A 288,358-nucleotide genomic window follows, 5' to 3' on the forward strand; every position below is an offset into this window, starting at 1 on the left:
GGGTATCTGTATCGTTGAGGCACGCACGCCTCCCCACCAATGGCAAGGTCTATGGTTCATCATGGGGGAAGAGCAGGGGGCGGATATGATTATGCTGAGTAAAATGCTCAGCTTTCCATGTGAAATGTTAAGCGAGCTTAGTTCAAAAAGTCTACGGTACTTGAGTCTGACTACAGGGCCTGAGGGGAGATTGGCCAGCGGGAGTGGCCGAGCGGTTCTAGGCACTGCAGTCTGGAACCGCGCGACTGCTACGGTCGCAGGTTCGAATCCTGCCTTGGGCATGGATGTGTGTGATGTCCTTAGTTAGGTTTAAGTAGTTCTAAGTTCTTGGGGACTGATGACCTCAGATGTTAAGTCCCATAGTGCTCAGAGCCATTTGAACCATTTGAGGGGGTTGGCGCTCCTGTGGCTGCGTGCCGGCAGTGGAGGCAACACCGACTCAAAGGAAGGCCTCGGCGCTTGTTCGTGACGTCACGGCGAACGCCAGGTCTGTTGCAGGCATCCTCATAATGGTGGTGTCTCCCTCCATGACACAGGAAAATATGAAACTATTGGCGGTAGTTGACCAACACACATTGTTCTGAGAGATTTCTGCAATCAATTAATTGTGCAGCTCATTACACTTCTTAACAAATAGTGTACTCCTGAGCTTAAATTTCCACCTGTTTTAAGGATCGACATACAAAAACAACTTCATGGTCCAGCAGCAACAGAATTCGTGCTGCTTTATCTTATTTGTAAATCTGAGGAAGTTACGTTTGTACTGGGTTGCTTTTACGAGAAACTGTGAACATATTGGTGCTCTTCTTTAGGTATCTTGGTTGACTATGGGGTGAGGAGCATTGAATGTTAACGAAATATCTTGCGATTGTACACCTTTGGGGAGAGGGTGGGGGACAGAAGAAGAGGCAAAAGAGAGGTACTTGTTTTATCAAGTAAAATTTTTTTATCTTATAAAGTTTCTCCTTTCAGTTTCAAGAGGGGAGTATTTATCTTTTCTAATGTGCATATTTAAAAAAGTATGTATGAAGCTATTTTGTTTCCTGTTTAGAATTCCTTTCGTTGAAAACGACAGTAATCTGACTGGCAACAGTTGGACTTTTACACATGTAAATTAGTTCACATTTCCAGTGACGATATCAAACGAAAATAAATAAATAAATAAAAGAAACGAGTTCATTGTAAGGGGGTTGGGGTAAGTTTCGATAAGAAAATGGATCAATTAGATATAGTTACTTGAATGTAAAATTTCCGAAGCTTGCAATGGGGCAAAGCATCTTTTCATGTTGATCTACGCTCGTTTCGACAGGATTCAGTAATACAGAACTATGACCTTCATTTGTAGCTTTACGATAGTAACAAAATCTTTCATCTAAATAAAACCGCAGAATCCAAAACAATACCAAACAGTTTGTCCAAAAATAAGAGATTTATAGTGATAAGCACGCCCAGGCATTTCTGCCTGCAACAGACCTGGCGTTCGCCGTGCCTAGCTGACGTGACGTCACGAACAAGCGCCGAGGCCTTCCGTTGAGTCGGTGTTGCCCCGTCCCAGGCCCCTCACATTTAATGGTAAGATGAACGAGTGGATTTTTTTTGGTCATCAGTCAACTGACTGGTTTGATGCGGCCCGCCACGAATTCCTTTCCTGTGCTAACCTCTTCATCTCAGAGTAGCACTTGCAACCTACGTCCTCAATTATTTGCTTGACGTATTCCAATCTCTGTCTTCCTCTAGAGTTTTTGCCCTCTACATCTCCCTCTAGTACCATGGAAGTCATTCCCTCATGTCTTAGCAGATGTCCTATCATCCTGTCCCTTCTCCTTATCAGTGTCTTCCACATATTTCTTTCCTCTCCGATTCTGTGTAGAACCTCCTCAGTCCTTACCTTATCAGTCCACCTAATTTTCAACAACAGAGTGGATATCGCTTCAAAAACAGAATACAGATCGAGAACGAAAACACGAAGAAGGTGTATTGAACGGTGAAAAAAAAATAGGGAAATAAAACAGTGAGCGGGCCAAGTTCAAGATGTACAATAACTAATGTACTTGAATAGCAACGCCATCGTTTTTATGCGGACACGGTATTGGACTGGGAAGGCGGAGGTCTGGGTTCAAACCTCCGTCGTGCGCAACTTTTTTTTCTCCAAAATTACGAACTGTCCGTGCTGTCATTGACGTGTCTGTTCGCTGTACTGAAATACTCAAATGTGTGCGTGTATCGTGGTGTAACTTCCGTCTACAACAGCGAGATGTAAGGAAGGAACCTCCAGATGTACGTATCTCCTATTTGTTCTTCACAAACACCACGCTTGCATTTCGTTTTGGAAGTTTTGACTCACGATTTCCCTCGTTGTAACATAGTTGTGGTGTACAGACGGTAGCAGAGCCAGGATGGGGAAGGTGTAGGCACATTTATTTGGTCCAAGCCTTGTTGATACAAATTTATTATTTAACAATAATTGGTTATACATCCAAGTTAATACAATTAACAGTTTAAAAGGAAATTTTAGCAATAATTTTTTTCAAAAACATTCTCTAGAGGAACATGCAGCCCCACTCTGAAACATTACATGAAAGTACGAGGTGCATTCAAGTTCTAAGGCCTCCGATTTTTTTTTCTCTGGACTGGAAAGAGATAGAAACATGCGCATTGTTTTAAAATGAGGCCGCGTTCATTGTCAATACGTCCCAGAGATGGCAGCACCGTACGGCAGATGGAATTTTACCGCCAGCGGCAAGAATGAGAACTGTTTTAAATACTTAAAATGGAGACGTTTTTCTTACTTGAACAGCGTGCAATCATTCGTTTTCTGAATTTGCGTGGTGTGAAACCAATTGAAATTCATCGACAGTTGAAGGAGAGGTGTGGTGATGGAGTTATGGATGTGTCGAAAGTGCGTTCGTGGGTGTGACAGTTTAATGAAGGCAGAACATCGTGTGACAACAAACCGAAACAACCTCGGGCTCGCACAAGCCGGTCTGACGACACGATCGAGAAAGTGGAGAGAATTGTTTTGGGTGATCGCCGAATGACTGTTGAACAGATCGCCTCCAGAGTTGGCATTTCTGTGGGTTCTGTGCACACAATCCTGCATGACGACCTGAAAATGCGAAAAGTGTCATCCAGGTGGGTGCCACGAATGCTGACGGACGACCAACGGCTGCCCGTGTGGCATGTTGCCAAGCAATGTTGACGTGCAACGACAGCACGAATGGGACTTTCTTTTCGTCGGTTGTGACAATGGATGAGACGTGGATGCAATTTTTCAATCCAGAAACAAAGCGCTAGTCAGCTCAATGGAAGCACACAGATTTACCGCCACCAAAAAAATTGTGGGTAACCGTCAGTGCTGAAAAAATGATTGTGTCCATGTTCTGGGACAGCGAGGGCGTAATCCTTACCCATTGCGTTCCGAAGGGCACTACGGTAACAGGTGCATCCTACGAAAATGTTTCGAAGAACAAATTCCTTCCTGCACTGCAACAAAAACGACCGGGAAGGGCTGCGCGTGTGCTGTTTCACCAAGACAACGCACCCGCACATCGAGCTAACGTTACGCAACAGTTTCTTCGTGATAACAACTTTGAAGTGATTCCTCATGCTCCCTACTCACCTGACCTGGCTCCTAGTGACTTTTGGCTGTTTCCAACAATGAAAGACACTCTCCGTGGCCGCACATTCACCAGCCGTGCTGCTATTGCCTCAGCGATTTTCCAGTGGTCAAAACAGACTCCTAAAGAAGCCTTCGCCGCTGCCTTGGAATCATGGCGTCAGCGTTGTGAAAAATGTGTACGTCTGCAGGGCGATTACGTCGAGAAGTAACGCCAGTTTCATCGATTTCGGGTGGGTAGTTGATTAGAAAAAAAATCGGAGGCCTTAGAACTTGAATGAACCTCGTACTGTTAGTAAAGGGTATTGGTGGAGGTCGCCGCGTCGTGCCTCGAAACCAGCAGGTCCCGGAGTGAGGAAGGGGGCTCGGGCGCTGCCTGCTTAGCCTCGGTGCGGAGACGAGAGAGCGCCGATTTCGGCACGTTCCGCCTCAAACGGCTTGTCCCGCCCGGCACGCGCCGCAGAGACAAAGAGACCTGGCGGGCACGTATCGCGCTGAGCCATGAGGGCACACGGAGGACACCGGGGTCTCGTCAGCTCGGTGCCATTCAGGCGTACACGTTTCTCTGTCGTTTTGGCTCAGCCAAGGCAGACTAGCTGGAACACTTTTGAGGTCTTACCTACCACCAACATCAGCCGTTTCATGTACACTGCTGGAAAAACTCTCGTCTAGGCTTTCACGTTCGTAAGAGCGAGTGTCACTCCAAATGAAATGCACACTACTTTTGTAAAAATACAGTTTCCATCCTGCACGTGTGCAAGTTTTACAGTGTGTAGATACATCCTTCCCGCTTGTTTTCAAACTTAGTTCAACCTGTTCCCGTGAGTGGCGCGTCACAGCATGTCTTTAAGATGGCTGCTACACTTGACGTTCATCAGAAACAACGTGCTGTCATAGAACTCCTGTGCCGTGAAGCGAGACAGTGGGAAACATCCACAGGGGATGGAGATGCTGCTGTCGATCGCAGTACAATTAGTCGGTGGGCAAGCAGGTTACGTAATGAAAGCGGGCACGGCAGTACTGACAAGGGAACCTCCCCATCGCACCCCCCTCAGATTTAGTTATAAATTGGCACAGTGGATAGGCCTTGAAAAACTGAACACAAATCAATCGAGAAAACAGGAAGAAGTTGTGTGGAACTATGAAAAAAATAAGCAAAATATACAAACTGAGTAGTCCATGTGCAACATAGGTAACAACAAGGAAAACGTAAGCGGAGTATCATCGTGGTCCCGTGGTTAGCGTGAACAGCTACGGAGTGAGCGGTCCTTCGTACAAGTCTTCCCTCGAGTAAAAATTTAATATCTTTATTTTCGCGAAGTTATGATCTGTCCGTTCGTTCATTGACGTCACTGTTCACTGTAATAAGTTTAGTGTCTGTGTTTTGCGACGGCACCGCAAAACCGTGCGATCAGTAGGCGAAAGGACGTGCCTCTGCAATGGGAACCGAAAACATTTGATCGCAAGGTCATAGGTCAACCGATTCCTCCACAGAAAAGCACGTCTGATATATTCTATACGACACTGGTGACGGCATGTGCGTCACATGACAGGAATTTGTTGTCGACCCACGTAACTTGTACATTTGGCGAATGAGTAAAAATATTCTTCTACCTTGCCCGATTTAGGTTTTCTTGTGGATGTGATAATCATTCCCAAAAAACTGATGAAAACATAATAGTTTGTCACATATACTGAAAATAAAAAATTAAACTTTTCCCTCGAGGGAAAACTTGTACCAAGGACCTCTCGCTCCGCAGCTGCTCACACTAACCACAGGACCACGACGCTGCGGTGCTTACATTATCCTTGATGTTGCCTATCTCCCGCATGGACTACTCAGTTTATATATTTTGCTCATTTTTTCATAGTTCCACACAACATCTTCCTGTTTTCTCGATTGATGTGTGTTCAGTTTTTCAAGGCCTATCCACTGTGCCAACTTATAACTAAATCTGAGGGGGGTACGATAGGGAGGTTCCCTTGTGAGGATTGTCCTCGCAACGGCAGGCCTCGTACTGCACACACTCCAGACAACGTGCAGAGAGTTAACGAATTGGCGACTGCTGACAGACGCATCACGGTGAACGAATTGTCACGCTACGTTGAGATAGGGGAAGGAAGTGTTTGCAGAATACTGAAAGTGTTGGCTTTAAAAAAGGTGTGTGCCAGGTGCGTTCCCAGGATGTTGACAGTGGCTCACAAAGAACCAAGAAAAACGGTATGCAGCGAACTTTTGGAACAGTACGAGAATGATGGAGATGAATTTCTTGGAAGAACTGTGACAGGTGATGAAACATGGCTCCATCATTTTTCACCAGAGACGAAGAGGCAATCAGTGGAGTGGCAAAATGCAAATTCACCCAAGAAAAAAAAAAAATTCAAAACCACACCTTCTGCTGGCAAAGTTATGGCTACGGTGTTTTTCCATTCCGAGGGACTCTTGCTTGTGGACATAATGCCAAGTGGAACCACCATAAATTCTAATGCATATGTGACGACACTGAAGAAACTTCAAGCTCGACTGAGTCGTGTTCGACCACATCGTCAAAAGCAGGATGTTTTGCTGTTGCATGACAATCCACGGCCACAGGCCAGTCAGAAAACCGTGGTAGCGATCACAAAACTCGAATCGACAACTATGAAAGACCCACCTTACAGTCCTGACCTAGCTCCATGTGACTATCATCTCTATGGGAAACTGAAACACTCTCTTCGTGGAAGAAGGTTTGAAGATGATGGCTTCCTTGTGCACGCTGCCAAACAGTGGCTCCAACAGGTTGGTCCAGAATTTTACCGTGCGGGTATACAGGCGTTGGTTCTAAGATGGCGTAAGGCAGTTGAGAGGGATGGAAATTATGTGGAGAAATGAAAATATTGTTCCTAAAGGATGTATCTACACACTGTAAAACTTTCAAACATGTATAATAAAAGATGGATTTAAAAAAATAGTGTGCGTCTCTTTTGGAGTGACCCTCGTAAATAGAAGTCTTAGGGTACCGTTCATAGTAACGATAAAAGCGGGCGAGTGCGAGTAGGACTTGCGGTCTGAGGCTTCCGAACAAATTTAATCTATGCTCATGTATAAAGACAGTCGTTCTTTGACTTACTTAATGGGGGCCGTTGATGAAACTGACCAAAAATGTCAATTCTCGATTTATTTTTTATTCGTTAGTACAACCATGGACAATAAGTTCCCAAAGTTTCAATGTTGAAATCGCATCCGTACCGCCTCCCTGCCACCCCCACGTTTTGAAGCGGCAATTCAGTACTAGCTCAGTGAACAACAATTCTGTGTATCACTTTCACCCAAACGTGTGCGGCATATATACAGAAGGCCGTGATACATACTCTTTCGTTTTATAGATTTTTTGCTCTGTTCCGTATCTTGTTGTTGTTGTTGTGATCTTCCGTCCAGAGACTGGTTTGATGCAGCTCTCCACGCTACTCTATCCTGTATAAGCTTCTTCATCTCCCAGTACCTACTGCAACCTAAATCCTTTTGAATCTGCTTAGTGTATTCATCTCTTGGTCACCCGCTGCGATTTTTACCCTCCACGCTGCCCTCCAATACTAAATTGGTGATCCCTTGATGCTTCAGAACATGTCCGACCAACCGATCCCTTCTTCTAGTCAAGTTTTGCCACAAACTCCTCTTCTCCCCAATTCTATTCAGTACCTCCTCATTAGTTATGTGATCTACCCATCTGATCTTCAGCATTCTTCTGTAGCACCACATTTCGAAAGATTCAATACTCTTCTTGCCCAAACTATTTACCGTCCACGTTTCACTTCCATACATGGCTACACTCCATAAAAATACTTTCAGAAACGACTTCCTGGCACTTAAATCTATACTCGAGGTTAACAAATTTCTCTTCTTTAGAAACGCTTTCCTTACCATTGCCAGTCCACATTTTATATCCTCTCTAATTCGACCATCATCAGTTATTTTTCTCCCCAAATATCAAAACTCCTTTACTACTTTAAGTGTCTCATTTCCTAATCTACTTCCCTCAGCATCACCCGACTTAATTCCACCACACTCCATTATCCTCGTTTTGCTTTTGTTGGTGTTCATCTTATATCCTCCTTTCAAGACAGAGTCCATTCCGTTCATTTGGTCTTCCAGGTCCTTTGCTGTCTCAGAATTACAATGTCATCTGCAAATCTCAAAGATTTTATTTCTCCTCCATGGATTTTAATTCTCACTCCAAATTTTTCTTTTGTTTCCTTTACTGCTTGCTCAATACACAGATTGAATAACGTCGGGGAGAGGCTACAACCCTGTCTCACTCCCTTCCCAACCACTGCTTCCCTTTCATGGCCCACGACTCTTATAACTGCCATCTGGTTTCTGTACAAATTGTAAATAGCGTTTCGCTCCCTGTATTTTACCCCCGACATCCTCAGAAATTGAAAGAGAGTATTCCAGTCAACATTGTCAAAAGCTTTTTCTAAGACTATAAATGCTAGAAACGTAGGTTTGCCTTTCCTTAATCTATCTTCTAAGATAAGTCGTACGGTGAGTATTGCCTCATGTGTGCCAACATTTCTACGGAAACCAAACTAATCTTCGTCTGTAAAGAATTCGTGTTAGTACTTTGCAGCCGTGGCATATTAAACTGATAGTTCGATAATTTTCACATCTGCCGACACTTGGTTTGTTTGGGACCATGTCTTATAAACAATAACAAAGTAGCTGCATCGTTTATGACGAAGCAATTATTTTTTTGCTTTGTGATACTGACCGAGGTTTATATCAGTGTTTGATTCTTTATTCGTTCAATTACACCGCAATCACAAAGTGTGAATAAATAAGTGGATAAATTGCGTTTGAATAAGTTAGTGAATGGAAGACGTGAGAAACAACGACAAATCAGCAATGAGGCTACGTAGGAAGTAAGAACATCTGCTGAAAAGTCAGTTGAAAACCTGGTGTAACCTCCCCACAGAAATAATTTTAAACATAAAGCCAAAGTGTAACCTTCTCGTGGAAATAAAAGAAAATATTTAATTGAGCATTGGACATCGTGCTAAGTGTAACCTCCCCGTAATTATTTTTAAATGATATGAATTGAATGAAAATGCAAATAGAGCCAAATGTTAGCTTCCCACAGTAATAAAAGTCAATGATAATAAAAATGTGCAAAAATGTTAAGTCCCCACAAAATTAACGTTAAGATCAACCTGATAAATTTTATAAGGGCAGCTGCGCTGACCTTAGGCCCTGTGCAATAATTAACCTGATAAATTGATTCTGGGAGGAAAAGCATGGGAAATATTGTTTCAATTGTAATAATACTTTTCTTAAAAACGATTGCTTTGAAAACAAAATTATTATTGGGACATTTCTTGAACAAATTAATTACAATTAACATACATTACATTATCAGATGTGCGCAATGCTGCTTCATTACCTTTGATAACAATATACCTCGTCCTGAATCGTGACCAGAGATGCAAGGAGAGCACGCCGCCGACCCATGCCGACGTCCGCTCAGTACAACCATCCACTCGCTACAACTACTACCGACAGAGTGCAACTAGCAACTAAACTCTCGCGTGGTCAAGTGCAGACAAGCAACGATAAATAACTCTCTGGTCAGAGATTCTGTCATGCCTCGCCATCTCTGCTACTGAATACATACGTGTTTCATAACCCTCCTCTGGGGGGGGGGGGGGGGGGCAAAAATTTGGCAGCGATGGTGAGTCATTTGGACTTGCCATGAGCAACAAATTTTTTCTTAACTAATTAACTTAACAATCACAGAATATTCAGATGTAGATCATGAAGTAAATTTGGTGCACATGCACCGAGTAAAAATATACATACAATGAGTACAAAACAAATGACATATGTGCACACGCACTGAAAAACTCTTTAGCATTTTCATAACAAATAAACATAATGGCAAAAAATCATGTCGACAAGTGACATAAGTGCACCTGTACTGCAGTTCAGAACATATCAGCAAATCAAAATGTACATACAATGAGTAGTAATCATGTTATAAAATGACAAAAGTGCACACACACTGAAATTCAGAATATATCAGCAAATCACAAAATGTATATACAATAAGTAGTAATCATGTTAGAAAAATGACAAAAGTGCACACGCACTAAAGTTCAGAATATTTCAGCAAATCGAAAAAATGTATAGGCCGTGAATATAAATCATGTTAGCAAAAAAATGATTTTCACTATGTTACAAGAATTAGGATAGGAAAGGGAAGGATTGCATCATGGTTGTAGCACTTTAGGTTGCACGCAGCTGCACTGAAAGTTCATATCTTTCCACAGAAGTACAACACCAAGTGAGACAATCTGAAGTTCTTTTCCCAGGAGTATTAATCAGCGTACCCAAGACACTGAAACGTCGTAGTAATATTCCATGTTATCATTTTGGCAGTACATCAGGTACACCAAACAGTGGGACCATAATAACGTTTCCATCGCTCACGGTGGTGGACAGCATGTCGTGTCAACACCACGCTCTTACAAGGCACACCAACGTAGAATTAGTGCAAAAACCAAATATAGTGCTCCATGATCAAGAGGATATACTGGACAAATGGATATTGCAGTAATTCAGGGTAGTTATGGTAGAAAGTGAAGGACATTAAGTCACATACTAGACTTCATTGGGAATTACATTAGTAGTTTGCGGCATTCATAGCCCAGTTATTGAACATTTCTGTACCATGTATGTAGTATTACAGAAAAAAAGTGTTCATTAATTGATTTACAGTCAACATTGTCATTGGTCATTTCAATACCGTAATCAGTAGCGTTCATCTCCCAGTTACAAAGCATAATCAGTAGCATTCATTTCCTATTTACAAAGCATTATTAGTAGCATTCATTTCCTATTTACAAAGCATTATTAGTAGCATTCATTTCCTAGTTACAAAGCATTATTTATTAATCATTGGTCATTTAAATACAGTAATCATCTCAATACAGTAATCAGTAGCATTCTTTTCCCAGTTACGAAGCATAATCAGTAGCATTCATTTCCTTGTTACAAAGCATAATTAGTAGCATTCATTTCCTAGTTACAAAGCATTATTAATCATTGGTCATGTCAATACCGTAATCAGTAGCATTCATTATTCAAGTGACATATTATTCATAGCTGATCAGCATTACTCAGAACTCTCTTAAACTGGTATCATTATTTGGGACTGGTAATACATTTTTTTGTTACCCATGCATTGCTTAGGGTAATTATAGGGGAAAGCAAGAAAAAAAATTGCTTCTGGGTTGTTGCTGTAAATGAAAATGTGTAACGTCATTCGTCATGAGTCCGCTGTTGCAAGATTATGAAACAAGTAGAGTATATGTAATCACATTCATAAATGATATAGATTTAATGAACAACTGCTTATAGCACATTAATTTCATAAATAATTTCTCCTGCGAAAATATATAAAAAATGGATTATTAAGCTGAAAGAAGAAGTGCATTTTATGGTGAAAAGTAGTGAACTTCGAATTAACAGGGAGTGAAATGTGTATAAAAATGTGTTCCATAGCTGTCCTTTCCAAAACCTTCCGTCATTATTCTATGCAATATAACACCTGCTGTCAAAGCAAACTTCAAGAAATACTTAAATAACTACATAGCATAAATACATAACTTCAACAATATCCTCTTCTGTAAAGAAAAAAGCTTCATTATCCATCACTTCATTATCATAACTCCATTATTATCATCACCTGTAAAGAAAAACTTCATTATCCGTAGTAGCATATTCTTCATCATTATTCATCAGCATTCATTATCATCTGCAAAAAAGATCACTTCATTACTCATTACATAACTATTCCTTATCTCTAGCATATTTCATCACTAAAACTAAGATGTGTAGTTCTGTCTGACAGCTTGCATCAATCGCCTTGTATTCTGAAAGAAAAAATTAGTTAAGACTGCTATTAAATGAAACAACAAGTTCACTGTTACCAGTCACCGTAACAGTGAACTTGTTGTTTCATTTAATGTCAGTAACAGTCACGGTAAAGCCTAACCTAAAAATGTTCGCATTTAAAGTAAGACTGCTATTCTACAATGTGTATAGTATATTCTTGTTAATGCTTGTTAATCCTGATCCATTTACTCTTCATCACGAGGTTTGCATCTTCTTTCGTTCATTCCAAAGATGAAATTCCCATTTCTGTTTAATTTATTTCTTTTACGCATCATTTCTTTCTGAAATTGATGAACAAAGATTAATGTATTGCATTTACATCATATACTCACTAAATAATGACTGGTTTATGATAACATAATTAAGCATACAGCATACCATGACAGAAACCGTAATATGAAAAAAAAGACAGTGTTCAAATGCAAAAATGTACACAGAATATCACAATGTAGCAGCAAAAAATGTAAAACAGTCACGATATTGAGATATCATAGGACAATAATGTCAAAGTCAACTGGTGTGTGTTATATCTTAATTATTTCACAGCGCATATGAAAACAATCGTACATACATTAAAAAAATGACCTTCTTTGAGTTCACCTTGTATGTTGTGCAGTTAGTAGAGGCGAGAATTAAAGACTTTAATGGAGAGAGAATTTAATAAAATTAATATGTGACTAGATAAATTTGCATAATTATTCATAAGATACGTAAGTTTCTCTGAAAAAAAATGTGCACAGTCTGATATGTAACGACAAGAAGAGCGACCTGCTAACCTTACCTTTCCGGGCACTTGCCAAGAAAAAATATGATAATCATCAGTAATTAGTCATGTGAATATAATTGCATAAATGATCATAAAAATTAGTAAATGGCATCATAGCATGTTAAATCATAAAGTGTCTTCATTCAATAAAGGGTTTAATATTGGAGACATGGTGGTTGCCTTTACTATTTCTGGTTCTCAGAGTTTCGACGTGTACTACATTGGGGTGAGGAAAGCTGCGAATCCGATATGGACCTGCGTATAGAAGTTCAAATTTACTGCACTTACCTTTTATTCTGCTGGATAAATAGTGTGTACGCACTAATATCTTCTGTCCAATGTGAAAGTCACGACGTATACAAACTTGTTTTTGCTGTCTTCTCCGGCGCTCTGCGGCACGTTTGATGTTGTTCAGCGCAATGTTAATTATTTCATGGTGTCGTAGTCGACGAGATGTAGGAAAGTTTACTAATTCTGTAATTTTGTTAGGTGGTTCAACATGTTTCAGTATAACAGACGGAGATAGTATAGTGGATTCATTTAGAATGGAATTAATTACATCTTTGAATGAGAATATGTGCGTGTCCCAATCAATATGTCTTTTGTGGCAGTATATTCTACACAGTTTACCAATTTCTTTCATTAATCGTTCACAGGGGTTCGAAGAAGCATGGTACTTGGATATATAGATCGGAGAAATGTTTCTAGCTCGTAACATACGTGTCCATATAGTAGAACGAAATTGTGATCCATTGTCAGAAATTACTTTCAACACATGCCCTACATGAAATAAGAAATGCTTTACAAATGCTTTCGAAACGGTTTTAGCAGTAGCTTTGCGTAACGGAGTGAAGGTAACAAATTTTGAAGTGAGTTCAACAGCGACAAAGATGTAGCAAAAACCTCTATTAGTTCTGGGAATCGGACCAAAAATGTCTACAGCGGCCATGTGTCTCAATTTAATGGTACAATGGGATATAATGGAGGAATATGTGAAGTGGTGTCTTACTTAGCTTTCTGGCAAATTTTACATGACGCTAAAACTCGTCGAATACGTTTCTCCATGTTGGCAAAATAACAGTTCTGTCTCAGTATAAGAAAACATTTTCTAGCTCCGTAATGTGCGTAACTGAAATGAGTATACCAGATTAATTTGTTAACCAGTTCGTCAGGAATGCATAATAACCAATTGTTGCTGTCTGGATGAGAGCGGCGAAACAGAATGTTATTACGTACAGTGTAATGGTTTCTAATGATAACATTATTCCTATCTTGCCAAAGCTGTTTAATTTCTTTCCACACGTTGTCTTTAGTTTGCTCTTGTGCTATGCCCTGTAATGACGACGAAATAAAATTTTCAAATGCCACTTGTTGATGTACATGACGCTGAAATTTGCTTTGCAGAAGTTTGTTGCGACGTCTTGCTGATTGTTACTGAGAGAACGAGATAGTGCGTCTGCTATAACATTTTGTGTTCCGGGAATGTGAACAATTGTAAAATTAAATTCCTGTAAATATAGCTTCCATCTGCTTAATCTGTCGTGAGTGAATTTGGCTGAAAGTAAAAATTGTATCGCTCGGTGTTCTGTGTAGACGGTGGTATGTCTTCCATAAAGAAAGTGCCGAAATCTCGTGAAAGCCCAAACAACACATAATGTTTCCAGTTCTGTGACAGAATAATTACGTTCAGCAGGTGATAAAATGCGACTTGCAAATGCGATGTTTTTAATTATTGTACAACCATCTTCTTCAATCTCCTGAAAAATATGTACGCCTAAAGCGGTGTTAGAACTGTCGGTGGTAATCGAAAAATTTCTGGTAAGGTCTGGGTGCGATAAAAGTGGAGCATTCAACAAGGCTTCTTTCAGGTTCACAAATTCAGAATGTGCTTGCTTATCCCAGGACCAAATAGTGTTTTTACCTGTCAATTGGCATAATCTAGGTGTTTCTAAAGCAGAGTGATGAATAAATTTACGAAAAAAGTTAATTAATCCCAAAAAGCTGCGTAGTTGTTTTTTGTTGTAGGAACAGTAATGTCACGTAGAGCTTGAAGTTTTTCCGGATCAGGCGCAATGCCTTCTGCTGAAATTACGTGTCCAAGAAATTTTATAGAAGTTTTGCCAAAGTGCGATTTACTGAAATTAACTGTGAGTCCTTGCGCATGAAAGGTTTGCAACAGTTGTTCTAAAATCACATTGTGCTCGGACCAGTTAGCTTCTGCAATAAGAATGTCATCTACGTACGTCGTGATTCTGTCTTTAAGTTCTGTCGGAAGAATTGTATTCAAACCGCGAATAAAAGCTGCAGAAGAAATAGTTAAGCCGAATGGTAATTTGCAAAATTGATAACAGTCGCCAAAACAGAGAAAAGCTGTATACTTTCTGCAATTCGGATGAAGCTGAATTTGCCAAAATCCCGATTTCAAATCTAATGTAGAATAAATAGCTGTACCGTGAAATTTCTGTAGTAGTTCTTCTAGTGTCTGTGGTCGATCTGTTTCATTAATAATAATGTCATTAATGTGACGTGAATCAAGTACGAGGCGAAGTGAGCCATCTTTTTTCTTAACAATATGTAGCGGGTTTATGTACGGACTAACTGCCGGTTCCATAATTCCTTGATCAAGCATATCTTGTAATTCTCTTTTAACTTGTTCTCTGTGGACATATGGAATGGGATAATGCTTTGCTTTAAATGTGTCGTGCTGTTTGACTTGAAATTCATACATAAATCCGGACATAGTACCAGGAACATTGTCGAAAACTGGAGCTTGCTGTAAAAGAATTTTGTGTAGTTGCGTGCGTTCGTCGTCTGTATTTGCACTGCTTTGTTTAACTTTATCAGAAATCATCTGCATTACGTCGTAGTCAGCTTCGTCTGGAGTGTTATAGTTATGTACGTACGTATCCGTGAACAATGTGGAATTACAGTCTATGCTACGTGATACGGAAATGACCTCTGTGCGATTAATTGTTCGTTCTTCTGCAGATAATGAGTGCTGAAATTCTAAAGCCAATTGTACATTTTCATCCTTCAACATTAAATAGGAATTTTGAAAATCGATAACTGCGTCGTATTGTACCAGAAAATTCGTACCTAAAATAATGTCTGTCGTCAATAAAGGAATAATCCAAAAATTTGAGTGAAATGTGTGACCTGCAATGCAAAATGATAAATGTGTCTGTAATTTAACGTCTACTCCTTTACTCGATACTGCTCCTGCAGAAGAAATAGTTAAGCCGAATGGAAATGTAGGATAGGTATTCTCTTTGTTACACTCGTTAAAAGTTTCTTCATTTATTACAGACATAGGTGATCCGGAATCGATTACTGCTGAAAATTTCGATGAACCAATTTTAATTTCGATGACAGTGTGAAATGGTTTTCTGAACAACTGATCTTTCCTCTAAAAGAGTGTCTCTGATGTCGTCAAAAGTAATAACATTTTCGTGAACAACATTCTGCGTGTCAAAAGTAGTGCTTGTGTTACTGGAAGATGCGACCTGTACAGCATCTAGTCAAATTCTATCTGACATATTATTATTGTCAGGACGATTCTGTGGCATTTCGACTATATGAACTGTTCTATTATTTCTTCCAGACGTATTACGTTCTAGATGATACCTACTGTCGGGTTCATTCATGAGAATATGTTGTTCCTGATCATTTCGCTGCTCGTAAGACCTACTGTTATTACACGTACGCTGATAATTGTGCTCATTGTTTTTACGTCTGTCATGATAGTCATTCCTATACGGTGCATTGCGATAGGAATTGAAGTACTGTGTTTTCTGCACGTAGTTATTTCCTTGCTGCCGTGCGTTACTATTTGTTGTACCAGGGACTATACGTCCACGCGGCGAAACATTAAAGTTTGGTTGACCTTGCACGCTGCGTTGTTGGTTAGGTATGCTATCCGGCTGCCTTTCATGCTTTTGTGGTGGAAAACGTCTATTGTTACTAAAATGTGGTTCCTGTTGCTGAAAATTTTGGCGATATTGATAATTAGAATTTTTTCTGTTATTAAAGTTCTGTTGGTTGTCATTCCTAAAGCGTCTGTTACCTTTGCTATTTAAATTACGTGGTTGATCGTAATTACTGTAAGTTTGCTGGCCTTGGTTGTTATATGAAAAATTTTTGTTTACGAAGGAATAGTCTGATTGCTGCACTTCTAAAAGCTGCAGCAGATCCCTGAATGCCGAAATATTTTCTTTTTGCTGACCCGTTAGAAGTGACACTCTTAATGATCGTGGCAATTTAGAAATACATAACTGAATGAGTGCAGATTCACTGTACGGTTCACTTAGGTACTGGTTTTGTTGCACCATGTGCTCAAAAAATTGCGTCACATTGGGAAAATTTGAGTTCTCATAATTTGATAAACTAATTAACTGATCTTTAATTCCGCGCTGTGTCGTCTTCGAACAATACGCTGACAGAAAAGCATTCTGAAACTCTTCTACAGAGTAACATTGTCTCGCGATCGGTCTCATACGAGTTGCCGGTTCGCCTTCCAAAAAACTGCAAATAAATTCAAGTTTATGCGTTACGGGCCAAGTCGGTGGAAAAGCAAAGCTAAATTGTTGTATCCAATCTAGTGGGTGAATCTGTGTTCTGTCATTTTTAAACACTTTAAATTTTCTCACTGACAGAAAATGTTTGTAATCAAAATTATCGTCTCTGTATGATGGAACAGGTTCACGATTGTAAGAGAATCTATTTGTCTGTGTCTGTTCGGAATTTAAGTCGCGTACTCTCTGCAGATTACCCAAATTATACGCGCTGTGTGAGTCTGACAAATGTTCGCAAAGTGGCGTCTGCTGTGATGTGTTATTAACTGAAATATTTTTCATCTCTGTTACTTCTTGCTGTAAACTTGACAACTTTCTACGTAAGGTGTTATTACATGAATCGATCTCATTGATTGTCTGTTGTAGATTTTGAAATTCAGGTGTTTGATTAAATGAAACCGGTGAGGTATCATCTGATTTGCTGTCATTATTACTTTCAATAACGTCAATACGACTGGCCAATTCATCATATTTTTCAGTCAGTATTTTTACCTGATCATCGGTTTTAGTGTCACAAGCATTAATTTGTTTTTGAATTTTACGTGTGGTTTCGTTCAGTTTTTTAACGTCAGCTTTGACGACATCGGAATCCTGTGTTAGTTCTAATTGTTCGAATTTGTCTGTCACTGCCTGAATATCTGCTATGTGTGTATCTGTTTTTGATTTAAGATCAGAAATTTCATCACGTAATTCGGCGTTCAACTGTTCGATGGTATTAATTTTGTCCGATACTGTAGCAATATTGTTGTCTACGTATGTTTTTGCCTTCGCAAACATTTTACGTTTATCTTCTTGTCTCTGTGCAGTGATTGTTTCCATGACTTGACGTTTTACTTTGTTTTGATCCTGTATAAATTTGCGGAAACGCGTATCACTGTTTTGTAGGTGAAGATTAAAACGTTCGTCAATCTGAGTGTTCTGTTGGTCGAATTTCGCGTCTATCTTTGCATCCATTGTGCGCGAAAGTTCTGCTGTCATTAGTTTAAACTCGTCGCGTAATTGTGTAGCTTTTTCAGAGCATTGTTTACCGACTGCACTTATTTCGTCTCTAAGTGTTTCTGTTGTGGCTGTTTGTATACCCCTTAATTCCTGAGCAACAGATCTAATTTCTTCGCTACTTTTTCTTGAACAAGCCTCAATTTCCTCGCGTAACTGTTCCTTAGTATCATGACACTGCGCGGCAACGGCTTTAATCTGCTCGCTAAGCTGTCTCGAATTGTTGTCTAATTTTTCATTTAACTCTCTGGAATTGTTGTCTAATTTTTTTATTAAGCTGTTGTTTGAGATTTTCGTTATTTTCATTAAGCTGTTGTTTGAGATCTTCTTTAAGTTGTTTGGAATTGTTGTCTACTTTTTCACTCTGTTGTTTACCCTGTTGTAGCAATATTGCCATAATTTGTTCCAAGGTAACATTACCTACTCTATTCTCTGTACTGTTTGATGGTGTATCTGCAATTGTCGTGTTTTGTGTGACTATTTGGTCATTCTGTAATTTACAAAAAGGTTTGCCAATCGGATGTATATAGTTAGCCACTACACCGGAATTAAACAAATCTGTCGTGCTTTGAGTATCCTGTTCATTTTCATTAGAAAAATTTATCTGTTCGTCACGTAAATTTTCCAAACCGGGTGTGTTAAGCTGGGCAGCGCTCATTACAATAGAGCGCCCCAAGTCATCAATTGTCGTCAAATTAACAGAGGAGACAATTGAGTTCGTTTGTTCATCATTAAGATAAAAATCATCATTAGTGGTTGGAACGCACTGATTGTCAGTGAACGCAGGATTGTCATCATTACACTGCGTGTCACAATTACTATCGGTCAAGTTGTTTAATTCGGTTATTTCACTCATTATACCTCGCGATGTACTATTAATAGTCTTTCGCGGCATTTTTACACAAGTCACACTTATTCACAAATGAAACAAAGACAATACAAAAAGCAACAAACACAAATACAACAAAGAGCAACGAATTTCTGATGATCTGAGGAAAGAAAGTCACAAAATTAGTAAAAGCGTTGCGCCAAATGCTAATTATATTTAAGTAAATAAGAGCAGATATCTGGCTACTTTTCAGAAGATTCTCAAAGAAATACGATCCTGGCAGGGTCGCCAAGTGTAACCTCCGCACAGAAATAGTTTTAAACATTTCATTGTTAATGAGAATAAAGCCAAAGTGTAACCTTCCCGTGAAAATAAAAGAAAATATTTAATTGACCATTGGACATCGTGCTAAGTGTAACCTCCCCGTAATTATTTTTAAATGATATGAATTGAATGAAAATGCAAATAGAGCCAAATGTTAGCTTCCCACAGTAATAAAAGTCAATGATAATAAAAATGTGCAAAAATGTTAAGTCCCCACAAAATTAACGTTAAGATCAACCTGATAAATTTTATAAGGGCAGCTGCGCTGACCTTAGGCCCTGTGCAATAATTAACCTGATAAATTGATTCTGGGAGGAAAAGCATGGGAAATATTGTTTCAATTGTAATAATACTTTTCTTAAAAACGATTGCTTTGAAAACAAAATTATTATTGGGGCATTTCTTGAACAAATTAATTACAATTAACATACATTACATTATCAGATGTGCGCAATGCTGCTTCATTACCTTTGATAACAATATACCTCGTCCTGAATCGTGACCAGAGATGGAAGGAGAGCACGCCGCCGACCCATGTCGACGCCCGCTCAGTACAACCGTCCACTCGCTACAACTACTACCGACAGAGTGCAACTAGCAACTAAACTCTCGCGCGGTCAAGCGCAGACAAGCAACGATAAATAACTCTCTGGTCAGAGATTCTGTCATGCCTCGCCATCGCTGCTACTGAATACATACGTGTTTCACTGGTAAAGGAAAAAAGACAGACAACAAGAAACCAGAAGAGAAGCCTTGAAGGGAAAGACGACCCAGAGTACAAATGCGGTGTCTTCTGAAGAAGTGACGTAAGGAAAAAAGTCAGGTTGAACTTTAATTTGTGTTTCCTGAAAAGATTGTGTTTCAACGATTACGTGCCTTCGAAGAAGTGACGTAAGAAAAAAAGTTAGGTTGAACTTAAAATTGTGTTTCCTGAAAAGTTTGTGTTTCAACGTTTACGTAGCTTTTCCTCAGATTCTATGAATGCTAGAATTATGATATTTTGTACACATATTTCTGTAAACCTAATGAACGTTGTCTCAAGAGCAAATTTTGAAATTCTGATTGCAAGCTGAGATATTGGGCAAAGTGCTTGGAATTTTGCATGAATCTAAAATTGTACTTGTGGAATTATAATTAAAAAATTATGAAAATTCTGCTATTTGACCTATTCCAAAAACCCCATGAGAGAAGCTTACGAAATATAAAGAGATGAAACAGAGAAATGTTTGGCCGGCCGTAGTGGCCGTGCGGTTCTGGGCGCTGCAATCTGGAACCGAGCGGCCGCTGCGGTCGCAGGTTCGAATCCTGCCTCGGGCATGGATATGTGTGATGTCCTTAGGTTAGTTAGGTTTAAGTACTTACAAGTTCTAGGGGACTGCTGACCTCAGAATTTAAGTCCCATAGTGCTCAGAGCTATTTTAGACTATATACACAATTACACAACTATGTGTCGTTCTGATTTCTTGCTCGCTTTTTGGCTTACGATTGGATAACTACTGTCTAATGTTTTTAAATGCCGTTGTGTTCTAATTAAAACTGTCTGTGAAAATGCTGGCGAAATTGCACATCTTCACAACACAGTATTTTCTGAATCATCCGAAACGTTGAAATCCTGCCCGTTGCCATTTGCAACTACGCAGATGCTAATCACTGAACCTACTATCCTCACAGATCCAGCCGTAGAGGGATCTCTCTCGTGCTTCGTATGCCAATGCTACCAACGTTATTCCCATTCACTTTAAGTCCTCTCCCAATCAAAATTTCGTTTGCAATGTTGTTGTTATGGTCTTCAGTCCTGAGACTGGTTTAATGCAGCTCTCCATGCTACTCTATCCTGTGCAAGCTTCTTCATCTCCCACTACCTACTGCAGCCTACATCCTTCTGAATCTGCTTAGTGTATTCATCTCTTGGTCTCCCTCTATGATTTTTACCCTCCACGCTGCCCTCCAATACTAAATTCGTGATCCCTCGATGCTGAAGAACCATGTCCTACCAACCGATCCTTTCTGCTAGTCAAGTTGTGCCACAAACTCCTCTTTTCCCAACCCCTACTCAATACCTGCTCATTAGTTATGTGATCTACCCATCATATCTTCAGCATTCTTCTGTAGTACCACATTTCGATAACTTCTATTCTCTTCTTGTCCAAACTATTTATCGTCCATGTTTCACTTCCATACATGGCTACACTCCATACAAATACTTTCACAAACGACTTCCTGACACTTAAATCTATACTCGATGTTAACAAATTTCTCTTCTTCAGAAACGCTTTCCTTGCCATTGGCAACCTATATATTATATCCTCTCTACTTCGACCATCATCAGTTATTTTGCTCCCCAAATAGCAAAACTCATTTACTACTTTAAGTGTCTCATTTCCTAATCTAATTCTTTCAGCATCAACCGACTTAATTCGACTACATTCCATTATCCTCGTTTTTCTTTTGTTGATGTTCATATTATATCCTCCCTTCAAGACACTGCCCATTTCATTCAATTGCTCTTCCAAGCCCTTTGCTGTCTCTGACAGAATTACAATGTCATCGGCGAACTTTAAAGTTTTTATTTCTTCTCCATGGATTTTAATACCTACGTCGAACTTTTCTTTTGTTTCCTTTACTGCTTGCTCAATATACGGATTGAATAACATCGGGGAGAGGCTACAACCCTGTCTCACTCCCTTCCCAACCACTGCTTCCCTTTCATGTCCCTTGACTCTTATAACTGCCATCGGATTTCTGTACAAATTGTAAATAGTCTTTCGCTCCCTGTATTTTACTCCCGCCACCTTCAGAATTTAAAAGAGAGTATTCCAGTCGTTTGTAATAACCGATTTAATATTGGAGGGCAGCGCGGAGTGTAAAAATCGTAGAGGGAAACCAAGAGATGAATACAGTAAGCACGTTCAGAGGGATGTAGGTTGCAGTAGTTACACAGATACGAAGAAGCTTTGCTCAGGATAGAGCAGCATGGAGAGCTACATCAAACCAGTCGCTGGACTCAAGACCACAACAACAACGAAGAACTCTCATAGTCAGAGGGCGGTTGGTGGACACAGAAGGGGAGGGAGGGGAAGGAGGAGATGGATAGTAGGAGGGATGAGGAACCGACGCACGGAGAGATGAGGAAGAAGAACACTAGGATGTATATCCAACGCCTAGAAAGATTTAGCAACTGCTAGTTATGTATATCCGAGGGCGAACTAAAATGCAATACCACCGAAAAATCGTAAAGTTTTTTTAAAATAAAACAAATGTTATTAACATTCTTCGTCTTTATTCTTCATTTCTATATACAGTAGAGCGTCGATTATCCAAAGTAATAGGGGGACATGGGTGTTCGGAAAACTGGTTTGTTCGGATAATCGAACTGTACATGTTTATTTGCCAAAAAGAAGTACTGTACAGTAAATTTATTCAAAAAACCAGCCATCTCTTTCAGTATTACAAAGTAACATACAAAGGCAACTTCAGTAGGAATATACAGGGTTATTACAAATGATTGAAGCGATTTCACAGCTCTACAATAACTTTATTATTTGAGATATTTTCACAATGCTTTGCACACTAATACAAAAACTCAAAAAGTTTTTTTAGGCATTCACAAATGTTCGATATGTGCCCCTTTAGCGATTCGGCAGACATCAAGCCGATAATCAAGTTCCTCCCACACTCGGCGCAGCATGTCCCCATCAATGAGTTCGAAAGCATCGTTGATGCGAGCTCGCAGTTCTGGCACGTTTCTTGCTAGAGGAGGTTTAAACACTGAATCTTTCACATAACCCCACAGAAAGAAATCTCATGGGGTTAACTCGGGAGAGCATGGAGGCCATGATATGAATTGCTGATCATGATCCCCACCACGACCGATCCGTCGGTTTTCCAATCTCCTGTTTAAGAAATGCCGAACATCATGATGGAAGTGCGGTGGAGCACCATCCTGTTGAAAGATGAAGTCAGCGCTGTCGGTCTCCAGTTTTGACATGAGCCAATTTTCCAGCATGTCCAGATACACGTGCCCTGTAACTTTTTTTTTTTTGCAGAAGAAAAAGGGGTCGTAAACTTTAAACTGTGAGATTGCACAAAACACGTTAACTTTTGGTGAATTGCGAATTTGCTGCACGAATGCGTGGAGGATTCTCTACCGCCCAGATTCGCACATTGTGTCTGTTCACTTCACCATTAAGAAAAAATGTTGCTTCATCACTGAAAACAAGTTTCGCACTGAACGCATCCTCTTCCATGAGCTGTTGAAACCGCGCCGAAAATTCAAAGCGTTTGACTTCGTCATTGGTTGTCAGGGCTTGTAGCAATTGTAAACGGTAAGGCTTCTGCTGTAGCCTTTTCCGTACGATTTTCCAAACCGTCGGCTGTGGTACGTTTAACTCCCTGCTCGCTTTATTCGTCGACTTCCGCGGGCTACGCGTGAAACTTGCCCGCACGCGTTCAACCGTTTCTTCGCTCACTGCAGGCCGACCCGTTGATTTCCCCTTACAGAGGCATCCAGAAGCTTTAAACTGCGCATACCATCGCCGAATGGAGTTAGCAGTTGGTGGATCTTTGTTGAACTTCGTCCTGAAGTGTCGTTGCACTGTTATGACTGACTGCTGTGAGTGCATTTCTAGCACGACATACGCTTTCTCGGCTCCTGTCGCCATTTTGTCTCACTGCGCTCTCGAGCGCTCTGGCGGCAGAAACCTGAAGTGCGGCTTCAGGCGAACAAAACTTTATGAGTTTTTCTACGTATCTGTAGTGTGTCGTGACCATATGTCAATGAATGGAGCTACAGTGAATTTATGAAATCGCTTCAATCATTTGTAATACCCCTGTATAGTATGTGGCACAGTTTATTAAACAAAAATATATACATAGTACATACGCATTCTGCATGAACAATACACATAGTATACAAAATTAACGTTTAAAAAAATCCTTTATTTTGGTCTGTCTAAGCAAGCCTACACGCTTACGAGCAGCAAGTGAACGCCTCAGAAGCTGAAGGTATATTGAGATGCTGGCGACGTCATCTTTATCAGTGACGACGTTTACAATCCTGCTGTCCAGCATGATTTGGTGTCCTGGATCTGCGTCATCGATATTCATCCGTTCATGAACGTCTTCTTCATGACATTCGTGGCAATCTATTTCTTTTAGCATTCCGAGAATTAGGACATATCATTCTGTTCGTCATTTTCAATCATACCTTGTGAATTTTCTTCTGTGTCTAAAATTTTATTCCAGGCCTTCTTCAAATTCTCTTCCTTTACACTATTCCATGCTGTGCTGATCGTGTAGGACGCGTCTTTCAAGTCAATATTCTTATGATTTCTTAACAGACTTTCTTCTCCATCCTCTTCTCTTTCTAACAATAACTTACGCAACAATTCTTTCCTGTGATATCGTTTGAAAGTCTCAATAACGCCTTGATCCATGGGCTGTAATAAGGAGGTAACGTTAGGTGGAAGAAATATTACCTTTATGAACTCGTCTTTTTCGTTTAAAATATCACATGACGGATGAGTTGGTGCAGTGTCAAGGTGAAGTAGTGTTTTCTCCCTCTTCCCATTCTTTAGCTGATGAGCTTTTACAGAGGTTACGAAAACGTCCAGAAACCACTTCATAAAAATCGTACTATCCATCCAGGCACTCTTTTGTGAGGTGTACACAACAGGCAAGGCTGACATATTAACGTGCTTGAAACGACGCGGTTTTTTACTTTTACCAATAACGAACATAGGCAGTCGGTGACTTCCAGGAGCATTAGCCAAGCCAAAGCTGTGATACGGTCCTTGCTTGTTTTGGGACCAGGTGCTGCTAATTCATGACGTGAAACAAGAGTTTTTCTCGGTAAAGCTTTCCAGTTAAGTCCAGTTTCGTCAGCATTGTAAACGTTTTCGAGAGAATAATCTTCTTCCCTTAATACGTCCCTTAGTTTGACTTTGAAAGAATCAGCTGCTGAAGAATCAGCCGACAGTTTTTCTCCGTGTATTGTAAGCTCACGAATGCCGTGTCTTGACTTGAAGCGTTTTGACCAGCCCATGCTCGCTTTAAAGTTCGAAGGCCCTCCAAGTTTTTCGTTGAACTGCATTGCCTTCTCACACACAAAGGGACCTGAGATAGGTTCTCCTTCCGATCTCTTCTGTGTAAACCACTTGTAAACAATATCATCTAGATCTGTGTGAGTGGCGAACTTCATAGTTTTACGGCTTGTTGATCCATCAATAGAATCAAGCATAGCTATAAAATTTGCTATGCTCGTCTTTTGTTTTTTGTTTTTTTTTTTTTGTATCCGTAATTGTCGACCTTTCCACCTTGTACTCATTGGATAAAGTGGTTGCAGATTCACCTTCTTCTAACCTTGTAATAATCTCGTACTTGTCCCTCATAGAAAAAACAACACGTTTAAGTTTAAGCATTTTGTATCGTCAAGTTCACTTCTTCACGCAGCAGCACACAAGTGGTCGTAACAGAGAACAGAAGGTGACTGTTTGCACCGTGAGAAGCTCTTCTTGGGGGCGCGCAATCTTTCAAACTACGCGGAGCGGCACGCCTCAATTTTTTCATATTGCCAAGATACTGATCCTTGTGGAGTCACAAAGTAGTTTGCAAAATAATCCTTTATCTGCATACCAGACGCCTCAGCTCTTATTCCTACAGGCTCACAGCCTTGCAGAAGGCATTCGTACGGCTCGTCCACAGTTCGTACATGCTTTTATGATAATGTCTGAAAAACCAACATCCACGTCCATAGGTCGATGAAATATTCTCCATTTGTTAGCCAAAATCCCCAAAGCACTTTCCACCATTTTACGAGCACGACAATGTCTATAATTAAAAGCACACTGTTTCATTGTCAGGTTTTTCTTCGAGTCCGGCTGCAGAATATGTCTAGACAGTGCAAATGCTTCAGCTCCTACAAAATTAAAAGGTTGAGGCTCTCCTTCCTCGTCGTGTGTTAATTTTTGAGGATTTTGAATGTTTAGCTGATTAGATTTCAGTTTTTGATAGAAGTTGGATTTCTTGAACACATTAGAATTCCCATTGGCTCCGTACGAGACCATGTCTATCACAGTGAAACAATAGTCAGCGCCCACTACGGCCAAAAGTTTGTCGAAAACTAATTCATGTAATTATAAAACTCTGAGCCACTGTCAGTAGGCTTCTTCAGTCTCACATGTTTCCCATCCACAGCACCAATGCAATTTGGAAAGTCAGTTCTGTCTAAAAACTGTTTGGCAATAATCTTCCAATCTTCAGTTTTTTCTGCCATATCAGTAGGCAGTAGACATTGCCACAACAGCTCGCATGTATCCTTCACAATTTTTCTGATTGTAGTGGCTCCCAGTAGATATTCGTAGTGTAATGAGCGAAAGCTATTTCCATTTGCAAGGTATCTGGAAGAAATAATATTCAGTAACAGCATTAATATTTATTCATAGAAGTATTAAGGTAAATACTTACAATAAATTATATACAGTGATAATTTCAATTATGACAGGTAAAGATATTCAAAGGAAGTGGAAAAATCTGAAGGACTGCTTCGCAAGAGAACTGGCATCACAGAAAAAATCTTCGTCTGACGAGGCTGCAAGAAAACGGAGGAAATATCTATACTTCGATGCAATGTTATTTCTGCTCCCTCAAATGGAAGACAGCCCAAAGTAGCACAGGAAACAAGGAAGTAGGTTCTCCCCTCCGTTTGTCTTCACAAACCAACAACGATACTGCACAGAGGACATCCTACGAAAAGAGAAGCCAAGAAGGTTACGTCTTACGAGGAATCTCTATTAAATATATTAAAAGACACACAAAAAGAAGAAGTTAACGAGGATAAGAATTTTGCATTAACGCTTGTCCCCATGCTGGCGAAGTTAAACGAAGAACAGAAACAACGCGAAAATAGAAATACTGAATGTGATGAGGAATGCCAGATATTATCAGCCTTCACTGTTTTTTCCACAGCATCCGAACATGTGTTATAACACAACTCAAGCGACGTATAACGCCACTCAAGCAACTTATTCTCCAGTATCTTCATTCGTTCAACCGTATTCTTCAAATGTCCTAAATGAAACGGAGCCCCCACAAAATTTGTTCGTATGCCCCTCTGCTGACAACCTCAACAAGACCACAGAAACCTCTATGCGCAACATGTTTTTGCAGATTTCTCATGAAACAAGTTCGCCAATTTCGACTTGCAGTAGCGATTTTCTTGATGTATCTGATCAGTAATGTAAAATGGCAACAACAATTGTTGAATGGAATGATTCTCTTGATGTATCTAATCAATAATGTAAAAGGGCAATAAAACTGTTGAATGAAATAATGTGTGCTCACCTCAAAGTCACTGATAAGCGCTCCTCAGGTGGTGTATACTTCCTCCATGTCGTATCTTGTTTTGTTATATTCGGTTCTACTGTCTGAAGCAGTGTATCAAAACTATTCTTACTCATTCGATAGTATTGAAAGATTTTATTTGGGTGATTTTGTAACTCCTCGTGTAATTTGTAAAACTGCCCTTTCACTAATCTTTGACTTACAATCGGATGCACCCAGTAACGACATTTGCGCTGTTTTCTCGCTCTTCTTCGTAGTAGTTGCGATTTTCCTGCCGCTGTGTGCGCACCACAATGTACTTCCGCGACAGCGATTGTTCAGTCGCGCCAACTGAAAAATCGCCTGTGCGCGCCCAGCCTGAGACGGCGCAGCTGTTGCTGTGAACAGCTTTGATACTGCCGCTACTTCTACTGCCAGTGCCGAGCCGACAGAAGTGTGCCGATTGTTGAAACACAGCGACTGGCGGCTTGGCCGGTAAGCAGCGCCTTGTGAAGGCCCCATTAGAAGCAATGTTCTGCCAGCGGTGGCCCAGTGCGGCGACTACAGTGGGAAACTTGGTTTGGGAGCGAGGGGGATGATGGACGGTAGGGTGGGAGAGTAACAGCTGCGGGCGAGTACACAGTTCGGTTAAGCGGTCGTTCGGTTGACCGACGTTCGGATAATCGACGCTCTACTCTCTACTGTATTTATATATCTACATAGTCACCCTAGCGACGAACGCTTTTCTCTAAAAGAGGCACCGGTTTGTTGGTACCGTGTCTTTAGAAATCTTTGACGTTGTTGACAGAGCCTTAGCCTCACATATGCTTGCACTGCGTCTGCCTGCTTAGCTGCGTGGTAACGTGCTTGCCTACCACGCAGCGGCAGGCCCGGGCTCGATTCCCGACCGGGTTGGAGACTCCTTCCGCTCGTGGTATTGTGTGGTCATCATCATCATTTCACGCTCATCGCCGTCACTCAAGTCGCCCAGTGTGGCGTCGACGGAAGTAAGACTTGCACTCGGCTGCAGAACTTCCCGACCGAGAACGCCACACGCTAATTTATGCTTGCACCACTCCTTCACTATCAAAACGAAGTCCTCGAAGGGGTTATTTAAGATTCCGAAAACAGATGAATGGAGGATGTGGCCAAGTAAGCCACAAATATATAGACATGAAGAATAAAGAAGTAGAATTCTGATAACGTTTTTTTAATCTAAAAAACTTTAATGAGTTTGCACACAAAAAATTCGGAGGCTTTACTTTTCAGCAACAATTGTGTAACACTACAAGACACATGGCCATCACCAGGCTTGTCCAGTGCACAATCACTTCGTAAGTAGGCTGTTTAGGTTTTTATGTTGGTAACGTCACGTAGCACTCTGTGTGAAAATCACTGGCTGTGCTGTGTGCCGTCTGTGGCTGGTTGGCATTGTTGGAATTTGCTATTGTAGTGTTGGGCAGTTGGCTGTTAACAGCGTGTAGCGTTGTGCAGTTGGAGGTGAGCCGCCAGCAGTGGTGGATGTGGGGAGAGAGATGGAAGAGTTTTGAGAGCGGATGACCCAGACGTGTGTCCATCAGAGACATATGTTATTTCGATTCTTTTGTAAAGCCCGTATTACTACAAATGTTATCTGTATTTTTATGATCTTTAATGATGTATTTTGTACATTTGTTATTGTATTCTCATGTTCTAAAATTGTAATTGACACCAGTTCATCAAATTAAGTAACTTGTAATCATTCATTTCACTGCACACATTTCTTTTGGTCATAGTGTATGCACAATATGTGGAAGAAATAGGGCTGTTAGTGCTCGCACGTGTTGATAATTCAGCAAGGGACTGGTTACCAGTACTTCCGGTTCTAAGGACATTTAAAAAAAAAATTTTTGTGAGTGCACAAGTGGTGGTTTATGGACTTGCTATACTGTCCACAAGACTCTTCGATGGTGATTGTGCACCTGCACAGTCGCAACAGATGGCTGCTGGCCGTCTTTACAAGGACTAATGTGGGTTTACACCTTTGATGACCCACCAGTACCATTATTTCTACAAGGACTGCAGTGGGTCTGCACATCTGGTGGCCCACCAATACTCTCTACCAGGACTGCAGTGGGTCTGCTCTGTGATGACCTACCTACCAATATTCGTCAAAACTTCGACTCACTCTGCGGTGGGTTTGCTCTGTTGTGGCCCCATTACCTGTCTGCATGTCAAGAGTCAGCACTGTCTTTCTGTTGGAAGGACAACACTACTTCTTCAAGACTGCATGGAAATCCACTACTTCCGTGTGCATTTTCTTTCACCGCTGAGACTTTGAGAAAAAAAAAAACACTGCAATTTTACTGTGATGAATGATCAGGACTGTCTTTATGGACTGTGAGAAAATTTTAGCTTTTGACCAACATTGTATCAATAAGTGTGTGCATTTGATTTCTTTGTTATTGTAATTATGAAAATTGTTTTCAAATCTGTATTGGCCACTGCCCAAAACAATTTGTAAAATTTTTTGTGCGGAGCATGGGGGCTATGTAAGTAGGCTGTTTAGGTTTTTATGTTGGTAACGTCACGTAGCGCTCTGTATGAAACTCACTGGCTGTGCTGTGTGCAATCTGTGGCTGGTTTGCATTGTTGGAATTTGCTATTGTAGTGTTGGGCAGTCGGCCGTTAACAGCGTGTAGCGTTGTGCAGTTGGAGGTGAGCCGCCAGCAGTGGTGGATGTGGGGAGAGAGATGGCAGAGTTTTGAGAGCGGTTGATCTGGATGTGTGTCCATCAGAGACAGTAAATTTTTAAGACTGGATGTCATGAACTGCTATATATATTATGACTTTTGAACACTATTAAGGTAAATACATTGTTTGTTCTCTATCAAAATCTTTCATTTGCTATGTCTATCAGTAGTTAGTGCCTTCAGTAGTTTGAATCTTTTATTTAGCTGGCAGTAGTGGCGCTCGCTGTGTTGCAATAGTTCGAGTAACGAAGATTTTTGTGAGGTAAGTGATTCATGAAAGGTATAGGTTATTGTTAGTCTGGGCGATTCTTTTGTAGGGATTATTGAAAGTCAGATTGCGTTGCGCTAAAAATATTGTGTGTCAGTTTAGTGTTGATCAGAATAAGTAAAGAGAGTAATGTCTGAGTACGTTCAGTTTTGCTCAGCTGTTTGAAAATCAAATAACGTAGAGGTTTATCAGCACAGTAATTCATAAACTTTTCTAAGGGGAGGTTTCAACTTGCCACAAGGCAAAGCAATACATTGCTTATCTTTACGCTTTATGTTGCAGTGTGACTGGGTGTTTGGTGGAGGCAACAGAGATGCCCCTTTAGTTACGAAGGACTTTCTTGGCCCAGGAATTCACACTTAGCAGAGCACCGCAAAGAGTTCATCCTCCCTTCTTAACCTTAACTGCTTCACTGAGTACAACAGATAGGCCGATAAGGATTCGAAGGATGAGGGCACCTCCAGTAGTTCCACGTTTCAGAAAACAACGATATGTAATACGAGTGCCACTCGTCCTAAAGGACAGCTTCCTGTATTTACCTTGAAATAGGATATACTGAAACATTGTTTTCCTTGCCTTCTGACTGGTTTGATGCGGCCTAGCGACCGATTCATCTCAGAGTGGCAACTGCAACCTACGTTTTCAATTATCTGTTGGATATATTCCAATATCTGTCTTCCTGTAGTTTTTACCCTCTACAGTTCCCTCTAGTACCATGGAAGTTAAGCCTTTTTCCTGATGCCTTAACAGAAGTCCTATATTCCTGCCTGTTATTCTTGTCACTGTTTTCCACACGTTCCTTTCTTCATCGATTCTGCGCAGAACCTCCTCATTCCTTACCTTACCAATCTACCAATTTTGAACATTCTTTTGCAGCTCCACATCTCAGAAACTTCGATTCTCTTCTGTTACGATTTTCCCATAGTCCGTGATTAACTATCATACAAAACTGTGCGGGAAATGTAGATTTCAGAAATTTCTTCCTCGAACTAAGGCCTATGTTCGATACTAGTAGACTTCACATGGCCCGGAACGCCATCTTCTCCGCATCGCTGTCTACATAGATACTCCTCAAGCCACCACTACAGGGTTATTACAAATGATTGAAGCGATTTCACAGCTCTACAATAACTTTATTATTTGAGATATTTTCACAATGCTTTGCACACACATACAAAAACTCAAAAGTTTTTTTAGGCATTCACAAATGTTCGATATGTGCCCCTTTAGTGATTCGGCAGACATCAAGCCGATAATCAAGTTCCTCCCACACTCGGCGCAGCATGTCCCCATCAATGAGTTCCAAAGCATCGTTGATGCGAGCTCGCAGTTCTGGCACGTTTCTTGGTAGAGGAGGTTTAAACACTGAATCTTTCACATAACCCCACAGAAAGAAATCGCATGGGGTTAAGTCGGGAGAGCGTGGAGGCCATGACATGAATTGCTGATCATGATCTCCACCACGACCGATCCATCGGTTTTCCAATCTCCTGTTTAAGAAATGCCGAACATCATGATGGAAGTGCGGTGGAGCACCATCCTGTTGAAAGATGAAGTCGGCGCTGTCGGTCTCCAGTTGTGGCATGAGCCAATTTTCCGCGGGCTACGCGTGAACTTGGCCGCACGCGTTCAACTGTTTCTTCGCTCACTGCAGGCCGACCCGTTGATTTCCCCTTACAGAGGCATCCAGAAGCTTTAAACTGCGCATACCATCGCCGAATGGAGTTAGCAGTTGGTGGATCTTTGTTGAACTTCGTACTGAAGTGTCGTTGCACTGTTATGACTGACTGATGTGAGTGCATTTCAAGCACGACGTACGCTTTCTCGGCTCCTGTCGCCATTTTGTCTCACTGCGCTCTCGAGCGCTCTGACAGCAGAAACCTGAAGAGCGGCTTTATGAGTTTTTCTACGTATCTGTAGTGTGTCGTGACCATATGTCAATGAATGGAGCTACAGTGAATTTATGAAATCGCTTCAATCATTTGTAATAGCCCTGTACTAGTCATTTCCTTTCCTGTTCCACTCGCAAATAGGGCGTGAGAAAAACGACTGTCTATACGCCTCCCTATGAACACTAATTTCTCGTATCTTATCCTTGTTGTCCTTACACGCAGTGTATGTTGGTGGCGGTAGAATCGTTTGGCAGCCAACTTCAAATGCCAGTTCTCTAAATTTGCTCAATAGTGTTCCTCGAAAAGAACGTCGCTTCCCTACAAGGATTAACATTGACTTCTCAAAGCATCTCAGTAACACGTGTTGTTCACACCTACATAAACACAGCCAGTACGGTAGCTCTGCGTGTTCGGTCAGAGAGCTGGTTGGCCCCTGTAATAAAAAACTGAGTGGAAGGATCAACAAACAAACTTGAACGGGTGTCTTGTGACGTCCGCAACGACCACACACGATGATCAACAACGAACAAAATGATGAAAAAAAAAGTGATCAGCGTAACGGATTGCAGTCCTACAGGCACGGGTTCGATTCCCGGCTGGGTGTTGTCTTCATCATTTCATCCCCATCCGACGCAGGCCCCCACAACCGCACGAGTGGTCGACTGTGAAGAGAGGACAAATTGAATAGCTGGGCGGCGGCCATTAGAGTGGTAAACTGACGTGCGGAGTTCGAATGTTGATACATCGCTTTTGGTTATAAAATGCCTTCCCTTGAGTTAGGTCACAAACATAATGCCTCATTTAAATACTTTACTACAATATACTTTTTAATTTATGAACAAACAGCAACAAGTCACTGTTTATGAATTTATCTTACGTACTACATGGAATCTGCCGTAGCTAAAAGTTATGTACTGGACCCCTAGCATTTTTCGTAGTTCATTTACGATAGATGTACGCAAAATGCATCAAAATACTCGAAGATTTGCCCACTATATTAACAGATATTTTCTGACTCTACCTTGCTTTAGATTTTATGACGAGAAGTGCGTTTTATATGGCACAGTGCTTTGGCAACTCACGACCAATTTATCAAGTTTCAACCTAATCGAGACCATGGGAACACAACGGATCAGCCAGCTTTCTTCAAAATGATCAGAACATGTAAAATGGTATTCTGTCCGTCGGAAATCTTGCCTCCTGACAGCGTGTAACCATATTTGTAACAGCTGTGGTTTTAAGAAAGGAAACCTGCAAATAGATGCACAGACATTATGCTAATACCGTGTCACAAAAACATTTATTAAGCAAGTGCACTGACATACAAAACAACTTAAAATATTCACATATCTGTGAAATGTAATATTCGTTCCTTTCTCGAATTTATTTGTACAATTAATCGCTGCACAACTCTTCACCATTGTACTTCTTTTGATTGGAACGTACAGACAGTAGAATTACGAGTAACAAATACTGTATGTACGCCCCAACAAATATACAACGTTGTATCTGGGTCTTCATAAACAACAATACTACACAACACATCAGACTACAACCACTATAATGGCGTCCAGCCGAAGGTGCAAATTATCCCGCGACTGCAGCGCCATTAGTGAGTCTAGTTATTTTTTTTTACAAGGTCTTTGATCCGACGCGTATGTCGCCCAATGTGGCGCCGAATGTAGTAAGATCTGCACAAAGGCGTTCGGACCTCTCCCGCCAGGGACTTCTCTGCCAATGACGCCAAACGCTCATTTCCCTTTCCATTAATCCCACCAGCTACGTACCCCAAACACTAGAGCAGTACTCCCGCTTTTCATAACCCCCCTTGCGTCTCCCCTGTGATAGTCTCTGTTCTACAGTATGTGATCAAAAGTATCCAGACACCCTCAAAAACGTACATTCATCATATTACGTCCATTGTGCTGCCACCTACTGCAAGGTACTCCATATCAGCGACCTCAGTAGACATCTTGAGAGAGCAGAATGGGGCGCTCTGCGGAACTCACGGATTTCGAACGTGGTCAGGGTATTGGGTGTCACTTGTGTCATACGTCTGTCTGTACGCGAGATTTCCACACTCCTAAACATCCCTAGGCCCAATGATTCGTGAAGGGACACATACAGCACAAAAGCGTACAGGCCGACCTCGGCCGTTGACTGACAGAGACCACCGACATTTAAAGAGGGTCGTAATGCGTAATAGGCAGACATCTACCGAGACCATCACACAGGGATTCCAAAGTGCATCAGGATCCACTGCACGTACTATTACAGGCGGGAGGTGAGAAAACATGCTCATAAGCCACACATCACCCTGGTAAATGCCAAGCAACGCCTCGCTTGGTGTGTAACCTCCCCACAAAAATGAAAATGAAAATGAGCCAAGTGTAACCTCCCCACAAAAAATATTTTTTTAATGAATTTTAAATATTGTAACCTCTTAACCAAATTGGCTCCCATTTATAGTCTGTGTGCAGAAATGCATTCACATTTAATGTTCCCACAAAATTCTTTTCTCGTTTAATGTCAAGTTCGAAACAGAAATCTTCCTAAATACCAAAATAATAAAAAAAGTTTAGCAACCTGATAAATTTTTTATGAGGACAGCAGCGCTGCCCTTTGGCCCTGTATTCTGAATAAAAAAGCAAAAAATTCTTACCTCAACAAAAACTGCAATTATATCTGCTCTTAATTAGATATTTTTCGAGACAGCTTCGTGCAATGCTGGCGTATATTTTTTTTTTTATTCTTGGAAGGAATGATCATGCATTGGAAATATTCTTTAAACTGAAATGAGTGCTTTTCTTTAAAAGAGTTACTTTATATTATAAAAATTATTATTGGGCCATTTTTTGGAACAAATTAAATTACAATTAACATACATTATTAAATATGCACAAGGCTGCTTCTTTACTTTCTACAACAATACTCATCTTCCAGAGTCCTGACCAGAGTCGCGAGCAGAGCACACAGCCGACACATGGCGACTCCCGCCGACTCACGCAGACTACACCAGACTACTACTGTCGACTCGCGCAGACAAGCGCAGACTATCGACAAGCAACAACTAACGATAAACTACTCTCTGGTCAGAGATTCTGTCATGCCTCGCCCATCGCCGGCAAAGCATACTTCTTACAGGTGTAAGGAGCGTAAACATTGGACGATTGAACAGTGGAATCACGTTGAGCGGAGTGACGAATCACGGAACACAGTGTGGCGTCCGATTGTAGGGGGTGGACATGGTGAACGCCAGGTGAACGTCATATGCCAGCGTGACTAGTGCCAACAATAAAATTTGGAGGCGGTGGTGTTATGGTGTGGAAGTGTTTTTCGAGGAGGGGGCTTGCACCCGTTGTTGTCTTGCCTGTCACTATCACAGCACAGGCCTACATTGATGTTTTAAGCACCTTCTTGCTTCCCACTGTTGAAGAGCAATTCGGGGACGGCGATTGGATCTTTCAACACGGTCGAGCACCCGTTGATAATGCAAGGCCTGTGGCTGAGTGGTTATACGACAATAACATCCCTGTAATGGACTGGCCCGCACAGAGTCCTGACCTGAATCCTGGGATGATTTGGAACGCCGACTTCGTGCCAGGCCTCACCGACCGACATCGACACCTCTCCTCAATGTAGCACTCCGTGAAGAATGGGTTGTCATTCCCCAAGAAACCTTCCAATATCTGATTGATCTTATGCCAGCGAGAGTGGAAGCCGTCATCAAGGCTGAGGGTGGGTCAACACCATATTGAATTCCAGCATTACCGATGGAGGGCGTCACGAACTTGTAAGGCATTTTCAGCCAGGTGTCCGGATACTTTTGATCACATACTGTATGTCCCAATTACGTCATCCGTCATCGGTTATATAGCTTGCAAGGTAGCAGAATTGTTTAACTTTGTCTGCTTCATGATCACGAATTTGGATGTTAAGTTTCTCACTATTTCTATTTCTGCTAATTTTAATTACTTTTCTTTTCACCGGTTTACTGTCGCTCCATATTCTACACTCACTGGACTGTTCATTCCATTCAACAAATCCTGCAATTCTTTTTCACTTTCTCTGAGCGTAGCAATTTCATCAGAGAATCTTGTTACTGATATTAATTTTGGTTGCTGACAGGGCCCGCGAAATGTTGAAGATATTGTTACTGATATCTTATCACTCTGAATTTTAACATTTCTTTTATTTCCGTCACTGCTTTCTCGATAATAGGTTGAACACTAGAGGTGAAAGACTATGTCTCACACGCTTTTTAAACTGAGCACTTCGTTCTTGGTCTTCTAATCTTATTGTTCCCTCTTAGTTCTTCTATGTATTGTATTTTAGCCATCTTTCCTATACCTTACTCGCATTTTTCTCAGAATATCGATGATTTTGCATTATTTTAGACTGTCGATCCTCAGCATCAGAACTGCCTCTCGGTGCCTTTACTTAAAAGCCAAGTTGACCATCATCTAACGGACCCTAAATTTTCTTTTCCAACCTTCCGCATGTTATTCTTGTCAGCTGCGTGGAAGCATTGGATGGTGGGATGTCACCAGCCTCGTAGATTCTGCACACCGACGTGAATAGTCGTTTTACTGCCACTTCTCTCAATGATTTTAGAAATTCCAATGGGATTTTGTCTGTCCCTTCTTCCTTATTTGATGTCTTCCAAAGCTCTGTTAAATTCTGACTAATACTGGATCCCCTAACTCTTCCACTGTTGTTGTTGTTGTTGTGGTCCTGAGACTGGTTTGATGCAGCTCTCCACGCTGCTCTATCCTGTACAAGCTTCTTCATCTCCCAGTACCTAATGGAACCTACATCCTTCTGAATCTGCTTAATGTATTCATTTCTTGGTCTGCCTCTGCGATTTTTACCCTCCACGCTGCCCTCCAATACTAAATTGGTGATCCCTTGATGCCTCAGAACATGTCCTACCAATCGATCCCTTCTTCTAGTCAAGTTGTTCCACAAACTCCTCTTCTCCCCAATTCTATTCAATACCTCCTAATTACTTATGCGATCTACCCATCTAATCGTCAGCATTCTTATGTAGTACCACATTTCGAAAGATTCTATTCTCTTCTTGCCCAAACTATTTACCGTCCATGTTTCACTTCCATAAATGGCTACACTCCATACAAATACTTTGAGAAACGACTTCCTGACACTTAAATCTATACTCGAGGTTAACAAATTTATCTTCTTCAGAAACGCTTTCCTTGCCATTGTCAGTCTACATTTATATCCTCTCTACTTCGACCATCATCAGTTAGTTTGCTCCCCAAACAGCAAAACTCATTTACTACTTTAAGCGTCTCATTTCCTAATCTAATACCCTTAGCATCACCCGATTTAATTCGACTACATTCCATTATCCTTGTTTTGCTTTTGTTGATGTTCATCTTATATCCTCCTCTCGAGACACTGTCCATTCCGTTCAGCTGCTCTTCCGGGTCCTTTGCTGTCTCTGACAGAATCAGAATGTCGTCAGCGAACCTCAATGTTTTTATTTATTCTCCATGGATTTTAATTCCTACCACAAATTTTTCTTTTGTTTCCTTTACTGCTTGCTCAATATACAGATTGAATAACATCAGGGATAGGCTACAATCCTGTCTCACTCCCTTCCCAACCACTGCTTCCCTTTCATGCCCCTCGACTCTTATAACTGCCATCTGGTTTCTGTACAAATTGTAAACAGCCCTTCCCTCCCTGTATTTTACCCCTGCCACCTTCAGAATTTGAAAGAGAGTATTCCAGTCAACATTGTCAAAAGCTTTCTCTAAGTCTACAAATGCTAGAAACGTAGGTTTGCCTATTCTTAATCTAGCTTCTAAGATAAGTCGTAGGGTCAGTATTGCCTCACGTGTTCCAACATTTCTACGGAATCCAAACTGATCTCCCCCGAGGTCTGCTTCTGCCAGTTTTTCCATTCGTCTGTAAAGAATTCGCGTTAGTATTTTGCAGCCGTCACTTATTAAACTGATAGTTAGGAAAATTTTCACATCTGTCGACACCTGCTTTCTTTGGTATTGGAATTATTACATTCTTCTTGAAGTCTGAGGGTATTTCGCCTGTCTCGTACATCTTGCTCACCAGATGGTAGAGTTTTGTCAGGACTGGCTCTCCCAAGGCCGTCAGTAGTTCTAATGGAATGTTGTCTACTGCCGGGGCCCCGTTTCGGCTCAGATCTTTCAGTGCTCTGTCAAACTCTTCACGCAGTATCATATCTCCCATTTCATCTTCATCTACATCCTCTTCCATTTCCATAATATTGTCCTCCCATATCGCCTCGAATTTCTTCTTGTGTCACTTCACCGAACAGATCCTCCCCCTCACAGAATCCTTCTTGTTTCGTTCTTTCTGCTCTCTCCTCTGCGTTCAACAGTCAAATTTCTATTGCACTCTTGCGTTTAATTTCAGCGATGGTTTGTTTGATTTTTCTGTCACACAAGGTAATCATAAATAAGTCGCATAAAAGACAATCGTGTTGCTGTCTATGACTATGTGTTGCTGTCTGAATGCTCAGACGGGTAAAAGATACAGTGCGTTTATTACATAATAATTATGATTTATAAAGCCCAGTCTTATTATGAGAAAGGGCGAATTTCTCGTCCCTGCGCCACCTATCGGCTGCACTCCGAAACATTACGGCGCCCATCAGCAAGGGCTGGATAAGAGTATCGATTACCGATCAGGGCTGAGTGGAATATCGATTATCGTACACAATGCTAAAAATGTAAACGACGGAACAGCCGCGATATTCCGAAATAAAATAAGGGTGTGAACAATGTGATTTAAGTCAATAAATTTATGAATGTCGTTTTCTACGTTTTTCCACCCGAAACTAAACGACTCAAACTAAGCAAGCACCCTAGTTGTGAGACTTGTCGAGAAACATGAGTGATTACTCCGAATCTAATAAAAAATTAGGTTCATGAGTAAGTTAGTTTTTTACTTAATGAGTTCACTCGTTAGTAAGTAGGATGTTTTGTTAGTTAGTTAGCTAGTCAGATGATTTGTTTGATAATTGAAAGTTGTGTGGCCTCATGACCACGAAACAAGCAAAACTTATCCGAATCTGCGGAAAAAATTTATATTTGGGTTGATATTTGTAAAACTCTAATTCCTCTCTCTCAAACCCCGCCCTATGGGGACAGAGGGAGAGTTTTAGTTTATCGAATCAAAATTTTCGAAGTATATAAGTATTTTTTATTTGTCCGTAGCCATTTTCCACGCAATAATGAGAACATGGATTTTCTTGAATGACAGCGCCAACTACCAAGAATCAAAACAAATATTTAAGACAAAATGTACGTAGTTTTTTATGTAGAATCTGATTCTGCAATAAAAAATGGGGGTTCCCATTTGAAATTTTGAAGTTGCCTCCCGCCCCACCCCCAGGGGGCTGGGGTAGCGGGCTAATTTTAGCTCCAGCAGATGTCCCTTGATTCTACACATTTTTTCGTGTGAAGCTTATTTTTCGAGTTATTCTGGTTTGTCAACTTAAAATTTACACCCTGTATAGTTGTCAATAATTCCACTACCCAAACATTACCAGCTACATCCATCCTCGTTTTACAATGCATGTCCTATCAACACTGAGTCTCCACTAAAAAATCGTGTCCAAACCCTTCCCTATCCGCTCACTGACTGCTAGTCCGTCCAACCACGGAATCTCTTGCCGAGGGCGCAGAGCACTGTCAACGATATTAATACAGTCTACAGCGCTGCCAACATACAAACATACAAACAGACTACTTACAAATTAGAACTCTTCCTCCGTTGCAAACGTGTCGCCTCTAGATCATGTGGAACTTGCAGAATGGACGAAATAAGTCTGAAAAGATTCCAGTGAACACTTTACTAGACCAGGAGCTCATCCATTGCAGCGAAGACACAAATCAATTACAAGGAATTAAACAAGTGCGCTGTTATTTATAGTGCACAAGCTCTGTTTTCTACGTACGATAATCCTCTACTGCAACAACTGTTACAGATGAAATAATTGTTTACTATTTACTGATCGAAACCTTTGACAACTGTTGCAAGAAAATAAGAAATGTGTACTTGCTGGACAGCAGTACTGATCTTATTTCTCGATTCAGAGACCTGCTACAAGTAAAATAAACATTTATCCTTACTGTGGTGACGCCATGATATTCTGTTTCCTCTGCTTTTGTGGATAACGAGCTATCTGATATTTCCTGATCAGTTAGGAATATCGTTTCTGGAAGTATAGCTTGGTGCTCCACTACTGTCCTGATTTTTGTCATTTCATTTACTTTTTTGAGCCCTTTGCGGAATATTAGACGAAAGAACTTATTGCGCAATCTATTGAGCGTGCGCCAATGTTTTTAAAGTTCTGCAGTTTTTCTTGAATATAAAGCGTAAACTGTCAACACCGCTATAGAACGGCCAATATTATAGCGCAATACCTAGTATTGCGCAATAAATATTGAGCGTGTGAGTACCTCTTTACACAATATTCTTATTTGATGTACTCCATTTTTGTATCTCTTATTCTTGTTTTGTATTTCTTATTATTTTCGAAGCCTGTTGGGCTGTTAGCAGCAGTTAAGCGATAGTATGTCATATTATTTCCAGCTATTGAAAGAATAAAGGGGCCTCCCACACGGTCAATATATATTGAACAATATTAAGTTCCACAGAGAACGGGAAAAAGGTAAATAACAAAAGATTAGCATGTGTGCTTGAGAATTACTATTAGAACACCATGCGTTACTTCGAAAAATTCAGTTCCTCACTTTTTAGGAATTGCCACATACCTCGTTGTCGACAATAGCGGGGAAAACTGATGATCGTTGTTTCGTAACAGTAGGCAGAAATTGCTACAGAAGAATGCTGAAGATTAGATGGGTAGATCACATAACTAATGAGGAAGTATTGAATAGGATTGCGGAGAAGAGAAGTTTGTGGCACAACTTGACCAGAAGAAGGGATCGGTTGGTAGCACATGTTCTGAGGCATCAAGGGATACCAATTTAGTATTGGAGGGCAGCGTGGAGGGTAAAAATCGTAGGGGGAGACCAAGAGATGAATACACTAAGCAGATTCTGAAGGATGTAGGTTGCAGTAGGTACTGGGAGATGAAGAAGCTTGCACAGGATAGAGTAGCATGGAGAGCTGCATCAAACCAGTCTCAGAGCTGAAGACCACAACAACAACAACAACAGGCAGAAATTATTCTACTTGTAACAAAGAATTGGCAAATAAGAACATGTCAGCTGTCCAGTGAGCAAAGGTCTCCTTTTTTCCTTCTTCTTGCAACACTCGTCAGATCACGAACATATCACGTGCGCTTACAAGAAAGACGAAATTAATGAGAAGTAGCACAAATGAGAGCAGCGAGAACCTGAAGAACAGAATTGGTAATGATGATGTAGATGAAGTTAAAGAGTCCTGATATCTACACTGCAAAAAAGGAAAAAGAAAACATGACGAACGAAGGAAGTAAGACACAAAAAGTAGACTATCACTGGTAAAATGGGGCAAGAGGAGTCTACTAGTATCAAACATAGGCCTTACTTTGAGAAAGAAACTTCTGAAATGTACGTCTGGAGCACACCATTGTATGGTAGTGTAACATTAACTGTAGGAAAACCGGAATCGGCGAGATTCGAAGCATTTGAGATGTGATGCTATGGGCGAATGTTAATCACTAGGTGGACTGATAGGGTAAAGAATGAGAAGGGTCCCCCCAGAACAGCAAAGGGCTGTATGGAAAACTCTGACAAAAAGAAAGGACAGGATTATAGGACATTCGTTAAGACGTCACTAATAACTTCCGTGGTGCTAGGGGAAGCTGTGGAGGGTAAGAATTGTACAGGAAGACAGAGACTGGGAGACATCCAGTAAATAATTGAGATCGTAGGTTGCAAGCCTTCAAATTCTGAAGGTGGAAGAGGTAAAATTAGGGAGCGAAAGGCTATTTACAAATTGTACAGAAACCAGATGGCAGTTATAAGAGTAGACGGATCATGAAAGGGAAGCAGTGGTTGGGAAGGGAGTAAGACAGGGTTGTAGCCTCTCCCCGATGTTATTCAATCTGTATATTGAGCAAGCAGTAAGGGAAACAAAAGAAAAATTCGGAGTAGGTATTAAAATCCATGCAGAAGAAATAAAAACTTTGAGGTTAGCCGATGACATTGTAATTCTGTCAGAGACAGCAAAGGACTTGGAAGAGCAGTTGAATGGAATGGACAGTGTCTTGAGAGGAGGATATAAGATGAACATCAACAAAAGCAAAACAAGGATAATGGAATGTAGTCGAATAAAATCGGGTGATGCTAAGGGTATTAGATTAGGAAAGGACAGTTTTCGTTCAACAACATGGCGGATAACGCAGTGCGCCTGTGTAAAATACGTGATAAAAAGTGTTTGTGTTGTTTCAAAAAAGAAGAAAAGCCAAGAAAAAACAAGGAGAGGAGAATGTAAGTAAAATCAACAACTGATAGTGCGTAACTTCAAACTCGCGAAATTGAAGTAAATGATTGGAATCGTTGCTTTTGCACAGGCCTGCTGCAGCATCCAAACTGCTGTCGAGATTGTGCTACTGTAGGAACTGAAGATCCATGTAATTTGCCAGCTGAAGATGGGTGCAAACCCGAAATGCATATTGGCATAAATAAAACGCATTAAAAAGTGGCTGGTTGCTGTATTTTTACAGTGAAATATCATTAAATATGTAAGTTTTTGAAATAAGATGTTGTACAGCCATGTAACCATTATTTTATAGCCACATGTCGTATTGGCACATTGTTGCGCAATAAATAATGAGAGAAGGCACCTGTAGGACAGGACTTTTACAACTTTGATGGCGACGGGACTAAAAGCCTAGCGCTCCAAGAGGGCAGCTATTTCAGATGAACTGAGCAACCTTGTAGGCTGGTAACCGTAAATACCGAAACAGAATACGACTAGCGTAAGATCAATACAAGCTGTTGTATTGATCGCGGACTGGTGGAGGTAGAAGGGACTTAGTAGGTTTCTGATAAGGAAGCTTTACTCGGAAATGTACTGTTTGGATATTAAATAAATGTGAAGATGTGTTCACTTTCAAATCCTCCGCTCCGCGGTGCGGTAGGCACTGATAGAGTTGAAGAATGCATGCACCGAGAACGCTTTGTCGGCTCGCCTCTGTCCATCACAAAACAGTTTTTGTCTGATTTCTGCGAGAAAGCCGGCCTCTGTGGCCGAGCGGTTCTAGGCGCTTCAGTCCGGAACCGCGCTGCTGCTACAGTCGCAGGTTCTAATCCTGCCTCGGGCATGGATGTGTGTGATGTTCTTAGGTTAGTTCGTTTAAGTAGTTCTAAGTCTAGGGGACTGGTGATCTCAGATGTTAAGTCCTATAGTGCTTAGAGCCATTTTTCTGCGACAGACTTGTAAGCGCTCAACTAGGAGGTTTGCCTGTGGTAGTCCCGGGAAAGAGTTTGTGGGCCGTTGGCTATGAATGCATGCGTCGCGCATACATCTTGTACAACGAACATCTCGCTCACCACGTAGAGCACACAGTTTAGGAATCGTCTGTGTTGGTGTGTACCGTGAAATGGGAGATGTGACAGTCGTCCGATCTCAAAAACGATACAGATCCGCAAATTGGTTCCTTATCAACACTTTATCCACTCTATAACTTCTAGAAGCCTAAAATGGGAATTGTAAAACGCCCTGCATTTGTTTAAATGTTTTTGCGTCGCCATTCTTGACTTTTAGATGATTTATTTATTTATCGTATGATGTGTACACTGATTTACATTTATATACAATATTTTCAGGACTAAAATGTACAATCACAAGTTCGTACAATTTTACAGCTCTATGTCTAGTTCTTCAATCCACTTGACTGCTTCATCCGATGTACGGTGAATGTCCATTAAAGTTCCTCTGAAAGTACGATGAGGGCAGTCAGCAACAATGTGATGAATCGTCTGTGAGGGGGCACCACAGTCACAATTTGCAGAGCCAACCCATCCCCATTTGTGCAGTAGATAGCCACATCTGCCTTGTCCAGTTCGAATGCGGTTAATGATCCTCCACTGACGCCTTGGAAGATCAAATCCTTGCGTCTGCTTGGAAGGGTCCTCGACTAGATGTTTATTGGCTACTGAAGACTGTTCCCACTGGAGTTTCCATGAACTGTTAATGTTGAAAGCAGATCCTTCAAGGTCGAGTGCTGTGCGCCATGGTGGTTTCCTCGATTTCAAGCGTTGGTGTGTTCCTTGTACAATATCTTGATGGATGGGGAGCTGGGGGTTCTGCTGAATGTTTTTCCACGTCTTTAGGAGAGCTTCTGATCTTCTTAGGGCTGGAGGTGGGATATTGCTTAGAACAGGCAGCCACACCGTGTTTGTGCTCCGAATACATCCTGTGATTAATCGCATTGCCTGATTGAGTTGCACGTCTATCTTCTTAGTGTGAACACTGTTGATCCAGGTTGGGCAGCAATATTCAGCAACAGAATATGACAGAGCTAATGCTGTAGATCTCAGGACGTTAGTATTGGCTCCCCATGATGTACCAACAAGCTTCTGAAGAATATTATTTCTAGTTTTAACTTTAGCAGCCACATTTGATAAATGCTGCTTGAAAGACAGAGTTCTATCTAGTGTTAATCCCAGGTACTTTGGTGTACTACAGTATGGCAACACTTGGTCTCTGAATACAACTTGTAAGTTTGCTGTTTATGTTTTTATGTAAGTAGGCTGTTTATGTTTTCTTTATGTAAGTTTGCTGTTTATGTTTTTTTATTGGCAACGTTACGTAGCACTCTCTATATGAAAAGTTTGAATTGTTGTCTGCCATTGTTGTCATGAACTGCTATAGCTGGATGCGAACAGCGCGTAGCGCTGGGCAGTTGGAGGTGAGCCGCCAGCAGTGGTGGATGTGAGGAGAGAGATGGCGGAGTTTTGAAAAATGTCATGAACTGCTGTATATATTATGAATCTTGAGGTAAATACATTGTTTGTTCTCTATTAGAATCTTTCATTTGCTAAGACTATCAGTAGTTAGTGCCTTCCGTAGTTTGTATCTTTTATTTAGCTGGCAGTAGTGGCACTCGCTGTATTGCAGTAGTTCGAGCAGCGAAGATTTTTGTGAGGTAAGTGATTTGTAAAAGGTATAGGTTAAAGTTAGTCAGGGCCATTGTTTTGTAGGGGTTATTGAAAGTCAGATTGCGTTGCGCTAAAAATTATTGTGTGCCAGGTTAAGCACAGTCATGTATAAATTGTTCTAAGTGGACATTTCATATGTACAATTATTCAAAGGGGACGTTTCATATGGCCCAGAGATTATCTTAGAGCAAGACGCATATTTAGCGCTACAGGACACGTATTTGAGTGATTAATTTTGTACTTAAAACATTTATTTTTAGAGATTTTTGAATTACAAAGAAAGTTTTTCGTGACACATTTCATTTCATTGCTGTAAGCTGTAATACCTGAGGATAAAATTACAATAAACCTCAGGGGGGTACACGCCTACTTTGTGTACCATGTGTTTGGCAAGCACAAGGAGCCCTAGCTAATATGGTATTTGCTTATACAATTTAACACATCGGTACCATATTTCTCTAACACATAAATTACACAGCTATCTGATCATTTAACAGAGAAACAAACATCCTTTTACTACGTCAGTGACACATGTTTACGCAATTACAGAGGTGGATTACTTCACACTTAAGAAATTGTACTTTGTCTGTACTTTGTGAACTGTTCATATTTTTTCGGAACCATTGTGATACTATGAGAGCTTTGAATGATGTATTTGGTATGAGATCATGATTTTTAAAGTACGTTTGAGGTAGATGACACTACTGAAATGAGCAGAGAATTTTCTTTAGGTTTTGAAATCATTGCAGAAAGCTACGACGTTTTTGAGATTTGACTGAGGTGTTATGATGTTATTATTACGACGACGATGTGTATTATGCTGCTGAAGTATGTTTATGATCAATAAGCTAATGCTATATGAGTTATTTGACTATGTTACGTATGTTATGATGAAATATTGAACAAGTGTTGACGAATAAGGTAAGGAATAATGAGTAGTGTTTAGGGACTCTTGACTTGTGAAAAAGGATGTTGGAAACCGAGAATCGTACTTTAAGAGTTATGAAATGTGTGTAAATGCATGAATGTATCACAATGCCGGCGAAAATTTTTTGGACGTTATATTCATAGGATTTTGTTTCTACACATTTGCAACGCAAATTCTTGACCTGTGAAATATTTGTATATGAGACTGTCTCTGTAGCGGAAAAATGTCGTAAATATTTCCATAAGAAAGTTAAGTGACCACCTGCACGTGCGTCGTCGGCACACAGCTGTGTCAGACACCTGGAGAACAAGCCATTAGGGTGTGCCTTTCATCGCTAATGCGACACGTTGTTACTTGAAAACATATGATTTTTGTAATGCGTTGTGGACACACAGCTGTGTCAAACACCTGGAGAACAAGCCATTAGGGTGTGTCTTTCATCGCTAATGCGACACCCTCGTTACTTAAAAATTTATGATATTTACTGAAATGCCTAACAAAATGACAAGAAATATTTTTACATCTGCATACCTGATTATGACAAGAGTCTTTGTACGAGAGTTGAGAGCAATTAACTTATGAAATGAAATGTCACATGACTACTGAATGACATTTTTATGCTTTGGTTTGCGTAATTGCTTATTTCATTTGATATCTGGTTTCCAGCTGTGTTGCAGCATTGCTTTTATAAAATGAAATGCATTTGCTAATGTGAACTCTTTCTGTCAACAGATCTATTAAATAATTATTTTATGATCCACATTCTTTAAAAAAGGAGCACTTGGAAAGGAAAGAACAATAAGAAGGAACTAATAACAGTAACACATAATTTTCTTTTCAAGTACATGGTAATATTTTTTTTACAATAAGTTGTTATGGTGCACCACTTTAATTACATAGACATTAAGATGTGAATATGCTTTTCCCTTGTCTGCATTGTTGTTTTTACTGTAATATTTTTTCTGCTTGAGCTATGTCATGTTTAGTTATAAGTTGCTGCTGTTTGCCAGGCATAGTGTTACTGAATTTGACTTTGTGTTACTCTTCTAAGCTAGTTTTTCTTGTTTCCTGCATTGCCTTATATTAGTTGTAATATTGCACTTGCTTTGCTAATTTATGCTGCTTGCTTTGTCATTTCTATTTTTTGTCATTGATGTTTGTGTTAATTATTTTTTTTTGCTGCATTGCCTCGTCCCTTGGTATATATATCTGAGCTCAGTAGATTTAAGTTAGCTTAAGAGGGGGTAGACTATATAAGAAACTGACTATGGAGAATAGGTAAAGAATGCATTGCGAAGAAAGATTTGGGCCCCAATGAGTATTGTACAATCAGAAATAATTATTTTGAAAGAAATATGAATAGAATACAGGAACGAGGTATAGGTAGGATTTTCTTGTAAATAAATGATGGGGTAAGCAATATGTGAACATATAAATACAGAAAGCATGCTTAGATAGGATTTTTTTGGTGGAAGCAAAGGTTGAAATAAGACGAACGATCTATGGAATGAAGGGAGATCTCCAAGCAAAATACTGCAGTAAAACAAACCCTGTCCTTTCCTCTTTGCTGCTTTTTCCCAATATGTAATTGTGTGTTGTCCTTTCCTTTTGGTGTTATCCCACTATGTGTTTGGGTACCCGTGTGTATTTGTGTTTTTCCTGTCTTTATGTGTTTAGCTGATGAGAGCTATGTTGTAGACTTTTTCTAATACTCTGTTATTTTCTTTGTAAAGATGCTTAGACTTTATTTATTCTGCTTTGTTTTAATGCTCATGTGTGAAGTTGACGTTTCAAAAGTTATTCTGATCTTTTATGTATGTACTCATGTCATCATTCCTGTAACACTGATGTATATGTTTATTTCTATTCTTTTGTAAAGCCCCTATTACTACAAATATTATCTGTATTGTTATGTTTTTAATGATGTATTTTGTATCTTTGTAATTGTATTCTTATGTTATATAATTGTAATTGACACCAGTTCATCATATTATTAACTTGTAAGCATTCATTTCACTGCACACATTCTGTTGGTCATAGTATATGGACAATATGTGAGAAGTAGGGACTGTTAGTGTTTGCACGTGTGTTACTAATTCAGCAAGGGACTGGATAACAGCATTGCTGGTTCTAAGGACAATTCCCAAAAACTTTGTGCGTGCACAAGTGGTGGTTTATGGACTTGCTATCTTCTCTGCAAGACTCTTCGATGGTGATTGTGCACCTGCACAGTCGCAGCAGATGGCTGCTGGCCATCTCTACCAGGACTACAGTGGGTCTACACCTTTGCTGACTCACCAGTACCACAGTTTCTACAAGGACTACAGTGGGTCTACACCTTTGCTGACTCACCAGTACCACAGTTTCTACAAGGACTGCAGTGGGTCTGCACCTCTGGTGGCCCACCAATACCATACTCTCTACCAGGACTGCAGTTGGTCTGCTCTGTGATGACCTATCTACCAATATTCGTCAGAACTTCGAATGACTCTGCTGTGGGTTTGCTCCATTGTGGCCCATTACCTGTCAGCATTTCAAGAGTCAGCACTGTCTTTCCGTTGGAAGGACAACACTACTTCTTCAATACTACATGGAAATCCACTACTTCTGTGTGCAATTTCTTTTACTAATGAGAAACTGTAATTACTATTATGATGAACAATCTGGACTGTCTTTATGGACTGTGAGAAAATTTTAGCTGTTGACCAACATTGTATTAATAAGTGTGTGCATTTGATATCTTTGTGATTGTAATTATGAAAAATTTTTTCAAATCTGTATTGGCCAGTGCCCAACACCATTTGTAAAAATTTTTTGTGGGGAGCATGGGGGCTATGTAAGTTTGCTGTTTATGTTTTTATGTAAGTAGGCTGTTTATGTTTTCTTTATGTAAGTTTGCTGTTTATGTTTTTTTATTGGCAACGTTACGTAGCACTCTCTATATGAAAAGTTTGAATTGTTGTCTGCCATTGTTGTCATGAACTGCTATAGCTGGATGCGAACAGCGCGTAGCGCTGGGCAGTTGGAGGTGAGCCGCCAGCAGTGGTGGATGTGAGGAGAGAGATGGCGGAGTTTTGAAAAATGTCATGAACTGCTGTATATATTATGAATCTTGAGGTAAATACATTGTTTGTTCTCTATTAGAATCTTTCATTTGCTAAGACTATCAGTAGTTAGTGCCTTCCGTAGTTTGTATCTTTTATTTAGCTGGCAGTAGTGGCACTCGCTGTATTGCAGTAGTTCGAGCAGCGAAGATTTTTGTGAGGTAAGTGATTTGTAAAAGGTATAGGTTAAAGTTAGTCAGGGCCATTGTTTTGTAGGGGTTATTGAAAGTCAGATTGCGTTGCGCTAAAAATTATTGTGTGCCAGGTTAAGCACAGTCATGTATAAATTGTTCTAAGTGGACATTTCATATGTACAATTATTCAAAGGGGACGTTTCAAACTTCTGGTTTGTAATTTGACTGTCTGTTACGTAGGTGGAATGCAGATATAACTGTTTTCTGAGGATTTAGGTGGAGGCACCATTTCTTGAAATATTTGTCTAAGGCTTCCAGATCAGTGGATAAGATAGTTTCAGCATCAGCAAAATTGGAGCACTGAGTCACCAGACAAATATCATCAGCATATATGAATTTCCTTGAAGATGTTTCTGGTAAGTCGTGTATATACAAATTGAAAAGGAGGGGAGCCAGAACAGACCCTTGAGGTAAGCCGTCATTTAGTTTAAACATTCTGCTCCTATCATTATCTGAGTAGATCTGAAAGTACCTATTGCTTAGCATATTGTTGAGTAAGGCCGTGAGTTTACGACATGGGATAACACTCACAAATTTTAAAAGGAGTCCTTCTCGCCAAACAGTGTCATAGGCAGCAGATAGATCCAAAAAGGCAGCCACACTTACTGATTTCTTCTCATACCCATTTTCAATGTGCGTAGTGAGAGATAGTACCTGATCGTTACAACTTCTCCCAGGTCTAAATCCTGCTTGCTCGATAGGAATATGATGGTTGATTGTTTCACAGATTCTGTTGTAGATCAGACGCTCAAGGAGTTTATAAGTGATACTTAAGAGTGCTATTGGACGATAGTTTTCCACTTTTGTGGGATCTTTATTTGGTTTCAGTATGGCTAATATTTTTGATTTCTTCATCAGATGTGGGATGTTTCCAGTTTGCAGGATGTTTGAAAGGAAGTTGGTCAACCATTTTACTGTAGCTGGTCCACAGTGAGCCAGGAATTCTGGGTATATTCCATCATATCCAGCTGCTTTTCCAAGTTTCATACTTATTTAATACTTATTTAATATTCCAACATGTTTCGAGGTATAGCATCATCTAAAAGTAGGATTCAGGACCCTATTTTTAGATGATGCTATACCTCGAAACATGTTGGAATATTAAATAATTTAAGCACATTAACAAAAAAATTGTGACATAGTGGAATCTAAATAACCTGCCCATAATAATCTTTGTTTTATGACACTTGGCAGATTCATGGCGTATCCTTTTTGTCTATTTTATAAATAAACGCTGGAACTTAAACGAACTTTAAAAGTGCGGTAAAGTGGTAATCTAAAAAAACGTCGACGGAAGAAGAACGGAAACCACATGTATGCTGAAGGTATATTAAGGATATTATGTTTTATTTACTTGCGTTATAAACGGAAGAATTTTAAACATCAATGTCTAAATATTTAGACCCGTTGCACAATGCAGCGCAAACGCATGTTTGGTTTGTGAGGCGTTCCACTGCGCGGTCATCAGCGCCCGTGCAAAGTCCCAAATTTTACACACTCCAATTTTTTTACACAGTCAAACCTAGCCACTGACACGAATGACGACGATGATGATGATGATGATGTAATCACAAGAACAACACAAACACCCAGTTCCGGAGCAGAGAAAATCCCTAACCCGTCCGGAAATCGAACCCGGGACCCTGTCATCGTACATGCATGTGAACAAAGATGCGAACTGAAAATGTAAAGGCACGTTCATCTCAGTGCACCGTGTACACTATGAACGGAATCGCTCATAGCGACCAGTAAGAGAAACAAAATAATCGATCGTCGAAAGCAAAGAAACTGAGAATATTATGGGTCTGGATGTTAATGTGACAAGAAACAATATATATGTTATAAGTTATAAAAACCAATAATTATAATGAATCGTGTCAAATACTTTCTTAAAAGATACCTGAACTCCGATAAATTGATAAATCTATCGTTGCAAGCAGTAACTGTAATGGCTTTAAACACTTACCGAATATACCTAAACAATGAAAATGATTTAAATCGTACAGTTAATTAATTCAAATGGTTCACATTTCCACTTTTTCTATCAAACATCACTTAAATGGATTTGCTCCACTTAATCTAGGAACACTTCATCTGTCCCCTGTGTAGGGTTGCCAGATTTACTTAACAAAATTACCGAACATTTCCTGGCGAAAGGATTTGCTGAGCTGAAGGTGAATACAATAAAACACAAAGCAAACGAAAAAAAATTATTATTGCTACTTACAGATTTCAATAATTTTTTTTTTACCTTAGAGTTTTTGGTGAAAGTCGGTGCATGTTACAAACTTCAAATTAAAAAGAATGCACAATTCTGCTTTCACTGGATCGACACTCAATTTCTTTTTTATCGTCAGACCATAACTGATTCATGTGACTGAAGACTCTCCACATATGCATCGCTGCATAGAACCGCCATTATCCTCCAACAATACTGTTACGTTCTCCGTTTAACAATGTTTTGCAGCAAAACGGGTTTGTGGATGTAGAAGCTTGGCTTTTTAATCGTTCCAAAATTTTATTTAGTATGCAGATCTCTTCGGATAAACTATCTAAATTAGCGATACGAAAGTATGAAATGAGTCCAAAAATTACGAAAGCGTTCATATCTCGGTACCGAACGCCGAACACGAGGCTGAAAGACCGAACAGTCTGGGGGGGTGGGGGGGGGGGGGGGGAACTCGGGAACCTGGCAACCTAGCGCCCGTGTCATAGCAAAAAAATGTGTCTGTGAATTGCTAAGGGACCAAACTGCGAAGGTCATCGGTCCCTAGTCTTCCATACTACTTAAAATAACTTAGACGAACTTACGCTAGGGACAAGACAACACCCATGCCCGAGGGACGGGGGCAGCCGTGTGTCATAGCACCTGCATTGCGTCAGCATGATGGTATGAGTAGACTTGTAGAAGCAACTGGTTAGATTTAAACCGCTGGTATTCGATGCTGTCGATATTATGTACCTCTTACAAAATATTCGTTACTCATTACTTTCGCTAACAATCACGTCTGACCTCTTACATGACTTTGCCCGTTTGCTGTGACTTGCTGATGGGAAATACATGAGAACCACGCCATAGTTGATTACATAATTAACTGTCGTTTTCGTATTGACGTCTGAGTGCAGAAAAAAACAGCTGTTTTGTAAGCGCTGGTGCATTAAGCATCCATCTGAAACGAGTCGTTTGTTACGGTTTGTTGAAATAAAACGTGCTGCAACAGAAGAATGCTGAAGACTCCTAACTAAGGTACGACCATATGGGATTGGTTCCCAAGTATGTGAGTGGCTCGAAGACTTCGTAAGTAATAGAACCCCGTACGTTGTCCTTGATGGTGAGTGTTCATCGGAGGCGCGGGTATCATCTGGAGTGCCCCAGGCAAGTGTGGTGGGTCCACTGTTGTTTTCTATCTACATAAATGATCTTTTGGATAGGGTGGATAGCAATGTGCGGCTGTTGATGCTGTGGTGTACGGGAAGGTGTCGTCGTTGAGTGACTGTAGGAGGATACAAGATGACAGGATTTGTGATTGGTGTAAAGAATAGCAGCTAACTCTAAATACAGATAAATGTAAATTAATGCAGGTGAATAGGAAAAAGAATCCCGTAATGTTTGAATACTCCGTTAGTAGTGCAGCGCTTGACACAGTCACATCGATTAAATATTTGGGCGTAACACTGCAGAACGATATGTAGTGGGACAAGCATCTAAAGGCGGATGGTCGTCTTCGGTTCATTGGTAGAATTTTGGGAAGATGTGGTTCATCTGTAAAGGTGACCGCTTATAGAGCACTAGTACGACCTATTCTTGAGTACTGCTCGAGCGTTTGGGATCCCTATCAGGTCGGATTGAGGGAGGACATAGAAGCAATTCAGAGGCGGGATGCTAGATTTGTTACTGGTAGGTTTGATCATCACGCGAGTGTTACGGAAATGCTTCAGGAACTCGGGTGGGAGTCTTTAGAGGAAAGGAGGCGTTCTTTTCGTGAATCGCTACTGAGGAAATTTAGAGAACGAGCATTTAAGGCTGACTGCAGTACAGTTTTACTGCCGCCAACTTACATTTCGCGGAAAGACCACAAACATAAGATAAGAGAGATTAGGGCTCGTACCGAGGCATATAGGTGGTCGTTTTTCCCTGGTTCTGTTTGGGAGTGGAACAGGGAGAGAAGATGCTAGTTGTGGTACGAGGTACCCTCCGCCACGCACCGTATGGTGGATTGCGGAGTATGTATGTAGATATAGAAGATCATACGAGTGCCTGATTAATGGGAATTATTTTGTAAGCACTCCACCTAAACTAATTAAGGAATAAACTAATAAGCTGGTACCGATTCTAATTAGGAAAATAATAAATTTATGGCACAACTTGACTAAAATGAGGGATCGGCTGATAGGACGTCCTGTGGCGTGACTTAATGCTGCAAAAGAATGGGTGGGGGACGGAGGAATTGTAGGGGAAGACCAAGGGATTAATACAGTAACAAGGTTCAACTGGATGTAGGTTGCAATAGATATTCGAAGATGAAGAGGAGGCTTAAACGGGACAGAGTGGCGTAGAGAGCTGCATCAAACCGGATTGGAGACCACAAGACATGATGCTTGCAATATGAAGTTTTAGGGAGTACTTCGAGTCTCTTAGAATATTCGTTAATCAGTAACGAATACATACGATCTGCAACAAGCCTAGCTGTGAGATCTTTAAAACGTGCTGACTAAGGGGAAAGAAAGGATGAGTGTCAATCGTGACCGTCGCCTTCTTCTTAGTTGCAGAGATAGCGTGTGCAGAAGCCGACGACGTTCGAACGTGCTGTCCTGCCACAGAGCCCACTTCTCGCTACGCCACCTCCGTTCGCCCATCTTCCCAGTCGCCGGAGGAAGTTTGCCGCAGCCGAGCGCAGCGCCCGTGCACCGAGGCGCACGAAAGCAAAACAAGTCAACAGCGACGCACCAACAATGCCCTCCGACAGTCCTTGACTGCCGGGGTCGTGACGTCACGCCGCCGCTCCCTCCCCTGGCGCCCTTGCCCGCGCCGCGCCGCGCCGCGCCGCGCCGACTGGCTCCACCCCCTTTCGAGTGCGGCGCGCGCATGCGCCGTGCGCCGCTCATGACGTCCGGGCGCGCGCTGCCGTGCGGCGTCAGTTGGGCGGTAAGAGAGTCGCCGAGTGCTAGCGTGCGAAGTCCGATCCCGCTCATCCTCGCAAGTGGCGAAGGCAACACAGAAAGTCGCTAGAGGCGCGCCGAGTGAGATTCCAGTGCTGTTCCGTGGCGGACTCCCCCTCACCCTCTCGCAAAAAGTGTCGATACCGGCGTCGTAGCGTGCTGCGTTCCCGCGGTACGCGCCAAGTGTTTATATTTTTTTACCCGGTGCACCGACAGATCCTCCCATAGAACAGGGGTGTTTTTGTTTCCATATTTTATTTTTTTTTTCGTTTCCCACTTCACCCTCCCTCCCCCTATTCCTCAGTTTTGTGAGTGCAGCTGGTTTTTTTTTTTTTTTCTACGATAGTCGTCCGTTCCGAGGGAATTATTTCGCTCCGCAATGTCTGCAGCAGTGATGAATGCCGGAGCAAGCGTCTTCGACTTTGGTGATTTCCATTATAAGGTGAGTACAGAGTTTCACGAACACTTTTCCCCTCCGCAAAGCTTCTTTTAAACCTTTTTTTTTGCCGGTGTTCAATAGTTCCCGCCTTAACGATCCGGTGAGAGACAGCGCGCGTCGTTTTTAGAAAGGTGAAAGTTCGGACGCGCTGTGTGGGTAGCCCCGAGAGACAGAGAGAGCTGAAGTCAGTCTGAGAGAGAGTTTCTTGTCATAGTAACCTCTTCCCTCGCGCCGGCGAAGGATTCGTGGGAAGTGGAGCGAATAAGAGTAAATACTTTCCCACCTCCGTCATTCTGGAAACTTATTGTTCGTTGTCGCGTTTCCAGGTTGTTTTTTTCCGTTTGGCAATGTCTTGTTGCTGGGTTGGTAATATGCTACCTTAGTTTCACATCCTACTCTCATCAGTTTTGTGTTAACGATGTTGCCAGATGCAATTTATAACTTCCAAGTTGTATGTCGTGCTCTCCATCGTTTTCGGCGAAGAATCCTCTCTGTTGGTCCTTAGCTGATAGTTTGTGTTCGGGGAGAAAAAGTTTTGTGAACCGTGTCCATGCTAGGTTCTAGCTCTAAAACTTGGCTGTAAACATGAATGGGCCTGAGAATTTCGCTACGACTCCGTATAAGTGTAAACTGCCGAACTGCTCTTTCCGAAGCAAATACTTTTTTCTATTGCGGATACAGATGAGAGTCCAATGATAGCAGTGTTAGTACTAGCTTGTAACAAATTTTAGGGGTACAAAATAGGAAGATCAGTTGTAAGTAAAACAGATGACTGGCAGAATTCGGTTCATTGGTGGGAAGCAAGGAGAATGCAATCTCCATAAATGAGTGTTTTGTAAACAATTGTGTGAACCATCTTACAATATCAAGTGTGTATGACCCATGCCATATAGATAAACGGGGGATACTAAACGTGTACAAAGGGCAGCAAGTATGTCCACATGTTTGACACGCGTTGAGCGTCACAAAGATGCTGAATAAATTTATTTGGCACACACCTAGAGACGTGACTCCTGTTGTCTCGCGAAGGCGTACGAGCGAAGTTATGCTACTACATACCCGTCGCATCGTCCGGGTAGTTATCGCGAAGACAAAATTAGATTGATTAAAGCGCACGTAGAGATATTAGTCAATCACTCTGCTCACGGATAACAAGAAAAATGGAGTAGGAGCAATCCCAAATAAATGTTACAAGGGGAAGTACCATCACCCATTCACTTCAGTGGTTTTCGGGATATGGAAGTACATAGGAAGATGTTCACGTTGATGTACGAAACTAGCAATAGACAATACGCAACCTGCGGCGGTGCATATGTACATTATGATAGGCTGTTCCCTCGTTTCTCGGTAGAATATTTTATACTTTAAGAGTAAAAACACACGCAGTTTTTACTTTATGGATGAAAACACACACAACCCTAGTGTAATGTTTCCTTTTTGTTTCCTTCCGCAGAGCACAGTTTTGTGTTAAGTTCGTTGTTAGGCTATTCGCTTCTTGCAAGAAACTTGAAAAGGACGTGTTTGCAGCTGCAAGAGTCTCGCCCGTATTTGCTAAGAGCATTGTTGTGGGTGTTCTTTGGAACAATCTTAGCCAAGTAGTAGTTACCCTGGATGAGTTTTGCGTGTTTTTCCTGTTTTATTGTTAGAAATTTCTTATAGCTGACTTACTATTGTAAGCAGTTGTGCCTTAGTTTTCGTCGTATCGTACCAGATGAACGTTACTCATTTGCTGCTGTCATTAAGACATGTTCCAGCTTGTGGGAACATTGGCCACCTATTTCTCTTGCTTTTTAATGGAGTTGAGCCATCGTCTTGTCATGGGCTAGATTAAAAACATTTTTTCCATGGTGTTTTGCGCCAACTGGTTTAGGTAGGGTGATGAAAGTACTGCTTGAAAGATTTGTATGTTAAGTTGTCATTCTATGGATAAGTTTGTTTTCATGAAGGCCTTGCATTGTGGTCCAGTCCATGCTATTGACTTTTACACTTCCAGTAAAGAAGTTGCATGGCAAAATTTATAGCTAATCAAGCGCGACAGAAGCCAGTTTATCAAAATGTTTGCGGAATGGTGCATCTTTTTTGAAGTAAACGTGCTGCAGCATCGAGGTGTAATGCTTATTTAGTGCCGTTTAATGACATATTTAGCATTTTGCGAAAGAAAACCTTGTGCCTAGTAGGCACAGGCTGTGCAGCCTACAGCCTTTTTCGGGCAATAATTACGCTTACAGCTGTAAGGAAGTTAATGAAGCGACTTTATTGTAAAGCATTATTGGCCCTGAGACAGGTGCATTGCTATTTACTTGGCGCCTATCATGCGTTTTGTTTGTCGACGAATATGAGATGAAATCATTAGTCCAACACAAACACCCAGTCTCCAAGCGGAGAAATTGGCCGAGCCATCCAACAATCGAACCCGGGACCTTGCGATGTGGAGCCTGAGACACCGACGACGAGCTGTGGACAACGAAGTTAATGAAAACTTTGATTCTTGCCTATTCAACATATTAATACTAATTTAATGCACCAGAAAGCATAATGCTTAACTAATTTCCTGATAGTAGTGCCGGAGGATTAACCATGTGTAGACCGGACGAAGCTAGTAGCAATAAAAGTTTTTCCTTAAACATCTTGCAGCTTCTGAAAGTTGCTCATTTACTTCGTCGCCACAGACAACAAAACTGTAATCCTGGTGTTGCAACTGCTGTTATTGTTTAGTCTGCAACCTTTCGGCGATGCAACTTCGATAGGCGTAGGAGGGTTCGAACCAAGGTACCGTAGAATTAGTGCCCGTCTGGCTCAGTCATATAGCCCAGCGTATGCCAACGTTGTCGGAAGAGTCTTGCTAGTGGTCCGATAGGAGTTTAAATCGAATAGTCCGCTGCCACACATTTACCAGTTCATAGCAGTTGTCATCAGATTGTTGTTTGTAAATAAGGAAGTGGCAGTCTACTAGGTGTTCTGAGTGCATAGTGGGTAGCGAAAACTGTGGATCGTTTCTTTGGTTCAGGAACTACAGAGATTTCTCAGAATGTTAGAAATTTGTCTTGCTTTTGCCTTGGGCGTACGCCACGGCATCTCTTGGGCAACCTGTTGGGAGTTCGTGATCGCCGGAGATGAAAGTGTCAGAAAAGCTGCCCGGGGTCGTGGCTGAAATTTCGCTCCATCTGATCAACCTTTCGTAAAAGAGCGCAATCTCTGTCGCAGGTTCCTCTCATTTTGTGGTGTTTACCGGCGAAGTCCTTAGATGCAGAGGAGCAGTGGAAAGCAAGGCGCGTAAAGAGGTGAAGGATGAAGTGTACATTTCGTGGTAGTACACTGCCTTCGCCAATGTTTACCCGATTCCAACGCCAGAGGCGCAATCGACTTCGCTCTCTGAGGTTCACGACGCTACGGGAAAGAGAGCCTAGGATTTTTTAAGATGTCAAATCATGAAAACGGCAGAACTTGGGGTATGTAGTAGGGAAGGTTGCACGACTTCAGTTACTCCTATTCTCCAGCGCGGTTTATTTTACAGAAGTGTGTACGGTAGTAACTGCCCATTTGCATAGAAGCCAAGTATGTGTTATTCATTAACTATTAACGTGAGACTATCTACGAGCTCTAATAAGAGTTCGGAGGCGCAAACGTGCTTTATTGTAGTGTTCAGGCTGCGGACCTGCAGCTCGCCCTATTTGCCCAAGAAATTCACAGTGCCGTAGACACTGGCGAGCAGATTGATGCCGTATTCCTGGACTTCAGGAAGGCATTTGATACGGTTCCGCACTTACGTTTAGTGAAAAAAATACGAGCTTACGGAATATCGGACCAGGTTTGTGATTGGATTCAGGATTTCCTAGAAGAAAGAACACAACATGTCATTCTTAACGGTTCAAAATCTGCAGATGTAGAGGTAATTTCGGGAGTACCGCAGGGAAGCGTGATAGGACCTTTATTGTTTACAATATACATAAATGACTTAGTTGACAACATCGGTAGCTCCGTGAGGCTATTTGCAGATGACACGGTTGTCTACAGGAAAGTAGCAACATCAGAAGACTCGTACGTACTCCAGGAAGACCTGCAGAGGATTAATGCATGGTGCGACAGCTGGCAGCTTTCCCTAAACGTAGATAAATGTAATATAATGCGCATACATAGGGGCAGAAATCCATTCCAGTACGATTATGCCATAGGTGGTAAATCATTGGAAGCGGTAACGACCGTAAAATACTTAGGAGTTACTATCCGGAGCGATCTGAAGTGGAATGATCACATAAAACAAATAGTGGGAAAAGCAGGCGCCAGGTTGAGATTCATAGGAAGAATTCTAAGAAAATGTGACTCATCGACGAAAGAAGTAGCTTACAAAACGCTTGTTCGTCCGATTCTTGAGTATTGCTCATCAGTATGGGACTCTTACCAGGTTGGATTAATAGAAGAGATAGACATGATCCAGCGAAAAGCAGCGCGATTCGTCATGGGGACATTTAGTCAGCGCGAGAGCGTTACGGAGATGCTGAACAAGCTCCAGTGGCGGACACTTCAAGAAAGGCGTTACGCAATACGGAGAGGTTTATTATCGAAATTACGAGAGAGCACATTCCGGGAAGAGATGGGCAACATATTACTACCGCCCACATATATCTCGCGTAATGATCACAACGAAAAGATCCGAGAAATTAGAGCAAATACGGAGACTTACAAGCAGTCGTTCTTCCCACACACAATTCGTGAATGGAACAGGGAAGGGGGGATCAGATAGTGGTACAATAAGTACCCTCCGCCACACACCGTAAGGTGGCTCGCGGAGTATAGATGTAGATGTAGATAGCCGGCCGAGCGGTTCTAGGCGCTACAGTCTGGAACCGCGCGACCGCTACGTCGCAGTTTCGAATCCTGTCTCGGGCATGGATGTGTGTGATGTCCTTAGGTTAGTTATGTTTAAGTAGTTCTAAGTTATAGGGGGCTGGTGACCTCAGAAGTTAAGTCCCATAGTGCTCAGAGCCATTTGGACCATTTTTGTAGTAGATACCCGATTTAAAAAGAAAATTCAACCGCATGTCTTTCAGCATTGAATATGCACGTTACTTCTAAAACTTTTTCTGTTTGTGCATTTTTAAGTAGTTCCGGTGAAGACAAATCATCTAATTTTGGTAGCTTCTGAATCTTCGGTATTTTTTCCTTCTAATTCTAAAGTTCTTCGCCATTTTGAACTGCGTTGTTTAAACGTTTGGGGCTCTATATTCGTGTTTGTATTGAGCGTCTGTTTCATTGCCGACGTTGTGCAGCGCATAATATATTCTTCGCGGAAAACAGCGCTACCTTTGGAGCGAAACTTCAGCGGGAAAATTGACAGAAAAATGCTGAGTGGCGATTTTTTACGTAGATAATTTCCGTCCAAAATATTGATATGTAACAACGAGAGAGAGAGAGAGAGTGTGTGTGTGTGTGTGTGTGTGTGTGTGTGTGTGTGTGTGTGTGTGTGTGTTTCTACATATGACCGTTTTTATTTATTTCCTTTAACGTACTTACGTTTATACTCCGAATGCTGTTACAAGGACGCCCATAGCCAGTGGCAGTGGGGGGGGGGGGGGGGGAGGTGCCACTGCCCCCTCCCACTACCACCTCTCAGTGCGGGAAAAGTATAGGTAGGCCTTTTTCTTTCAAGAGAATTATTGTATATTAACTCTATATTCCGCAGATTTTTAACAGGGTCAGAACTGGGACTTTTTTATGGCTTCGTCGCCATTCGTCCTCCAAAATATCACAAGTACTCTACAACCCTAGGTCTGGCACCCCCGCCCCCGACACAAATTATCTTGTGTGCACTTAGGTTTGACCTTTTTTAGCACTGTTCACGTTCAAGACTTGCTACCTTTTTGTGATAGCTTGCAACGTCAGTGAGTTTGGTGTGTCACATTTATGTGATTGGTCTTCGTGTCTGTGCGTTCTTATCGTAAGATATCGACCGAGATCTTACCTAACGTGATTTGGAGCTAGTTCTAAACGAGTTTATATCCATAGTTACTGCTATACGTCAATGGGAATGCTTTGTACGAGATTGTGCACCACCCCACCACGGAAGCCACAGAGCTTGCCTGGAATTATTTCAAAAGTGCTTGTGGTGCTACGTAGTGGATGTAAGGTCGTTTATAAAGCAAATGCTGTGTATCCACGAACATGTCCTAGCTGCCAGGAAACAAGTTCTAGAGTCAGAGGTAATTCATAAAGACCATGACGTTTCTCTGCCCGTGCAACGTGATTTGAAGTTTAGCCTGGCGAATGCGTCCATCACTGCCCGAGCAGCCCAATGGCGTTTCCATAGCCTCGTAACTTGTTTTTGTTCGCAGTCCGCGTCGGACTTAAAATCCGTGTCGTGTAGTGACTATCATTTTTACTGGCATTTAAAGCACCCTTTGTTCCTCTGCCAAATGCCATGCTACCTTGGGTCATATTCGACGCTAAACTCTAGTTCATCCTGTAGGTAACCTGGTGAAGTGACGAACCATTTAGACTGAAACGCCGCGGCATTAAAACCGTCTGTCCGTTTGCGGGATTCGTTTCGTAATTCGCCCAGTGATTATCCCTCATCGATACAGAGCTTAATAGAAATTTGTAGCGTAAATATAGACGTAGAATATACGGGAGATATGTTTTTATGAGCGTAGGACAGGTGGTAGATTGTAGCCTTCGTGACGGGAACCATCCTGGCATTTACTGGAAATGATCGAGGAAAACCAAAATAATGAGATGTTGAGTCCAATAGGAGGGCAAGACATTACTATCGTGCATTATTGATCGACATTTGATCTTGGTACATGATTTTCTTTCTGTGAAAGCATTACGTATCACGCATTGTGATGTGTCATTGTTTCTATTATTAATCCCTAATCTTTCTTCTGTAATTAATATTTGTGTAGTATGCGTTAATTAGTGTGTGTCTTAGTCGCATTTTTAAGTACAGTTCAGTAATTCTTTTTCATCTCCCCAGGATATTGATTATGCAGTTTTATTCCGTGATATAAAATACTGATTCGAGTTTTGTTTATTCCTTCTTGATAAATTAAAGTCGCAACATGCAAAATAAAAATTTAACCCTGTGCGTTTTGTTTCCACCTTACATGCATACTAATCTTATACCTATTGTGGATACAAACACAGGGTAGGCTTCCCAGTGTAACCTCAGTGATCATCTGATGTTGGATTGTTGCCGTATTACGACATTTATAGCCGACAATTCGCTTCCATTCAGTACGGAAGAGGCCATTGTCGTATATTGTAAACAGTAATCTGCATATATGACTAGTGATGGACCAACGAACATGTCTACAGACTGACATACGGATATGTGCGCTCGCGCTATGTAACAGCGTCTCCAATGTATTGATTGGAAGACAACGACATACATATTTATCGGCTCTAGGTTGACATGGCCTAATAGCTACAACATCTTTACTTTATAATCGAAATTGCAATTGTGAAATAAAGTGTTAGTCACAGGCGTAAACATGTCTTCTATGAAATTAGTTGGTTTGCTCATTAGTATTTGTGATATCCAGTACACCTTCCCCTACTCCTACAGGAGTGATATTCTATAATCGTGTTAAATGAGTCCTAATTCATTCGGAGGTAGAGCAGAGAGGTGGTTTCAGTGCCACATGTATGCGGTGATATCACATTCGTCTGTTTACGGAAGACGAGACGCGAACAACTGATAAAGCTCGGCTGTATGGTGAAGCACAACGGGTGGGCAAATGAAATACAGGTACGCGATTCCCCTCATTGTCTTTGTTTCTTGCTATCGTAAGAACATATCTGGCAATCGTTCTTGTTTTTTGATAGTTTAATTATAAGCCAAATGAGAGGTGAGCTTTTGTTTAGAATTCAGTTGTCCGGAGTAGTTAACCTTCTTACAATTCTGTTGAAGGCTTTGATCGCACTTCCTCCATATTGGCGTCGCAATAGCTATTTTTTATTTGCTAGTACGTAGGAGCTGGAACATTTATTCATTGAGCGAAAGACTGGATTACGATCTCGCCATCATTTCACAAATACAGAGAATATAAGAATGTTTTACCGCTATCGTTTCTACAAGTGTTCCGAATTTTTGTGGTTGTATGTTGTCCGAAGGTTTTGGCGTAACTCTTTCCCCCTCCTCCCCCTCCCCCCCCCCCCTCAATCACCATTCCACCGTCTGTCCAGTTAATGTAAGAGAAAAGTTGGTTTAAACGGTACGGTGCTGGACTAGGGTTGGTCGTTCTGGATGTACTTACACACACTTCTGTACAGACTTCAGCCAGAGATATCGGTGGTTCTTCTATTATCTCGCATTCCCAAAAGGGGGGGGGAGGGGTACTGTGTGCCCATCTTTGGAAAATGTTGTAATCTAGTGAATTACTGTATACTTCAAAATTTTGAATATGTACTTACTGTTTTTAATTCATTCCTCCACCAGATTCCAGATGTAATTTAAAATTTTCGCGTAAACTTAACCCAAAAATGTCTCTGCAGCAGACATTCACCTCCCCCAGTGAATGTTGTATGCAGTATTTCCGGGTTCATTGCCTTATTTCGACATCAGTATATCTATAAAAGTATCTTGGCTGTAAACGTGTGTCGATATTCGTGTGTGCTGTTTCTAGAAAAGGTTCTGTACGTTACTTGCATATTGGTATCTATTTATATGTTAACATAATTTAACAACAATTAAGGACTTTCGTTTTAATTGTTTAGGATGGGCATAAAGTAACACATCTTGGTAATGTGCGACACCTCTCTGTGGTTTGCGACCAGTAGCTCTGGACTCGCGGTATGGCACCACATTGATCATGTTGAGTTGCCTTTTTCCGGGTTAAACTTAATGTCCCCGTTACCAATGTGAGAATGTCCGCCCCCTGGTAGTTGAACGGTCAGCGCGACTGAAAGTAAATCCTAGGGGCCCGGGTTGGATTCCCGGCTGGGTCGGAGATTTTCTCCGCTCAGGGACTGGGTGTTGGGTTGTCCTAATCATCATCATTTCATCCCCATCGACGCGCAAGTGGCCGAAGTGGTGTCAGATCGAAAGACTTTCACCCGGCGAACGGTCTACCCGACGGGAGGCGCTTGTCACACGACGTTTATTTTATTAATGTGAGAATGAATTCAACTGTGGCTGAAATATTAGGTATTCGGTTTTGTGTAGGCTCTTGATGTAGTAAGAACGCAACCACATTCGTTTCGTAATACTCGCAAACCTGTAATAAAGTGGGCGCCCCCTCCTCCCACAAAAGAAACTTTTATCCAGCTACACCAGGCAGACGTACCAACACAGTTGGTAGAAAAACATTTTTGAAAAAGAGGAAATTAGCATGAAACACGAATTTAAGTGTTGATGTATTTTCTGGAAGTGCGTTATTTGTATGGAGTGTAGTCATGTACGGTTGTGCGAGAGTTTTGAACTCTAAAGCAGTTCAGGTGAGAAGAAAATAGACAATCGAAATGTAGCGCTACAGATAAAGTGCTCAGGAAGAAGTGAATAGATCAAGTAATTCATTATTTGCTGAATTACATTGGGGAAAACAGAAACTAACAGTAGTTTCCTGCTTTTAGAACGGACTAGTGGATAGGTGAAGCTAAATCTACTAGGAATAGACCTATATGAATCTTAATTCGTATTTGTGTATTGTTTCTTTATTAAGAAAACGAAGCGTGCCACGAATTCAGAGCAGACTATACTAGAATGTTAGGTAGAACTTCTAGATGTTTACTTAGTGTGTATAGGGTGACACAGAAAAACGAACATTTCCACAATCCAATACAATTAGAAGTGATGAAGGAAAGAAATCTCATGCACAGTAATTGAAACCTTATAACTTCGCTATTTATGAAACTTTGATGGCATTTATCATTTATTAAAAATTACGTCCTTTAGATGGCGTTCTCCTGTACGAATACATTCGTGAAATCTGCTGTTGAGATTTCTCATTGACCGCTTCAGTATCTCAGACGGGATACTGTGAACTGCATTCCGAATTCTCAGTTTTAACTCACCCAGGGTTCTTGGTCGAGTCGTGTAGACTTTGCTCGTGAGGTAGCCCCACAGGAAAAAATCACACGTGTGTGTTGTATCAAGACTCGAGGGTAATACAACACACTGTGTAGTGGAGGCACGCAAAACGCTATTTCAGAACGTAATTTTTGGGAGGTTCTTGACCAAAAACAAGATTAAAATAAAATACCATCAGTGGTCACCAGCTTCTTTTTCTGTCGTAATACATGACATATTAACTGTCAAACTTTGTAAGCAAAGATAATACCTAGAAACTTTCAGGTGCAAAGATAAATATAGCAAAAAAAAATGTTCAAATGTGTGAATTCGTAAGGGACCAAATTGCTGAGTTCATCGGTCCCTAGACTTACCCGCTACTTAAACTAACGTAAAGTAACTTACGCTAAGAGCAACACACACGCCCATGCCCGATGGAGGACTCTAACCTCCGCCGGGAGGGGCCTTAGAATCCGTGACATGGCGCCTCAAACAGCGCGGCTGTAACAAAACAGAAACATCTTAAAGTACGAAGGATATACATAGAAAAACAACAGATGATTCGACGAGTTCAGGAATACATCATCGAATAAATAATTCAAGTGTACATCCAAATTCTTCTGTCAAGTTCATGTAGCTAAAATTTCATACTGTTTTATATAATCAGGTGACCTTTTGAAAAGGTTAACTATAATAATCATGTTGCCAATAGCGATAAAATTGTCCATAAATAACAATTTTGGCTAGTATTCAGAGGATGAACGGAGTGTGAGAAAGAGAGCAAAGTTTTGGATATCCTAGAGCTGTGCGTTTGTGAAATAACAAAGAAAGGAGGCTGCGATTGTTGGAGCTATTGTTTATTTTCACATTTAGGTATAAATTCAATTTTTAGTAGTCAACCTCGCCATAACTGTTGTGAACTAGGGTTTTTTTAGACAGTGCCACAGGTTACCCCAGAGTCGTCACACAACACACACTTCACGTACTAACACGTGTAAATCCACCTGGCGGATTACGCGTTCAGGATATAAACAAACAGTGCAAAGCATCCCAGATACGCTCAGTACTGTTCATGTCCGGAGAGTATGGCGGGCAGCGGAAGTGTGCACAATGGACAAGAATGGAGATGAGGTGACCAGACAAGACGCTTACGTACACGTCACCTGTCAGAGTCGTATCTAGACGTGTCAGGGAACCCATATGAGTCCAACTGCGCACGCCCCACGCCATCACAGAGCCTCCTCCACCATGAACAGTTCCCTAATGCTATGCAGGGTCCATGGATTCATGAGGTTCTCTCCATATCCGTACACGTCCATCCGATCGATAAAATTTGAGACGATACTCTTCCGACCACGCAACATGTTACAGTTATCTACGAGGTGCATTCAAGTTCTAAGGCCTCCGATTTTTTTCTAGTTAACTACTCACCCGAATTCGATGAAACTGGCGTTACTTCTCGACGTAATCGCCCTGCAGACGTGCACATTTTTCACAACGCTGACGCCATGATTCCATGGCAGCGGCGAAGGCTTCTTTAGGAGTCTGTTTTGACCACTGGAAAATCGCTGAGGCAATAGCAGCATGGCTGGTGAATGTGCGGCCACGGAGAGTGTCTTTCATTGTTGGAAAAAGCCAAAAGTCACTAGGAGCCAGGTCAGGTGAGTAGGGAGCATGAGGTATCACTTCAAAGTTGTTATCACGAAGAAACTGTTGCGTAACGTTAGCTCGATGTGCGGGTGCGTTGTCTTGGTGAAACAGCACACGCGCAGCCCTTCCCGGACGTTTTTGTTGCAGTGCAGGAAGGAATTTGTTCTTCAAAACTTTTTCGTAGGATGCACCTGTTACCGTAGTGCGCTTTGGAACGCAATGGGTAATGATTACGCCCTCGCTGTCCCAAAACATGGACACCATCATTTTCATTTTTTCAGCACTGGCGGTTACCCGAAATTTTGTTGGTGGCGGTGAATCTGTGCTTCCATTGAGCTGACTGGCGCTTTGTTTCTGGATTGAAAATGTTTCTGGATTGAAAAATGGCATCCACGTCTCGTCCATTGTCACAACCGACGAAAAGAAAGTCCCATTCATGCTGTCGTTGCGCGTAAACATTGTTTGGCAACATACCACACGGGTAGCCCTGTGGTTCGCTGTCAGCATTCGTGGCACCCACCTGGATGACACTTTTCGCATTTTCAGGTCGTCATGCAGGATTGTGTGCACAGAACCCACAGAAATGCCAACTCTGGAGGCGATCTGTTCAACAGTCATTCGGCGATCCCCCAAAACAATTCTCTCCACTTTCTCGATCGTGTCGTCAGACCGGCTTGTGCAAACCAGAGGTTGTTTCGGTTTGTTGTCACACGATGTTCTGCCTTCATTAAACTGTCACACCCACGAACGCACTTTCGACACATCCATAACTCCATCACCACATGTCTCCTTCAACTGTCTATGAATTTCAGTTGGTTTCACACCACGCAAATTCAGAAAACGAATGATTGCACGCTGTTCAAGTATTGAAAACGTCGCCATTTTAAGTATTTAAAACAGTTCTCATTCTCGCCGCTGGCGGTAAAATTCCATCTGTCGTACGGTGCTGCCATCTCTGGGACGCATTGACAATGAACGCGGCCTCATTTTAAAACAATGCGCATGTTTCTATCTCTTTCCAGTCCGGAGAAAAAAAAATCGGAGGCCTTAGAACTTGAATGCACCTCGTACAGTCCAGTGTCGGTGTCGACGGACGCAGGCGAGGGGTAAAGCCTTGCGTCGTGCAGTCATCAAGGGTACACGTGTGGGCCTTTGCTCCGAACATATGGATACTGTTCCGTTGAATGGTTCGCACGCTGATATTTAATGATGGCCAAGAACTGAAATCTGCATCAATTTGTCGAAGTGTTGCGCTTCTGTCACGTCGAGCGATTCTGTGACGCCGTCGTTGATCCCGTCCTTCCAGGATCATTTTCGGCCGCAGCGGTGTCGGAGATTTGATTTTTTACCGGCTTCCTGATATTCAGGGTACACACGTGAAATGGTCGTACGGGAAAGTCCCCATTTCATCGTTACCCCGGAGAAGCTTTGTCCCATCCCTCGTGCGCAGACCATTTAACACGACGTTCAAACTCGCTCGAATCCGGATAACCTGCAATTGTAGCAGCCGTAACCGATTTAACAACTGCGCCAGACAACGTATAGGCCTTGCTGGCCGCAGTGCCGTATCTCTGTATTTGGAATACGCATGTCTGTACCAGTTTCTTTTGCGATTTTTGTATTTGGGAATCCCATATTGATGATACCTGTGCAGAAAGGAGTGCAGTATTCTGCTGTATCCATTTTCAATAAGCTACCACAAGAACTCAAAAATCTTAGCAGTAGCCTAAACACTTAAGTCTAAACTGAAGTTTCCTCATGGCTCACTACTCCTATTATGTCGAGGAGCTCCTGGAAGAGCCGAAAAATTTAGCAAATTCCTGTGTTACATTCTTGATTTTCTTTATTTAAACTTACGAATTGTCGCCTGAATGTTTCTTATATTTCATTTTATCTGTTTCTACTATCGTGTTATAATTTCATATATTGACTCGTTCCATGACCATGAAGACTTCTCCTTAATTTGGTCCCACGGAACAATAAATAAATAAATAAATGGGGAAATGGACATGAATTTGCGCCATATACAGGATGTTCCAAAAGGTACGGCCAAACTTTCAGGAAACATTCCTCACAAAGAAAGAAAATATGTTACGTGGATATGTGTCCGGAAACGCTTACTTTCCATGTTAGAGCTAATTTTATTACTTCTCTTCAAATCACATTAATCATGGAATGGAAACACACAGCAACACAACGTACCAGCATGACTTCAAACACGTTGTTACAGGAAATGTTCAAAATGTCCTCCGTTAGCGAGGATACATGCGTCCACCCACCGTCGCATGGAGTCCCTGATGCGCTGATGCAGCCCTGGAGAATGGCATATTGTATCACAGCCGTCCACAATACGAGCACGAAGAGTCTCTACATTTGGTACCGGAGTTGCGTAGACAAGAGCTTTCAAATGCCCCATAAATGAAAGTCAAGAGGGTTGAGGTCAGGAGAGCGTGGAGGTCATGGAATTGGTCCGCCTCTACCAATCCATCGGTCACCGAATCTGATGTTGAGAGGCGTACGAACACTTCGACTGAAACGTGCAGGAGCTCCATCGTGCATGAAGCACATGTTCTGTCGTACTTGTAAAGGCACATGTTCTAGCAGCACGGGTAGAGTATCCCTTATGAAATCATGGCGGTGCATCGAGGAAGTACAGTACATACTGACGAAACTAAAATGATCTCTAACATGGAAATTTAGCGTTTCCGGACACACGTCCACATAACATCTTTTCTTTATTTGTGTGTGAGGAATGTTTCCTGAAAGTTTGGCCGTACCTTTTTGTAACACCCCGTAGATAGGGAAGTGTAGTTTCAACGTTTACATGTTAATAGTTGCTGTCGCGGAGGCCATGTGAGTGGCTGGGGGAACTATACATGCTGCTGGTGATGAATATTCAGACGGCTTCGTGTTACTAAGGATCGTGTCCAGGCTTTCGCGAAGAATTGGGAGCGTCAAATGGGTGGTTTCTCAGGCGGCATCCCCGTGTGACATTAGCGCCATTGTACGTCGGCGTGCCTGTGAAAGTCAGGACACAATGGGCTGCCTTGTCGGCAATACGATTCTCGTCCTTAAGCCGTGCTGCTCGTCGCCGGCACGAAACACCGCGCAAATCTACGTCGCCGCCGTGTCATCAGTTCGCCCTCCCGCCTTGAACTTTCAGCCGAGTCGCTACAGGACAAAGCACTCTCACTCACTCACTCCGGTGCTTAGGCGACGTTCGTAATGCTGTGCACTCTTCCGAATTAGGCCCGAGCGGCGAAATCGCGCATTTGCTGAAACGCATGTGGTGTTCCCGAAACCGCGCACAGAATACCAAAATACAGTAGTGCGGTTTTATGTACAACCCCGCTCTTTGTCCGATTCGCACGTGTTTCCACCAAAACAATTTGAAGCATTGAACCAGCTGTCGTCGTACGATAGTAAAATAAAACTTTTTAGTTGCAGTAAGTGTTTCACTAACCCATTTAGGACCATTTTTTTCCGTAACAGAACATTCTTCTTCTCCGTGTTCTTGGTCTTTGTTGGTGCAGGGAGTGGCAACTAGTCCTTAACATAGACAAATGTAATGTATTGCGAGTACATAGAAGAAGGATCCTTCATTGTATGATTATATGATAGCGGAACAAACACTGGTAGCAGTTACTTCTGTAAAACATCTGGGAGTATGCATGCGGAACGATTTGAAGTGGAAATGATCATATAAAATTAATTGTTGGTAAGGCGGGTGCCAGGTTGAGATTCATTGGGAGAGTCCTTAGAAAATGTAGTCCATCAACAAAGGAGGTGGCTTACAAAACACTCGTTCCACCTATACTTGAGTATTGCTCATCAGTGTGGGATCCGTACCAGGTCGAGTTGACGGAGGAGGTATACAGGGTGATTCAAAAAGAATACCACAACTTTAAAAATGTGTATTTAATGAAAGAAACATAAAATAACCTTCTGTTATACATCATTACAAAGAGTATTTAAAAAGGTTTTTTTCACTCAAAAACAAGTTCAGAGATGTTCAATATGGCCCCCTCCAGACACTCGAGCAATATCAACCCGATACTCCAACTCGTTCCACACTCTCTGTAGCATATCAGGCGTAACAGTTTGGATAGCTGCTGTTATTTCTCGTTTCAAATCATCAATGGTGGCTGGGAGAGGTGGCCGAAACACCATATCCTTAACATACCCCCATAAGAAAAAATCGCAGGGGGTAAGATCAGGGCTTCTTGGAGGCCAGTGATGAAGTGCTCTGTCACGGGCTGCCTGGCGGCCGATCCATCGCCTCGGGTAGTTGACGTTCAGGTAGTTACGGACAGATAAGTGCCAATGTGGTGGCGCTCCATCCTGCTGAAATATGAATTGTTGTGCTTCTTGTTCGAACTGAGGGAACAGCCAATTCTCTAACATCTCCAGATACTGTAGTCCAGTTACAGTAGCACCTTCGAAGAAAAAGGGACCAAAAACTTTATTGGCTGAAATGGCACAGAAAACGTTCACCTTAGGCGAGTCACGTTCATACTGAGTTGTTTCCCATACGTCGTTCGAAATGCACGCTGAACAACTGTCGTCGATTCACTTCTTCCGTACTCAATAACACAGAAAGCTTTCTGTTGAGCGGTCGCCATCTTAGCATCAACTGACGCTGACGCCTAGTCAACAGCGCCTCAAGCGAACAAATGTACAACTAAATGAAACTTTATAGCTCCCTGAATTCGCCGACAGATAGTGCTTAGCTCTGCCTTTTGTCGATGCAGAGTTTTAAATTCCTAAACTTGTGGTATTCTTTTTGAATCACCCTGTATATTGCTTCGCCCTACTCATACCTCCCGAGGAGATCACGGATGTAAAATTAGAGAGATTCCAGCGCGCACGGAGGCTTTCCGGCAGTCGTTCTTCCCGCGAACCATACGCGACTGGAAAAGGAAAGGGAGGTAATGACAGTGGCACGTAAAGTGCCCTCCGCCACACACCGTTAGGTGGCTTGCGGAGTATAAATGTAGATGTAAAAGCAATATTCTACAGCAGAGTACAAATCCATATTCAATTTAAATTAGGTATTTTTTCTTCCATAGATGGAAAATGTACACAAATCGATTTAAAATTTACTGCAACCATTTAACACTATTAAAATAGTTTCCATGAAAAATTTTAATTGCATGGAGGTGGAAGTGGGCTGGGGGGGGGGGGGGGGGGCGTGGGAGAGGAGAACATTCCACTTCAAACATTTGATAGTTGAAATTTCTTTGCAATGTCCACATCGTGTCGCTTATCGTTTTGTAATGCTAGGTTGTTCCGTGATATGACATCAACGTTCGGGGATGACGAAGGGTGAATGTATTCCTTCTTCTTCTTCTTCTTTTTTTTTTTTTAAGGGATCGTGGTCCGGAAACTGAGTCGAAAGTTACAAACGAAAATCTCTGATACTTCTGACAGGGAATACCTGAACCGGTTTTATCTCTAATGTTGTAGGGTAGAGAACTTTCAGAGGTGATAGTATGGATCAAACCAGGGAAAAGTCTAGTAAATTGATATCTTAAGAGCCATGGGCATCTGTTCATTACTGCGAAACCATCTCTTCTAGTGAACAGGTGCTCAGTAGCTCTTTAGGTATGTATTTCAGTGCCCAACTGCTTTGGTTCATACTACCCCTTATGAAATGGGCGTACCTTACAATCGAGACAACAGTACTGGTTTATGTATTCCACTTTCAGAGGTGTCAGACCCATTTTCGCTTATAAATTTCGAACCAGTCCTTAGCAGGCCAGGGTCAGTTACTTCAAACCATTCTCCGTCATCCCTGAGAGGTTGTGACATTGTCACGTAATCACCCTTTATAGCGTCCCTCGTTATCATACTTCACTTCTTGTGCGATCTTCTCGACAATATTGAAACAATTGCAAGAAAGCTTCCCATAAAACTCTATTGACGATACTCCAGCGAGTATTGTGCGTCATAGTTATGCGTCGTGTGAATGCAAGTTGGTGCGAAGTTCCTTCTGTGCTTTCTGTATTCTTCTGAAACGTTTATCTTTACGGGATCTGGATTTGGGAAATACGGGTATAGAATGGCCGGATGGTCATTCTGTCACCACCCCATGACGGTAGTGTGCCTTTCCTTCCAAAGATGAATATGTAAGTAATATGAGATGTTTCACTCAGTTTGCCAGGGATTAATAAAGTGTCGGTAGAGACAGCTGTTGACAATACCCATACCCAGGGGATAGTATGTCTTGTGTTAGATGTCTCAAGTGCTTGAATATTTTGCCTAGTAATAGTGAACCTGGTATATTTTAATATCTGCGTGCATACAGCTGACTGTCAAGTGAAACTTCCTAGCAGGTTAAAACTGTGTGCCCGAACGAGACTCGAACTCGGTACCTTTGTCTTTCTCGGGCAAATGCTCTACCATCTGAGCTACCGAAGCACGACTCACGCCCGGTCCTCACAGCTTTACTTCCAAACTTTACAGAAGCTCTCCTGCGAAACTTGCAGAACTAGCACTCCTGCTATATCGTAAATTAAAACCAATTAAGACCAACCAATAAATTTAACGATAGTCACCATCTATCATTGTCTTTGATTAAATATTGTAGTGCGCATTATAAATTATTCCATTGCGCCACGTAGTTCTTATTTTTTAACGCGTATTTTAACAAACTCACTGCAGACCATTTGTTACTCTTTCATGTAAAAAAAAAAAAAAAAAAAAAAAAAAAAAAAAAAAAACCCGTCCACCCAGTCATCTTCAACTCCCCTAAATACATGAACGTTGTGGATTTTTAATTTGTACTCGTTTCCTTTTCAGTACGAGACATTATTGTAGACTCTAATCCTAGCAATACCAGGGCGGGAGGATAGAATGTTGAATTTCCGAAGGATATGAAGATGAAAAGTCTTCTCTCATGCTTAAAAGTTTTAGATTCTTCTCCCCCATCTATGCCCGTTAGCATTTGCTGAAACCACATTGTCATAGTATCTCAGCATTACTCACCCTATTAAATATTCAACGTTCTTCTGTTCTTTAAAGAACTATTTCTTATCTGAACTTCTTATCGTCCACATTTCAGTTAGGTAAAAGCGTAAAACTCCATGTAAATCCCATTTATATATATATATATATGTCTCCTTTTTCCTGCATGTATTAGGTATTTTCCTGTAAATTCTCCCTTCGTGTGAGTTTTAGACCCTTCCCTTTATTCCTCGATCATCTATTCTGCGCAGTGGGTTATAAGCCATCATTAAAACTGGTATTCTGCCGTGTTCCATTCTTGTGACACAGCGCTTCCAGTTCTTCGTGTATTCCATCATTGCTCGTTTAAGTTTTTCACTCTGAGTGCTTCTCAGATATCCGCATTCCTCCTCCTACCAGATACTTTTTACAGAGCTAGTCTTCTTATAAATCACATCTTCAACATTTCATCGTTGCTACTGACATCGTCCATAACTTAAGTTTCCTTTCTTACTATTGTTCCGTGAGTTCCAAAGATTGATCAGTCAATGTACCAGGACGTGCTGGAAAATAAGTCTGCAGATTTATGTGAAAAATATTTAAAATTTGCAAATTAAATTAACGTTATTAAGTCAGTCTTTATTCTTCACGTCTACATACTTGGTTCTCATCCACCCCCCACCCCACCCCCCTGGCAATGAACGCCTTTTCCCAAGGACAGACGGTTTGTTGAATGCTTGGCTTTGTTAATGCAGCCACAACCTCACTCCTATCAGCACTACCAAAGTCAAGTCCTCGAAGGTGTTATTTAAGTTTTGGAAATGATGAAAATTGGATGAAGCCAAGCCGGGCTGTATGGAAGAAGCAGCCTGATGCTTGTGAATCCAAGGCGTCGGATTGTTCCAGGTGCCGCAGCGCACCTGTGTGGATGAACTCTTCTAATTAGAAACTATTACAGCGCTTTGTTTCTCACGCACCGATATAGTTAAGTTACACCGCTATGTTACATTGTACAATTCAGAACCCTATAGCTGCAGGTGGCTGCAAATATGTAGACATGAAGGTGTAGAAGTTAATAATGCTTGTTTTATTTTAAAAGCGTTAACGGTTCCCGAATGAGATTTTCGCTCTGCAGCGGAGTGTGCGCTGATACGAAACTTCCTGGCAGATTAAAACTGTGTGCCGGACCGAGACTCGAACTCGGGACCTTTGCCTTTCGCGGGCAAGTGCTCTACCAACTGAGCTACCCAAGGATGACTCACGCCCCGTCCTCACAGCTTTATTTCTGCCAGTACCTCGTCTCCTACCTTCCAAACTTTACAGAAGCTCTCCTGCGAACCTTGCAGAACTAGCACTCCTGAAAGAAAGGATATTGCGGAGACATGGGTTAGCCACAGCCTGGGGGATGTTTCCAGAATGAGATTTTCACTCTGCAGCGGAGTGTGCGCTGATATGAGACGAGGTATTGGCAGAAGTAGCTAAAGCTGTGAGGACGGGGCGTGAGTCGTGGTTGGGTAGCTCAGTTGGTAGAGCACTTGCCCGCGAAAGGCAAAGGTCCCGAGTTCGAGTCTCGGTCCGGCACACAGTTTTAATCTGCCAGGAAGTTTCGTTAACGGTTATAACACAAATCCGAAGGCATGACTTTCCAGCAAGCCCTCGTAATTAAATCTTCTCACTTTCCAGTTTTGTCACAAATGATAAAGTGTTGTCTAAGAAGAGGGAGTGTTTTCTTTCTTTACATTGATGATAGGCAGCCGTTCGAAAGTACAGCGAAATAAATTCTCTGAATGCGAATGACAGGCTTCATTAGTTACAGGTATTCTACCTGTCGGTGATGTGTGAAAATTTCTGCCGGAACGGGACTCGAATGTGGAATTTTAGGTCGATCCCGGAGGCGTGCACGGATAGCCTAACTGTAAGGCGACCACTCACTACAAGTGGAAAATAGGGGTTCGAGTCCCGGTCCAAGACAAGTTTTCGAAAGTCACCAACAGGTGACCTAAGGCAGCCAACGCAGTCATTCGCATTTAGCGAATTATTTCGATCTCAGTAATATTTGCTATATTCTGTAATTTTGAGCTGGCGGGAGTGGTTGTGCGGTTCTAGGCGCTACAGTCTGGAACCGAGCGACCGCTATGGTCGCAGGTTCGAATCCTGCCTCGGGCATGAATGTGTGTGATGTCCTTGGGTTAGTTAAGTTTAATTAGTACTAAGTTCTAGGCGACTGATGACCTCAGAAGTTAAGTCGCATAGTGCGCAGAGCCATTTTGTAATTTTCTTACACGTAGTTATTTGCTATGTTAAAAAATTTCTCCTCTTGAAATGGTTTCGTAGCTATTTCAGCTATATAGCTCCGTTTTATTTCCGATCTACTTCGGTTATCGTCAGTTATTTTGCTGGCCCCACAGCAGAAACTCATCTGTTACTCTGTGTCGTATCCTAATCAGATTCTTCCAGTATCGCATAATGCAACTGGCCAGCATCCCACTATCTTAGTTATCATTTTGTTGATATTCGTCTTACAGCCTAGAATTTTCTTTCATCGATCCCAAAATTGATTCTGATGCATTTGAGCATTGTCATGTAGTGACGGGTATTTTTCTTCTCTCTGGAGGGATTTTTGCACTGTAAACGCCTTTTGTCGTAGAGGTTTTACTTAGCTGGCCTGCGGCAGTTTCGAGCACAAGGCTCACAACCACCACGTATCGTGTTACGCGCCTCGGACGCTCGAGAATCTCGTTCACTGTCCCAGCCAAAACTGGCTGGTAGCCTAGATCCGCCGTGGCAGAATCTCGTGTTTCGCGAAACTGCCGCAGCGACTTCGCCACCTACGCGGGTGACTGGTCCGAAATGGAGGCTACGAGTTCCGTGTCGGCGGCTAGCATATATTAGCAGGATACCGAATCTGATCTATAAACTGCGTGCTAGCAACGAGCGGTACTGTCAGGCTACGAACCCGAAGGTCTCGGGTTCCAAACTTCGTTAGCACGAGGTACATCTGTGGTCCGCAAGCCATCTTAGGGCTTTATTGTAGAGAGAACTTCATACGCTACGTTCACTACCCATCTTTCGCGTTCCAAGCGCGAATAGTGAGTCTTAAGAATAAGTGTTGGAAAGACTTCGTGTGAGCTTTTGAATCTACACAGCCTGGGAAAGGAAAAACAGGAACACCCCGAAGACATTGTCGTACGTCAAGGTAATCTCGTACAGGTACACAACAATGTACATCGAGCCGGCCGGGGTGGCCAAGCGGTTAAAGGCGCTACAGTCTGGAACCGCGTATCCGCTACGGTCGCAGGTTCGAATCCTGCCTCGGGCATGGATGTGTGTGATGTCCTTACGTTAGTTAGGTCTAAGTAGTTCTAAGTTCTAGGGGACTGATGACCTTAGAAGTTAAGTCCCATAGTGCTCAGAGCCATTTGAACCATTTTTGAATGTACATCGAGGCGCCAAAGAAACTGGTGTACGCTTGGGTATTCAAATACAGAGATACGTAAACAGGCAGCATACGGCACTGCTGTCGGCAACACCTGTATGAGGCAAGTGTCTGGCGCAGTTGTTAGATCGCCTGCTGCTGCTATAATGGCAGGTTATCTGAGTTTGAACGTGGTGTTACGGACTGCGCACGAGCAATGGGACACGCAGTCTCCGAGGTAGAGATGAAGTGTGGATTTTCCCGTACGACCATTTCACGAATGTACCGTGAATATCAGGAATCCGGAAAAACATCAGATCTCCCACATCGCTGTGGCCGGGAAATGACCCTGAAAGAACGGCACTAACGGTGACTGAAGAGAAGAGTGCAACCCTTCCGCAAATTGTTGCGGATTTCAATGCTGGGCCACCAACAAGAGAAGCGTACGAACCATCATCGAAATGGGCTTTCGGAGCAGAACGCCCACTCGTGTACCCTCGATGACCACACCAACACAAAGCTCGCCTGGGCCCGTCAACACCGACGTCGGACTGCTGCTGACTAAACATGTTACCTGGTAAGATGAGTCTCGTTTCAAATTGCATCGAGCTGAAGGACGTGAACGGGTATGGAGACAACCTCCTGAATCCATGGACCCTGCCTGTCAGCAAGGGACTGTTCAAGCTGGTGGAGGCTCTATAATAGTGTGAAGCATGTGCAGCTGGAGCGATACGGGACCCCTATACGTCTCGATACGATTCCGACAGGTGACACGTACGTAAGCAGCCTATCTGGTCACCTCATCTTCGTTCACGTCCATTGTGCATTCTGACGGACTTGGGCAATTCCAGCATGGCAGTGCGACACCCCATGTGTCAAGAATTGCTTCAGAGTGGCTTCAAGAACGTTCGTCCGAGTTTACACTTCCGCTGGCCACCATACTGATATGAACATTATTGAGCGTATCCGGGATGCCTTGCAATATGCTGTTCAAAAGAATCCCAACCCCCCTCTACTCTTACGGATTCATGGACAGCCCTGCAGGATTCATGGTGTCAATTCCCTCCAGCACTACTTCAGACATTGGTCGAGTCCATTCTATGTCGTGTTGCGGCACTTGTGCCTCGTCGCGGGGACCCTGCTCGATATTAGGCAGGTGCACCAGTTTACAAGCAAGGACCTCTTCAGTCCAGCCCAATGTTAATATGATGTTCCTACTCTTATTTCGTTCAGTATTTGTTGTTGTAGTCTTCAGTCCAGAGACTAGTTTGATGCAGCTCTCCACGCTACTCTATCCTGTACAAGCTTCATCTCCCAGTTCCTACTGCAACCTACATCCTTCTGAATCTGCTTAGTGTATTCATCTCTTGGTCTCCCTCTACGATTGTTACCCTCCACGCTACCTCCAATACTAAATAGGTGATCGCTCGTTGCCTCAGAACATGTCTTACCAACCGATCCCTTACCGAGCGAGGTGGCGCAGTGGTTAGCACTCTGGATTCGCATTGGAGAGGACGAAGGTTCAATCCCGCGTCCGGCCATCCTGATTTAGGATTTCCTTAAATTGCTCCAGGCAAATGCCGGGATAGTTCCTTTGAAGGGGCACGGCCGACTTTCTTCCCTAATCCGATGAGACCGATAACCTCGCTGTTTGGTCTCTTCCCCCATACAACCCAACCCAACCGATCCCATCCCTTCAAGTTGTGCCACAAACTCCTCCCCAATTCTATTAAATACCTCCTCATTAGTTATGTCATCTACCCATCTAATCTTCAGCATTCTTCTGTAGCACCACATTTGAAAAGCTTCTATTCTCTTCTTGTCCAAACCATTGATCGACCATGTTTTCACTTCCATACACGGCTACACTCCATACAAATACTTTCAGAAAAGACTTCCCGACAAATCTATACTCGAAGTTAACTAATTTCTGTTCTTCAGAAACTCTTTCCTTGCCATGAGTTTTTTTCTCCCCAAATAGCAAAACTTGTCTACGACTGTCTCATTTCCTAATCTAAGTCCCTGTGCATGACCTGACTTAATTCAACTACATTCCATTAGCCTCGTTTTGCTTTTGTTGTTCATCTTATATCCGCCTCTCAAGAGACAGTCCATTCCGTTCAACTGATCTTCCAGGTCCTTAGCTGTCTCTTACATAATTACAATGTGATGGGCAAATCTCAAAAATTTTATTTCTTCTCCATGGATTATAATTCCTACTGCAAATTTTTCTTTAGTTTCCGATACTGCTTGCTCAATGTAGAGATTGAATAACATCGGGGATAGACTATAACTACTGCTTCCCTTTCATGCCCCCTCGACTCTTATAACTGCCATCTGGTTTCTATACAAACTGTAAATATATTTCGCTCCCTGTATTTGACCCCTGCCACCTTCAGAATTTGAAACAGATATTACAGTCAACATTGACAAAAGCTTTCTCCAAGCCTGCAAATGCTAGAAACATAGATTTGCCTTTCCTTAATCTATCCACTAAGATAATTCGCAGCGTCAGTATTGCCTCACGTGTTCCAACATTTCTACGGAAACCAATCTGATATTCCCCAAGGTCAGCTACTAACAGTTCTTCCTTTCGTCTGTAAAGAATTCGTGTTAGTATTTTACGGCCGTGAGTGATAGTTCGGTTATTTACACACCTGTCAACACCTTTCTTAGGGATTGGAATTATATTCTTCTTGAAGTCTGGGGGTATTTCGCCTGTCTCATACATCTTGCTCACCAGATGGTAGTTTTGTCAGGCTGGCTCTCCCAAGGCTATCAGCAGTTCTAATGGAATGTTGTCTACTCCCGGGGCCTTGTTTCGTCTTAGGTTTTTCAGTGCTCTGTCAAATTCTTCACGCAGAATCATATCTCCCATTTCATCTTCATCTGCGTCCTCTTCTATTTCCATAATATTTCACTCAAGTACATCGCCCTGTTCATTATGTAACTGTATCGAAGCCTTCCAGATGCCAAGGAACCAGGCACATCTCTCTCTCTCTCTCTCTCTCTCTCTCTCTCTCTCTCTCTCTCTCTCTCTCTCTCTCTCTCTCTCTGTGTGTGTGTGTGTGTGTGTGTGTGTGTGTGTGTGTGTGTGTGTGCCCTGCAGTACATGCTGATCGGGAACAGTAAAAAAGAAGATCTTTATGGATGAAAACTGGATGAGTAAACGTGTAAAAAATTTCGAAAGTGATAGACAAAATTTTCAGGCTCTTCAAGAGCATCCGCATAAAGCACTTGAAATTTACAAAAAACTTCAATTTTTCTTTTTAAGCACTCGTCATGTCTGAATAATGTCGGGCCGAATGACTAGACATTGAAGTACCTAATTACAAAAAGCTACCGGTTGTAACACTGCGACATCCAGTGTAGCCTCTATGAACTTACAAAGAAATAGGGACTTTTCTGCCGCCAGTTAAAAGTATCAATACATTAAATTTTCTATCACTGCCTGGCTGGAAATTGTCAGTAGTAAAAGGGGAGAAAAAAAGTTTACAGCTTCGAGAAAAGAAAGGCAGACACGGCGTGGACTGCCGGCGCAGCTGTTTTCCAGTGGCGACGGGCTGCACAGGCAAGGTTAACCCGCTGAGAACTTTCTCCGTGACGGGAAAGTGGCGGAGTGTTCCGTTTTGTGGGGCAGTGCTCAGCTCGCACTTTCGAGCCGCCATCGCCCACTGCCGGAGATGCCCGAAGTCTGTCTCGTGGGCAGATCGGCCGTGTCCGCGTGTCTTCGGGCCCTGCTACGAACTGTAGCCGTTGAAGCGTGACAGATGACTTTCGAGCTTCCATTCTTGGCGTTCGTTTCAAGAAAGAAATGACCGATTACACACGCGTGTGCAGTTATTGCTACTGTGGAAATGAGTCAAGACTTGTTTGCGAGCTTTTAATTCATTCCATGACCATTAAGCACCAAATGTTCCAGATTGAACCGGTACATATAATCAAGCTGATGGAACAACGTACCTGGTATTGCTATGGCTGCACAATTTAAGGTAACTTTCTATTTTGTGAGTTTTAGAACATTAATTTCATCTGTAATTTCTTACCGAAAGTCGTTCACCTGTATAAAGCCAAAAATCCCATAACTGAAATTTTCTTTCTATTCTGAAGTGACAGATCAGCAAGAACTACCAACCGTGAAGTGGTGTTTTCTCTCTATCTCTCTCTCTCTCTCTCTCTCTCTCTCTCTCTCTCTCTCTGTAAAATAGAGGGCTTTAGCTTACATTATGGACTAGTTAAACATGCAGAAAGTACCCTGACAACAGCACTCTTATTATTGCTCATTTTAGTTCTGCCAATTTAGAGTTGTTATCAGTATAGCATTTAATTTTAAGGAAGTATCGTTACAAACCGAAATTTTTTTGGCCCTGCTTTGCTTCATTTGGGATATTAATGTGTAATATGCCATTTACTTAACAAAAAGTTTTTTGAGTATCAGGTGATAGTGTCTCCGTTTAGAATAGTAAAACAGTGGTGGTTTTGACGTTGCAAACAGAATTACTCATGAAGAGCTGCAAAGACGGTAATGCTCTTCAGTCCGTCTGATTACTTTTATTCATATTTACTTCTTAAGTTTGATATTTAGCACTACACCTTTCAGCAAAATTAAATATTGACCTTATTTTGATAACCAAAGTATTTCTGAGGATATAGAACATGGTACATTTAATATAAATCCGACTATTTTTAAGCATAAACTAGTCCATATTGCTATTTATATTTTTCTTTTTGCATGTTTTATTAAGGGTTTGAAGTGTTCATGGAAAATAATTCCTTTTCTAACGCAATTTCAGACTAGATGTTTTTCACGATGGATAACTTTACAGTAGTTGCACCATTGGGTATTCCTAACATGAAATTCGTAACTTTTTGTCGTCCTTCGATCCTTCAGGATTCCATGCAGCTCTTATCTTAACAAGAAGCAGTAAAAGCGGGCGGTCTTAATTTTCTATAGCACTCAGCCTGAGCAAATGTAGTTGTTAAGCTCTATTTATTTCTCATCCATACGGACCTCTGTTACTTGAGCATTATTTTACTGGCAAGCAAGAAAATATTAAATCAAAAGAAGGCTAGACTACTGCATCAAACTTCCCCGGACAGACAGTATTCGAATATGCCGTCTCGTTTAATTTGCACAAATGAGCGACCTCATTCCGGCCTATTACGCTGCTAGGAGGAAATTTGGCAGCAGTGGCGACCTTCTGACCCGGAGTAAAGAGCCATTAAAACAGCTATTCATTGCGACTGAAGAAATGTGGCAAGCCAGCGCAAATTCTTTCCGAACAACTGCGCAGCGATAATGCGTGTTATCTCATACCAAAGAATATGAAAAGCAAAGAAGTGCACATGACAGTCAAATACGAAAAAAAAATTGTGTGATAGGAAACTTGGCGGAAAACTTTAACTTAGTATTGTGTTTGCATTAGTCCATTGGTGATAGAATGGCAAGACCACAAATGATGACTTGGCGCGTAACATTTAAGTGGGAGTACGGGAACAGAGGAAATAAGGTATGGTATGGAATTTCTCATCTTAGAGAACAGTCGTATAAATTAGATTACGTGAAATCCTTAGCGGTGTAGCCTATATGCCAAATTATTGGAACAAAGCGTGTTACAAACTGAAATTTTAATGCCTTAAAATTTTCCGTAGATGTTTTCACGTATAGCGGTATTCCTAAATCACGCGTAAAACTTTCTAGGTCCGGTAAGACCGTGGACAGATTTCTAATAAAAACTAGTAATTGATACAGCTGTATAATATGAAAGTAATGGGTGTTGGTGATACATGGCTCTGTGATGGAATTTTACACACCGTTAAGAAAACACAAGTAAAAATTTTCAACATTGTTACGTTTAAAAGGAAGGCCAAGTAAAAGTACTCATGTCAAAAATATTGAAGGTGTTTCCAGCGATAGATGTTCGCCCGCAAGTAAGTTTCGTGGTAAATTCAGTCCTTAATTTTAAAATTTGAAGCTTGTAGGTTTACACCATAAAATACAAATTTTGTGTCATTTAACTGTTTTCAACTATAATATCTAAAATTCAAAGTTCTTAACTACAATGCTGTTGCTCGTATCGCTGTTATGGAATGGTGATGTCATATGCCCTTTTCCTAAATCTGGATAAGAGATATGTGTACTGGCGTATAACTAAGTAATGGCTCTTTTTAATCTTTCCGTAGCTCGCTCTCCATCGTAATGCTACATCTATTTTGTTATTTCAGCAATTTAAGCAAACAGTTAATAACTTCTGTGGATCTGGTTCATACCAACTGGCCAAGCTGTATTCTGCCAGCCTGTAAGGTTGATTGGAATTTGTAAGGTCGCCTTGAAATGAAATTAAAGCCTAATGCGATCAGGATTTCAGTCATTGTAATTACGTTCGCTTCCTAAAGTGGTCACACACGCAACGGTAGACGCGACAATCAGGCATGATCAACACTTCAAGTGCACATCACCGTCTGTAGGATAATTTTGCGGAAGCACATGTCTGAGCATATTCACAATGTGCAGGCTGCTTCGTAGCAGTACTATACCAAGCGAATGAAGCAAAGCAAATTGAAATTGCTGCACGAATTTCTTAGTGTTCACTATATCTAGCCTTGTTTCAGATGTATTGAAATGAAAGCCTATTACGATAACACCACATCTCAATAAGACAACAAAAGATTTTGCACGCATTGTACTTAGAACAAACTACAAAGCAGTTTATTTACCACAGTAATGACATTAATAAATACCTTCAGCTTTCTCCTTTTTAATAATGTGGAGCACGAAGAGATGGTTTATTGATAGCCGTGTTTGTAAATGCAGTATTGCTGTCAGTCTTCCGTGTGTCGTTAATCTATCAAGCATGTATCGTCCACTCTTACGGAACGTTGGGAAACCCGTTTGGAGATTCAAATATGTTTCTGAATTGTTCCTGAAATAGTTAAACGAATCACGTCATATAAATATATCTTCAACACAACGATTAAGTTTTTCATGTTATTCATTCTTCACATTACATTGTTTCCTTCTTGCGTTAAGGCGTTCTCCACGTTCCAGATTAAGTTTCTTTGTTATTTATTCATTTTATTCTAGTATTGCTTCATTGTTTCGGTATGCTTCTTTTCCTTATCTTCAGACGACTTTGTCAGGGCCTGCGTTGGAATCCATTAGGTTTTAAAACCGTTACCTTAAAAAATTTCACCAATACTACCCGATCTCTTTGAAATACTAAATCCTTTATACACCTTGAAGCCAGATAACAGTTAATTGCTTTTCCCTACGGTATTTTCGAAGGTCCGCGTGGTGCGTCTATTGTCGTCCTTTCTGCAAGTATGTGCAAGAAATGTCCTCGTCCTTACTTTTTTAGAGTGCTTTAGGTGTTCTGATAAATTTCATCTTTATTTCATTTTCAAAATTCTGCATTTTACTAGGACCTAATATTTTCCGTATAATATTTCTATTTTATGAGGCTCAGAATTTAACTTTAGGTATTTCCTAGCATACTGGCATTCTATTTTCAGTAATGTGTTTTAGTGCATTAAATTTTTTTAGCACATGTTTTCGTAGGTATCCCGTGGTAGTTACATCGTACACCTTTTGCACATTGTGATGCTATCCTATAGAGCAGCTTTTGCTGTGTAATTTTGAATACTCTCTCCCAAATATTTGAATTGTATTACTTGTCCTATTTGCTCAATATTTTTATTATTTTTAAGGTGTGCCGCGGATCTCGGTGGTAAAGTGTTTACTCTCCACCCAGTCCTAAGAGTTTCGGCGTTTATGTGAAAATTAATTTCGCACGATGTCTGTCTGTGACACAATAGCTTTGAGCAGGAGTATTTGTGCAACCGCCATTCGCACCCGGCGCCCTAAACCATACAGACCAAGATGCAAGTGACGCAAACAACTCGCTTTAGAATTGCCTTTCGCGGAGCTGCTGTCTTTCCTGCTAGCGCGTTGGCGGCTGCAGCGGTAGCTGAATTCGTGGAATAAGCCGTCGTTTGTCCACGAAGCGACCTTCGCGGTTGGGGGGGGGGGGGGTGAATGTGGGTAGAGAGGATGGGTAGGCGTGCTGGCGAAATTTCGCCCCGAGCGGAGCCGTGAAGGCTACTGGGACGGCAGGGGGGGGGGGGGGGGGAAGCGGCTCTAATTAAGCGTGTGATTGCCCTTCCACGAAAGGCCGGCGCGATTCCGCTCTTCCAGGGAACAGTTGACTGCCCGCCCGTTGCACTGTTTTCATTCACAGTTGCAACGCACCGGCTATTCAGCCGGTGCTCCATTGTCGGCAATTTGAATTAGCGTGTTGGGCTTATTCACACTTGTTCGTTCTCTTGTGGGGCTTACGCTCACACTGCCAAGTGCTGATTTTTGTATGGAGTTGTTTCCCACACTTACCTAATAATGGAACGCGGTTTAACCCATTTGTGTGCTAATTTTGTTAATTATTTTTACATTTATAAACCTTAAATGAATCTTCTTCAATGTAAAAAACGAGGTAAAGTGAAAAAACAATTTTTACCTTTCTGGATTGAATATAATGTACCGTACATATGCGAGGACATTTAATAATTTAGAGGCGTATTGGTGACACAGTTTGTAAGAGTTTTCTTTTAGTGACTGGGACGAGCAGACAACAGCTGACGGATAAAAACTTTTTGTCTATTACCTCAGTATTGCATTTAACGATGGTTTGCCTGCTAGAAGTTCCTGCATGCATTGCACAACGTTCTGAGTCTTTCTTTCTTTCTGAAGGTGAAAAACCGACTAAAGTCTTTTGGGCGGCATTGCAGTATGGTAAAAGTCCTGTGAACCGCGGTAATTTTTGTAAATAGTTAGAACAGTTAAAAAACGGTCGAATCTCAATGATTTCCGAGCAACGTTCTGGCCAGCCAGTTAGTGTCAACTCCTTCGCTTGAAACCCATACTGACGACCTTATTTATGATATAAGCGCCCAGTAAAGAGTGCCTACTACTCAGACATGCTGACACAGTAAAGCCGACAAAGAGAGAAAAGCGCTGCGAATCTCGTGGGAGAGGCTTGATACTACCCCCCCTCCCCCGCCCCTTTTCCCTACCGTCCTCCTGCAAGTGGCTCGAGAAACCATTGCAAAAATGGGTTGGGAGTTAAATCAATCATCCTCCATCCATACCAGGTTGACTACATCGTAGTTTCATTTGTTTGGTCCCGTCGTGGAGGCATTACGTGGGGAAAAAAGTCCGGCAACAAATACGTCAAAGAACTAGTGTAAAAGTGGTGAGCCAGGGTCATGCAGTACTTTTCAAAGAAAATAAACTGCCATTTTATTGTTGTATTTTTCTCCAGTACTATGTAGATTTCGGCTCGTAAGATTACAGTGACTAGTCGTCGCAGCTGCTTTGGGCTGATTGTACCAGATGTGACGTGTTCATGGTCTGTGAACTTTCAGCATTGTACTCGATGATGACGTAGAAGTCGAAATGCAGAAGAAACTATAGTAATTCACAAATGGCGGTTTATTCTTTCAAAAAACAAAGTTTACTAGTTTCGTAAGAATTGCTGATGCGGAAGCTGACTTTATTACTTTCGCTATCTGAAGTGCAATAAAAGCTTAGCAATGACAAAAAGGTTTATTCGGGTCGTATTTATAAAAAAAATGCCTAAGACTGAACTAAATAAAGTTATACAGACGAGACAACACTTGAAGCGTGAAAATGGTTTAGCCTCTGAATTGTTTCCTAGTCAAGATGATAAGCCAGATACAGGTAACTACTCATATTTGTTTGACAAAGGAAATGATTCCAGATGGTCATCACAGCCTCCACCACGCAATGTGAGAACACCAGCACATTATTAGGTCAGGAAATTTCCAGGCTCGCGGGGTGGGATGCACAGTGATGCAAATCGAATTTTGATCCTTTCTTTTCTCTGATAGGATGGTGAATGAACTAATGTAATTAAAAAATGGAGGGAAGAGAAATATTTGCAAAGTCGTAACCGTTCTACAGAACAGCGGCAATGCACGTAACGGAGTAGCCATTATCGAAATGAAAGTCGCTTTTTAATGAGAACACAATGATCTAAATTCTCCTTTTTGCTTGTGATTGAACTCTTCGTGATACACACTGTGATCAAAAGTATTCGGACACCGCCATGAACTCTTCGTGGTACACACTATGTGGTCAAAAGTATCCGGACACCGCCAAAAATATAAGTTTTCCGTATTGTGCCGCCACCTGCTGCCAAGTACCCATATCAGCGACCTGAGTAGTCATTAGACATCGCGAGAAAGCAGAATGGGGCACTCCGCGGGATCCACGCCACTGAAACTCCTCTCGGGAATCCTCGCCAAAAGGCAGGCAGAGGAGCTCGAACCCCTTCTACCAGAGGAGCAGTTTGGTTTTAGGAAACGACGATCCACGACACTGGCAGTAGAAAACCTGCTGGAGTAAATAAAACACGCTAGGAAGACCCAAAGTAAACTATGTGATTTTTATCCACTCAAAAGAACCTGGTCAACAGAAAGGTTTTAATAGATAAACTGGAGGAACTAATTGGAACAACGAGTACATCGACCCTGATATCGAATATACTGACATAAAACCACATACAGGTATACGATGGAATAGGAATATCCGACTGGCTGCCACAGACGAACGGCGTCCTCCAAGGCGATCTAATCAGCTGTATCCTGTTTCAACGTCCTCACGCACGATGTCGCGAAAGGAATGGCAGGAACAAGCACATACATATATGCTGATGACATCGCAGCCACAGATACGTTTGTCCGAAAAATACGTATAAAAGTTGAATAATAACTTTATTTTTCAACTATTCAGGTATTACAATATGGTCTCCTTCAAAGTACTCGCCCTGAGACGCGATACACTTCTGCCAACGCCGTTTCCACTGTTGATAACATTGCTGAAAGTCTTCAGTTGTGATGTTGTTCAGTTGCCGTGTCGTTTCCGCCTTGATGGCTTCCACATCTCCCAAGTGCCGCCCCCGAAGCACCATTTTGCATTTCGGAAACATGATATCAGACGGGGCTAAATCGGGTGAATAAGGCGGGTGGTCTGTCACGGTGATTGAGCTTCGGGCCAAAAACTCGCGCACAACGAGCGACGTGTGAGCGGGCGCATTGTCGTAATGAAGGATCCACCTGCCCCAGTTTGCCAACACCGGTCGGGCCACACGAGCTCTGAGACGTGTCAGAACTTCCACGTAAAAATTCCGTTCACTCTCTGGCCGGGAGGGACAAATTCCTTGTGAACAATGCCCCTAGAATTAAAGAAAAGTCAACATTGTCTTCACATTGGACCTTGATTTTCGCGACTTTTTTGTTCTCAGTTCTCCTGGTAGTTTCCATTCCTTGCTTTGAGATTTGAGCTCCACATAGAATTCGTAAAACCAGGACTCGTCTCCAGTGATGACTCGGTTGAGAAAGTCTCCTCGTTCCTCTGCCTCCAACCAATCCTCACAGCACTCAACCCTCTTTGCTTTGTGTTCTGGCGTCAAGAGCTTCGGTACGATTTTCGCACACAATTTCTTCATTTCAAATTTTTGTTTCAGGATTTCGTGAATGATTGTTTTGGGGATTGACAGCTCGTCAGCAATCATTCTGACTGTCGGTCTACGGTCTTTAAGAACACGAGCCCGAATTCGTTCAACATTTGCATCGGAACTCGATGTCGACGGGCGTCCTGGGCGAGGGTCATCGTTCACTTCTCGGCCATCCCGGAACCTTTTCAACCACTTCTTCACGGTTGGTTCCTTCAGAGAACTGTCTCCGTAAACCTGTTTCAAACACTCAAAAATCTTACGGCCATTCTTGCCTAGCTTTGCAAGAAACTTCAGTGCTCTCACTCGAACTGAGCGTTGGTGGGATTGATTACAGCAGTAGTCCCACCTAGCGGTGACTGCAACCTGTAACATAAAGACATTATTCAACTTTTATACGTATTTTCCGGAGAAACCTCGTATAGCCAAAGCACAAGTAGCGCTAAACTCACTAAGCGAATGCGCGGAGCGAAGCGACATCAGTACAAACGAAGAGCAGACGGAGTTAGTTGTGTTTAGGGGAGGCGGACGACTCACTGAAGCAGAGAACCTTAAATGCAATGGAAAAACCACACAAGAGGGTTAACAGTTTCAAATATTCACTACAGTCCAAGCAACGGCAGAAAGTTTGACTACATGTAAGATCTAGAGCACTGGCGATCACTAGAGCTATAAATGAAATCAGAAACATCACACAGCTATCGATCATCAGCACAGATACGGACCTGTTTAGGCTAAAGATATTACCTGTTCTGACGTACGGCCTAGAATCAGTGGAGGAATACCTTACATACAAACAGCTGGAAGAATTGGAGCGAATAAACGCTAGATACCTTTAGGAGTACCGCAGAACTCAAGGTGGAGGCTAGTGTAAGAGCTTTTACATCTACATCCATACTCCGCAAGCCACCTGACGGTGTGTGGCGGAGGGTACCTTGAGTACCTCTATCGGTTCTCCCTTCTGTTCCAGTCTCGTTCGTGGAAAGGAGGATTGTCGGTATGCCTCTGTGTGGGCTCTAATCTCTCTTATTTTATCCTCATGGTCTCTTCACCAGATACTTAGGAGAGAGCAATATACTGCTGGACTCCTCGGTGACGGTATGTTCTCGGAACTTCGACAAAATCCCGTACCGAGCTACTGAGCGTCTCTCCTGTAGAGTCTTCCACTGCAGTGTATCTATCATCTCCGTAACGCTTTCGCGATTACTAAATGATCCTGTAACGAAGCGCGCTGCTCTCCGTTGGATCTTCTCTATCTCTTCTGTCAACCCTATTTGGTACGGATCCCACACTGCTGAGTAGTATTCAAGCAGTGGGTGAACAAGCGTACTGTATCCTCCTTTGTTTTCGGATTGCATTTCCTTAGGATTCTTCCAATGAATCTGTCTGGCATCTGCTTTACCGATGATCAACTTTATTTGATCACTCCATTTTAAATCACTCCTAATGCGTACTCCCAGATAATTTATCGGATTTACTGCTTCCAGTTGCTGACCTGCTATATTGTAACCAAATAAGGGATCTTTCTATGTATTCGCAGCACATTACACTTGTCTACATTGAGATTCAGTTGCCATTCCCTGCACCATGCGTCAATTCGCTGCAGATCCTCCTGCATTTCAGTACAATTTTCCATTGTTCCACCCTCTCGATATACCACAGCATCATCCGCAAAAAGCCTCAGTGAACTTCCGATGTCAGCCACAAGGTCATTTATGTATAATTTGAATAGCAACGGTCCTACGGCACTCCCCTGCGGCACACCTGAAATCACTCTTACTTCGGAAGACTTCTCTCCATTGAGAATGACATGCTGCGTTCTGTTATCTAGGAACTCTTCAATACAACCACACAATTGGTCTGATAGTCCATATGCTCTTACTTTGTTCATTAAACGACTGTGGGGAACTGTATCGAACGCCTTGCGGAAGTCAAGAAACACGGCGTCTACCTGGGAACACGTGACTGTGGCCCTCTGAGTCTCGTGGACGAATAGCGCGAGCCGGGTTTCACACGATCGTCTTTTTCCAAACCCATGCTGATTCCTACAGAGTAGATTTGTAGTCTCCAGAAAAGTCATTATACTCGAACATAATACGTGTCCCAAAATTCTACAACTGATAGACGTTAGAGATATAGGTCTATAGTTCTGCAAATCAGTTCGACGTCCAATCTTGAAAACGGGGATGACCTGTGCCCTTTTCCAATCCTTTGGAACGCTGCGCTCTTCTAGAGACCTACGGTACACCGCTGCAAGAAGGGGGACAAGTTCCTTCGCGTACTCTGTGTAAAATCGAACTGGTATTCCATCAGGTCCAGTGGCCTTTCCTGCCAGTTACACCTTCCTGATACGAGGATCTGAGATGCTAGCTCATACTCCCAGCTAATGCCGACTTCAAACAGCTTCTACAAGATCTGCATGAGAAGAAAAACAACATACCAGAGGACTTCTACGCAACGCCTGCTATGCAAGACAGGACCTGGATGGAAGCCAACCATGAAATGCGACATGTGACGACGAGACTGGCAACCCATGGTTTTCACCACAAGGTGTCTCGCAAGAAATTATTTCACGAACCAAATGCTTGGAATTTTGTAACAGATACCATCTTACCAGATGCAGGCATAGACAGAAATCCATTGTGCGTTATAGCAAAGACAAGTAATGTGAATGTAATCCTTTGCACGGCATGTGTACGTTCCCGATAAATTTAAATTTCCTACTTTTCCGGTGGGTTGCCCGAAAATTTTCGTTCGTACAAACTTTGTCCTGCCAATTACGAACACAACAATAAAGTCAGCACAGTCGGTCGAGCCGTTCTCGAGTGATGAACTTTCATACATGCGTCAGTTGATTTTTATTGGTATGAAGGACGAAATCACTGTCTTAACCGAAACCAAATAATCTTAAATCATCGTGTCTGGAACTGTGATACAGTGGTACATTATGAATTTCGTAACTTGGCAGACCTGAACCATTTACTTCAAATAGTGTATCTGCCGCTGCAGCTCTCTGTGCAAACGCTTGGTTCACGCTCTGTTTCCCAGCACGCCGTGGGTCCCCCCTTCCACGAATACTGTGGACTACGAGCGTGGTTTCCTAACTTCCACCCAGGGTCGACGAACGCACCAACTATTGGGCTCGTAAAGTCTTTTATCTTGCGTTGCCTACCCGGAAATTTTTCAGTTTATAAACACAAAGGCTCTGCTGCTCATTATTAACCCTTTGATATGGTGGTACTGTAGAGTCCCGCTTCCAGATAATGATAGCATAGTATCATCTATTTTTTGAGGCCCCACGACACGCGGTGTCCCTTTAATTCCTAGTTTCGTATGGTGTTAGTACGATGTTAATACACTGCCGAATATTCACGCGAGCGGTTCTAGGCGCTTCGGTCGCAGGTTCGACACATGTGTGTGATGTCCTTAGGTTAGTTAGGTTTCAGTAGTTCTAAGTTCTAGGGGACTGATGACCTCAGATGTTAAGTCCCATAGTGCTCAAAGCCATTTTTGAATATTCACGGATCCGTGGCTGTAAAGCAGTTTCTATCTCGGCGCGAGCAGCTGAACATGATTTGGTTGCTTGCAATTATGAAGTGGACGTTCACTGCGTAATTCCGAACGTTTCTGGTGATAATCAGGTATTCGTATTTCCCGCTCATTTTGTGGTAGGTTTGTTTATGCTAATAATTCGTTATAAGCTGAAAGTTAGGAAGATGTTTTAAATTTTCGTATATGTGGTTGTGCACTAGTTAAGTCCCGTCAGGCCTACAGCTTCATGTTTTTACGTTGACTAGTTATGACAAAGTTGAAAGATTTTTTGGAGTTGCTCCAGGAGAACTTTCTTTAAACAAAGTGAGGAAAACTCAACAGTTCACAAAACAAACAAACCACCACGCCATGTATCAGTCGACAAAATACTTCCACTTGTTCTCCAGAAGCGCAAGAAATTCAGTTTAGAGATAGCAGTGATAGCTACAAACATTCCCAACTCTTTCAGACCAAAGAGGGGAAAGAAGAGATTTTCACCTTTAAATGAAATCTGAAGAGAAAACCATGACCTGATTTTATTGATAGTCGATGTGAGAACGTGAATCATAATATAGAATACCTCGTTTAGTTTTCCTAGTGTCTGGTTCTGTTTATATTAAAACATTTTCGAATCGATTGTGCTGACATTCAAAAGAGGCTACAACCCTGTCTCACTCCCTTCACAACCACTGCTTCCCTTTCATGATCCCTCGACTCTTATAACTGCCATCTGGATTCTGTACAAAATGTAAATAGCCTTTCCCTACCTGTATTTTACCCCTGCCACCTTCAGAATTTGAAAGAGTATTCCAGTCAACAGTCAAAAGCTTTCCCTAAGTCTACAAATGCTAGAAACGTAGTTTTGCCTTTCCTTAATCTTTCTTCTAAGGTAACTCGTAGGGTCAGTATTGCCTCACGTGTTCCAACATTTCTACGGAATCCAAACTTATCTTCCCCGAGGTCGGCTTTACCAGTTTTTCCATTCGTCTGTAGCCTAAAGAATTCGCGTTAGTATGTGAACACCTGCATTCTTTGGGATTGGAATTTTTTATATTCTTCTTGAAGTCTGAGGGTATTTCGCCTTTTTCATCCATCTTGCTCACCAGATGGTAGTTTTGTCAGGACTGGCTCTCCCAAGGCTGTCAGTAGTTCTAATGGTATGATGTATATTTAAAAAAACTGAGTCGTCATTCAATCTCCGTGGGCAGTATGCTACTTTTTAAGAAAAATTGTTGTTGTACAAATATTAAAAGTACTGGAATATTATGGGCGAGTTTCCAAAAACACGCAGTCCATCACTCCTTTCAGCCACTGGCACATAGGGTCTTATCCCTTTCTCTATCTCGTCTATCTTACTGGGTCCCTTTCTCCCCCGTTCGCTTAACACCTCTGTATCGTTCGTCTTCACTTTGATTATCCTATCATGGTTCCTCCCTTACTAACACCCTAAACCTTTCACTTCTTAACCTGTCCATTTTTACCACTCCAGTGCTACTTCCCCTCAGCGGTATCTCGCCACCATGTGGGCACGAATATCTCAAATTAATCGTCATTCTCTTGTTGCGAGAGTCTTCTAGAAACGTACGCTCTCGGAACTTAACAGTAGAACCACACCGTCAGACAGAATGCCTCTCTTGCAGCCTCTGCTAACTGGAGTTGGCTATGCATCTCTGTGATGCTTTTGCGCTTACTAAAGGAATCTCTAACATGATGTGCTGTTCTTCTTTGGATCTTCACTTTCTTCTGTTAGTCCTCTCTGGTATAGAAGACCGACGAGCAGTGTTAAAACATTGGTCGAACGAGTGTTCCTCCTTTCCTTTTCGGGACTAAACTTCTGAGGATTCGTCCAATGAATCTATCAGGCACCTGCCTCATCCGCGACTGATTTTATATTGCCCTTCCACAATCAGAACATTCTGTACGCATACTTCATTCAGGTAATTTACTGTAGTAACTGCTCACATTGATTTTCTGCAATCGTGAAATCCTCCCAGTCTGGGGTCTATGTATTTGTAATACAGTAGGCCTACATTTGTTTATGTTGTAGATCAATCGGTACTACCTGCACGCAAGGGTCGTTGTGACTTCTGTGTACACAAGAAAAGTCACTGTGTACACAAGAAAAGTCACATGGTACTTCCGACATTATTTCACTAGGTTGTAGTGAAAAGTAGTTATCCATTAATGCTTACTTGGAGTACGCCCAAAGTTAGTTTTACGTATGGAGATTCTCTCCGTTGAGAGTGCCGTGCTTGTGCCTTGCTGGTTTTAAGTTTGCTTTAAACTCTTCAATCCAATCATACAGTTGTTCTCATATTCCGTACGCTCGTATGTTGCTGTCCAGCTTTTAACATTCTTCCGGAACGCTTCTGCTTGTAGTTTCCTCCACACTCTCGCAGTAAGCTTCCCACATACTTGAAACTCTCCACGTTTCTCAGTCGTTCCCCATCACTTATTTTAGTTGAGACTCCCCCTTTTTCCTGCTTGTGATCATCATTTTGCACTCAACTTTTGCTGTCATCCCAAATGCTTGTATTATACATTGCCATATGTCCAAACGCAGCTACACATATTTCGCATTCATTCGTCAAATCGTCTGAAAACAGCATTGCTTTTATTTGTTCTTCAGCAGTTCCACTCTGGACATTCTAATCCATCTCCCGTTGTACATCTGCCTTATCCTCCAATATCTCGGGTAACAAACAAAGCCTGTTTTGTTGCTTATGCTCTTACCAATTAAAAATATTTCCTAGAATTATTACATTCAAACGATCGTGACGTTTTTTTATTATCTTCGTATTAAACCGGAACTACAAACAATACTTTCAAGATCAGTTAGTTCGTAATTTGCTTTCTACTACGACATTGGTTGTGCCATTAAAAATAGATATATGTTGCAAATTTCATTGGAGTACGTATTGTTCTAGAACTACCTGGAAGCTACTAGGTAAGTGACTTGACCTATTCTGACACCTTTGCCCCAAGTCACGTACAAAAGGCTTGTTCGACAATGTACGCGAACCAGTCAAGAATTTCGTTCAGTATTACCACTGTTGACGTAATGGAAGCTTTTTAACTACTACTCCCGTTTACGGATATAACTTGATTCATACTTGTGCACCGGGCGCTAATGACCATCGCAGTTTTGCGCCCTAAAACCAAAACAAAAAAAAGAAAAAGAAATCATACTTGTGCCATGGCAACACCGTACCAAGTATTGCGCCTTGGGAGTTGCCAGAGACTTTTGATTCTAACATTATTGGTCTCGGATACTACAGTATTCACGGTTTTAGCATAATATTGAGAGAAAGAGCGTACAAAACCTTTAAAATATTGACGCTCGCTCAGTATATTGCGCAACGTATTGTACCGTGTAAGGGTGGTATTGCGCAATAGACCTGCCTAGACCGAGAGAGATTATGTTCGCTCCGGACGAATTCGCGCAAATAACTGATAAAAGTAAATGACAAAAGATCAGTGTGTGTGCTAGAGGATGTTATATTAACACACCACGTGGTACTTATAGAAATGAAATTCCTGACTGTTGAGCAAAGGCCAAATTCAGTACCTCGTTGTCCACAACAGCAGAGGAAATTGGCCGTTGTTATATCATAACATTAAGCAGAAATACTTACTTTAGTTCTATCAGTTTCCAAAATTGGCAAATAAGATCAGGTCAGCTATCCAGCGAGCATGCGTGCTTGTTTCCTTAAAACAGTTGCCGAGCACGGACATAATATCATGTAAACATTGTCAACAAGGAATTGTAATATTTCGTTTGCAGCAGATGTTCCAGTAGATAAATACGTAGAAAGCCGTACATGTAAACGATAAGTTACACATTTCACTTGTTTACTTTGTAATCTGTTGTTGTTCACTAATATATGCAATAATTAATGGGTATATTGAAATGTTTACTGGGAGCTTTCCAGACGTATTTCATCCGTTCTGCATTCTTTCTGTTTGTATGTTACAAGGCAAGTACGTCAATCGAAGTACGTGAACGTGCAGACATTTTCGTAATGAAGGCACAGTTCTGATGCGATTCGCGAATCATAAATGTTGCGCAATAATATGGTGCCGTTCTTGGCTTCTTCCGCGCAAGATAATGACACGATATTATTGCCTAGTAAATATTTGAGTCTGTGGAGCCCCTTTGGCCTTGAATGGTGCATTTAATATACACCTTCGTTGTCCACGCTAGAAGAGGATTTAGGTTACATTAAAGCCAAAATCGAAATTCAATATCCCTGTGTGTGTATGAATGCAGGTAAACAATATAGTTTCCAGTTCCATACTCTTCGCAAAGAATCGAACGGAAAGCGAAAGTTAACCAGCGAAAGAACAACAGAAAAATTGTCTCAAATAAAGGATTTTTTATCTGCGTGAGGTATGTGTAATGTGAAAGCTTAGTGACGAGAGTCTATCAAATAACCAAATACTGAAACCACTCAAGGCAGTACTTAGTCGCCCAAGAATGTTAGTTTCTGTAAATCAGAATTCGATTAATCGACGTCACAATGGGAGCTGGTATCTGCTACAGTGATGAGCTGATAAATAGCAGCATCCATGAATCAATCCAACTCACACGTGCCTTGAACTGTACTGCATTTCACAAACTCGTACCATTTTCCTAAAACAAGAGATTGTCATATCGCCTCGCCAGAAGTAGCCAGTTCACCTGTGTTCAATTTTTAATTCCGCGCATCTAATTTACTCGACACACGAGTCCGTGAAGCTCGTTTGCCGTTCCTAAAATTTGCTATATAGGTAGCGACGAAATGTGTTTCTCTTCCCAAACTTTTCAGAATCAAGTACGTTCGATTCTATCGCTGTTTCTTTACGGGTTTCTGCGCCTTTATTTCACATGTTTTGTGAGTTGAACATGTAACACGGCCAATGGTTAGATCAATTGAGGCTTTCACATATTTGGTGTGCCTCATTGCCATTCACGCTACAATACAATGGAACAACTGTGATGCTTAAGAAGAGCCTATTTCCTTGGCGTAAGAGCATCACGATGAACAAACAATCGTCAAAGTGCCACTGCGCCTGTTTCCGTCGTTATCAGTTGCGTTCATGCACACTCTTCACAGCGTGTGTGAAATGGAATACAGTTGTTCGCTTGCAGTGTTCTACGAACGTGCCAGTGGGCGACGCACGAACAGTGGTGCGTCGACGCATTGGGCGGCCTTTACTTTTTCTTTCTTTACGTGCCGATCCTTTCACTTTTGTTGGTGCGGCATGCGTTAGCGGTTGGCAGCGCCGCAAGGTCGTTTTCGTGCTCGTTGTGACGTAGGCTGCCGAGAGCGCATGCGCAGAAAGGTCCAGAAGCTATTCAGGGGCTTCCGGCTCTTTATCCTGTTGTCGCCACCTGCGCGCTGTGTTTTTCTTTTCCCACTTTCCCGAATAGGCCCGCTATTATCACAGAATTTTGAAGACAAACAACCGACAAACGTGTAACGTCAAAATGAAATGCAACCACAGTCAGTGTGAATGAGGCAATGAAAAGTCCGCGTGTGTTGCAGCAGTTTCCCTTGGGCAAGATGTTTACGTTTTTGTTGGAGCTTAGGGGACCATGTGTGCGCGCGCAAGAGGGTAACACCAAATCCGTACAAAACTGCTTCTATGCACGCTCCTGTGGTGTTTTGCGACATCCATATTGTAATTTCATTCCTTGTACAAGTAATTTTTCAAGAATTTTTACTGCGTTATTTGGCCTCTAGCTGCTCAACTATTTAGCCAATTACATTTTGTGCTCTCAACGTCAGAGAGAACAGAGTAGGGCATACTTTCTATAGTACCATATACTGTTCTTTAGCACTTCCAGTTATTATTCTTCCAGTTCTGCGGCACCATATGAGCCGAAGCTACCTCGTAGTGGAAATAGTGATTACATAGTACGCAGAAAGCTAGAAAAATTTATTAGCCAAAAAGGGTGTAAAAGCTTCTGAACACACAAAAGATGTACTGTATTACATTCAATAGATATGTTACGATGTAGGAGGTATCAGCGGCTATAAGTACAGCAAATTCAAACATGCTCAAGCACGTGTGTTCTGTATAATTCAACAGAATTCGTGACAGATCACATTTATTGAATTTTTTTCCGAGGAAATCATTTAAGGGTCGGCATTACGTAGGGTTTCAACAGGAGCGGAACTGTAACTTAGGTCGCCATTCGTCCTCCAAAATTCGCTGTAGTTAATACGTCAGTTATTCCATTCCGCATTGACAAGATTTCAAATCGCCCAGTGCAATGTGTCGCGGTGATCAGAGAGAGAGAGAGCGAGCGAGCGTTTAAAATGTGTTCGTGAGAGAGAAGAGTAAGAAGTGTGGTAGAACCATTCCGCAACTTTGCTGGTGGTGTTCGCAGCAGTGAATGGCGTTTGGCGGCCTGGCTGGAAGGACAGCGAAGGTCACGGCATTTACGTGTTTGGGTTACGTGCGCAGCAGGGGCAGTACGGGCGTGACGTAACACGTTAAATTATGACGAGCGATCAACCCCCTGAGGTCACGCCTCATGCGTACTGCGCAGTAGATTTACTGCGCTTGCGCCGCTGTGGCGGAAACACTGGTTTAGCGGTATGTGGGGCAGCAGAATTTTACGTCGCCGTATGTAGTGCATTGAATAGCGCCTAGTTAAGAGTCGTAACGCGCAAATTGTCCCTGGGGCTTGCCGTTTTCTCTGGCTTCGTTTGTTCCCCGTAGGAATTGCATATCTTTTTGCAACAGGTACTGGTATGTAAACAGTTGATTTCTTCCACCAAACGTGGTGTAAACAGTAACTAGCACAAATTTCGCAAATTTCTAAAGCGAACTGAAGAGTATGTTGCACCACATTAGGCAATGGGAATAAAATCAACAGCGTTTTTACCTCGCGAGTGTGCATTTCGAAATAGCAGCTTTATCAGTACCGCAATTGTTAAATTTATGTCGATGTCAACACACTAGAAACACATGTGAGTGTGAGTTACACAGTATTTTTAATTGTAGATTGCGGAATTGTGATGGGAAGCATACAGAATTTGTGGAAGGTGTATTGGCGTTATCCTCGCAGTACCCGGAGGGGGAATAGTAGCGTGTTCTATTTTAAAATTTTGAAATGAAATATTTACTGTTTTTAAAGATTTCTGTAATTCTTTTAAATTTTTCTGTGAAACTTAAGTCAAAAATTTTAAATTCTTAAGAGCGATTGTGAGTTTTCGTAATAACGTAATATTTATATTAGCAGGGTCAGGACCGTTCCTACGCATCTATATATTTTGAAAAAGTGTGCTGTGAATGCAAGTCAACGACAATTAACGAAATTTGTATTTTCATACTTTTTGTTATGTTCATGAGGTACCCGCCCCCTCTGTGTACACATTACGGGAAATGTTCCAGTATTGCTGAGACTCTTGACGAGAGATTTTCACGTACTGGTCACTACTGAAACATCATTATTTGAAAAGTATTTAGTGAATAAAAGTTAACAGGTTACCGAAATTTCATTTCTTGTTAATTTTTGTGTGGTGGACACGCAACAGACCGACCGATGTTTAGTATCAAAGCAGCCGGTCATAGACTCAACCCAGATGAGCAAGAGCGGTGCCCAGGCGTCAAACATTCATTCGAAAAAACGACCGTTCAAATCTGTTGGACCATCTAGCTTATAAAGTTTTTCATGGTTTCCATAAATCGCCGAAGGTTGATGTCGGATGTTTCCTTTGAAGACACTTAACCTCCCCGTCCGCCTTCCTCTCCCTTCTTAGCAAATATATCACAAATGACCTAGTCGTCGACGACACACTCTCCTGTATCTTTGACTCATTTTAATGTGTTACTGTCATGTAGCGCATTTAGGCAAATTTTATCATCTTGAATCTTCTGTGGTTCTGTGTTTGAAGTGCGTATTATTAAATCTACATCTACATGGTTACTCTGCTGCAATTCACACGTAAGTGCCAGGCAGTGTGTTCATCGAACCATTTTCATACTACTGCTTTACCATTCCAGTCTCGAATGGCGCGTGGGAAAAAGGAACACCTAAATCTTTTCGTTCGAGCTCTGGTTTCTCATATTTTGCTATGATGATCATTTCTCCCTACGTAGGTGGGTGTCAACAAAATATTTTCGATTTTCGCATTCGTAAGAGAAAGTTGGCGATTGTAATTTTGTAAATAGATCTCGCCGCAAAGAAAACCGCCTTTGTTTCAGTGACTGCCACCCAACTCGCGTATCATATCAGTGACACTCTCACACCTATTGTGCGATAACACGAAACGGGCTACTCTTCTCTGCAATTTTTCGATGTCCTCCGTCAATCCTACCTGGTAAGGATCCCACATCGCGCAGCAATATTTCAGCAGAGGACGGAGAATTGTAATGTAGGCTGTCTCCTTTGTCGCATATTCTAAGTGTTCCGCCGACAAAGCGCAGTCTTTGTTTCGCCTTCCCCACAATATTATCTATGTGGTCTTTCCAATTTAAGTTGCTCGTAATTGTAATTCCTAGGTATTTAGTCGAATTGACAACCCTTAGATTCGTGTGATTTATCTTATACCCAAAATTTATCGGATTTTAGTACCCATGTGGATGACCTCGCACTTCCCTTTGTTTAGTGCCAATTGCCACTTTTCGCACCATACAGTAATTGTGTCTAGATCATTTTGTAATTGGAATTGATCGTCTGATGATTTTACTAGACGGTAACTTAGTGTCATCTGCAAACAATCCTAGGGGGCTGCTCAGATTATCACCTTGATCATTTATGTAAATCAAGAACAGCAGAGGGCCTATGACACCTTGGAAACGCGAGATATCACTTCTGTTCTACTCTGTTTTACCGTCTATCACTACGAACTGAGACCCCTCTGAGAGGAAATCACGAGTCCAATCACACAACAGAGACGATACTCCATATGCACGCAATTTGATTAATAGTTGCTTGTGAGGAGCGGTATCAAAAGCCGTCTAGAAATCTAGGAATATGGAATCGACCTCAGATCCCTTGTCGACAGCACTGACTAGTTCATGGGAATAAAGAGCTAGCTCTTGCACAAGAACTATATTTTCCGAATCCGTGTTGGTTGTGTATCAGTCAGTCATTTTCTTCAAGGTGGTTCATAATGTTAAGAGTACAGTATATGCTCCAAAACCCTACTGCAAATTGAGGTCAGTGATATGGGTCTGTAAGTCAATGGGTTACTCCTATTTACTTTCTTGAATATTGGTGCGACCTGTGCTACTTTCCAGTCTTAAGGAACAGACGTATCGTCAAGTGAGCGGTTGTGTAGGATTGCTAAGAAAGGCGCTATTGTGTCTGCATACTCTGAAATGAACCTGATTGGTATACCATCATCGGATTTAGGGGTGTTCTTGTAACGAATGATGTTACACCCCAGTCCGTCACGCCTAGCCCTTCCTCATACAAACTCAGTGAGCATGAGCATGCACTGCCACGGAGCAGCAGGGACTGACACCTTCTCTTCAAGTGCATGTCTTTGGTATCTTGTGACTATGATCTGTGCTGTATCATATTTCTAGTAGCTCGCGAGCAGAGCACAGTAGCAACAGTAGTAGTAGTAGTAGTAGTAGTAGTAGTATACTGAATCATCTTCTTACTTTTCCTCCGCAAGTACACTTTTTACGTAAACTTTTTATAGGTTTAAACTTTTATGTTAGTACCGTGATGGACCAGTTTTCTTCCGTACGATACAAGATGACAAAAACCACGTTCGCCATCGTGCCTGCTGCTGCAAGAATTTGTTTCTACTATTCACTGATCTACTTGTGATACATTTTCCACATAAGGATGACACGGCATTGAAAGGCATGATGGGGATTAAAGTAGCGCGGAAAAGAGTATCACGTTAGGTTTATTTTACGATTGAAGTCATCACAATACAGTTTGCTATGAAAGGCATAGATTTCTTTCTGATCTGGGAGAAACTGTTTCCGCATTACTAAAAGTAGAAGTTAGACGAGAACTCGTGCATTGCCGCACCATCCATTGAGCAAGCTGTTTACCACGTTTTGTTGACTGAACGGAACGGGAGAAAGTTTTTCTAGAGGCGCTGTCTCTGTTACGGTGTGGCTACGTCGTGTCCAGTCCAAGTCGGCCATGCAGAAACGCGTGCCCCGTCCTTTTCTAAACTCCACACCATCAGCAGAACATAATAAAGTAATTCTGGTGCAGAGGTCGAACACGCTGATACATTTCGGGGAGCAGAAAATGTTTGGGCGAGGCACCTTCTAGGTCCTCATTTTATTGCTTTCTTCGCATTGCTTTAGCTGGAAATACAGCCCACATAAACACAGTATTCGTTTTAGTTAGACGAGATAAGCTGTCGGTAGCTTTAATATTTTTGTGTTCCTGGTTCCCGTACTGTAGCAGTGAATGTAGAGAGAGAGAGAGAGAGAGAGAGAGAGAGAGAGAGAGAGAAGTCTAATTGGTTTTGCTTGAATGCTTTCTGATTGCTACAAACTTGAGATAGAAGGCAACCCAGCTGTTTAATATCTCGAAAGTGTCAATAAATAAGATTACTTCAAATTCGATTACACATCGCCTTGCCATTGGTCGTCGAATTCTCGTGTAACTTCTGATTTCATAGGCGTAGAGACTGAACTCAGTGTTTTTTGCAAATGAACGTTTGCAGTGACTAGAGAAGAGTTCATACCAGTCGATAACGTGGTTTTTTTCCATTGAATATGCGGCAACCTGCAATAAAGTTGTATCACAAGAAAGAGAATACGAGGGGAGAAGTTGGAAGCTTGAGACCTGAAGTCTCTCGTTCCTATCTTGACGGGTGAGAGCCTAAACCAGCCTGTGGAGAGGAAAAAGACGTGCAGAACATGGATGTGATGGAATCGACGATGGTAGTGGAGAGAAGTACACAAGTATTTGAATTGTACAGTTCTGTATTTTTATAATGTAATTTTGTATTTTTGTTTCTGGCAAATGTTATCATGCCTTGACGATGAAGACGTGAAAATAAGTAGTCTTCCGGGAGTCCATTCGTGATGCCAGGACGATTTCATGATAAAAACAGCCTCTGACAGTAAGAACCGAATTTTACAAACGTTTCCTTTCTGCTAAGGTCGTATGTGTTTGTTGTCGCTTTTCTAGCGCTTTTGAGCGAATTGCGTTCGTGTTTGTGATGTGGCACTAAATTCTGAAATCGCGTTCAGTGGGAAAAGCAAAAAGTTCGAGAAAGAAACCAGAATGTAACAAGAAGGAAGAAGTCGACAGTCAAAGACCTCAAGCCTTAGCTCACGTTTGTGACGAGAAAAGGTGTCAGCACACGGACCGACTAAAAAGGAACTCTACGGGTAGGCGATTTACATCGGCAACTGGTTGCCGACTAGTCGGCGACTCAGCTCCACACACGGGCAACTCAAACGAGAAACTGAAATTACAGTATGCGAGGAAGGAGGGGAGGGAGTATTGAGGCACCGGAACGTCTTTCGGTTACACTCGTAATGTGGAGTACAGATTCAAGGTCAGAGGAAGATGTGCCTCCGTTCTTATTACTCGAGAATAACAAAACGAAGAAAATTCTGAATTCGTCCGTACATACAAAGAAATATTAACTGCAGACTGTATGTAGCAACCAAAGAGCTGTGACAGACAGATTGGGAATTCATAGCATTTTTTTTTTTTGTATACTAAACAGCGTTACAGTGATTTTGGTGTAGTAAATTTCTCCCGGCATAGCACATCGTTATTTTTATTTTGATACCGTAAATATCCTGAGATTTATAATGCACGGAAATTTGGTGATGATTGTCTCTTTAGATCATTTATATAAATGTCAACATCATTTACACGTCATCAGTAAAATCTTCTCGGTGTACAGGCGGTGTCAAGCTTTCGTCAGCTGTCTCCGCCAGCGTCATCAGGCTGCAATTACATCTACATAAGCAGGACACAGTGCCAGCCCCAGCAGTCAGTGATTTGAGCTCCTGATGACGATAGCGGGGACAGCTGTCGATACCTCGAGTGTTTTAGTCGACATGACACGACTTGTAAACAGATCATCTTATTGAACCATGCCACCGCGAAACACACTGAATGGTTCAAATGGCTCTGAGCACTATGGGACTCAACTGCTGTGGTCATAGGTCCCCTAGAACTTAGAACTACTTAAACCTAACTAACCTAAGGACAGCACACAACACCCAGCCATCACGAGGCAGAGAAAATCTCTGACCCCGCCGGGAATCGAACCCGGGAACCCGGGCGTGGGAAGCGAGAACGCTACCGCACGACCACGAGATGCGGGCCAAACACACTGAAGGCACCATTTACACGTATCGGAGATTTGCGGCTTTTCACTGTTTCTTTCCATTTCACAGCTGAATTTTACAAAATAAGCAAGGCTGCTAGTCCCTCAAAAGTATACTATCGTTATGATTTACAACTTGTGTACATTTGTTCAATTGACATACTGGTAATTTCATTTTCTGCAATTTACGTACATTTTATTTCTCTACATTGTTGTTCTTGTGGTCCTCACTCCTGAGACTGGTTGGATGCAGCTTTCCATGCTACTCTATCCTGAGCAAGCTTCTCGATCTCCCAGTACCTACTGCAACACACATTCTTCTGAATCTGCTTAGTGTATTCATCTCTTGTTCTCCCTCTACGATTTTTACCCTCCACGCTGCCCTCCAATGCTAAATTTGTGATCCCTTGACGCCTCAGAACATGTCCTACCAACCGATCCCTTCTTCTTGTCAAGTTGTGCCACAAACTCCTCCGCCATTCGGTTCAATACCTCCTCATTAGTTACGTGATTTACCCATCTAATCTTCACCATTCTTCTGTATCACCACATTTCGAAAGCTTCTATTCTCATCTTGTCCAAACTATTTGTCGTCATGTTTCACTTCCATACATCGCTATACTCCATACCAATACTTTCAGAAACGACTTCCTGACACATCTATACTCGATGTTAACAAATTTCTCTTCTTCAGAAACGCTTTCCTTGTCATTGGCAGTCTACATTTTATATCCTCTCTACTTCGACCATAATCAGTTATTTTGCTCCCCGAATAGCAAAACTCATTTACTACTTTAAGTGTCTCATTTCCTAATCTAATTTCCTCAGCATCACCCGACTTAATTCGACTACATTCCATTATCCTCGTTTTGCTTTTGTTGATTTTCATCTTATACCCTCTTTTCAAGACACCGTCCATTCCGTTCAACTGCTCTTCCAGGTCCTTTGCTGTCTCTGACAGAATTACAATGTCATCGGTGCACCTCAAAGTTTTTAATTCTTCACCATGGTTTTTAACACCTACTCCGAACTTTTCTTTTGTTTCCTTTACTGCTTGCTCAATATACAGATTGAATAACGTCGGGAATAGGTACAACCCTGTCTCACCCCCTTCCCAACCACTGCTTCCCTTTCATACCGCTCGACTCTTTATAACTGCCATCTGCTTTCCGTACAAATTGTAAATAGGCTTTCTCTCCCTGTATTTTACCCCTGCCACCTTCAGAATTTGAAAGAGAGCTTTCTCTTAAGTCTGCAAATGCTAGAAACGTAGGTTTGCCTTTCCTTAATCTGTCTCCTAAGAAAATTCGTCGGGTCAGTATTGCCTCACGTGTTCCAACATTTCTACGGAATAAGAATCTTATTAAATTTTTCAGGGATGAGAACAACGAAAGAAAACGCAATTGAGCAGAGGCAGTACCGAACGACTAGGACTTTCCGCTCTTCAGATAAACGTTTATTTTCTAACAAGAGCTGTTTATCAACTCCTCAGCGTATGATGTATTAGTCTCTAACGGGCGGACGCAATACTGTTTTTTGTCTGTGGCGAGAGAGAGAGAGAGAGAGAGAGAGGACTGGAACGGGAGAACATGTTTATCAGACGGGAGGCGGCCGTTGACGGGCTGGTGGTGGGAGGCGGTGAAAACGGTGCGTAGGAGCAGCACTGGCGGGCGAGCGAGCGTGTGGTTTTTTGCCGCAGCGCCTGCGTGCCGACGCACTGCGCGGGCTTCTGGCAACGTCGCAGCACGCAACGGCGGGCGGTTGGCGTGCCGCTCGCGCCACGCACGTGTGCCTGTATGACGCACCGGAGGAGGGAGGAATATACCCGCGTCCCAGCGTACGAATCGTAGACCACGATGCGAATATTGCATCAATTAGGATGTCAAAACTCGTGTGGAAATACAGGCCGCAGCATTCTTCCATGTACGTACGAGCTTGGCAAACCTCTGAAGCGCGGCTTTGGATGCTGCACACACTGCCACGTAATTATGGTTTCTTCCCGTTCCATTTGCATGTGGAGCGCTGGAAGAAACTGTTGAAATGCCTCCGTGCGCTCTACAGTAATTAATTTAGTTCCCTAAGGGAACCATTCGTACGGGACTGATAGTGCACTATGGGGTGAACGTACAAAGGTGAACACTGCATTGCCACTCTCTTTGGCAAACGGCTTGTCACGTACAATTAGTATCAGTAAGCGTACGATATCTCTCAACCTGTGCCAGAAAATCGATCGTTTCTATATTGCTCTCTACTTCGGTTTTAGGAAAGCAAACGAAATGGCGGGCCGATTGAATTTGGGCGCACAACATCTTTCAACTCTTAGGCAGAATCGTGAGGAAACGTTTCTCATCCACGAGAGAATCGTACAGTACGCTTGTTCGTCCACTGCTGGAATACTGCTGAGCAGCGTGGGATCCGTACCAGATATGGTTGATAGAAGGTATAGAGAAGATCCAACGGAGAGCAGCGCGCTTCGTTACAGGATCATTTAGTAATCGCGAAAGCGTTACGGACATGATAGATAAACTCCAGTGGAAGACTCTGCAGGAGAGACGCTCAGTAGCTCGGTACGGGCTTTTGTTGAAGTTTCGAGAACATACCGTCACCGAGGAGTCCAGAAGTATATTGCTCCCTCCTACGCATATCTCGCGAAGAGACCGAGGATAAAATCAGAGGGATTAGAGCCCACACAGAGGCATACCGACAATCCTTCTTTCCACGAACAATACGAGACTGGAATAGAAGGGAGAACCGATAGAGGTACTCAAGGTACCCTCCGCCACACACCGTCAGGTGGCTTGCGGAGTATGGATGTAGATGTAGAAGTGGCTTGCAAAACCGTTGTGGAGTATTGTTCGTCAATCTAGGGCCGTTATCTGCGAAGAGGGATGGGCGGGGGGGGGGGGGGGGAGGAGAGGGAGAGATTCAACGTAGAACGCTATTTTACGTTACGGGATCGTTTAGCCGGCGCGAGAGCGTTACGAATGAACTCCATTGGCAGAGATCCATTGTGAATCAGAGTGCGTCAAAATGTATAGAGCGCATGTTCTAAAAAGAGCCCGTCAACATATTATTCGTCCCCCATAGAAATCAATAGTGGTCATACGTAGCCGACATTCTCTTCATGTGTCGTTCATGTATGGAATAAAGGAGGGAGAAAGTGGTGTTACCAGAAGTATCCTCCGCTACACACCATAAGGTTCATTGCATGGCGTAGTGTTGTCCCTACTGAGGACAGGGATACAGACCAGCTACAAGTAAAGAGATCCACGTAGGTTTTTTCCCCTTCCTGGAACCATCGCAAGTGCTGGAAAATCACAATTAAGCGACGACTGCAGAAAAACGTGATAATCGCGTGAAAAATCTGTATGAATTTAAGGCACCGGTTTTCACTGCAGCGACTGGGAACGTCCTTCAGTTAACATAAAGTGCTTGCAGAGAGAAGAAGATTAATCGACTGACACAGACCGTAAACAATCATGCCATATCTTTCAATCTATCAACTAGTAAGATCCACAGACGAGGCATACAAATGATGTACAGGAACGTTCAGTGTTCTCCACTGTACCATGGTTTGCTGAATAGCTAGCATGGCGAACATGTTTTCCAGACTTGCAGCGTTTTGTTTAATTTTTCACTCAAGTATGAATGATTCTTCCAGCTGTATTTGAAGGTATTGCTTCATTTGCCACTGATTTCGGCGCTTTCATGCGCCGTTTCTGCGCCCAACAGTAGCCACGGCCATAGCGGACGCACAGCGTCGCAGAATGGAGCAGTGTTACGTAGATGCGCAGCAATGTTCCAGGGTGCTCGCGTACGCGTCAGTAATAGTGGAAAACGGAAATGCCTGCCAGGGTCACGCAGAAGGAACGATTTTCTTTGATGTACCGACACTGTGCGGAACTAATTCGTTGTTGCGCAGAGCAGCACGGTTTGACGTCCACACCGAACGCGGCGAGCAGCACCGAACCTCTTTTATTTGTTTTACGTGCGCGCGACGTATGTGGAAGCAGCTTGTGATAAACATGGTAATCATGCGGATAGCTAGGTATCCGCCGTTGTACATCTCGATAGAGGATACAACCAAATCCGTGTTCGCGTTCTACAAGTACATGACTGCTCTGCAATTGACAATTGTCTGGCTGAGGATTCGTCCACATATCTCACACTAATCCTGCCATTCCACTACCGAACAGGGCGGGAGAAAACTGAACACTTGATCTTTTCTTGGGAGCTCAGATTTCTCTTAATTTTAGTGTCATGATCATTTCTCCCCATCTGGCGCCAACAAAATAATTTCGTTTTCGGGGAGGGGAGGGGCGGGGGGGGGCGGAGCTGGATATTGTAATTTTGTGGACTGATCTCTTTACAACAAAGGTGGCCTTCTTTCTGATGATTGCTACACCACTCGCGTGTCATATCCTTAACACTTTCTCCACTATTTTGCTATGTTGTTTGTTGGCCTTCTTTGAACTTCCACGCTCACCAATCCTACTTATCGACGATGAATTCCTCTCTGCTCGTTGGCGCATCAAGAAGTCTGAAGGTAAATATACGAAGAAGCATTGTAGCATTCGGCTTCAAGGAACGTTCGTCAGGAGTCGAGTTATCTAATACAAAGTAAAAATATTCTACTAGATCGTCAAAAGCTGCCTGGATTGCGGTCGGTATAGAAATAGTTATAACACTTCCTTTGGTGAGTGTTTTCAACATATCTCTTGGCCGAATCTGTAGAGAACCTAATTTGTTATCTTGTTTTCAGCAGACTTCTGTAACACCACATCTAAAGTGATTAGATTTTTTAACAGTTTTCCCATAGTCCATGATCCACTTCTATAGATTACTGTGCTCCGGACTTGCTGTGGACTTCACCGCGAAGAGACTTGATTTAGCGTTTCACAGTACTCTATCTTGTGCAGTCACCATCATCATCGAATAACTACTGCAAAAAAATCTATTGAAACATGCATACCGCATTCGCACAGAACGAGGTTGCGCAGTGATCAGCGCACTGGACTCGCATTCAGTAGGACGAGGGTTCAAATCCGCAGCAGGCAATTCTGATTTAGCGAAGTACGGTATATGAATGTCAAAAATATAAAATTGGTTAAGCTAGTCTTAATAGCACTGTAAATTGCTGTGTCACGTTATTTTTTGTAGACGCTTGAAATGGCTTAATCCCGAAATTGCAATTGTCAAAAAAAAACTCGTAAAATAAGATAACATCATGTTATAAATTTATAGAAACTGTTGACTCATTATCAGAAAGTAATTCATCTAGTGTTTTTAGTGTCTTTTTGCCTCATTTCATGATGAGCGTTCTTAGCAATCTGACCGATTGACCGATCATTTTACCTCCAGGCATGCAACAAAGAGATATGATCGTCGGTTCATTCGTATGGTGGTGAGAACCAGCGATACGTACGGGGAACGCTGTTACTAGAGGAAGTGATAGTTAAAAAAGTGCCTGACTGCGTGAAAGCGCTTGACTTCCGCCACTTTTCTCGAGGAGAAAGTAGAGGCGAGTTCATTTCCGGTTGGATCTATTGGGGGGGGGGGGGGGATAGAATTGGACAGAGGGTGGCAGGCTGCTAGCCGGGAGCAACCTGTTGCAGGACCAGCTGTGCCGGCGGCTTCCTTTGTGTTAGCCAGACACCTGTTGGATCCGCCGTTCGCAGCTGGCCGGACTGTAAACTTACACCCTCCCGATGTGACCTCCCCTCTGATTGGATGCCGGCCACTCGGGTGGCGCAAGCCGAGCTCATCTCAAGGTCGCAAGAAGCACAGGGCGATGGGGTGACACAAAGCAGGGTAGACAGTACCTGCATCACGTGGGAGCACAATGTTCACTGAAGTTTTGGCTTCGCTAGACAGTGACAGTACGTAATTAGTTGTGCGGTGTTCTATTCCTGATTGGTTATAAGACTTTTTCTAACCTTTCGACGGTGCAATTTTCATGAAAATGTTGAGAGACGAAGCCAACATTTGGATATACTTACATAAGTTTGGTCAAAACAGAAAGTTATTATTTCCAAAATACACGTTTCGACATGCCGTCGTTTTCAAAGACAAGTATTATGTCAGTCATATAAAACTTCATTAGGTATATGATACCTTGTCAACAATTTCAATCATGAGACAAGTGCAAATGTATCTAATGAACAATTTGTGATCGATGTAAACACAGCCTTTGAAAATAAAGGAATGTCGAAACGCGTAAAGTGATTTTGGAAGTAATAAACAAAATGTGGTCAATACAACAGACAAGATATTAAAATTCTTTTGACAGTGGACACCGTGCGCGAAAAATCTCTCTCGAGTAGCCCCTCAGATGCCGTCACTAGAGTGCATCCCGTTACAGCCTCCCGCCATGGGAAAGATTCCTGCCACTGCCGGGAATCGAACTTGGGTCCTCCGCCATGCAGCCAAACACGCTGACCACTTTCTTTCTATCGTCGTTCTTGGTTCTGTGCGGATGTCGCATGACTTCCGTAAGATTTCATCGTTGAGAACTTCTCTGACACACACACACATAACAAATGAATAACTTTTTTGAAAGAAAAATGAAAATAATAAAACGTTTGAATATTTGAAATGAATTACTAACATTTGTAGATACTTAGCGCTTAGAGTTTTGTTTTTCCACCTACTCTTCTGCAAGCTCTCTTTGCCATAGCAAGTTATTTGTCTTCGATACGATTTTTCCGTGGTGTGTCTAGTTACTTTATCTTCGTAGTGATCTACTTCCAAGTTCCTTTTTACACAGTCCGTGATGACGATGACTGTTTAAAGCTAGTAATTAAGTTATTTTTAGAAATTTAGACGTTTAATGTAATGGGTAAGGAAACGTTGAAATATGTGAAAAAGCTGCTAGGTGAATTGCTCTTACTTCGCATCCGGTTGACACCAGTGCACACATCTGAAGTTGTGTACACGCTTTTGTTTTGTGTGTGTGTGTGGGGGGGGGGGGAGGGGAGAGAGAGAGAGAGAGAGAGAGAGAGAGAGAGATGGAGGGTCATGCAGGCCGCTAAATTCGACCAAAGTGAAAGCTGTGAGAGATTCGACCGAACACAAAAAGCAGAGCCATGGTGAAGAATAGTGGAGCGCAGCGTGTGAGAACAGATTGACGCATTTTACGAGGCAATGTAAAGAGTGAAAGGATCGCCTGCAAGAATGCGGTCCCGGCTGATAAATTTCTGCGTAGTACTGCTGTAATGGCTGTGAGCACGTGCATTCCCTCGTGCAAAGCCGCGTGAGAATTGAAGATTGTGTGGCAAGCCTTTCCTGTTTCCACATTTTTTTTATCTGAGGCAAACATTCTAGATTTATCGCTGGGTTTTAAGCCTAATTACTCATGCGCTGCGCGCTCCATAGCTGTTGCTAATTACACGTTTCCTTTGTTCCAGGTAATTCCACACGCAGCATTCCTTGGTCGTTGAGGCGCCTTTACTGTAAGTGGACGGCGCACGAACTTACTATCGAACTAGTTAGTAAGTCGTATAATGGGTAAATTCGCACACAGCAGTCTCTTAAATACTAGCATTGCATGATCGATTTCGCGTTTATACAATCCACTATCGAGGGAAATTTCTGTCCGTGACTATAAAAATTTCTGTCCGTGACTATAAATTCCAAGGTTGGGAAGATGTTGATAGCGGCGTGTCATTAACAAAAATATTCCGAACGAATTTCATACGTTCGGATGTTTACATACTTGATTGAAATAATTGTCGTCTCAACGATAGTTACACTGATGGATTTTCAGTGACGTTTGCGAATTTAATCAGAACTGGATCGACATCTTCGGGTGGTACTGCACAATTCCGAAATCCTCAATGCAAAGTGAATATCTTAAATGAAATATAGCTGTGTGGGAATGTACCCTATATGCGATTAACAGAATGTAGCTGAAAACCCCCACACATTACTCGACCTGCAAATATATCCTTTTTACGATCTAAGCCAGTATTCAAAAATAAAGTAGGTGGTTGTTGTTGGTGGTGGTGGTGGTGGTGGTGGTGGTGGTGGTGGTGCAGTGACTTGTCCGTATGAGTATTTGCGTTAAGAGTTCCTCCTTCAGTCACTTCAATCCATGTATTGCACAGTGTATTTCGAAGTTTGTCGCTACGTCATGAGATACATTTTAGAGGAAGTTGCTAGTACGATCTTGGGCCTATTTATTACAGCTATACTGTTGAAAAGAAGGTATAAGATGAACATCAACAAAAGGAAAAAAGGATAATGGAATGTAGTCGAATTAAATCAGGCCATGCTAAGGTATTAGGTTAACGAGACATTAAACTTAGACGAGTTTTGTTATTTGGGCAGCAAAATAACTGATGATGGCCGAAGTAAAGAGGATATAAAATATAGACTGCCAAATGGCAAGAAAAGCATTTCTGAAGATGAGAAATTTGTTAACATCGAGTATTGATTTAAGTGATCTTTGAACGTATTTGTCTGCTGTGTTGCCATGTATGAAATTGAGGTATGGACGATAAACAATGTAGATAAAAAATAGGGGCTTTCGAAATGTGGTGCTTCAGAGGAATGTTGAAGATTAGATGGGTCGATCACGTAACTTACGAAGTACTGAACAGAATCAGGGAATTGTAACAGTGGAAAGAAGTCCGTTCCTGAAGAAGATAAATATGTTAACGTCAAACATAAATTTCTGAAAGTATTTGTATTAAGTGTAGTGTAGTGAAACGTGGACGATAAACAGTTCGGGCACAAATAGACTAGTAGCTTTTGAAATGTGTTACAGAAGAATGCTTGATATTAGATGTGTAGATCATGGAACTAATGAAGAGGCAATGAAATGAACTAGGGAGAAAAGAAATTTGTGGCACAACCTGACTAGAAGTAGTGATCGGTTGGTAGGACTCTGACATCAAGGGATAAAGTAGCGTGGAGATTTGCGAAATGAAGACAACAGATAGTCTCAATTCGCACCTTAAAAGTGCTTCAGCCATAGACCATGCTGTTTGCATTATAGTGTGTCCAGTACCTGGTTGTAAAGTGAGAAGATAGATACGAACTACCGAACTATTCAACAGTACACTATAGTGTGAAATGATAAATGTATTGTTACTTTTTGGTCTTAATCTTTCTTGTGCATAGGTACAGTGAGGTAGAGAGGAACTATTTGTAATACAAATGGTACAGTTAATGGCCAAAGCATTTCTAAGCCTAAGGTGGACATAGACGGTCTAGGTGGAACAAATGAGCACAAGAACGGACTTGTGACGACCATTTAAATGCATCCGATCATACAGCAACGAGAAATAAATTACAAATTAAACTGACTGAAAGAAGATACCTTAAAGTAAATGTTCAGGAGGTAGTTTGCATTCCCCTTTGCTGGCTTCCACCAAATGTAATACCAATGGATCCTGAAGATGGAGGCGACTGAAAATAATTAAAAAAGGATTAACGTTTTTGAGGAGCATAAAGTATTATTTGTAGTCATTACATTGCCTGCCAAGTATCATCAGCCCGTATATTGGAGTACGTGTTGTTCCGTGCACACTACACACGTGTTCAAATTATTAAACGAATATTTTTGATACTCTTTAAGTTTTCGGGTATAAAAATAAGAGGAAAAGTGTAATAATTTATTTGTTTTGATGGTTCGATTGATGCCACGAAATTAACCTTCCAAGTAACTCACACGTTACTGAATTTTTGACAGTTGGTAACATTTGTCATTTTCCCTCCAAATTGTGTTGGTGTTTGTTGTCTGTGTATATGCTTTGAAACTGTGTTCAGTGTTTGATGTTTCTGTGGTGTACGTCAGCTTATTATTTATTCTATCAACTTCTTGCAACATTAAAGAGATGTTACATAGCTTGTCAACTGAAATGTTTTTAGCTTTAGAAATGGATGGCGGAGTTTCCAAAGTTAGTGAGGTTATGGGGAAGACAAAACGTTCCACCTCGGAAACTTTCGACTGCTGTAGCACTTCTTGCTGAAAATTGTTATACACAGCAAGAAATTGCTGGCAGAATGAGAATATCGCAGATAACTGTCAATAGAATCAAACTTTCAGTGCAGAAAAGTGGTGAATACAAGTCAAACAGGAAAGGAAAATATGGCCATAAAAGAGAATCTGTCCTAAGACAACGAGAAGACTGACAAACATTGCAACAATGAACCATAAACTTACTTCTTGAGACATCAACTGAAAGGTTTGGGTGTTGAAGTTTCACCTGTGACAATGACGAGGCGGCTGTTTGAATGTGGCTTAAAGGCATGCCGACTAAGGAAAAAACAGAAAATCATCACCTGCCACGAAAACCAAAAGATTTCAGTGGGCTAAAAAACTTCAGAGGTGGGAAAGTGAGGACTGGACTAAGGTTTGTGCAATGATGCAATGATATGGTACATTAAATGGGTCTGATCTCTGAAATTAGGATTTTTTGCTTCAAATTGTAATGTCTCCAGTGCTGCTATTCCCAAATTTCTAACTTGCAATTTTGTGCACATGCTTTAGGTATGTATTAGTGATTATCTGTATTCACTGTGATGGAAGAAAGCAGTCAGTGTGTTCGTCACAGACCTGGAGAACAGTTCAAAGCCGTGTGTGTGTGTGTGTGTGTGTGTGTGTGTGTGTGTGTGTGTGTGGCACCCAACTTCCGTTATGGTCTGGGGTGTAATGTCCGTGGAAGGTCCTGGCAGATTACACATAGCCGAAGGGAGAATGAGGCAAGAACAATATAAAGAAATGCTTGAATAGGAACTTTACCCCCAAATAATTGAGTGGTTTCCTAATAAAGATGCCATTTTTATGCATGATGGGACACCTTGCCACAAAGCCAAAATTGTTTCCACATACTTGGAAGAAAAGCAACTGAAAGTGTTGTCCTGGCCAGAAAGTAGCCCTGATATGAACCCAAATGGAAACTTATGGGCTATTGGGAACAGAGGACAATGAAATTTACAAGAACCACCAAACGAAAGCTCCTGGATAAACTAGAAATCTTGTACCATGACAGCGACATTAAAATGTCATGTGAAATGTTAATAAAAAAACTATGCCAAACGTGACAAAAATGTTAACAACAAAGGCATGCATACGAAGTATTGATGTACAAATATAATCTGCATGTTGATGTAAATGTGTAATAAACGAAGTTTCGCAAAATTTGTCTTAAGTCTAGTAATTCGAACATGTCTGTATTTTGACACACGTGGGAATGGCTGCCAGTGTAGATGAAACAATTCTTACATCGAAAAAGGAAACAGAACTGGTCTAGGGAAGTCTGTTGAATGAAATATTATGTTACCCACAGAAGCTAAGTGATAAAGTTTCATCAACTTTCTCCTATTGATAGCCAAATGGAGAGTCCAACTTAACACTTCAGGTTACTTCGCCCTTTTACTCAAAAACAAGACATAGTTACGCAGACTCTATTTCCATTTTCGCAACGGCCTGTGATCGTTTATTCCTGTCTATGATATCCTAGTATCTTTGTCCCTGCGAACGTGGATACTCAATATGCATCGAGATCAACTAACACGCATTTTTGCTCAAAAAACGCGGCGAAAAGTGAATACTGCGTTTCCCCGACTACGAAGTCTGTCGAGTAACTTGCTTTTGTTAGACTAACGCAAGCGTTAACTATCAAACTAGTTTCTCAAATATGCTGTCAAAACAAATTAGCTTCAAACATGTCGAACACACTGTGGATGTTTTGAGAAACAGAACGAAGTCCTCGAGGTCTTTATGCACTAATTGCACCCGCACGCTATTTTCCTTTTTTATGCCGCGACAGTCTTCGGCTACAATATACTCCATTTCGTTGGAAACTGCGTCCATTCCCATTCACTTCTGCCTACCCAGCGAACAACATGGCGCAGTGTTAAGACAATAGACTCGTATTCAAATGAAAGGCTGTTCAATTTCCATCTCCATCTGTCCAGATACAGATATTTACGCAGTTTCCCTGGACTCCGTACTGTAAATGCCTAGATGGTTGCTTTGAAAAATGATACAACCGATTCCCTTCTTCAATCCGAGCTGGTGTTTCACGTCATCTTTTCGAAGGCACATTTTGCTTTTTCCCTACCACTTAACCAGCATACCGTCTAAGACTGATAGTCACTGAGAAACAAACATCTCTTTTATATACAGTGACACGCAACCCGTGTTAAATCATGGTTAATCTGTTCAATAGAAGAGCAGCAGTTTATCCTATACTTTTAGAATGTGTATGTTCGTGGCCTTGTTTTGTAAGCAAACAATGAAGCACTGATATTGTATTGCACTAACCTTAATTGCTTTTTCCCGTGCTACCCGAAAAATCACTTATTGTTTTACATTGTACTGCTCCTCTTTCCAAGCAAACGCCTTCACAGGATTTTTCTGTGATTACTATGACCAGTGTTCAGGAGTAAACATGCAGGTAAGCCCTTAAGGTGTGCGAAAGCTGTTGCTTTGGTGGATGATGGTCGCGGCACGCGTAACGTTGAAGTTTGATAGCTACATCTTCTGCGGTTTCCAAGACTGTAAGAAGATACGGGGGAATGTGGAGGATATGCAAGAAAATCGGGATAAAGTGCGAGAAGGGGAGCACTGGCAAGAGATGACCACTTCTTACAATTTCCCAGTTCTCAGCAACTGCCACACCATCGCCGATGAAGTACGAAATCGACTTAAAAGTTCGACGATTCGATATCGGTGACATTACCGTCTCCGAAGAAGATTGGAAGAAAGTAATTCTCAACACACAACAGGCTCAGAACTCAAGAGCACTGCACTGCTCCACTGGGCTTCGCAAGTGAATATCGCAGTTGGAGAGTTATAACAATGCGAGCAATTGTTTATCGATGAGTCACTATTTGGCCTGTGACCACTTGACAGAGCGGAGGTTTGGAAAAGGTCTGGGATGAAGTATTCCCCTCGGACACATTCATCCAAGATACCGTGTGTAGGAAGTTGTCTTCTGGCGTGGGCGTCTTCGTGGAGCATCGGAGTCTTGCAGTGCATCGGTATGTAGAGGAAATTATTCTTGCCGATGTGCCTTTCGCTGGCGATTGTTTTGCACTAATGCACGACAATGAACGCCCACATGTTGTGAGAGTTTTGCAGCTCTTCGTTGGAATCACACGTGGTCTGATGTGTTAGAGGGCCTGACTTGAGTCCTATTGACCAAGTATGGGGCCAGTACTATTCGAAGACCTGGAAGAATATGTACTGCAATATTAACCAGCATGAAAGATCGAATGCCGTGAGGGGTGCCACGGGAGGGGGACACTAAGTTTGCCTTCCCACTGTTAAGACACCAATATGGGACCGTAGCACAAAATTGTATCATAAAATAGTGCATTAAAGTACTATGGCGGCCGCCGGCAGCCAGCGAGCGTTTGATAAGTGTCCCGAGCGCGTCGCTGTGAACGTCGTTTACTAATCAGAGTATTGAACGTGATCCTAGCGAGTTCCATTTGTTGCGGGCTGTCATCGCTGATTGTGGTGGTAAGCGGTACATTCTGTATAAGCAAGCGAGACAGATGATTTGCGGGATACAAGCTTTCTTCAAGCGAAAAGCACGCGCATGCGCGTAACGCAACCGTCCCTTGGATTCGGCAACAATGCAATCCCCGTCCGTGCTTCGACATGCGCGAACGGCCATTGTTCGTGGATCTGACTGTAGTATGGTAAAAATGACTAATTTAAAATGAAAGTGTTGAGTTTTTTTGTGCGCCGGTCTGTGCAGAACTCACTTCCCTGATGTTCGAAGTGTACTTCCTTAATTGCATTAACAGAGTTTCACTGCCAGTTAGGAAAGAGGGCAGAGACACGTCTATGTTCCGCTACTCCATTAGCCGTTTGACGCACTTGCCTAAGTCTATTTCGCGTTTGGTCAGTGTTGTATACAGCGTGAACAGAGCACATTGTTTATCCAAAGACGTGTTTTCGATCCCGTGCCAAATGACCTGCTAAGATTTCGCCGCTCCGTTTCCTAGGCCGCCGGGAGGGAATTCTTCCGCGGTCGTCCGCCTGTTTGTGAGGTTTCTTAAAGTAGTCCTCTTTGTTTCCCGGCGTGTGGGTAAACAAGCCAGTGACACTGCATATCGCGCAGAAATATCTCACTCGCCGTGTGGGCGAGTATCCAACATTGCTGTGAGGCTGTTGCCTCCGACCTGTCTCCCAAGGTTGCGCTCGTAGGTTCTTGCGCGAAAATAGTCTAATCATCTTAAAGTTTAAGTGCTGATTCCCAGAAATCGGCAGAGCAGTAGTTGTTACAATTGCCCCGCAAAAAAGTAACCTTTTCCACGGAAAAGGTTCATAGGAAAATTTACCTGCAGAGGGGCGGCACGATTCTATAATCGCCATTTTTTCATATAAATGAGTTGGTTACTTTAGAGACATGCTAATATTTCTGTTGCACTTCACTGCAGAGTCACTCCGTCCGTATTGACCGAATTTTTGAACAAGATGTAATCTGACAACCCAAGCACGTTTCAAATACGGTTATGCGTTTGCATGGAACGAAAATCGATTGCGCAATTGGAAAACCAGCAAATAGAAGCGGATTTCCGGAATCTAAGTGTTCACATGACCACACAGAAGCGGTATTGGGAAATCGGTTTACGCAATCCGGTTTTTAGAAAGACATGTAAACGGGGTGAATGCTGAACTTCACACCTGTCACACAATTCCATGGCACAAACGAAGGTGATTCGACGCTTCTAGACTTTTACAGAATGCTTTTAATTTTTGATATGTAATCAAATTTTAGCTTTGTCCATGAAGTTAAGTGTGCACTACATTGCTGAATTAGTCGCTCATTTTACACACAGTATCCACATGTACCACTGAATATACCTGCAAAAATTGTATCAATGAACGACAGACAGCTCAGAGAACACGACTTCATTAGCAGTGAAATGTGTGAAGAATCCAGTTTTTCTTAAAACGGAGCTCAAACTTTATTCTCAAAAGAATTCGGAATAGGGGTTACAGATGAATCCAAACTGGTAAGGTGACCGACTGACAAAAGAATCGGTCGGAAAGATGCGTGGTTCGTGCATGACTCATTTCTTTGACATATTTCCAAAGAGCGCTACTTTCCTTCTTTCCAGCTAACTTTGCGACCTCTACTGGCTTGCTTTTGTTTCGAAGTCTCTCTCTCTCTCTCTCACACACACACACACACACACACACACACACACACACACACACACACAGAGGCATTTAACGTCTGTTGGCGTTTGGAGAGGTAAATCGCCAATAACGTACTCAAACGGCAGGGGAACTTCACGCTCATTTACAAGTATCATGTCGTATTTGTGACTTGAAGGGTGGGCTCCTATTTCACTACCGCCTCCCCATCATTCACAATTGTTCCCGTTCAAACGAAGTACCGGGAGTCTTGCAGGCAAAGTTTAAGACGCGAGGAAGAGTAGAACGGTGCCCTGACGGTGCCTCCCGCGGAGACAGCACTGGGGAGCTCTTTCAAGGACTTGCGGCTTCGCCGCGAAATACGCGGTGCAGCGAATGATCATCTACCGCAGTCTCATAGTCGTATAAAACACGGCTTAACGAGAACAACAGAAAAGTATGTTACGGCAAGGAACCATACTACAGACGTTTAGACTGAAGACAGTTCCTTCCAAAACTGTACATATATTACACATTTACAGCCACATACAGATTACATTTGTACATACAATACTTCGTATGTATGCCTTTGTTCTTAATCAGCATTTTATCCTGTTTGGCAGAGTTTTTAATAACTTTTCACATCACATTTTAATACCATTGTCATTTCCTGTAGTTTCTCCATGAGATTTTGTTTGATGTATATTGTAAATTTTCTTATCCTCTGTTCACAGTAGCCTATAAGTTTTCAGTTGCGTTCATATCAGGGCTATTCCCTCGCCAGGGCAACACTTTCACTTCCTTTTCTTCCACGTATTTGGAAACAATGTTGGCTGTCTGGCAACGTGTCCCTTCATGCATAAAAATGGCATCTCTATAAGGAAGCCACTCATTTATTTTGGGGGAAAAGTTCTTTTTCAAGGATTTCTATATATTTTCTTGCCTCATTGTCCCTTCAACAATGTGTAATCTGCCACGAACTTTTCACGGACATCACACTCTAGACGATAACAGAAGTTGGATGCTTCACACATTGCAGCACACACTCAGCTTTGAACTGTTGCCTAAGTCTGCGACAAACATGCTGGCTGCTTTCTTCCATCGTAGTGAGTACAGACTCGTCACTGAAGCATACCTGAAGCTAGTGTACAGAATTGCAAGTTAGAAAAGTTGGGATTAGTAGCATAGGAGACCTCAACAGTCCCAAAATTCGAATGTGCATTTCTTCAGTATCAATAAAACATTACAGTTTCAATTCTTACTCCTAACTTTGGAGATCAGATCTACTTAATTTACCATATCATTGCACAAACCTTAGTCCAGTTCTCACTCGCCCACTCCTGAAATTGTTAGCCCGCTGCAATCTTTTGGTTTTCCTTGGTCGGCATGCCTTAAGCCACGTTCAAACAGCCACCGTGTCACTGTCGCAGGTGACACTTCAGCACCCAAGCCTTTCTCAGCTGATGGCTCAAGTCTGTAGAAGTAACTTTTACGGTTCATTGTTGCCGCGTTTGTAAGTCTTCTCGTTATTCTAAGACTGATTTTTCTTTTGCGTCCACATTTTCCTTTCCTGTTTGGCTTACCACCTTTCTGCACTGGAAGATTGATTCTGATGACAGTTTTCTCTGATATTCTGATTCTGCAAGCAATTTCTTTCAGTGTATAACGATTTTCAGCAAGAAGTGCTACCACAGCCGTAACTTTCGACGTGAAACATCTTTTGTCTTCTCCATAACACCACTTCCTGTAGCTAAAAACTTGCAAGTTCACAAGTTACGGTACATAATGCCTTTGTAATAAGAAATTGATAGAATAAACAATAATTTGAAATACGCCTTAGAAACATAAAACATTACAGTAAACACAGACAAGTAACACCAACACTATTTGGAGGGAAAACTACAAATGTTACCAACTGCGAAAATTCAGTGATGTGTGAGATGCTCTGAAGGGAAATTTCGTGGCATCAATCGAACCATTAGAAGAAATCACTCTATTTTTACACCAGAAAAGTAAGAGTATCAAAAATAATCGCATAGTTCAATAATTTGATTGATGTGTACGTGGCTACGCGAAAACTACACAACTCTAGAGTTGCTCAGGATGTGAGGTTAAGTTAGACTAATTTTGTCTGCCCTACGATTTGACAGACATGCGTGATGGTTCACAGAGGCGTATGGATAAATGTTGAACACACTAGTATAGCCAGACGAGCCTATCCAGCAAGGTGGTTTCATAAAAATTGGTGACCGCGTTCACACAGCAATCCCATTCGGTTACGATCGAGTCTGCGCTTACCCGGTGGCAGCGCCTGTGGGGAGATGGTATAAAAGCGAGTGGTCGTCTCTGGGAGGCAGCACATTCTTCCACTTATAAACACGCGCACGCACGCACGGAGTGGAGAGGCGGGAGGCGACGTAAACACGCGAGGGCGCAGGGCTGGCAACGCTGCGGCTGCTCCCCCTCAGCGTGGGAATGTTTGGCTCAACAGGTGGCAGCTCGGGCAGAAGGGGACCCAACGTCGACACGCGGCTCAGCGCTCCCCGGCCTTGGCCCATTGGGGGAGCCTTTATCGTTCTTTAATCATACGCAAAAAGTAAACTATAGGAACGGGTGTACTTCGTCCATCTACATCTACATATATATTCCGCAATCCACCATACGGTGCGTGGTGGAGGGTAGCTCGTACCACAACTAGCATTTTCTCTCCCTGTTCCACTCCCAAACAGAACGAGGGAAAAATGACTGCCTATATGCCTCTACGAGCCCTAATCCCTCTCATCTTTGTGGTCTTTCCGCGAAATGTAAGTTGGCGGCAGTAAAATTGTACTACAGTCGGCATCAAATGCTGGTTCTCTAAATTTCATCAGTAGCGATTTTAAGAAACTCCGCCCGTCCCATATCAAAATCTGGTACCACGTATGTAATTGAAGACAGCATCCATGGCTTGTCAGTCCACTTTTTACATGGCAGAAATGTTTCACTTTTTGCACGACTGTCGTTCCGAATTTTACGGCTAAAGCAGGCGTTGTTCCCATTCCTACCTTCAGCTTTCATCTATTTATCGTTACGCAATATTTCATGCTAAGTGTGACGTCCATTACATCAAACAGATGTAAGTTCAGATGTATATCGTCTACGGACCTTAGCATTTGTTCATGGTGGCATGTTCCGTCGTTACAACTAAATGAAAGGCCGTTTAGAAAATTGTTCAGGGTTTCGTGACCACTTGTTGACAAACTGCCTACTGGCTTCTGCCTCGGGCTCTTCACCGACGTTCGTCTGGTGATTTTACTGACGTTTCGCCAGCATCAGTGGCTGGTATTGCCAAAGCTTCACCCTCCATTCTCCACCGTCAATGAAGGGTGAAGCTTTGACAATGCCAGCCACTCGTGCTGGCGAGACGTCAGTAAAATCATCAGACGAACGTCGGCCGAAGAGCCCGAGGCATTTTGTCGAAAGGCAGGCGGTTTGTCGAAAGGCCGTTTGTTTTTTGCCATATTCATTTCGCTTTATTTATTTACGAAGCAATATCATTGGCCATTTGGAGTATGGGGACCACACATGATCGGCAACATGGGAAATCGTAACACTAAACTATTATTTAACCCCACGAAACTTGTTGCAGAATTTGCTTCTAACCTGGATATAGAGAAAACGTAACGTAGAAAGTATTTGTATACACATAAAACTGTATTAAAGGTCACTGAAGTTACTTCATAAACAGGAAAAGCGAAACGCGTATGGCCAAAAGGAAACTGATCCTCGTTTAGTTGCAAAGACGGAACATACCTCCACGAATTTTGAAGTAACTAAGGGAACTACAGAAGACTGAAAAAACGAATTAGCATTTGTATTCTCGTTTCTCCCAGTCTTTGAATACCTCAGTCGTTGCCCTGTGTCCTAAAATTTTCTTTCATTTGTTTCACTGCGCCTTTAAAGTACTAGTGGAATTTCAGTGGTGAATCATGACTTAATTAAATTCCTCGTATTCATCTTATGTAGTTTTATACCGTTCAGCTGTCTCTGTACGTTACATCCAACCTTTCTTAGGATTGTGATTATCACATTCCGCCCCATATTGCCGAACGCTGTCTCCGGTCCACAATATTTTTGAAGGAATACTGATTTTCCTTCGAATTGGCTTAGATTTGTAAGTCATTTCTTCTTTGATATCTCTTCCTTCCTGAAACAATTTTTGATTTGTTGCTGTTCTCCTTAAGACCCACGAATATTGTGATTACCTGATGGAGCACGCCATTCAAGACGACAGAAAATGCCCGCTTCAAACAAGGTTTTTCGTTCGTCATATTTTGACGTCTACATATACACTCAAAAACCCACAAGTATAAATGGCGGTCCAACATCAGCCACCCCTTGCTGTGTGAGGAAAAATATTGTTTTCCCCCATCTCTTCGTTTTTCACAGAACAGTGTTAACTGGCGAACACGCTGTTTCAGAGTCAAATAATCCAAGCACGTTACAAGGACGCAGGAATCACTCTAAATGTGCTGTCACTCTAAATGGCGTGGCAAAACTTTTTGGCGCATGGACAAAAACTTGAAGCCTCACAACAGTCTGACAATCGGTGTAATGATTAAGCTAGTGGCAGGGCTGTTATAACTAGGGCGCGTCTTAGGGTTTGTGTTGAAACACGAGAACCTGCTAGGCCATGTTGTTTACCAGAGCGTTATCAGTTTTCCTTTGGCATGGAAGCTGCATGTGCTATTCCATTCGCCTGTGGAGAGACTGCGTGCGTCCTCGTGCATCGAAATCTTTCATCTCTTACTCTGATGGACCGTAAAAGAGGAACGCAGTAAAGGCAGAAAAACTCTCCCACAGCGTTCAAAGAATACCGGTTATCTGAATTCACCCAACAGGTTCGTCGGGCAGCAGATTCATAAATATTCTTATGGAAACCAGATTTCTTTTTCGTGCTTCAATGATATTTATTATCCCAGACGCCTTTTATTTGTAAGGCGTCTCCTGTCAGCTGTCCGAAATAATGTATTTTTTTTGTTTGCTTGTGTAATTACACATGGTGCAAGAAAACTATTTCCAACGTGGAATTTTTGAAATGTGTGGCCCTCCCCAGCCCGAAGTTATGTATGGTTAAGTTGTAAGTCTTAGGACGAGGCTACCACGAGTACCCGAACAAGGTTTCGTAGGAAGACGTCACATTTCTCCAGTGATTATCGTTAATGTTCCCTCAGAATCCCTGTTGATTGGATAGCGACTTGTTGCCGATATACTATCCTTTCCTCCATTCCGTTAACTGGAAGTTACAGCTTACGAGACATATTCCGCACGCCACAGGTACACTTCAGCCATTGTAGCAAGTTCGTGATGACCCGCTTTAATACAGACGAGACCGCACGGTTAACCCAAAATAGTTTTTGCCCGAAACTATTAACTGCATTTAGAAAATAGGCTATGTGACAAGTTTGAAAGCCTACTTCATTTCGTAATGGCGTTACTCCCCGGAAAGTGGCAACCTCGAACGCACTGTACTTCGTATCACTTATATAGTCCAATTTTACCGATTATGACTTTGGTCCCGGTTACTCTTTATAACAGATTAACGCATTTCCATTACTCAATATGCCTGACAGCGAGTTCATGGATCGCCTCGTGTTTGCTCGCTTCCTTTACTGAGCACACTTCATTCGCTATATCCGCGCCGGCCGGAGTAGCCGAGCGGTTCTAGGCGCTACAGTCTGGAACCGCGCGACCGCTACGGTCGCAGGTTCGAATCCTGCCTCGGGCATGGATGTGTGTGATGTCCTTAGGTTAGTTAGGTTTAAGTAGTTTTAAGTTCTAGGGGACTAATGACCACAGCAGTTAAGTCCCATAGTGCACAGAGCCATCACTATATTCGCTGCCCAAATACTGGTTCACAAAAATCGTTGTTTAACCAATAGCGAATGTTTCGATATTAGCGTCTTAGCAAGCAGAAACATGTTTCACAGGTTGGATCAGATGAGTAGTTGTATTGCGCTCTCTACTGTGTGGTTGCCTGTGGCGATCACGACCAGAGGTCCTCTACATATCACACTTACGTGTCTCCATTTGTTTTTGATTTCTGCTATATGCCTCCAGTTCTCCATGCCTTAAAGCTACAGCAAATCCTGTCGTACTCCTATCTATCGCTTCCGAGATTTTCCCACGGGTCTTCTGCCTGATAGGATCTAGGCAATTGGAATTGTGGACCGTCTTGTCTCTTCCATTCTCACTGCATATCCAATCCATTGAAGTATTTCGCTTTCCATCTCGCCACCCGTGTTTGTTAGGTTCCTTGTATATCTCTTGTAGTACAGGGTTGTGGCGGCTTCTCCACTCTCCAGCAATTGGATCCCCGATTGGTCCATATATTTTCCGTGAGGACCCTTCTCTAAAACACACAGTCGTTTGCTTTGTTTTCGAGAGCTCCAGGTTTGAGATTTATTTAGTACCATTGACATTACTAATCCTTTATATATTCCTATCATACTTTTCAGTTGTTGAGGTAAGTTCCTAGATTCTAGTACAGATTACATGGAGTAGTAGCATGTGTTACCCGCCAGCTGCGTTCCCTGAACCTCTGTTGTTCCTTCAATAAAACTTGACCCAATGTATTTGAACCCCTTCTTATACTTAGTTCCGGTTATGTCGTACTCAGTTTTTTTTCGGTACTAATTTGTAGCTTGAACCTGGGTGCCCCTAACTCCAGGGTCTGTATACTTAATTTGAGTTCTTGTGTGTACGCTATTAGGGCATTGTAGCCTGCATAGGCTAGATAGATATTTTCATTTATTTGAACGCAAGTTGGGATTATTGAATTCCCGCATTATCGCCTCTAGTGCCAAATTGAAAAGGATATGCGATAATCCTGAAACTTGATGATAGGCTGTAGCCTAGCGTAACGTTGGATTTCTTGTCATTAAAGTATATCTCTTAAAGACGAACCAGTTTGCTTGATACACCAAACTGTCATGACTGTCTACGGATACTATCGTAAGTCCTCTTGAAGTCTACGTAGAGATTTTCCACGGCCGTATTCGAGCGTTTTCTACCAGATCTGTTTGAAGACAAACATCTGGTACGTGGTTGACCGCCCTGTTTGGGAACCACCTACACGAGAATTCTTTGCTGCCTGATGCGTTCGAGTATGCAGTTCGAGATGTTGCTTAGCGCTATGACTACTTAAACCTTAGTATTTTTATTTTTTTTCACAAAGCACCGAACCATGCACGGGTAATCCAGAAACTGGATAATCGGCAGTGTGGTGTATTTTGAATGCCGCGTGGAGTCGCGGAACCTCGGAAAGCGCGCGCTCGCTTCGCTCCGCCTGGCGCGTTTCCAAAGAGCTTAATCGCGCAGTAAGTGCGCAGCCAAGGCCGGCCGCTCGACTCTGCGCTCTTTGTCCGTCCGTTCCCCATCACGGCTGGCTGGCTGCGTGGAGCTGCCGGCGCTTGTTTTCCGGGCTCGCAGGTGGTTGGCTGCCCGCAGCCGCGAGGCCAGTTGGTCTCCAGTCAAGGCCGCTGGAAGCTGCTGGAGCGCATAGCGCCGCGGCACGCTGACCGCCTGCCTGAGTTGCCGCTGGAGAAAATTGCTTCTCTCTCTCTCTCTCTCTCTCTCTCTCTCTCTCTCTCGTACAGCGTCTATTGCGATCTGCTGTCTGCTCGGAGGCAACTCGGAACAGGCAAATATTTGAGGACCGTGTTGGCTCAATTGCGCAGCGAAAGTAATCATAAAATGAGGTCGCCAAGAGAGGTTTCCCGTTATTCGACATTGACAACGTCTTCACTTGCCCAATATAATATGCACATTTGGCTTCTCACTGCACTTTGTTAGGTACTCGGAGGCTACTAATAGGGTGTCTGGGAAATCGACATTTATCAGGGATATCGAGTTCACTGGAAAAGTAAGGATTATTCAAGGACCTTCTTGTCATGCAGGTCCACCCAATCGGGTCCTGAAGACGACGTGATGTCGACCGGTCGCTGTGTCAGAAATCCCTGGCATTACCGGGAGTGGGACTCGCGTCCTCCGCATGAATCAGCCAGTTTGTGTTTTTCGTCAGCAGTCCCGTACTGACGTCACATCGATGAAAACTCCACTGGCTTTATTATTATCGTCGTCGTCGTTAGAGATGGTAGCCAATCCCCTGACTAAATACGCTCATCTGCTATGCTGGCTCCACTCCGCTACAGAGGCGAACGTTGTGGGTCTGCAGTACTTTAAATGACGTAGTTTTTTATTTTGGCTGTAACCATTATTACTGTGCTTACGCAGTTCCGGCAGTGTGCCGTTGCCAAGTACAAGCACAAGATGGGATGTCGTATTGAGACGTATAAAGAGCCTTGTAAGGCTGGGCCACGTTATGAATACCACGAGTAACATAACAGCTATTGACTTTGTTATTGCCAAAGGTCCCATACACCTACAACGGTATTTCGGTGTCACAATATTATTTCGAACCTTGGGCTTGACGATGACACACAGCGGAATTGCAATAGCACATTGAAAACAGTTACAGCCAAAAGAAAAACACCATGTCATTAAAAGAAATCGGAATTCTAAGAGACTACTCCATCATTTCCAGGAACGACATATTATGGGTTTAATCTAGGTGCTGGAAATCTTAGTACACCAGAAAACCACGAAGAAAAACTTCTCAATGACAGGAAAGTAGACAGTAGATAGTGGGTCGATTAATTTCTTCACACGTTTCTCCTATAGACAGTAACTGTCGACAGTACATAAATACTTCTTACCTGTAAGTAGGATTGTTACAAACCATAACTGTGTGTAAATAAGTGATCCACGGAAAACTGATCTCCTCTGGCTGTATCCATACACTTCAGGAAGCAGTACTGTCTGAATAACCTCGAAGCATATTTTGATATAAAAAAAAGTGTGATTGATGATTCGCACCTGTGTAACATCAGTGCGTTATAAAATACAAAACATTTGTTTTCAAAATTTTGTGATTGCGATAAAACCGCAAAAGATTACCGCACGGCAAGAGGCAGCACAACATACATGCAGGAATCACGTATAATGCCAATGTAAAATTCTGCGCTTACAATCCTGAAAACGCATTGTGCGATACAGGAGGAAATATGTAAATGGTGTTGGTTTAAATCAATACTAAATTCGGCTGAGGTAGACCTTAGCGGACACAAATGTTCTTAGTCATTGTAAGATGCTGTATAGGAAATAATGGTTTGTGTAGTTGTGTAAGAAAAGTTGAAGGGCATCAAGTTGTAATGTTTCTTCCTTGATAGTAGCTACACACGGCGTGTTCACAAGCTTTGAAAATCTTACTGTCCGTGGATTTCTCGCGCCTGAGAACCCTTTAACGTTTTATTCTTGTGAGTGCGACGGAGTGCAGTGGACTCGAGAGAATTTGTAATCAATGTTCGTATGGGCTTTCCAGAAAGTTTCTGACCTTTGAAACACATTTCTACATGGATATAATTGATTAGAGCACGAGCTTGAACCTTACAGGCCTGTTCGATCTGTAAGTCCTACTTCAGTTTCCGATCTATATCGGAAAACGGCTTACCCTGTGTACGGCGCACCGTTCCAATTGCAGCATTGCAAGTTTAATGCTTTCAAGGGCCAACAGAAATTTTGATTCCCACCGTTTCATAGTTATGAGCAGAATTAAAAAAAAAACAATTAAATACTTTCATAATTTGCTCGTCAAGAGGTATCAACAGTAAAGGCTTAACATAAGAACTCAAGTAATTTCAGAAACTATATATACAGGGCGATTCAGGTGCCCCTGTCCAACGGTTTTATGCAGCTCGCAACACCTGTGAATACCATGCGCGACATTTTCATAAATATCGCTCGCTACACGCATGCTGTTAATCCTACAGAAAAAATGACCAGGACGTTTTCGTAGAAAATTTAATGTAGTAAAGTGTTCTACTGGGGTATAGTTTTACTACAGACCGTAGTTTTCGAATTATTCAAGTAAAATGTACAAAAGTGACCGTCACTCCTTTTTCTTGAATAACTCTAAAACAATGGGCTCCACAAAGATGTATCTCGGTATAAAATTTTACTACATTAAATTTTTACAAAAAGGCAATGTCAAATTTTTCTGTGGGACTAGTAGTTAGTGCGTAGCGAGGGAGAGAATATGAAAATCCTGCACGTGGTTTTTGAAGGCGGTGTGGGTTGCATAAAACCTGTCGTCGGAAGGTGCAGTTGAATGGCCCTGGATGTCTCGAGGAACTCGAAGGCGCGCAAGTTATCCAGACTATATTCTTCCAGCACGTGAGAATGAGAGCACTTAGCGACCTCCAACAAACTTAAAAGCAAAATTTCAAAACCTCGTTTACGTTCAACATTAAATATTTAACACAACTCATTTGTTATCAGACATTCGACGTTGTTTTCTACATGGCTGAACGCTATCTTCCTCCTCTCTCGTTTGTGTTACCAACTCCATATTCTGCCATAATCTTTTCTTCTACTCCCTCCGCTACAACCGTATTCGAATACCACATGATAACTAGATTTTCACTTCCGTTTACGTAGTGAATTGCCCGTTCAGTATGTTCAGATACTGGTATCTCTTCATCCACCCCTTGCGATATCAGCGTGTATTCCAGAACTATTCTTGTCGATGTTGGTCTGCTGTCGATTCTGATAAGAACAACCTTACCAGCTGTTTAAAGAACAAGTGAGGTGTAAAAAAACATGCTCTCACATGCAACTAAAATTACTTAAGCGAAATTTGAAATTTCACCTTTCATTAAAACAGCAAATAGTTAATACTTTCAGCCAGAAGGCAGATACTTGTTCATAAAGAATGATTAATGTATAATAAAGCGTCGCATAGCGACGGTGGAATTTCCTAAATGTAATTCGTCGTCTTTGGGCGGCAATATAAACAGAAGAATACGGATAGATATGCGATCCTTCACTATTTTGTTCGCTGGAGAACAAATGAAGCCTTGAGCGCTAAACACTTGTACTGTTTTTCTTAAGTAAGACGGACGCAGACTTGTGGCAGTCTTTTACTAAATGTATAAAAACGTGTTACGTCTAAGTTTGGGTGAAGTGTAAAAAGAAGAACTGTTATAACTTATCGTGACGACGCACGAGCGACTCAAGAGGACAATGGCTATCTATATAAAAGAGCGCTCAATGGACATGAAACGGACATAAAAATGTACTGTCATTGTCGTACTAAGCTTAAGGTACGATACATGTTTTAGTTATAATAAATATTTGTTCTGGAAATATTGAATCAGTTAGCAGTGCTCATTCCTATCATCTCCTCAGTATTCTTTTCATTTTAATTATGCATTTGTCTAAGATTACAGACACAAAGATCAGCAATCCATTGTGCGTGTTACATTGATAAAAAGAAAACTGTATTATCGCCTTCTTGCATCAGCTTTAATATTGAATTTCCCTTTTGTGTTACGTTACACTTGTTTTTGCGCCCTTAAGAATTTTCTGGTCCCTTAGGAAATTTTGTCATAACAATAACTTCACCACCGGGTATGATCGTAACTACGATCATGAAGTAATTTGAAAGACAATAATGCAATTTCTTAATCAATAGCACGCTAGCTGTGACTGCTTCAAGCCCCGCGAAACTGCAATTAAAGACTATTCACATTTCATAATGCAATATTTTATGACAATGGTCAATCCACGATTCTTACGCCAATTGTGATTGATAAAACAGTGAGCGAAATCCCAGATTCCAACTTTTCCATTGAATAACAACACCACTTTTATTTTGTCACATCACAACCGCGGAAATACCAGGCAAATGTTTCGCTGATGGAACAAAACTACCCTGTAGGGGTCAAGGTGCAACCGTAGTAGTTCCAGTTGCCACTACTTCACCTCTGGCAATGTTTGTTAATACGCCACATGGCAAACTGCGCTGCAGTTAGGGGGTCCACGTTAGTGAGGAGTGCCCCCTTAACTCGACGAGTTGTTCAGTTCAAAAGTAGAAGGAACGCAAGAGCATACCACCTCCATTAGGACTTCCTCTTGCTTGATGATGGCTGCTTGTACGGTAGCGAAGGATAAGCTACCAATTTTACTTTCGGCGATTTGCTTATCCTTCCCCAAGTCGTTTAAGGGTCCACTTTAAAATGCATGAAGAACAAGATGGTGGTTTAGTTAAATTTCGTAAAGGGCGCTGTAACAGAGTTGAATGGTATTGAATGTCGTTAGTGTGGTGCATTATTCTAGCATTTCGTGTTGGGAGTAGAAGAGTTGTCCCGTGCTGTTGTGTCCGGTTTGTTTTGTTCCGCCGTTGGCGCAGCCGGAAGCTATTAGTGCAGCTAGGCAACCACCGGAAGACGCGGGCTCGACGAGCAGTGGGTTACCTTCACACGTCGCAGCGCCGCTAGCGGCTTGGAGCAGCCGTGCATTTCATTTCACGGCGAGTACCGTCGTCGCGCGCAACTGGACGTACTTACGCCCATCTGATGAGCCGCCTCCACTTTCGGGGGTTCTGCACCATTCGGTTCCTCGTGTCGAGGATTCGCAGTCATCATGGTAGTAGTCTGCCTTCCAGAACTTCCTACAGTCGCACTAATAGTGTAATGCTGTTTGATCGTCAGCGGACTTGGACCGCACAGCCAGCAATACACCGGTGGCAGTTATTTTGGCTTCGTCGTTTCCCACTGTGTTGCCACTTCCTCTCCTCGAAGTGTATTGCTTGCCATTCTCAAGTGGGAATCTTTACCGGAAATGCGTAGAGATACAAAAGCAAAACGAGGATAATGGAATGTAGTCGAGTTAACTCGGGTGATACTGAGGGAATTAGATTAGGAAATGAGACGCTTACAGTAATAAGAGTTTTGCTATTTGGGGAGCAAAATAACTGATGATGGGCGAAGTAGGATATAAAATGTAGACTGGCAATGGCAAGGAAAGCGTTTCTAAAGAAGAGAAATTTGTTAACATTGAAACGTCCCCTTTGAACAATTTTACATGTGAAACGTCCACTTAGAACAATTATACAAGCCTGTGCTTAACCTGACACACAATATTATTTAGCGCAACGCAATCTGACTTTCAATAACCCCTACAAAACAATGGCCCTGACTAACTTTAACCTATACCTTTTACAAATCACTTACCTCACAAAAATCTTCGCTACTCAAGCTACTGCAAAACAGCGAGCGCCACTATTGCCAGCTAAATAAAAGATTCAAACTACTGAAGGTACTAACTACTGATAGGGATAGTTAGCAAATGAAAGATATTAATAGAGAACAAACAACGTATTTACCTTAATATTCATAATTGACATTCAGTCTTACAGATTATCAAAACTCCGCCATCTCTCTCCCCACGTCCACCACTGCTGGCGGCTCACCTCCAACTGCCCAACGCTATCTGCTGTTCACATCCAGCTATAGCAGTTCATGACAACAATGGCAGGCAACAATGCAAACTAGCCACATACTGCACACAGCACAGCCAGTGATTTTCATACAGAGAGCGCTACGTAACGTTGCCAATAAGAAAACATAAACATCAAACTTACATAAAGAAAACATACGTAACGTTGCCAATAAGAAAACATAAACATCAAACTTACATAAAGAAAACATAAACAGCCTACTTACATAGCCCCCATGCTCCCCACAAAAAATTTTACAAATTTTTTTGGGCAGTGGCCAATACAGATTTGAAAAAAATTTTCATAATTACAATAACAAAGATATAAAATGCACACACTTATTTATACAATGTTGGTCAACAGCTAAAATTTTCTCACAGTCCATAAAGACAGTCCAGATTGTTCATCATAATAGTAATTACAGTTTTTGTTTTTCACAAAGTCTCATTAGTAAAAGAAATTGCACATAGAAGTAGTGGATTTCCATGCAGTCTTGAAGAAGTAGTGTTGTCCTTCCAACGGAAAGACAGTGCTGACTCTTGAAATGCTGACAGGTAATGGGCCACAATGGAGCAAACCCACAGCAGAGTCATTCTAAGTTCTGACGAATATTGGTAGGTAGGTCATCACTGAGCAGACCCACTCCAGTCCTGGTAGAGAGTATGGTATTGATGGGCCACCAGAGATGCAGACCCACTGTAGTCCTTGTAGAGATGGCCAGCAGCCATCTGTTGTGACTGTGCAGGTGCACAATCACCATTGAAGAGTCTTGCGGATAATAGAGCAAGTCCATAACCACCACTTGTGCATTCACAAAGTTTTTGGCATTGTCCTTAGAACCAGCAATGCTGTTATCCAGTCCCTTGCTGAATTAGTAACACACGTGCAAACACTAACAGTCCCAACTTCTCACATAGTGTCCATATAGTATGACCAACAGAAAAGTGTGCAGTGAAATGAATGCTTACAAGTTAATAATATGATGAACTGGTGTCAATTACAATTTTATGACGTAAGAATACAATTACAAAGGTACAAAATACATCATTAAAAACACAACAATACAGATAACATTTGTAGTAATAGGGGCTTTACAAAAGAATAGAAATAAACATATACATCAGTGTTACAGGAATGATGACATGAGTACAAAAATAAAAGATCAGAATCACTTTCGAAACATCAATTTCACACATGAGCATTAAAACAAAACAGAATAAATAATGTCTAAGCATCTTTACAAAGTAAATAACATATTATTAGAAAAAGTCTACAACAAAGCTCTCATCAGCTAAACACATAAAGACAGGAAAAACACAAATACACAAGGGTACCCAAACACATAGTGGGATAACACAAAAGGAAAGGACAGGGTTTGTTTTCAGTGTAACATTTGGTACTGCAGTCCACCCCACAACTTCATTCAATAGATCTTTCGTCTTATTTCAACATTTGTTTCCACCAAAAAAATCCTATCCAAGCATGCTTTCTGTATTTATATGTTCACACATTGCTTACCTCATCATTTATTTCCAAGAAAATCCTACCTATACCTCCTTCCTGTATTCTATTCATATTTCTTTCAAAATGATTATTTCTGATTGTACAACACTCATTTGGGCCCAAATCTTTTTCATGTAACCTTGCAATGCATACTTTACCTATTCTCCATAGTCAGTTTCTTATATAGTCTACCCCCTCTTAAGCTAACTTAAATCTACTGAGCTCAGATATATATACCAAGGGACGAGGCAATGCAGCATCACAAAACACAGTTAATATAAACAGCAATGAAAAAAAACACAGATTTGCAAAGCAAGCAGCATTAAGAAATTAGCAAAAGTCAAATTCAATAACACTATGCCTGGCAAACAGCAGCAACTTATACCTAAACATGACATAGCGCAAGCAGAAAAAATATTACACTAAAATGGCCATGTCTAATACCTATGTCACATCTTAACATTAGAGTGATGCATCACAAAAACTTACGCTAGTAGATAAGTTACCAAATCATAAAAAATAATTTATGCAATTCCTGTGAAGGGAAATATCTTTTTTGTGCTCCCTCATTTTTTTTTGGATAGATCATAAAATTATTTACTGGATCTGTAGGCATAAAATATTTATATTAGTACATATATTAAATTTTATTTTAACCAATGCTGCAGTGCAGCTAGAAACTTGATATTAAACAAAATATGTAAATAAATACATAAAGCAAGCCATATGGCATTTTTCTCAACTAGCAAGACAATAGCTGTGAAATGTTTCGCATCGTTTCATTAGGCATTTCAGTAAATACCATAAATTACGAGCTCCACAGTATGCTTTCAGTAGCGCGGACAATGGCCTTCCCTTTCTGTTTTTTTCTACCTGTGCTTCTAACGAGGCACTCAAACTAATGGCTTGTTCTCCAGGTGTCTGACACAGCTGTGTGCCCACGACGCACATGCAGGTGGTCACTTAACATTCTTATGGAAATATTTACGACAGCAGTTTCCACTACAGTGACAGTCTCATATACAAAATTTCACAGGTCAAGAATTAGCGTTGCAAATCTGTAGAAACAAAAATGCTATTGACATGACAGTGTCCAAAAAATTTTTGCTTGCATTGTGATACATTCACGCATTTACACACACATTTCATAACTCTCAAAGTACGATTCTTGGTTTCCAACATCCTTTTTCACAAGTCAAGAGTCCCTACCCACTATTCATTACTCCTTACCTTATTCGTCGACACTTTTTCCATATTTCATCATAACAGATACATAGCATAATCAAATAACTCATATAGCATCAGCTTATGGATCATAAACTTACCGCAACAGCATAATACACATCGTCGTCGTAAAAATAACATCATAAAACCTCAGTCAAATCTCAAAATCGTCGTAGCTTCCTCCAATAATTTCAAAACCTAACAAAATTCTCTGCTCATGTCAAAGGTGTCATCTGCCTCAAACGTACTTTAAAATCATTCTCCCTTACCAAATACATCATTCAAAGCTCTCATAGTATCACAATGGTACCAAAAAAATATGAACAGTGCACAAAGTACAGACAAAGTACAATTTCTTAAGTGTGAAGTAATCCAACTCTGTAATGGCGTAAACATGTGTCACTGACGTAGTAAAAGGATGTTTGTTTCTCTGTTAAATGATCAGATAGGTGTGTAATTTATGTGTTAGAGAAATATGGTACCGATGTGTTAAATTGTATAAGCAAATACCATATTAGCTAGGGCTCCTTGTGCTTGCCAAACACATGGTACACAAAGTAGGCGTGTACCCCCCTGAGGTTTATTGTAATTGTATCCTCAGGTATTACAGCTTACAGCAATGAAATGAAATGTATCACGAAAAACTTTCTTTGTAATTCAAAAATCTTTAAAAATAAATGTTTTAAGTACAAAATTAATCACTCAAATACGTGTCCAGTAGCGCTAAATGAGCATCTTGCTGTAAGATAATCTCTGGGAAGTGTCGTAGTTATTGTCCTCCGAAAGCTAAGTTCTGCAGAAGTCAATGTACTTACCTCATGATAAACAAAAGTGAAATGCTTTGCGTATAGATATCATACTTATTACGCTTATTGCCGTGATGAGGAAAGTACTGTGCTGTAACGTATTGTTGTCCTACGGAAAAGGCTGTCTCCTTGTAGCAATAGCACAAAAGTTACTACTAAAACATGTTTTACTTTACAGAAGAATTCAGAAAAACTGTGCAGATATCAAACAGATACACCGCAAAAGCAACATTGTAAATTGTCACGCATTAGCAGCGTCGTGATAAAATCGTGTAGCTGTCACATAAACTAACCACTGTGTCATCTGGCATTTCACAGAAAGCACCTCAAATCCAGAATCCACTCGTAAGCAAACCAAAATGTTGCATGTTAACAGTTTCTTAAGTCTGACAAATTGTACAAGTAGCGTGAAGTGAAAATTGCAAAGACTAAGTTAAAAAGCAAATTATCTGTCAATAAATGGTTTTACATGAGAAATGTGGTGTAAACCTTTACTCTTCCTAGTACGCAGAGTTTCAACTTGAATGCAATTATCATGCGGTATTCGTCCGTAAAGAATACGGGAATTTTGCTCAAGGTTAGCGTCAATGTTATTTTTCTCGGAGCCAGCCGGCGCACGCGGCTGCCTGCGGTGCGAGTCATTGTCTGTTTCTTTGTTGGCGCGCGCCGTTATTGGGATTAGGAGGCCGAACTTCCACAAATTCGCCTTGCCCAGAGGGCCCAGCTCTGTTAGAAACCCGCCAGTTCTGATGAAATTCACGTCTGTCGTTTTGTCGGTAGTTTACATAGTTTCTTGTTTGTCGGTCATGTGGTGGAGAATTTCTCACGGAATCGTAACTGCGTGGTGAACTGTTGCACCTGAAGTTATTCTGTCTCCCTTGATAATAATTGTTTTGGTTTCCATATTGTCTGTTTCTATGGTAATCTCTGTCATATTCATTACTACGGAAATGGGATCTCTCTCTGTAACTATTACTCTGCCAGTGGTTGTCATATGGGTGGTGTCTGTTTTGGTCACGATTTACGTTATAAGAATAGCCTTGTCGTGTATTATTTCTGTCATCGCGAAATTGTGACAGATGTGACCTGTAACTGTTGTACTCCTGTTTTCGCGTTCCGCGATTGGCAGTGTCAATTTCCAGTTCTTGTAACAGTCCCTGAAAAGCTTCAATGTCGTCTTTGCAACGTCCTGCTAAAATAATATGTCGTAAATGTTCAGGCAGTTTGATTAAGCAAATGCGGATGAGTTCTGAGGGGCTGTATGGGTTTGATAGGTACTGATTCTTGTGCAACATGTCTTCAAAATATTTCACAAGACTGGAAAATTCAGATTGTTCGAAGTGTTTCATCATCATGATGCTATGTTTCACGCGATCTTGTGTAGCTTGTGACCAATATGCTGAGAGGAAGGCATGGTAAAATTCTCCTTCACTGTGGCAATCGTGAATGACCGATCGCATTCTTACAGCTGGTTCATTCTCTAAGTAGCCACACATAAATTCTAATCTGTGCTCCAATGACCAGTTGGGAGGGAAACAATGAGAGAATTGATGGAGCCATGCTTGTGGATGAATGTCGTTGCCAGAATTCTTAAATGTTTTGAATTTACGTGTAGTAATGAACAGCTTATAGTCAAAATCATCGTGTCGGCGAGTAGCATGTCGGTCATTGTTACGTCGTTTCGGCGGTTCCATCTCAAAATTCGGTGTACCTTGCCAATTTCTTTCATAATTACCGAAATGCCCTGTGTTATTATTTTGTGGCTTTTCCGTATTTCTATGTCCCTCTTCCCTTATTGGGGCGCGAGTGTCCTCTGAAATATGTAATTCTTGTATTACCTGTGTCAACTGATCTTGTACTTCCCGGATTTCTCTTTTGTACTGTGTATTGATTTGATTTTGATTTTGTTTGAATTTTCTAATTTGTTCATAGTCTTCTGTGTCAGTGAAGGCTACGGGTCTTGTGTCATTCAGATCATCATCTACCTTTGTAGATAAGTTAGTGACCTGATCCGAAAGTTCGGCTACTTTCTCTGATAGTGAACACATTTCCTCAGTGTGTTTTTCTGAACCAAGTTTCAGAGTGTCCATTTGTGTTGAAATCGAATCTACTGTGTTCTTTAAGTTTTCCTGAGTTTTTGCCAGTTGCGTAACCGAATCGGTAGATGCAACTGAGTCAATTTTAGCCCACAAGGTCTCATGATTTTCATGAACAATGGTTTGCAGCTCTTTTATGGCTGCTTCGTGATTCTGTAATACATTCTCATGACGCGAAAAAATAGGTTGGAAATGCTCACAAATTTGTGTTTTTACGTCATTACAGACTTTCTGACATTTCGATTCTATTTTATGTAACTCAGTAGTTAAATCTTCACGTGTTTGTTCAAGCATATGTTCCACTGAGTCTAACTTTTGAAGCTTTTGTTCCATTGAGTCTAACTTTAGAAGATTTTGTTCCATTGTGTCTAACTTTTGAAGATTTTGTCCCATCTGTCTCTGATTTTGTTCCATTTGTTGCATTAATTGCAATAATAATGTATTAGTGTCTGGAATCTGTTTCTCTATGCTTTTTGGCAGTGCGTTTTCACCGGCAGCATTCACATTTTGACAAGCAGAAAATGTGTCTTGACTCATTTGAGAAAACGGTGAGGACGCAAAACCTGAATCTACAGTATTTGCAAAATTGTGTCCTGTCATTTCGGATTCCTGAGGCGAGCTGTTGCCGACCGATCGATCGATAATGCTTCCCTGTTCACTACCTGTTTCACTGCCTACGCCATTGTCTGACGCCCGCTCCATTTCCCTATGCACAGTTACCAAATTACTACTTTGAATATTAGTTAACTCATTACATGGTGGGGCCAACACACTGCTTTCGTCTTCACTGTCATTTCTCAGTTTACTTTGGAGTCGAGTGTTACGTTTTTCACACGCCATTATTTTCACAATATTTCACACGATAACACAGAAAAGCACAATTTGAATAGCAAAAATAAGAGAACACATTAACATAGCACTAAAAATAATATCTAGTTAATTGCAGCTGCGAAATACTTGGTGCAAATCTACATGCATGCCACAACTGTTTTACTGTGCAACAATGAAAGTCTGCAACTACCCAGGAGATTCTCTCTACAATTACGCACTAGCAATAAACAAAATCTACATTAAATACACAAACTACAAGAAAAAATCAGAAGATTCCAGTGAGGTATCCTAGGCTAAGGGTCGACATATGAAACGTCCCCTTTGAACAATTTTACATATGAAACGTCCACTTAGAACAATTATACAAGCCTGTGCTTAACCTGACACACAATATTATTTAGCGCAACGCAATCTGACTTTCAATAACCCCTACAAAACAATGGCCCTGACTAACTTTAACCTATACCTTTTACAAATCACTTACCTCACAAAAATCTTCGCTACTCAAGCTACTGCAAAACAGCGAGCGCCACTATTGCCAGCTAAATAAAAGATTCAAACTACTGAAGGTACTAACTACTGATAGGGATAGTTAGCAAATGAAAGATATTAATAGAGAACAAACAACGTATTTACCTTAATATTCATAATTGACATTCAGTCTTACAGATTATCAAAACTCCGCCATCTCTCTCCCCACGTCCACCACTGCTGGCGGCTCACCTCCAACTGCCCAACGCTATCTGCTGTTCACATCCAGCTATAGCAGTTCATGACAACAATGGCAGGCAACAATGCAAACTAGCCACATACTGCACACAGCACAGCCAGTGATTTTCATACAGAGAGCGCTACGTAACGTTGCCAATAAGAAAACATAAACATCAAACTTACATAAAGAAAACATACGTAACGTTGCCAATAAGAAAACATAAACATCAAACTTACATAAAGAAAACATAAACAGCCTACTTACAACATAGAGTGCTGATTTGTCAGGAAGTCGTTTCTGCAAGTATTTGTATGGAGTGTAGCCATGTATGGAAGTGAAACATGGACGATAAATAGTCCGGAGAAGAAGAGAATAAAAGCTTTCGAAATGTGGTGCTACAGAAGAATGGTGAAGATTAGATGGGTAGATCACGTAACTAATGAGGAGGTATTGTATAGGTTTGGTGAGAAGATAAATTTGTGGCACAACTTGACTAGAAGGGATCGCTTGGCAGTGCATATTTTGAGACATCAAGGGATCACCAGTTTAGTATTGGAGGGCAGCGTGGAGGGTAAAAACCGTAGAGGGAGACCAAGAGATAAATACGCTAAACAGATACAGAAGGATGTAGGTTGCAGTAGGTACTGGGAGATGAAGCAGCTTGCACAGCATAGGCTAGCATGGACAGCTGCATCAAACCAGTCTCAGGACTGAAGACCACAACAGCAACTGTCTCTCACTATCCCGAGGGAACAAAAATTTGATTTTAATATTACACACGGCTATGGAACGAATTTAAATTATTTATTGCTAGAAACTGAGTTTGTTGAGAGGCAGGGTAACTCTACGGCTTACAAATCACCCAGAAAATATTATCTAGTATTCGTGAATGAGAGCACTTACCGACTTCCAACAACCTTCACACACAATTTCAAACTTTTCCGTGCTTTTTCTCGCAGACAACCATAAAAAGTGATGAAAGAAGAAACGCTTATCGCCGCTCATGGAGTAAAACTGCAGCATATGGCATGACATTGTTACGTACTTAATACTAAGTCAAAGTTTGCAATAGTTCGCAGGGTGTATCCGTATGTACCACTTACTATAGCCGCAAACTAATATCATTTTGTAGACATGGTTTTGGAGATAGACTTCCATTACATGGGGCCGGCCGGAGTGGCCAAGCGGTTCTAGGCGCTTCAGTCTGGAACCGCGAGATCGCTACTGTCGCAGGTTCGAATCCTGCCTCGGGCATGGATGTGTGTGATGTCCATAGGTTGGTTAGGTTTAAGTAGTTCTAAGTTCTAGGGGGCTGATGACCTCAGCTGTTAAGCCCCATAGTGCCCAGAGCCATTTTTGAACCATTACATGGGATTTCGATTTTTTAAAGAATCGAGGGTGGGTCATTAATTGCAAGTGCATTCCAGAAATAGTTTGTTGCAGTTGGGCTTTAAACTTCATACTTGTTAAGAGGTAAATGTTCAACAAAATTGCAATAAATCTCATCCATAGAAAACAACGTTTTGAGTATGGTATACCGCGCGTGGTATTTTGGTAATGAATGAAGAAGAAAGGTACGTCAATGTGTGCGATAGTTTTAATACATGTCGTCATATGTTTCAAGCTGTTTCCCTAACAGTTAGTTTTCAAAGGAATTAACTCAGCTGCATTTGAATTCTTAAGTTTAGAACAAATTGGGGGTACTTAGAGACAACAGAGAGATCTGTGCTGTACGTGTACCGTATGATCGCTTGCGTGAGTTGTGTGGCAGATGAATTTTAAAACGATTTTCTTACGTCGCGGAGAACGGAGCGTTGTAATGGCTGCCTTGCAGACACTGCGTGTTGCAACTTAGGACCTCAAAATACTAATGCCAACGAAATTGAAACACAGGTCCCGCGAGCTGTAGTGTACTGACGCGAAGTGGTTCTCTTCGACGCACACTCGACACTTTACGTGGACCTGCCTCCGCGACACCGGTGCCCGCTTGGTAATGGCTGCCACTGCTATAAATATATTCTGATCGTTCTGCCTAGAGGAAAACACAACTTTCTGTTGATCTAGTTCGCTCTCCCGCCTTAATATATATGAAATACTCTTATTTGCAACTGCATGATTTCGTCGAAATGGCGGAACTTCGTGACAAGTTGAATTATATATATATATATATATATATATATATATATATATATATATATATATATATATATATATATATATATATAGAGAGAGAGAGAGAGAGAGCATATATATTCATAAGCATGATGAAGATTACAAGTTTGCGAATTGCATCTTCAATATCGATTTTAAATGGTAAAAAAAGGAACGTCATGGTACCGGAACGTTAAAAAAATTAGAGGTAAATGGTATACAACCGGAAGACGCGCAAACCGTATCACCTTCAGTACGTTAGGGATATCCCGAGAGGAGAAACAAGTCGTGTTAAGTGTAGAGTTGAACGACACACATTGCATTGATACATAAAGCCTTCGTTCAAACGAAAACATGGAACACCCAAAACAACTGTTGAACGATTATCATAATGGTTCTAAGCTTGTAATGACTCGTAGATAGCCGACTACCGAAAATAATAAAAATACAGTAATACTGTTTTGTTTCTCAACCCGTTATTATAATATCGATCTAAGTCAAGGTCAGCACAACACAATACGTATTTGGGGGCTCAGACTACCTCTACAGATGGTACACTGGGTGTTGAACACGATGGAACATCTGTCTCTTAGCAGATAAGTCAGAAAATAAACTCGGAAAAGCTGCTTTTTATATACCAGGTTGTTATCAGTATGTTCCCAAGCCCCTTTGCAATACCGTCAGAGGTCGCTCGGTTGATGACCCCTTTGTAGCATATTTTGGCCCCAGGCTATCTCGTTCGACGCTAAACTGTAACGAGATGGAGTTTGCCAGAAAAAAAGCTCGTGACGCAACGTCCGGAGATACGCCGCATCATATACGGTATGTTAATGTTTCTGGTTCACGGATTCGACCCCTTGGAGCGATTTGTGAAGTTTACCCAACTTTTTCTCTCCCTATCTGCGTTCTGCTGCCAACTTCTTTCCGAAGTTGTTTTGACGGGATAAATAATGCACTATTCTCGGTCTTATCGTGCCCTAACAGTACACTTGTTTTTTAGAGCAGCTATTTCCATATGATAAAAGTTGTACTCCAAATCCGCCAAGAGAGCTGTTAATAAATAATTATTTACTTTTATTCTGCCTATCTTCAGGTATCATAAAATAGAGCGATCCTGCGTCACTGCTATCAGTAAAAAGACGTCATACAGTTGACAGCAAAATATAGTGATACAGTTACTCAACTTTCGTACAGCGTCACAGTGATAGTTACATGTAAACAGAAATAAACTGTACAATCGTTAATATGTTGAAAACCTCCATATCGATGGTAGGCAAAGAAAACCTCGTTACAGCTTCGCTAAAATAAATGGTTAATTTCAGTAGCGCCAGATTAGAATGAAAATCTCCTAAAACAAAAAACTTCATTACATTATTAGTTGGAAAACCTCGTCTCTCAACTATTAGCAGTACAGTAAGAGATAACCCATGTTCTGCGCTCTGGTGAGGAGAGAAAAGAAGTATTTTTTGGCAGTCATATTGAGGAAAATGACGCGCAACCTTTGAGATACGCGGTTTTCATTACATCCCAACGATATATTTGGTTTGGCCTACGTTAATTAAGAATCTATTCATTTTTTAATATTTATGTTAATAGCATGACACAGAAATTTTGTCAAAAAAAGCACGAGACAGTTTCTTCCGCCAGTCGCTGTAAGTTACATGAAGAGCGGCCCCTGACTATCACAATTCATGTATCGATCAAAGGAGGGCTTTTATAAGCTATCTACTTCGTGGCTGCACTACACTTCCCAAGTATTATCCCAGTGAACCTGTCTGGCATCTGCATTATGTAAGATTAGTATTTTGTGGTTTTTCCGCTTCAGTTCGAAGATAGGGCGAGTCGAAGGTCTCAAAAATGCTGAAGCAGACTTTGGTTATAAACATATTAGCCTGTCATTCAAAATAAAAACACGAGTCAGGATTTCGTTTCGACTCTGAACAGGCCCCCTGATTGTCCACACTGCACTCAATATGAAGAGACTGGAACACAGAAAGGCCGACTACTTTGTGAATTCGTGCTCGTATTCCCGTCTCTCCATTCACCGCGCTCTGTTAGCGAGACTTCACTTAGGCCGCCGATAAATCACACAACAAAAGAGCAACTCGACGCGGTCTGAAGGGACAGAGCGACTCTCGCGCGCGGACAATGAGTCTTTTGTGCGAAAGCGATAACCGGAACGGGCGCACAACTTGCGAACCACACTGTAGCTGCGCACTGCCTCGCGTCTAGGATGACGTGAGTGTGTGTAGGAATAACGGCAGTCGGTATTTAGCATTTTCGGAGCCCAAACGTGATAAGGTATTTCAAAGCGATTGACCTCCACCATGCCAATCAGCATGGAATCCCGAAAAATCAGTCATGCGAAACAAAACTTAGATTTTTCTCATCCTGAAAGCTACGGATCAAGGCAGTCAGATGCAATTTGTTGACTGGATTTAAAAAAACTACGATCACGGGGGTGTCGAAGAAAGTTCGTGATTTGATTGAGGATTTCTTGGTAGTCAGGAGACAGCATCGCAAAATGTTATTTTGGATGGGAACTCATCGGTAGGGGAAGTAATTTCAGGCGTGCGTAGGGAAGTGTATTTGGACCTTTCGTGTTTGCGGTGTCGGTTTGACCTAGTAAACAGTATCAGGAGTAGCCTCGGACTTCTCATTGAGGAGGAGGAGATTGTGTTTAACGTCCCGTCGACAACGAGGTCATTACAAACGGAGCGCAAGCTCCGGTGAGGGAAGGATGGGGAAGGAAATCGGCCGTGCCCTTTCAAAGGAACCATCTCGGCATTTGCCTGAAGCGATTTAGTGAAATCACGGAAAACCTAAATCAGGATGGCCGGAGACGGGATTGAACCGTTGTCCTCCCGAATGCGAGTCCAGTGTGCTAACCACTGCGCCACCTCGCTCGGTCGACTTCTCATTGATCATGTAGTATCGTTAATGTAGTACCACCTGTAAATGACTTCAGATATTCAGTCTGATCTTGATAAGATGGTTCAAAATTTGTCAACTTCTTGTAAATGTTTGGAAGTGATAATGCGCGCTTTACAAAAGGCAGGAAAGTAAGTATCCAATGATTACCACACCGCCGGTGAGCCTGCTGAAATCGTTCAGCTCGTACAACACGCGAGGGTAACGGTGAAACTTGCACCCGGAGAAGATGGAAGAAAGGCCCCTAATTCTCCTGCCCGAAAACTGCAGTTTACCCGTGCTGTAGCACCTAGGGCTTGTAACACGGTATTTTATGACTACTGATGAAAAGGGCTGTATATGCTTAAGACTTGCCATGCACCAGATCTTTAGAAACAACGGATATTATAAAACCCAAATTGCAAACACAGATTTAAAACTTGTTTCTCTTCTGCCTGTCAAAGCATACTTTAAAATAGACGTAAAGTGAAATGTGGTCCATATCCATCGATCTGCATACACGTTGTCATACTATCCAAAAGGCCAGGAATATGCGTTTACAGGGTGTTACAAAAAGGTACGGCCAAACTTTCAGGAAACATTCCTCACACACAAAGAAAAGATGTTATGTGAACATGTGTCCGGAAACGCTTAATTTTCATGTTAGAGCTCATTTTAGTTTCGTCAGTATGTATTGTACTTCCTCGATTCACCGCCAGTTGGCCCAATTGAAGAAAAGTAATGTTGACTTAGATGCTTGTGTTGACATGCGACTCATTGCTCTACAGTAGTAGCATCAAGCACATCAGTACGTAGCATCAACAGGTTAGTGTTCATCACGTACGTGGTTTTGCAGGCAGTGCAATGTTTACAAATGCGGAGTTGGCAGGTGCCCATTTGATGTATGGATTAGCGCGGGGCAATAGCCGTGGCGCGGTACGTTTGTATCGAGACAGATTTCCAGAATGAAGGTGTCCCGACAGGAAGACGTTCGAAGCAATTGATCGGCGTCTTAGGGAGCACGGAACATTCCAGCCTATGACTCGGGACTGGGGAAGACCTAGAACGACGAGGACACCTGCAATGGACCAGGCAATTCTTCGTGCAGTTGACGATAACCCTAACGTCAGCGCCAGAGAAGTTGCTGCTGTACAAGGTAACGTTGACCACGTCACTGTATGGAGAGTGCTACGTGAGAACCAGTTGTTTCAGTACCATGTACAGCGTGTGCAGGCACTATCAGCAGCTGATTGGCCCCCACGGGTACACTTCTGCGAATGGTTCATCCAACAATGTGTCAATCCTCATTTCAGTGCAAATGTTCTCTTTACGGATGAGGCTTCATTCCAACGTGATCAAATTGTAAATTTTCACAATCAACATGTGTGGGGTGACGAGAATCCGCAAGCAATTGTGCAACCACGTCATCATCAGAGATTTTCTGTGAACGTTTGGGCAGGCATTTCTGGTGATGTCTCGATTGGGCCCCATGTTCTTCCACCTACGCTCAATGGAGCACGTTATCATGATTTCATACGGGATACTCTACCTGTGCTGCTAGAACATGTGCCTTTACAAGTACGACACAACATGTGGTTCATGCACGATGGAGCTCCAGCACATTTCAGTCGAAGTGTTCGTACGCTTCTCAACAGCAGATTCGGTGACCGATGGATTGGTAGAGGCGGACCAATTCCATGGCCTCCACGCTCTCCTGACCTCAACCCTCTTGACTTTCATTTATGGGGGCATTTGAAAGCTCTTGTCTACGCAACCCCGGTACCAAATGTAGAGACTCTTCGTGCTCGTATTGTGGACGGCTCTGATACAATACGCCATTCTCCAGGGCTGCATCAGCGCATCAGGGATTCCATGCGACGGAGGGTGGATGCATGTATCCTCACTAACGGAGGTCATTTTGAACATTTCCTGTAACAAACTGTTTGAAGTCACGCTGGTACGTTCTGTTGCTGTGTGTTTCCATTCCATGATTAATGTGATTTGAAGAGAAGTAATAAAATGAGCTCTGACATGGAAAGTAAGCGTTTCCGGACACATGTCCACATAACATATTTTCTTTCTCTGTGTGTGAGGAATGTTTCCTTAAAGTTTGGCCGTACCTTTTTGTAACACCCTGTATACAGGTTACAAAAGCTCTGCAAAGCTTCTGCACCCACTTCTACCACTAGTGCGTATCCTCAATGTCAGACATAAGAGAAGTGTAAGGACAGTAGACGCGCTGTTGTTCAGGCAGCTGGATGTTTGTTTACCCTTCCTGAGTCACTTGCACGGGGCGTCGACGCGGCTCGGACAGGGCGGCAGTGCAGTTCACTGTGGGCGGACAACGCGAACTCCTAAAGGGATGGACGGCCACTTCGTGACGGCAGATAGACCGTGAGTCACACGAAGCGTTCCCGTGGATGTGGACTGCAGGTGGGCAGTGACTCAGTCAACAGGTAGTTTCCGACAATGGCGGGCGCGACATCAGCAGATGCCTGTGAGGTCGTGTTTTTCATTTATCTAAATCCATTAGTATATAGACACGAAACGAAGTGGAATGATCATATAGGATCACTCATGTGTAAAGCACGTAGCTAACCTCGGACCGTTGACTGGATTTTGGCTAAGTGCAATCCACCTGCTCACAAGCGCGTGCGACCCTTCTTAGGCACTCGCTGAAGTGTGTGCGCCCGCACTAAATAGGACTAACGAACGGCGAATACTGAATGTATTTAAAGATGTGCAGCACGAATGGCGAAAGATTCCTTTGTCTTAGGCCCTCGTGAGAGCGCCATTAAAAAAACTGAGCTGGCAGGTGATAGAAAGCAAACACCAACTACTACGCGAAAGCCTATTTAACAAAATTTCAATACCCGTTATGAACCAAGGAGTCCACGCATAACGATATACGGCCGTCCACTGCGTATCATTCCTCCGCAGAGATAAGGTCAGACTAATTAAAAGGCGCACGAAAATTTTTTTTTCTCCGGAAGAAGGTAGTAAAATACTTCGTGCACTCTTCCATGAACTTGATAATTGTTTCCAAAGTTTGTATGTAGATTCACAAGTCTTTAATTTCGTTAGTCGGCCATCTGTGTGTGACAGGTATATCAATACTATTATGGCTCTGGAAGGCTTGTGTTGAAACTTCATCTTGTCGCTTTATGAAGCACTTGTTTAACCTTACATTTTCATTAGCTAGTTTTTAGAGCCACTGCAGGCTCATGTGATACTATTTTTACCAGATGCAACTAGCCGCTGTAATTGTGGCGCTAATGAAAATAGTTGACGACTAAAATTTTGAGAGCGTACATACGTTCCTGAAAGTATCAACCAATATATTGCTTCCCCCTAAGGATACCGTATGAGAATACCCATGCTTATTAAATCACAGATTATAGAGCTCAACACGGAGGTCTACTTACAATTGCTTTCTGCAAATGGAACGGGGAAGCGGTAAGTGATAGTAGTGTTCCAAAGTACGCTATAAGTTGGCTTGCAGAATATAGTTGGAGTAAAAGCAGTATGGGCATTTTAATACCGAACCTGGGACGCAAGAATGTGGAACTTCAAACACTGTAGGACGCAGTGGAAGTGACAACATACGATCCGGTACAAATTGCAGCCTAATCACCATGTAATGAGTCAGGAGTTTTGTGTCCGTGTTTTCCGGCCATTAGCGAAGAGAATGAGCGTTTTCCAGAATGAAACATTACATGTCATGGGGCGATATTTAATGTATCATCTAGAGAAGAGAGCAGGCACAATATCCAGGTATGTGCAACTGAGGAACTGCTGTTTCGATATTGAAAATATCGACAAGAGTATAGTGTGTGTGTGTGTGTGTGTGTGTGTGTGTGTGTGTGTGTGTGTGTGTGTGTGTTTTAAGATTACGTGTTTCGACAGGAATGTTGGAACCATTATTTGGGGCCGGCCAGTGCGGCCGAGCGGTTCTAGGCGCTTCAGTCTGGAGTCGCGCGACCGCACCGGTCGCAGGTTCGAATCCTGCCTCGGGCATGGATGTGTGTGATGTCCTTAGGTTAGTTAGGTTTAAGTAGTTATAAGTTCTAGGGGGACTGATGACCTCAGATGCTAAGTCCCATAGTGCTCAGAGCCATTTGAACCATCCAAGAATTTGGCAATGGCGCTTTCAGAATTTAGAAAATGTGGCAACTTTGCCATCGAAATCAGCTTACATGATCGTCTGAGAGCTTGTGCAAGGTGCAAGAGGTCGTTCGTTGTACCAACCCCGTATTCATGCGTTAGACTGCTACATGTAGGAGTCATCGCGCGTAAGGCAGTTTTCTTGCAAACTTTATATCCCCAACCGCTGATACTAAAAATTTTGCAGACAGTTGCATTCCGCTGTGTACGACTGTGCTTTGACGCAGGATTGAGCTTGGACAGATTTTTCGTTTGCTCGTAATTTTCGTTCCGTTGGCTAAGAACTGTAGACGTCGAGCATGATGTCACTTAAAAACATCGCCTGTCATATGGTAAAATGAGCGCTTGCTATCGTCAAACTACTCTCGATAAATGACAGTTCGATGAGGTTACGTACACTCTTGCCTATCATTTACCTAGTCATCTACATATCAAGTCCGTGGAAACCGGCACGAAAAGGTCCCACAGTGGCTTTGCACACGAGAAAGCTAGAAATAAAAAAAATAAAAGCAATATTCTCCTGTAGCCAGCGTTTCGATGATTTATCCTACACGTTATTTTCAGACGAACTCTGAAGATGCCGAGTGAGGGAAATTGGTTGAAACTTGTCTTCGAAAGATAGTTGATAACTACGGAAGATTCCACAAGTGGAAGTGGAAACTATCGATTCTGAAATAGCAGTTGCGACTTACTCATTTTAGCTCCCATGATCAATATCCGATCCCGTGTAATCTCAGGACAAACCAGTAAGCTATTTTTCTTTTTCTAGAAAACGGACTTTAAAAACAAGATCTAAACGCATGCAGAAATGGTGGTACGTAGAAAAGCAGGTCACAGAAAATTAGGTAATTCCGCGCACAAGTGACTCTGAATTTTCCTAGTCATTTTGTGGCTCCAAATCTTAGAGGAAAGGCAACGTTTTCACTATTTTCCACTAAGATGGCCGACTAGGTGGTCAGCAATATTTTGGCACACATTACTCGGTAGGATAAGATTCTCGAAAACTACTCCTCCTCCTCCTCGAGATTACGCGGACATTGTTCTTCCTGTATAACATTAAGTACTGGCAACTACACCTGAAAACAGTAAAGCTGACAAAATCTTAACAGCTGTTGTAAAGATACCATTTGTCTAAAACTGCTGAGTTCGGCCCAAAAATGGGTCTCATCGGATGTGCAAAATATATTCTGGTTTATCAAGTGAACGTAACACTGAAAATCGACGTACCACAGGACATTCTAATTTGCACTGTCTATACTTTTACAAATAAACTCTAAAAACTTTGTCAGCATGACCAGGAAGGATTCAGGATTCACACCCATAGCAGTGAAAGTTCAAAAACACGAAAAAATAATATTTTTTAAATGTGAAATTTCATGAATTTTTCACTTACTGTTAGCTGCATTTATTGCTATAGGTATACTTTCCTTCATAAGTAAGAGAGATTCTTCGATGAATTTTGCACAGCTTACTAACCATACTTACAGGTGTATAAAACTCTAGTATTTATTTAATCTACGGAGAAATGAATGGGCTGTTACGTTTTAAACTTCGTGTTTAGAGAAAACTCGAAGTTTATAGTTAATTATCTCAATTTTTACCACAGTTTTTAACAGATTTCAGAAATTCTAGAATTTCATACACCTGTAAGTATGGTTTGTATGCTGTGCAAAATTCATCGAAGAATCTCTCTTACTTATGAAGAAAAGTGTACCTACAGCAGCAACTGCAGCCAATACAAGTGAAAAAATGATGAAATTTCACATGAAAAAAATTTGTTTTTGAACTTCCTCTGCTATGAGTGTGAATCCTGAATCCTTCCTGGTCATGCTAAAAAAGTTTTATGAATTTATTTGTAAAAGTATAGACAGTGTAAATTAAAATGTCCTGTGGTACCTCTCCTGCTCAAAGTCGTCCCGTTTCACGTCCTACCCCCCCTTAAGTTTAGTCTTCCTTACTCTCTCTCTCTCTCTCTCTCTCTCTCTCTCTCTCTCATATGATCGTTGCATAACAAGGGAAACAAAACCGATGAGCTTTTAAGTTTTTTGTCTTCAGCTTAATCTGCGTCCTTGTCAAGGTTGTAATGCAGTGCAGGTGTGCGTTAGCGCAGGTAGGCAAGTAGTTCGAAATGGGGGAGTGTAGTAGGGACGATGAGGGAGTGTTTGTAGGGGTTGGGGGGGAGGGGGGTCGAGCAGGCGGAGGCGTCTGGTTGGCGCCCAGAGTTTTCCACTGGCTCGCATCTGGCCTACCTGCTCGGGCTGCCTTTGTCCCTACAGCTGGGGGACTCCCTTCCCCCATGGCAGGTACAAGGGAATCCCTCCGGACCTGCTGGGGGAGAAGATATATCTCCAGTGTCAACATAACCCCGGCGATCCGTCCTCGTCAGGGTAAAATTTCCGGACAGCTATGAGCAGGTGGGTCCGTGGATCCCCTCGGCGGGGATGCATGGCGTTGGCCGATGCTGGCTTTTGCTACCTGCTCGTGCAGAAAATCATCTGATATTGTGCTGTAGTTTTTAAATCTGCAGGCGAAACGCTAGTGGACCGCGCACTGCGTCCCTCGTTAAGATCCTGTTTCACTTGTGATACCTTACCAGATTATCAAACACAGTCTCCAAGCAACGTTTCAACGTGTGTTTGCATGACCAACCAGAATCGATTTTGGATTGGTGGTGACGTGTGATCTATACCTCATCGAAAGGTCTTGCTTATCTACTATCCTAGCTGAGTTAATCCTCCATAGAACTTCAGCACTCTCAAATCCCAGCTCATCATCTACTACCTGCCTGTGGATGCAGCTACTCTCCATTCTACGTGCAACAATACGCTCTGTTACTGTTAAGAAAATATAAAGCACATGGAATCCTCAGAATTTTGTCAAAATTTAAGACTTACTGGTGTGGCCACTTCACTTTTAAGACTTACTGGTGTGGCCACTTCACTTTTAAGACTTACTGGTGTGGCCACTTCACTTTTAAGACTTACTGGTGTGGCCACTTCACTTTTAAGACTTACTGGTGTGGCCACTTCACTTTTAAGACTTACTGGTGTGGCCACTTCACTCTCTGAAACAATGAAGTAAATGATTTTCATCTAGCGGTTATGATTTATATTTCCGTTATTCAGTCAGTAACGTCATATTTTTCCTTTATCTTTTCATTACTTGCTCATTCGTACCGCTCCCTACTCACTCTCTCTCTCTCTCTCTCTCTCTCTCTCTCTCTCTCTCTCTCAGCGCCACGACACACTGTCTAAATGTGCATGTCTGTAAATTATTTCTTGATAAAGTATCCTTCATACCCTTCAGGAAGAAATACAAATTGTTCAGCTGTTACATTTTTCTTTCTGTGTTGTTTCCCTGTATGAAGTTAGCCCCATTTGAACAAGTGTGACTTTGTAGATTATAAAATGAGAGCTGCAGGCTCCACTGCAAGAAAGAGCCTTATAAATGAACCAATAAATATTGTTAAATGGCCTATGGTACCAGCTGTTGGGCAGTATCTGCAGAGCGAGGTGTCGCAGTGTGGAACACATTAAACCTTTATTAAAGAGGGCATTGGTTCAAATCACTGAAGGTGAATACCGAAATAGTTCACTTGAAATGGCACGGGCGAATTGTATCCCCCACCCCTTGCTTGTATTCAGTTTCAAATGACCTAATCGGCGACAGTACATTAAACCGTAAACTTCCTTTGACTTTACTCCCTCCCTCCTCTTCTTCCCATACACAAATACACTTGTTGTCTTACACATTAGGCATATAAACAGAAGCTAGTAGCTATAGTGGCGGCCTAGCAAGTGTTGGCAGAATGTGGGCTGTGTGTGTCGTTGCGAGCAGCGTGGCGTCGGCCTGGACCTAGATGGCTGGTTTGATAGCGCCCCATCGGAATTTCGACACCCGTGTCCTCGTTTCTCGTTCGCCTCGTCCTCCACTCCATGCCATGTCGGAGAAGAGTTCAACGGACGACCCGGAGTTAACAAACCCGTGACCTCATGAGCGCAAATGTCAGGCCACCCCGCCCATACTTTTCCGCTACCTGTAATGCCAGTAATTCACGCTGTTTCAACTCTGCTCCCGCCTGTGCAGTGGCGGCTGTCCGTGGTGAACTTGAAGCTTCTGCCAAGTGCCGTAAATGCAGCTTAGTCGTACAGTTGAAAGTGATGACTATATGGTGTTAAGATGGTGATGTGGACTATGGCGATGGTGATAAAATAATGACTGGATTGTGGTCGATGACGACGAATATGGTAATTTTCTTAACGTTTCAGCGATGACGCGGTTTCTATCCGACGAAGGGGTCACCGCAACCATGTCACATACCCTTACTGAAGTGTGCGTAGAAGTTTGGAAACAAACTCTGGCAATTATAGTAGTCTCTCATCTGGAAATTTGTGCGAGTGTCTTTGGACCATGCCGACATAATGGAAAATAACCCCCTCGAGCTCCACTTCATTAGTGTGCATTGGTATTTGCGCTTCGAAGACCGGTAGACTGATTCTCGTCAGCGGTATGCATATAATGACTGATAATCCATGTGTCGAGTGTTAATGAGTTTAGAGCTCAACAGTTGTTCGTATTTTTCGTTTATATTTATTTTTTACGTTCTAGACTTCCCTAGCGAAATAAACTTGTTCCAATAAGTCGTCTGGATTTACGCCCACATTGCTGCGTTAAATGCTCCAGTGTTTCAACTGCAGTTGGAAAAATCCGTCATCAGCGTGATTTTCTTGAAGTTTTAACGAATCTTTAGAGTCGAAATTCTGCAGCTGGTGATAGACTGAAATTGAGTATATTGAGATCAGGGACTAATGGCTGCAGGTTGGTATTATTTTTATTTATAGGAACAAGTTACATTGTTGAGCAACTATTCAAATTGACAGTCAGGCTCAGTGGATGCATGACTGTGCATAATCCATTGTCAAAACTGAAATGTGCTTAAACTACTTTGGCGCCATCGCTAGCACACGTTGTTAGTCATAAATAGCTTTTCTTTGCGATTACTTACGCTATTTTTTTTTAAATGACATGAATAATCGTAAAATTATAGTCGCGGAAAAGTTACCATTTAATTCGCCAAACAAGCAATATCATATCGTTGCAGACGGCAATCTACGAGGTGTGTTCAACAAATAAGGTGACTTTTATATTGTTATGAAAAAATACGTATTTATTCGTCGATTTTCATGTTGGCCCTTTCAACGTAATAACCCTCAGATACAGTACACTAGTGCCAAAGCTTCTTCTAATCCACGAAGCGCTTCTCACAAGCACTTTTCGGTACAGTCTTGAGTACTTCCAATGATGCAGCTTTTATTTCCTCAGTCGTTGAAAATTTTCGTCCTTCCATGCGTCTCTTCAGTTTTGGGAACGGGACAAAGTCGCAGGGGGACAAATCCGGGAATGTGGTGGCTGAGGCATGATCCTCTGGTTGTTTTCCGCCAGAAAAAATCTCTCAGAAGCGACTATGATTGAGCAGGTGCATTGTCGTGATGCAAAGGTCATGAATAGTTTTTCCACAATTCCGGAAGTTTTTTTCTGTATTGCTTCTCGCAAACGGCGTATAACGTCCCGATAATACTCCTTATTGACCGTACGACCTGGACACAAAAATTCATGATGGTCTACGCCACGGTAATTGAATAAGGAAAAAAAGTGAGCAAAACTTTGACATTTGATTGAACTTGGCGTGCTTTTTTCAGTCTTGCCTCGCCGGGATTCTCCCATTGGGACGATTGGGCTTTGGTTTTGACGTCATAAGCGTAAACCCATGTTTCGTCACGAGTTATGACTCTTTTGAGCTTATCAGGATCATTATCGACGTCAGTCAAGCGCTGACTGAACGATGCACATGCGACGGTGCTTTTGATCAAAACTGAGAAGTTCCGGAACAAACTTCGCAGATACACGTCACATGCCCAAAACATTTGAAAAAATTACGTGACACGAGCCGACCGATGTGCCAACATCCTCAGCTACTTCTCTTACGGTAATTAGACGAATTTCCAAAACAATATTTTTCACAGCTTCGACGTTATCTGTGTTTTTACTTGCAGTAGACTCACTATATGGCACTGTCAACAATAAAGTGTTTTAGAGCACTTGATTCTATTTTTCACACAAAATTTCATACAAATTCTTTGCTCCACTTTTTTATAATAATCGAAAATCGCCGAGCATTCTAAATAAAGTCAAACCTTTCTGTCAAAAACAAACTATGCTGTACACTTGAAACTGTGAAAATATGTTAGGGACATGCATTCCACCGTAACAAAAAAAGATCGATAATCGAATGTACGTTGCCCGCGCAATTTGAAAAGTCAGCTTACTTTTTGAAAAGCCATCGTGTACTGTACCCCAACGAGGGCCCACGCTTTGTTTTCATTCTAATAATTGTTGATCAAAACTTGTTGTATTGACAGAACTGTATAGAAGTACGGAGATCGTAGCAACAGATTGTGGGACAAAGGTAGCGAAACTTTGGGTATTAAAACAAAAGTTTTTACACAAGTGAACATCATAACCAAACGGCGATAAATATGTGCAGCACAAACTTCCATGTCTTAGGTGGAACGGGGTGCGACTGTAGCTGACAAGGAGACGGCACGACCGTGGGGTCCGGGATTTGTCCGAAATTTTGTGTGGTGAAATAGGACTCCTAACACCTCAAATGGTTAAAATATTAGGACGCACTACTCGGAAAATCACGAGAAAAGTGGATCCAAAGAGAAGGTGCTTATGAGTATAAAACGTTAGTCCATTGCCGAGCCGCCGTGTGGCCTACATGGTTAGCGGTCGGACTCTCAAGCCAGAGGTCTCGGGTTCGATTCCTCTTCCGGCACTTTTTTCTTCTGTTGCTTGCAAAATTGCAGCGCATTGTTACAGGAGAATCGTGAAATTAATTCGCGGGAACATTGTATAAAATTAATTTTATAATTCACCATCAGTCATATTCCGAGACATGATTCAATATGCCTGGTTTGCCTAAAAATTATCAAAGTCAAAACATTTTCGTAAATGTTAATGGGGCATATTTTTGTACAGATTTATTGCAAACGCCCTGTGATTGTAAAAAATCCGCTTTTATATGTTGCGCAGGTGTCGCAAAAATTATTGCTTTGTTTGTTTTTACGATAATTACCACTGCGCTTCTTGTTTATAATTATTATATGTATAAAAATTAAATGTTACCCAATCGACTTTGTTATTCTGATTAAAAACCCAATGATTCTCCTTATATACTTTACAATGAAAAATGTAAAACCCACCGCCATGAATTGTGTTGTTGGACAAAAAGAAAATAGTTTTTATTCAATAATGTAACTAATTTAAGGATAAAGTAGGTTTGGGGAACTTTCTGCATAATTGGTGGAATAACATAAATGAAACGGAAGAAAAAAAGGTGCCGTAGGAGGAACAGAACCCGAGACCTCTGGCTTAAGGGTCCGACTACTAACCAAGTAAGCCAGACGGCGGCTCGCCAGTGGACTAACATTTTATACTCACAAGGCACCTAAGAAACTTTGGATCGATTTTTCCAGGAATTTTTCCGGGTAGTGCGTCCAAATATTTTAACTACGTGAGGTGTTAGGGGGTCCTCTTTCACCACACAAAATTTCGGACAAATCACCGACCCCACGCTCGTGCCGTCTCCTTGTAAGCCGCGAACTGACCGGTGCGAAGCGACGCCTGCATCCCGAGGCAGCGAGTGCGCTCAGCTTTTAGGGGGGACCGGTTTCTTTCAGCGCGGCGGTAAAAAGAATGAGCAGGGGGACGAGGCAGCACAATGCGAGGAGAAGGAGAAAGCTGGCCGCCTGTCGTGTGGACAGGCCCGGGCTCCGGCACCGGGAGAAACCGCGGCAGCCCCGCGGCCTAACGTGAGCTTCTGGAGCGTACTCCTGCAGCATCGCTACCGTCTGGACCTAAGTCATAGACAACGTTTCACAACGCCAAATGGCGTAGGAAAGGGGAAGAAGTCAGAAGAAATTAAAATAAATAGTGAAAACTGCATCCAGCCTCTTTACTGATATACACTGAAAAGTCAAAGAAAAAGGTTACACCTGCCAAATATCCTGTAGGGCGCCCACGAGCACCCGGAAGTGCCGTGGCATGGACTCGAAGCAGTGCTGCAGGGAATCCTGCAGGGCTGTCCATAAACCCTTAACAGCACGAGGGAGTGGATATCGCTTCTGAACAGCACCTTGCAAGGGATGGATATGAATGGATTGCAGGTGAGCGGATAGGATGCTTACGTACGTGTCACCTGTCAGAGTTCTTTCTAAACGTACCAGCGTCCCATATCACTCCAACTGCAAGATTATGAATTACTTCGAAGAAAACTGTCTACTGACACAGTCACCATGGATTGGGAAAACATGGTTCCTGTGAATCACAACTAGCTCCTTACTCGCACGAAGTGTTGAGTACTGTTGACAAAGTATTTCAAATCGATTCCGTATATGTGAATTTTCGGAAGGCAGTGTACGACACAAGCGGCTTGTAGTGAAATTGCGTGCTGATGGACTATCGTCTCAGTTGTGACCGGATTCGTGATTTCCTGTCAGAAAAGTCACCGTTTGTAGTAAACGGAAAGTCATCGAGTAAAACAGAAGTGATTTCTGCGGTTCTCAAAGGCAGTGTTAAAGGCCCTTTGCTGTTCCTCATCTATATAAACGATTTTGGGAGACAGTGTGAGCAGCCATTTTGGGTTGTTTGCACATAATGCTATCGTTCATCCACTAGTAAAGTCATCAGAAGATGAAAGCAAATTGCAAAACGATTTAGAAGAGATATCTGTATGTTGCGAAAATTGGGAATTGACCCAAAATAGCGAAAAGTGAGAGGTCATAGACATGAGTGCTATAAGGAATCCGTTAAACATCGGTTATACGATAAATCAGTCGAGTCTAAAGGTCGTAAATTCAACTAAATACCTAGGAAAACACACAAAATGTTGCGAGGAAGGTTACTGCGTTTTATTGGCAGGGCACTTAGAAAATGTAACAGATCTACTAAGGACATTGTCCACACTAAGCTTGTCAGATTACTGCTATACGGTGTGGGTTCCTTACTAGGTAAGATTGACGGAGTACCTCGATAAATTTCAAAGAATGGCAGCACGTTTTGTATTATCGCGAGATAGGGGAGAGTGTGTCACTGAAATGATACAACATTTGGGATGGATATCATTAAAATATAGGCTTTTTTCGTGGCGGAGCAATCGTCTCACGGAATTCCAATCACCAACTTTCTCCTCCGAATGCGAAAACATTTTGCTGACGCCGACCTACACAGGGAGAAACCATCACCACGATAAAATAGGGAAGTCGGAGCCGCTACGAAATGATTAGGTGTTCTTTCTTACCGCGCGCTATACGAGACATGAATAATAAAGGAATTGTGAAGGTGGTTCCATAAAACCTGTCCTACGCACTTAAATGTGATTTGCAGAGTATCCATGTAGATGTAAATGAAACTTCTGAAGTTGGAATGACGTTACGGTTTTACAAAAAATTTGGTGTTGTGGTCGTCAGTCCTGAGACTGGTTTGATGCAGCTCTCCATGTTACTCCGTCCTGTGCCAGCTGCTTCATCTCCCAATACGTACTGCAGGGCATATCCTTCTGGATCTGCTTAGTGTATTGATCTCTTGGTCTCCCTCTACGATTTTTACCCTCCACGCTGCCCTCCAATACTAAACTGGTGATCCCTTGATGCCTCAGAATATGCCCTACAATCCGATCCCTTCTTCTAGTCGACTTGTGCCACAAATTTCTCTTCTCTCCAATTCTATTCAATATCTCCTCATTATTTATGTGATCTACCCATCTCATCTTCAGCATTCTTCTGTAACACCACATTTCGAAAGCTTCTATTCTCTTTTTGTCTAAACTATTTTTCGTCCATGTTTCATTTCCATACATGGCTACACTCCATATAAATACTCTCAGAAACGACTTCCTGCCATTTAAATCTATACTCGATGTTAATTTCTGTTCAGAAACGCTTTTCTTGCCGTTGCTAGTCTACATTTTATGTCTACCATCATTTTGCTCCCCAAATAGCAAAACCCCTTTACTACTTTAAGTGTCTTACTCCCTAATCTAATACCTTCAGCATCACCCGATTTAATTCGACTACATTCCATTATCCTCGTTTTGCTTTTGTTGATGTTCATCTTACACTTTCAAGACACTGCCCATTCCGTTCAACTGTTCTTCCAGGTCCTTTGCTGTCTCTTGCAGAATTACAATGTCATCGGCGAACCTCAAAGTTTTTATTTCTTCTCCATGGATTTTAATACCTACTTCGATTATTCTTTTGTTTCCTTTACTGCTTGCTCAATATACAGTTTGAATAACATCGGGGAGAGGGTACAACTCTCATTCTCTTCCCAACCACTGCTTCCCTTTCATGCCCCTCGACTCTTATAACTGCCATCTGGTTTCTGTGCAAATTGTAAATAGCCTTTCGCCCCGTGTATTTTACCCCTGCCACCTTTAGAATTTGAAAGAGAGTATTCCAGTCAACATTGTCAAAAGCTTTCTCTAAGTCTACAAATGCTAGAAACGTAGGTTTGCCTTTCCTTAATCTAGTTTGTAAGGGAAGTAGTAGGGTCAGTATTGCCTCACGTGTTCCAACATTTCTACGGAACCCAAACTGATCTTCTCCGAGGTCGGCTTCTACCAGTTTCTCCATTCGTCTGTAAAGAATTCGCGTTAGTATTTTGCAGCTGTGACTTATTAAACTGATAGTTCCGTTATTTTCAAATCTGTCAACACCTGCTTTCTTTGGGATTGGAATTATTATATTCTTCTTGAAGTCTGATATCCATATCGACTGGGCGTGGTACTTTTGTTATTGCCTTGTTCAATCTTTGTGTGTGTACAAACTTTTTGTTTATATATACCTGAGGTAGAACAACCAAATAGCCTATGGACAAGGGAGGAAATACGCGTTTGAATAGAGCTAAAGTGGGAATTTCGTCCGTCCATTTCGTAAACAGTTACAGCCGACAACTGCCGCTGCAGTCGGGTGTACCACATAGAGGCACACGTGCCGTAAGCACACGCCGCATCATTTCTGCGCGTTCAGCAGCACATTGAACTCTGCGTGCTCGACAATGACGTTCGGGTGGTCCGTGTGCTGACGGCTTCAGGTCTGGCCGAGGCGACGGTGTGTGGTGTGTGGGATGTGTGTGCGGCGGGCGGTGGGCAAGTGACTGTCGCCTTGCGTCAATCGCTCGCTGGCTTCCACGCGGCGTCGTGCGAAAGCGAGAGTTTCTGCAAGGGGCCGGCGCGCCGCGCACATCGTAATGAGCAGTCTCTGCGGTCGGCATGCAGAAGCGGGGGCGTTTCGACAGTGTGTGTGCGTGTGACGGCAGGCAGGTAAGCTCGGAGGGTCGTTCGCTCGGTACGCGGGGCACGGACGGCTTCCTCCGGCCGCGTCGCCCGCCACGCACGTGCGTAGCCGGGAGAAAGCGTGCGGCGCCCCGGCTGTTGCGAAACACGCCGGCGGGTCCCCCGTGCGTGCCGTACCTAGGGGCCCGGCAGAATCGCCCGACCGGTTTGGAAAGTTCACACGGACGCGCACAATCTGGTGCCTGCCGCTCAAGAAACCTTCCCTTCCGAAAATTAGGTTTTACAGTTCGTTTAGTTAGTTTTGAGCCGTGCGTGGAACAGAATTGCCATTAGAGTGCGGGAGCTCCTCGTTCGAGGCCGGATAGCATTCATCTCACGCTAGGTGAGGAGAACCCTACGTCATAATGACGTAACGCTACGTCATCGTGACGTAAATAACGTAAATCGACTAAATGAGTACGTATATCGATCTTCGCAGTTGTACCGATAACGTCAAAGCTTAATGTAAATACATGTGTACAAACGAAGTGGCAGGAGTTGTGTGACATGCTCATCCCAGCTGAATGAATTGTTAAATGTAACCCCACCAATTTGCGATGTTATTGTGTATTTTATGAACATAATTAATGTCTGAGCGAAGGAGCCATAACGAAATAAAAAAAAAGCTTGTCATTCTTTTTAAATCCCAGGAATCGTGTGGACAGGAAAGTGAAGTAATTCATTATTAAGCTGCAGTCCAAAGTGTGGGATGTTATTGTGTTTCATGAACGTAACGATTATCTGAATGAAGGAATCATAACCATAACGAAAGTTAAAAAAGTGTCTAGTCATGTTCTCAATCCGATTAATATTGAATAAATCATGTGGATAAAAACGTGAAATAGGAAGAAATTGAAGTGAAGTGTTTCGTATTTTTATAAAATCCAATGAATTGTACATAATTCATATGGGCAGAAACGTTAGACCGAGAAATTGAAGTGGTTCTGAAGATAATTCCTAATGTTGCTAGAAACATTGAACCATCTAGTTCCATTTAATTTTGCCTTCGTGTTGTAAATCAACTAAGAAAGATAGGTAAATCTTTAAGACTATCTTCATGGATCTGCTCTAAACTTCTCTCATCTCCGTTAGAGCCACGCTAGCAACACCGGACAATAGGACAATGAAAGCACAGAAACAAATAACAATGCAGATTCAAGACGCACACAGCTGTCGACATATACAGAGTGCACACAACAGTCGATAGGACAACTCGTGAAACTCGGCACTATTACGTAGGGCTCTCCTCACGTAGAGTGAGATGAATGCTACCCGTTCAGGCCCTGAAGACAGAGGAGAATCGACCGCCCGCCGTGTCATGTGCCATTCGGCTTCATGTGGACGTGGCAAGGAGAGGTATGTGGTCAGCATACCGCTCTCCCAGCTACTTTTCATACCGTGGAATCGCTACTTCTGATGAAACTAGCTCCTTAGTATCACAAGCTGAGTGCATCCCGCACCAGTCGTTCCACTAAGGAAAAAAAATACAGGTGTTTGAATTCCGGCTCTCCGCATGGCAGCCAGCTACGCTGACCATTCAGCTGCAGTGGCGGACAGTCACCGTGAAGGGAACACTTTCGTATATCCGAAGATTGAACACTCCACTGTTTTAAGAACAGTGGAATTATAGCAACTTTTAGGAGCAAGGAATACCATTTACTTGTGTAATTGTATCTCGAAATTGATCTCAAAAGGTCTGGAACACACTTCATCAATAAATTTCAGCTATTTAGCAATATGTATATGTATATCTCTCAGAAAGTTTGAGGATTTAACCACTGAAAAAAAAATCGAAAATTGCGCTTTGGGGATAATAGAAATTAGTTGGGAAATAAGGAAAAGGGTAGTAATCAGTTAAAATAATAAATTTCGGAAAAGCGTATTTAGTATACACAAAACGCAGTTGTGAGATCGTTCTCAAATGCATTATTTACCAACATCAGAAAAAAAATTCGTTTCAATTTAAAATTTCTTAAGGTTTATTAACTTCGAAACCAAGCTCTAAGCTATCTTCATAGTAAAGGTAAATCATTTTAGATTCGTCTATTTGCAGAAGTCACAAATGTAATTTTCGTTCTCAGCATCTGCGGAATGGAAGTGAGCCCACATGTGATTAACTATGTTATAAAAATCACTCCCTATTGTTCGATACGCCATCTTCGTTTTACAACAGAACCAACTATATCCATAGAAAAAAAAATCAAGCAATATGTGACTATCTACTACTGTCATAAATAGCGAAATTGTAATTTGTACTGTAAGTTTTAATTAATTATTGCATGTAGTTGAAAACTTAACACCAAACAAAATTTTCTACGCTGTAAATCTCGCGGCTTCAGGAGACGAACTGGACTCGTGGACATTTTGAAGTAGATCCTGCGTCTCCCTATTGTGACCACCACTCGATGGATCAGAAATCATGGTACTCCGTATTGCTGGACTATTGCACAGTACCGGAACTTCATCCATGTGACATCGAACGCTCAGAACCGTACGAAAATGTTTTTGGAATATAAATTACCCATCATAAAAAACAGCGGAATGGGCCATTACAAAACTGTGCTGCCATTAACCACGAGAGACAATAGAACGATCGTCTGTTCAAGACGTTTGAGAGAAACCTTAGTAACGCGAAGAAACCAAATATCGATGTAATAGGTCCAAAAACATTGTTATTTAAATATTGAACAATGGAAAGCCAGGAAGGAATAGTCAATTGTTTAACAGTCTTTTTGTTGTGCCTATCTGCGATTCAACATCTCCACTGTATGTTGAGTGGCAACCCACCCTTTCTAGTAATATTGACATTTTAAATGTCAGGAATTATTACTGTATTCGCCACTGCTTGATAATTACACGATCTGAATAACAAACTATTTCTACTAAATTATAGTGTCGCACAGCTGTTCAGTCTTCAAAATGCACTTGTCATATCGACGAAATTTTCAAAGCACAGTGGAGCAGATCTGACTAAACCCACTTTTTCACATTAAACATCACATCGAGCAACACAACACCAAACGCTACGCAACCAGATTTTCAGACAATGATAATGATATATGCCTTTTGCCATGCATATTGTAACACAACGTGTACTAAGGCACAACATGATCATATAGTACAGAGTAGGAATGTTTTTGGTCGTATTGTATCGATATTTTATGTCTTCGCATTGTCAAAGTTATCTACTCAGACACCGAATAAGTGATTACTGTAATGTCTGTCGTGGTAAACATTCTAATGTATCTCGTGGTAAGACGCGTAGTTTTGCATGCAAATTACTTGTACCAATGCCTTCGAGATAAGCGATTAGTATTCTGTGCATGTTTTCGTGCGGTTGTGAGCGTTCAAGGTCGGAGGTGGTATGCCGTTGGCTGCTTCCGACCTTTCATGTGATTCAACTGTGTTCCGCAAACCAGGAACGTATGCGTGCATCCCTGTGAAAACGACTGTTACCTTGGAAAGCGGAAATATCCAGAGCGTGTGCAAGCAAGGGCAACATTTAGCTCCCGGGAATATTTAAACAAACACCCTGACTCAGGTTCACGGTAACCTGAATGAGTGCGCCCAAGTAATGGTTCAAAAGACACCACAGGACATCACACAACCAGCTCTGGCTTCAGCTACACTCGACACCTTCACGCATTTGGAAAGAAGCTTATTGGCGATTTGTCTGACCACAGTACACGCCTCCCGTCAGCTAATGGGCAGTTGCAGTGTTTGGTTCATTGAAGACATGTAACTTTTACACGCTGATGTGATCAATAGCTTTTTGTGAGGTACCAGACTCCGAATGTTCATTGCATATAGGTCCCGTCGTAATATTCGCTAAGAAACTGACTGGAGAAACTACTAGTCACGTTTAAAACGGTGTGTCATTGACAAGACGTGACGTTGGTTTCCTGAACCTGTCGGTTAGGAGCTTATTACGTACGGCCACCACGTTGTGTTACATGTCGGCGACTGGTGTACCAATCCTTTTAGTAGCATTAGACAGTCCGTGTCCCAACAAAACTGGCAAATTGACGGTATGGTCACGGATGCGCCCTAACGCGCTAACTCCCTTCAACTTGTTTCTTCTGTATGCCGTACACTTACCCAGCTCTCTAGTGGTCGCCTGCGAGACATCTTAGAGAGGATCCAAGTAAATTATTACGTGCATTTCATTGTAGTTTTTAGGAAACGGATAGGAAGTAAGTGGGAATGACCAAAGGTGACAGTAAAATGCTTGTCACACCGCTCAGCTACTGTATTCATTAAGCACGTGGTTCTCAGTTGTCGCCACGTGTGAGGCTGGGAGAAAGCGACCGATGGCTGCCGGGTGTTCAATGGGCCCCGCCCACATTTAAGACGGAGGCACGCTTGTCACATGGCAAGGCGTTTCTTTTTGGCGTGTCGAATCAACACACATGGCGTGTGTGTGTGTGTGTGTGTGTGTGTGTGTGTAAACACACTCCTGGGAGTCGGCTGGAGATGCTTGTGCCCGAGTAGACTGCCTGAAAGTCGCACACTCACGGGCCTGTGAGGAAACACCAATTGTCTTCCACGGCACTGCGACACAGCACGGGCCTTGTAAAACTGTAGGCAGTCGTGTTCGGCAATACGCCATTGTTACTGTCGCCGTTCACAACGGGGAGTCAGCGTTCAGTGACAGAGGTAAATTTCTTAATAAGCTCGCCGGTGTTCCCCTACTGAAGGCAGCTTTGGTGCAGCGTTGGCGATAAGAAAAGTTTCCATTCTGTGCAGTAACCGAAAAAATCAAATCCAATGAATGTTCATAATTAAATGATTCGACACTAACAAGGCATCCGATGCGTCCCAGTACCCAACCTTGCGAATATTCAAAATAATATTAGCTGCACTATTAAGGCTCCAGTTCTCGATCAAACTAGAGTTCGTCAGACAAGTCCTTACACGATGCAGTATTTTCTAAGCTTAACCTCACTTTTGAAGCCGACTTTGCTAGTGTATTTTCACACTGGTGGAAGTGACTGCAAATGAAGTGACTGGAAATGCTTGACTCTGCTACTGTGTTTGAAGAAGAAGAAGAAGAAGAAGAAGAAGACGCAATATGCTGGTCCAGAGAATGATTTAGGATGGGAGAGACATATATACATGAACACCAGTTAAAGGAAATGTTACACTTGGAACCAGATGATAACCTAAACTGTAGCTGAATTAAACTTTTATTTTCCTGTTACATAATTCGCTCTCACATGGAGAAAGACATAATTATGCGAAAATTTATTCCCTTCTACTTGGTCTTCTAATGACACTATTAAAATACCACAACATACACATCGTCCATGGAAGAAACGAAAAACTTCAAATTTTATTATTTTGTTCCACTCCCGCTTGTATGTTGTGCATAAAATAAGGATATTTACATTTTGTACAGAAAATAGATGGCAGTTATAAGAGTAGAGAGACATGAAGGGGAAACAGTGGTTGGGAAGGGAGTGAGACAGGGTTGTAGCCCATCCCCGATGTCACTCAATCTGTATATTGAGCAAGCAGTAAAGGAAACAAAAGAGAAATTCGGAGTCGGTATTAAAATCCATGGACAAGAAATAAAAACTTTGAGGTTAGCCGATGACATTGTAATTCTGTCAGAGACAGCAAAGGACTTGGAAGAGCAGTTGAACGGAATGGACAGTGTCTTGAAAGGAGGGTATAAGATGAACATCAACAAAAGCAAAACGAGGATAATGGAATGTAGTCGAATTAAGTCTGGAGATGCTGAGGGAATTAGATTAGGAAATGAGACACTTAAAGTAGCAAATGAGTTTTGCTATATGGGGAGCAAAATAACCGATGATAGTCAAAGTAGAGAGGATATAAAATGTAGACTGGCAATGGCAAAGAAAGTGTTTCTGAACAAGAGAAATTTGTTAACATCGAGTATAGATTTAAGTGTCAGGAAGTCGTTTCTGAAAGTATTTGTATGGAGTGTAGCCATGTGCGGAAGTGAAACATGGACAATAAATAGTTTGGACAAGAAGAGAATAGAAGCTTTTGAAATGTGGTGCTATAGAAGAATGCTGAAGATTAGATGGGTAGATCACATAACTAATGAGGAGGTATTGGCACAACTTGAGTAGAAGAAGGGATCGGTTGGTGGGACATGTCCTGAGGCATCAAGGGATCACAAATTTAGCATTGGAGGGCAGCGTGGAGGGTGAAAATCGTAGAGGGAGACCAAGAGATGAATAGACTAAGCAGGTTCAGAAGGATGTAAGTTGCGGTAGGTACTGGGAGATGAAGCAGCTTGCACAGGATAGAGTAGCATGGAGAGCTGCATCAAACAAGTGTCAGGACTGAAGACCACAACAACACTGCGTAACTAACATGTAGAACGGCACCGTACTCAGTCAAATATTAGCCAAACATAGTAAATTTTAACAAGTTATTTGATCGTGTGTGGGGTGTAACTGTCGTATTCCAGCATGACAATACATCGTAAAAGCCTCTGTAGATGTATGAATGAAAGTAATGTTGTGTGATCTCAGCTTTCCCCAGGGCGACTGATTGATGAAACACTCCCGGGGTCAGAGACTAAGTGTCGTTTTCCACTTCATGTACAACTAGATTATGCACTTAAAATTGGTTATAAATATCTTTCGGCAGGTTGGCGATTACAGAATTGAGGCGCACGCCATGCAGTCTTTCTCAAACGGTTTTACGGAAGCTATTGGATAAAAAAAATTAATTTTGCATTGGTTATAGCTTTATGTTCAGGCTCATGATGTGACCGTCATAGTTACGGTGATATTTACGTGGAAATTCGGAAAAGTATGCAGTGAAAAATAAGAAGTCATTATGATTTTGTGTTTGCTGTGTAGTACATAATATATTGCTGCATATGAAATTAGCTAACGTATTTTATTTTTTTTTTTTTTTTTTTTGTATAGATGTTAGTCACCAATCTCGAAAAATTGATCTGATGTAGCACACTAATTTGTGATCGCGCAGCGTCAGCGATAAAGCCATAGAGAAATATCCACAAAATTCCTCATATTTCATAAGCAGTATCAGATATCGAAACGAGATTTTGGCAAAGGATAGCACGCATAAAGGAGAGTATTTTGCCATATCGTTACTATGCAAAACTTCATTATCTACCGTGTTATTCGACTACATGCAGACATTTTCGATGGAAGAACGTAGTTTTTAAAGGCTATCCATAGCTGGTGAAACCGGAAATGCTATGGGTTTTCGATGAACATAAGTGAAGACATTACACGGTTTTTTGTGCCCAAGATGTGCTGTTTCATAAGCTACTAATCTTACTTTTCCTCAATTCCTCACTTAATAAACTAATGTTTCAGAATTGTCTCGAAGTTCTGTAGGTTTTACTCAAAATTGGCCAGTCTTGACACTTCTCTAAAAGTTAAAAATGTTTGAGAAGCCAACGGAAAATAAATCGCTGCATTTTCGACGCAATTCTTTTTAGATGTTACCCAAATCAGAGGTGACAGATTATTTTTTTATGGTCACCATGCAAGGGTGGGCGTGGAGGGACCCCGCTTTATATATATATATAAAACACACAGCGCAGCTCGCAGCACCAGAAGAAGACAGCTGAATTGTAGATAGATATTTTTATATACACGTATATTTTGCATCAAATGGGAGCAACAATTACACCTGGAAGTAAAGCTACTGCGACATTCATAAACGTAAATTGAGAACAAATATGGGGAAGATACAGTTTTCTCGCTGGTATTGAATCGTCGTCTTTGTACCTGTTCATGATACAGTAACTTTATGTTGACAACTCTTTTGATATTTGGCGTTTGCTGCCGTGGTAACACCGGTTCTTGTCACATCACCGAAGTTACGCGATGTCAGGCTTGGCTAGCATTTCGATGGGTCACCGTCCGGGTCTACGGAGTGCTGTTGGCAAGCGGGGTGCACTCAGCCCTTGTGAGGCAAACTGAGGAGCGACTTGACTGAGAAGTAGCGGCTCCGGTCTCGTAGACTGACATATGGCCGGGAGATCGGTGTGCTGACCACATGACCCTCCGTATCAGCATCCGATGACGGCTGGGGATGACACGGCGGCTGGTCGGTAGCGTTAGGCCTTCAGAGGCGTGTTCGGGCGGTGTTTGTTTTTTATTTTTAGTGTACCTTTTCCAGTTTTCGTTTCAGCAAGTTTGTCTATTGTCGGCAGTGCAACTAATGATACTTCCATAAACTTGCTTTCATTATCTACCGTTATATCATTATAGGATGTTGTAAAATATTATCTCGTTATAGCAGATTTAAGTTGAAGGTATAGTTTATAATTACAACGGAATAACTGAAATTGAATACAGGTGAATCGCATTGTACGTCACATGAAAACCTTTTGTCTCTAGTAACCGACACGATCCAGTACAGTTTAACTGTAAGACGGCAGAGTTGTGAGGGGAGCTCGGGGAGAGGAGGAAGCAAGCATTGGCCGGCGAGGGGGGGGATATATATATATATATATGTGTGTGTGTGTGTGTGTTTGTTTCTGCTATGCGCTCACAAACCATTCATCCGATTGCAATGAAACTTTGGTGATTTGTTCTCCGCACGCCCACGAAGGTTCCTAGCCGAAAAAAAAGTAAGACACACTCTTGAGGAGATATGACGTCATAAACAATGAGATGCCACCGCGGGAAAATACACAGATTTATGCATTTGCGAATGAGAGCACTTAGCGACTAGCAACAAACGTTACGATTTCAAACCTTTACGAAAATTTTTCTCTCTGACACCCCCCACAAAATAATAAAATGAAAAAAAGGTTGTCGCTTACTACATTTTCTCAGTACATACCGTAAATATGCCGCAGTAGGCATGACGTTTTAATTTATTATTTCGTTACTATTACCTCTAATCGCAACATATTTCGCATACAGTATCCACATATATCAGTAAATGCGCCGGAAAATTTGTCTCTCTACGACATATAATTCAGGAGATATGACGTGGTAAACATCGAGATGCGTGAAAAAGTGCCGCGTCAGGCATGACGTTTTTTTTCTATTATTTCTTCACTACTAACACTATTCAGTTCGAAGATCAGATCATCATAGAATGGTAACACCGTACTACCTTCAGTATATTGCGGATCGACCCAGTAAACAGGAACAGAACAGCACGACAGCCTCTTGGAGGCTGTGTTATTCTACATCTACATTTATACTCCGCAAGCCACCCAACGGTGTGTGGCGGAGGGCACTTTTGGTGCCACTGTCATTACCTCCCTTTCCTCTTCCACTCGCGTATTGTTCGCGGGAAGAACGACTGCCTGAAAGCCTCCGTGCGCGCTCGAATCTCTCTAATTTTACATTCGTGATCTCCTCTGGAGGTATAAGTATATAAACCCACGGGCGTATTCCTAAAAAACGTTGTGCCGGAATTTTAAAGGCAACTGCCATTTCACTCATTTTGATAATGTTTAGCACAACTGCACAATAAAAACACGCAGAACAGTACAGCGCAAAACAATAACGAAGCAGACGACTATGGCTACCTTGTACAACAGTCAGCTACGTAATGTTGGCAGCAGTCGAAACTGCGTGCCTACCGAAGCCTCCCGACGTTCACAGATTTCTACCGATTCAGGACTAGGGAGTGGTCCGCCACACACTGTATGTCACCTCTCAAGGGACATTCTTGTTCTATAGTGGTGGTTACATTCTATTGTTCCATACTTTTTCGCTCCCACCCTGGCGGTACTTGAGTCGTACAGTCTGTAATAGCAGTGCACGTTCGAGTGATGTAGGTGCTGTCGTCGGAGACGAGTGAGGCCGTGGCTTTCGATTTCAGGAGCGTCGGCGAGACGGCAGCGGGTGGCGCGGTAATTGCGAGTCTGTTGGCACCGGTGTGCCGGTGACCGGGTACTGGCGGGATTAACGCGCAATGGCGTGGCCAAGGTCAGGGCGCGGCGGGGGCTCGCTCTGGGGGAGCAGGTGCGGCCGGGCGCCAGGCGAACCGAGAGCGCGGGGTGGCCGCTGCGTGTCGGGAAGGGGAGTCTCCTGTCGTGCTGTTCTGTTCCTGTTTACTGGGTCGATCCGCAATATACTGGGGGTAGTATGGTGTTACCATTCTATGATGATCTGATCTTCGAACTGACTTACCCCGGGCAATTAACTGTGACACGTACCAGCTTAACACGAACTCCGCAGAAACTAACACAGTGCAACGCGGCAGTTTCCACCCTAATCTGTGGTAGTGTAAGAAGTCATACAAAGGTCTCGGTTTCGATCCTCTGTCAGTCATAACATTTTTATGCCACGACCGCGTCTTTGATCTTTAGCAGTGTTCGTTAATGTAAAGTCCGGTACAAGGTGGACAATAAACATGTAAAATTAAGGTATTGATAAAAATATTAAACGTTTGTTTTATATATAAAGCATTTGCAATGTAATGCAGAAACTGTATAAATTTGTATGGTGTACAAATTTCCAAGAAAATATTACTATTCTTCGTGCACTATGAGAACAGTGAAATTCGCAAATACGTCTGTTAAATATATCCCACTGTCGCTGTCGGATGGGCAGAATTTACATCGCAAATATGTTGGGGTTTTTCCTTTCATCGGGGAGTCCAAGGCTGGTCTAGTACTTCGAGATTTTTGGATATTACTGCACAATCCTAGGTGATTCGTCCACTCTTGGAGGCTGTGTTACTCTACATCTACATTTATACTCCGCAAGCCACCCAACGGTGTGTGGCGGAGGGCACTTTACGTGACACCGTCAGTACCTCCCTTTCCTGTTCCAGTCGCGTATGGTTCGCGGGAAGAAAGACTGCCGGAAAGCCTCCGTGCGCGCTCGAATCTCTCTAATTTTACATTCGTGATCTCCTCGGGAGGTATAAGTAGGGGGAAGCAATATATTCGATACCTCATCCAGAAACGCACCCTCTCGAAACCTGGACAGCAAGCTACACAGCGATGCAGAGCGCCTCTCTTGCAGAGTCTGCCACTTGAGTTTGCTAAACATCTCCGTAATGCTATCACGCTTACCAAATAACCCTGTGACGAAACGCGCGCTCTTCTTTGGATCTTCTCTATCTCCTCCGTCAACCCGACGTGGTGTGGATCCCACACTCATGAGCAATACTCAAGTATAGGTCGAACGGAGTGTTTTGTAAGCCACCTCCTTTGTTGATGGACTACATTTTCTAAGGACTCTCCCAATGAATCTCAACGTGGCACCCGCCTTACCAACAATTAATTTTACATGATCATTCCACTTCAAACCGTTCCGTACGCATACTCCCAAATATTATTGATGTAAATCTATTTTTGAAGTTATTCTAACAGTACTTGTATTATCAGTGTGTTTGCACTCCAGTTGGGACCTATTAAATTAAGGAAAAAATATGTTGTATGCGGAAACATACTATCATTGGCCAACGATTTGTATATTGTTGATGGGTGTAAATAAAAACATGTTATTTGACCAAAATTGAAGTGCCTGGAATAATTTGCTGAGGCATATCATTGTTGCAACTGTGTGAAAGGAAAAAGTTGTTCGTAGTATTAAAGTATCCATGTTAGGGAAGTTCGTGAAGTAAAAAATGTTTCAATGTTTAAATGTTAATCAACATATAGCGTGAATGAATCATGCGCTTGGTAGCAGAGTATTTGGTATTTTTTACTTCCTGGCAGAATAAAATCTATTTGCCAGATCCCAAATCTTTATTTGCGTTTTATTGACTGTGCTGAGGTAGACATCATCCATCGTCTTGAATAGTGCAGTTGTTCAAAACGCATCTGTAGTAAGCTTGTTCACCGCCAAATTGAAACTTGCCTCAAAGCAGAGGCACAATTAACCATCGATCGATCGAGCGTAAATCTACCGAACATTTTCCCACGCTCTTTCAGGCAAATTCAGTCTTGTCCCTAATTCCGCTTCAGAGAATACGATATACGAACAGTTAAAATACACACAGATGGCAACACTACTTCCCCCATTTGGGTTATCTTCAGGACAGTGGCGTCCATGTGTCGTCGGCCACAAAGTTAAATATAATCTGCCGAACTTGAGAAAGCAGATCTCGTACCAAACCTATTAAACGCTAGAGAAGAGATCGATGGAGCGATCTTGAGATACGTGTCTTCCCTGCCTGGCGGATGTAGATGGTAGGTTGATAGCCGTATCAAGGAGTTAGCCTTGTAGGCTGCTTCCGGGAGCAGGGTTGGGCCCGCATGACGCAGACATCGTCGCCCTTCGCCTTGCTGGCCCAAGGCACTTCCCGGTGCTGGCGAGGTGAACCTGTCTGTGCCGTGTATAGGCCTCGGGACTTGAAGCTTCCGCACGTACAAGTGCCCTTTGTCCGCCTGCTGCTCCTGCTGCTGCTCCTGCTCGCGAATCGCCTTTTATGGACGCTTTCGATCTGGCTTTCGCCGCGGCCTACTCCATGAGCCGCTAGAGCATGTATGCCGTGTGTACAGCAGCAGGATTTAGGGCTGCGGTGGTAAATTTTTAACATCGTTCACACGTAACAACGATAAATCAATAGGGGTCACATTTAAATCTGTACTCCGCATGCCACTTTAGTTTTAGACGGGGGGGGGGGGTACTTAGTGTACCTGCTCAAGTCGGGAAGGACGATTTCTCGTAAGCCTCTGTGAGGACGCGAATGTCTGTAATTTATCTTCATAGGTGATTATTCAGGGTGTATACGACCCGGGACAACCGGGAAATCCGGGAAAAACCCGGGAATTTTTTCATCCGGGAGAAAACCGGGAAAAACCCGGGAATTTTTCGGAATTCCGGGAATTTTTCATTGCTTTAGTTTTCAGTTAAATTTTTGTAATTTTGACTGCAGAATTGATTCTCTAGCAAAGAATGATATTGTTTCCTGCTACTGGAGAACGATACTGCAGCAATATAGTATGAACGAGAAGGAAAAAAATAAATCTTTAGTGGCAAAGGAAAAGTGCAATTTACAACAACAAAACACCGTGCACGCACAAGCGTGTGCAAATAGCAAAAATATGTCAAAGGCCGTAGGGCGCAGACTGTAATTCTTCGCAACAATAAACTGCTTGCTATGAGCATGACGTCACAACTGTGCACATTAGGTTCGTTTGACCAGTCTGTTGCGCATGCGCATTTGACTCGCTTATAAGCAGTACCTTCTCCCGCTTCCCACTACTTGAAGTTTGGCTGTTAGCTGTATCGGTAGTAGCAGCAAGCAGCCAGATGCAAACGAGAAAAATTTTTCTCGCGTGCCATAGCTGCCAGATTCGCGCTTTCACAGAGTTGTAGTGGTGAAGGGGTTAGTCTCCACGTGACACGTGTTTACGTTAAGTGATTTCGCTGCTTATCTTCGTGTACAGCTCTCACGTCAAATGAAAACAAAACGGATTTCTGTGGCCGGGAGCTATCAACTGAATTAAAATACATTCACATAATTACGGAGGGCAAAAATATATTATTAATTTCAATTTTCTGATTTTATTTTATTTCCAAGTTAGGAGCAGTCAAGCATTAATCGCCTTGCAGAACAATGAAGTTATTTTTGCAAGTTTACTAAAGAAATTTAGCTTTATTAATCTTTCCGCTGAAGAAATCATTTTATTTGAAACGAAGTGTTTCATTCTACAGTATTGGCTAGTTCCAAGTGTTCGCTGAATTTCAAGTGCAATTTCAAGTGCACGTTATCATCTTCTGCCATGTATGGCATTATGCCACAATAAAGAACCAAAAATGAGATCGTAGAGTACTGGTACTCCAAGAAAATTTACATCCCAAAAACCACACTGAAAAACTTAATATCAGATGGGACCTACTTCATTGTGAATCTGGAAAAAGCCAATTTGCACTTCAAGCCGAACTATGCATTTTAGTATGGTTCACGAAATTCCAATGCTCTTTGGAGTATCCTCTGATGCCCTGTTTCTTTTATGGTGTAATGTAAGCTCTCTTAGTGCTCTATACACACGAACATGCGGGCTTCCTACACCACTGCAGTTGCACACGCACAATAATGCCTGTTTTCTGGCGCTCTCTGGCAACGGGTATATTGAACCTATTTCTAACAGTCTCCGGATAGTACTGCCAACGGTGGTTAGAAAAGCGTTACTTTCAAAGTAAATTTCTTTTTACGCAAGATGAAATAAGTTACGTGTGAGAAAGTGGGATGGATATCTAAATCATAGAGCGTTCGAAACTGAACAGTTTGAGAACCAGCCACTTACAAGAATTTCGAGCCGAGACATTTATGTCATAATTTTAAATTTACTGGCACAGTTGTATGATGTATCTTAAAGTATAACACACGCAAAAGAGATCAATATTACTTGTGAAAGCTTAACTTCTGTTGTAGCGTGTTAATCTTAGAGACCAATATAATATGTCAAAGCTTAGCTTCTCTTGTAGATATACGGCACTGTGTACATTAATGTAAACCGTTAACTTTTCCTCTTGTGTGTTCACGCTATGTAACCAGTGATCTTGCTATTGGCTGACTATAACACGTGTCCTATGCTCTGAATAGCTGCTGTCATCGGCTGGCGAGACCTCGTGGCTTGAGATACGACTCGCTTACAAAAGGACATCGCAACCTCGGTTTCAACGCTCTGGAAACTAACGCGCTGTGTTTGGTGCAATTCGAATTTATACGTTCGTAATGCGAAAATATGCAGCGTATATGTTGCTGCAAATCAAAGGTCCTTCCAAAACTTCTCTCACTTTTTAAATTAAAAGTCTCTCCATACTTCTCTCCCCCGTCATTTATTTTTTTCCCGGAAGTTCTACGCGATTGTATAAAACGTTAACCATTCAAAGCACTGATAAGTTTTGCAGTTCCGAGGGAAAATCTATTGAAAACTTACTGTCACTTAACACGGAAAAAGTGTATATTCGCCCGGGAAAAAGCATATTTTTTAAACGGGATATCCGGGAGAAATCCGGGAATAATCCGGGAATTTTTTTTCCTTGTCCCCGTATACACCCTGTTATTCTAGGAACTAAAACAGCAAACCACACCATGGTTGCAGCGTCTGCAGACCGTGTTAGTCACGCTTTCGCACCTACCAAATCGACTTGTAATGAAACGTGCTGCTCTCCTTTGGATCTTCTCTATTTCTTCTTTCAGTCCCAATAGAATCCAGTTTTGACGAGCAGTAAGCTACTAGATTTCCTGAGATGCTTCTAAAGATTTTGTTGGTATAACACTTTTCCTGCGATTAGTCCTTGATGCTCTTTCCACTTCAAATCGGTTCGGACGCATACTCCTAGAGATGTTGTAGAAGTAACAGTTCACTATGATTGTTTTGCAGTGTTTAATCCTACAATGATGGGTTTTCTGTCTGTGTACACTCAGTACGTTAATTTATGTTGAGGCTCAGTTGCCATTCCTTGCACCAAGCGTCGATCCTCTAGCGCCGCGACCTCCGTAAGAAACGACAGCGTCATCTGCGAAAAGCGGGAAAAAGATCAGACGTTATCTGGTGCGCTGAATAGATTTTATTTATATAGTCATCAGTTGTGTTGGCTGTTGAGCTCCGTGCCTGTGTGTTATATTTTCAATTAATACAGCGACCATCCACTTTTTATATATTTATATTTAAGCTAACACACGTTTCGGACTTACCACCTATCTTCAGTTTGAGTAATACATCGCTCGTACATTGCTCATTCGGCGTCAGTGCGGAACTGTGTCGAACGCCTTCTCAAAGTCAAGTGATTTGAGTTGTTATAGTTCCGATGGTTACTTCCATGTGTTTTACGGGCATCATTGTTTAGAGTGATAGGTCACCGTTCTACTTTAATCGTACTGCAGTGTATTTCTTCGTCTATTTACGCGGAGTACATGGCATTTATTTACGTTGAAGGTCGCCTTCCAGTCCTTACACCATTCACCGACCCCTGCTGGTCTTACTGCGTTCTTCTACAAGCGCCATGGAGACAGCAGACGTCGACCGCGGATGGTCTAATTGCGCTTCCCGGCGTTACCACCTGATGAGGTATGTAGTAAACTACTCTACAGCAGTTCATTGCCGTGATCCCGGAATTACCTTTGCACGAGCGGGGTTTACTAGATAAAGGAGGTAGCTCCAGTTGTACAAATCCACATCAGTAATCTTAGAACCACAGTGAAGTGCATAGCAGAGGATACTCCCATTGTACCAATTTAGGGCTTTCTCCCGTTCATTCATGTATGGATCGCGCGAAAAATGATTGTCATCGAGGTTTCCATGGGAGCAATACGTAGGGGACTGGATTATATTCAAATATTCATTCATTTCGCTTCGTTCTAGCAAGTTTGAGTAAGTTTCCATGGGATACTTTGCGTCCATCGTCAAGCATCTTCGTGACACACTCGCATGGTTCGAAGAAGACTGTGACCATTCATGCAGTGGCCTTCTTTTTCGTCCGTTCGGTATCCCTGTTACTCCTATTTGGTACTGGTCCCACGAACTTGGAGCAGTATTTCATAATTTGTCTCGTAGCTGTTCTGTATGAAGACTCCTTTGTAGGCAGATTGTATTTCCCCAGTATTCCACTATTCATCCCGCAGTCTGACGCCTCCTTTACCTGCGACTACGTTATTGCTCCATTACATATTGCTTCAGATTGTTATACCGAGGGTAAAAGGAAATCGCCTTTTAAAAAGCCGAATTCAGGGTTCTGTGAAAATTGTCTGGGAGGTGAAGTTCGTTAATGGATCTTTCGTATCGTGACAGTTTTTTCACTCAAAGACTTGTAGCTGAACTATCTCGTGGCACATCTCTGATTGTTGGACCTACATCTTTCTTGAATGAGATTTTCACTCTGCAGCGGAGTGTACGCAACTGTGTGCCGGACCTAGATTCGAACTCGGAACCTTTGCCTTTCGCAGGCAAGTGCTCTACCGACTGAGCTACCCAAGCACGACTCACGCCCTGTCCTCACAGCTTTACTTCTGCCAGCACCTCGTCTCCCAGCTTCCAAACTTTACAGAAGCTCTTCTGCGAACCACATGCATTTAGTCTACTTTGAGGAAGCAGATTTCTTTTAAGAAAGGCCACCTACAAATATGGTATGCCTTGAAGTGATGCAAATGTTGCTTTTAAGCGGACAGAACATACGATTGGGAAGCTGCTCATTATTCTCTTCTGCGTTGAACTCTATAGACGTGGATGAGGTCTCCTGAACAAATTTCTGGCGCTCCCTTGTCGTCCATTTTGTTAAAAGAAATTAGTACAGATGATTATTTCAATTTAGGATTGTGTATGCCTTGGCTTCAGGGTTCCGTCATTCCCTTAACACTTAGTGTCCAGGATTGTTATTGATTTCGGTACCACATTTGCTAATAGTGATTTCTTCTCTATGAGCGCGCTCGTATTTGTCGGTAGAACCAGAACTGTATGGTCTTTCTTCTTCCGTGTCACTCGTAACCTTACCGACAGTATACACCACTACATTTGGGCAAGAAAAAGACGTGAAAGACTGGAAGCCACGCCGCTGCTGGTAACAATGTTAGGTTACGTACCTGTTTGACGAGACGCATGAGCTACCTCATTCTTGTACATACAAAAGAGGCAGGTGACCCTATTTCTTGAGCAAGAAAACAGAAGCAAACATTTTCTTGGGCAGACGACCCTTTTTCATGCAGAATAATACTACAAATTTTCCCAAAGTAGTTGCTTACTTTTTTGGAGCAAGCCCCAAAACTTGTTACGAAATGTAACGAACAGTTCGTTTACATGGTGCGGCTCTTCTGGCAAACTCCGAATTACCAGGCAGTTACATACATTTTACCTGGATAAATCAGGGAAATCTCAGGGAATTTCAGTAATTTCATAAAATCTCAAGTAATTCTGCGTTTTTAACTGAATATTATGCCATATAAATGTTATTTAAAAACTGCGGTTAAATTTCCGCTTTGGTGAGAGGAAAAAAATTATTGTGGTAAGCTGACCCCGCATCCCCTTATCATTAATTTATCAGGAGCTTCTTGACACAATCTCTCTCCTTCGCCTGGAATTGTCAAGGAATTTTTTTTTTCATGTTTGTGTAACGACCCTGGTTTTATTCGGCGCCGAAATATGTCAGAGTTCACACACTGAAGCAGAAACTGTTGGTAAGGAGTGTCCAACAAAAATCTTTACTGCGATTGTCGCGACCACTGAGAGAATGCGAGTTTGTGAGTTACTCCGCGTCCGGTACAAAGTTTTAATGAGTCTGCAAGTTCCGTGCACTTCCACAGGTTCCACCTTCATGCTTTCTGTGTCTCTTTTATGCGCGCGCGCGCGCGCACACACACACACACACACACACACACGCCACCTTTGGCTGCCATTTTGCTTAGTGTCGCGTGCTCTGCTGGACACTATTGGCTCGTGGGCCGCAGTTCACCCGCAGGTATTGGGTACACCTAGCGGCTGTAGGGGCCTATTGACGGTTGTTATCTCACCGCCTCGAGTGTTTAGGAATCTGCGCGCCCGCGCTGATAGCGTATCTGCTTCTCTGTCCCTCTGCTTGCAAACAGGCCACTCGGCGGCGGAAAATAACGCGCGCGATACCGGCACACGGCTAATTACGGTGCTCGGTTGAATGTGCCCCAATGGGGGCGTGATGAAATTTTCGCTGCCGAGGTCAATGCGCTTGTGCAGTAGCGCATCTCGAACGTTTGCGTTTATGAATGAAGTACCAGTGTGGCCAGCTTGTTTCTGCTGCTTCGCAGTTCATCGAATAAAAGCTCTGTGTAACTGGCGTTCGTGTGAGACTCGTGTATGAATAAAGTGGCGTTACGTTTTTGCCAGTATGCACGTGTTAATCAGTCATTTAGTTTTTACGTCATATAACTATCCGTAGAATGAAGGCTGGTTTGAACACTGTGCTTTACACCTCATAGAAAACGTTGCGGGGAATAGGACCCGAAGACAGAGTATTATTGGCAGAACATGTAGAATGTACAACAAATTTGGTACGACTGCTGAGAACAACTTGGTCCTTCAAATCCCAAAATATGTTGTTCAACTTCGTCACAGGAAGGCAAGGTCATAGCATCTCCAGCAGGACCATGGCTATTATAGCGCTGTTATGTTAAAGCACACATTCGGGCTGAGGAAACCACCGTAATTCGTAGTAGCACGTTGTTCTAAATTTTGGCGTCTACTTCCAGCATTCTGTTTCTGCTTTTCTTTGAATGGGAGACGATACCATAACAGACTAGTGTAATCTAGGCCAGACATAGTGAGTGATGTGTAGTTGGACAGGAATGTACGTTTACTGGATCGTTTCCCTAACCATTGTCTCGGTTTTTCTATCGTGCCGTTTGTGTGTTGCTTTATGATAGTATGTATTCCGCGGGGATTGCTAAATACTCCCCTATGTTTTGTGATTAAAGTTGTTGCCACTATGGGTTTACTGGTAAAATATGTTTATTTTGCCCAGTGGCTTGACTTGCAAAATGAGTTACCGCTAATTTGCACAGACTTAATTAACTCACTAATTTTACTATGTAATCTGCATTCGTTTCGGTTATACCTTTGCCGGGGGTCGAAAGGCACATTTCTTAATTCAGCAAATAGCTAATTTTTTGTGAAAATATAGGGTTTCAGCATACAGTTTTGTGCATACTTCGTTAGATCACTGTGTACGCACAATATGTACATAGATAATACTAAATCTAATTAAAGCATTCCGTGTCTTAAATTTTTCGTTTAATTTGGTTTATTTCGGTACCTATAAATTCGTCTTTGGCAGTGTAAGTTCTTGTGCGTAAGAGTAATTTGTGTGTATGGTGCACCTCTGCATTAGATTTTACTTAATTCATTTTTACTGTTGTCTAAACCTTACGGCTATGCTAAGTCATTTATATGGGTCATTTTATTGTTCACTAATCCGAATGACTTCGTTCCTCTGTTTGTGCAATATGTGACTCGTGTTACTACCTCTTCTGAGGAAAAATCTGTCTAAACCTCGGTAAAGGTTTGAATTAGCTTTCGACGTGCGGTTGGTGGTTGGCTGTATAACTGCCACCGCAACCATAAAGAAACTTCAGGAGTGTTGTAAAGAGAGACAAAGTTAATGCATGTAGAGGACCTAATCAGTCATTGAAATCCTTCACTGACGGTCATCACATTTTTTGTATGTAGCTAACTCCGGAAGCAGTCACGTTTGCGGATAATTGGAGTTTGAATAGTAATTTGCATCGTGTAAGTGGAACAACACATTATCGACTGAAAGGCGCATATATATATGGGCCGGCCGGAGTGGCCGAGCGGTTAAAGGCGCTACAGTCTGGAACCGCACGACCGCTACGGTCGCAGGTTCGAATCCTGCCTCGGGCATGGATGTGTGTGATGTCCTTAGGTTCGTTAAGTTTTAGTAGTTCTAAGTTCTAGAGGACTTACGACCACAGCAGTTGAGTCCCATAGTGCTCAGCCATTTGAACCATATATATAAGGGGAAACTAAATCTGTTAACTGACTGAGCAATGAAAGAGAGTGCCTTATATCTGAGAAAATATTTTCATCACTTTTTGACGTAACATAACGTGTTAGTATATTGCATACGGAGTGTGTTACTGGTACGCTGACAGCGTTATTTTTCTTCTGTTACAGGTGGGTGCCGAGTTTACCGGCCGACATGAAGCGTGTCGGTATACTGTTCGGTGAGTTCGTTTTCCAGCAGGACCTAACAAGATTTCTTCCTGTATTTCATCTCTCATTTTCCATCCATCGTCTTCATCTTCTTCTTTATGTATGTCTTAAGACATGTTTCGAATGAATGATGATCATTGTGTCGTGTTCTGAGCTGTGTGTCGTCCATATCTAATGTCATCCACTTTACAAATTCATCCCTTTCTCTTTTCCGCTCAATGTATGCCCCAGCCAAGATTTTTTTTCCTCTTTCTGATCACTTCCCGTAATCTTCTTTCTTCCACTGTTTATTCCATTAGTTTTTCAGTCTTAATTCGTAAGTTTGTCAGCCCACTTAGTCTTAACAATTTTTTACCACAGTTCAAAACTTTGTACATATTTGTCTCAAACGATTTTATTTGTTCTGTCCTTGTTCGTTTAAGAATATGCTAACTGGATCGTTCTTCTTGGCTGTTCACCACTTTTGTTTTCCTTTGATGTATCTTCAGTCCATACTTGCCCTTCTTACAGTGCTCCACATCATCTGCCGTAGCTTCTTTTCTGGTTCCGCCAGCACTGTTTGATCATCCACGTTTTTTTAGTTTTTGTTTTCCCGTTCAGTTACAATGCCTCGTTTCCTCTGTGGTCTTTCCTATCAGTTCACAAGTTTGCCCAATCAGTAAAGCGCGCGCGCACACACACACACACACACACACACACACACACACACACACACACACACACACACACACACAACCTCCTTGTTCATTTCTGTCATTATTTCTGCGGTAATCCTCCAACACCCTATAGCATTTCCTGTTTATTTACCCTTACTGAACTAGAACTGGTTTTCCCCAGTATTTTCCTCTGTTTTCTTTTCATTTCTGCTTAATACTATTGTCGTAATAGTTTTGTAACGTAACACACAAAACTAATGGTTATGTAGTCTTTGCATTATTTTGTGTCGCACTTTTTAGGTAAAGGCACTAAAATATTAAATAAATCTTCAGGCCCAACTTCTGTAACAAATTTTGTTCACTGCTTCAGCCAGTATGACTGGAGGTAAGACATTCAAAGCCTCAGATGTTATTGTGTCAGCCGAGTTCTTCACCATATCACACCCTAGCATAATTTTCCGCTGCTACTTGAGATCGACGAATAATGCCTTAATCTGGAGAAAGGTCAGAACATAAATGTAATGTATTACGTATGAATAAGCGGGCAGAACATGTTAGCGTATGATAACATGATTGTGTAACAATAGCTGGAAATCGTTACATTCATTAACATCTTGGGAGTGTGCGTACAGACCGATCTAAGCTGGAATAACTGCACATACCTACTGGTGGTAGGAAAGGCAGATACCAGACTGAGATCCGTTGGAAGAATCTTAAGCGACTATTGTTCACCTTTAATGAGATGAATTACGCAGGTGTCGTTCGACCTATATTTGACGATAGTTCGTCAGTGTAAGACCCTTGCCAGAAAAAGCCCTTTTTCAAATGGAGTTTCATTGTGCTCACTTTAATTCAAAGTCTTGTGGCACACTTCCTGCTCGAGTTGCAAGGTGAACACATCACTGACGCACCAACTTACAGCATGTTTCCCTCCAGGGTGATTGACGACCAGAGCGGGCGGCATCCAGGACACTTCTCAGACAATAAGCTTTCTTCTCCCGCCTGATTAAAATCTAAAAGACTTGGTTATTCTTTAACAAACCATCCACGAAACTACCTATTACATGAGTTAACGAAAACTAGCTGTGCTTCGTTTCATTGACCCATACTCAAAGCTATTACAAATTGAAAAAATGACAGAACTGTTTTGAGCCGCACTGTTGTCAGATAACTTACATCTAATTTTTTATTTTTTTTATTTGTAATAGCTTTGAGTAATTTCATATATATAACATTGTACTTCCTAGATCCACGTTTTCCATCAAAAATGTGAACCAAAAAATTTGATAATGTGTGTCAAGAAACGTCGCAGTCTATAATAGCTTTTTAAATTTCTATATATGCAACACCTTTGCAGTTCCTGTGGCTAAGTTCTTTGACCAGAACCTACGAGTTTCTGTGTGAGCAACATCTTTACATCTGCTACATCTAAATTCTTTGACCAGATCCCACATGTTTGTATGTATATATAGTGTATTTCACGAGTGCACATCACAGTAGTGTAATACGGAGCTATACCTGATATATCGACGTGAAATCGACCATAAGTGTGTAACTAAGTGGCAAAACTATCATCACAGCATAACTGTAATAATGGTGCTTCATCTTTTTGTAAGTACAGATATATTTTCGTCAAATGCTGCCTTACCACTCAAAAGTATCCCACTTGTATTTGTGTAGTCACCAGCAAATAATTTTTTTGTGTTTGTACAGTGATCTCCAACAGTACAAACATGTAAATGAATGTATAAACACCTGAAGATGGGCGCAAGCCCGAAACCGGTCGTGTGACGAATAAACAACGTTTTATTGTGAGTGGTAGCGGATATTTTTCTACAACCCTGTACTTTATCGTACAGTGTTACACGCACTTAGTTCAGGTGTAATGGGACCTTGTCGCCACACTGCAGTGTTTTATTCTTCTTGATGTTGATTACGCAAACGGCAGCCGTACGCGGTGTCACAAGCAGTAGGAAGCTAGGAAGAGGGGCGCATGCCGGCAAGAAACAACTCGGACTGCTGAGTGGGAGCGTAGAACGCTTTTTAGCCAGCAATTAGGCGGCGCCTGCTGTCTGCTCGTCGGTGGACTGCTGAGTCGGGCGGCGCGAGACGGCGGGGCTGCGGCGCAGAATTCGTGGAAGGAAGCGAAAGAGCTGCGGTAGGCCGCGCCGGAAGCGACTATCGCGGCTGCGGCGATAGCCGTGGCAGGAGGCGGGCGGATCGTGGCTAGCTGCCTCGTCCAGGCCCCCTGCGCTCACGCGTCGACAACGACCCGGTTGTCCGGCGCCAGTACCCAGTTCCCCATCTGACGACGGGGGAGCGGTTTTCCTCACAGTAAATCTGAAGCACATTGCCGGGACATCAGATTCCTAATGCAATCCGACGCCACTCTCACAGGGGAACCTCCCCATCGCAACCCCCTCAGATTTAGTTATAAGCTGGCACAGTGGATAGGCCTTGAAAAACTGAAGACAGATCAATCGAGAAAACAGGAAGAAGTTGTGTGGAACTATGAAAAAAATAAGCAAGGATAGTGTATGGTCGGGAGCGCCGTCGTTAGCGTGAGCAGCTACGGAACGAGAGGTCCTTGGTTCAACTCTTCCCTCAAGTGAAAAGTTTACTTTGTTACTTTCAGTGTATGTGACAAACTCTTATGTTTTCATCACTTTTTTTGGAGTGATTATCACATCCACAACAAAACCTAAATCGCGCAAGGTAGAAGAATCTTTTTACCCATTCGCCAAGTGTACAAGTCAGGTGGGTCGACAACATATTCCTGTCCTGTGACGCACATGCCGTCACCAGTGTCGTATAGAATATATCAGATGTGTTTTCCTGTGGAGGAGTCGTTTGACCTATGACCTTGCGATCAAATGTTTTCGGTTCCCATTGAAGAGGCACGTCCTTTCGTCTACTAATCGCACGGTTTTGCGGTGCGGTCGCAAAACACAGACACTAAACTTATTACAGTGAACAGAGACGTCAATGAACGAACGGACAGACCATAACTTTGCGAAAATCAAGAAAGTAAACCTTTCACTCGAGGGAAGACTTGAACCAAGGACCTCTCGTTCCGCAGCTGCTCACGCTAACCACGGGACCACTGCGCTCCTGCGCTTAAACTCTCGTTGGTGTTCCCTATCTTGCGCATGGACTACTCAGTTCGTATATTTTGCTTATTTTTTTCATAGTTCACACAACTTCTTCCTGTTTTCTCGATTGATCTGTGTTCAGTTTTTCAAGGCCTATCCACTGTGCCGACTTATAACTAAATCTGAGGGGGGTGCGATGGGGAGGTTCCCTCGTCAGAAACACTCGAAAATATCGCCTTCGAAAATTAGGACAACTTAGTCCTTTGTTAACGTACAATGAAGCGCCAAAGAAACTGGTATAGGCGTGCGTATTCAAATACAGAGATATGTAAACAGGACGAATCCGCCACTGCGGTCTGCATAGCTTATGTAACACAACAAGTGTATGGCGCAATTGTTAGATCGGTTACTCCTGCCACAATGGCGAGTTATCAGGATTTAAGTGAGCTTGAACGTGGTGCTATAGTCGGCGCAAGAGCGAACCATTCAACGAAGCATCGTCGATGCGGGCTTTCGGAATCGAAAGCCCACTCGTGTACCCTTGATGATTGCACGACACAAAGGTCTACGCCTCGCTAGGGCCTGTGAACACAGACATTGAACTGTTGAGTTCATGCACCCTGCTTGTCAGCAGGGAATTGTTCAAGCTGGTGGAGGCTCTGTAATGCTGTGGGGCGTGTGCAGTTGGAGTGATACGGGACCCTGATAGTCTAGATACGACTCTGGCAGGTGACACATTCGTAAGCATCCTGTCTGATCACCTGCATCCATTGGTGTCCATTGTGAATTCCGATGGACTTGGCAGTTCCAGCAGGACAATGCGACACCCCACACGTCCTGAATTGCTACAAAGTGGCTCAAGGATCACTCTTCTAAGTTCGAACACTTCCGCTGCCCACCAAACACCCCCACACATGAACGTTATTGAGCGTATCTGAGATGCCTTCCAACGTGCGGTTCAGAAGAGATCTCCACCCCCTCGTACTCTTCTGGATTTATGGACAACCCTGCAGGATTCAACGTGTCAGTTTCCTCCAGCATTGCTTCAGACATTAGTCGAGTCCGTGCCACGTCGTGTTGCTCCTCGCGGGGCTCCTACACGATATAAGGTAGGTGTGCCAGTTGCTTCAGCTCTTCAGTGTAGTTCCCGGTAGCTGAGTGCGTACGATGGAAGGCTAGTAATGACGAATTGGGTTGTTAGTCTCATTTGTAGTAAATTTCGTTGATTTGCATTCCACATAAGTTAACTAATGGTTCTGTTAATTAACAGGTACTGAATCATATTTTTAATAGAAAAAATATTGTTATATTTTCTAATTAGTAATAGCATGAAAATGCCAGTATTCACAATAATTGAAACAGTTCGTAAGAAAATGCAAAACATCAAATGGAAAATACTTTCTAGAGAATGAATGATACTGAAGAGATAGTCCGCTCTCTGCAAGACGCGTTCGTTCAGTCTTTATCAGGACATGTTCCAGCATTTTCGGTGCTATCTTCTGTAGCATTTTTTATTGCTCAGTCTTACACGTTACTAAAAAGTTACTCTCTGTTAGTAGCTGTATTACTACTGGATTTTTACAGCTTGGCATGATTTCGGAATGAAATATTCGACTCGGCAACGGAGTGTGCGCTGATACGAGAATTAGTACTGGCAGACGTAGACGTCTGAGGACGAGGCGTGAGTCGTGCCGGGTAGCTCAGTCGGTAGAGCACTTGTTCGCGAAAGGCAAAGGTGTGGATTTCGAGTCTCGGTCCGGCACACAGTTTTAATCTCCCGGCAACTGCCATGATTTTTTAATTCTTTACCTTTGTTTCCCGTTGTTTTCAAGGTGTTTAGATTCTTGAGAGAGTTCTTTTTCCCCCATGGCGTGATCCCTCGCGAAACCATATCGAAAAATCCAGTGACGCACAGATATTTTGCAGTGTTTCTAGTATGCCGTCGACCGCGCCATTTAGCACATATCGCGGCTGAGCGTCCAGTGAGCACGTAAACGTGCTTAGAGCAAGAGTGTCTCTCGTCAAGTGTGATGTTCGTGCTGTCATTCGGTATCGCAACGTGAAGAGTTCCGCCCGATCCCATGCCGCCCACATTACGCGACTGTCACGCGTACGACACTGGTCAGCCGCACTCCGTCTTTTGTCCTCCGCATTTCATCTGTTTGTCGTATGAACCGCTAGATCGTTAAACACGCGTTTTTATTTAACCAGCTCCACACCAAAATTTCGTCACTGACTGAAAATAAATGGAAATAAGTCTATAGAATCATAAATCATTATTAGAGGCACCTGTTTCTGGTGAAAAATTTTGCCCGATTTCGTCATTTTTAAAAAGTTATTTCGGTATATTTTTCTCTAGTTTTTTCCATTTCGTCAATTTCGTTAAATTTTATTTGCACTTTTCAGCAGTAAAAGGTACAGGAAATACATTTATGGCACATTTGCAGTGAAAAATCTTTTATTTTACATAAATTGAAAAAGCATAAAAATTATAAATCCTGAAAGTTTTTAAAACATTTATCCTGTCCTAGTCTATGTACACAACACGCAGGTCAGCCCGAGAAAGCCAAGGATGCCTTGACTTCCATATTACTGGGAGTCAGAGCTGTCCTCCTGTCAGACATTATGTTGCATTATCTAGAAAACGATCTCTCACTATCAACATTACTGACTGGGATCCACAAAGCCTCCACTACAGCTTTACACAAACCTGGTATGTATTTGTTCATCCATTCTCTCAGCTTCGGATGATCAACTTTTTCAATCGGAATGTTAGCCTCAATGAAAGGTCGAGCAGTCGATAAAATGAATTCTTCTTTATCATTGTGGTCTAGCGGTTCTAGGCGCTCAGTCCGGAACCGCGCGACTGCTACGGTCGCAGGTTCGAATCCTGCCTAGGGCATGGATGTGTGTGTTGTCTTTAGGTTAGTTAGGTTTAAGTAGTTTTAAGTTCTAGGGGGACTGATGACCTCAGATGTTTAGTCCCATAGTGCTCAGAGACAGCCAGTTTCTTCCTACTTTTGTCGAAAACATAAAATCCTTCGGACGAAAATTCCTTTTCTCGGTCGAAAACTGTCACTACCATATTAATCATCTGTAGCACGACAAAACAATACAAAATACCAAACTCAATGCACCGGCGATCCACAACGATTTCCAACGCGCAATACTGAATACACCGCCAGGACATTGTTGAATGTCTTTGGAATATTCGATATATTACACATATCGAAATGGTGTACAATCGATATCCAGACTGTATTACCATAACTCCAATCGAATTTCCGCAGTTAAGTTCAAATGACGAGATTTTGCTCGTCAATTATTTCGCGATTTGGCTTAAAAGTAAATAGTTACGCGTTTTCAGCAAAATGTGTAAAATTTCGTGAAAATTTCGCGATTTTGCGCTTTGCGAAAAACAGGTGCCTCTAATCATGATACGTCGTAAAAATATGCGGTGGTTATAAAGCTATTTTAAATACATCAGAATGTGTTCTGTGAGGTATGCGGTCATATTGCTGATGCTGATAGCTCGCTAATAACCGTCGCAAGATGTTGCTTAAACTTCTTTTTTTACACTCGTGAGCGCAAAGACAATCTACAGCCGTAATATAAAAATATGTAAACATACCAATGTAGGATATACAAATGATACATACGAAAATAGAAATTACTTCATTCAGATGCTCCACGGTGCGGGTTTTATGGCTCTAGCAGCACGTTTTCCTGTTATGGGCATTTGCATCGCTGATGAAGGGCTTTGGCATTTCAGATCGCCCAAAAATTCCCAGCTTGTATACCGGGTGATCAAAAAGTCGGTATAAATTTGAAAACTTAATAAACCACGGAATAATGTAGATAGAGAGGTAAAAATTGACACACGTGCTTGGAATAACTTGGGGCTTCATTAGGAAAAAAAGAACCATTTGCTAGACGCGTGAAAGATCTCTTGCGCGCGTCGTTTGGTTATGATCGTTTGCTCAGCCACCACTTTCGTCATGCTTGGCCTCCCAGGCCCCCGGACCTCAGTCCGTGCGATTATTGGCTTTGGGGTTACCTGAAGTCTCTAGTGTATCGTGATCGACCGACATCTCTAGGGATACTGGAAGATAACATCCGGCGCCAATTCGTCACCATAACTCCGGACATGCTTTACAGTGCTGTTGACAACATTATTCCTCGACTACAGCTATTGTTGAGGAGTGATGGTGGACATATTGAGCATTTCCTGTAAGGAACATCATCTTTGCTTTGTTATGCTAATTATTGCTATTCTGATCAGATGAAGCTCCATCTGTCAGACATTTTTTGAACTTTTGTATTTTTTTGGTTCTAATAAAACCCCATATCATTCCAAGCATGTGTGTCAATTTGTAGCTCTCTATCTACGTTACTCCGTGATTTATTCAGTTTTCAAATTTATACTGACTTTCTGATCACCCGGTAGATCCCTTCGTGTCTTGATTCGCGAATGCAACATTCAGTTCTGCAGTGACCTTTGTGGTTGCCGTCCCCGCACTTTTCACCTCAATCCTTTTCAGTGACTTGCTGCCACGATCACTTAACATCCATTGTCGTTCACTTAGCGGATGTTCTTTCTTCCCCTGTGTGCGGCATCCTTGAAACACCATACACTTCGGCTACCTTCGTTATACAAGGACCCAGCATAAGAGTGCCAACAGTACCTCCGCGTCCTAATTCACGTAGTCCCACCATAATTCTCACGCCTACGCAGAACACTCTTGTGAGGACACAAGTGTTCGTGGTCAGCGAAAACAGCTACACCTGCATCTGCGTCCATGTTCGAGCGTGCATTTCTCGTACTGATTCCATATTTTTTGTTCAGTCCCAGTAATCGGGGTCCTCGATGAGTCTGCAGTAGTTTCAGCTCTCCATGGCGTCACAGGGGGGAGGGGAGTAGTTCAGCCTCTGAGCCGTTGGACTGAGCATTCGGTCACGTGTGGCCGGATCCCGGCAGACACGTGAGGTTTGTGTCACGCGGCGCCAGTGCAACCTTGGCCTTGAGTGAGGTAGCGCGCTACCTGTTGACGCTCGGGATGCGTTTCCCAGCGGAAACTTACCCACTCACCTTGCAGCGCGCACCTCTGCCCCCATACAAAGGTATCTCCTGTTAATAATAGACTCACCGCGGTAATAGCTGAACCGAACTGTCTCGTCCTGTCGTTACCTCACAGTGTTTTGGAGAGAGAAGAATGGACGTGGCCGTGTGCTCGTGTTGTTCTCGTTGAAGATAAGCGCGTTAACGAGCATTTGTCGCGTCATTGATTAGCCCTTGAGTGTGATATCTCTGTGCTAACTATTGCGTTTTCGTACGTAAACTTCGTAACTTCAGATGCTGAAGTTCCACTGTGGCGATGCAGGAACTCTCTCCTCTTTATTGCTCGGTGTGTCAACACTTAGCAGCGTACGAGTCAGTACGGAAAATTGTTGCTTGTTTCTACAGCCACTCATGTTTAATCACGGGTGGCAATGTCACGCCTCCATCCCCTTCTTAAAAAAACTATATCTTGTGTTCAACGAATACAAAATGTAAGTAAAACTTAGTGCAGCTCATATTCTCGTATATGACGCTGTGAAGAATTAATGAAAAAACTGAAGAAAGAACATGTTTCATGAAACCCGTTGCCGATCAAGGTTCGTGTAAGAAACAAATAAGTGTTTATCATGCCCTAGTCAAACATTTGAATCCTCCAGCCCTGCCTCTCCCCCTTAAATAAAGCTGAGTGTATTTACGAAATTATCCGACTGCTTGTCGATACTTGCTTTAGGTCGCTGGGTTGGGTCATTTCGCTTTTACGATAAAGAGCTTCCAAAATCAGTATAATGTGCATCTCCAAGAAATAGTTTCGGTGCTGGAGTAGGAAGTATATTTCATGTGTCCGCTCCTGTTGTGGTTCTGTCCGTAATGACTTCACTGTGGAAAGGACGAACTTCGTAGAATTCCGCCCCCCCCCCCCCCTCTCTCTCTCTCTCTCTCTCTCTCTCTCTCTCTCTCTCTCTCTCTCTATCGCTCTCTCTCTCTCTCTCTCTCTCTCTCTCTCTCTAAATCTTATGGAACTCAACTGCTAAGGTCATCAGTTCTTAAGCTTATATACTACTTAACCTAAATCATCCTAAGGACACACACACACACACACACACACACACACACACAAAAGCCCGAGGGAGGACTCGAACTTCCGCCGGGACCAGCCGCACAGTGTGTGTTAGTCCGTGAACAAGTTTTTCTCGTGGAAAAGATAACCGCGTAACATTGGTAAAATTTTATGACAATTCTGAGCCATGAAAAGAAACCTAAGAAAGCATGCTTTAAAAGCTTCAAGCTGTGAAACTTACTTTGATGTGATGTAATACAGAATAGAATCTCATTCTGTTACGTCGTGTTAGCAGTTCGCAGATCGTCCAGATACATTCAGGAGAAGGTTGGGGGCAATAAATTTAAATTGCATTCACTACCGTTCCAAGTAGGTGCAAATTTTTTTGACGCCCTAAGGAGAAAAAGGAATCGGAAACAAGGAAGAACATAACCGCAATGGACGGTGATTTGCATGCAAGTGTCGAGCCGCAGAACTCCGGTCAGCGTACGTAACTCGTGCTGAGAGAACATTTAGCGCCAGGGAGAGTGTAGGTATTCTCGTACAGGTAACCTCCGGCATACAATACAATACAATACAGTGCAAGCGGCAGTTGTTGGCCCTCTGGCCCTGGCCTTGTATCCTCTGGTCCGCAGCTGCTATCTGCTGGCCTCCATCTGACTTGCTCACCCCCCCCTCTCCTCACCCTGCCTCCCCCCCCCCCCTAGGATCCACCTGTTGCGGGTACGTACTTGGCTACGGGGGTGCCGGCCTGCGAGCGCATGATCTGCATTGCAAATGAGTGCCGCGCATGCGCAGAACGCGAACCTTCGCCTCTGGCAGGGTGGCGCTGGCTTCAGCTTCGCGTGCCTGCCGGATGTGTGGTTTTGTTTTGCTTCTTGCAGCTCTGACCTTTTGTTCTATTCAGCGGCGACACGCTGCACGCGGATGTTTTGCCACACACACACACACACACACACACACACACACGAGTTCGCTTGGCGGCTGTTCTTTCAACGAAAATCATCTAAATTGCGCTCGCAAGATAATTAGAAGCAAATGTGAACGGCCTAAATTGAGAGATAAAGTTACTAATTTATTAGAAGTATAGTGGCAGCAGAGCGACGTATTTGCGTAATTCGTGACTCCCACCTATCGTCGTCGTCGCTGCTGCAGCTGATGTGATCTACAGTCCGAAATGAGGTTTGAAACTACTGTCCTCGCCGATAACTTACGTGCAAGCCTAATCATATCTGCTGGAACCTACACCTGTTTGAATCGGTTTACTGTAATCATCTATGTTCTTCGTCTACAGTTTCGAACCCCCCCCCCCCCCCCCACACACACACACAAAAGCTTCTTTTGTCTTGTTGTTTGAACTATTTATCGTCCACATTTCGTTCCGTAGCACTGGACTCCGAACAATTACCTTCAGAAAAGACTTCCTAACACTTAATACATGGAAACAAACTGCTCTTTTTCAGAAATTCGTTTCTTGCTTTGGCCAGTCCGTATTTAATATTCTCTCTACTTCTTCATCATCAGTCAATTTGCTGCCAGATAATAAAACCCATCTACTTTCGGTGCTATTTCCTAATGTGATTTCCTCAGTGTCGCCTGATTAAATTAGAATACATTGTTACCTCTTATCTAATTCGATGTTTTATATTACATCTTTCCAAGATGCTGTCTATTCGGTTCCGCTGCTTCTCAAACCCTTCTGCTGTCTTGCTGAATCAGTGTCCTCGCAGACTGCAAAATAGTTATTTGTTGTTCTTGAACTGGTAATTCTCTTTCCGAATTTCTCCTTGGTTTCCCTCACTACTTGCTCCTCGTACAGACTGAATAACACACACTGTAAGAAACCCCCCCGTCCGTCCGTCTCTCTCTCTCTCTCTCTCTCTCTCTCTCTCTCTCTCTCTCTCTGTCTAGTGATACAGCGATCCTGGGAACTACAATGTCGATCCGGACGAGCAGAATTTTTCAGCCTGTCTTTATGCTGACCTTCACCTCTATGATGTGAAGATAAGACGTGAATGACACGTGGGCCGGATTCCACATTAAACTGCAGGCCCTCTTTCCGTGATTGGATAACCGGCGTAGAGTAGGAACAGACAAGTCGTCGAATGGGCGTTCAGTTGAAAGAACTTGGGGAACAGGCGGCTAAAGAACCCTCTTGATGCACTCGCAGCCAATCCTACGAATTTCCTGAGGGTAGTTCATGTAGAGGTTTAGTGTTTCGTACAGGACAGATCAAACGAACGCTACAGTTCGTTACGTATTCTCCTGCTTTTGATCTCAAGTGACACAGTATTTTTATAAGACAGGATGAAAGCCGTGCCGTGCCGTTTTGTGGTCGGTAACTGCCTACAGTTTTACGCCACGAGATATAACAAGCGTTTCGCTGTTTTTAAAGGACACAAATCCTTGCGGGAACCACGTTCTTTATCAAAATTCTCTGTTGTGGAAAAACTGAAAGACGAGATAGATAAAATAACATATTAATACGCCGTGGTAATTAATATTGCGTGGGAGCGTGTTGCCAGAAGCCTGCAAACAGTGGTAGCTCAGTTGGTAGAGCACTTGCCCGCGAAAGGCAAAGGTCTCGAGTTCGAGTCTCGGTCCGACACACAGTTTTAATCTGCCAGGAAGTTTCATATCGCACACTCCGCTGCAGTGTGAAAGTCGGATTAGTGGATAGATAGTTGGACGTAACATGTGGTCAGCTTGACTAACGCCACGTGCAGCTGGCTCCGCAACAGGAGGTAGTTGAATAACCGGGAAAAAGACAGGACGTACTAATCAGTGGTTACGATACACTGTCGTGATGGTGTTGTATATGATTTGGGTAACTTCACACGGGGAAGAACAACTGAGAAACTGGTAGAAGGGCGAAGTGTGATGATGAGAGTAGCCGAGGAGTTTGTTGTCGCTCACAGCATTGTGGTAAACTACAGCAAGCAGATGACCGTTACATTGTGCAGCAGGCAAGAACGAATCCACGTTACCTTCCGCAATACACCGTAATAGTTCTCTTTCTGTGCATATTCAAAATTACATCGCACTATGTTACTTGGAAGTGACACGTTGTGCGAAAGTTACTTTCGCCCCGACGCTTTGCACACAAGGGTAGGCTGGTGCGTGCACCCAACAACTGAAGAAAAAAAAAAGTGTCTTTCAGTTGCAGCACATCCCTAGTTTACTTTTGCGGAACGTTTCAGTGCTAAACTAACAAGCGTTGTATATCGGTGCACTACTACTCCTGATCATCCTTCAGTCGGAGGAAAAAAAAGTTTAGACATCTGCGTTGGGAGGCAGGCGCATCAGCTACGTAATAAAATTAATGTGCATCATTTTTCGATATCTTGAACCGTTCAGTAAAGCAAGTCGTACGCGACTCGCCCTGTATATGCCCCATAATTGTGCAGGTTTCTTCGTTTTTCGTGATGGGGTAGTGACGTGTCTGTTGGATGCGAGTTGCCTTCGTCTCGTGTGCGGACGCCGTCGGTGAAAGTGAGAGTCTTGTTGTGCCGTAAGCCGCTTGCTCTCTGCGTACCACGCTCGGGGTTTTTCCGAGAAACAGTCTCCACTCACAGTGTTGACACTGTACCAGCCTGTGTGTGTGTATGTGTGTGTGTGTGTGTGTGTGTGTGTGTGTGTGTGTATGTGTGTGTGTAGTTTCTTCTTTCGCAGCTGTTGCGCAAATGTGTTTACTTGATCGCTCGCTCTTCCTCCTGCTGCGTCCGCTTCTCCGCTGCGGCTGCTGTGGACTTTGATATTCGCAGCTAACACCGGATGAGATCCAGTGATCATGATAGAGAGAGAGAGAGAAAGAGAAAGAGAAAGAGAAAGAGAGAGAGAGAGAGAAGAGAAGAGAAGAGAAGAGAAGAGGGGGGGGGGTCGGACCTAATTTGACTTGCGACGCGTGTTATTTTTTTGTAGTGTGTGATCAGAGCTATGGCGGTACAGTTTAAGGGGATGCTCGGCAGGTACCGCGAATTGGCTCGCTGTGGTCCTGCTGTCCTCTTTCACCCATTTAGTTCTCGCTCGCTGTGCTGAGTGGAGGAAAAAAGAGGTGGTGCTCGTAAAACAGTATTCACTGAAGTCGTAGCCACTAGTTTGTGTGTGGGGCAACACTGGTGAAATGATCTTTGGGAAAATTATGGCCCGTATTAATCATCGCTTTTGTACGCAACGAGAAATTAACATGTGTTGTATTGTAGTCGTTCTGTACGTTCTGGTTTGCGATTTAGAATGTAGGATTGTAGATCTGGCTGCTATAATTGAATATATTGGAAACTTTCCTTACAGATTGGTTTTTGTTTCTTCTATATTTTTCCTCGTGTGTCTTCATTTTGGGCCTAATGTTGTAATAGACGATGAGTTTGTCTGACAGTACGTGACGCCGCGTCGCGTACATTAGTTCTAATGCTTGATGTATTCAAAAATAGGTGGAGAGGATGCACTAATTTAATCGTGTGTGTGTGTGCGCGTGCGCGCGCGCGCATGTTTCTTGTGAGGAATGTGTATTTAAAATAAGCCTTCAGTGTCAGAAACGCATATTGAATAATTCGCAGTACATCACTGTAGATGGCAGTATTTCTGATTCACAAGTTTTGTCTCTGCAGACGTGATGCCCAGTATATTGTTCCGGCATTCGATCTGCCTCAAGTTGGAAGTCTCCACAGTAATTTGCTGTGCTCGTTTTCCACAACCTTTTGTAGCTTACACTCCAACCAGTTCTTTATCGCCGGCAGATGGTAATTCTGGCGTCAGTTATGACGCAAAATGTTGCCTCTGCCTGTAGTCAGTCTGAGCAGTCCAAAACTGGATGATAATTATCTTTCTGGTCAAGGGTGGAAGCATTGCTGGAGCGGCTAAGTTTGTGAACTGTTCGCACGCCGCTGTGGTTAAGTATACTGTGCATGGCAAAATGACGCTAACCAGAACCGGGGCCGTGTCAACTGTTATGCAGTACGCGCTACGGTCGCAGGTTCGAATCCTGCCTCGGGCATGGATGTGTGTGATGTCCTTGGGTTAGTTAAGTTTAAGTAGTTATAAGTTCTAGGCGACTGGAATACTCACTTTGAAATTCTAAAGTTGGTAGGAGTAAAATTCAGAGAGCGAAAGGCTATTTACAATCTGTACAGAAACCAGATGGCAGTTACAAGAGTCCAGGGACATGAAAGAGAAGCAGTGGTGGGAAGGGAGTGAGACAGGGTTGTAGCCTATCCCCGATATTATTCGATCTGTATATTGAGCAAGCAGTGAAGGAAACAATAGAAAAATTCGGAGGAGGAATTGAAATCCATGGAGAAGAAATAAAAACTTTGAGGTTCGCCGATGACATAGTAATTCTGTGAGTCAGCAAAGTACGTGGAAGAGCAGTTCAACGGAATGGATAGTGTCTTGAAAGGAGGATATAAGATGAACATCAACAAAGCAAAACGAGGATAATGGAATGTAGTCGAATTAAATCGGGTGATGCCGAGGGAATTAGATTAGGAAACGAGACACTTAAGTAGTAAAGGAGTTTTGCTGTTTGGGGAGCAAAATAACTGATGATGGTCGGAGTAGAGAGGATATAAAATGTAGACTGGCAATGGCAAGGAAAGCGTTTCTGAAGAACAGAAATTTGTTAACATCGAGTACAGATTTAAGTGTCACGAAGTCGTTTCTGAGAGTATTTGTATGGAGTCTAGCCATTTATGGAAATGAAACATGGACGATAAATAGTTTAGACAAGAAGAAAATAGCTTTCGAAATGTGGTGCTACAGAAGAATGCTGAAGATTAGATGAATAGATCACGTAACTAATGATGAAGTATTCAGTAGAATTGGGGAGAAGAGGAGTTTGTGGCACAACTTGACTAGAAGAAGGGATCACCAATTCAGTATTGGAGGGCAGCGTGGAGGGCAAAAATCGCAGAGGGAGACAAAGAGACGAATACACTAAGCAGATTCAGAAGGATGTAGGCTGCAGTAGGTACTGGGAGATGAAGAAGCTTGCACAGGATAGAGTAGCATGTAGAGCTGCATCAAACCAGTCTCAGGACTGAAAACAACTACTACTACTACTATTACTACTACTACTACTTCGTATGTCGTCGGACTGGAAAGCAAACATGCTGCAACAATCGCCTGAATGGTCCAGTGTGGAGGAGGGAGCGTTGTGGGCTGCGGAATGTTTTCATGGCATTGTGAGGGCGATATCGTCATTCTGGAAGGCAGCGTGGATCAGCGTAACTACATCTCTTACCCTAGGAGGCCACGTCCACCGGTACATGCAATTTGTTATTCCTCTGCAGCTTCCATCAGGACAGTGCAACCTGTCGCAGTGTACGTGAGTGGTTACAAGAGCACAAGGACAAGTTTACTATATTCGCGTGGCCGACAGACTCCTCGGATTTGAACCTAGCCGAGAATCTGAGGGACCACCTCGATCGGGCCATTTCGCACCAAGCACAGCAGGTCCCTGCATTGAAGTCGGTGTATCAGCTAGAACCTTATTGACTATCTTGCTGCACGTCTCGCAACGTCCGCGCTGCTGAATATTGTAATTCTGGATTTTGGCGGGTGTTCATTTTAATGTGCCGAGGGTGTATAGTTATCCTTTTTGTGTCTTCTGTAAAAGTAATATTTGTGTTGGCGACATTCAGTTGTCTTCTGACGAAGAATTAAGAAGCCGAAAGCTGATTCATAACCAAGTAAATATGCATGAGAACATTAGAAAACTGTTTCCTATTCGATGTATGTGTATATTGTTAAAGTAGTATCCAGAAGCTTCACTTCGCCTGGGCCACTTCTGTCGTACGCTGGTTAGCGTTGCTGTTACTAATGTGGACGCCTGTGGTTAGATTCTCGATGACTATATATTTTTCGGCGTGGAAAGCGAGCAAATGCGAAACCGCTTGAATAAAAACAGTAGCGAAATAGACAGGCTTTAAACGGCGAAACATCGAAAGCCCTGCAGCTACAACCAGCAATTTTGTGAACCGTTCGCGTAAATCGCAGGTATCGAAATGTGTAACCCCCCCCCACCAATCTCTTTCCCCAAGCACTGTAGTTGTGAACGCGATGTTGCGTGGTCAAGCGCGGAGCCAGTTAGTAGTAGTCTTATTTTCGTGGCACGCTGTGACGCACTTGTGGCGCAGCCTGCTAAAGCTGGAAGTTCTCGCGCCGGCGCAGTGGAGCAGAGAAGGCGGTGGACTGATAACGGCCTATAGTGTGTCGTGGCGCGCGCCTTGCATAAGGCAGTGTTTGTCAGTCTCGTCTCAGTGTGTCGCCAAGTGTGGTCGTGTCAGCTGGAACGTGGACCGTGGGCAGCCGCCATGTGTCTCTCGCAGTGCCCCTGCACGCACATTTGCCAGTTGCGCCTGGCTGGTGTGCCGTCGCCTCTCATACTGGTATGTTAGCGCTCATCATCGTAGTTGCTTCTCACAGGGGGTGCTCGTCATGTTGGCTCTAGTCGATAGAGGCTCGACTCTGGCACGCAAATTTAAAATTCTATCTCGCATTAGGTGTACATCTATCTTTCCCCTAATGGTGTAATTTCGGGTGTCACGCAGACTATTCAGTTTCTCAGAAAAATAGATCCAGCTAGGCTGAACATCCGAAAGTGCAGCATAATCACGCCCAGATCATGCGATATATTAAAATCCTTCACATATGTCTTCATGTGTACGGGTTTTCGAAACTGTCGATGCCCATATGATTAGGGATGCATAACTGTCGGAAGGGCAGACAGAGATAGTGAAGTATAACGGCGGTGTGACCGTGCTTTGGAAACCATTTGGGTATTAGCATGAAGTGAAATGCTTCAGTGAAACAGGATGGCAGAGCGGGATTTAAGTAAAACCTGCGAAGTGGACCCTCTTGAGCACCTTTATTTTACGCACGTAATAGGCCTAGAATTGTCGTCGAAGACTCGTCCCTTTAGGCTTCTCAAATTTATTTTTCAGTTCGTATTTATGACGAAAACTGCGGTAATGTTGCGAGAACATAAACATTAGGTTAAACAACTAATCAGTCTCGGAGCGAATCTTTTATTTGGAATACACATTGTTGGCGTCGCCATCTCATTACTATCACCTTCCTACCCAGAGTGAACTTCGTGCTACGCCACAGAGAAGTCTGCCACCACAACCACAATTTCAGGGGGATCAAATATCTCACGCTAATTTGCTTCTGAACCCAGCTCCTCCGGAATGCGAGGTCCGTACAGTAGTCTCCCTTCGTGAACTAATTTATGAAATCTGAAGTCCTAATGTACCGCACTGCGACCTGCACACACGTTACTAGCCTCTCGTAGTTTAATGATGAGACATTTTTTAAGAATCTAATTATAGCTTATGGTGAGATGTCATGGGGACACTGAACGTACTAGAGTTCATTACGGGATAAATAGTTAGACTCGCTGACAAAATCACTTTGGTTACTGTGTTACTCTCAGCAGAGACAATGGAAAGAGCAGGTCATTCCATAAGATTAGTGCTAAATGACGTATGAACAAATAAATTCATGTGTGATGATAGGACTAGTCCAAGTGACAGCAAACAGGTAATCGATAAAATTGTGATTAATGCTGAGTATTATCTGTAATAAGGATAAGTAATTACGTAGTGTCACATTGACAGCACTGCCTTTCTTTTCCTTGAACTGGTTTTTGACGGATGGTATGTTCGTTCACTAGTAGACGTTACGTTCGCACTTCCAATTTTTAGAAATTGGTGCATGTTGTACACACCATTACCCTACACCATTTTCAAAGATGTTAATACAGTCTTTTTACACGACGTAAGAACACCACGGCATTGCCTTGTTGTAACTTTCCAACAATCGCAAAATGTACAGGAAACAATGTAATCCATCCAACACGTATGGCAAGGTCGAAATTGGCATGCCGGATTATAACAATTGAAGGTCTGCTTTTATTGCGTCATTATTCCAGAGTGTAGAGTTGTATGCAGCGAAGTCATCTTGTATTCTTCGTTATAAATGCTTAACCCGTAACTGGTACACCTATAAATTGTAACACATAAGGTACATCTGGGTCCTCGGGACCCACCCAAGTTTTGAGTATATTTTGGTAAAAAAAACACATTTAAATGAAATTTAAATATGAAACTTTTATTAATGTTTTGTTACTAATGTTTTAAAACCACATTCCTCATTTATGGTCATACCTTAAAGATGTTACAAAAAAGGACAATAAACTGCATAAAATACGAAATGTGAAAAATATACTTTTGGAAAGTCCTGCACATCAGTTACAAATAGTAAGATAGACAACTGAAACTTCACGTTTAAACACAAAATGTACTATGCTTCACAACAGTAAGCCAGAAGAAAAGTTCAAAATCAATATAAAAATTTCTGCAGGCACAACTTTTGGATAAATTTTAGTACATTTCTCAGCTAAATGACTATGTGATCTTTGAAAATAGCAGAAATTATGACAAAATATTAGGTTTCAATTATACAGCATCTTCACCAGTCCATTTCAGTTATTTCATTCATCCAGACTACCGAAACAGTTTGGACATAAAGCAGTGGAACATTCCAAACATAATGGTGTTCGACATCTGGCACACGCCCGGGATGCTTTCCTGTCTTTTTTAGATGGGCACACTGAGCATCTTTTCCTCTTCGATTTAGTAGCACCAGCTTCACTGTGAACCTGGGATGTTCCTGATGCCTTGGAGGGGGTCATGCCTAGAATATCACAAATGGAATTTCGGATATCTTTTCTCAAAAATGGAGAATCCAATCTTCTTTTCATACAATCACTTATGAGTTGTGTACCTAGTTCAATGAGGAATTCTCTGCGTGTCACATCATCAGTATCTTCTTTCCCATGGTACAAAACAAAAGCATTTACACCTGCTATATCTAGCATAGTGTAGAAGACTGCCATAGGCCACCGCCTTGTTCTTCTAGAAGTCGTGTAATTATGCGTCTTTTCGTCAAGTGCGTCAACTCCACCTTTTGTTTTATTGTAGTCATGGATTATTTCAGGCTTATTTTCCACCATACATTCTCCATGGTGCATTGTCGATATCAGGTTGACAACCTTGTTCTTTTTGGGGACGTGTGAAAGTATTGTTACAGAACCAGAGTATCCGTAGATTGAAGAAGACACATTTCTGCCCTTTGCTGTTGAAAAGCTTGGTGGTAGCTCAGCCTTGTTCTTTCTCATGGTGCCAATATAAGTCAAATTACAGTTCGACAACTCATTGACCAACTCCACACTTGAGAACCAGTTGTCCCCTGTCACATTTCTGTTACTTCCCTTGATTGGTTCAACCAACCGCATGACAACAGCTGTTGGTAAGAGGACACGGCGCGGGATGGCTACAGCTGATTTTCCCGAATATATCTCTGCATTCAAACAGTAGTGCATTTTGGCATCAGCTAGAATAAATATTTTTATACCGTATTTCCGTGGCTTGGATGGAATGTACATCCTAAATGGACATCTACCACGGAATCCTACAAGCATTTCGTCAACAGTGACGTACTCTCCGACTGAATAGTTTTCTTGACAAGCTTCTATCAATGAATTGAAGAGCCAAGAGATGTGGTACAGTTTATCTGTGAGTTTCCTTGCGTCACGGGTTGCTGCATCATCAAAACGAAGGCAACGTAATAAAAACAGCAAACGTTTCAAGGGCATAGTTGCCCTAAAAATTGGTCTACCAGTGCCGTTTGTAGCATATAAACCATTCAGATCTTCGTTGTTTGACTTGAAGGCTCCCCACAAATAACAAAGACCTATGACAGCTTTTATTTCAGTACTGTCTGTTAGATTTGAAAAAGAATTCTTTTTTGACTCAGGTGGCAATGACATAATCTTTTCATTGGTTCTGAGTACTACCTCTGCAATCATTTCTTTGCTGAAAAGTAGTTCCCAAAATGCTAGAGGGGTCTTTTCTGTTACCTGTCTAGCTGCATTACGTATGCCAGGAAAGTGAATTGGAGCAATGATGTTGGTTTGAGAGGTTCTTCCACGTATGCTGGGTGTTGTTGACCACTTGAATCTGTTTCTTCCATAGATATAATTAGTTCCAGATTGTTCGTTGTTACTGTCTCCATCATCACTTTCATCACTTCCAGTTTCATGTTCACTAATTTCATAGTCACTGTCGCTTCCACTTATGTCTTCAATATCACTGTCCAATGGTTCGTTCAGATTATCTGTAGTATCTTCCTCGCTCATTTTTCTGAAGCACTACACCGTAAATCCAAGATACCGGAAATAATGCCACGAAAAGAAAACTTTCACTAACGGTACACCTGGGTCCACGGGACCCGATCACCTTTATAGAAACAAAACTAACAAAGAAACGCCTGCAACAATGTTGTGGGCTGGTAGCCAGTTGATTGTTAGGAGAGTACAGGGAGAGGGAAGTCAGTGCTACCACACACATCACGGAGCTGGAAAAAAGAAATTTCGCTCGGGTCCCTGGGACCCAGGTGTACCAGTTACGGGTTAAGTCTTCTGGGTTTGATATCCAGTTACTGAACGTTTTCCTGTCAATTGTGGTCTTACAGGAAATGCTGTAGGCTACAAGTGTGGTTTTCTTGCACAGCGCACGATATTAAATCTTGGAATAGTACTTACCTTTTCCAGTCTGCTGTCCCATGGCGATGCGTATTAAAATTAATTGATCAGTTAAATCTCGGAATACGGAGGCGAGACGACCAATTTATCTTTATAAGATCCTAGATATGTGTGCTTCAAATCAATGCAGTGGGTGGCAGAAGGTTCTTAATAGTATAACACGTTTATGGGTTTCTTCCTGTCCATGCCTTAGGATGGAAGTAGTGTCTGTAGCAAACTGGTCGTTTGTCCTGAATTGTCTGTTTTGGAGAAAGGTTTTTCGGGAGACCTCCACAAGTTTTACAGAATTTTTGCTTTGCTCTATCGTTGTACTTATCGTCGGATTTTGGTTCGGCTTGACTATGAATCGCGCGTGCATTTTAGTTATATTCCAGTGTGAAGTGAGTGTCTCTTTATAAGCAGTCTGCATCATTTCATGTAATTACACATGGAATAGTCAGTTTGAATGACGTGATGGGCTTTAGCTGTCGTGGCTTACTAAGTTTAAGCAGTTCGTAAAGTGCCTATCTCAATATTTCCTGACGAACTGCCGACCGGAAACATGTTTTCGTTTGAAGGTTCATTTCAATTTGTCTTTCGGTTTGTGCTCATGCAGCCATCTCAGTAGTAGAAAGACGATACGACAGTGTATTTGAGGCGACGTTCGTGTCAGTAATAACGATACGAATGTAAGAAGTACACAAGATAACATCCAGTCCTCGAGTTGAGAAAATCATGGCTCCGGCCGGGAACTGAACCCGGTCTTCTTTGTTGGACGTCTACCGCGCCGACCCCGCAGCTACAGGTATATGTTAAGGCTGTGTTAAGGCTGCAGGGGGGGAAAAAAACCTCGACGTTTAGTTTCGAATACTTAAGTGCTATTGTTAGTAGTATAAGCTGCTTACATTAGAATATATATGCAACCCGTTTTGTGGGACGTGGAGTGGGAACCAGGAGGAACTTCGAATTTTTTTACAAACACAAAGCGATACCCTTGGTCTATGGCAGCAGACCGACATTGCAAAAAATTCAGACTCCAAAACAAAATCCTCAGCGTCAGCGCCGCTGCAGACTGCTACACACCAGACGGACATATTAAGGACCTCTCACAAGGGAACCTCCCCATCGCACCCCCCTCAGATTTAGTTATAAGTTGGCACAGTGGATAGGCCTTGAAAAACTGAACACAGATCAATCGACAAAACGGGAAGAACTTGTGTGGAACTATGAAAAAATAAGCAACATATACAAACTGAGTAGTCCATGTGTAACACAGGCAGCATCTAGGATAGTGCGAGCTCAGGAGCGCTTTGGTCCCGTGGTTAGCTTGAGCAGCTGCGGAATGAGAGGTCCTTGGTTCAAGTTCACAGTCGCACAGTTTTCCCTGTGCTCTGTCAAAACATAGGTTTTTAACGTTTTCAAATTTTTCCGTTTAGGTGTAGCGTCCCCGTACTACGGCACAGTTAACCTCGCATCGGACGGACGGACGAACAGATAATAATTGTGTGAAAATAAAAAATTAAAACTTTTCACTCCAGGGAAGACTTGGAACCTAGCAACTGCCCAAGCTAACCACGGGACCACGCCGCTCCTGCGCTTAAACTCTCGTTGATGTTGCCTGTCTTGCGCATGGACTACTCAGTTTGTATATGTTGCTTATTTTTTTCATGGTTCCACACAACTACTTCCTGTTTTCTCGATTGATCTGTGTTCAGTTTTTCAAGGCCTATCCACTGTGCCAACTTAAAACTAAATCTGAGGGGGGTGCGATGGGGAGGTTCCCTTGTGACACGAACCATCAATCTAAATCTACATTAAAGAAATCAGAAAAACTCTATGACAAGGCACCTACTTCGACCCACCAACTAATTCAGCAGCTAGTAATCCATTTTCCTGATGCTTCAGACAAACGACCAATCTCAACGTTAACCAGAGAATTTAAGGCTTAACAGTTTCAGACACAAATCATACATGCAAACATGCTTTAGATAAACTACAAAAGCTGTTCTCCTAAATATCATTCACCCATACAGAAGTCAGACGGGCAAAGCCCCGTGGTGCTTCAGTGGAACATTAAGAGAGGCAAACACCTACAGTGATTTTGTTGGAGACGTCGGTGAGACAGTTTAGATTATACTTTTTGATGAGAGTTTGACAGCGTTTGGAACTTTGAAATTCACTAATTACATAAAATATAAAATTGTTGCCGCCCCTGGAAGCCGCTAGACAGGCAACTTGCAATGGGACGGTGTGACATTGTAAGCCGTTTAGGAGTACAGAGAGTAGGGTGTGTCGAGAAATATCAGAAAACATGTCATGGCTCACATGAGCTCCATACTGATCAGCAGTTCTACAGTTAGGTACTAATTTGCACAAAGGAAGAATTGTTTCAGGTTATTATGCGTTCATTGTGCGTTCCTTGGTACTGCAGAGGAGAGAGATCCGTCCTAGACGAGGTTGGCAGACGGTCACGGTGGTTGAGTGGGCGTGCCTTGCAAAAGCGCGAAGTGGACCGTTGACATACTGAGTGGCGATTTCGGCAATAATTTTACATTCAGATGCGCGCTACTCAGCGACTGGTCGTTAGCAAGCACTGCCGTGGACTCCCTCCTGCTTGTGCTGCGTGCGATTTGCGCGGTAAACGCGTGCGGAATACACACTTCTCGCCGCTTCGTGTTTATTTGGAGCCGCATTGGAAGAAGGGTGTGCCACTACGCAGAACAACAGGAGATACTTCATAGTATCACATTGATACGTTGTCTGTTCGTGGAATTTTCGCACCTAACTCGGTAGGTTTGCCCAGTTAGGTGGTGCCGTGCGTGTAAGACGCCCAGACACGTAACTGCAATGCTGTGTGCGAGAATGCTTGATCATCATCAGCCTAATTTTACTCAGACATTAGAACTACCAAAGCTGACTGAAGTCTGATCGATTTTCATTCATGCAAGTTACGCAATTACACTAAAGTGTATGTTTGTTGGTGTATACCGACGATGTACATGCTTACACAAGGTTTTACGTCGAGTAAAATAAGCAAATCAGTAGAAGATAGCTGGACGAGCCTATACGAATGTACAAAAGCAAGCCATAAACCGCAAGCCTGTCACATTGAACGCAGATGTATACGTTTCACTTTAAGCAAATTGCAAAGTGTTTAAAACCTAGTCGTGAACAAAAGTCTTATTGAAACTAGAAGTTCTCTTAGAACTTCGAGAGGGTATATCTAACTTTAGATGTACTAAGTCAGTTGATGAAATCATGGGCTATCAACAGAGTTTTGGCGTCTCATTGTCGCAACGTTTCCACAAGTTTGCTACTCATCTACAGGCAGAAACCTGAAAATGGCTTCTAGAAAACTCGTCGAAAAGTTGCGACAGTGCTCAGCGACTCTGCTGATAAGCAGAGAAGATTTAATCAATGACACTCGCGGAGTCTTTGGCGTGATGTCAGATTCCTCATGAATGCACCCACCTTCATTGAAGGTGTTTCATGTAAAACGAGGTCCAAATATTTCACTATCTTGAAATAATGGCTCCAGTCGTATGGATCTCTCTTCAGCTGAAAGTAACTTTGAGAGAATGAAATAATTATTCTTTTACTCACCAAGGCTTCTCATTCCCTCTTTCTCCACATAGTCGAAGCACAAAGTAATTGCAGAGAACTGTTACTAATGAAAGTAAAAATCTTCCTTGGTGATTCCGTCGGACCATATTTCGTGTCCAGTACTTTCCGAGCGCTGTAATGTCATAATATGGTCGAAGATTGTTGGTTAGTATCTGTAGAAAGTAGCGTGTACTGTATCGGTGCAAAACTAACTTCCAGAGTGACTCTAAATCAGCCGTAAAGCTTTTAACAGGATGTTTGTGGAGCCGAGAAATGTCGTAGATTGTACATCCAAGGATGGCTTGCAATAATTGCTCCACATATGTTTCTATAAGTTGTTGACAACGACGTTACTCGACGAAGTTGCGCAGGAACGAACAAGTTTTGGCGTATGGTATCCGTGTATTACTTTCTTTGTTACGTGCTAGATTTCTTTCAGCGACTTGTCTAATATTATGAATAGTTCTGTAATGGAGTGGATTTGATTCTTATGATAGAAATTTAATGGATTTCTTACGTTGCTGTAGATAAGCAAGACGTGCAACATTATTAGTTGTGTAACTATGTACCGTGCGCCATTATAGGTTAAAGTTGCTTTCACTGTTACAGTTTCAGTATTGTGACGTACCCTTCTATGTATATTTTTCTGGAAAGTAGTCCGCATTACCACGTAAGATTGCATGTGATAATGTGGAGATGATAACCAACGATTAGAGCATGATAACAGTGTATTCCAGTCGAGACTGAGCAGTCTATATTAAAAATGATGCTGCTGTGTAGAGCATTATTAACCGTAAGTCGTGCACAAACGAATTAGTATTTTGCATCACATCCGTAGGTTCCTGCCACTTCTAACGCTTACATTGCCCTCATGAGATGGATTTGTATTTTCCTTGTTGTTTGTGACTCATAGCTTTCGGCAGCCACCTCAGGGAAATAACAAAGGAGGCGTCAACATGACCGTGAATTGGAATACGGCGTGATGAATATCGTTAGGTTGTCAGTTTATTTAGATTGTCTAATTTTCAAGGTTTTTAACCAGAGGCGGTATTTTTTTGCCATCACAAGGAAAAAGGACGAGGTTGAGCCGAAAAAGTTCCTTCTTTTTTGCTGTTTTGAGTGTCTCAAATAGAGCCAACTCTTCACGTGGCCGCGAAGAGACATTGCGCCATTTTATGGGAAGTCCGACAAACAAATAACTACCTTAGTTGTGTGACGGGAAATAGCACACGCTCCTAAGTTTAGGAGCCCGCTGCCCATAGAAAGGTCGTACCCACGTTCCCTTGTGAGAAATTTTCCAAGGATAGGAATTGGCTGGCACCTGGCTTGTTTTCGCGGTTATTTCTCTGCAACTGCTGGCAGCGGCTCCAAGTGGCAGCTTCCGTAACTAATGGGAAAAAATTGGGCGGGAAGGCCACAGCTTCCGGCGAGCGGTGCCGTCTGCAGCGCCGGCCTGGCGGAGGACACTGGAACTGCCAGCCTAGCTTCCGTCGACAACATACATACGTCAAGGGTCGTTCCAGGATTTGTCGGCGAAACGGGAATTCAGCTGTATCATCGTATTGAAATTCCCTGAGCTCTCCACTACATTTAGTTTACGAGGAAAGTAGGATAGATGTCACTACATAAGAAATGCGTTTTTCTGGATATATTGTGAGAGAAATTGTTACAACGGAAAAAATTTAAAACTAAATCGTTGTTACCCAACCGAATTGATGCAGTTGGCAGGATACATTCTGAAGCATAAAGTAATAGTTGATTCATTAATAATGGGAAGTTCTAGGAACTTCTGTAGCGAAGGACGAAGAATTGACTGCAGTGAGCCTGCTTTAATGGATACAGGTTGCAGTAGCTAACGCAGAGATGAGTTGTTACGAATGGCCTAGCATGGAGAGCTGCTTGAAACCTAAAACGTGTTCTAGGTTTTCAGTGGGTATATCTATGCAGCTGCCTCAAGCTTTTATAAATAAGTAGCACACACAAATTCATCGAAGCAAAAGCAGGAGAAAAGTTCGTAACGACCATAATACCCTCATACACACAACTTTGTGGTGGTGGTATTTCTTAGGGATACTAACAAGAACGAATAACTCTTCCTTGCATCTAGGTTTTTTCTGTCGGCTTCAGGTTTATAAAAAGAAGCACACTTATTTGTGTGTGTGTGTGTGTGTGTGTGTGTGTGTGTGTGTGTGTGTGTGTGTTTTTTTTTTTTTTTAAAAAATACGTTGTCGATGGGCTAGTCGGGTTTTAGTGCAAACCAACTAGTATCATTCCTCAACATTTATTCATTGACTTGTAGTATGGCACATAAAGATCATTATACTGTTACATAATACATAAAGCAGCACTAACAATTTGTCAACCGGCTTAGAATTAGATGTATTCGACTAGCAAAAGTGTGCTTTGCCTTACGAAGTCTGACAGTGGCACACAAATTATAACCTTCGAATGTTTTCTTCGCGCCACGTTTCAGTTGCCACCAAACAGTGAAACTGTATAGTGGTTTAATGCTTATGTAAGAGATTCCAATAATGGTAAGAGTGAGCGTTCACTTTACACCATTTTTATTGTGTACATCGTCTCGTTCTCGCGTAATGGATGCTTTCAGTTAAATAGTAAGATAGTGGTCATAATCAGGTACTTTTCTGGAGGGTTGAAATTGTTGAAGCACAATGTAATACGAAGTTGGTCATTGGGCGTGTTTTTCTGTCCGCACGTGAAGGCGTATCTTCGGAATTACTGAAGGTATTTTTGGTACACGTGAAAGTTAGGAGTAAATAATTTGTCACTACTCAAGACAAGACGTTCGATCGTGGATAACTTAGGGGTTACCCGTGCAAAGTCTGAGCGGGTCGTTAATCATCTGTTATTGTTGTTGTTTTCAGTCAAACTGGTTTGATGCAGCTCTCCATGCTACTCTATCCTGTGCAGGCTTCTTCATCTCCCAGTACCTACTGCAACCTACATCCTTCTGAATCTGTTTAGTGTATTCATCTCTTGGTCTCCCTCTACCATTTTTACCCTCCACGCTGCTCTCCAATACTAAATTGGTGATCCCTCGATGTCTCAGAACATGTCCTACCAACCGATCCCTTCTTCTAGTGAAGTTGTGCCGCAAACTTCTCCCCAGTCCTATTAAATACCTCCTCATTAGTTATATGATCTACCCATCTAATCTTCAGCATTCTTCTGTAGCAGCACATTTCGAAAGCTTCTATTCTCTTCTTGTCCAAACTAGTTATCGTCCATGTTTCACTTCCATACATGGCTACGCTCCATACAAATTCTTTGAGAAACGACCTCCTGACACTTAAATCTGTATTCGATGTTAACAAATTTCTCTTCTTCAGAAACGCTTTCCTTGCCATTGCCAGTCTAAATTTTATATCGTCTCTACTTCGACCATCATCAGTTATTTTGCTCCCCATATAGCAAAACTCATTTACTACTTTAAGTGTCTCATCTCCTAATCTAATTCCCTCAGCATCACCCGACTTAATTCGACTACATTCCATTATCATCGTTTTGCTTTTGTTGATCATCTTATATCCTCCTTTCAAGACAAAATCCCACTAATATAAATGAAATAATTTCGTTGTGTATGTACACACTGTAGGCAGTTTCGGTGTGCTCCACTGAATAAGTTTCATTTTCGCCTTCCTTCCAACTTGTTGCTAATATAAGATTCCGAGGAAGAGTATGCTATTGCAGTCAGTTATGTACGTACAGAAAAGATACTTGAAAAACCGCTCTAAGTAGCAGTTGAAAAGAGACCTTTGAAGCGCTGTTGATAAACTGCTCTGAGACTGTAGACGCTCGTTTGTTTACGAGCAGAAAGAACCAGAAGCTGCTATATCGGTATCACTCCGTCCCCCCCCCCTCCCCCTCTCGCCTTATCAACGGAAGGCCTGTATCAGGAGGGGCGGCGCCAGTCGCGCCACAACACGCGTCTCCACTGCGGCTGAGGCAATTACTTTTAATAACGCGGACCAGTCTTGGCTGTCGTAAAACCCCGGCTTTCTCTCATTTATACAGGGTGTTACAAAAAGGTACGGCCAAACTTTCAGGAAACATTCCTCACACACAAATAAAGGAAATATGTTATGTGGACATGTGTCCGGAAACGCTTATTTTCCATGTTAGAGCTCATTTTATTACTTCTCTTCAAATCACATTAATCATGGAATGGAAACACACAGCAACACATCGTACCAGCGTGACTTCAAGTACTTTTACAGGAAATGTTCAAAATGTCCTCCGTTAGCGAGGATACATGCATCCACCCTCCGTCGCATGGAATCCGTGATGCGCTGATGCAGCCCTGGAGAATGGCGTATTGTATCACAGCCGTCCACAATAAGAGCACGAAGAGTCTCTACATTTGGTACCGGGGTTGGATAGACAAGAGCTTTCAAATGCCCCCATAAATGAAAGTCAAGAGGGTTGAGGTCAGGAGAGTGTGGAGGCCGTGGAATTGGTCCGCCTCTACCGATTCATCGGTCACCGAGTCTGTTGTTGAGAAGCGTACGAACACTTCGACTGAAATGTGCAGGAGCTCCATTGTGCATGAACCACATGTTGTGTCGTACTTGTAAAGGTACATGTTCTAACAGCACAGGTAGAGTATCCCGTATGAAATCATGATAACGTGCTCCATTGAGCGTAGGTGGAAGAACATGGGGCCCAATCGAGACGTCACCAGCAATGCCTGCCCAAACGTTCACAGAAAGTCTGTGTTGAAGACGTGATTGCACAATTGCGTGCGGATTGTCGTCAGCCCACACATGTTGATTGTGAAAATTTACAATCTGATCACGTTGGAATGAAACCTCATCCGTAAAGAGAACATTTGCACTGAAATGAGGATTGACACATTGTTGGATGAACCATTCGCAGTAGTTCACCCGTGGAGGCCATTCAGCTGCTGATAGTGCCTGCACACGCTGTACATGGTACGGAAACAACTGGTTCTCCCGTAGCACTCTCCATACAGTGACGTGGTCAACGTTACCTTGTACAGCAGCAACTTCTCTGGCGCTGACGTTAGGGTTATCGTCAACTGCACGAAGAATTGCCTGTCCATTGCAGGTGTCCTCGTCGTTCTAGGTCTTCCCCAGTCGCGAGTCATAGGCTGGAATGTTCCGTGCTCCCTAAGACGCCGATCAATTGCTTCGAACGTCTTCCTGTCGGGACACCTTCGTTCTGCAAATCTGTCTCGATACAAACGTATCGCGCCACGGCTATTGCCCCGTGCTAATCCATACATCAAATGGGCATCTGCCAACTCGGCATTTGTAAACATTGCACTAACTGCAAAACCACGTTCGTGATGAACACTAACCTGTTCGTGCTACGTACTGATGTGCTTGATGCTAGTACTGTAGAGCAATGAGTCGCATGTCAACACAAGCGCCGAAGTCAACATTACCTTCGTAGAGCAAGGAGTCGCATGTCAACACAAGCGCCGAAGTCAACATTACCTTCCTTCAATTGGGCCAACTGGCGGTGAATCGAGAAAGTACAGTACATACTGGCGAAACTAAAATGAGCTCTAACATGAAAATTAAGCGTTTCCGGACACATGTCCACATAACATATTTTCTTTGTGTGTGAGGAATGTTTCCTGAAAGTTTGGCCGTACCTTTTGGTAACAACCCTTTATAGCAGCAGTAACCCCTGCACTCCATACTTCCAAGAAAAAAGACTGATTACTTTACAAATAACGTAGTGTGTAAAATGTAGGATGTCCCAGGAAGAAAGGTCAATATTTAGGGATATGACAAGAATGATCATTCGAAGAAAAAAAAATCTACTTACGGTATGGGTTTCATACCCGTTATTACTAACACGTGAACACCCCATCCCCATCCCAGATTTATTGGTAAGATGGCCCACTGGATAAGCCGTCAAAAACTTACCACAGATCAAGCATGGAAACAGGAAGGAGGTGTACTGAACATTGACAAAAAGAAGAAAAATAGAAACAGTGAATTGTCTAAGCTTAAGATGACGTAAGATGTGCAACATCGAGCGAATACGAGTAGCCAAAGCGTCGCGGTTATGCTGTTGGATTGCGAACCACAGAATTACGAACTGTGTAACGTCCGCAATAGTGAGGCGCAAGAAAGGGGCTGCCAGACGTACGTGTCTCCTGTTTGTTCTTCTTAGTACTTCATGGAACGAGTCTCGCGTTCCGATTTGGAAGTTTTGAGTTTGTTTGTTGTAACAACACCTGCTTATTTGTTGTTTTTCACTTTTGTGAAAGGTAAGTGCGGCATCTCGCCTGCTCACTGTACATCACATTTACTTGGGACAGTAATATATTCTTACCACATGACATATTCTGTGACCAATGTGTGGTATGACGATTGCCAAGGTTTCAGAATGAGAACAGGCACGTGAGTGACTGGACGGAAAGTTTATAATTTTGTGAATGACCTCCCGCTTCAGTCACACACAGACACCACACAGCCACGACGCTGGGGTTCTTGCAATTTGCTCAATGTTGCACTTCTTGAGCTTGGACCGTTTACTGTTTCTATTTTTCTTCCTTTTTTTTCAGTTCAAAACACCTTCATCCTTTATTCGTGTTGAGTTTTTGACGGGCTATCCACACCTCGTGGTCTCACGGTAGCGTTCCCGCGCGGGGTCCCGGGTTCGATTCCCGGCGGGGTCAGAGATTTTTCCTGCCTAGAGATGACTGGGTGGTGTTGTGTCATCATCATCATCATCATCATCATCATCATCATGGTCGGAGGAAGGCAATGGCAAACGACCTCCACTAGGACCTTGCTTAGTAAGGCGGCGCGGGTCTCCCGCGTCGCTCCCCCACGCTCTGTAAAGGAGTATGGGACTCATCATCATCATCATCCACTGGACCATTCTGTCACTAAATGTGAGGGGCGTGCGATGGGGATTTCCCTTCTTCAGCGGAAGACGTGTTCCACAGTAGCGAAGACGAACAAGTGCTCATCTTACTGTAGGCAATGTTAAGTAGACTTTCTTGCTTCGTACGATAGTTCCCGTCATATCCCCAAGTGTTAGTCGTTCTTCCTGGCACAACCTGTATTTGACAAGTGTGTAAGCGAGAAAAAAATTTATAAAAAGTTTGACATTTTGCAGACAGTGTGTTGGAAGTTACTAAGCACTCTAATTCTCAAATATTGAATAATGTAGTTTAAATGTAGTACTAGGCATAAAGTGTTAAAATCTTACTACAATATCGTACCTGTGACTGGCTAGATTCTGACGTTTTAAATTTCTAAATTTGGTAAATAATTGCATGAATTATTTAATGTCAAATCTGTATTGCAACTGGAAGCCGTTCCATCGCCAATTTAACAACAGGGACTGTGCACAGTCACTTTAGTGACGTAGATGTCAAGAGACAATTTCTTTTAGTATAAGCAGTTACAGAGTCTTAACGTGCATGTGTTTAAATCGTATTCCAAGACAGTAGAAATGAGCTGTACATTTGACGTATTACTTGTAGTCGTGGACGAATTTCATTCGTCCGACACTTCAGACTTCCACGGCGTAAGTAGTCGTTTGCAAATTCTTGGTTGTGCAGTTGTATTGCCACTTACGATGGGTAGAGAAGTTACAAAATAGGATGTAAAGAGAAAAGATAAATTTATTCGTAAACCCAAAAATGTGTGAATCAGTTCCATTCGTACTGCACATTGACGAGGCTATCTGCTCCATGACGGCGCAAAGGTCCAGTTATTTTCTGTAAAGAGTAAATATTTATCTCTTTACCAGAGTAACATTAGTGGACTTGCAATCAAGTTTCCATTGTATTATATAAGAGAGTCAGCTTCAGCAAAACGACTACCATTTGACAGTCTTCGCACGAACGTGTTATTTTTTTATGTAATTTGATGGATACTTCATACTGAAGTGAAACTCAGACAATATACAGTTTAGGCAAGAAGAGAATAGTTTTTGAGATGTGGTGCCTCAGAATAATGCTGAAGATTAGATTGTTAGATCGCGTAATTAACAAGGTACTGAATAGGCGCAGGATAAAGTAGCATGGAGAGCTGCGTCAGACCAGTCTTCAGATTGAATACTACTGCTACAATATTACAGTTCTTTATCGTGTAATATATGCTTACAAAAGGAACAATTATATTCCGTGTATGGGGAAGTATCTATTGTGAAATGGCCTTGTGAAACATGCTCTTCAAAATTTCACTGTAGTTCGTACCGCACGCGCAACCACACTTCGAAGGAACAAATGCTGGGTTCCAGTTCTGCATGCAAAAACGTTTCTCAGAAGAGGATGCGGTTGTCCGGTCCCGTTGGAGGAAAAGATGATTTTCGTTTCCTTCACGATTATGTGCCAAACAGTCGTGCCTTCCTGTTCTTCGAAGAAGGGAAGGCATCGGTCATAGCTGATGAAATGGGAAATTTCGAGACGAAGGAGTTGATGGTGGGTCTTGGATGAACTGGAATTAGTTTGTGCTAGTAGTAGGTTTAGTGGTAACTAGTTCAATCTTGCGCTGCCTGTTTCTAGCTAGGCGCGTCATCTTCAAGTGAAGACATACCTCCGGATTATACGTCGAAGTAATAAACTTAAAATAAAAAATTGAGCATTTAAGGAAACCTCGGTTTATGCATAGGTTGATTTGTAATGCAGACATGAAAAACCAATTACGAGTTTAACTTTTAATTGCGGTGTGAGATGATTCTGAATTGTGGATCGAAAGTGCCATTCTGCTCCGAATTTCTTGTATCCAGTTATTTTGAATGAGTCTGAAATGTTAGGCGTTTCCTCTCAAGAGTTGAATCAGTTCGCGAGCAACTGCTTCGTTAAAATATTTGAGAAAACGAAGAAAATTAAATTTTCACGGACAGTGTGAGACATTGGCCTTAAATACATTCTATTTGTCATCGATTTACGCGTGGGAAAAACTCTTGAAGTTGGTTTAGGAGTTCATTGGTTATACTACAGTATGAAAGTTCGTCATAATGTTTTAATCGTTGTCTGGGAGACATTTTATTCGTTTGCAGGTATATATTGTAGTCCTGGTAGACTGAAATGCCCGCGCTACAGTGTCTGTAGTAACGGAGCCAGAACAAGACGGCTCAGCCTACTGATGGAGTGAAATAAAAGCAAACTCGCTCGCTCCTCAGGCCCTGGCGGGCCCTTCGGTATTAGCCGAACGCCGTGTCGTCCTCCGCCAATGGGGTCAATTCATACGGTATGGATGGGCATAGGGTCAGCACACCATTCTCCCAGTCGTCGTTAGTTTTCATGACCTGGAGCCGCTTCTACTCGGTGCAGTAGCTCCTCGGTGGGCGTCACAAAGGAAAAATCCCTGGCACACCGGGAATGCAACGGATCCTCCCCATGGCAGTCAGACCCGCTAATTTCCAAGCTGCGGAAGCGGACGATGAAGTGTAGAACCGTATCGTAATTCGCCTGACACAACTGCAACACTTCCACTGCTGCCGAATACGAATCACCGGTTGAGAGCCCACTTTGCCGGTGCTCTGCGGCATTGTGTGTTGGCTCATGGAGGCTTGGTACGGCATTGTGGCGCTTGACATCACTGTGGACTGTACTGTAGTCGTGTACCTACAAATGAAGACAGTATTTTTTCCGGACGATAATAAAAACTTTCGAATATTCCTCGTAGAAGAGATTGAAATGACACTACATGGGGATTCAAAATTAAAGAACAGATTTCAGTTGTGTATTGCTGACAAACCATGAAAGATTGAAACACATCACCCATGTCATTGGATAGAGGACGGTTCAGAGTTTTATGTTCGCACAGACACTATACTACACACAACATGAACAATTTGCGTTACTCGAGACATCGAAACGGTAGTCCACTTTATTCCACACACGAATCAACAGGTCCTTTTTATTGAATCAACAGCTCTTAAAGAGTAGCTGCCATGGACGGGACAAAGACAGTCTTCTATGTACCCACACAGAAAAAAACTTGCAAGGTGTGGGATCTGGTGACCTGTTCCACTGCAACGTTGTGGAATACTGCTGTTAAAATGCTGCCAAATGTCAGGGAGAAAGAGAGGCGTGGTGCCGTCATGCATAAAAACGAAATCATTGAAATCTTCGTGAAGTTGAAGAAACAACTAATTTTGCAGCGTGACTAGGTATGACATTCCTACCACTGTTTCCTCCGCAAAGACTAAGTGTCCGTAAACTTTGTGAACACTAACGGCGCAAACCCCATTGGTTCGGCGAATCTCTTTCATGATCGACGACCCCCAAATTTTTACATTATGGCGGTTTACATTACTCGGTAAGTGAAACATCGGTTCGCCCAAAAGGATGAGTCATCCGGAAAAAGTGTCCTCTGCCGCCATATCCTGGAGAATTGAACTGCAAAATTCTTATCTTGTGTTATGGTCGCCGGGACGCAGTCGCTGCAGTAACAGCAACTTGTAAGGCTTGATGCGCAGTTGTCTATCCAGAATATGCCACACTGTTGTTTGAGAAAGCTGAAGTTTCTGGCGTACGCGTTTTGTGGACTTGCCGAGGGGTCCGTTACACGCATCTCGGATGCGCTCGAAATTTTCACCAGATGTGCGTGGCTGACGAGTGGTCTTTCCCCTGCATGTTTTTTTTTATGCCAGTCGTAAATCTCATTGCGCGGAGGCAGCTTCCAGCAGAATCTGCGTTGGAATTGAACTTTGCACTTGAGCAATGGATTAACTATATGCAGTTTCCAACGCAGAATGATTTCTTCTGTTGTGTAGTCGCCATTTTTTGCTACAAACAGCGCAGCTATATCAAAACTTCGAACCTTTCTTATTGAATCGCTCGACATACGACAAATGATTGTAGAAGCTAGCTACAAATGTTGTGAGGAAAGGAGATATTGACAAGAAAACCGTACACAGTTAAAATAGATTCATTAACAAAAATATTTTACTTGAAAATTCGCCGACTGAATAGGGATCTTTGAAAGACGAATATTGTGGCGTAACTAACGGCACTTGGCAGTAGAATTCAAGCGGAATCGTGTTCCTCCACATCTTGAGCAAGGTAGTTGGTGGTTGACTGGGATAATGTTACGGGAGAAGCTAGTGGAGGCCCGGTCGGTGGTGGCTGGAGAAGTGCCCTCTCCAAGAAAAGCCTCCAGCGGCCGGCCAGGCGGTCAGAAATACTCTAGCCTCCGTGAAAACGGGCCTTGCCCGTATTTATAGCCACGCCCGTGTATACAGGCGGGCGCGACCATCTCCAGCTAGCTGTAAGCGTATGCGGCACGCAGACTGCGAAGCTTCTGGCAGCTGTGCGACGCCGGTGTCTGGAAGTGCTTCCAGTGTTCCTTGTGTTCATGGTGCAGCAAGGAGAGGGGGTGTAGCGCGCTGTTATCGGATCTTGTGACGTGGAGTGGAGCCGAAGTTTTGCAGACAATCGTGTGTCGGAAATGCACCAATGTGGAGTTACGGCCTTAAACGTCAGCCGACGAGCGGCAGTTTTGATATTTAACCCTGCCTTACGCACATACGTACGTTGCACTCGCCTACTAAAATTTATCTATAGAAGAGAAAAAACATGAAAATGTTTGATCATTTGACAAAATATTGATGTTTATACTTTAGATCGTACATGGCGTTCTTCTGAAAATAATTGACAACCAAACTGATTGCAAGAATGTTAAACATGCCTTTGAGACGTTTTCTGCACATCCACCCCTTATATTTCAAGCACTGCTTCCCTGTGGTTTCCTCTCTCCCTCATCTACTTGCATGACGTCATCTCGAGACCGACGACTTCTCAAGCTCGAACATTCGACACGAACAGTCGACCCATCTCTTTCGATGGGACCTGGGGAATGGAATATGGGCGTAGTATCCCCAGGCTATTATCGCTGGGCTGTTACAACGATTAAGTTTCGTGGAAACTTGTAGTCACGTGATCAATTTCATGATCATTGTGCATGCCGCTACAACAGTCGGCCAAATTAAACCATCAGCTACTGAAAAGCACGACTTCGAAAATCAACACACAATGCCGTAAACCTGCTAGAGACAACATTGGGGTAGTCCCACCAAAGCGCTTATCGTGTCCGACTAACCGCTCCTGTGTTAACGCCAATCATTTCTTCTACAGTCTCGACTTTAGAGCGATGTTGCAGGGGGAATTTTGGTATTTGCTGGAAAATAAGTGATTTGAGAACAAAAGGATTGTTCACAATTTAATTTGTTTCATGTTTGATCATTGCCTGTGTTAACATTTGATTTACTGTACTTACTGTTATAAAAGTTTGTTCATGCTGTCTGTACGTCGGCAAAAATTAAAATCGTGGCTCTTGAGTTTTATTGTGAACGACATTGCACCTTCCACATATCGATCACATTACATCAGTATTGTACTTATGACGTAATTCCTTTTTAGTGGGGTGCGCATTAACCAACGCAGCAGATTCTCGTTTGTCGTATCAAAGCCAAGGATAGGAATTCAAAGTTTGCCTAGTGTTGACTGTTGCACTGAAATTACAAGTTTCAGCTAGTGTAATTAGCAGTTGTGCACTTTAGTGCAACGAATATTATCTGGAGCAAGTTACTTCAAAGGCACATATTTCCGTACGCTTGTCGTTGATACGCAATCATATCTTCATAGCTCCACAAGGGTGCATTTCCGACCGATCGGGAAAATTTTACTGTACTGGACGTTCCCTACAGCCCTGTTACCAAGTTGATTTTCTCCATCCTTAGGAATAGCCAGCTGTCGCATGGTATCATTCGAGTCGTTTTGGGATTAAGTCTAGCAATTAGCGCTAAGTCTAGCGATATAGAAATATACCCTACCTTTCTCCTCCCCGTTCTGGCCAAATATTGGAGGTGAAAATGTCTTCCACAACCGGTATTGGAAACGGCCACTTCGTAGTCCAGCACCACCGCCTGCGTATCGGTGGCACAGATATTCTGTAACATTTTACGATACGTCTTCAGTAAGTTGTTGTTTTCTAAATATGCAGCTGCAGTCAAGCTGAAGGTTGAACACCACTGCTTTACTAGGCACGCCGTCGCCTTCCTACGACCTTTGAACTGATATATACAGCCAGATAGAAGAGGATCCAAAATTTAACGTGATTTGAGAATCATGAGGGGATAGGTGGCAGTTACGTTTACAAGGACTGAATCCTAGAGGATCGAATTTTACTCCATAGTCTGGTACTTCGGTACTGAGCCAACGTGACTCATCCTGCCAAAGTCACTGATGTGTAATGATTAGAGAAAAAAAATTACATTGTTCGGAAACAATCTTGGCTATCTGCGCAACAGTTCTGTAATTGCTGTGAAGGTCGGCAGCTGTTAAGAGGGCATTCAGAAGTCGAAGGAATTGCGTATAAGGCAGGTCGTCCTTCGCAGGATACTTACACGTTATCGAGGGAACCCCGAATGTTGCGTAAAAATAACATAAACGTGCGCTTACCTGGAGCGAGTAATGCCGGAAGCGCGTATGGCGGCGGCCTTTTTTTTTCCCATGCCGAGAGCAAGGTCAGCTGCACTCGTCTGGCGTATCGCTTCGTGCACATCCCATTGTAGTCGAAAAAATTTCAAAAACTGAAAGGGGTTGTGCGACGAAGCTTTCAATCTCCAGGCACGAGAAACAGTTGAGAAAGATTCTGCGCGAACGTTAGCACGGTGGCGACGTCTTTGAGAAAGTCAAGAGATAGGGAGTTATTGCGGGAATTAACGGGAAAATGACACTGAGTCACATTTTGGAGACAGGGGTTGGGATGTTGAAGTTTCCTTGACATTAAAAGATGTTTTGATATGTCATATAAAATTCTCTCTCTCTCCTCTTGTTGAGAATGTTCAGTAGCGAGACCTCCCCTTTCACTGGATGTAAATCGGTAAGATTTATGCCTGCGGGGACATTCAAAGGCACTGGCGTGTGCCCAACCCATACATAGCGTCCAGACGTTACAGGAGCGTGTGACGAAAGCAAGTGACGCAGTCCGAATGGAACCAGGTCTAGTCGAAAGAAGACCGAATGATGTTACGGTGCGTGGTAACCATATGCAGCGCTGACTTGAGTATCTTCTACGTAACGGACGGATGGGAATGACAGAGATTTTCGTATCTCAACAATGATTGGTTTCCAGACATAGTTATGAGAACTGTTCTTCGAGATTTCACGAATAGTAGGTGAATGAGGAATGACACTTTTTAAACATTGCGTACTTTCAAAGTATTTAAAATCAACTAAATAAAGAAAAGAAATTCTACTAGTTAGGTTTCCAACATTTTAACCTGTCGCTTTTTTTTTTACTCTCGAGGTGGTAGTGGTATCTTCTCCCAAAGTATTTTATAGGAATAATTGTTAGGTATACAAAATTTAATTTCTCCAGACGTTCGTGAATTACACTTACTTGGTACACCCTTTTCACCGCACCCCAATGGGAGCCAGGTCGCATCTTTCTTTTGATACGTGTATTAACTTGGTTGGTATCGACCCAGTGGTTTAGATGATGAGGATACATACAACCAAATATAATGTTAAGTGTGTAGCTGTGACATTCTGCTTCGGAAACGGTGGGTTGTAGAGTCGCGTAGGGAAAGGTGCATTGCATTGCATTGCATTCCCTTCTCGCCGGGCCTCGCTGATCACTCGAATCGTCGTTACTGCCTGTGGCGAGGCCCAGTGAGGACAGACAGCACGTGACATTACAGGTCTTGCAGTCTCCGGCAGGGAGCGAGTAACTATTCCTGGCGACTTTAGTAACTCTCGACTGCGCTTTAAATGCATGCGAGTTCTCGATTGCACGCGAAGTAGTTAAGACCTTTAGTGGGTACCTTTTCAATTACATGTTGATTTCCCGTGGGTCCTATACGGAGCCGAGCGTTCGCAAAGTGTGTCGGAGAAGCCGATTAGGGTGACGTCACAAATTCGTTGCGGGGCCTGTGTTCGTGGGTTCCCTGCTCCAGGCCCGTTACTTAAAAGCACAATTGAGATTCCGATAAAGTGTAACGTGGAAATAGTCATATCGCGCATGGTAACTGAAGACGGTAAGGAAGTATTTATGGCAGCAAAAAAAAAGAAAAAAAATTGCCGCGTCAATTGGAATAGCCACCAAGTGACGTGGCTTTTTTTTTCTGCAAGGAAAAGTTGATTCATGGAAATATTGTGTCATGATGTAGTCAACGGGCGTTAAACTCTTCAATCTTCCTTCCATTTGCACAATTACTTGAGTGCGAGAAACTGGTCTTCAGCGGTTTGGGTCCGGGAAGCTTGTAAGTTGTTTCGTGAGACGGCATATTCCTCCACTGTGCCTGCTAGCTCTTAGAAACTGTTAATTTTGTAACGCGAGGAGCCGTAGCGGTGATCATCGGCGTCGGGCGGTGTAGGACAAAGCCGGCCAGGCGGCGGTTGACTCACGTAGCGAGCTGAGCCTTCTGCCAGTAATCAGCTTTGGAACGAGTCATCCCGCGCGGCCAGAGCCTCTGAATCAGACGCCGGAACAGCTCGTGTTGTGTGGCTTCTCCGAAACCGCACTGTTCGTCGTAGGCGGCTCAGAATTGGCGTATCTCACGTTGTTCGCGCTGGTGGTTCGAGGGCACCGTTACTTGTTCTCCACATCAGATTTCTCACGAATTGTCGTAGCATTGCAAGTGTCAATGATGTTCTGTGATCATGCCATTGACAGTAATTTTGCACGTATTCATTACATTCGTTCAACCAGAGAACGATTAACACACTGAAGTACTGAAACTGCGACCAGTTGCTGTATATTTTTTTAAACTCATCATCTCCTTTAAATTAGATATCCAGCCTTCAGATTGTGAGTACTCTTAAGCATTTTTTTTTTTATGAAACATTTATTTCACAAACCGGTTTTCGTCTATTCCTGCTGACTGAGTCCCGGCGAAAACCGGTTTGTGAAATAAATAATATTGTAGAACATTACACCAGTTTTGTGCGTCTTCATTCATAATGTATAAAACGTTCTGCTAAGAAGCAACGGGACAGTTCATCAAATGGTTCAAATGGCTCTGAGCACTATGAGACTTTACATCTGTGGTCATCAGTCCCCTAGAACCTAGAACTACTTAAACCTAACTAACCTAAGGACATCGCACACATCCATGCCAGAGGCAGGATTCGAACCTACGACCGTAGCAGTCTCGCGGTTCCGGACTGAAGCGCTTAGAACCGCACGGCCACCGCGGCTGGCTGACAGTTCATCAACGCAATTTTATATTTTGCACGAAATGCAGCTAAGAGCTGTGTGTGGTTGGAGTAGGGGTGAAAATAGAATTATGTAGAATTTGCCATCGTAAAGGATAGCTAATATTGTTTTTGTTAACTTTCGCGACATGAGACGCGTGAAGTATGTCACTTTCGAACGATAGAGTATTCACCAGCGCGGAAGTTCAATGCAGTTCCCTTTACAACTCCTGTTCAAGCATTAGACTTGCGCATAACGGAGATAAGTTTCAATACAAGACATTTTACCACATGGCGGTATAATTCTGAGTCAGATGTCACCAATTATATATAGTTAAAAATCGCTATTATAGGATTCGAAGTTGCTGAGGGGACGTAGTAGATAGTATTGAGAAGGAATTCGTTTCCATGAATGTACCGTTCGGTTGTGAAATAAGTTGGAGGATCGGATAACCATAATATCTTCCGCTTCACTGCACGCACAAAGCGTAGGCAGGGAACTCCGACCCGTGTGCTGCTTGCTCCACAAGGTGTATCTCCGACACACATCTTCATATCGTCCACAAACCGTGGTGTGTGCTCAATAATTCATGCTGCCACCAGTACTCTTGCAAAGAGATCTCCATCCGACTATAGGTAGTCTCATACGCAATATTTTTCATATGGCGCCACAAAAACGTAGAGAAGAGTTAAATCTGACGCCCATAGTGGCTAAGGAGTTGGTTGAGATGTTGCCGGACACAAATTGCAAACTGTGCGCGTTCGCCTTCTTATTGAGAATCACAGTTGCTGATGAAGGGACAGTAACAAATCTTCTAGTCACAACCTCAGTTTTTGTGCATATCGTGAAGCATATTTGAAACAGCTCCAATCTACAGACTTACCTTAATGGCATTAATTTAATGACATGTAAGTAATAACATCGCTACACCGTATGTACATTATGCGGCGGGTTTCTTAAAATTCTAGTTTCGCCAGCACTGCGACCTCATGCACTAGCCGAGTAGTAGTGCAGACTAGCCGAGTAGTAGTGCAGACAGGATACCAGTTTCGACATTTGTGGACACTTTGTCACTGGGACAGTTAGCGTTGTATGTGCTGGCGCCGCGTGTTAGTCATACGGGAGTATTGGATGATATCACAGTGCCGTTACACTATTGCGTCGCGGATTGCGCGCGGCAGGGAATGTCCAACTATTGAGACTAGCTAATAGTTTCGAAAGGAAATTCCGTAGCGCGAAAATTTGGATGGCGGCTTGCACGGAAGACCGTAGATTGCAGCAGAAAAATGCCTGAAACAACCTAGTCGTGGGCGCCAGAAGTAACAATTTATTGTGGTTGTCAAATTGGAGGGCTTCACTGTTGTCGCGTATGTGCGTCGCCTTCATTCGCGCATCTTCGGCGTATTACTAAATTTTACGACGAACCATGGATGCAGTTCCTTGTGTCGAATAACACAATTGCAGACAATCGTTACAGTGTGTAATCTAACATCTCTGTTAATAGAAAACTGCGGTTTTCACGCAAGTATTCAAGAACACAGTAAGCACATTACGCAACGCGAACTCAACCGCGTCTCCACCACCCCTAATGATCACGTCATTGACAGAAAGAATAGTGAATTAAATTGATGAGGGCGTGCGGTAATGTAAAATATTGCCGTACATTTTGAAGTAGATTCTTTTCAAATGTTTGAGCTTCTGTTGACAATTTTACCATCTATTTCCTTCAACCAGAACATTTTACTTGGCCAGTATAAGAATGGTGTAGGTTTCGTATTTTCGTAACCAAGTGGAAATTTGACATGGGTTGATTACAAATCTATCAATTACAATTTGACCGTGTCTTAATTAGACACTGAAGTGCTTTATAATCGAAACTGGTAGCAAAATAAAGTGATTCATCATCGCATCTGTTTTAAACACGAATTTACTTTATTTAACAGATGTGGAAGAAGACTTGCAAAAGCACGTCGATGGAACTTGGGGGGGGGGGGGGGGTTTGAGAGCGCTGCAGACGTCATAACGCTACGGGCAGGTTGGTGCCTGCCGGCTTACATGCCTGCGATCTGCCCGGCAACTGTGTGCGCAAGTGGCGGCAGCAGCAGCAGCAGCTGACGACCAACAGGCACGTAAAAAAAGGAAAAAAAAAGCACATACACTGCGGTGGGGGGGGGGGCGGACCGCTGGCGACAGGCCAAAACACTGCTGCAGTCCTGCACCTCCTCTCGAGCACAGGGTAGACATAGGTACATATACTGACCGCGGGAAAAAATGCAGCACCTTCAAGGCTGTGGTCATTTTATTGACAAGAGATGAAAGATAGTGCTTCACTGTACGGAATAAAGGCCGACGACACGACGGTTATACGTACGACACTCCTGTTTACACACGAGCGATGCGAGCTGCAACAGCAGGCGGCGATAGCCTCGCGTTGTGGTCTTCCTAAAACGCCACTATTAACACGAATCTGCAAAGAGATATGCACTATAAACAGTACAGATATATTGGGTATATTAAGTGCGCAGCATTGTGTGACCTAAAATGCACCAAACGTTAACCGGTCAGCGACTACATTCGTTTATTGCAAAATTTCCAAAATATGGAGGTATAGCAGTAATCGTGAACAATGGCGCGAAAAAAAAGCAGTTAGAGTCGGTGACATCAGACTGTAAAAATAATGAAATGTATTTTTATACCTAATAGTCCCTGAAAATCGAATGACATTGCGTAGTGAATCCTAAAAGCAGTAAAGCTTTGGAAAACTAATTAGACGGTTGTAGCATTGATTTACCTAGATAACTTTTTTTTAATGAAATGACTGATTTACCTCTCCGTTTATCCTACGTTGTAGCTGGGTGGAGCAACCATCACTCCTTACTGCGCCGAACGATATGGCAGAAGTCGTATCAGTGTAGTATCGCTGTAGTCCTAGTGTGAAACATTTAAGCCACTTCTACAACGTTTCTACGTGCTTCACCAATGGGGGGGTTGCTTCTGCGTCTTATCTAGAGTCGCATCGCCTCGGTGAAAATCGCGTCCCCTACGGTTCGACACATCGAAGCGGTATCAACATCCGCAGCCTTACACTCTGGATCGTGTGCATTGAGCGATGTTTTGGGAGCCGCCCTTCTGTTGCTGTTTACCAGCTGTGATACCCGAACAGCTGGCAGGGACAGAAGTCTCGGTGGGGTGGGGTAGCTCGCGTGCATACCGAAGAAGAGTTCGTCGAACTTCTTTGTGAAGGGAGCGAGACACACCTGCCGGGCCATTCTGCGAGCAGCTGTCTGCCTCCGTTCACGTTGTGGGCGGCGTGCGAGGCCCGAGGAGTAGTTGCGAAAAGCGCCTGCTACGGAAGGGCCGGGGCGCAGCAGGTGCGCTTTCGTCACGGCAGCTGTACCGCGCGGGCCATTTCTCCGCGCCGAAAAAGAAGAAGCCTCGGTGACGTATCTGGCGAAGCGGAAGGAGCGGCCGCGAGTTGGCAGGTGGCGTCAAGCGCGACACGCTCAGCATCCGCCGCAGCTGCGCGTCCGGTCGGAAGCACGGATGTGCGTATGTTGCCTGCGCGAGACATGCGCAGCGAAATGGCGTCAGTGGCACTGGGCTGTGAGTAGACGGCGCCGTCGCCCGATAAAACTAAACGAGCCGACACTGCCAGAAATGACGTCCCTCTGCCGTCGGTTAACTTCCAGCTGTTAAACTTCGCGTCGTCTCATGCCGTAGAGTTTTCTGGGTCTGGGATACTGAATGGCGCACCCTCGGTGCACCAAATAAACTACGTATTATCAAGGAGACAACGAATGTGTGGTCATCCATGCGAGCCACTCGCAGGGTCTCCGTTGTCGGCTTCGCATCGACCATACTAGGCTGGCTCATGGTCACCACCTCCTTCGCGAGGACCCACCTCAGTGTCGCTGTGGTCCACGTCTTGTTGTACTGTCCAATTTCAGCCGCCACACTGCCCACGGTGTTAGGAGACAATGCCTCAACGGCTGATCAAGTAGTACGTTTTAATCGTGAGAGGGGGGCGGTTTTATCACGCAATCTGGCCTTCTCTCCCAGGTCTTCACACTCCCTCAGTTTTCTCTCTTCCTTATTCTTTCTTTGCGTGTTTGTTCGCCCTGGTGTTCGTCTTTTCTCTGTCTGTGTTTCTCTAGCCTTGTGTGTTGCAGCGAGGCCGGCTCATCCTTTTCATTCTTGCGATCATCCAGCCCAGGCCATCTGCTATATTGTTTTAACACCTACCGCTTGTTTTCCTTTTTAGTGCACGTTTTCCTCTTCTGTCTTGCTTCTTCCGTTTTCTCTTTCAGTGAGGTTACCAGTTAGTTTTCTGCCTTTTCTACTTTCCCAGACTGTCTTTGGGAAACGGTTTTACTCCGCGACCTGTTTGAATGTGGAAAAAGGGGCTGATGACTCTTACGTTCGGTCCCTTTCTCTCCAAACCAACCAACCAACCAAACTCATCGTCCTCTACGATTGTCGTACTGAAGTGGACTTACTCGATAAAGTAGGGTACGTTAGCATGTTCCTGCATATTCTAAACAGAACTACTGAACACGAGCAGTTACTAGCCTTATTTCTCGAAGACATGCCGACACTCCAATAAAAAGCTTTCAAGCAGATATTGCAACATACTGGGAACTTGCGCAAACGAAAGCAAGTGATGAATAAGAAGCTCGTTTTGTAAAGTGCTACAATCACACAGAGCTTAGTATACTACCTGACCATAAACAATAAATTGTAATGTTCTATATATGCCCGATTTCCTGTACTGTGCAACCTGTTTATTTGCTTTTTGTTTTCACTTTAAAGTGTTCTGTCACGCACTCATCGCCACAGTTTTGTGTCTATTCACTCGTCAGCCAGTATAAACGTAATTTCTCCGGGCAACGTTGGTGCGTCAGCAGATGTGGACAAAGAGGGTGCGTGTGTAGGGATTTGTGGCGATATGTTTAGTGCGCGGTGGCCGCGGTTTCCCTGGGCTGCGGTTTTTATCTGGAAATGTCGTGTCGGCCGCCGGCCGCGTCACTACTTCCTGCCTGTCCAGCTGCGCATCGTTGCCAGGAAGAGGAAACGAAATACTGGGGGAGTCCTCCTCCTTTGTCTGACTCTGGGGCACGCCGCTTTCTGGTTACGCGGAACACACCACAGCATACTCTTCCTGCAGCTAAAATTTACTAGAGCGCAGTTCTGCATCGACCGTACTACCCAATTTATGGCAGAGGGGTCTGACAGAGTAATGCGAGATATTACTGCAAAGCAGACGTGTCGCCTGTGTCGTAGTCAACTGTTGTTGTTGTTGTGGTGGTGGTGGTGGTGGTGGTGGTGGTGGTGGTCGTCGTCGTCGTCAGTTCTGAGACCGGTTTGATGCAGCTCTCCATGTTACTCTATCCTGTGCAAGCTTCATCTTCCAGTATCTCTCTAAGATTTTTACCCTCCACGCTGCCCTCCAATACTAAATTGGTGATCCCTTGATGCCTCAGAACATGTCCTACCAACCGATCCCTTCTTCTTGTCAAGTTGTGCCACAAACTCCTCTTCTCCCCAATTCTGTTCAATACCTCCTCATTAGTTATGTGATTTACCCATCTAATCTTCAGCATTCTTCTGTAGCACCACATTTCCAAAGCTTCTATTCTCTTCTTGTCTACACTATGTATCGTCCATGTTTCATTTCCATACATGGCTACACTCCATACAAATACTATCAGAAACAACTTCCTGACACTTAAATCTATGCTCGATGTTAACAAATTTCTGTTCTTCAGAAACGCTTTCTTTCCCATTCCGTCTACATATTATATCCTCTCTACTTCGACCATCATCAGTTATTTTTCTCCCCAAATAGCAAAACTCCTTTACTACTTTAAGTGTCTCATTTCCTAATCTAATTCCCTCAGCATCACCCGACTTAATTCGACTATATTCCATTATCCTCGTTTTGCTTTTGTTGATGTTCATCTTATATCCTCCTTTCAAGACACTATCCATTCAACCTCTCTTCAAAGTCCTCAGCTGTCTCTGACAAAATTACAATGTCATCGGCGAACCTCAAAGTTTTTATTTCTTCTCCATCGATTTTAATACCTACTTCGCACTTTTCTTTTGTTTCCTTCACTGCTTGCTCAATATACAGATTGAATAGCATCGGGGAGAGGCTACAACCCTGTCTCACTCCCTTCCCAACCACTGCTGCCCTTTCATGTCCCTCGACTCTTACAACTGCCATCTACTTTCTGTACAAATTGTAAATAGCCTTTCGCTCTCTGTATTTTACCCCTGCCACCTTTAGAATTTGAGAGAGTATTCCAGTCAACATTGTCAAAAGCTTTCTCTAAGTCTACAAATGCTAGAAAGGTAGGCTTCTCTTTCCTTAATCTAGCTTCTAAGATAAGTCGTAAGGTCAGTATTGCCTCACGTGTTCCAATATTTCTACGGGATCCAAACTGAGCTTCCCCGAGGTCGGCTTCTACCAGTTTTTCCACTCGTCTGTAAAGAATTCGCGTTAGTATTTTGCATCTGTGACTTATTAAAGTGATAGTTCGGTAATTTTCACATCTGTCAACACCTGCTTTCTTTGCGATTGGAATTATTATATTCTTCTTGAAGTGTGAGGGAATTTCGCCTGTCTCATACATCTTGCTCACCAGATGGTAGAGTTTTGTCAGGATTGGCTCTCCCAAGGCTATCAGTAGTTCTAATGGAATGTCGTCTACTCCCACAGTCTAGAGCCGAGCGACCGCTACGTTCGCAGGTTCGAACCCTGCCTCGGGCATGGATGTGTGTGATGTCCTTGGGTTAGTTAGGTTTAATTAGTTCTAAGTTCTAGGCGACTGATGACCTCAGAAGCTAAGTCGCATAGTGCTCAGAGCCATTTGAACCATTTGTCTACTCCCGGGGCCTTGTTTCGACTTAGGTCTTTCAGTGCTCTGTCGAACTCTTGACGCAGGATCGTATCTCCCATTTCATCTTCATCTCCGTCTGAGCTCTTGATATTCATCCAAAACAGAGTAGTGCGAGATATTTCTGGAAAGCAGACGTGTCGCCGGTGTCGTAGTCAAATAGGTAAAGAAAATCTGTTTCCATGTTCAGCGATTGAATCCGTGACTTTGCCATAAAAATAGACTTGTGCACTGGTAAACAAGAAATACGAAAATTTTCACCCTCTAGCGGTTTGTTGCCAGGATAGCTCAGTCTGTTGAGTATTTGCCCACGGGAGGCGTAGGTTGTGTGTTTGTGCCCCCAGCCAGGATGTTTTGTACAATAAAAGCTGTACCAGACAGTATCATATCCGTCACATTCTGTACATCTCACTTCTTTGGGAAACGTTGCTATCATCATTTGCATCTATCCTCGTCTCTTCAACTGGTAATTTCCTCGCGTCTAGATTATGAAGTACTAGGAACACTTGGAGTATGCCTTGTATGGTACGCTGCTACACGGGCTGGTGTCTCGAGAAATATACGGGTAATGCAAATTTGAAATCCACCATCCGGTGCCTACCAGCCTACACGACAGCGTTTTTCGCTCTGCCTTCCTGCAGCAACAAAGTCTTAAGTGTTACTGATGGACAGTTAGGAATTATTTCGAAGTGAGGCCGGCCGCGGTGGTCTAGCGGTTCTGGCGCTGCAGTCCGGAACCGCGGGACTGCTACGGTCGCAGGTTCGAATCCTGCCTCGGGCATGGGTGTGTGTGATGTCCTTAGGTTAGTTAGGTTTAAGTAGTTCTAAGTTCTGGGGGACTTATGACCTAAGATGTTGAGTCCCATAGTGTTCAGAGCCATTTGAACCATTATTTCGAAGTGACAAATAATTATTGAGGGCATAGTTTATAGTGCCAGGTGTGTACTGTGTAACTACCGAGGTAGGGAAGCAGTCCCACCATCCAGGAAAATTCTCGCCCCGGTGCCTCCGAATTTCTCGCGCTTGGCTGCGCGCTGCTTGGCACAGTGCGAGAGAGAAGGGAAGGATATAATCAAAGTTCACCGCGAAGCCGCCCAGGAGGCAGCACCGTGCAGGCCTCGGAACGCGCCAGTAGGAATTCTTTAAATTGCCAAAAGGGGATCAGTGATATGTTTAATATATTAATAGCAAAGTCTGTCAGTTGCGCATTGTGCGTGGGATTGCAAATGAAGCAGAACGCGACGTTTAATGCGGTCGAGAATAGTCATATGTGAAAGTAGCGTCGGCCGTACATACCGAAAGGACCGTTACGGTTCGTGATTAACGGTGGAAGCACCCTCAGGCGGTTCGTGGACAGTATCGTACACTGTACGGTATTGCTAAAATAAAACCGACCGACCTTAACGCATACACAGTAGAGCGGTGATTTGAAAACTATGTATGGAGAATTCCGAGACCAGAAAACAGCAGAGAAAATGCAGTTCATACTATGCCTTGCAGATACGCAAAGTAGCTCAGTGACGGGGTGAGATTGGTTTTGCGTCCACAGTTTCCCTCCCTTTTATTTTGACCAACCTGCATATATGCAACTTCTCGATACAGAGGGTCCACGCTTGCTGTAGCAACTGTCTAGTAAGTGACCAACACAATGACGCGTTACGTATTGACCACAAAATAGAGGTGAGACCCCACTATTATTAACATTACAGTACAGGTGATTAGTCACTGGAAACTGCCACAGTTGTTGAAAAAGATGGGTGAATGCATACCTAGCGATATGAAGTGAATGAACAACAAAAAAACTGTTTGTGTAAAACAGATAATTTCAGCCGTGAACAAAGAAAATTTCACAACCGCGGTCCTAACTAAAATCGAAAGCAGTTTTTTGACACGGTTGGAGACGCTATCTATATTACTAAAAGACTATTACGGGGCACGGTCAACCATTCCCAGCTGCAGGTTGCGTAACCAAGGGCTTCCAGAAGCAACAAAAATTTTATTCTGAGCATTTCATATAATTGACTGAATTTAAAATATTAAAATGCTGTCTTATTATTTTTTTATTAAGATCTATTATGTCACAGTAAATGTATCAACGCAATAAGTACTACACTTACAAACAGTGTACTCAGCGCACAGATTACTCAGACTGTAACCATCCAGCGTTGGAGAGTGAGAGCACAACTAACTTTACACACAATTTCAAAATATTTGCGAAACTACTACTCGCTGACACCCATCCACTCCACATATATAATCAGAGGAAAAAAGTTCATCGCACACATTCGATGTTCGTGCAGTTAAAGTGCAGCAGTAGGTACCGTGTCTCAATTTACTACTTCCTTACTGCAAACCCAATCACGACACACTTCGCAGTCAGTACTCACATATACCACTGAATGTACGTGCTGAGTTATATCATCTACAGCACACAGTTCAGCAGCAGATATGACGTTCATAAACATTGAGATACGTGAAAAACAAGCTTTTGCTTAAAACTGCGCAAACTACCCGGAATATATTCACCCAGGGTTTCATAATAAGAGCACTTGTCACTTCCAACAAACAAGTACAGGGTATATCAAAAAGAATGATCTGATTAAAAAATCACAACTATTATTTTATTTGATGTATGTGCGTGAACTGTCGGCAAGAACAAACTCTAGTTTCACATGGTTCCCGCTAGGTAGCAGCCGTGTGCGCCCACTTCAGTGTGACCAATGTGCTTCCAGTGGAATTCGAAAACTCCGCTATCTAGCACTAAGAACGCATCTACAGTTGTTGAGTTCTAGTAAAAATGGTGTCTGGACAACAGAAAGCGACTTCATTTACCAACAGGATGGGGCACTGCCACATTGGCATCAGGAAGTGCGTGAATTTTTAAATCAAAGGATTACTGAACGATGGATCGATCGCACCTTACATTACTGGCCTCAAAGATCACCGGACCTGACATTGTATTTCTTGCGGGGGTTTATCAAAGGGTCTGTTAATGTGCCTCTGTTCTAGGCGCTTCAGTCCGGAGCCGCGCTGCTGGTACGGTCGCAGGTTCAAATCCTGCCTCGGGCATGGATGTGTATGATGTTCTTAGGTTAAGTCTAGGGAACTTGATAACCTCAGATGTTAAGTCCCATAGTGCTTAGAGCCATTTGAACCATTTTTTGCCTCCGTTACCATCAATAATGAATGAACAGAGACATCGTATGACAGCAGCCGTGGAAGCTGTAACTCAAGGCGTGCCCCGCTTCAGTGTGGGAACAGTTTGAATAGTTTGAATACCGCATTGACACGTGCCGTGCATTTCAGAGCGGGCGGGGGTTGGGGGGAAGGGGGGGGGCGTATTGAACACCTTTTAACAGGTGAAAGTATTTGGGTTTCCCGTTCGTCAAAAAACAATGAATTCTGTATATGTTTGTTAGTTTCAGAAATATACACGTGCCAAATCGGATGATTCTTTTGATACACGCTGTTTAATTTCAAGCTTTTTCTGTTGTTTTTTATGCGTACACATCCAAAGTCAAATATTTAACACATTAGCTCATTTGTAATAGACGTTGAAAGCAATGTTATGCATGGGAGTTGGAATCTTAAAGGAATTGGGGGAGGGAGGGGTTAATGGTAGAGATCTGTAGCATATGTGATTCCAGATTTTTGCGTCATTCCTCTAGCTGTTCAGAGCGATTTTCTACGGTCACGGGCGAGTGGTTAGCCGTGGCGGCTACGTGCACACCCTATTTGTCGCGACCAGGTCGAAACCTCGGACGTCGGATGGCGACTGATTTAAATGAAAGCGTGATGTGTCTCGGGTGTTGCTCGCGGCTCTAGGCAGAGCTGTGCGTGGGATGTAGCTGGTGGAAAGCGGCTGGTCGTGGTCGCTGTAGAAAGTGCGGAGGCGTTGCGGCCGACGGTGGCAGTGAAAGCTCACGAGGGAGCGACGCGACCTTGCTGCTGCCGCAGCAGAGGACCGGTCCCGAGCGGTGGCTCTCGGACACCGGTGGTTTCTGCGAATGCCAGTTTCGGTTAAATGGCTATTTTTGAGATTTGTCAGATTTTAAAATCACATTTTAATTACCATCCCTCCGCACTCCAACATTAAAATGTTCCTTTTTGTGATCGCCGGCCGGAGTGGCCGTGCGGTTCTAGGCGCTACAGTCTGGAACCGAGCGACCGCTACGGTCGCAGGTTCGAATCCTGCCTCGGGCGTGGATGTGTGTGATGTCCTTGGGTTAGTTAGGTTTAATTAGTTCTAAGTTCTAGGGGACTAATGACCTCAGAAGTTAAGTCGCATAGTGCTCAGAGCCATTTGAACCTCTTTGTGATCAACGTAGGGATTAGGGAAGAGTAACAACTAACAGACACTGCAACGGAAGTGATACGTCCACGCCTGTGAAGTGTGCGAGCTCAGTATTTGTACAGTATGTCATCGGAGTCGTCATGCGATGAGAAAGGAATGATAAATGCAATTATCCTGCGAACGTACAATGAAAATTGCTTTCTGCCCTTGTCAGAGTCGTCCGATATGTCAGTTTTCTACCACGTAGTTATTGATAAAAACTTGATTGTCTCTCTTAAGGTTGACTATATGAAAGAGTGGAAAGTACGGGTATTCCAGTTAAGTGGACAGGATACACACAGCTTACGTGTGTATTCTAATATAACACAGTACTGTCAAACATTTGGTTAAAGTTACGTAGTGGACCCCTCTGCATTTCTCGTAGTTGATGTACGATGTTTCTTTACAATACGCATCAAAATACTTTCGAAGACTTGTACACTATCCAGTATAAATTTTTTGAATTGACCGTTCAGTTGTTTTTGTGGTGAAAAACGCGTTTGCTTGTGTTCAGATATACCTGGAACGTTAAACAGTAGACTATTCTACAGTGTGATCTGTTACCGGTACCTTTATTTAGCAAGCACAATCGTTGGTGTCGCCAACTCTCAACCAGATAATCACTTTTCAGTTAAACCTGGTCTGTCAACAACCAAGCTACTCGAGGGGGAGGGGGGGGGGGGGTCCAGTATCACACGCAGCTCTGTTGCCTTGTAAAACACAAAGTGTAAAATTATCAGAGAAAATTAACGTTTTGGCTCGTTTCTTCGATCATAATACAGTTTTACATTGATAGCGTGAGACACGAGGTTCTGAGAACGAAGTACGAACGTCGGTCAACCGATTGCACACAACATTTAATGTTATAATGTTGCCTTAGCATTGTAACAGTGTGTACTCGATAGCATGACACAAGGTTCTCAAGAGTGCGAATTTCGGTCGACAGATTGGCACACCGCGTTAAAAGCTACTTCATTGCAATTTGACTTGTAGTTCTGACTGAAACCACAGCCGGATTCTGAAAATAATTGCGTAAACTGCGACTTATCAATCACTTCTGATTTGCGGAATTCGTGGTTTCTTGCCCACATAGGAACCGATGACCTCAGCAGTTTGGTCCCATGAGACCTTACCACAGACATTTACCCGCATCTAGTTGCCACATAGTGGCACTTAATTGCTTCCATAGTAAGGGTTGCAGATAAATTATCGAAACATTTTAAGGTGGAACATCATTTTTACCTTCTATGTAAATAGAAACGTAGTAATAAATAGGGCTGTTGCTTGTAGTGTGTATTACAGGATAACGAGCAGGAGCAGTCCACGAAACGGTTCAGTTACTGTGTGAAACGCGTTGTTACGCAGTTTGTGTCCGACTCTGGTCGACTGTCGTTTCCGATTTCCTCCAGTACGTCATCCACAGCGGACTCAGGGTGACGGAAATGCTTCATTGCTCGCATGTACAGTATTCATTTTACTTTCTAAAATACTTTGCATCTCTCCACTCAGTGCCTCATGAAATAATTTTCCACAAACAGTATTGATACCACAAAAGTGAGCAGTATTGGTATTTACCCACAGTTATCTTGTAGGTATCTCTTGTAATTGAGCATAACTGTACCGTCACTCTGTATGTATACGTTATTCATACGTACGACATTAAAAGAAAAATTGAACTTTATTATCGATCATTAAATCTGCCAGGAAGGCGCTCAGTGTGCATCAACAAATAACCGTCATGTGACCAATAACATTGTAATAAAGTTGCAGGTAGGAACGCAAGTTCGGAATCCAAAATAATTTATCTGGACAACTCCTCCCGTAGACCTATACCACAGACGAATTTCTTTGTAAACGCAGGTAACGTATAGAAGTTCCGAATACATTAGTCACTCGCCATGTTTTCTTTCCCGGATGCAGTTCGTGCCCGGTTCGCGCCGAGTATTTGTAAGCCTCCAACTTCTTACTGCCAGGTACATTTCGTTAGCCCGTGAATTCAAACGCCGTGCCCGAGCAATAGCAGGCGGGAATGACTCATTTGGGAACTGTAAGACTCGGACATAAATTAGCTCGACGACCGACCTACCTCCCTACCTAAGAGTACAATGTGTTAAGTTCGATTTTAAGATTAATTTGTGACCTGAGCTGAACGGCGAGATCAATTCTGTTTAACAGCAACTCTTAACAACGGACATCCAAGTTTACATTGACAATTATTGAGAGCATATGTTACTATGTAATAGTGCAATGATCATGTAGCGTAAAAGAAGTAAACAGTAATTTCTTAAGAGAAGAGCAAGAGAAGCGAAGTGTGATTTGTGTCGACAGTCATACTTGGAGGAAGATCCACAAAAAAATTGAAAAACGCCTGTTGATTTAATAAAAGGGGGTAACTGTACGATCTGCTTTCGGTTTTTAGCAGTGGAGTTTTGCGATGCAGTAATACAAACTGCAGTACCGCTCTTGTTTTTGCATCGTCAGTTACCGATAGGCGGGAATACCGAAATGTATTAAAACCTCCACATTTCTCAGAAGATGGATTCCGTAAGACAATGTTAGAGACGAACAGTGGTTGCCCGCAACGCTTCACCCAAGTGCTGGCTGGCTCGGCGGTAATGGTGAACAGGAGGCCCAGCCTTGTACGGCGGCCGGCGGAACAGGTTAGTCCGGGCAGCGCCGGCACAGCAAGCAAAACAACTGGCGGCCGTGGGCGGGGAACGAACCCGGGACCAGCAGGCCACGTGGCCTCAACCACTTCGTAGGGGCAGCGTAAAAGGAATTTAATTTTCCATCTGAATCGAATACTACAAATGACATCAAACTTGAGCAATATTTACACTAGCGACCTCTCAATTCACGACATATGGTAAATGTATCCTGCAGCGTCCGTGGCGTTTACTCACGTTAAGAGTCTCAACATACATTTATTTGCACGACAAAATATGTACAAATACAAAGAGAGATATGTAGTGGGCAGTAAATGGCGTCTTCTTAATTTTGTTCTTTGTATCTCTTCTGCAAATGCCAAATGTCAAAGAAATAATCTTGGATATCTCGATATTCGGCAGTGAAAATCTTCTACCTCCACCTGCCTGTGAAAATCTACTTTTAATAGCCAGTAACTCCATAGTCAAAGGTATTTGAAAATGTGTGGATTTCTCTGTTCTGTCAATAACTAGAGTCTGCATCTACCACATCTACATCCATGCTCCGCAAGCCACCTGACGGTGGGTGGCGGAGGGTACCTTGAGTACCTCTATCGGTTCTCCCTTCAATTCCAGTCTCGTATTGTTCGTGGAAAGAAGGATTGCCGGTATGCTTCTGTGTGTGCTCTAATCTGATTTTATCCTCATGGTCTCTTCGCGAGATATACTCAGGAGGGAGCAATATACTGCTTGACTCCTCGGTGAAGAGTCGTCCTGTACAGTTGCAAAATGTGAAAGGAAGGCAAAAAAAAAAATTCAGGCGACACAAAAGCACATCAGTGTAACATGAGAGCGTCAAAAATTGATTAACATTAGATGTTAGCAAATGACACCACAGTACCTCTGTTTCTACACGTGAAGTATACAGAGTATGTTAGAACGTGCACTTAGTTCAAATAATTGGTTATTGACCTCTTAACTGTACTATGTGACGTCTGGCTGATATCCTTATAGGCACTTTACTCATGGTCGCCATGAGTATCTATTTTGACTAGAAAGATGCTTACGTAAAACAGACATAAGAGGAACCGCTTAAAGTAAATTATACTGCTGTTAAATTTTGATTTTAGGGAACGACTATCAGGTCATTATTTTAATAATTATGTACTATACGCACTTCAAGAACGCTGAGAATTGTCAGGCAGTTACACCTTTCACAGGCAGCAACATTCTACAGCCAGAAAATGTTGTGTGTACTGAGAACTACGTGACAATTCTTTGTCACCATCCCTGTTTGACGAGCTGACTCTAAAGCCTAATTATGCCCCATGCTGTTATCTTTTCGTCCTTTTAATTAACACCAAATGCAAAAAGCCTTCGTGGTTAAAGGATTCAAAGATTCAGAATAAGCTTAAACACTGTTGCTCAAGTTGTTTCTACTGCGCAGTTATGAAAGATATCCAGGTGAAAATGTTAAAATTGTTACAGATTGCCTGATAATTGTGAAGCAGCGAACAGTAGGGTGAAAATGACTAAAGAGTTGAAAGGTAGAGAAATACCTTGTATAGTGTTCATTCAGTTACAACAATCACAAGTTACTGGTTCAGCTGTTGGTTGCAGCCACCAGCAGGTGAACATGGGCAGATGCTGTAATGGATTGCTGAAAAATAATAGTGAATGAAAATTTAATGATTGTTGCATTATAATTTTATCATTGCAGTCAAGAAACCTCCATTTTATGACTGTTACGCTATATAGTACAAAAGGGTTAAACTGTCACTAATTCGAAGATGGAACGCCACAGCACTTTCCTAGGCATGGCCCTAATATAGATGGTATGTTGTTCCCTTCCAGTGACCTGCGAACTGACTTACCTGGCCAGTTACAGACGACCAACAGTGTCATGTGAACTAAAATGCAATCAGCAGTTTTTCACATTAACAAACACACTGAGGTGAAGGAAGTGATAAATGTGATGTACTGACCAGGGATTGGAGCAAAAAAATTAATGGATCTGTAGTGTGGCACTGATAGATAAATGAAGGAAACAATGCATTCGAGAAATAGCGTAGCATAAACATTCTTAAACAGCAATCCCTACATTATAGGTTTGATACTAACGTTTACCCAACAGAAGAAATTGGGCCATTGTTGGCTCACACAGTTACTAGTTACACAGTAGCATCATCCATCAGTATTTGAAAGTGACTTTGAACTAGCCTTACTACATGATACTTGTTTTAACAACAGTTTCACACAGTGTGCTGAAGTATTTGCGTTTGTATTTTTGCAGAGCCACGGGATGAGCAGCGGAAGTTCAGCCGCGTCTAGTGCAGCGAGCACCACGAGCTCCGGCAGCAGCAGCAAGGCTGGCGGGTCATCCCCGCCTCCGTCTTCAGCGTCCAGCTCTTCTGGTGGCAGCACATGCAGCAGCCCTACCAACTTGGGCTGCCCTGTGGTGCTGTGTGGCAAGGGAGGCGTCTTCCGCCGCAGCTCCAACCCTCTGAGTGGGGACTCGCACGGGCCAGTGAGTGGTGCCCAAACACCGCAGCCCCAACCACACCGCAAGCTGGATCGTAGCCAGTCAGAGCCTGCATCTGCCGCCTCTGCCTCTGCAGCCGTCAATACTTCTCGCTACAAGACAGAGCTCTGCCGCCCCTTCGAGGAAAATGGCTCCTGCAAATACGGGGACAAGTGCCAGTTCGCGCACGGTGCCCGCGAGCTGCGCTCACTTGCTAGACACCCCAAGTACAAGACGGAGCTCTGTCGCACTTTCCATACGATTGGTTTCTGCCCGTATGGGCCACGCTGTCACTTCATACATAATGCTGACGAGGCACGCCCCAAGTCCATAGCTTCTCCTCCACAGTCACCTCTGCTCGTTTCTCCAGTGTCACCTGTCACTCCAGTGGCTCCGGGTAGCCCACTAGCACCAGGTAGTCCTCTAGCTCCTGGAAGCCCACTAGCTCCTGGCAGCCCACTGGCCCCCGGAAGCCCCCTGGTTGCTGCATTGGGCGTCGCCTCTGCATCGTCCACCTCTACTTCACCCCCACCAGGCAGCAAGCCGTCCTCACCACCAGCTGCCACCTCTCCTGCCGTGCCGCAGTCCCCGACCGATGCTTTCACTTTCAACATGGTATTCACGCAGCCACCATCCACTGCGGCGCCTTCGCTGCAGACTCTTCCGGCGTGCTTCCGTCCATCCCCGGAGACGCGCCTGCCAGTCTTCAGAAGGGTTGCTGCCATGTCAGAGCTTCTGGCTGGTGGGCAATAAAGGGGAGGGGCACAGAGGGAGAGGACGACATTATCTGAATCCTAAAGAACCATCCCAGAAATACAGAGGTTGGATAAGTTTCGTTTGAGGGAGAATGTGGAATTATCCTTTCCCTCTGCCACTAAGATCGGTAACACTCTCACATTACTTCCCTTTCTTTTGACATGCTTAATGGCAGAAATTAGATGCCTTTTACCATTTGCTGTGATGATTCTTGGGCATTTAAATAAGTTTTTTTTTATTTATCTTGAGGTTCATTAAATGTAAATAAGTGTACTTTGTTTACCGTGCACATGATGTATACTCAATTCAGTGGTTTGTTTCTCCAGTTGTTTTGTTTTGCTATTGAAGTAGTAAACGGGTCATGAAGTGTAATTTAATGTACCAGTCTCATGAAACTTAACAACTGTGCCAGATTGAAAATGGTTGTTGAGTTTCTTGAAACTAGTACATCAAATTTTCAAAGTTTGGCAAGTAACAATGTCTTCCATGCACATTTCTTGAACATTCCACATTCTCTCTCATATATGTGCAGTTGTTTCAGACACTCAGCAGCAATGAAACAAATAATTCCCTATAGGCAGCAATAAACACCAATTATTTTTAAGATCTAAGTGCCTTTTTGACTAATACTGTACCAGTTTAATATGATTAAGATTCTCTTTTGAGATCCAGGTCTGAAATCCCTGGGAATAAAATTCAAGCACTTGACGCTATACATGCATTCTTGTACAGTAAAATATTTTTGTGTGTTTATATATAAATATATATATAAACATGTGTATATTTCATTGCATGGAAAAACAGTTACAATAAATTAGCCAGTGTAGAAGTAAGAGAGGCAATAGCCAAGGCATATACTATATTTCTGGTGTGATAATTAAGCCATAAGAGGAAGAAAAATATTTAGTAGTAGACTTATTTTTATATTGATGTTTCAGCTGCAACTAACCTTCATATCAAAGAAATTTGGCAGTGTGCATATCATAAATGCCTGCAATAATTTTCATGAATGTGTATATCTGCACATAAGTGCTTGAATCAGAAGCACACAAAATTTTCCAAATTTCTCAGTGTATCAGATTTTTTACACACTATTGAACTATAGACTGATAGATTGTAATTATCCGGTATTATAGTGTCTCTAGCATGGATGAGGACCAAACGTTGCTGAAATCTGGTTAGTTTTCAAATGAGAAATCAGCAACATTCCAAACAGGAAACTTCTGTACATTCATTTTATTTATGGTTACAGTATTGCTTTGAGTTTTAATTTTTGTTTTCCTCTCCTTGAACAGACTGATAATAAGATTCAGTTGTACAAAACTTTGTATACCACATTGTACATAAACCTGCTGTCTTTCTGATACCGTACTAAATTGGAGGAGAATGTTTTATTATAAATATAATATATTATGTATACATATATATGTGAAAGTGGGGTGCCACATTATTTAATTTATACACATTAAATTATATTTTGATGCTGTTACATGATGCATAACATTATTTTCTTTCTCTTTCTATGATGCTTTGGACTTTCATTATTTATAGTAATCTTATTCTTGATATGAGTATCTAAAAATTCTGGTTAACAAAATGCTGTTAGAAGTGACGCTGTTGTGGCACTAGTTTTGGAAGTGATTATGCTACTGAACTGATTAATGATAATGTGCCTTGTGGAAAGAAATTATATTGTGTGTTCATCTGTTATGGTATTTGGAAGGTATAGAATTGACTGGCAAGACTTTATTTAATTAAAAAAAATTTGCCTCAAAATTTTTGTTCTGCTTCTAACATTTGAGGGAGGTCCAAACAGCAATATTGACAAATTTCTCCTTTTCATGTTTTGAAAAGCTCATTTAAATATTTGTGTGAAGTCATTTGGGTTCTTGTATTGTTTTATTTATTTTATGTACAGACAACATTTTCATTCCATTTTTAAAATATCTGAGCATTATTTAAACATATTTATTTCATAATGACATCATGAACTTTGTTTTTTAATTATATTGATTCAAATGTAAGTTTCTTATTTATTAATGATAAAGTGGATAGTTTTGCATGCAAAATGATGTGAAAGGCTGAAGAAATAAATCTGTACAAATTTAAATGTACTGAATTCTATTTATTTATTATCTTTAAAGGGAGTGAATTTCGAATATGTTGCTTGCAGAATGTTAGTATGTTACTATTCTTCAATTCAGTTTGGGAATGCGTTAATGCAGTCATTTAACTTTCAGTGATGCTGTTGTAGCAACAACACACTCCTTTCCACAAAATGAAAACTTAGTTTTTTATAATTTTTTAAGTAATGGGATGGGGGGTATTTTTTGTTCTTGTGTTTACACAATGTTATATTTATGTGACTTATTTATATGAATAAAATATATTTATCAGATTATTATCTCATTAAAATATTTAATTAAAAAGCTGAACCTGTGAAACCACAATTGTATTTATGTTTGCTTGGCACTATATTACAATTTTGCATTGGGAAAGTTTTTTTTTTTGTTTCGTTTTTGTGGCTCATTTAAGGAGTTTGGATGTCATCAGATTGTGTGTTACTTAGTCTGACATAATTGTATATTGTGTATTATTGTATCTGCAATATACAACTCATGTAAAATGTCATTATTTATAGACGTTTAATATGTGCACAAGCTCAGTGTGTATGCAATGAATGAAATATTTATAAAGTGGATGAATATAATTTTATAGCATTTTGATTAAATTATTGTTTTTATTTAACAATTTCCTTTCCTCTTGGACACCACACTCTTTATCCTAATGAAGTACCTAAACCTGCATTGTGCACACATAATTGCAGAAGTGAGTAAAAAATAAAAAACAAAGAAAGAAAAGAAAACTGCCATGATAAAATAACACACCATGCAGCTAGACATGAAATCCATCTGTGGTACGAATTGCTGTTGACTGTTACTATGAACACACACACTTTATTTTATTGGTGCACTGATGTTTGGAGATTGCAAAGTACTGAATCAATGAGAGTGCAAGTATTTGTGGTATGGTATGGCAAATGTAAGGCTTCTCACAAAAACGCAAATTGAAAGAGTAGTTGAGAAAAGCTAACATTCATGTGAGAATTGGTGAACCTGATGATAGTCTCCCCATTCCAATAAACTGCTCTTTTCCTTTAAGTATCATAGTGGGAAATTGGAATAACTTCATGTGCCACTCAGGCCTGACAATTTAGATACAGACCTAATTGCACTGGTTTAATTGAAGGCCAAAAATAAATTCCTAACAGGTTACACACTGAGAAAATACAAGTATTTCTGAGAAATATTGTAAGTAGTGCACTTTCTTGTTTATGAAGGACAATAATTTCTTTTAGTGTGAAATGAATTAAAAGCACCTGAAATGAAAAAGTGATGGGGCAGAAACTGGAACTCAGAACTGGATTTTCTACCTGTTGGAGACATGCCTTAATCATTAGGCTATTTGAGAACTCCTCAAGGCCGTTGTTGAACTTTGTCCCCAACATTTCTGCCTGTTCTCAAACATGAACTACCAGAGGTTACCCCAAGTCATGTGTGTATAGTACACTGAGAGAATAGTCTGTGGAGAACTACTAAGAGATCGATATGGTAGAAGTAAAACTATGCCATGGATCCAGTTGTCTTGATAGCTCAGTAGGTACGAGTTGCCTGAGAAAAGTAATGTGATGGGTGAGTCCCAGTTCTGCATGCTTTTAATATTGTAGGGAGTTGTAAAACAGTGCACTCTGCACTTCTGTGTGAAAGATTCATTCATGTAACTAACTTTGACAATATTCGTTGTGATTTCTTGTAATTGACTACAAATTTCAATTTACTCCTAACAGGAAGAAATTGTGCACAAAAGATTCTCTCTTTTTAAAGTGTGGTTCAGGTGCTTAACAATGAAAAACTTGTCTTGAAACGGTTGTTTCAGAAGCAAGGTGCTCTAAGTGTTGACGATGTTGTGCTGAAGGAATTTACCAGTTTACCTTCACAGCACTTCGTAAAATTCCAAATTATTTACTTTTAATTCTTGATGTGGTACCATGCAGCCAGCACCTTATTACATACATAGTAATTTATTGTGATCAAACTATCCACAGAATTCTTAGCACATTGTAGGTAATATCAAGTTGCTGAGGAAAAATAAAGGAACACAACAAATACAGTACTTTGTTCAGAAGAGATGTTTTAAACTTTGTTTACTGAATAGTTTCTGTAAGGTAAAGATCAAAGAATGCATAGGTAACTCAACATTCTATGCTGTGGAATGGTTGAGAAATTCTCTGTGGAATGCACAAATGTGTGTCATTACACTCTCTCTGATAAAGTCAGTGTTGATTGTATTAAGTTGTGTGATATAATGTTGGTGGTGCTAAATAGTGGAAAATTTATCAACAAGCTTAGTACATTCTAAAGCTTGTGCGTTGAGACATGCAAAATTGTTCCATGTGCAATGGTAGCACTCTTGGCTGGTAATCTCTTACTATGTAAAATCTGCAGTGCCATCATGTCATAAATTATCAGCCTATATATATATATATATAAGTAAAATGTTGGAGCAGCAATATTAGTGTATTGCTGCTGCAACATTTTACTTCATTCAGCTGGATAGGTCCTTAATATTTTCTCATCCATCATCCAGCTATATGGCAAATTTCGTAATAAATCATCAAACAAACTACAGACACTTGTCACATCAATAAGAAACAACTGTTCCGGTACACAGTTCATCAGTGCTACCGCCAGAAGTAGTTGCTCTGTAGGACAGGTGTATGCATTTAGGTAACTCGTGTCATTAGTATTACTAAGACCATTCTCTAATGAGATTAGAAACTTCACAAAAGGTGCTTCCAAGGAATGAAAGCAAAAAATATAAGTGACAGCTGCAGCAAAGTAGTCTTGGTACTGCAAGAATCAAGAAGTAAGCCATGGGTAAAACAAATTACAGTATTGAAGGGCCAGGGGAAAAAAAGGTAAGTCACTTTTTTTTCGAAACTGTTACTGACACAGCTAGATTGAGACTAATTGCTCAGATGTGAGAGAGAACAAAGCAAGTCCAGATATTTTACTGTTCAAAGTTGTGCTGTAAGGGGAAAGAACCAGGTAATTCAGTTTTTCAGGGGAAAAAGCAGGAAGTCAATTAATGTCTCATCTGGACATGAGAGGGCAGAGCTGATAGAATTCTTATGCAACCTCTCACTGCTCCAGTAAATTGGAGGCAAGGAAAAACAAAAAGGTGGCAATCTGGATACACGTTGCAAGAAAAAGTCCCCCCCCCCCTGACAAATATAGCAAATAGTGAAGTTTACTTTAAGCGGCATCTTTCGATGTATTAATGAAATAACAATGTTCTTGCAACTGGTGAATCCTTGTTTTTGTGTTTATGCTGAATGCTTTATGAGAGAGGCCCAAATAAAGTGACTCCATTCTTTTTTCTCACGCCAACACCCTTGTCTTGGGTGAGGACTGTGAAGAGTTCTGTAAAGGGTGTCCCAGGTGGAAATGTGAATATTCAGGAATATGACATGAATGATTATTCAGAATTCCTGGGACATCCTATGTATTTTGTTATTTCTGCTGGTGGTTAAAATAAAACGTCATCTTCCCTCCAATCATTATGTATTTCTCAATCAAATGAATGGCCTGAAGCAGGTGGAAAATTATATTCCCTATGCATGGTGTGAAAATACTCATCATTTAAAGGAAGTTGTACAATCCTCCAGATGTAAACTGTTTCCTTCGACTGTAATCACTTTTAATCAAGAAATGGAAAAAAAAAACTGTTTCACTCGAAGTACCGGTATACTGCAAAATGCTGTTTCAAAACAGCTTATTAAGACTTCTGAATTGAGCCACTCTACATGCTGAAATGTCAAATGACATATCACAAAGGAATGCAGACGGCATCAAAAGGACACCATTAGAATGTTAACCAATGGATGGGCTGTTCGAACTGCACATATCAGTTTATAGTGATTCAGAAATGCATAGTTTAATTCACATTAGCTTCGCAATTATTCTCTGTTCACTGTCATCTATCTCGAACAATTCCATTTTTCATTCTAGATCTCCTTCTAATTTATAGGTTAAAATATAAAGATTTGCAAAGTCTGATCAAATATTTGCGTTCTGGTATTGTGAAGTTGTTCAGTCGCCTACCTCACAGCTAAATGAATGTGATAGGAGTACTGTCGCTGTGTTCTGACAACCATAAATTCGTTTAGTTATTATTATTACCAAATTACTGCGTCAGTTTTGCCTGACTTACAGGTCTCTTTTCCATGACAGGCTGATGGACTGCATTGTGATATCGCTTTATTCTGGGCACAATATATGTCAATAACGCTATTTCCACTGTTGCACGCAAGATGTTTATGAAATAAATTGTTTTATTGTGTATATTGATGTAATCACAGTTCACATTAAAATCGATTTTTTTTTTCGTGTTTCGTTGAAATTAACTTCACTGGGTTTCTTTAGAGCTGCTGGTAAAAGACCAAGAAACTGGAACCAAAATGTGGGACCACATAAGCAACAACAACAGATAAATAGAAGAGCCTGACAAGGACAAATGGAAAAGAAACAATTTTAATATAGATGGGAAATTGATGTGGTACCCGAGTGAACAGACCTTGTTTTAGGAAATAGAGCCACAAGGAAAAGTTGGTTTGATATAATAGGGTGTGTGTGTGTGTGTGTGTGTGTGTGTGTGTGTGTGTGTGTGTGTGTGAGAGAGAGAGAGAGAGAGAGAGAGAGAGAGAGAGAGAGAGAAACAGCAGACTTCCACATACCAAGTTGTATACAGCACTGATATACGGACACTGATGAAATACAGTTAATAAATGTTTGAGATGTGGTCCTGAGGGTTTCGACAACTGAAGAAGTCATTCCATAACTTAGAAACATGTTTTGATACCAAACTACTACAGGTGAAGGTAAAACCTTTTGATTACGGAATGGAAGCTAAACAAATATCAAAACATTAATTCAGGTAAAGGTAGCTGGAGAAGGTAACTGATAGGAATCTCAGTGATTTCCATGAATGGGAAGAGCATTTGAAAGGCCCCATGTCTAAAAAAGTCATGTGATGAATATAAACGAAAGTAAAATGAGGGTAATGAAATTATTCGAATTAGAGTAGGATGTGGGACAGTTAACCGATGCGTTTTGCTTTTTGGATGGCCGAAGTAGAGTCCTAGCCTATATTCCTGAACACACTTCTCCAAGAAACTGGTAAATAAGTTGAATTCTATGAATATTTAACATATTAGGTTATGAGAAAAATAGTAAAATTCGGTAAAAGGATAATGGGTAAAACACTAGCACAGTTGTGTGGGCCAGGTTTCTTTTGAGCTAATAAAGTTCTGATATACTGCATAGTTTCTTGTATAATGAAGAGAAGCTTATTCTTATTTTTTTTTTTTTTTTTAATTCTTTCCCTTTGCAAGTCAGAGATACTGGCTGCATTTTATGCCTTTTTAGTTCTGCTGTTGTAGTGGTCACAAACATGGTCGTGATCACAAAAAGTAATCCACTGTGTGAGGGGGGGGGGGGGGGCAGTGATGATACCCATCCCATCGTATCTCTTGTTAGGGCGTGGCTTTGGCTGAGGTATGTATGTTGTTACCTTTTTTCGGCACTGGTTCATATTCTAATAGTGGTAAACACACTTCTGTCTACCTGGACAAGCCCAAAAAGGCTCTGTCAGAGATATCCTAAATTTCAGAAAACCCAAAATACTCTTCCTCGCCGTCTGGTTTTTATGGCAAAGCTCTGTGCAGAAGCCAACAGTTGGTAACTCAAATCTCTACAAATTATAGTAAACACTGACGAAACACCGCTCAGATTAGAACCCAGTAACAATGAACTAAGTTCATTTTCTATTACGCCTGCATATAAGAAAGCTAATGTGGATCAATGCTACCCAATTAAAAGTGGATAACACCAGTACAACGTCATATGCTACTCTCCAAGAAGCCGTACCCAGCAGATCGCCGACACAGCTAAATTTAATATGTTAGGCTGGTGCATAACTGGGTGGCGTTTTTGTTTTACATTTTCCAGTTCGGGTTGCCATGGGTTTATTTATCGATTGTAATTTTTTTGTCGTTCGTTAGTGCTATCTGAATTTACATATCGTACTTTTCTCGTTTGGGGACAGTGGAGCTGTGGACGCTAAAAATGGTGTGCCAAGTGGAGAAATCTGAACATTTGACTTCAATAGAGGGTTGACAGCAGCAGAAGCAGCCAGACATTTGTGCCATGAATGGGGGTGATGCCACTGGGCAAGCCACAGCAAGAAAATGGTTTTCTCGTTTTAAGTAGGATTCGGGAGAGTGCAACAGGAGTTCCACTGTTAAATTCAGAGGAGAGTGTGGATAGGTGGAAAGAGTACAACGAAGGCCTCTATGAGGGGGAAGATTTGTCTGATGTGGTAGAAGAAGAAACAGGAGTCGATTTAGAAGAGATGGGAGATCCAGTATTAGAATCAGAATTTAAAAGGGCTTTAGAGGCCTTAAGATCAAAGAAGGCAGAAGGGATAAATAACATTCCATCAGAATTTCTAAAATCATTGGGGAAGTGGCAACAAAACGACTATTCACGTTTGTGTGTAGAATATATGAGTCTGTCGATGTACCATCTGGCATTTGGAAAAATATCATCCACACAATTCCGAAGGCTGCAAGAGCTCACACGTGTGAAAATTATCGCACAATCAGCTTAATGGCCTCATGCATTCAGGCTACTGGCAAGAATAATATACGGTAGAATGGAAAAGAAAATTGAGGACGTGTCAGATGACGACCGGTTTGGCTTCAGGAAAGATAAAGGCAATTGTGAAGCTACTCTAACGTTGTGGTTGTTAATGGAAGCAAGACTATAGAAAAATAGAGACACGTTCATAGACCTTGTCGATGTGGAAAAAGCGTTCAAGAATGTAAAATGATGCAAGATGTTCAAAATTCTCAAGAAAATAAGGGCAGGCTATAAATGGAGACAGGTAATATACAGTTTGTACAAGAGCCAAGAAGGAATAATAAGACCGAAGTGCTCGGTTTAAAAAGTGTGTAAGACACAGGTGTAGTCTTTCGGCCCTATTGTTCAGTTTGTACAGCAAAGAAGCAATGTTGGAAATAAAAGAAACATTCAGGCGTGGGATTAATATTCAAGGTGAAAGGATATCAATGATAAGGTTAGCTGATGACATTACTATCTTGAGTGAACGTGAAAAAGAATTACATGAGCTGCTTGCTGGAGTGAACAGTCTAACGAGTACAGAAAATGGGTTGAGAGTAAATCGAAGGAAGACGGAAGGAAGAAATGAGAAGTAACAGAAATGAATACAGCGATAAACTTTACATCAGGATTGATGGCCACGAAGCAGATGAAGTTAAAGAATTCTACTACCTAGGCAACAAAATAACCAGTGATGAACGGAGCAAGGAGGACATCAAAAGGAAAGTAGCGCTGGCAAAAAGGACATTCCTGACCAACAGAAGACTTCCAGTATCAAACATAGGCCTTACTTTTAGGAAGAAATTTTGAGAATGTATGTTTGGAGCACAGAATTGTATTGTAGTGAAACATGAACTGTGGGAAAACCGAAACAGAAGAGAATCGAGGCTTATGAGACACGGTGCTATAGAAGAATGTTGCAAATTAGGTGGACTGAGAAGGTAAGGAATGAGGAGCTCCTGCGCAGAATTGGAGAGGAAAGGAATGTATGGAAAACAGTGATAAGGAAAAAGAACAGGATGATAGGAAATCTGTTAAGGCATCAGCGAATGACTTCCCTGGTACTAGAGGGAGCTGTAGAGGGCAAAAACTGTAGACAAAGATTGGGATATATTCAGCAAATAATTGAGGTCGTATGTTGCAAGTGCTACTCCGAGATGAAGAGGTTGACACAGGAGAGGGATCTCGGTAGGTCACATCAAACCAGTCAGGAAACTGAAAGACCTTCGGAGTTTGAAGATCGTTTAAACGTATTAATCCTAAATGGCCCACATCAGTGTTCTCGAGAACTGGCAAATGTGATGAACTGCGATCAATCCACCATCGTGCGACATTTGCATACGTTGGGGAAGGTTTTAAAAAAATCACCTGTATAGGTACAGCATGCTCTTAAGAAAAGATCACAAAAATTAGAGGTGGCCATATATGTGTCTCTGCATGGTCGTCATCCCAATTGACTCGCCGCGCACAACACCGACTGTTCCTATGGCGTATCGTTACTGGTGATGAGAAATAGTGTCTCAGTCCTAAACTAAGGAAAAGAAAGGAATAGTTGAGGTCAAGCAATGCAGCAACTCCACGCACAAAGACCCGCACGCATCCACAAAAGATTATGCATCTGGTGGAACAGTGATGGTGTGGGGTGTTGCTAATAGCTTGCCGATGTGAAACCAGCACAGCTGACATTTATTCTCATCAACTGAGACGTCTCGCAGCCACAATCCTGTGTGAAGTGATGCTACTTCACAATAAAGCCCGCCCACATTCTGCTAGGGTGACAGAAAACACTGTACAGGAGTTGGGCTGGAAAGTCCTTCCGCTTCCACCTTACTTGCTTGATCTTGCATCCTCATAATTCCACCTCTTCCGCTCTCTGTCGGAACAACCGGATAAAAATGCGCTCAGAACGTGGCTCGAAGAGTGCATCGACTCAAAACCATGATTTCTTACAGTCGCAAAATCGAAAAGTTACTCCCGTGTAGGCTAACTCTTGCAAATAGTGAAGCAAGATATATTATTGATGACTGAAGTCTCTGTTATGTGTATCTCTTGTGTTTATTAAATTTATGGAACCATGCCACGAACTTATGCGCCAACCCAGTTGTGTGTGCCGCGATCTGTTGGCGAACAGTGGAAGCACAGCAAACAACAACAACAATGTTGCAGTTATGTTGGAAATTAGACAAGAGGCCCATTTCGACTGAAATAGTGAAAATATAATCCTTGCAATTCTGTGGACTTGGGCAGAACAGGAGTTTTAGGAAGCCTTTTTCTGGAACTATTTATGTGAAGAATAGCCTGAAAGTGACTCTTGGATGATAAGCAGTTCGGACAGAAAGAAATTAGAAGCTTTTGAAAGAAATGAATTGATTGTATGGGACTGGTGGCTGGGAGTCCTCATATGGAGTAGTTCAGCTAACAAGCTGCCAGTCTTTTTAGTTGATGCCACATTGGGGTACTTGCATGCGAGCAGAGAAAATTCGCAGCCAGATTGGGAATCAAACCCAGACCCGCTGCATGGCAGGCAGGCTCACTGACCATTCAGCTAAGTTGGTGGACAGAAGCTTTTGAGTTGTGATGCCACAGAAGAAGGCTAAAGATTAGATGAGCAGGTCAAACGACTAATGAGAGGGACCTGGTGAATCGAATTTGAGCGAGAAATGAAAGTGTGGGAGACAAAAAAAATGTAGAGGGTGACAACAGATTGACTTCAGAAAGCAGGTGCAAGTGGATGTAGGTTGCATAAATGAAGAGCCTTACACAGGATAGACTGTTGTGGAGAGCTTCATCAAACAAGTCTTCAGACTGAAGATCGTAACAGTCATAATGTTCACAGAAGATTTGGAAAACAACAGTGTTTCGAATGAATGCAGGAGACTGCAGTAATTCTTGATGAATTTAATTGAGGAAATTGCCACTGACTATCTGTAATTTGGTAACCTGAGAAGACTTTATCTTCAGAAAACGAAAGTTGAAGTTGAAGCCTATATGATGATAATCATTATGCACAACCTGAGGTGGAGCACTGTGACCGTCACATTGAGTGTGGCTTGCTGGAAGGAACTACATTGCAGTGGCTCAGTTGAACTGTAGAAAATTTAAATCTAAATGCCAGGAGAGTAATTTTATTTCAGTTCAGTCTCCCTACTGTAATAGGATGGCCAGAGTGGGTGACATGGTCAAGGTTGTAGGGTGTGGCTGGGTAGAAGAAGGCAGCTGTTTTTAGCAATCTTCCTCTTTATTGGTTCTTCCAATACACTTTCCGGTAGCCCAGCCCCACCACTCGTGTCGTGGTGGATACGTGCTGATGCACCCAGCCCCGGGGAATGCGACACCGCGCTCGGTCAGCGACTGCGCAGGCGGTAGGAGGTTAGCAGCTCGAGGCCCAGCCCAGCTCGCCTCCTGCAGATGCGGGGGCTCGTGACGACGCCGGCAGTCGCCGGGGCACCAGCGGACAGTGCGCCCCGCTGGCCAGTCCTCTGGGACAGCATCACTGATGACGACGACGTGACAGCGACTGAACGTCCAATCAGTTGAACCGAATGCCGACGCCCACCTCTGATGCCCTTAAATAGTGCAGACCGCTGCTGAATCTTCCGGTTACGCGGTGGCGTGTTTATTAGAAGGTTCTCGATGAGTTGGCCAATGCAACCGCGCCACATGCGGCCCGCGCCTGCGTAAGTCTGCTAATGCTGCCTTCTGATGGCTGCCGCGCACGTACACACATACCGACGCTCGTTGCAAAACTGTGTCACCTGCATAACTTACCGGCCAGCCTTTGTCTGCCGTCTGCCATGAGGCAGGCGCATCGTGCACTGAAACACACTAAATCACAATTACACACCATATTTCCTAAAAATAACCCCTTGTCCTCTACACTACTGCATTAAGATGTCAATGCCTCGAAGATACAGAGGTATTTCATATGTAATTCCATTTGAGTTAGAAATGAAATGGAGCCTTACAACTTTCAATAACTGGGTGATGACAGATCATGAAAGAACAGGCTAAACGAAGGAGCAACAATTTTATTTCTACGATTGTCAAACATATCTACAATTTCTGATATCTGTCGAGATTTAAGGGACATATATGCCAGTACTAATAAGAACAAATGTTGAATTTCTATAGAGACACATATCAGAATGTAGGTACTGCAAGAATTTGGAAAAGCATGAAATGTTGCTGTTTGAGCTGTTGACATATTGCTTAATGAGTTATTTCTCTGCAATTCAAACATACGTTAGTTTCTTTGCTAGTCTCTGCCACTTGTATTCTGTATAAAAACTTTGATAAACATACTGATGGAAGAAAAATCGTAAAGCAAAAAATTAATGTATAGTGATGAAATTTTGGGAATACTTTTGTCTAGGTAACAAATTTAAGGATACAGGGTACTTATAAATGGTAGAAAAATCGAAATATTTTCATGACTTTATTAAGTTCTATAGTCTTTTCTGATTACATTGATAAATACGTAATAGGGTTACAAATGAAAAATGACCTACTTATATCAAATTTTAAAGTTATGGTCATGTATGCCACCATGCCCTCTTTATTTCTGTTACAGAAACCAATATTATTTCGAAAATAGCTGTGAACTTTCTGTTTCCAGCGACTAAATTTATGATACATTGTATATGTTGGTAATACTGCAGGTATGATTATCTTTGCTAGTATTTACTTTTGTTTCGCTGAAGCAGTTGGTTCACATTTATGTTTGTTACCCAAGTGCTACAAATATTTGTGGAAGTACGTATCCCTTAATGTGCAATAAGTACAGCCTACGCCAGGCATCAAGTAATTCAATAAAAGGAAATTCCGTGGTAGCCAGTTCACAAACAAAACAAGCCACACTGTTGAAAGTAACCTATGTATCAGTACTTCAGGGAAGAAACTCCCACATGGCACACCTCGTGGTGATTCAAATTTTTGTGTTAACAATGACGCTGCTTGTAGTGGATTTGTTGTTGTTGATGTGGGCATCTTATCTTCCATGATAAAGGAAGTTGCGAAATGTAAACAATGTGATGATGTAAGCTGTCTGGAAATAACTGAACAACAAAGTAGCAGGAAGGGTTTAGCGTAAAAATCAGTTGTTCTGTGTAGATACTGCAATAAATCTACCTCGAAAATGACTTCGAACAGTGTGCATAATTCATATGACGTGAATTTGAAGTTAGTGTATGCAATGCATGCAATATGAAAAGGAAAAAAGTCTGCTCAAACGTTTTGTGGTTTGATGGACCTTCCTCCTCCACCTTCCAGTAGGTTCAGCAAGTACATAAAAATACTTTTAAGTGTGTTGACGGTTGTATCTAAAGCGTCTATGAAACGTGCAGTAGAAGAAACTGTAAATATTAATGGAACTAGGGACATTGCTGTTGCACTTGACAGGACATGGCAACATCGAGGACATCATTCCTTGAATGGTGTTGGAAGAGCTACTTCTCTGGAGAATGGAAAAGTTATTGATGTTGACTGCTTATCTTAGTACTGCCACACCTGCCATGGTACCACTGAAGGACATATTGAACATCAATGTTCTAAGAATTATGATGGTTACAGTGGAGGTATGGAGTGTGATGGAGCTCTAAAAATATTTCTGAGATCTGTGCTCGTTTATAACGTTAGGTATACAAAGTACTTAGGCGATGGGGACTCTAAAGTTTTCAATAAAATTAATGAGTTCAATGTTTATGGGGATACCTTGGTAACAAAACTGGAGTGTTGTGGAAATGTGCAAAAGAGTATGGGTGCTAGACTGAGGAAGCTATGAAGAGAAATGCAAGGAAAGTTGCTATCTGATGGAAAATCTCTGTCTGGCCGAGGCAGACTGACAAACTGAAATAGACCTTCTTCAGAGCTATTATGGACTGGCCATTAGACGAACTGCACGTCTGAATGATGTTACAGCAATGAGAAAACCTGTATGGGCCACCTACTTTCATAAGTTATTCACAGATGACCACCCAGTTCACGGACTTTGCCCTAAAAGAGCAGATTCTTGGTGTGATTACCAAAAAGCAAAAGAAAGTGGTCAAATATACTATCATAAGCGTTCTCTTCCTGAGCCTGTTATGAATGAAATCAAACCAATTTTTCGAGACCTGAGTGGCCCTGTTCTGCTTAGTAAATATCTTCATGGGAGAACTCAGAACACAGATGAAAGTTTCAACCATTGCATATGGGAAAGATTACCCAAAAATGTTTTTGTTGGAATAAATACATTAAAGTTGGTGTAGTAGGTGCAGTGATATGTTTCAATGATGGAGTGATAGGAGGGTTGGAAGTCCTGAGAAATTTAGGCATAAAATGTGGCTCTAATATGGAAGATCAATTGCTTGCATGTGACAGACGATGGGTGCATGAAGCTGAAAGATTCACTCTTCAAGTTATTAAAGAAGCAAGAAGTGCTAAAAGGAATGCCAAGAGGAAGTTTGAAGATGAAGAAATGCTGAAGGATGAAGACTATGCTTCAGGAATGTTTAGAGGCACAGTTTAATTGGACTCATATCTTCATTCGCAATTTCCCACAAGTTGTATTTTTCAGAATTCAGGTACAAATATTTCCTAAAGTTTATAAAGCTTTGTTCTAATTTTTTTCTGTAACTTGCAATAGTCTGTACTTATTTAGTAGACTTAAGCTTTATTGCAGAATCATCTAAATTGTAGAAAAAAGGAACTTTTTGTAGGAAAAAATTATAAAAATTAAAATGTAAGATGTGATATATTTTTATCCTTTTAATAGACATAATAAGGTGGAATTAAATAGGTCTAGTACCTCAGCCATCATGTCATGCATATCTGGTAAAAATTTGGTCTCTTTCAAATGTATAACATTGGATTGAATGATACGTCAATTTGAGGAAGCATTTTGAAAAAAAATTTCTTCGATTTCTCTGTAATCTTTTTTAATAACCCTAAGCAGGTTAAAATATTCAATAATATATAATTTGTTTAGAAAGTGTGCTGAATTACCTGACATCAACAAAAGAATCTGTAAAACATTATACATTATAAGCAGTGCCTGAAAGAAATAGGTGCTAATTTTTACTTAATATTGAGCTGGAAAAGTACCCTGGATCCTTAAGTGATTAACATTGCGAGATTACAGGTTAATGTAAATGCCAGATAAGCCATCGTGATGTGAAATAATCTGTGTAACCACCAGAAAGTTGCATGGAATGATGCAAACGTGCGTGTACCGTGTTGTACAGGTGGCCGATGCCAGTTTGTGGATTGGAGTCTATGCCGGTTGCACTTTGTCAGTCAATACAAGGATGGTTAATTTCGATTTTCGTCGTACAAGGGCAGTTAATGCTAGTTGATAGCAGTGGAGTTGTCGTCTGATCGTGTCTCATATGTGCTTGACTCGATACAGATCTGGCGATCGAAGAGGCCAAAGGAACATGTAGACATTCTGTAGAGCATGTTGCGTTACAACAGCGGTATGTGGGCCAGCGTTCTCCTGTTGGAAAACACCCTGTGGACTGCCGTTTATGGATGGCAGTACAACAAGTTGAATCATCAGATTGACGAAAAATTTTGCAGTCAGGGTGCGTGGGATAACCACCAGAGTCCTCTTGCTATTATGCGAAATCGCATACCAGACTATAACTCCAGTAGCGGTTCCTGTGTGTGTTGAACAATCAGATTGGTTGATTGCAAGTCCAGAACTGGCCTCCCTCTAACCAACACACGGCCATGACTGGCACCGAGACACAACCAGCTTTCATCAGAAATAAAAAGAGACCACCACCCTGCCCTTCATCGAGCTGTCACTTGACACAACTGACGTCACAAGTGGCGGTGGTTTGGGGTAGTAGACTGCACGGTAGAGGATGCCTGGCTCGGAGCTGTCCTTGCAGTAACCGGTTTGTCACAGCTCGTTGCGGCACTGAGGTGCCAACTGCTGCTCCAGACCCAGTACGGCGCGTTGGATAAGCAGCTGCAGCAGCAAGTCGTATACTCCTAGCTCACTCATTTGTTACATAGTTCAATTCTTAATTTATTTGCGTGTTTTTGGTACTTGCATTGTTTAATTCATAAATTTCGGTCGTATTATACACTCCTGGAAATGGAAAAAAGAACACATTGACACCGGTGTGTCAGACCCACCATACTTGCTCCGGACACTGCGAGAGGGCTGTACAAGCAATGATCACACGCACGGCACAGCGGACACACCAGGAACCGCGGTGTTGGCCGTCGAATGGCGCTAGCTGCGCAGCATTTGTGCACCGCCGCCGTCAGTGTCAGCCAGTTTGCCGTGGCATACGGAGCTCCATCGCAGTCTTTAACACTGGTAGCATGCCGCGACACCGTGGACGTGAACCGTATGTGCAGTTGACGGACTTTGAGCGAGGGCGTATAGTGGGCATGCGGGAGGCCGGGAGGACTTACCGCCGAATTGCTCAACACGTGGGGCGTGAGGTCTCCACAGTACATCGATGTTGTCGCCAGTGGTCGGCGGAAGGTGCACGTGCCCGTCGACCTGGGACCGGACCGCAGCGACGCACGGACGCACGCCAAGACCGTAGGATCCTACGCAGTGCCGTAGGGGACCGCACCGCCACTTCCCAGCAAATTAGGGACACTGTTGCTCCTGGGGTATCGGCGAGGACCATTCGCAACCGTCTCCATGAAGCTGGGCTACGGTCCCGCACACCGTTAGGCCGTCTTCCGCTCACGCCCCAACATCGTGCAGCCCGCCTCCAGTGGTGTCGCGACAGGCGTGAATGGAGGGACGAATGGAGACGTGTCGTCTTCAGCGATGAGAGTCGCTTCTGCCTTGGTGCCAATGATGGTCGTATGCGTGTTTGGCGCCGTGCAGGTGAGCGCCACAGTCAGGACTGCATACGACCGAGGCACACAGGGCCAACACCCGGCATCATGGTGTGGGGAGCGATCTCCTACACTGGCCGTACACCACTGGTGATCGTCGAGGGGACACTGAATAGTGCACGGTACATCCAAACCGTCATCGAACCCATCGTTCTACCATTCCTAGACCGGCAAGGGAACTTGCTGTTTCAACAGGACAATGCACGTCCGCATGTATCCCGTGCCACCCAACGTGCTCTAGAAGGTGTAAGTCAACTACCCTGGCCAGCAAGATCTCCGGATCTGTCCCCCATTGAGCATGTTTGGGACTGGATGAAGCCGTCGTCTCACGCGGTCTGCACGTCCAGCACGAACGCTGGTCCAACTGAGGCGCCAGGTGGAAATGGCATGGCAAGCCGTTCCACAGGACTACATCCAGCATCTCTACGATCGTCTCCATGGGAGAATAGCAGCCTGCATTGCTGCGAAAGGTGGATATACACTGTACTAGTGTCGACATTGTGCATGCTCTGTTGCCTGTGTCTATGTGCCTGTGGTTCTGTCAGTGTGATCATGTGATGTATCTGACCCCAGGAATGTGTCAATAAAGTTTCCCCTTCCTGGGACAATGAATTCACGGTGTTCTTATTTCAATTTCCAGGAGTGTAGTATTTGAGAGTTGTAGCATCGCGTTTTAGTACCTGAATAGTGTAAAATCGCGTAGTCTCCTTCCGCCGCCGAGCAGTGCGTCAGCAGTGCACAAGTGGCAGCATTACTGCATTTACTAGGCAATCTCGTATTTTAATAACCGTTTAAATTTTGTGTCGATTTGTTTGCGCTCTCTGTAGATTAGTTCAGACGTTCATTGCACAACAGTTTTTAGCATGGATAGGGACTGCAACTGCTGTGTTCGGATGCAGGCTGGGTTGGCATCCCTTCGCTCCCAGCTTCAGGCAGTGTTGGCTTCGGTCACACAGCTTGAGGCTGTTGCCAATGGGCATCACTGTGAGGGTCCGGATGGGGGTTTGTCGGGGACGGCCAGCTCGTCCCACGCATCCCCCGATCGGGCTACGACTGTGGTTGCCCGGGATACTGCCCGCATTGAGGCTGATCCCTCACCTGTGGTAGAGTGGGAGGTCGTCTCAAGGTGTGGCAGGGGGCGAAAGACATTCCGGAGGGCTGAACGGAAGGCCTCTCCAGTTTGTCTGACGAACCGGTTTCAGGCTCTGTCTCAGGCTGATACTGATCTTCGGCCTGACATGGCTGCTTGTCCTGTTCCAGAGGTTGCCCCTCAGTCTGCAAGATCCGGGCGGTCGCAGAGGGTGGGCTTACTGGTAGTTGGGAGCTCCAACGTCAGGCGCGTAATGGGGCCCCTTAGGGATATGGCAGCAAGGGAGGGGAAGAAGACCAAAGTGCACTCCGTGTGCATACCGGGGGGAGTCATTCCAGATGTGGAAAGCGTCCTTCCGGATGCCATGAAGGGTACAGGGTGCACCCATCTGCAGGTGGTCGCTCATGTCGGCACCAATGATGTGTGTCGCTATGGATCGGAGGAAATCCTCTCTGGCTTCCGGGGGCTATCTGATTTGGTGAAGACTGCCAGTCTCGCTAGCGGGATGAAAGCAGAGCTCACCATCTGCAGCATCGTCGACAGGACTGACTGCGGACCTTTGGTACAGAGGCGAGTGGAGGGTCTGAATCAGAGGCTGAGACGGTTCTGCGACCGTGTGGGCTGCAGATTCCTCGACTTGCGCCATAGGGTGGTGGGGTTTCGGGTTCCGCTGGATAGGTCAGGAGTCCACTACACGCAACAAGCGGCTACACGGGTAGCAGAGGTTGTGTGGCGTGGGCAGGGCGGTTTTTTAGGTTAGATGGCCTCGGGCAAGTACAGAAAGGGCAACAGCCTCAACAGGTGCGGGGCAAAGTCAGAACATGCGGGGACCAAGCAGCAATCGGTATTGTAATTGTAAACTGTCGAAGCTGCGTTGGTAAAGTACCAGAACTTCAAGCACTGATAGAAAGCACTGAAGCTGAAATGGTTATAGGTACAGAAAGCTGGCTGAAGCCAGAGATAAATTCTGCCGAAATTTTTACAAAGGTACAGACGGTGTTTAGAAAGAATAGATTGCATGCAACCGGTGGTGGAGTGTTCGTCGCTGTTAGTAGTAGTTTATCCTGTAGTGAAGTAGAAGTGGATAGTTCCTGTGAATTATTGTGGGTGGAGGTTACACTCAACAACCGAGCTAGGTTAATAATTGGCTCCTTTTACCGACCCCCCGATTCAGCAGCATTAGTGGCAGAACAACTGAGAGAAAATTTGGAATACATTTCACATAAATTTTCTCAGCATGTTATAGTCTTAGGTGGAGATTTCAATTTACCAGATATAGACTGAGACACTCAGATGTTTAGGACGGGTGGTAGGGACAGAGCATCGAGTGATATTATACTGAGTGCAGTATCCGAAAATTACCTCGAGCAATTAAACAGAGAACCGACTCGTGGAGATAACATCTTGGACCTACTGGTAACAAACAGACCCGAACTTTTCGACTCTGTAAGTGCAGAACAGGGAATCAGTGATCATAAGGCCGTTGCAGCATCCCTGAATATGGAAGTTAATAGGAATATAAAAAAAGGGCGGAAGGTTTATCTGTTTAGCAAGAGTAGTAGAAGGCAGATTTCAGACTACCTAAAAGATCAAAACGAAAATTTCTGTTCTGACACTGACAATGTTGAATGTTTATGGAAAAAGTTCAAGGCAATCGTAAAATGCGTTTTAGACAGGTACGTGCCGAGTAAAACTGTGAGGGACGGGAAAAACCCACCGTGGTACAACAACAAAGTTAGGAAACTACTGCGAAAGCAAAGAGAGCTTCACTGCAAGTTTAAACGCAGCCAAAACCTCTCAGACAAACAGAAGCTAAACGATGTCAAAGTTAGCGTAAGGAGGGCTATGCGTGAAGCGTTCAGTGAATTCGAAAGTAAAATTCTATGTACCGACTTGACAGAAAATCCTAGGAAGTTCTGGTCTTACGTTAAATCAGTAAGTGGCTCGAAACAGCATATCCAGACACTCCGGGATGATGATGGCATTGAAACAGAGGATGACAAGCGTAAAGCTGAAATATTAAACACCTTTTTCCAAAGCTGTTTCACAGAGGAAGACCGCACTGCAGTTCCTTCTCTAAATCCTCGCACAAACGAAAAAATGGCTGACATCGAAATAAGTGTCCAAGGAATAGAAAAGCAACTGGAATCACTCAACAGAGGAAAGTCCACTGGACCTGACGGAATACCAATTCGATTCTACACAGAGTACGCGAAAGAACTTGCCCCCCTTCTAACAGCCGTGTACCGCAAGTCTCTAGAAGAACGGAAGGTCCCAAATGATTGGAAAAGAGCACAGGTAGTCCCAGTCTTCAAGAAGGGTCGTCGAGCAGATGCGCAAAACTATAGACCTATATCTCTGACGTCGATCTGTTGTAGAATTTTAGAACATGTTTTTTGCTCGAATATCATGTCGTTTTTGGAAACTCAGAATCTACTATGTAGGAATCAACATGGATTCCGGAAACAGCGATCGTGTGAGACCCAACTCGCTTTATTTGTTCATGAGACCCAGAAAATATTAGATACAGGCTCCCAGGTGATGCTGTTTTTCTTGACTTCCGGAAGGCGTTCGATACAGTTCCGCACTGTCGCCTGATAAAGTAAGAGCCTACGGAATATCAGACCAGCTGTGTGGCTGGATTGAAGAGTTTTTAGCAAACAGAACGCAGTATGTTGTTATCAACGGAGAGACGTCTACAGACGTTAAAGTAACCTCTGGTGTGCCACAGGGGAGTGTTATGGGACCATTGCTTTTCACAATATATATAAATGACCTAGTAGATAGTGTCGGAAGTTCCATGCGGCTTTTCGCGGATGATGCTGTAGTATATAGAGAAGTTGCAGCATTAGAAAATTGTAGCGAAATGCAGGAGGATCTGCAGCGGATAGGCACTTGGTGCAGGGAGTGGCAACTGACCCTTAACATAGACAAATGTAATGTATTGCGAATACATAGAAAGAAGGATCCTTTATTGTATGATTATATGATAGCGGAACAAACACTGGTAGCAGTTACTTCTGTAAAATATCTGGGAGTATGCGTGCGGAACGATTTGAAGTGGAATGATCATATAAAATTAATTGTTGGTAAGGCGGGTACCAGGTTGAGATTCATTGGGAGAGTCCTTAGAAAATGTAGTCCATCAACAAAGGAGGTGGCTTACAAAACACTCGTTCGACCTATACTTGAGTATTGCTCATCAGTGTGGGATCCGTACCAGATCGGGTTGACGGAGGAGATAGAGAAGATTCAAAGAAGAGCGGCGCGTTTCGTCACAGGGTTATTTGGTAACCGTGATAGCGTTACGGAGATGTTTAACAAACTGAAGTGGCAGACTGTGCAAGAGAGGCGCTCTGCATCGCGGTGTAGCTTGCTGTCCAGGTTTCGAGAGGGTGCGTTTCTGGATGAGGTATCGAATATATTGCTTCCCCCTACTTATACCTCCCGAGGAGATCACGAATGTAAAATTAGAGAGATTAGAGCGCGCACAGAGGCCTTCAGACAGTCGTTCTTCCCGCGAACCATACGCGACTGGAACAGGAAAGGGAGGTAATGACAGTGGCACGTAAAGTGCCCTCCGCCACACACCGTTGGGTGGCTTGCGGAGTATAAATGTAGATGTAGATGTAGGGATGGGTAGTTCGCGAATGAACAGATGCAAAGGAACGGTTCACCAAGATGAATGAAAGGACCGAGGAACGAATTCCAAGGAACGATCGGTCCATAGTTCACTAGTTCACTTCGGTCGCGGCGGTCACTTCGGCAGTTCTCGTTCCAGCCTGGGTCGCGTGCTCGTCTCAGTCTCGGTCTCCCTCGGCCGCACTTGTCGTTCTTCGCATGACCACCTGTCTCAGTTCCACTGCCGACTGCTCCTAGTTAGTTCAGTATCCAGTTGTTCGTTTCGTTCACTGCGCTCACCCATTTTACATGTGTTCCAAACTGTTCTTGCACTTGGTTCTGGTTATTCAGCGTCCACGACCGGTAATCAAAAAGTATTTTATAGTTACGTAAATTACATAAAAATTACGTTGTATGTAATAGGTACGTCTTTTCAGGTAACAAAAGGGCATATCAGTTCACTTCATTATATCGATAAACAGCAGAAGACATAACAAGGCAAGTTTATTTTGTTATTCATATATTTTTTTGGTTTCATCGCCTTGATTTAGCGGCTAACTTTCAATAATTTGCTTAATTTTTAGTGTAAGATAATTCATATAAAACGATTTTCGAGTATGTTTCATATACAAAACATTACATTTAGGAAGGCTCTAATTATTTTTGAGTTTGGTTGTTACCAATTTGCATTACCTGCTAGTCTGGTTTCTTTGAAAAAGTGGGTTGTGGGTCATTTTGGCTCAGTAGCAAAAGCGGTGCCTCTCCATTTGAAAAGACATAGATTGCCATAAAATCATATTTACTTATTATCTCAAAAACATTTGTTCAGAAGGAGCTTTCAAACCAAAAACTGTATTACTGCAAACTTAATTATTATTATTGCTGCATTAACGTAAATAATGCAACTTATAAACCTAATTTTTACTAATCGTGTGACGCAAGATTGAGAAAGTCACATTTTATTTTATGCTTCCATGAAGTTCTACTTCGTCTACGAACTCAGAGACAACGTGAAGTACACAGGGTGTTACAAAAAGGTACGCCCAAACTTTCAGGAAACATTCCTCACACACAAATAAAGAAAAGATGTTATGTGGACATGTGTCCGAAAACGCTTAATTTCCATGTTAGAACTCATTTTAGTTTCGTCAGTATGTACTGTACTTCCTCGATTCACCGCCAGTTGGCCCAATTGAAGGAAGGTAATGTTGACTTCGGTGCTTGTGTTGACATGCGACTTATTGCTCTACAGTACATCAGTACGTAGCATCAACAGGTTAGTGTTCATCACGAACGTGGTTTTGCAGTCAGTGCAATGTTTACAAATGCGGAGTTGGCAGATGCCCATTTGATGTATGGATTAGCACGGGGCAATAGCCGTGGCGCGGTACGTTTGTATCGAGACAGATTTTCAGAACGAAGGTGTCCCGTCAGGAAGACGTTCGAAGCAATTGATCGGTATCTTAGGGAGCACGGAACATTCCAGCCTATGACTCGCGACTGGGGAAGACCTAGAACGACGAGGACACCTGCAATGGACGAGGTAATTCTTCGTGCAGTTGACGATAACCCTAACGTCAGCGTCAGAGAAGTTGCTGCTGTACAAGGTAACGTTGACCACGTCACTGTATGGCGAGTGCTACGGGAGAACCAGTTGTTTCCGTACCATGTACAGCGTGTGCAAGCACTATCAGCAGCTGATTGGCCTCCACGGGTACACTTCTGCGAATGGTTCATCCAACAATGTGTCAATCCTCATTTCAGTGCAAATGTTCTCTTTACGGATGGGGCTTCATTCCAACGTCATCAAATTGTAAATTTTCACAATCAACATGTGTGGGCTGACGAGAATCCGCAAGCAATTGTGCAATCACGTCATCAACACAGATTTTCTGTGAACGTTTGATGTCTTGATTGGGCCCCATGTTCTTCCACCTACGCTCAATGGAGCACGTAATCATGATTTCATACGGGATACTCTACCTGTGCTACTAGAACATGTGCCTTCTTTCTTTGTGTGTGAGGAATGTTTCCTGAATGTTTGGCCGTACCTTTTTGTAACACCCTGTATATAGGGTGTAAACGATTATTGTTTACAACGTAGCATAGCTATGTAGTGGAAGTCGAAACGAAGAATTTTATACAAGACACTTGTGGTCTATTAAGCTGGGAAACAGCCACCAACAGGTTTACCAGATTACATGAGCTATAGCCCATGTGCGTCGCGTGAGATTTTCATGTTCTCTTCTCCAGCTCTCTGCACATCGTCATCGATTGTTTCGCAATTGTTGCTTGCGTTAGCTTGTTATTTCTTCACTGCCTAATTATTACATGTTTGTTTGTTGTGTCTGCTCGTAACGGGCAACACATCCTCCGTAATTGGCGAGCTGTCTGTACTCGGGGCCGGTTTTCCGTGCGCCACCCTATATTATTTCCCTGCTATCAGCCACACAAGGCTACAGTTGGCTAAACGACAAGTTCTGCAGAATCACAGAAATTACTTCTAAAAGTGTGTAAGAATTCTGTAATGAATAAAAAGTCTATACTCCAGGGGGGAGGCAAGTGCCCCCTCTTGGTGCCCTCCATCCTTCAGTCACCTACACTACTAGTTTTCAGTTTTTCATAAGAACCCTATACCAAGCACAAATGAACGGTGAACGAGTAAAAATGAACGGCTCCCAAAAAAGAACGATCACCAGTGAACTAGTTCCCAAGGATGAGCGAGTTTGCCCATCTCTACGCGCCATAGCCTTACGCGAAACACAACGGTCACGTGGCTGTCAAGAGCTCGATTTTCTTGCCAACGCACCTTCCTGTGACCAGCGCTACCAGCTACCATGTATAGTGTCTACGTTCTTGCTAAGTCTTCCTGCAACATCGCGGAAGGATAACCCAGCTCCTCGTAGCTCTATTACACGATCTCGTTCAAACTCAGTTAGGTGTTGTCGTCTTAAAGGCATTTTTGACTAACATCAGCTCACCACGTCCAGTCTCAAAGGTAGCTAGTGCTACTAAAGTGCGCGTTATTTACGACGGCGGCCGAGTTTAGGTTTGTTCTGCACATCTGACGTCACAAAACACAGTCAGCCAATGAACAGAGAACGACGTTGCCAGAGCTCTACTGTAGTGCAGAGCACAGACGAGTGTCTTCAGTTTTAGAAACGTTCAGTCCAGTCATAAATAAAGTAATTGAACAAAATCAATGTCTTGATAGCAGACTTCCTTTTATAGAAAGTTTGGAAAACGCGTTCTTTATAGTAATTGCTTCATATTCTATTAATTAATTAAACCAAACAAGCAATAAGCCTCCTAATTCAGGCGATAGCAAGGAGAAGGTGTTTGTATCATTCTCACTAACCGCTTTTTTGCAATAAAGAACAGCGGTAATTGTTTATTTCCTATTGTACTTCGACGAAACGTCAGTAATTCATAATCATACCAACAGTGTTTGTCGGTATTTTGCATGACAGTTTAAAGTCCTCTGGGAGAACTATTGCATGAAGAGCAGCGTTAGTGTAATGGTTAAAGTGTTCAGCTGCTAAGTGAAAGGTTCTGAGTTCAAACCTTGTTTGGTGCTTAATATTTTCTTTATTAAAAATGCCGGCACGGTAACTCAGCATGTTTGGTCAGAGGGCTAGCTGCCCTCTGTAATAAAAAAACTGAGTTAATGGATCAACAACGAACTGAAATGGGTGTCTTTCGACGTCCACCCCGAGCAGATACAACGAACAAAAACGAACAAATTGAGATTAAAAAGGAAAAAAAAGCAATATCGAAGTGTCTTTCTTCATGAATTTTATTCGTTTGAATGTAATTTCTCGAAATTTCTAGTGGCAACTAAAATCGAGCATACAAAAAGTATACGCTATGGACTTTTACCTCTGCAAACTCTTCAAAATTTCGTGCAAAGGTTTACTACATCTAATGCTGCACAATAATTGCGTTGAACATCGAAACAAAATTAAGTCATTTATGGGAGGGGGGGGGGGGGAGGTATCAGTCAAGAAGATGTGTAAAAATCAAATTTTTGGGCCAAATAGTTTTTGTGGAATCGAATGATAAAGTGTGTTAAAGCAGTCGAAACACCATGTGTCTGTACAGGCGAGCAGTGCAGTGATGACAAAATCGCGCACAGCGCGGAATGCGGGGAGCACGTCTCCGTAGCAGCGAAAGGGTTAATGCGGCCGTGGTGGCTTGACTTCATAAACTGCGCGCTCCCCCCTAAACGCAAGTTTGCGAACTACACTATACTATGGCGCTGCTTCTCTTGGCGCGTGCAACCGGCAACGCAGCAATCTCCCGCGTCTGGGCGGGTATGCGCGAACCGCCAAGATAAAAGAATTGAACTATAGCGCCACTCTTATGTGACTGGCCCGCGATATTTTAATAGACATAATCTTTCAGATGTAGAAACATGCCTACGAATATTCGTTTATGTCGCGCAACTCCTTCTTGGTGTTGCGACGTTTTGTCTGCCAGTGTATTTAAGTATACACTCGTCTTTCGAGGAAACATGGGACTTCCGTTGATGCAGCGGTACTTTCATTGATTCACGACTCTGATATGAAATAGAGCCGTCTGTTGGGTGATACGAGGGTCACTCCAAAAGAAATGGACACTGTTTTTGTAGAATTACAGTTTTCATTCTGCATGTGTGAAAGTTTTACAGTGTGTAGATACATCCTTGCCGCTTATTTTCAAACTTAGTTCAGAATGGTTCAAATGGCTTTGAGTTAAAAAAAAATGGCTCTGAGCACTATGGAGCTTAACTTCTGAGGTCATCAGCCCCCTAGAACTTAGAACTACTTAAACCTAACTAACCTAAGGACATCACACACATCCATGCCCGAGGCAGGATTCGAACCTGCGACCGTAGCGGTCGCGTGGTTCCAGACTGTAGCTCCTAAAAGCGCTCGGCCACCCCGGCCGGATAACTTAGTTCAACATCTTCCCGTGAGTGGTGCTGTCAGAGCATATTTTCAAGATGGCTGCTACACTTGACATTAGTGGAAGGGAAGGTTCATGTCAGCTGAGTCTGCATTGTTGCCAAATTTATTCAAGATGGCGGTGATGACTTCATCCAAGATGGCGGCGTGTAGTCTTGGCAACTGTGCATGACGTCATCCAAGATGGCGGATTTTGGCGGGAAAATAAGCCAATTGTGCTATGTCCACTAACCTAACCTCCAGATAAAATGGCGGGAAGTTTGAATTTTGGTGGGAAAATAGACAAATTGGGCTGCATCCAGTAACATAAGCCTCCAGAAAAAATAGGCGCGAAATTCAAATTCCGACAGGATAATGCATGCAAAACCGTACTTGTCATTATTATTATTCATTATCATTTATTATCATTCATTATCATTTATTACCATTTATCATTATTTATTATTATTGACCTGCCTCAACTAGAAAATTCCCCCCCAAATTCAAATTCGAGCACGATAATGGCTCCAAAACCGTACTTGTCTTTATTATGGTTGATTATTATTTATTATCATTCATCATTTATTGTTATTATTGGCCTACCTCCACTAGAAAATTGCGCCAAATTCAAATTCCAACATGATAATGTCTCCCAAAACTGTACTTCTATTTATTATTATCATTTATTATTTATTCAAGATGTCTGATTTCGGTGGGAAGAAAGCCATTTGCGTTACATCCACAGCAAAAAATCTCTCACAAGTTCAAATTCCAACACCATAATCTATCACATGTACGAACTTTAGCTGTCACTTATCTGTTTTCACTGGCAACCTATCAAAATCGTGTCAAATAATAAAGTGCATTAAATAGTAAACTAAGTCACATCCGTTGATTTTGCAGGGGGGAAGGGACTGAAGACTTTATGTCAAGCAGTGCAGTCATCACTTGTTCTCCAACACAATCAGTACACATCTTTGATATCGCAGTGCAGACGCCACGACGTCCACGCTCCAACTGAATTAGTACAGATGCTCGCCACCCCCTGGCCAGCGCGCGGAGACACTGCCGACGCCTGTCACGTGACACGGCCGCTCGCGCTGGACTGCCAGCGCTAGCCGTGAGCCCAGCGATCGCAGTTAATTCCACAAATTATCTGGGAGTAGGCTACAGTAGGTAGGTTACAGTATGCTTGTTCGCCCACTGCTTGAATACTGCTCAGCAGTGTGGGATCCGTACCAGATAGGGTTGACAGAAGATATAGAGAAGATCCAACGGAGAGCAGCACAGGATCATTCAGTAATCGCGAAAGCGTTACGGAGATGATAGATAAACTCAAGTGGAAGACTCTGCAGGAGAGACGCTCAGTAGCTCGGTACGGGCTTTTGTTGAAGTTTCGAGAACATACCTTGACCGAAGAGTCAAGCAGTATATTGCTCCGTCCTACGTATATCTCGCGAAGAGACCGTGAGGATAAAATCAGAGAGATTAGAGCCCACACAGAAGCATACCGACAATCCTTCTTTCCACGAACAATACGAGACTGCGATAGAAGGGAGAACCGATAGAGGTACTCAGGGTACCCTCCGCCACACACCGTCAGGTGGCTTGCGGAGTATGGATGTAGATGTAGATGTAGATATGGGACATGTGATACGTCTAGATACGATTCTGATAGGTGACACTTACATAAGCATCCTGTCTGGTCACCTGTATTCATTCACGTGCATTGCGAATTCCGACGAACTTGGGAAATTCCAGCATCAAAATGCGAACTTCCACACGTCCAGAACTGCTGCAGGAACACTCTTCTGAGTTTAAACACTTCCGCTCGCCACCAAACTCTCCAGATACGAGCATTATTGAGGATATCTGGAATGCCTTGCAACGTGCTCACTCTTGCGGATTTACGGACAGCCTTGCAGGATTCAAGGTGTCAATTCCGTCCAACACTACTTCAGACATTAGTCGAGTCCATGCTACGTCGTGTTGCGATACTTCTGCTTGCTCGCGGAGGTCCTACACGATATTACTCTCCAATCCTCTGCCTCTCCAATGTGGCGCTAACGCATGAAACTAGTTGGTTCGTAAACAAATATTCATCATACAGCTGAAGCCGACTTTTTCGTCATGATACGTATGGAGAGGGTGGCAGATGACAGGATGCTCAAACGCATAATGAAAGCCAGTTTGTATTCCACCAGAAGGAGGGGCCGACCCAGAGCTAGCTGGCTGGACAATGTGCTGGTTGACCTTAAGAAGACGGACGCGCAAGGAAGGAAGAGTAAGGCGGAGAACGTATATTTATGGTGGCAGATTGTTGAGGAGGCCAACGTTCTTCAAGGGCTGTGGTACCAAAGAAGAATAACGAACAAATCTGCTTTAGAGATTTCGTGGTTTCGATCTCTTGTACCGTTCTGTCCGTGCCGTCTGTTCAACTGAGTTTCGCAGAAAGAGCACAGATTACCATTTTTCCGGTTGTATTCCACTCTCAGAAGACATCACAACTACAATACATTCCAAGACAAAAAAAATGCGTACCGAATGGGACGGAAATCGGTGAATGTGATCTACACGTACGTACAAACTTTCAGAAAACGGCATGATTTATTCAAGAGAAAGCTTCACAGATTGAAAAAGTCAGTGTCACGTTGGTCCAAGTCTGGCCCTTATGCAGGCAGATATTCGACTTGGAATTGATTGATAAAGTTGTTGGATGTCCTCGTGAGGGATATCGTGCCAAATTCTGTCCAATTGACGCTTCAGATCGTCAAAATACACTACTGGCCATTAAAATTGCTACACCAAGAAGAAATGCAGATGATAAACGCATATTCGTTGGACAAATATATTATTCTAGAACTGACATGTGATTACATTTTCACGCAATTTGGGTGCATAGAACCTGAGAAATCAGTACCCAGAAAAAACACCTCTGGCCGTAATAACGGCCTTGATACGCCTGGACATTGAGTCAAACTGAGCTTCAATGGCGTGTACAGGTACAGCTGCCCATGTAGCTTCAACACGATACCACAGTTCATCATGAGTAGTGACTAGCGTATTGTGACGAGCCAGTTGCTCGGCCACCATTGACCAGACGTTTTCAGTTGGTGAGAGATCTGGAGAAAGAGCCGGCCAACGCAGCAGTCGAACCATTTCCTGTATCCACAAAGGCCCGTGCAGGACCTGCAACATGCGGTCGTGCATTTTCCTGCTGAAATTTAGGGTTTCTCAGGGATCGAATGAAGGGTTGAGCCACGGGCCTGAAATGTAATGTCCACTGTTCAAAGTGTCATCAATGCGAACAAGAGGTGACCGAGTTGTGTAACCAATGGCATCCCATACCATGACGCCGGGTAATACGCCAGTATGGCGATGAGGAATACACGCTTCCAATTGCGTTCACCGCGCTGTCGCCAAACTCGGATGCGACCATCATGATGCTGTAAACAGAACTTGGATTCATCCGGAAAAATGACGTTTTGCCATTCGTGCACCCAGGTTCGTCGTTGAGTACACCATTGCAGGCGCTCCTGTCTGTGATGCAGCGTCAAGGGTAACCGCAGCCATGGTCTCCGAGCTGATTGTTCATGCTGCACGAACAGATCGACGACGTTTGCACCACAGTGGACTATCAGCTCGGAGATCATAGCTGCGGTTAGCCTTGACGCTGCATCACAGACAGGAGCGCCTGCGATGGTGTACTCGACGACGAACCTTGGTGCACGAATGGCAAGACGTCATTTTTTCGGATGAATCCAGGCTCTGTTTACAGCATCATGATGGTCGCATCCGTGTTTGGCGACATCGCGGTGAAGGCACATTGGAAGCGTGTATTCGTCATGGCGGCGTGATGGTATGGGGTGCCATTGGTTACACGTCTCGGTCACCTCTTGTTCGCATTGTCGGCACTTTGAACAGTGGACGTTACATTTCAGATGTGTTATGACCCGCGGCTCTACCCTTCATTCGATCCCTGCGAAACCCTACATTTCAGCAGGATAATGCACGACCGCATGTTGCAGGTCCTGTAGGGCCTTTCTGGATACACAAAATGTTCGACTGCTGCGTTGGCCGGCACATTCTCCAGATCTCTCCCCAACTGAAAACGTCTGGTCAATGGTGGCCGAACAACTGGCACGTCACAATACGCGTCAGTACTCTTGATGAAGTGTGGCATCGTGTTGAAGCTGCATGGACAGCTGTACCTGTAGACGCCATCCAAGCTCTGTTTGACTCAGTGCCCAGGCGTATCAGGGCCGTTCTTACGGCCAGAGGCGGTTGTTTGGGGTACTGATTTCTCAGGACCTATGTACCCAAATTGCGTGAAAATGTAATCACATGTCAGTTCTAGTATAATACACTCCTGGAAATGGAAAAAAGAACACATTGACACCGGTGTGTCAGACCCACCTTACTTGCTCCGGACACTGCGAGAGGGCTGTACAAGCAATGATCACACGCACGGCACAGCGGACACACCAGGAACCGCGGTGTTGGCCGTCGAATGGCGCTAGCTGCGCAGCATTTGTGCACCGCCGCCGTCAGTGTCAGCCAGTTTGCCGTGGCATACGGAGCTCCATCGCAGTCTTTAACACTGGTAGCATGCCGCGACAGCGTGGACGTGAACCGTATGTGCAGTTGACGGACTTTGAGCGAGGGCGTATAGTGGGCATGCGGGAGGCCGGGTGGACGTACCGCCGAATTGCTCAACACGTGGGGCGTGAGGTCTGCACAGTACATCGATGTTGTCGCCAGTGGTCGGCGGAAGGTGCACGTGCCCGTCGACCTGGGACCGGACCGCAGCGACGCACGGATGCACGCCAAGACCGTAGGATCCTACGCAGTGCCGTAGGGGACCGCACCGCCACTTCGCAGCAAATTAGGGACACTGTTGCTCCTGGGGTATCGGCGAGGACCATTCGCAACCGTCTCCATGAAGCTGGGCTACGGTCCCGCACACCGTTAGGCCGTCTTCCGCTCACGCCCCAACATCGTGCAGCCCGCCTCCAGTGGTGTCGCGACAGGCGTGAATGGAGGGACGAATGGAGACGTGTCGTCTTCAGCGATGAGAGTCGCTTCTGCCTTGGTGCCAATGATGCTCGTATGCGTGTTTGGCGCCGTGCAGGTGAGCGCCACAATCAGGACTGCATACGACCGAGGCACACAGGGCCAACACCCGGCATCATGGTGTGGGGAGCGATCTCCTACACTGGCCGTACACCACTGGTGATCGTCGAGGGGACACTGAACAGTGCACGGTACATCCAAACCGTCATCGAACCCATCGTTCTACCATTCCTAGACCGGCAAGGGAACTTGCTGTTCCAAAAGGACAATGCACGTCCGCATGTATCCCGTGCCACCCAACGTGCTCTAGAAGGTGTAAGTCAACTACCCTGGCCCGCAAGATCTCCGGATCTGTCCCCCATTGAGCATGTTTGGGACTGGATGAAGCGTCGTCTCACGCGGTCTGCACGTCCAGCACGAACGCTGGTCCAACTGAGGCGCCAGGTGGAAAATGGCATGGCAAGCCGTTCCACAGGACTACATCCAGTATCTCTACGATCGTCTCCATGGGAGAATAGCAGCCTGCATTGCTGCGAAAGGTGGATATACACTGTACTAGTGCCGACACTGTGCATGCTGTCTATGTGTCTATGTGTCTATGTGCCTGTGGTTCTGTCAGTGTGATCATGTGATGTATCTGACCCCAGGAATGTGTCAATAAAGTTTCCCCTTCCTGGGACAATGAATTCACGGTGTTCTTATTTCAATTTCCAGGAGTGTATATTTGTCCAATGAATACCCCTTTATCATCTGGATTTGTTCTTGGTGTAGCATTTTAATGGCCAGTAGTGTACTTGGCGTCACTTGGTATGTTCTAAGGATGACTTGTATTGTGTCTCCTTGAGAGCATCCGCTGCCAGCACGCGATGTGAGCGGCTGCGTGCAGAGGACGGCGCCACGCCGCCGGTTCGTCTGTCGCTGCCTGTCCCTTCCGTCTGTCCCTGTGTTCTGTCGCTGCTGTCCTTGGAGCGTTGCGCAACGCCTTTCCCGCCGCCGCGCCGCAGCCGGGAAGAGAATGCCGTGCTCTGCATCGCAGGTGGCTCCCTACCCCCAGGCGGGGCTCACATAGACCTCGGTACGAAGGCACACTCTGTTCTTCTGGCTATCCTGTCCGATAGGATCGTCACAGTACGCCACCTGGCAAACTGTCTTCCCTTTCCACCTTCAATTCACACTTAGTCATCATCAGTGGCATGGCAGTGAAACGTCCCCTTAGAACATTTGTACACGACTTTGCTTGCACTGACACACAATATTTTTAGCGCAACGCAATCTGACTTTCAAAAATCCCTACAAAAGAATGGCCCTGACTAACATTAACCTATACGTTTCACAAATCACTTACCTCACCAAAAATCTTCGTTACTCGAACTACTGCAATACAGCGAGCGCCACTACTGCCAGCTAAATAAAAGATTCAAACTACAGAAGGCACTAACTACTGATAGGCATAGTTAGCAAATGAAAGATTTTAATAGAGAACAAACACTGTATTTACCTTAATATCATCAAAAGTCATAATGTATGTAATTTCAAAACTCCGCCATTTCCTTCCACACATCCACCACTGCTGGCGGCTCACCTCCAACTGCGCAACGCTACGCGCTGTTAACATCCAGCTGCCCCTCTACAATGGCAGACAACAATGCAAACTAGCCACAGACTGCACACAGCACAGCCAGTGATTTTCATACAGAGCGCTACGTAACGTTGCCAATAAGAAAACATAAACAGCAAACTTACATAAAGAAAACATAAACAGCCTACTTACATAAAGAAAACATAAACAGCCTACTTACATAGCCCCCATGCTCCCCACAAAAAATTTTACAAATTTTTTTGGCCAGTGGCCAATAATGATTTGAGAAAATTTTTTATAATTACACTAACAAAGATATCCAATGCACACACTTATTGAAACAATGTTGGTCAAAAGCTAAAATTTTCTCACAGTCCATAAAGACAGTCCTGATCGTTCATCACAATAGTAATTACAGTTTTTTTTCACATTGTCTCATTAGTAAAAAAAAAATGCACACAGAAGTAGTGGATTTCCATGCAGTCTTGAAGAAGTAGTGTGGTCCTTCCAACGGAAAGACAGTGCTGACTCTTGACATGCAGACAGATAATGGGCCACAACAGAGCAAACCCACAGCAGAGTCATTCGACGTTTTGAAGAAGATTGGTAGATAGGTCATCACAGAGTAGACCTACTGTAGTCCTGGTAGAGATTGTGGTATTGGTGGGCCACCAGAGATGCAGACCCACTGTAGTCCTTGTAGAGATGGCCAGCAGCCATCTGCTGCGACTGTGCAGGTGCACAATCACCATCGAAGAGTCTTGCAGAGAAGATAGCAAGTCCATAAACCACCACTTGTGCACGCACAAAGTTTTTGGGAATTGTCCTTAGAACCAGCAATGCTGTTATCCAGTCCCTTGCTGAATTATTAACACATGTGCAAACACTATCAGTCCCTACTTCTCACATATTGTCCATATACTATGACCAACAGAAATGTGTGCAGTGAAATGAATGCTTACAAGTTAATAATATGATGAACTGGTGTCAATTACAATTTTATAACATAAGAATACAATGACAAAGGTACAAAATACATAATTAAAAACATAACAATACAGATAACATTTCTAGTACAGGCTTTACAAAAGAATAGAAATAGACATATACATCAGTGTTACAGGAATGATGACATGAGTACAAAAATAAAAGATCAGAATCACTTTTGAAACGTCAACTTCACACATGAGCATTAAAACAAAACAGAATAAATAATGTCTAAGCATATTTACAAGGTAAATAACATATTATTAATGCCAATTATATTTGAGGAGAACAGTATTCCTCATCATAGTGAATGTAGCTTAATATTAAAAGAAGAAAAAATTCTATGAAACTACACAGAGACAGGAAGAAAACAAATACACAAGGGTACACAAACACGTAGTGGGATTACACAAAAGGAAAGGACAGGGTTTGTTTTACTGCAGTATTTTGCATGGAGATCTCCCTTCGTTCATCATTATTCCCAAAAGTCCTATCTAAGCCTGCTTTCTGTATCCTGTTCACATCCTCTGTCAAAATAGTTTTTCTCCACTGTACAGTATCCCTTTTTTTTTTTTTTTTTGCCCAAACCATTTCCATATAGCTTCTCAATACATTTCTTCCAAGTCATCATAGTTAGTTTCTTATATAGTCTACCCCTCTTAAGCTAACTTAAATCTACTGAGCTCAGAGATATATATACCAAGGGACGAGGCAATGCAGCATGACATAACAAATTATCACAAACAGCAATGACAAAAAATGCAAATTGGCAAAGCTAGCAGCATAAATTAGCAAAAGTCAAATTCAATAACACTATGCCTGGCAAACAGCAGCAACTTGTACCTAAACATGACATAGCGCAAGCAAAAAAAATATTACACTAAAGACGATAATGCAGACAAGGGAAATGTATATTCACATCTTAATGTCTATGTAATTAAAGTGGTGCACCATAACAATTTATTGTAAAAAAATATTACCATGTACTTGAAAAGAAAATTATGTGTTACTGTTACTAGTTCCTTCTTATTGTTCTTTCCTTTCCAAGTGCTCCTTTTTTTTAAAGAATGTGGATCATAAAATAATTATTTAATAGATCTGTTGACAGAAAGAGTTCACATTAGCAAATGCATCTAAGTTTATTTTATAAAACTAATGCTGCAACACAGCTGGAAACCAGATATTAAATGAAATAAGCAACTATGAAAAGCAAAGCATAAAAATATCAATCAATAGTCATGTGGCATTTCATAAGTCAGTAGCACTCAACTCTCGGAGAAAGACACTTGTCATAATCAGGTGTGCAGATGTACGAATATTTCCCATCAATTCATAAGCATTTCAGTAATTAGCACAAAGTACAAGTAATCATATGTTTTCAAGTAACGAGCATGTCGCATTAGCGATGCCCTCTACAAAGGAATGTCAATAGCCCTGTGCCTCTGGAAAGGCCCTCACTCTAATGGCTTGTTCTCCAGGTGTCTGACACAGCTGTGTGCCGACGACGCATGTGCAGGTGGTCACTTTCTTACGGAAATATTTACGACGCCAGTTTCCGCTACAGTGACAGTCTCATATGAAAATTTCACAGGTCGAAAATTTACGTCACAAGTGTGTAGAAACAAAATCCTATGAATATAACAGTGTCCAAAAAATTTTCGCCGGCATTGTGATACATTCACGCATTTACACACATTTCATAACTCTTAAAGTACGATTCTCGGTTTCCAACATCCTTTTTCACAAGTCAAGAGTCCCTAACTTCTATTCATTATTCATATACATATAAACACGTAATCACATTCCTCATATATGGTAGCATCATCTTATTGACATAAACATACCTCAACAGCATAATACACATCGTCATCGTAAAAATAACATCATAACACCTCAGTCAAATCTCAAAAAAGTCGTACCTTTCTGCAATAATTTCAAAATCTAAAAAAAATTCTCTGCTCATTTAAATAGCGTCATCTACCTCAAACGTACTTTAAAATCATTCTCCCTTACCAAATACATCATTCAAAGCTCTCATAGTATCACAATGGTTCTGAAAATATATGAACAGTTCACAAAGTACAGACAAAATACAATTTCTTAAGTGTGAAGTTATCCAACGGTGTAATCACGTAAACATCTGTCACTGACGTAATAAAAAAGTTTGTCTCTCTCAGTTAAATGATCAGATAGCTGTGTAATTTATGTGTTAGAGAAATATGGTACCGATGTGTTAAATTGTACAAGCAAATACCATATTAGCTAGGGCTCCTTGTGCTTGCCAAACACATGATACACAAAGTAGGCATGTACCCCCCTGAGGATTATTGTAATTATACCCTCAGGTGTTATAGCTTACAGCAATGGAATGAAATGTATCACGAAAAAACTTTCTTTGTAATTCAAAAATCTCTAAAAATAAATGTTTTAAGTACAAAATTAATCACTCAAATACGTGTCCTGTAGCGCTAAATGTGCGTCTTGCTGTAAGATAATCTCTGTGGAAGTGTCGTAGTTATCGTCCTCCAAAAGCTAAGTTCTGCAGAAGTCAATGTACTTACCTCATGATACACAAAAGTGAAATGCTTTGCGTATAGATAACTTAGTTATTACGCTTATTGCCGTGATGAGGAAAGTACTGTGCTGTAACGTATTGTTGTGCTACGAAAGAGGCTGTCTCATTGTAGCTATACCACAAAAGTTACTACTAAAACATGTTTTGCTTTCCAGAAGAATTCAGAAAAACTGTGCAGATATAAAACAGATACTCCGCAAAAGCAACAATGTAAATTGTGTCACACATTAGTAACGTCGTGATATAATCGCGAAGCTGTCACATAAACTAACCACTGTCTCATCTGGTATCTCACTGAAAGTACCTTAAATCCAGAATCCACTCTCAAGCAAACCAAAATGTTGCATGAAAATTTCATTAGCAGTGCTTGTATATGTTCTAAGTATGTAAGCCGTATATTCGTTACGTAATCGTGCAACTAACAAGGAGGAATGTATAAATAACCACACTGTGTCGTCTGTTCACAATAACAATGCATTCGCAATTACTTGTCTAAGTTACCTATGTTCTTGACTGGATGGTTAGTTAGCTTTAAAACATAGTTGCATGTTAACAGTTCCTCAGTGTGACAAATTGTACAAGTAGCGTGAAGTGAAAATTGCAAAGACTAAGTTAAAAAGCAGATTATCTTTCAGTAAGCGGTTTTACGTGTGAAATGTGGTACAATCTTTTACTCTTCAAAGTACTCAGAGTTTCAGCTTGAACGCAATTATCATGCAGTATACGTCCGTAAAGAATACTGGAAATTTGCTCAAGGTTAGCGTCTATGTTATTTTTCCCTGAGCCAGCGGGCGCAGGTGGCTGCCTGTGGTGCGAGTCATTGTCTGTTTCTTTGTTGGCGCGCGCCGTTACTGGGATTAGGAGGTCTAACTTCCACAAATTCGCCTTGCCGAGAGGGCCCAGCTCTGTTTAAATTTCGCCAGTTCTGATGCAATTCAGGTCTGTCGTTACGATCATATCGTCTGTCATCATGTTGGTAGATTCGATAGTTTCTTTCTTGTCGGTCATGTGGTGGAGAATTTCTCCCTGAATCGTAACTGCGCGCTGGACCGTTGCGTCTAAAGTTATTCTGTCTCTCTTGATAATAATTATTTTGGTTCCCATATTATCTGTTTCTCTGATTGTCTCTGTGATAGTCATTACTGCGTAGAGGTGACCTTTCCCTGTAATTATTACTACGCTGCCAACGGTTGTCATACGGGTGGTGTCTATTTTGGTCACGATTTGTGTGGTGAGAATAGCCTTGTCGCGTCCAGTTATCGTTTCTGTCGTCACGGAATTGTGACGGATGTGACCTGTAGTGATTGTTTTCCTGTTTTCGCATCCCACGACAGTCTGTGTCAATTTCTAATTCTTGTAACAGTCCCTGAAAAGCTTCAATGTCGTCTTTGCAACGTCCTGCTAAAATAATGTCTCAAATGTTCGGGCAGTTTGATTAAGCAAATGTGGATGAGTTCTGAGGGGCTGTATGGGTTTGACAGGTATTGATTCTTGTGCAACATGTCTTCAAAATATTTCATAAGACTGGAAAATTCAGATTGTTCAAAGTGTTTCATCATCATGATGCTATGTTTTACGCGGTCTTGTGTGGCTTGAGACCAATATGCTGAGAGGAAGGCATGGTAAAATTCTCCTTCACTGTGGCAATCGTGAATGACCGATCGCATTCTTACAGCTGGTTCATTCTCTAAGTAGCCACACATAAATTCTAACCTGTGCTCCAATGACCAGTTGGGAGGGAAACAATGAGAGAATTGATGGAGCCACGCTTGTGGATGAATGTCGCTGGCAGAATTCTTAAACGTTTTGAATTTACATGTAGTAATGAACAGCTTATAGTCAAAATCATCGTGTCGGCGAGTAGCATATCGGTCATTGTTACGTCGTGTCGGCGGTTCCATCTCAAAATTCGGTGTACCTTGCCAATTTCTTTCATAACTTCCGAAGTGTCCTGTGTTATTATTTTGTGGCTGTTCCGTATTTCTATGTCCCTCTTCCCTTATTGGGGCGCGAGTGTCCTCTGAAATACGTAATTCTTGTATTACCTGTGTCAGCTGATCTTGTACTTCCCGCATTTCTCTTTTGTATTGCGTATTAATTTGATTCTGATTTTGTTTGAATTTTCTTATTTGTTCATACTCTTCTGTGTCAGTAAAGGCTACAGGTCTTGTGTCATTCAGATCATCATCTACCTTTGTAGATAAGTTAGTGACCTGATCCGAAAGTTCGGCTACTTTCTCTGATAGTGTACTTATTTCCTCCATGTGTCTTTCTGAACCAATTTTCAGGGTATCTACTGTGTCCTTTAAGTTTTCCTGAGTTTTTGCAAGTTGCGTAACCGAATCGGTAGATGCAACTGAGTCAATTTTAGCTTGCAAGGTCTCATGATTTTCATGAACAATAGTTTGCAGTTCTTTTATGGCTGCTTCGTGATTCTGTAATGCATTTTCATGCCGCGAAAAAATAGGTTGGAAATGCTCACAAATTTGTGTTTTTACGTCATTACAGACCTTTTGACATTTCGATTCGATGTTATGTAACTCAGTAGTTAAATCTTCACGTGTTTGTTCAAGTGTGGTGTCTAACTTCTGAAGATTTTGTTCCAATGTGTCTAACTTTTGAAGCTTTTGCTGTGTTTGTCTCTGATTTTGTTCCATTTGTTTCTGATTTTGTTCAAGCGTTGTGTCTAACTTTTCTAGCCTTTGTCCCATTTGTTGCATTAACTGTAATAACAGTGCACTGGTGTCTGAAACATGTTCCTCAGTGCTATTCGGCAACGCATTTGAACCGGCAATAATCGCAGTTTGAATAGCAGAAAACGTGTCTTGACTTATTTGAGAAAACGGTGAGGACGCAAAACCTGAATCTACAGAATTTGCAAAATTGTGTCCTATCATTTCGGATTCCTGAGGCGAGCTGTTGCCGACCGATCGATCGATAATGCTTCCCTGTTCACTACCTGTTTGACTGTCTACGCCATTGTTTGACGCCCGCTCCATTTCCCTATGCACAGTTACCAAATTACTACTTTGAACATTAGTTAACTCATTACACAGTGGCGCTAACACACTGCTTTCGTCTTCACTGTCATTTCTTAGTTTACTTTGGAGCCGAGTGTTACGTTTTTCACACGCCATTATTGTCACAATATTTCACACGATAACACAGAAAAGCACAATTTGAATAGCAAAAATAAGAGAACACATTAATATAGCACTGAAAATAATATTTAGTTAATTGCAGCTGCGAAATACTTGGTGCAAATCTACATGCATGCCACAACTGTTTTACAGTACAACAATGAAAGACTGCAACTACAAAGGAGATTCTCTCTACAATTACGCGCTAGCAATAAACAAAAGCTACACTAAATACACAAACTACAAGAAAAAATCAGAAGATTCCAGTGAGATATCCTTGGCTAAGGGTCGACATATGAAACGTCCCCTTAGAACATTTGTACACGACTTTGCTTGCACTGACACACAATATTTTTAGCGCAATGCAATCTGACTTTCAAAAATCCCTACAAAAGAATGGCCCTGACTAACATTAACCTATACGTTTCACAAATCACTTACCTCACCAAAAATCTTCGTTACTCGAACTACTGCAATACAGCGAGCGCCACTACTGCCAGCTAAATAAAAGATTCAAACTACAGAAGGCACTAACTACTGATAGGCATAGTTAGCAAATGAAAGATTTTAATAGAGAACAAACATTGTATTTACCTTAATATCATCAAAAGTCATAATGTATGTAATTTCAAAACTCCGCCATTTCCTTCCACACATCCACCACTGCTGGCGGCTCACCTCCAACTGCGCAACGCTACGCGCTGTTAACATCCAGCTGCCCCTCTACAATGGCAGACAACAATGCAAACTAGCCACAGACTGCACACAGCACAGCCAGTGATTTTCATACAGAGCGCTACGTAACGTTGCCAATAAGAAAACATAAACAGCAAACTTACATAAAGAAAACATAAACAGCCTACTTACATAAAGAAAACATAAACAGCCTACTTACAGCAGATCTGGGTTGATCTTTCGTAGGTTACACTACTCATAGCTATTTAGAATCGAATTACTCAGTTCTGAATTCCAGTTTTCGTTCTGTCCTCTCTGACACCTTGAAAGAGTCATGTTGAAACTCTTTCATTAATTTATAAATTATAGAGTGCAGCAATCAGTTGCCCTTTTTAGATTTTATTACGCAAATCCAGATTTCGGCTAGTACCTAGCCATTCTCAATCCGCTATTTTTTATTCTCAATGGATGTAAGTCCCTGTTGTTCGGGCATCAGTCACAGTTCTACATCTACATCTACATACATACTCCGCAATCCACCATACGGTCGTGGCGATGGGTACCTTGTACCACAACTAGCATCTTCTCTCCCTGTTCCACTCCCAAACAGAACGAGGGAAAAATGACTGCCTATATGCCTCTGTACGAAATGTAAGTTGGCGGCAGTAAAATTGTACTGCAGTCAGCCTCAAATGCTGGTTCTCTAAATTTCCTCAGTAGCGATTCACGAAAAGAGCGCCTCCTTTCCTCTAGAGACTCCCACCCGAGTTCCTGAAGCATTTCCGTAACACTCGCGTGATGATCAAACCTACCAGTAACAAATCTAGCAGCCCGCCTCTGAACTGCTTCTATGTCCTCCCTCAATCCGACCTGATAGGGATCCCAAACGCTCGAGCAGTTCTTAAGAATAGGTCGTATTAGTGTTTTAGAAGCGGTCTCCTTTACAGATGAACCACATCTTCCCAAAATTCTACCAATGAACCGAAGACGACTATCCCCCGTCCCCACAACTGCTATTACATGCTTGTCCCACTTCATATCGCTGTGCAGTGTTATTCCCAAATATTTAATCGACGTGACTGCGTCAAGCACTACACTACTAATGGAGTATTCTAACATTACGGGATTCTTTTTCCTATTCATCTGCATTAATAACATTTATCTATATTAAGAGTTAGCTGCCATTCTTTACACCAATCTCAAATCCTGTCCAAGTCATCTTGTATCTTCCTACAGCCGAGCCGAGCCGAGAAAGCGTATGTCGTGCTTGAAATGCACTCACTTCAGTCAGTCATAACAGTGCAACGACACTTCAGGACGAAGTTCAACAAAGATCCACCAACTGCTAACTCCATTCTGCGATGGTATGCGCAGTTTAAAGCTTCTGGATGCCTCTGTAAGGGGGAAATCAACGGGTCGGCCTGCAGTGAGCGAAGAAACGGTTGAACGCGTGCGGGCAAGTTTCACGCGTAGCCCGCGGAAAATTGGCTCATGCCAGAACTAGAGACCGACAGCGCCGACTTCATCTTTCAACAGGATGGTGCTCCACCGCACTTCCATCATGATGTTCGGCATTTCTTAAACAGGAGATTGGAAAACCGATGGATCGGTCGTGGTGGAGATCATGATCAGCAATTCATGTCATGGCCTCCACGCTCTCCCGACTTAACCCCATGCGATTTCTTTCTGTGGGGTTATGTGAAAGATTCAGTGTTTAAACCTCCTCTACCAAGAAACGTGCCAGAACTGCGAGCTCGCATCGACGATGCTTTCGAACTCATTGACGGGGACATGCTGCGCCGAGTGTGGGAGGAACTTGATTATCGGCTTGATGTCTGCCGAATCACTAAAGGGGCACATATCGAACATTTGTGAATGCCTAAAAAAAAGCTTTTTGAGTTTTTGTATGTGTGTCCAAAGCATTGTGAAAATATCTCAAATAATAAAGTTATTGTAGAGCTGTGAAACCGCTTAAATCATTTGTAATAACCCTGTATTTGGGATATAAACGAAAGTCGTTAGGCGTTTTTCTACATTTGAAACATGATTTATATTCAAATTTCGCAGCAGTCGCATAAGGGTGCATTAGTAGCGCCGCTATGAGGATGCAAATCAGGTTTGCTTTAAATACACGCTGTACGGACTCGAGCGTTGTTTACCTTTGGGATTGGACGTGGTGGGTTTGTGAGGGATCCACTTGTACGTGGAGGCCGGTTTTGTAAAATGTTTCATGAAAAATGACATGAAACGGTTATCACATGTAGAAGATTTACTTCCGGTACGATGGACGTGGAAGAATTATGGGCAAATTTTAAACACATTGTAAATCACGCGTTGGACAAGTATGTGCCGAAAAAGTGGGTTACGGACGGAAAAGACCCACCGTGGTTTAACAGTGCAATTCGGAGAACGCTCAGGAAGCAAAGGCAGTTGCACTCGCGGTACAAGGAAGATCGGGAGAATGAGGACAGGCAAAAGTTAGTAGAGATTCGTGCTGCTGTAAAAAGAGCGATGCGCCAAGCATTCAACCACTACCACCGTCATACCTTAGCAAAAGATCTTGCTGAAAACCCAAGGAAATTCTGGTCTTACGTAAAATCGGTAAGCGGGTCGAAGGCTTCCATCCAGTCACTCACTGATCAGTCTGACCTGGCGACGGAAGACAGCAAAACGAAAGCTGAAATTTTAAATTTAGCATTTGAGAAATCTTTCGCGCAGGAGGATCGTACAAACATACGGCCGTTTGAGTGTCTTACAGATCCCCGTATGGAGGACATAGACATCCCTGGGGTTGTGAAGCAGCTGAATGGGTTGAAAATAAATAAATCTGCCAGGTCCTGATGGGATTCCAATTCGGTTTTACAGAGAGGATTCTACTGCATTGGCTCCTTACTTAGCTTGCAGTTATCGCGAATCTCTTGCCCAACGTAAAGTCCCGAGCAACTGGAAAAAAGCGCAGGTGACGTCTGTATATAAGAAGGGTAGAAGGACGGATCCTCAAAATTTTATACCAAAATTATTAACTTAGGTTTGTTGCAGGATTCTCGAACATATTCTCAGTTCGAATATAATGAATTTCCTTGAGACAGAGAAGTTGCTGTCCATGCATCAGCACGGCTTTACAAAGCATCGCTCCTGCGAAACGCAACTCGCCCTTTTCTCACATGATATCTTGCGAACCATGGATGAAGCGTATCAGATGGATGCCATATTCCTTGACTTCCGGAAAGCGCTTGACTCGGTGCCCCACTGCAGACTCCTAACTAAGGTACGAGCAAATGGGACTGGTTCCCAAATATGTGAGTGGCTCGAAGACTTCTTATGTAATAGAACCCAGTACGTTGTCCTCGATGGTGAGTGTTCATCGGAGGTGAGGGTATCATCTGGAGCGCCCCAGGGAAGTGTGGTAGGTCCGCTGTTGTTTTCTATCTACATAAATGATCTTTTGGATAGGGTGGATAGCAATGTGCGGCTGTTTGCTGATGATGCTGTGGTGTACGGGAAGGTGTTTTCGTTGAGTGACTGTAGGAGGATACAAGATGACTTGGACAGGATTTGTGATTGGTCTAAAGAATGGCAGCTAACTCTAAATATAGATAAATGTAAATTAATGCAGATGAATAGGAAAAAGTATCCTGTAACGTTTAAATACTCCATTAGTAGTGTAGCGCTTGACACAGTCACGTCGATTAAATATTTGGGCGTAACATTGCAGATCGATATGAAGTGGGACAAGCATGTAATGGCAGTTGTGGGGAAGGCGGATAGTCGTCTTCGGTTCGTTGGTAGAATTTTGGGAAGATGTGGTTCATCTGTAAAGAAGACCGCTTATAGAACGCTGGTGCGACCTATTCTTGAGTACTGCTCGAGCGTTTGGGATCCCTATCAGGTCGGATTGAAGGAGGACATAGAAGCAATTCATAGGCGGGCTGCTAGATTTGTTACTGGTAGTTTTGATCATCACGCGAGTGTTACGGAAATGCTTCAGGAACTCGGGCGGGAGTCTCTAGAGGAAAGGAAGCGTTCTTTTCGTGAATCGCTACTGAGGAAATTTAGAGAACCAGCATTTGAGGCTGACTGCAGTACAATTTTACTGCCGCCAACTTACATTTCGCGGAAAGACCACAAAGATAAAGTAAGAGAGATTAGGGCTCGTACAGAGGCATATAGGCAGTCATTTTTCCCTCGTTCTGTTTGGGAGTGGAACAGGGAGAGAAGATGCTAGTTGTGGTACGAGGTACCCTCCGCCACGTACCGTATCGTGGATTGCGGAGTATGTATGTAGATGTAGATGTAGATGTCGAAGAGATTGTGTCTTTGACACCACTGAACCAAAGATGTCGCCTGAGTGGCAGAATCAGTTGTAAGTGGATTCAAATGGTTCAAATGGCTCTGAGCACTATGGGTCTTAACTTCTGAGGTCATCAGTCCCCTAGAACTTAGAACTACTTAAACCTAACTGACCTAAGGACATTACACACATCCATGCCCGAGGCAGGATTCGAATCTGCGACCGTAGTGGTCGCGCGGTTCCAGTTCGTAGCGCCTAGAACCGTTCGGTACACCGGCTGGCAATTGTAAGTAGGGGAGCGCAGTAGCAGTTGCCGTTGCACTATATTATAAGGTAGGATATTAGACTTTAAGCTAGTGGCTAGATGCGAGAATTTAGCTGTTGGCCTATGGGCGCAGCAGAATACAGTTTTGTAAGGTAATGAAACATTGTATATTTAGCTTTTAGTATACAGCAGCGCAATGTGGATTTCGCTAATTCTAACAGTACCATCCCATGAAAGTAGGAACCAAGGATTTGCCATCAGGTTTAATGTATAGGTTGATTAGGTATACCCGATTTGTAATATTTCGAGTGTTTTGTAATCCTGATACCGACAAGTTTAATTTTGGAATCTGTTTTGTTAGACGATGTTAGACTTTTGTAATGTAACTATCCAAGTGTGTTTAATTACGTCAGTAAGTGATAATTGTAAAACAATTGAGAAGTTCACTGATTTTGTGAACTTCAGATCATTGAAACACGTATGTTTAATTACGTCAGTAAGTGATAATTGTAAAACAATTGAGAAGTTCACTGATTTTGTGAACTTCAGATCATTGAAACACGTATGTATTCAGTAGCAGCGATGGCGAGGCATGACAGAATCTCTGACCAGAGAGTTATTTATTGTTGCTAGTCTGCGCTTGACTGCGCGAGAGTTCTGTTAGAGAGTAGCAGTCAGTGCTAGTAGCGCGCGAGAGACAGTCGCAGTTGTGTGTGAGGAGTCGGCGGGCGTCGACATGGCTCTATGGTCGGGATTTAGGACGAGGTATATTGTTAAATAAGGTAATGAAGCAGCATTGCGCTCATCTGATAATGTAATGGATCTTAAGTGTAATTGATTTGTTCAAGAATCGCCCCAATAATAATTTTTTTTTTCAAACCAAGCATTTTAACAAAACAAACATTTTATTGAAAGAAAATTTCCTTCGCTTTTCCTCCAAGAATCAATTTATCACGCTGGTTATTGCACAGAGCCTAAGGTTAGCGCAGCTGGCCTTATAAAATTTATCAGGTTTAGCATAACGTTAATTTTGTGGGGACTTAACATTTTTGCACATTTTTATTATCATTGACATTTATTACTGTGGGAAGCTAACATATGGGACTATTCGTATTTTTTATTCAATTCATATCATTTAAAAAGAAGTTTTGCGGGAAGGTTACACTTGGCGACATCCGGTCCAGGATCGTATTTTGTTGAGAATCTTCTGAAAAGTAGTCAGATTTTGCTCTTATTTGCTATAATTAGCATTTGCCACGAACCTACTATGCTGTCATAGTAGGAGGAGAGGTGATACTCCTACGTGGCGCGTCCCAGGTGGCGGATAGGGAAGTCCTCACCGGTTTACTGGCGGACTTGAGTGAAATACATAAAATAGCTCTCGCGGACCAAACACACCCTCTGCTGTTAACAACCAGAGTTGTAAATCGGAGCTTGCTCCAACTAAGGTTGACAACCTTCGACAGTCAAAAACGGAAAGGTCTTTTAGGAAAACATTTCCACCGTCCTGCTCAAAAAGGCAGGAAAACGCTACATCGCATTCGGTGGGTAGTCAACTAGAAGATAGCAACGAATCGGAGCGTTTGCAACCATCCAAATGCACACTAAAACACAAAAAGAAGATTAAACATGAGCAAATAAATTATATAGCAACACACAACATAAACTCACTACTTCAGACCGGAAAACTCAAGGAGCTCACAGATAAACTAAATAAACAAAAAAATTTAATAACAGTGATTCAAGAAATGAGAAACACCACAGAGGACCCGTTCAAATCACAAGGATACAGAATTTATAATGGGAAACCAGGAGCGAGGGCAATGAAACATTGTCCCCAGTTTGGAACAGGGTTTTTAGTAAACATAAAAATAATAGATTCAGTAACGGATTTCCAAGCAGTATCACCAAGAATTGCGACTCTAAGCTTTAAAACAATGAATAAAACCTATACAATAATAAATGCTCATGCCCCAACAAATGAAAAAAATTGTCTAACAAAAACAAAGGAAGAGGTAGATAAATTTTGGGACCTTCTAGAACAAACTGTGAACAGAGTAAATAAAAAGAATGTACAAATCTTATTGGGAGATTTCAATGCTCAGTTGGGAAAAGAAAGGAAATATAAAGATATAATTGGAAAATGGAGTCCACATAAATTTACAAACAAAAACGGTCAAAGACTTGTAGAACTCTGCAGAGAACACAACCTTATATCTAAATCAACATACTTTAAGAGGAAGCCAAGTAAACTTAAAACATGGAAACATCCAGACTGGAGGAAGGGCGAGTGGCAGCTAGACCATGTCTGTATGGACAAAAATTTTCATAAGGAGATCCACAATGTTAAAGTACTGAGAGGAGTAGACACAGGCTCAGACCATTATATGGTTAAAATTAAAATCGAATTCACACCGTTAAAGAAGAGGACCGGAAAAACTAATAAAATAAAAAGGAGGTTTGACCCACATCAGCTAATTAAAAATAATAAGTACCAACAAATAACACAAACCATCAAATTAACAGATGATCTAGAACAACTAGTGCCTAATCTTAAAAAAGAAGCAGAGAATCTAGCTCCCTTGAACCCACGAAGGAAACATGCATGGTGGACATCAGAATGTGACAAACTCCATGAAGATAGACACCAAGCATGGTTAAAGTTTCAAACACATAAAACTGAAGAAAATGCCATCAACCTAAAAAATGAAAGAAAAAAATTCACTCAAAATATTAGAAGAATCAAGAGAGGATTTCATAAAGATATTATAATGTCTATAGA

General features: G+C 42.5%; 1 protein-coding gene across 2 annotated transcripts; it reads left to right on the forward strand.

The window, feature by feature from the left end:
- The first annotated feature begins 54,881 nt into the window (after window positions 1-54,881).
- Window positions 54,882-242,498, forward strand: LOC126106831 (mRNA decay activator protein ZFP36L1). 2 transcript variants are annotated; one of them, XM_049913228.1, is made up of 2 exons: window positions 54,882-55,201; window positions 238,784-242,498. In XM_049913228.1, exons 1-2 carry the CDS (start codon window positions 55,139-55,141, stop codon window positions 239,762-239,764), a joined length of 1,044 nt encoding a protein of 347 aa, XP_049769185.1. In that variant the 5' UTR covers window positions 54,882-55,138; the 3' UTR covers window positions 239,765-242,498. The 2 variants fall into 2 exon arrangements, with proteins under 2 accessions (XP_049769185.1, XP_049769184.1); XM_049913227.1 differs by lacking the exon at window positions 54,882-55,201 and adding an exon at window positions 198,471-198,651.
- Window positions 242,499-288,358: the final 45,860 nt, after the last annotated feature.

The sequence above is a fragment of the Schistocerca cancellata genome, chromosome 10 (assembly GCF_023864275.1).
Source record: "Schistocerca cancellata isolate TAMUIC-IGC-003103 chromosome 10, iqSchCanc2.1, whole genome shotgun sequence".
In the NCBI taxonomy this organism is placed as follows: domain Eukaryota; kingdom Metazoa; phylum Arthropoda; class Insecta; order Orthoptera; family Acrididae; genus Schistocerca; species Schistocerca cancellata.

Coding starts and splice junctions, on each gene's coding strand:
- LOC126106831 (XM_049913227.1), top strand. CDS start 198,577: ATGTGTCTCTCGCAGTGCCCCTGCACGCACATTTGCCAGTTGCGCCTG. Junction 198,652..238,783: donor TGCCGTCGCCTCTCATACTG/GTATGTTAGCGC, acceptor GTATTTTTGCAG/AGCCACGGGATGAGCAGCGG.